The sequence below is a fragment of the Cydia pomonella genome, chromosome 25 (assembly GCF_033807575.1).
Source record: "Cydia pomonella isolate Wapato2018A chromosome 25, ilCydPomo1, whole genome shotgun sequence".
NCBI lineage: Eukaryota > Metazoa > Arthropoda > Insecta > Lepidoptera > Tortricidae > Cydia > Cydia pomonella.
The window spans coordinates 4,129,994-4,418,351 of NC_084727.1; the positions used below are offsets into that span (position 1 = coordinate 4,129,994).

The 288,358-nt window shown below is 39.0% G+C and overlaps 12 protein-coding genes across 22 annotated transcripts; 7 read left to right on the forward strand and 5 right to left on the reverse strand.

Annotated features, from left to right (window-relative positions):
* Nucleotides 1–3,269: 3,269 nt before the first annotated feature.
* LOC133531551 (zinc finger protein 605-like) lies at nucleotides 3,270–8,943 on the forward strand. The gene is made up of 5 exons (XM_061869843.1): nucleotides 3,270–3,506; nucleotides 4,567–4,699; nucleotides 5,201–5,281; nucleotides 5,574–5,717; nucleotides 6,759–8,943. The coding sequence occupies exons 1-5, from the start codon at nucleotides 3,378–3,380 to the stop codon at nucleotides 7,961–7,963; spliced, it is 1,692 nt and encodes a 563-aa protein (XP_061725827.1). The 5' UTR covers nucleotides 3,270–3,377; the 3' UTR covers nucleotides 7,964–8,943.
* A 3,201-nt stretch (nucleotides 8,944–12,144) lies between these two features.
* LOC133531567 (zinc finger protein 423-like) lies at nucleotides 12,145–36,587 on the forward strand. 2 transcript variants are annotated; one of them, XM_061869870.1, is made up of 5 exons: nucleotides 12,145–14,015; nucleotides 15,107–15,263; nucleotides 18,378–18,470; nucleotides 34,178–34,267; nucleotides 35,407–36,587. In XM_061869870.1, the coding sequence occupies exons 1-5, from the start codon at nucleotides 13,863–13,865 to the stop codon at nucleotides 36,291–36,293; spliced, it is 1,380 nt and encodes a 459-aa protein (XP_061725854.1). In that variant the 5' UTR covers nucleotides 12,145–13,862; the 3' UTR covers nucleotides 36,294–36,587. The 2 variants fall into 2 exon arrangements, with proteins under 2 accessions (XP_061725854.1, XP_061725855.1); XM_061869871.1 differs by lacking the exons at nucleotides 34,178–34,267; nucleotides 35,407–36,587 and adding an exon at nucleotides 26,066–27,275.
* Nucleotides 36,588–37,224: 637 nt separating this feature from the next.
* On the forward strand, nucleotides 37,225–89,514 carry LOC133531563 (zinc finger protein OZF-like). Of its 10 annotated transcripts, none has more exons than XM_061869861.1 (5): nucleotides 37,225–37,513; nucleotides 38,013–38,169; nucleotides 39,298–39,414; nucleotides 40,581–40,754; nucleotides 67,650–68,757. In XM_061869861.1, the coding sequence occupies exons 1-5, from the start codon at nucleotides 37,361–37,363 to the stop codon at nucleotides 68,735–68,737; spliced, it is 1,689 nt and encodes a 562-aa protein (XP_061725845.1). In that variant the 5' UTR covers nucleotides 37,225–37,360; the 3' UTR covers nucleotides 68,738–68,757. The 10 variants fall into 10 exon arrangements, with proteins under 10 accessions (XP_061725845.1, XP_061725841.1, XP_061725843.1 ...); XM_061869857.1 differs by lacking the exon at nucleotides 67,650–68,757 and adding an exon at nucleotides 54,679–58,103; XM_061869859.1 differs by lacking the exon at nucleotides 67,650–68,757 and adding an exon at nucleotides 45,199–46,432.
* On the forward strand, nucleotides 46,534–48,862 carry LOC133531564 (zinc finger protein 62-like). Its single transcript, XM_061869867.1, has one exon. It carries the CDS (start codon nucleotides 46,558–46,560, stop codon nucleotides 48,448–48,450), a length of 1,893 nt encoding a protein of 630 aa, XP_061725851.1. The 5' UTR covers nucleotides 46,534–46,557; the 3' UTR covers nucleotides 48,451–48,862.
* LOC133531568 (zinc finger protein 26-like) lies at nucleotides 50,512–52,624 on the forward strand. Its single transcript, XM_061869872.1, has one exon. The coding sequence runs from the start codon at nucleotides 51,380–51,382 to the stop codon at nucleotides 52,622–52,624; it is 1,245 nt and encodes a 414-aa protein (XP_061725856.1). The 5' UTR covers nucleotides 50,512–51,379.
* On the forward strand, nucleotides 52,854–54,668 carry LOC133531565 (zinc finger protein 160-like). The gene has a single exon (XM_061869868.1). It carries the CDS (start codon nucleotides 52,863–52,865, stop codon nucleotides 54,612–54,614), a length of 1,752 nt encoding a protein of 583 aa, XP_061725852.1. The 5' UTR covers nucleotides 52,854–52,862; the 3' UTR covers nucleotides 54,615–54,668.
* On the forward strand, nucleotides 83,379–85,999 carry LOC133531569 (zinc finger protein OZF-like). Its single transcript, XM_061869873.1, has 2 exons — nucleotides 83,379–83,511; nucleotides 84,874–85,999. The coding sequence occupies exon 2, from the start codon at nucleotides 84,933–84,935 to the stop codon at nucleotides 85,962–85,964; it is 1,032 nt and encodes a 343-aa protein (XP_061725857.1). The 5' UTR covers nucleotides 83,379–83,511; nucleotides 84,874–84,932; the 3' UTR covers nucleotides 85,965–85,999.
* Nucleotides 89,515–91,508: 1,994 nt separating the features above from the next.
* On the reverse strand, nucleotides 91,509–148,973 carry LOC133531562 (exportin-7-B). The gene is made up of 25 exons (XM_061869856.1): nucleotides 148,949–148,973; nucleotides 146,633–146,728; nucleotides 145,833–145,936; nucleotides 144,275–144,374; nucleotides 142,161–142,268; nucleotides 140,629–140,756; nucleotides 139,683–139,878; nucleotides 137,746–137,964; nucleotides 137,267–137,413; nucleotides 135,865–136,037; nucleotides 131,875–132,053; nucleotides 129,620–129,768; nucleotides 128,290–128,382; nucleotides 127,064–127,137; nucleotides 124,578–124,722; nucleotides 113,229–113,379; nucleotides 111,418–111,577; nucleotides 108,137–108,327; nucleotides 107,472–107,601; nucleotides 106,261–106,342; nucleotides 105,066–105,204; nucleotides 103,243–103,320; nucleotides 101,210–101,310; nucleotides 99,696–99,910; nucleotides 91,509–97,935 (listed from the first exon to the last, which is right to left on the reverse strand). The coding sequence occupies exons 1-25, from the start codon at nucleotides 148,961–148,963 to the stop codon at nucleotides 97,839–97,841; spliced, it is 3,270 nt and encodes a 1,089-aa protein (XP_061725840.1). The 5' UTR covers nucleotides 148,964–148,973; the 3' UTR covers nucleotides 91,509–97,838.
* A 4,304-nt stretch (nucleotides 148,974–153,277) lies between these two features.
* LOC133531525 (protein TEX261) lies at nucleotides 153,278–159,580 on the reverse strand. The gene is given in 6 exon segments (XM_061869794.1): nucleotides 153,278–153,493; nucleotides 155,171–155,282; nucleotides 156,867–157,010; nucleotides 157,012–157,089; nucleotides 158,520–158,599; nucleotides 159,402–159,580. Coding segments are annotated over 6 exon segments (603 nt in total). The 5' UTR covers nucleotides 159,472–159,580; the 3' UTR covers nucleotides 153,278–153,374.
* Nucleotides 159,581–162,833: 3,253 nt separating this feature from the next.
* On the reverse strand, nucleotides 162,834–178,043 carry LOC133531793 (hemolin-like). Its single transcript, XM_061870193.1, has 8 exons — nucleotides 177,949–178,043; nucleotides 177,722–177,780; nucleotides 177,132–177,267; nucleotides 174,475–174,958; nucleotides 173,292–173,410; nucleotides 171,270–171,487; nucleotides 163,764–163,892; nucleotides 162,834–163,394 (listed from the first exon to the last, which is right to left on the reverse strand). The coding sequence occupies exons 2-8, from the start codon at nucleotides 177,765–177,767 to the stop codon at nucleotides 163,270–163,272; spliced, it is 1,257 nt and encodes a 418-aa protein (XP_061726177.1). The 5' UTR covers nucleotides 177,768–177,780; nucleotides 177,949–178,043; the 3' UTR covers nucleotides 162,834–163,269.
* A 10,007-nt stretch (nucleotides 178,044–188,050) lies between these two features.
* LOC133531314 (uncharacterized) lies at nucleotides 188,051–204,807 on the reverse strand. The gene is made up of 4 exons (XM_061869449.1): nucleotides 204,581–204,807; nucleotides 199,535–203,143; nucleotides 198,774–198,905; nucleotides 188,051–189,276 (listed from the first exon to the last, which is right to left on the reverse strand). Exons 1-2 carry the CDS (start codon nucleotides 204,636–204,638, stop codon nucleotides 200,421–200,423), a joined length of 2,781 nt encoding a protein of 926 aa, XP_061725433.1. The 5' UTR covers nucleotides 204,639–204,807; the 3' UTR covers nucleotides 188,051–189,276; nucleotides 198,774–198,905; nucleotides 199,535–200,420.
* A 64,246-nt stretch (nucleotides 204,808–269,053) lies between these two features.
* LOC133531269 (uncharacterized) lies at nucleotides 269,054–271,935 on the reverse strand. Its single transcript, XM_061869400.1, has 2 exons — nucleotides 271,052–271,935; nucleotides 269,054–270,715 (listed from the first exon to the last, which is right to left on the reverse strand). The coding sequence occupies exons 1-2, from the start codon at nucleotides 271,933–271,935 to the stop codon at nucleotides 269,077–269,079; spliced, it is 2,523 nt and encodes an 840-aa protein (XP_061725384.1). The 3' UTR covers nucleotides 269,054–269,076.
* Between the last annotated feature and the right edge of the window lie 16,423 nt (nucleotides 271,936–288,358).

Consider the following 288,358-nt stretch of genomic DNA (forward strand, 5'->3'; position numbering starts at 1 on the left):
CGACCTGGAGGCCTATTTTTGAATTTCGAATTTTGGATCGCTCGATTTAATAAAATTTTCAATAGTAGGCATTTATTGTACGAATAGAATTGAAAATGAGCGGCCATTACAATACCACTAATATTCCCAATTTCTATCGCTTGTATTTCAAAAATAGCATTTCACCGTTTTCCACAGATTTTTGAGCGATGAAATCGAGCGCTCGAAAAGGTTAACTTCATACCCTGAAACACCCTTAGATCTTACCTAGTAGGTATACCCGTGGGCTGACGGTAGCGCGCATGTTGGCAGAGCAACGCCTTGTTAGGCAAAGAAGGTGCGGAGTGTTAGGGTCGGAAACGTACATGCGCGTTTGCGCCTGTCGAGGTTTTCCCGAGGTATAGTATAGTCGGCATCTCCAACAAAATGATTCCACACCTCATTAAAGTGCCAGCACTTCATTGCGTTTAGTACGTCTCCGACTACTGGCGAGATGCCTCACATGTAACTAAAATAAAAAAATAAAAAATTGAAAATTCCTTTATGCGTTATGAAAATATATTTTATTAATATCTAGAAACATAATAAAAGCAATATAATAACAATCCACTGCGTAAAATGTTTTGTTTTTAGCTTATATAGATTATTTTGAATCGTCATTTTAAACACTCGCGGTGGTACACCATTTCCTTTGGCACATAGATTACATTTCGCAGATGTAACATAGTAGAATATATACGGTAGATATAGAATAATCAGTGCGGTCCTAGCCAGTGTTGCCAGATCTCCTTATTTTTCCAAAAAATCTCCTGGATTTTAGAAGATCTCAACCATAATATTATTAAATCCACTTTGTCAGTAGAAATAGGCGTGCCATTCTAATTTTATATGGAAGACGGGCCCTTCGCGCCTATTTTTTAAAATTTCGTGCCTCATTATAGTTTATACTGCCGAAAATGGCTTGCCAAACTAACTGTTCTTCAAGCGTGTGTAGTATAATATATACAGCATCTATGCCACAGCTTCTGAAAGAAACCGACGACGCGATGTAGAATCAAAAAGATGTAATTCTATCTATTGTAATGTAATATGGAAGGAAACCGCCTGTTGTTTACCTCTTCTTTATGTGTTGTATTATTTGTACTGTTTCTGTATTGAGGTGTGCAATAAAGATTATTTGTATTGTATTGTAAGTACCTACATAATAAGATATGGAATGGTGCAACGGGTTTCATAATTTAAAAAGTTATGCGTCGTCATACATAAAAAAATATATACACCGTGTTTTTTTTTTATTTGCGTTAATTTCGAGGGTGCATTCCTGAGCTTAAATTAAGTATTAACTTTCTCAAAGACACCGATATTCTAATTAACTCCATTTCGGAGATAATCAATCAATTATTTTTATCTTATAAGGCCCTTACTAGCGTGTACACTTGCCTTAGGGCCTGTTTACTTATTGATTAGTGTTTAGTGCGAGTTCATACATTTGCTACTAAACGTAAGTACTATCTCGGACGATCGACGTTCGAAATGACATTGATATGTCACAGTTTTCAATTGTTTGGTTGAGTTAAATGTAATTCCCGTGTTACAACAACGCTATATGCAACATTTAGTTACTTATTATAAAAAAAAATAGTAAAAGAAAACAAAAAAAAAATTTTTTTGAAAATTAACTATGCCATTTAGTTTTCTTAAACGTACTTACCGATACCCCGAAGTTAACGAAATTTAATAAAAACACGGTGTATATATATACGCGTCGACTTGAGAACCTCCTCCGTTTTTTTCGTCGGTTAAAAAATCAGTTTGATTTTCGGTTGTTTCTTTGTGTCTATATCTCTGAGTGCGGAAACTAGTAATTATACTATAGTGGTTATTGGATACACACTTGTAAACGGGCCCGACGTCGTGCCCGATGCAAGGGTCGATTCCGTTTCACGAAATATCAGCCCTTATTAGTTATTTTATATTCTGCTCCTGATGGCCTACCGCCACAGATTTAGGATTACCGCGAACTCCGAAGATCGCGAATTGCGGGCATCGTTCTCTGTCACTCTAACTACGTCTTAATTGGAGTAATAAAGAAAGATGCCCGCAATTTGCGATATTTGGTGTAGGTACGTGGTGGGCTCTCTGTCATATTCTTAATAAACCAATTTTTGTTCAATTCACGACGAAGTAAGTTATAGCAAAGGGAGCGTGCATAAACTGTAAGGGGCAGCACAGGAGACGTCAGATTTTTAGTGCGAGGTGTAAATGTGAAGTTCCTGGTTCCGATGTAGTCCACAAGATGGCAGACCGTCCAACGCGCACGCCAAAGAGCATATAATCACTACATTTGCTCACGCATTTGTGCTTCAATTCTTCTTCAATAGTTACTCTACTAGACGACAGAGGTCAATAAAACACACACAACACACACACACACACACACACACACACACACACACACACACTAGTGTCTTATTATAAATACTCCTTACACACTAGTAAACTAAAGTGTAAGTTGTAAGTATAATATACAAGTACCTACCTGGGCGACCGAGCGTTGCTCGGTTATAACTATTTATTGTAATATGGTGGTGTATAGGTGATAATCTTAACAACATTTTTTTACTAAATTAAAATTGTCTAAAACAATAAAAATTAAAAATATATAAACTTGAACATATATAAAAAAAAAACATAAGTTAGTCACCGGGCGACATTCGAACTTTCGAACCCGTAACACTCGTTTCTAGCAGTCCGCATCTTAACCCGCTGGGCCAGACGGACACTGGCCAGCAACACGAAATTAGCGACCATATTCTGCGTCGATAGAAAAACGCATGAAAACTCGAAAACATGCGTTTTCCCAAACATAAGACTAATCTAGATCGATTGTATACCCCCAAAAACCCCCATATGCCAAATTTCAGCGAAATCGTTAGAGCCGTTTTCGAGATCACAGAAATATATTTATATATATACAAGAATTGCTCGTTTAAAGGTATTAGATATACGTGATTCACATAGAAAAATGTACATATTTATAATTCGTATTCCATCTAATAATAATTTTCTTTGTATAATTTTATTGTAGGTATTAATGCATGTGTACTCGTATTTGTAGTATAGTGTTTAAGTCTAGTGTTCCAAATTAATATGTATGAGTCATTATGTTACTCGAAATAAACGAATTTTAATTTTAAAAGGGGCTCTTTTCGTATTCGTGGTAAACGGAACGTTACAAATAAGTTGTCAAATCTAATGAAATCAAAATCATACTATCATATTGAAATGTCATATGTCATCTCAGTATGAGCTCAATCGTAAAATCGGAAAATTAGAGAAATGTTTAGATTTTAAACAAGTATTGTTATGTACGTCGAACTGATGACATAACAAACACGATGGATTTATCAAGTGTGTGCCGATGTTGTTTGTCCCAAGGCTTGGTGAAAAATTTGTACTCGACCTATGTGTCGCTGGACACCACCGAAATATATTCGGATATGCTGCAGGGATGTTTCAATATCGTCGTAAGTGTTCAGTATATTTTCGTTTAAAATTGTACTAAGTATTTCACTGAACTACATTACAGAAGAACTACACAAGATATTTTGGTTTTATCATCTCTCACGAAAGACTTCGTTTTTTATCCTTTGAAGTCCCCGCGTACTTGTACTAAATATATACATATATGGGATGTTTATTAGTAAAATTTTGTTTTTTTTTAGGTGTCTGTATTTTTCCATATGGAGTTTTTTTTTTCTTTGTATGGTCTTGAGGGCAGTGTTGCCCATAGCCAATTGAGAATTTAAACAGGAAGGTTAAGGTTGCATGTCTAATGTGTATAGTTTCTGGCATTTTATATATTTTACACTGTCATCACTCAACAGTGGCATTGTGAATGACATATTTAATTTTTCTGAATAAAACTGGAAAAAAACTAAATTTGGTAAAATTCCCGAAAAAAACATTTGATTTTCTTTGGAATTTTCATCCCTATCCCATAGTTAAAGTTGCTCAATACATCCTAAATATTTGTCTCGCAAAATATGGCTAATGGTTGTTGAATTAACTTATCCTCCTGGGGGTTTATTGGGCTAGATTAACTTCAAATTACTAAATTTAATTTCAATGAGGTCAATAAAATTTTAAATTTTATGAACCTGCTATGCTATATGCAAAAAAATACATTTTATGCTAAAAAAGTCTTACATCATTTTGGAAAAGAGGTACCTAGCTAAGAACCACCGCAAGGAAGGTCACTTTCACATAAAAAAATACATCAAAATAGGTCCATCCATTGGAGAGCTATAATGCCGCAAAGAGACATACAGATATTGGCATCAAACTTATACTCTTGTTGAAAACTTACAGATTATACTGTTTCCCACTGAACCAAAAGTGACAAAGTTTAGTGTTTAATCTCAACAGCTATACATTGCTGTAAAATTGAAAATGCCTGTGTAATTGTGTATTGTGCTATGTCAATTTCAGTTAAAAACTTTTTCTTCTACCACATTGCCGATGTTATGGTGTTATGGTTATGCTAGATATAAAATTAAACAATGTGTAACAAGTATTATTGCTCAGCTGGCCAAGTTGGAAAATGGGAACATCTGCGAGGACTGCATCAAGCAACTACGGAATGCAATGCGCTTCAAGGAGCAGGTGCTGGTCTCCGAGAGGGAGTTCCTCAAGCAGGTGCAATCATGTGTTGAAAATGGTGAGTCTCTATATAAACATAATTTAAACCAACATGAGGAAGGAACTCAAAATTCGCATCAACCTGTAGCGCTATGATAAATTTCTTTATTTATTTAAAATTTTCCAAAATCACAAATCTTGTAGACTAACCAGGTGTCACCAATTAGTTTCTTCAGGGGTCCTTCTTAAAATAAAACAACCAGTGCGGTCCGTTCTGCTTGTGTTTATCAAATAAGCAAAAATATAAATGGGTCGGCAGTCCGGATCCGACCGTGGTCCGCCATAAACTTAAAACCAAACACTATTAATGCGACAAAACGGCGTGGCTCCGTTGAATCGGCTGCTCTTGTGTTGGATTTGGCAGTTTGCCCCGGAACCTCGGAAACACGTCACCCTTCGGCGAGATAGCAGCACACTCGATTTTCCGCTGCAGACCTCTATGTTAAAGACTGCCTTTACATGTTGGTGTGGTAAAAGAATATTTTATTTGATTCCTAATTGCAAATATTCTGATTTACAGAGGAGAAGCCCTTTGAAGTGAAGGTGGAGCCCAAAAATGAGAGTGATGACGACTCCGACGACTACTTCCTGGCTGATACAGGTACAGTCCGCTTAAAAGTAAGATCTGAGGCCCTACGGCTAATAACGTATTTCGAAATTTCTTTTATAGAGCACATAAAAATATTTCGATTTCTGCCGTATATCACACCGTGTTTATGGGTACCAGCACTAGAGTTGAGGTTACGCAAAAAAAAATGACATGCAAACCCATATAAATTAGATTTTTTTTTCTTTACACAAAAGGAGCTTAAACTAAGCAACCTTGCATTCATATGCTAAATGACATGTACTTGAGATAGTAGAAAATAATAGTACATATGTTTATCTTTCAGCCAGAGAAGCCCCAATGCCAGTGATCAAGCCCGAAACAAGGGAGGGCAAGAAGAAGGCCGAGACGCAAAAGAAGCCCCTTAGGAAAGAGGGAGAGCGCGCCAGGAAGATCAGGACTCTTGTGAACAGGCTCGCCTCCTCCATGAGTAAGTTTTTTAAAAGTAAAAAAATCTTAAATCATTTTTTGTAAAGCAACAAAAGTCCTATAGGTACATAGTACATACCGTATATAAAATACCTTACAGACTAACATATAATTATAAAATAAATAAATAAATAAATATTATTATTACACAAATTGACTAAGTCCCACAGTAAGCTCAATAAGGCTTGTGTTGAGGGTACTTAGACAACGATATATATAATATATAAATATTTATAAATACTTAAATACATAGAAAACACCCATGACTCAGGAACAAATATCCATGCTCATCACATGAATAAATGCCCTTACCAGGATTTGAACCCGGGACCATCGGCTTCGTAGGCAGGGTCACTACCCACTAGGCCAGACCGGTCGTCAAATTATAATCTTAAAAATTAAAAATTATTTTAGCAACGCAATATAAAAAGTAAGTTAAAGTAGTGCCTGTGCCAATTCTTGGGATTAGGTTGCTGAGCGGGGCCCAGGCATTCTTAGCGAGCCGTGACTGTAACATAACAAGGTTGCCTTTCCACTGAGGTGGATATGAAAGGAATCAATTGCATTGATCCATATTCCTCTGATCTCCGCTTGTCTCCACATCAGATAAAGAGAGACTCCACCTCAGAAGAAAAGCGGCCTATATACTCTATTGCACACCTCAAATATTAAACCTTTGAACGCTGTACGTAATAAACAAAAACGTCACCTACACGCCAAGGTCACGGGCACACGCAAGCTAATGTAAGCCTTATTTGAAAGTGTCTAGGTTACTTTAACTGTGACCGCCATACAAATAGTTGTCCATGGCGCTGGGGGCACGACTAGTTACAAAGGCTTTAGGTGTTCTTGACGTTCAAAATGTTAAAGAAATACAAGTTACGAATCTTAAGGGTTAAGGGTAATTATTATTAAAATAATTATGATGGTGTTCCTTTTTCATCATGGTTTGCAGTTATCTGTGGAATTTGTTGGGGGTACGCGGGTAAAAAAAATGAGGTTTTTCGCTCCAGAGGTTACACATTTAAATCTGCACTTACAGATTCCTGCGAGCTCCCAGACATCACAACTCTAAAAAAGAAGGAAATGAACCAGATCGCTAAGACAGGTCGCAAGCAACCCAGACCGGATCCCCTCGAAATGATAGACCTCGCCTGGACCTCACGCGCCAAAAACGACAAGAAAAAACACAAAGCTAACCTGCAAACTATACTTACTTACTCTAACGCTGTACCTTTTAAAAATAAGTCTCTTTTAGGATTCTTATGTGGGTACTGCGAAGAACGTTTTCCGGACCCAGCTGATTTAAGAATCCACACCGAAAAAGACCATAAAAAAGAACGCTTGGACTTCAAAACTACATTCGACATGACAGAGTACAACGTTAAATTAGACGTAGGAGAACTGAATTGTACTTTATGCGATGAAAAAATGGACAATCTTAGCGTTCTGAAAAACCATTTGATTAAAGTACATAATAAAACTATTTATAATGATATTAAAGATCATATACTTCCGTTTAAGCTTAAGAAAGGCGATGTGTATGACTGCGCGCTGTGCACATCAACATACGAGACTTTTAAGATGCTGAAACAGCATATGAATAAGCATTATGCGAATTACACTTGTAAAAAGTGTGACACTGCATTCGCTACTAAGAGGTCTTTGAATTCTCACCGATCAACTCATCTTGAAGGTAGCCATAAGTGCCCGCACTGTGATAAGGTGTTCGCTAGTAAATCTAAACAGCATTACCATGTGAAAACTAAGCATTTAGGTTCAAGAAACATTTCAAACTGCCCGTTCTGTAACGAACCGTTCCGGAGTTACTATCAGCGGAATCAACATTTGGTCAAAGTCCATAATTCAGAAGCACAATATAAATGTAACGTTTGCAATAAAGCTTATATTCTAAAAAGTTTACTTATGTATCATATTAAGAAGACTCATCTTATGGAAAGGAACTGCCAATGTACCGAATGTGGGTATAAGTTCTTTAGTAAGAAAGCGCTGAATGCCCATATGGTAAAACATACCGGGGAAAGGAAATATTCGTGTGAAGTTTGCCACAAGTCCTATGCGCGGAAGTATACGCTGCGGGAACACATGAGGATACATAATAATGATAGACGGTTTAAGTGCGATGTTTGTGCCATGACTTTTGTGCAGAAGTGTAGCTTGAAGAGCCATCTGCTGTCAAATCATGGCATTAGTATGGCCGCTTGCGATATTGCTTCTACCGAATAGTGTATTGGATAACCCTTTAACGCCAGACCTATCGACATCGTGAACCTTGTCGGAATGCACGAAGGTTGGTATTGGGCTGAAGCCGCGCGCGTCAGTTGACGTCTTTGGGGTCAAAGGGATCGTTAGTTTAGAGTTCGACCTTGAGAAGTCGACACAATAAAATACTTAGAAGTAATTCTTAATTTTGTCATAATAGGGTATTTGACTACTAGTCAAGTTTCTTTTTTCGAACCGTCAAAACAATTGTGCAATATGGAATTTATATGAAATACTAGCAAATGACGTCGCGCTCAAGTTACTGCGATTTATAAAACATAAATTGTGTTTAAAAATAACTGCTGTCTCCGTTTCTCTATCAATGTTCTGCGGCGGTATCATGGTTCCATTTTTATCACTTGTCACTATGCCCGTCACTTTCGCACTTACATACTTGTTAGAACGTGACAGGCATCGTCACAAATGACAAAGAGCCGACCATATTAGCCCTACTGGTGTAATTTACTTTTAACACAGTCAACATCCCTATAGGGAGTATTGCAAGTATAGCACAAACCGAAAATCATAGCTTAATAGCAAAAACCATAGCATAGCATAAACAATTTTTGACAAGTTTTCATAGATTATTTGTTAAGAATAATATGACGTTGAGGTATCAAGGCGGTGTGTTTACTGTTTGTGCTAATGGCGCCTCCTACGCAGTGTTTTGCGTAATATTCTCTTTAACTCTGTAACTTTTTACGATTTTTCATTAGTAATAGAACAAGTAACAGTTTTCAAGAATGATACACGAAAGTGGGCAATTGTGGCGCGCGGCAATAAGTATGTGATTCTTGTAATGTAAACATAACCGTTTACATTGTACACAGAGGTATGCAAATCTAAGCATATTTTGCTTTATTATATATTTTAAGATTAAGCCACAGAAATATTACACAGATATAAGTTGTTAATTTGAACAATAAAGCAAGATTTTTCACATAGTTGTATTTCTTATTTATTTAAAATTTTCAGGCAACAAGGCTCATATAGAAAGAAAGAATGAAAATACATTTATTTAACGCCACAACACATTACATTTGGAAAAAGAAGAACATACAGATAAAGAAAAACATTGGACGCTAAAATAGGATCCCCACTCAGAATAATGCCGCGGCAATCCGTGGCGCTGGTTTTCAGTGGGGACCTGACTTAAAACTATGATAGTGGCGGCACATACGTCTACGAAACAGGAAACAGAAAAAAACAGACATAAAAAAGAACACAAAAAAAATAGGTACATACTAAAAAACATACTACCAAAAACATTTTTACTACTGTACATTACTAAGATTGAAATTAAAAACACTTATATTATTATAAAAAATTGGATACGTAAGAAAAAACTGTAACTTAAAAAAAAAATTAAAACTACATACAAAACAATTTTTATATTTATATTAAATCCGTCCGTCTATAATAAATGAAGTTTAAAAAAGTATTCAAATGCCGCCGCACCAACCCAAGGAATTGTACATAAGATAAGATAAGATAAAAATATGTTTATTGCACAAAAAAGGACACAGAAAAAGTATACAGCAGTTGTTTTTAGGAGTTGGTGCATAACTAGATTGACAACATAAAATAAATAAATAAATTGATTTTATTTCAGGCAAGCACCCATATAAAATAACGTTATACATAGAATTCACAATTTAAAATGGCACAAAAGTGTAAAAAGTAAAGTAATTACAATTTCGAATAAAATAAATAAAATAAAATAACTACTTTCGGTTCGCATCCTGATGCAGAGACAGCCAAAACCTACAGATTGGACTTAGTTTTCAGGAGACCCCGCACTAGGCTAGACCTGTCTCGCGGGAGACCAGAAGTACATTTAAATGTCATGTAAGTCAACGAAAAACTAAAATATATTTTTTATATTAAATATGAGATTCAGGTTTATACCTATGTTGATACATGCAATTTTCAGTATTAAACTATTTATCTATTGTTTCATTATTACTATTACTTTATAATTTCGGTTATATACTAATATTTTAGTCTAGTTCATTTTATATCATTAATAAAGTTAAAGTTAAACATTCCAAAAGGCGTTATTTTGCCATCAAATTGGAAATGCGTGAGTGTGGTACTTATAGTTAGGGAGGCGAGGTAGCTAAATGGCGTAATTCAACGGCGCCGTCGAGACCTATCAAAATCGAAAGATAAAATAATTTCGAAAAGAAAAGTTCTTATGGTAAAAACCATTTTAGCGGTGGGTTTGGCGTGTACGGTTTTTCAAAAATGTTAAAAAAAACAGTTACTTGGGCATTCTCGAGCGCGTCAGATATTCATACTACGTATGCCCCAAGTGCCTCTGATAACAACGGTATACTAATCTGCCGGTTTGCGTGGTGGGGGTAGGAATATAAAGTAGTCAAAAATGCAAAAAAAAAAATTACTCGAGCGCGTCAGATTTTCGGAAGGGGTGTTAAGTAGGCCCCAAGGAAGCTCCCTTTAAAAAAACTGACGATTTCGGCGTGACGATAAGTTACGATGAATTTTTGAAAATGCAAAAAAAGAAAGTTTTTTTGAAATACTCGAGCGCGTCAGATTTTCATAGGGGAGGTTTATCTCGGTATCCTGAACGCATATTTTCTTAATCTGACAAAAATGTTGGTGGGTTCTCTTAATCTGACCGAAAAAGGTTTTTTGGTTTCTTTTTTTTCCTTTCATTCTCTTTGATAAAACGGGGATTTTAAGAATGACAATAAAGCGATAGATGCAACCAACGTAAATGTAGATGAAATGTAGATGTAATGTTGTTTGGATATCACAACGATCGACCCTACATCAGCGAGCGCTTTTTGAAAGATCTCAGATTTTTTCAAAATATCAAAAGGTCTCTTGTTGCCTCGTTTATACAATGCTGGATTAAAATCGCATCCTGTTAAAGCGTGGAAAGCAGGCAGTGCGCGTGAAAGCATTGAGCCTAACTGAACTGACAGTGCCGAAACATCTATATAGCGACGTGCATTACCGACTCCGAGATCCATCCACACTCTAACCGATTCGTTCAAATGCTCCACATTGGCCAACACAATGACCAGAATATCTGTGTCTGATGTTCGAATGATTGTTGTAGAACCTTGTGGCAATTGACCGGCAAGGAAAACTGTCTTCGTGTCGGCTTCTTCGTGACTTGAGCATAAGAGCTTATCATCGATTGTTCTCTGCACTATTCCATCGACGACTTTGAAGACGTAGCACAAGTCGTGGTTCAAATAGATTGTTTTGTTGCGAATAATAACGGCTATCTCTTGACTATTCCAATGATCAATGAAAAACTTGACTAGAGCTTCTTTGAACTTGATATTTTTCAAGTCCTTCGCAAAGTCTACTAATCGGATTTGCTGAGGACCGCTGATGTGGTAGTCCTTATCGTCATTCATTCGTATTCGTTTTTATTTATTCGTATTCGAAAATTGTCGAGAAGCTTTAGAAAAAAAAATTTTTGACATATAATAAGTCACATAATTTAATCATCGTTATTTCATATCAATTTTTTTTAACACCCTCAGTTTTCGAGATATACTCAAAAAACCGGGAGTTTGAGTTTTTATGATGCTTCAAGTCAAAAAGTTTTAACTTTGGACAAAAATGTAAAGAGACCTTTTTTGTGTAAAATAAAATTACCTTTTTTGTTTATTTAAACTTTTTTTTGTAAAATGTATCGTTCGCGACTTATATGCCGCAACGCGTTTTTCGGAAGATGAAATGGCTCCTCCACACTTCCGGTCATGCGGAAACCGGCAGATTTTGTATTTTTAGTAAGTTTTAGATTATATTCTTCAAAATAAAAAAAATAAAAATCGCGCTCGAGAATGCCGGATTAACGTTTTTTTTTTACAAGTTCGCGACCCTATAACTCGGCGGCGTCAAGGACTTATCGTCAGATTAGTTAAATTTAGTCTTAAAACACTAAAATCAACCCCCAATATCTTAATCTGACGCGCTCGAGTATTTCAGACTATCGATTTTTTTTTACTAATCTGATCGTCTATCCTAGGCGCGCGTCACTACATATAGAGCTAAATACTTTACAAGGTTGTTCTATTAGGTCTAAGGTATCTCTCATATCTTAAACTGCCACGCTCGAGTATTACCGAAAATTCCCCTATTCGCCGCCCTAACTATTATATTGCAGGGATGTTACAGTTTAAAATTGAAGTAAGTGTGCACGACATTTTGATTTGAAACCACTCAATGACTTCAGAAAAGGGATTGGTGGAGGCAGGTCATTCCTGCATTTTGTGGCAGCGTAACGAAAACTGCCACGAAAGGCCGCTGAATGGTGACCAGGACAGACAAGTTGCAGGTACCTGGATGACCTGACCTTGGAGGATCTGGAGTTATGAGCCCAGGTGAGCTTATTATAAAGGTACGAAGGCATCCGGTAGTACACAATGCCAAATATAAGCGACGCTAAGTAGAGCTTATGACGTGTGGACATTTTCATAATATGATAAATACCTTTTAAACTAACATACATATTCATTTTTTAAACTTAAAACTGAACACTATTTATGCGACAAAAAGTCATGGCTCAGTAGAATTGGCTGTTCCTGTGTCGATTGTCGGACACCTTTCGGCCAGAAGTCTGCGGACTCGATGGTCCCCTGCAGCGGTCGCGGCACGCGCATAACAGCGTGTAACCGGTCTTCTGGTGTACATACTCCACTACTTCAGCAGCCGTGACGATAATGCAGGCGCAAGGCGCAACGCAACACTTACAGCGTCTACTCCGTGTAGCAGCCCGCAAGCCAGAATGAGCCGTTTAGGGTTTAGTACCCAATTCGCCGGATTCTTGTTTCATCGGAAATATTAATATACAATATGTATTAAAATCAGTTAGGTAAAGAAAGCGTGTGGTTATATTTTATTATTGTATGAATTATTATTTTATTGTTGCACAATAGGACATTTACCTAGAAACCGGTTCGTTTCATATTTTCAAGGCAACGGCGTTATTTTATTTAATAAATACAGGTAAAGCCACGATTCCATAGTTTTGTTTGATTTTCTGTAACTGAAAAATTCCGGCGAAACAAGAATTCGACGAAACAAGAATCCAGCGAATTGGGAACTAATCAATTCGGTGGTGCCTACCACCATACCACGAGTCTTACGAGGCACCGTGCGCGCTTTCTTTTTTCTTGACACGAGTGTGAAGTCCTTGAGAGGAACTCTGCTTGGGAGCCGGTCGGCTGGATCTTTATTTATAACTTGTGACCATCAACCAATGGATATATAATATAATGCCCACTACATCAGCGCACTAACTTGTTAATTTATTATACGTGTGGCTGTCTTAGGACGAAGCAGGTATTTCTGGGTATATGCAGAATTAGATAATCGTTGATTATGTAGAGACAATGCTCCGTAGAGATGTCAAGAAAATATGTCGTGTTTCAGTGTATTTCAGTGACTTCCCGTTTGGGCTGTAGGGCGTGCGAAAGAAATTGACATACATACATACGCTCGAAAAACATTAAAAATGTTTGGCGCTAGAAGGTAAGCGCCATCTATGAAGCAATTAGGATACTAATTTTTGAACTGGACGTAACACCACAACGCTAAGCCTGTACTGTCAGATAGCTCAACTTCATATGTAGAAAGAAGTCAAGCTTATTGTAGTTTTGCTACTCGCCGCTAGATGGCCAATAAGAGTAAAAATCAGCGTTGGTAGACGGTACTCGCAAAGTCAAACAAAAAATAAGCTTGTACACAATAATAATCTGATTAATCTGTCAATGTCAATCTCTTACAGAACGGTACTTCGTACTATTTACTTATTTATTTCGTAAATTTATTAATTTTTGTGTTGTGTGGACTGTCTTATAGACTTTAAATAGATAAGATGGAATTAGAAGTGGCAGTTGTGAAACAGGACGCCGGCTTGTGTCGGTGCTGCCATTCCGAGGGATGCTTTAAAGACTTAAATGAGGAGTATGTTTGGATGGATGAAACTGTAAATTACGGCGAAATGTTACAGGAGTGTTTTAATATTAAGGTGAGTTCTTAATACTTTGGCTGCTCCCTGATCATGGATGGGCACGTTCATCATGTCTTTTAGAAAATTCAGTCATAGAAAATAAACTCAAAAAAAGTAGTTTCATTTGGTAGAAGGATTAAAATGTAGAGCAAAGCAGTGCTGTAAGATTGGTTTGGACTGAAATCTCTATAATCCGGCACTTCGATGGTCCGGTGCACCCAGTAATCCGGCACCAAAATAGAGGTGCAAGTGATCATTCTACGACCAAATTTACTATTTGCGCTTACATTATCACTATTGAATATCTTTATAAATGCCTAAAATCCAAATTACACTACATTTTTCTTTGAATTTAGTATATAAGTATAGTGTACTACTTCTATATACATACACATCAATATAATAAGCTGATTGTTTCAACTTCCAGTAATCCGAATTTTCCAGTATGCCGGCTAGCTTGTGCTAGATTAGTGAGATTGTACATCCTTAAATTTCAAGCTTTTCTAAATAGGCAGGTCCACACACGGCGAACATACACACGAGGCAATATCCTTGCAAACAAAACAGCCTGTGTAGACATGCCTTGGCCGAGCTGCTGCTGTGCGGCTGGGCGGCTGTGTGGACCTGCCTAATCAAACAAAAATGAGTTGTTTTTTGTTTGTAATTGAACTTAAATGTTTTGGCACATGTCTGGAAGAGAACGCTCTTTAGTGATAAGACCACCTGTTGTCTGCCTCTACATTTAATCTATTGTTTCTTTTCTTTTCTTTTGTATCTTTTTACTAAGGTGTGCCAATAAAGAGTATTCTATCTATTTTCTATCTATCCATAATCTCTACTTTACAATTAAAAACTACTTATATGAAATTATTTATGTACCAAATTATAATCTTAATATTAAGTCATAATTTATTGTATTTTTCTACTGTATTCATTGTTGACATTTGATTTATAATTATATTTGTAATTTTTTTTATTGATTTAAATTTACTATTTACATTTAGTTAAATGTAATACGATAGTGTGTAAGTATTTTGGACATGTAATTACTTTTATCAATAAATATATGAATATGAATTAATTTATACATATTTTTATTTGTGTTACAGATATTACAATACTCCAACGGCAATGGCATCAACGGAGCCTCCACGCTCATCTGTGAAGACTGTGCGGTGAGGCTACGGGAAGCCTGCATATTCCGGAAGCAAGTACTCAGCAATGAGAAGAAATTGGCAGAGTTACTTGGACACGTGGAGCCTGAAGGTAAAATTTTGGTTGCTTTATTTATTGAAAGCACGTTTACATTACAATGACTAATGCACCATTTTTATTTTATTTTTATTTTTTTATACTTTCAAAAATAAAATAATGGGCAGAAAATAAAATAAGGGAAATAATTTATTCAATTAAGTTAAATTATATTTTGTATCTTTTATAAATTTCAATAACAGAAATTATAGTATTGTAGTTAGAATAAAATTAGTATAATTTTAGATTAGTATAAGATTAGTTTTAGGCTAAGTTTAGGTAATCTCACTGTTATGTATAATATAAGTAGTCAATGTTAGGTACTCCATAATTGTTGTATATATCAGTATTTATTACCTTTTAAAATGTGTTTAGTGTAAGTTATAATATGTATGATGTGGATGTACTTTAATAATAAAATAAAAAAATAAATATACTATGTCAGTGACAAACAAGGATATGGACCGCCTGATGGTAAGCAGTCTCCGTAGCCTATGTACGCCTGCAACTCTAAAGGAGTTACATGCGCGTTGCCAACCCTAAACCCCCACCCCCCTCGTTGAGCTCTGGTAACCTTACTCACCGGCAGGAACACAACACTATGAGTAGGGTCTAGTGTTATTTGGCTGCGGTTTTCTGTAAGGTGGAGGTACTTCCCCAGTTGGGCTCTGCTCTAGATCTAGAATGACATCCACTGGCTGTACCCTACCACACAAAGTGAGATGACATTCACAATGCCCATACCTCTCTTGTGGACGTAGTTTAAGGACGTACCCAGGTCCTGAAAGTTAAGTACATTTACAGTATTATGATACATTTATAAGACTAAATTATTAGTTATCTATCATTGAAATCCTTATGGCCATGTGACGTCATTATAAAAACAAATAGGCTGACTTAATACCTCAAATTACGCAACCTCCTAGACTCACCTTGTGCTTATGAATGTTTTATTTAAAAAAAAAAAATGTATACTACGTCGGTGGCAAACAAGCATACAGCCCGCCTGATGGTAAGCAGTCTCCGTAGCCTATGTACGCCTGCAACTCCAGAGGAGTTACATTCGCGTTGCCGACCCTAAACCCCCCCCCCCCCCCCTCGATGAGCTCTGGCAACCTTACTCACCGGCAGGAACACAACACTATGAGTAGGGTCTAGTGATGTGAGGCAGGCATTGGCAAGCATTTTTAATTTTAATCATTAATTTTGAAATTTTTTACCTATGTAAATTGTGTACATCATCAAAACGAGGCTCTCCACTGTTTGCACCCAACATGTACCAGATAGTCTGGAAAAGCTCATAATCTGGCCGCATGCCAAGGAAGCGTAGGGATGGACGTATGGACATGCGTTGGGCGGACAGAATAACTTCAGAGACAAAAACCACATTTCAGGCTAGCATGCACCGGGCCCTAGATAGAGTGGCCTGGAGAGGAGAGTGTCATATATTAGCATGTGGAGGGTAAAATTAAAACCAGTCTTAAAGCAGCGCTCGTCTTTAACTTACGTTCCCTGTGCCCTTGCATACTGAACAGAGAGAGAGAGAGCTAGGACTGGTGAAGACTTGAAGAGTGTCCACAGTCGTCACGTTCCTCAGCCATGAGGATATGACAAGGAAGAAGAAGAATTGTGTAAATATTGTACAGAAATGAGCCAAGTAGCTTGAAATAAAAGTTTTTTTAAAATTATAATATTGTGTCAAATCTTAATATACCTAGAGGTCCCAACAAGTAAACATTGACATACCGCTGAGGTACCACTATACTAACTGACCCAAAAATGTACAAGGATTGGTCACAGTGTCAAGTAACATCGTCAGCATGGGGAAATGGGTCTGGGTGAATCTACTTTTTTAGGGTTCCGTAGCCAAATGGCAAAAAACGGAACCCTTATAGATTCGTCATGTCCGTCTGTCTGTCCGATTATGTCACAGCCACTTTTTTCCGAAACTATAAGAGCTATACTGTTCAAACTTTGTAAGTAGATGTATTCTATGAACCGCATTAAGATTTTCACACAATAATAGAAAAAAAAAAACAATAAATTTTGGAGGTTCCCCATACTTAGAACTGAAACTCAAAAAATCTTTTTTCATCAAACCCATACGTGTGGGGTATCCATGGATAGGTCTTCAAAAATGATATTGAGGTTTCTAATATCATTTTTTTCTAAACTGAATAGTTTGCGCGAGAGACACTTCCAAAGTGTGTCCCCCCCCCCCTGTAACTTCTAAAATAACAGAATGAAAAATCTAAAAAAAAACCGAAAATTGGTTTGAACGAGATCTAGTAAGTAGTTTTTTTTAATACGTCATAAATGGTACGGAACCCTTCATGGGCGAGTCCGACTCGCACTTGGCCGCTTTTTTTTATTAATTACCATGTTAAATCCATAATGGATCATCTACCAATTATGTTAGTAAAATAGTACATTGTGCGATGAGGGGGCTAAGTAAAATTTTGCGAACAAGGTCTTTAGATGCATGACAGCAGCAGGCTGGAGTGCATTAAAGACTCAAGTTTGCAATATTCTTACCCCCGGAGTTACACACAATGTTTTACATCACACTTGTGAAGAACAAAACTATTCTTAAATACGAGATTTCAAACATTCGTCCGTCATATTGTCATTCTTTGACAAGCTAGGCATCAAAGGCACAGACCTATCAGGCATTCACCCACGGTTGAAAATTTTGAAAAATATATTTAACGGCTATTAAACTAATCAAATAAAATATTTTTAATATAAACAGGCGAGTCCACACAGAGCGAGCATACGCGCGAGGCAATTTCCTCACGCACAAACCGGCCAGTGTAGACGTGCCTCGGCCGAGGCGGCACGCTCGGGCGAGGAAAACGCGCGCGCCGCCTCGGCTGAGGCGCTACACTGGCCGGTTTGTGCGTGAGGAAATTGCCTCGCGCCTATGCTCGCTCTGTGTGGACCGTTATACTTAATAACGTTAAAAATACGCGAGTAAGTATAACGGGATGGCACTGATTGCCTAGCACGGAGCTAGCACGTTATCTTTTCGCGGATTAGCAAATTAATATTATCGTTTTATTTCTATTGTGTTGTAATATAGGATTCTGTTCTGTTGGCAGCCTTTTGACACATGTGTATCTCCAACAGATTCTAAAGAGCAGGCGTTCACCATCAAGGTGAAAACGGAGCCCCAAGAAATTGATATTGAGGAGCATGGAGTCGCAACTCAGTCTTACACAAGTAAGTTTCTTATATACCATAAAACTACACAATTATAGTATATAACGCGTTGATGATCTCTATGACAGTTTTTATAAGGACTTGTGGAGTACCTAGCTGTCACAAAATGTTTGTCAAAATACTATTTTTAAATTACTTAAATTGCTAAAGGTTACACCCGACGCCAACGATCTCGCGCGTGTGGGCGGAGCTTATACCCCTCACCGCACCACCCGCTGCAGAAGATCGAGCTCGCAGCGCCCTGCGATAGCTCTGCGTTCTAAATAGAATTTAGCTTGCTCGCGCGCGCAACGCAGCACAGGTCCGTCTAGCAACACGACTTGCCCCCCACTAACTATACGGACGAAAGCGGGGTCATGGTAGAAATCTAGGCGGGATTTAGGCTTACTTATTTAGGAATTGAACACAGCCTTATGAATTTGCAAAAAGCAAGAAAACCAAATCATTTTATAGTGTTTTGTGAGAAAGATTGTAATGTTTCATATATTTTCGATAAAATTTGCAGTAGTAATAACGATACAACTAAAAGAAATACGGCGACTTGTAAGATTTTTTTTGTAGAGTGTAAATTTTTTTTAATACTCAGAAAGTCATATTTAATATAAAATATGGTCCAGAGTAACTCAGTTTCACGGTATTATGCGGGAGGAGGAACCTTAATTATAATTACACAGAGACAGAAGCTATTTTACGAAGTGTCACTGATTTGAATTTTTATCTAGTTTATCTTAATTTTAATTTTAAATGTTAAATTTTGTGAATAAAATGTGAATGATTTGAACACTTGACGAAATTCAGGTATAGGTACAAGTTTAACTGTTTCACTTTCAATATTTATTTGCAATCAAAGTACACAAATACACACACAGTACTTGTGTTGTGTTGTGTAGTTGTTGTGTGTGCAACTTAATGCTAGGTACATACATACTACTAGGACCCGGATAGGGCTTAGCAAAATACAAAATATTCCTAATCTAGATTTCATTAGCAATACATACATCATTCATTTATATTTTTAGGTAAAATAAAATTATTCGTTAACTTAAATAAATCAAAAGGTATGACGCACTACAATTATGATACTTAATAATAATGGTAAAACATTGTAAAAATAATTTAGTAAAACATCTGTATAAAGCATTGGTAAAATTGTCAAAGTAATAAGAAAATGAATGAATGAATGTTTCTTTATTCAGGCAATAGACCATAATTATTTTTTTTAAAACAATACGGGTACATATTCAAATTTGGATGGGAGGTGAACATAATATTGTCATTGTGAATATTAACCAACTAGACTCCTGTCGCCCCTATTTCATTAAGCACCAAATACTCACCCTGACCTCTATGTACATATTAGAGTCGAGCAAGTTTGTCAGGAAATACATCGATTTATATACGCCTTTAATTAATAATAGGAGAAACAATCGAAACTTAAAATAAACTAAGATTGCCACTTTCCACATTAAAGCTTGTTACGTGTTCAAGGGTCTGACGGGCTTATAGCAGAAAAACTCCAAATAAAATATATGAGACGTGTAATCTGTCTTGTGGTACAGGAATAAGTAAAGTGACATGCAAATTTTGACAATATCTTAAATTAATACGAGAGGAGATTGACCTCTGTGGCGCTTTGCTATAGTATTTGCGCAGGCGCTTCATGGATCTGATTTTGACCCGAACATGCCCCCGGGCGTTGAAAGCTTGTCTTTCAACCCAAACTGCTTGATCCAGGAAGCAAATAGGATGCAACGAAGAACCGCTACTCCAATTGTGGGTTAATTTTATGAATTACGGTGGTGTGACCTCTCTTGAATGTCATGAAGGTCCAAAATAATTTCATATTTTTCTCAACGAGCACCACGGCGTCAATTTGCAACGGTTGAGTGTGTGTCATCCAGCCTCTAGTAGAAGATTCCAGAACTTCTTGTTTAACCGGCTTGATGTCGCATCTGCTCGACCCTGACGGGGTGTGAGTGGCCGAAGACATCTGCGTTCCTTGAGGACATGAGTCGGTACTGACGTTAGAGGACGGACACCGAGGGAGTGGCAGCAGCATTTTGACGGTGCAGCAACGAAACGGTGGGAAGTGGCAACCAAAACAGTGTTGAGTTCATTGACGAGAAACATACTTTTACAATACCCAGCACTCATTTAAACAAAATGTGGTCGACTTTACCTCAGCTTCCCAAAACCTCCTTAATGTCAGACACGCGGAGCTGACATGAAAATTAATGTAATCATTAGCTGCAGCGTTAGCTTGCAAATTACAGCTTAGGTAGCCAAGACTCATTGTATGCACTCATAAATGATGCACAGAACAAATGAAGTAATGAGTAACCCTAACAAATAGGTATCACTTGTAATATGTGTACTTAGTATTGAAACATACGAAACATGGCTATCTGACACCTTCACAAGTCTCAATCTATCAGCCGATGCACACTAATTTAGTTCACATATATTCACATATTTAGGAACGTAACAAATAGTAGCTAAGCAAGCTTATACTGATAAATATAAATACCGAAACACTAAGATTTCCCTTTAACGTTAAGTTGACATATACCTAAGTATGAGAATATTTACCTTCTTGTCTAGTAAAAAACTTAGTGAAATGCTTTCTATTTGATTTCCTGTTCGAGGAATGATGAGATTGCTTAGTGCAGACCTTCGCAGGCTGCTGGAACCGCGTGAGTTGGGTTCGAGTCTCATCGTCAAGCAATTCATTACTAGCGCAAGAGGTGACATTTGTAAAATAACAATTAATACGCGAAGGAGCCGATACCTGACCGCTGTTTGTTGGGCCTGCGACTATATACCCTAATTTAGTCTCAAATAGTATCGTCTGCCTATCACTTAATTCAATTTTATGTGACCCTAACAAGTTCCAAAAGAGATCAGCCCCAATTAAAAAATCAACCTCGGATGGCTTATAAAAGTTAGGGTCAGCTAAACAGATGTTAGACGGAATATTCATTCGCGATATATCCATCTGTTGATATGGCATCTCGTCAGTTATAGATGGCAAAACAGAGCAATTTAAATAAGTCGAGTAGGTGTTATCTAATGATTTAATTGGCACCTGGCACATTTTACCTACGTGGGACTTTAATTTGTTTATGCCTGTAATCGATTTATTTACTCGATTAGTATGTAAATTTAACTGCCGACATATCTTCTCAGTCATAAAACAAGTCGCACTGCCATTATCCAAAACTGCCCTGGCTATGATCTCGCGATTGTCATGCCCGTATACTTTTATTAATGCAGTGGTTAACAGTCCGACGTTCGGTTCAGATGCATGCGAATATGACGTTAATGCAGGAACGGAGGCGGTGGCCGGCGCCGGCGCATCACTCGGCTCAGTAGCTGCCCGTGACGCGGGACGCTCACACGAATTTGATCCTGTTTTTTGCATGTGCTCTGTGATATGAATGAGTGAATTATGCTTGCGCTTACATATCCTACAACCTGCCTTCTTGCAATGGTTTGCGTAGTGATCTCGTTGGAAGCAATTAAAACATACTTTATAATTCGGCAGCAAATTAAGCCGCTCGATAGTGCTTAACGCGAGAAACTGGGAACAGGTATTTAAGCTATGCTCACCATTGCATTTCGGACATAATTGAGACGGGGAAGTGACACAGTGTTCAGTGGTTTGAGTCGAAAGCAATACCCTATGTTTAGACGCAATTTTAGCCGGCTGACTAGATTGACCGGCGCCTGAGGCGCTCGATAACTCTAAAGTTTCAATCAAATCTGCACGATTACGCATAAAAGTGATAAAATTATCAAATGAAATAGGAATATTCTTATCAAAGCTTCCTTTGTGCTCCTCCCACTCGCGGAATGTCTTTGTGTCTAGTTTGCTGCTAATTATGTGAATAAGGAGCGTGTCCCAATGATTGACAGGCTCACCTAGGGATTCTAAACATCTCAAGTTTTTGTTTACGTGGTCAATAATACGTTTTAAATGCACGGAGGACTCTTCTGTGATCGGCTCCACATTAAATAATGCAGATACATGGTTTTGTAATAATAACCTTTTGTTATCGTACCGTTCGCATAAAAGTTTCCATGCTACCTCATAATTGCTCCCAGAAAACTCTATGGAATGAATAACTAAGGCTGCTGATCCTTCTAACGATGCTCTTAAATAGTGAAATTTATTAATGTTGTCAATGTCATCGTTAGAATGGATTAGACTTGTGAAAGTATCTCGGAAACCTAGCCAATTCTCGTATGAACCCTGAAATTTTGGTAACTGAATAGTTGGCAGCTTAACCAGTTTATGATTATTTGAACCACTACGCGACCCACGATTGCTGCATGACTCGAATTCATCGCGTTTTTTATTAAAATTATTGAGCATATCCTGGGCCCGCGAGAGCACAGAGAAGTAGTTATTTTGAAACTCGTCTCGCTCTGCCATATGTGTGTCCAAATTTTCACTGCTGCACTCTAACTGTGTCTGTACATCATCGTAAAGCTCATACAATGCCTCAATCTTACCTATACGCAACTGCAATTGACTAGCCTCAGCTTGAGTTAATGACGATTCCTCCACTGTGCCTAGGTATGTAGTAAACAAGGTTAGTTGACCTTTGTAACTGCCTCTTTTGCGAATTAAATCCTTTTCATCAACCATTTTTGGGGAGCTGGTGTACGTAGACCTTGAATGTAAACAATTAATAGATGTAAGCACGATTATTGAAACAATTTAATAATTAAAATTACACTTTGTGTTCAGTTTAGTCAATAAGCTAAAATAGTCTAGTTCGTAAGATTTTACAATGAAATTATAATAAATAATTCGGAATCACGAATAAAATGTAAATAATTGATTGATTCGTGTAAAATAATGTAAAATATACTAAACTATTATCTTATTGTACCTATTAACAAAGACCATACATTCGCAGATTATCATTCATATAAGATTATTCAATTTAAAATACAATTTTTATTTAAAATCCCTAGTAATAATTCCTGTTTAAAATAATCCACAATACAAATAAATTAAAGATAATGACTAGTCTCGAGTGAATAGAATAAGCGTACCTACACGAATAGCGGTAAACTAACGGTCAGAAGTTGCGTTGACAAAAGTAAGTTATTTAAACGAAAATCAATTCAATTTATTGTGAGTTTCAAATAAATAAAATAATTAAGAATTGACTAGATGAATATCACATTTAAATAAATACAACGAACTAACTTACAAATTGATCTGACCTCAATAAATACCAATACACTTTAAATAATAAAATATTCACTAACCTGGTATTTCCACCATAAATCCTACCTAATTATACCTTAATAACGAGTGCTGGACCCTAACAACTCCTAACACACTCAACACTGCTGGATTCCGATGTCCTGGTGAATTTCTTCATCACAGCCTCGGCAGTCGTAATATCCTCAGTGATAAATTGGTAATATATAGGTATTTCCCTTCGGTCCTCCTATAAATGCTGGTTCCTTCAATTATACCCGGTTCGTGTGGACCATGTTCAAGGGTCTGACGGGCTTATAGCAGAAAAACTCCAAATAAAATATATGAGACGTGTAATCTGTCTTGTGGTACAGGAATAAGTAAAGTGACATGCAAATTTTGACAATATCTTAAATTAATACGAGAGGAGATTGACCTCTGTGGCGCTTTGCTATAGTATTTGCGCAGGCGCTTCATGGATCTGATTTTGACCCGAACATTACGTCCGGCCCTCATTACATGACCATAAAAATTTATAATCACCTTCCGAATTCCCTGAAAGACCTAAATAAACCTAAGTTGTTTAATGATAAATTAAAAATATTTCTGGCTAGTAAATGTTTCTACAACTTAGATGAATTTTTTAGTGAAGAATATGATTAGGACAATACAAATCATTCATATAGTAAATGATTAAAATGTACCTAGTTTAAGCTAAGTAGATTTAAGTTATCTAAATTTAAGGCTTAAATTGCTATGCCCTTGCAGGGCGTCACATGTATACCTTCTAAAATGTACCACCTTTAACAATTTATGTAATGTGACATGCAATAAATATTCATTCATTCATCGACGAAATCGAAAATCATTCAAAAAGGTTTTTTTTTGTAAATAGGTTCCTTGTACATATTAGGACTACCATAAGGGTAGTCCTTATATGTACAAGGAACCTACCCTTAGAAATAAACTTGAAGAACTTGGTACGTTCCGAAAATACTTTTTATGTATTTTTTTGGGAACACGTGGATAAAAGGCATCATTGTAGTATATTTTTAGAAACGTCTCGTGCTCTTTCATTTGATACCCCACACGATAGGTTTTGAAAAAACTTTTTCAAATCCCATACAAAAATTCGAATTTTTAGGAACTACTGGAAAAATTAAATGTTTTGTTCTAAAGTACCTGTGTACCAAAAATCGTCGATGTAGATATGTATGCGGTTTTTTCCGTTGTCGCACATCCACTATATGGATCATCAATCGACGCGGGAAGTGTAAACTACTGGAGTTAAACCAAGATAAGTGTTTTTAGCATTGGAACGAAGGTAAACGTATTTACCGTGTCTTTTTATTAAAAAAATCTTTTGAAAAATAAGTCACAGCAAATATGTAACTATTATAAATCATATTCGATTTTCTTTCATAAAAATAAATAAATATTGGACATTCTTACACAAATTGATTAAGTCCCACAGTAAGCTCAAGAAGGCTTGTGTTGTGGGTACTCAGCAACTATATAAATACTTAAATACATAGGAAACACCCATGACTCAGGAATAAATATCCATGTTCATCACACAAATAAATGCCCTTACCGGGATTCGAACCCAAAACTATCAGCTTCATAGGCAGGGTCACTACCCACTAGGCCAAATCGGTCGTCAAAAAATAATAAGTGATATAAACTAATTTTTTAAAAGCGTTATTCAATAATTTTCAATAAAAAGACACGTCAAGATTGTTTACCTTTTACCTATGTGTGTCCATCAATAGTTATTTGTATCCCAAGGGAGGAAAAGTAGGAAATTGCGTGCCGCGTGTAAAATTGTTACCCGAGCCAAAGGCGAGGGTGGCAAACACGCGGGATGGAATGTCCTACGTTTCCTCCCGTGGTGCGCATACTATTTTTCTGCTCAATGGAGGCGGAAAGCGGCAACTGCGTTTAGCGCAGCGGGAGCAAAGTTGACGCTTTCCGCCCGGAGGGCAGCAAAAGACATTAAATAGGCGGCGCCACAATACACCGAAATAAAATGTCATAGACCTAGTATTTATATAGATGTGCTATACGTGTGCGCCCGTGACGGACAGAACATACGCAATGCGACAAAAATAAAAACAATATTTAACATTCCTGACAACATACCACGAACAACCTACGTAATTTGGTCGGATTATTTGTTGCTCCTCCATTTCATCTCTATATTATTATACCTCTATGGTTCATGTAATACATGAACTTACCTAGCGCCACCGGAGAGATTAGGAACTATTATTTAAAGCTGAACATTCATTCAACTCAATATATTTTGATCAAATTTTGATCAAAAACATTCATATTCTTGTAATGTATTTATACTTATAAAGTATTTTATTTTTAGGACCAGCAGTGTGCTATGTGAGAGTTTCTAGACAAGCGTTGTTTGACAAAATGCAACAGCAAAAGGTGCCTACTTTGGACGAAAAATTGGAATATCTTCAAAAATACCTGTTGTCGTTTACTGATTATTCTGAGGAACACTCCAAGGCTGTTATAAAAAGGTTCGCGGCGCTTAAGTATCAGTTTAAGCAAAGGTGGTACAAGGCCCATAGAAAACAGAATGAATTTTATAAAAAAAATAGTGAATGGCTAAAAGGCATGTTTGCTATAGCAAAAACCATAAATTTTGGTCCGAAAGAACATTTTAGTAATCCACATGTGAAAAGTGAAGATATGAACGCAGGAGCCGCCGTTGATAGCTTACACATGTCCGGAATCTCAAAGATAAAGCGTATATCTTTCTTTCAAAGGTATTTAGAAATTCGAAGGACAATTTAGAACCGCATGAAATAGAATCCGCGAGCCAGGAACAGATTTCCATGACCAATAGCACCTCGGGTGATAACTCGGAAAGTGGTCAAGGGCGATATGTTATGATTATGATCCCTCGTGGACGTCAGCTGCTGCTCTGTTGGTGGGTTGGGGAACGGCAGCCACCCACGTAAAATGGAAAAGAACTTTGTCGTGGCATCCCAACTGAAACTTAGTCCAGTTTATTTATTTATTATTTATTTAAACTTTATTGCACACATAAAGAAAAATGTACAAATGGCAAACTTAATGCCAAAAGGCATTCTCTACCAGTCAACCATTGGGTCAAACAGAGACATTTGTGTATGTTGGTGCAGGAAAAAATAATAACAAATAATAAGGAAAAAATTAAACGTGAAGTCAAATAATATTAAAAATATATAAATAGTTAAATACTACTACTAGTTTAGATGCTATTGTTAATAAAAAATCGTCAACTGGTATCGCGGTGGAAAGACCGACAGCTGGTCACATGAACATTAGAAAAAAATGTGTGCATCGCATCCCAATTGTAACTTTCAGATGATAGGGTATCTATTGTGAATAAATAATATCCTCAGCCGGCTGAATCGCGGTGATGAAATAATCGATAGATGCTCTCTTCTGTCTTCTACCCTGCGTTACGGCCTTCAAGGCCTTTCCACGATGACGATATTATTAAAAAATATATATATTTTCACCATCAAGCTCTACATAAATGATGTCCCACTGTCTGCAGTGAAAGAATTTAAATACTTAGGGTCGATAATCAGCAACGATGGTAAAATTGATAGAGACGTAACCCATAAAACCACAGTAGGCTGGATGAAGTGGAGACAGTTGACCGGTGTTATGTGTGATAAAAGAATGCCTTTAAAAATAAAGGGTAAATTATATAAAACCGCAGTACGACCCGCCTTACTTTATGGAACCGAATGCTGGGCATCAACAAAACAACACGTTCAAAAACTACATACAAAAGAGATGCGCATACTTCGCTGGTCAGCTGGAGTCACCCGGAAAGATAGGATCCGTAACGAATACGTGAGAGGCAGTTTTAAAATCGCTCTTATTGAAGAAAAGCTGAAGGAAAAGCGATTACGCTGGGACGGCCACGTGCTCAGACGGTCTTCCGATCACATGGTACGAGTAGCACTGGATCTACCAACGACGAAACGAGGCCGTGGAAGACGTCCTGCTACTTGGCTGACAACGGTCCAGAATGACCTGAAAAATACAAATATTGACGCCGGAACTGCAACAAATCGTCCTGTGTGGAGAAAGAGGACAAGGAGAGCCGACCCCAGATAATCGGAAAAGGCTTAGGTTGAAGAAGAAGAAGATATATATTTTCACCACACCAATTGGTAAAAACCCTGTTGATTGTTCAAAAACTAAATAGAAAGTTCCATTCTACATGAGGGGCAAAGTAATCAAATGCATAGGTAGACTCAAATTTTGAGTTGTTTCCTTATGATAGCTGGTAGAATTAACTTTTGAATGATGATTTTAAATAATACATTTTTTATTACGTTCATTTGGATCTGATTTGGTTTGTTTTTTTTTGGTATTTCTTAGTTAAGTTTTGTATTTCATTCGGACGCAAAGTTTGTTTAACCCTCGTGCCTTGAAACCCTCACAATGCTCAAGATGCCACTTCTCGAACCACTCGCTACGCTACGTTCAATTTTGGAATCTTTCGCTTGCTCGGGTATCAATATTAGCACGAGCAGTTTAATAACAACTTTGCCCCCTTCTAAAACAAATAACTATTTTCAAATTGCATTTATTTAAACGAATAAATCAATTAAAATTACAGTCTCTTTTCCTTAACTTAATACCTTTAGCTTTACGTAAACTTTCCACAAGCAATTAATACTCGAGACAATTCTAACGACTCCATACACAGCTTGTGTTGTTTTATCACAGAGATCCCATGGCGACTTCCTGTCTCCATCATCAGACTAGTTCCACGTCATCATAATATTGCATTGTCATCTGATTTACATATGTATGCAAAATTTCAGCTCAAACGGGAAGTAGGTCAAATTTAGCTTCCAGCAAGATATGACCCACACTAACTAACAAACAGGGCAAGTTAAATAAAACCAGAAGTCATTCTACAGACATGTTTTGAAAAAAACCGGACAAGTATGAGTCGGACTCGCCCCACGAGGGTTCCGTACTTTTTTGTATTTGTTGTTATAGCGGCAACAGAAATACATCATCTGTGAAAATACATCAACTGTCTAGCTATCACACGGACAGACGGACGGACAGCGGAGTCTTAGTAATAGGGTCCCGTTTTACCGTTTGGGTACGGAACCCTAAAATTGAAATAAAACTTGCTTGGAAATAAATAAATAATAGTACGGTCAAATTAACTCAAATTTCACTAAAGTCAGGAACTAATTCTAAGGACTAATAAAATCACTACGGATTGTTTTGTATGGGCTAAAAATCGAACTTTATACAATCGTTACTAAATTCACCCCCCCGGAAAGGGGTGAAATCGGCTGAAAATAATGTAATGGAGAGGAGAAAAAAGGTGTACTCGGTGCAATTTGGCGTACGTTTTACAACACTTATATCTAAATTCGCACGTGTTATTTATGTTAATTTAAGCTACGGAACAGGTAAAAAAAAAACAACATACAAAAAAATCTGTTTTGGCCATTGCGGGTCTGGGGAAAGTAATGTACTCGGTGCAAATTGAGTAAATAATTAGAAAAAATATCTAAATCCAATGTCAAATTCGCACCAGGGTGCGACACCTGGAAAGTAGTTTTTCATGATTTACTGTCGTTGTACTTCGGGGGAAATTTTAATACTATTGGAAATTGATGCAATCATATTCATTTGATTTTGTTTACATTCGCACCCCATAAAAAATTGGCATTTTTATACGGAACATGCAGTTTTGTAATCAAGTACCAAAAACGTAGAGCAATAAATACACAGAAGCGACAAGCGCGTGATTAGTGGCAAGAGAAGGAACGCGCGTAGATGCACCGACGAAGCACGGCTCTTGAGGTACGAGTAGTGGCATGTACTGCAAAAATAGTAGGGTTTCTGAGTATGCAGACAGACAGTCAACAAATTAAATACAGGTACGCTCAATGTTTGTTAAATTCGAAAAATCGTGTTTTTCCATATACTTACGAAAACGTTAGACTACTTAGTTCACTCAATGATTGTTTAAAACAATAGTTCCGTTTTAATGCCAGAAGAAAGATTTGTGCTCGTTGCCCGTCAAAAGTGTCAAACAAACTGTCTCGGAACAATCGCTGCGCGTAGCGTTTGAGATCCGGATATCCGTCAACTATAAGATCCGGATCTAGCGGGTCATAAGATCCGGATATTACGGGTCCGTTAAATATGGTTATTGACCTATAACCGAAACAATTTTCTAATGAAATTTATGAATAATTTCATACCATTTTGTCATTTAAATATAGTATTTTCATATATTTAATCAATTCAAACACTAACAGCACATCAATTTTGATAGGTAACTTTATACAATGAATGCGAATGTTGCTTAATGCAAACATTAGATCATTGGATATCCTGATGACTTGGGGCTATAGGCTCAAAACAAAAGCGACCTGGAGGCCAAGGCTAGGATAGTAGAGTAGGAAGGAGAGAAAATTGGTCTGATAATCAACCACTAGAATATCTCCAAATGAATAGGGCTAAGATGGTCGGCTTTGTCATGAAGGGCATAGTGACAAGTGATAAAAATAGAACCATGCTGCCACCGCAGATCAAAAAGAAAAGACCTACCTAAAGTAATCGGGAAGAGGAGATAGATGTTCGAATCCAAAATGCCCTAAGATGCTCAGCAGCGCTTCGCCGAGTTCTAGTGTCCAAGCTGATCAGTAGACTGTCCATGATTCAAGTCTATAAGACAATAATTAGATTTTGATGAATGGCAGTAGTGACACAAATAGGTAATGTAAATACTGCGAGGAAGATCTTGTTTAGGAAAAACCAGAGCGATCGAGTATATTCCGTCAACAGGATGCTCTCCCACAGCATATAAAAAGGGCTTAACCACATTGGGACCAATTTACCTGAATAGCGACCCACAAATGCTAGATTCTTGCAACTAGGCTTGGCGAAAGAAAAATGATGGACCAGCGTACACCTCTGCAAGGAGCTATTGTCTTGCAAGTGCAAAGAACGCTGTACAGGGTGTGGGTGAGTAAAACACGGATTTAAATACACTATGCTTTGCGCATGCGAAGGTGCATGCTCTGGGACAAAATAATACGTAAAAAAATAAATATTTTTGTTTAATTAGTGTGTAACTTTAATTAGCTAGATCCGGAGTAAATTACAATAAAACGATCTCAGTATTCTTAATTTTGATAATAATACTTTAATCGAAAATATTACTTTACTATAAATATCGTTCAGCAAGTTACCTTTACTTAAACATCATTTGCCTTGCAAATTGTATTGAAACAGCCATCCGACTCTTGGTGGTGTCATCCGGTATGGAACAAAAATAGTGTAATTTGCTTGTTTATAAACCGATTTTCAAATTTTTTATGGAATTTTATAGCTTATTAATGTAGCATTCATATCTTGATACAATGTTTTCCTGTAAAGTTGCTAGTAAAGTTGATGAAAACAAAAAACGGATTTTTTTCGGGAAAATTTAAATAAAACTTAAAATTTCTCGCAAACTATGGTATTTACAAGGTCAAATGTATAAACGATATTGTAGCGCATTTAATTTTGCTTTTTATGACACAACCCCACACAAGCTTACATGTGATATACTTGCTGTGGTATACGCAATATTCTGAACATGGCACCGGCCATTTTGATGACGTCATAACTGGTGACTTAACCACGTTAGAAACTGTCTCCCGATGGTTTTTTAGTCAGAATAACATGCTTAACAACATACTAAAATAATTATGATGCTGGTTTCATCAAAGGCACCTTTTGGGCCCTATATGACCCTAAGGGAAGCGACTTCATACCTACTCGTATAACATTTTTTTATACAATCAAACACATTTGAATAAGTAGTCGATAAAGCGGTCAAACACCGATAGATTATTAATATGTTGTAACAAGACATCACTATTTTTGATCTCACATAGACAATTTACGCACAAACTTGCATTTCATTTTTGGTCGCACTTTTGAAGTTTGACAGTCGTTCTTGATATCCTATTTCTATGTATCCGGATCCGAAAAATTGTCGGATATTGCAAACCCTAGCTGCGCGCTGCGCTATCTCCCCGCCCCGCGCGCCCCGCGCCGCGTGCTGCCAACCACCTTCGCTTGCAGTTCGTTGCGATTAATTCTATTTACTTTTTGACAAACTTCCGGTAAAAAAAAATCTATTTTTTATTTAGTGCAAATGTAGTGTCTTTAGATAAGTACCGTTTTTAAAATTTTCACGTCTCTCTTAATTTCCCCCGAAGCACAATGTACAAAATAATTAAAAATACATGTTCCATAATTTGCCCAGGCTTGCAAAGTTAACTGAATGTTTATAATGCTTTAAAAAGCTTAACTTGAGATTGCACCAACCGACTGACTTATCCTCGAGCCGCAATCGAAAAAAAATTTTTTTTTTTAGGGTATCATACATTGCACATCTTTTTAATTAAGATATACTATGCACCAAGGTGTTCTCTATACACTACTTAGCTTGAACCTAATAGCTTTTAATTTACTCCAAAATTACGGCACTTTATAGTTTATACCTAAAATTTAACGGTCTTCCGTACATAATAGAAACGGTGCAACTCGGGGGAAACAATCTAGTTGCGCCATCTAACAAATCCAAAAAAAGCACGACTACACGACTTACTTCCATACTTTTCCTTAACTTGACTATACTATAAAGATTTTTTTTAATACTACGTCGCTGGCAAACAAGCATACGGCCCGCCTGATGGTAAGCAGTCTCCGTAGCCTATGTACACCTGCAACTCCAGAGGAGTTACATGCGCGTTGCCGACCCAAACCCCCCCTCCTCCTCGTTGAGCTCTGGCAACCTTACTCACCGACAGGAACACAACACTATGAAGTAGGGTCTAGTGTTATTTGGCTGCGGTTTTCTGTAAGGTGGAGGTACTTCCCCAGTTGGGCTTTGCTCTAGATCTGGAATGACATCCGCTGTGCTGTGCCCTACCACACAAGGCGAGATGACATTCACAATGCCCATACCTCTCTTTTGGACGTAGTTTAAGGACGTACCCGGGTCCATTATACTACATTCTTACACAAATTGACTAAGTCCCACGGTAAGCCAAGAAGGCTTGTGTTGTGGGTACCTACTACTTATGTATGACATCTGATATTACAATTTGATAACGCTCTTACGGTAACAGGAAATAAAAACAAAAGTTTAAGACCACCTATTAAAACTGCGTTTCCATACTAGAAATGAGCGAGGATGTGTAACGAGAAATGTGTTTGTTAAGAAACAATAAAATATTGCCAATTAGAACTGCGCTGAGCGAGGATAGGTAAATGAAGTGACTCTACAGAGTAAACGCCCCTATGCTGGGACTAGCACCAGTAATGGGATGGTATAGAGTAGACAAATCCTGTAAAACCAGTATTTACCATCAATTTTTAAACGCTGGCAACATTTTACCATAAACAAGAGCCAAAGAGCTGCTTAAGTTTAATTTTTCAATAGGCGGGTCCACACAGAGCGAGCGAGCGAGCATTACGTGCGAGATAATTTCCTCACGCACAAACCGGCCAGTGTAGACATGCCTCAGCCGAAGCGGCGCACTCGGGCGAGGAAAACGCATGCGCTGCCTCGGCCGAGGCACGTCTAGACTGGCCGGTTTGTCCGTGAGGAAATTGCCTCGCGCGTATGCTCGCTCTGAGTGGACCCGGCTAATGATATTTGTTATTGTTAGTTTCAAAATTAATGGCGCCGTACATCCCATGACTAGAGCAAAAACCATAGTTTTAACTGGTTAATAATATTGAAAGCAATTTGCAGCAGCTTTCATTAAATACATAGAAAACATAAAGGACGAATAGGACATTCAACTTTTAATGCATAAAGCGGTAGAAATTTTGCTTTTATGTACAAAATGTACAAAAATTTGGCTTTTATAGAATTTATCAATAACCACGGGAACATAGCGTAATAAAGTACACCCGCCATTCTGACTGTCAGGATGGCGGGTGACCTGTTTTTTGGTGATAACTTTAAGTACCGTGAGGTACAATTTTTTTAAAGGAGGTACTAAATAGTACAAATTAGGCACAAAAATATGGTATGGTTTTCATTTAATTTTATTTCGGTACACCCGCCATTCTGACTCTCACGTCGTTAACATAGGTACTTAACAAACACATCGCTACTCATCCCCGCCCATCTCTGGTGGTCCAAGGCTGCGGCCTTATGGACAGCAGATCGAGACCATTTATACATTTGGTCGAGCGCATGCATGAATGGCCATGATCTGCCGCTCGTCTCCCCGCCGGCCGCGTGCATCCGGGCCGCGGCCTAGGTATCCTTTTATCATAGAGAAATAAGAAGTAATAGAGTGCTCACTCCATAAATCAGTTTTGGTACCAAAATGATTATTATATGTATGGTGTGAGCACTCTATTACTTCTTATTTCTCTATCTATGCCTTTTATATACGTGAAGATATTACCACAGCTCCCGCGGATGGCGGCAACCAGGTCTACATACAGCTGGAGCCCTTGGACGACTGCGAGGACCATGGCGACAGATTAACACATAACACAGGTTTGACTTTATCCCCCTAAGCCTGGCCACACAAGAAACATTGCTAGTGAAATTTAAACTTAAAGTGTAGGACAGAAAGAAAGATAATTAAAAATTAAAGAAACCAAACAATTGCAACTCTTTTTTTTTTAGTTTTTTTATTTTATTTTACCGTTCTGTCGCCATGCATGAGTTATGTATCATGTAAATCGCAGCCTTCTAGCCCTAACGATAACGGAGCAAAGCCTCGCACGGACAGACGGACATGGCGAAACTATAAGGGTTCAACCAAGGGAGCAAAATCAGACCAGGGGCCTAGCCAACAACGCAAAGCGAAAAGAAAAAAAATGGTATTGAATTGACAGCTGCTACGAGAATGAATATTTTCATACATTATTTAAGGGCCTGTTTCACAATGTTCAAGTAAAAATAAAGTATTATATTGGATAGCTAATTAACAAATAAATTAACTTCCAGATAAAACTTCCTGCAACTCTTTGTACTTTATCTTCCTGTTAAGCTTATATGAAGATTGTGAAACGCAAACGAAGACTTTATTCGTTAGATAAGTGGCAAGTAGCTTATTCACAGGGCTTTACTTAGACATTGTGAAACAGGCCCTGTCTGGATTGGCGTTTTATTCAGTCCGCCACCGTCCAGAGATAATGTTTAAGACAGATAATTGTTGCCATGGCCGAAAATGTTAAAACATCTTGTCAGTTAAATGCACATGATTATTTTTGGATAGACTTATAATTTATTTATTTTATTCGGTATATGAAAAAAAAATGAAATGAAAGTTTTCTTAATTTCTATTTAAAGTTAATTGTCTTAATGTAAAGTACAGTCAGCATCAAAAGTAGCGGATCAAACAACGCTACAAAAGTAGGTATCTATTCTGTAACAGCTTCACAAAAAGGAATGGTTCTATATGTAGATCAATTAAGACTGTAAAAGATGTAGTTTTAACGTGAATTTTTGAGATTTATCTGTATTTGGAAAAGTTATCCCTAATATCAGATACTTTTGGCGCGTTGACTGTACCATCTCTTCAAATATCGGTAGCTAATTTGTTAGAACCTTATATGTTATATATAATATCGTGACGACTTTAACATCTTCATAAAAGAGATCTGAATATCCATCTTATAATTTTCCAGATTCCAACGAGCAAGCCGAGCCTGCTAAGAAACGGGCTCGGAAGAAACCGGCCAAACGAAAAGGCGAAGACGGAGACGCATCTCTGAAATGGGTGCGATCGAAAACTCCTAAACAAAAACAAATTGAAAACCTACAAACTATACTCGAATTTTCAAACGCCGTTCGCTTCAAAAATAAAACCTATTTAGGTTATATCTGCGGCGACTGTGACTTGACTTTTCTAGAACCTTCCGACTTAAGAACGCACACAGAAGAGGTACATAAGGAAGATCGTTTAATTTTAGACATGCAAGCGTTAAAAATAACTTACATTGGCGTTAAATTAGATATATCGGATTTAAAATGTACGATATGTTTCGAAAACATGGACAGTTTGTCAGATTTTAAGGAGCATATAGTAAAAGTTCATGATAAGGTATTTCATAATGATATAAAAGATCACATATTCCCGTTTAAGTTACATAAAAGCTTGAATAACTGTGTTCTCTGTGATTCCAATTTCGAAAGCTTTAGAGGATTATATCTGCACATGCATACTCATTTCAAAAATTATAATTGTAATAAATGTGGTGCTACTTTCGCTTTTAATAAAGCCTTGAGTTCGCATACTTATACACATAAGGAAGGCCAATTTGTATGTGAGCATTGTGAGAAAGTTTGTAGTAATAAAGCCAACCTACATCATCATATTAAAATGGTGCATTCAGCTGAGGGCAAAGTGTCTTACTGCCCGTACTGTAAGGAGAAATTTTCTTCTTACTATATGAGGAATCGTCATTTGATAGAGGCGCACGATTCTGATGTGTTTAAATGTACAGTTTGTAGTGAACGATTTGCTATAAAGGCGGTTTTGTTGCGTCATATGAAAGTTGCGCATAAGATGTAAACTTTTTGACCCTGCACGTTTTTATGTCACTACCGCGGGCTTCCCTCAGGTGGGATTAGAAAGATTCGCGTGCTGGCTACGGCCCTTGAGCCGTAGGCCTCAAGCCTTGACGATGATGGCTCGATGGTATAGTAAGGCAATACCAGTCTTCATTATTTACTCGTCTTTGTCTTTGTTTACATCTTGCGTAGTTTTAAGTCCATATTTAATGCAATTTTATTTGTAGACTATAGCATAGCAAGTAATTATTTATTCATATTTATAAAATAAATGGTATTAAATTGTTTTCAAGTATTTATTGTTTTATTGCCCATTGCACCAAGTTATACAAATATGTTAAATTTAAGACCTAAAAAAAAAGGAAAAAGGTGGAAAAAATATTTGTGCACAATAGTTAATATTATTCGCGTGCGTTGTTTGATGTGATATCAATGTTATCGTCAAAATAAAGATTTTTTTATCAATTTTCTTGTAACAGTACTGCCATCTAATAGCGCTACGAGGAACTATTCGTATGATGTGGTTTCTGGATGGAGTTAAAATAGTTATAATAATAAAGACGTTTATTCAAAAAGTTTAAACATAGGTACATAATAAAAGTACACAATAATGCTTACAAACTACTACTACTAGTTCGGTTTTAAAGAATCTTTATTGTCTAAGAAATTGCAGAAATTTCACTTAAAGACAACTTATAAATAGCTAACTTCTCTCTAGTTGTTCAATAGTTCCGCTATTCCATAGCAGATGGCGTTAGCACAGTTACTATACGTACTAAAAATTAATTTGGATAACTAATAGGACTTCATAATAATATATATTAATTATGTAAACATAAAATTACTTCATTATTAACAAAATTAAAATAAAGTAAAAAAGGCGTAGGTAGATGGTACTTTAACGATCGAAGCGTGTTCAAGCGACGCCGAAAAAAAAACCAAACCAAAGACGTTCTTAACAAAATGGCGAGTGGGCTGTGAAACGATCGACGCTTTGCGTTTTGTAATAATTATAAGGGTTTAAAACTGTTATTTGTATTCTGACTATGTTTTAATAGTGTTACGAAAATGGATTTCGATGAAATTGTAGTAAAAGAAAGCCCCGGCTTGTGCCGGTGCTGTCTTTCTGAGGGATGTTACAAAGACCTAGGATCGGAATATAGTTGGATGAGTGAAACCGAAATTTACGCCGATATGTTGCTGGAATGCTTTGATATTAGTGTAAGTTTCTAATATTCTTATTTACGGTTAGATGTTCTTAAAACAATATCCATTTAATCTTTTGTAATTCTTTTATCTTTAATTGAACTGGCATGGGGTGTGCCAGAGTAATGCTTTGTTGTTGCCTAATTTTTTTTTCTAACTCGATTTAATATAATTTATATTATTGCTCATGTTGAATAACTGTCCTATGCATGTGGTGTAATAAATTGAAACCATTCAATTTGTTTTATATGTATGTTTCATAGTATTCAAATTAGCATTATAAAAATGAATAACCAAAGATTTTTTTCAAGAACATTTCAAACCTAAAACATGTTAACAAGTATAAGTCAAATTAATCGAGGGTATTTTTCCTTGCTCTTATTAGTTGCTAAATTATCTGCCAAAACAAAAAATTGTCTGTAGTAAATTCATGGAGTAGGTGTAGATACCAGGATGGTAGATGGATGTCAGATCTGAAAGGGAATGTTTTGTCATTAAAAATGAATTGATGCAGATATCTCAACACCCGACTGGCCCCAACGGCTCCAACCGGCTGATCTGCGAGGTGTGCATCACGCGGCTGCGGGACGCCTGCAACTTTAAGAAGCAAGTGCTTGAGTCGGAGAAGAAGTTCGTGGATATGGTGGGCCGGGGGGAGTTCAGGCCAAAAGGTAAACTATTGAAAAAACTAATTTATCTATACCCCATTTACAATACGAGTATGAAATAAAAAACGAGTACAAAAGATATCAAACTTCTTGTATGTCTTGATGAGGTAGTGATATCGGTTAATTATTCTCAAGTACAAAACCTGCACCTAACAAATGTCTCTTTTTGACCCAGTGGTTGACTAGCAGCTCTTGGATAGTGTATGAAATAAAATAATAAATAATAATAAAACTTATTTGAAGGTGACATGTCTTACATGTAACTATCCAGTCTTGATCCTTTGGGTTATTATTTGACAGTCATGTTGTGTTGTCATGGTTTTTATTTAATGAAAGATGAGTAAAATAGCAAATATTGTAGCCATCAATTGTTTAAGATATACAGTGAAATCTGTTTATTATGACTTGCTAATTTAATAACAGGGCAAAGTTTGGTTTTATATGAATATAAAACTTTTTGTAATAAACTCTGATAAGAAGACTTACCTTACTGTGTCTTACTAGTCCTACTTTCGTGGAATTATGACTTATACTGACATCTTGGCTAGTTTCATGACCATACCTATCATATTGTCCTATGAAGAGTTAGATGCGTGTGTGGCACATTGGGAGTTTTAGTTTTGATTCTCAGTGACAGTTGATATTAAACAGCTAATTAAACTCCTTTCTCGTGATTAGCCGGGTTCACACTGAGCGAGCATACGCGCGAGGCAATTTCCTCACGCACAAATCGGCGAGTGTAGACGTGCCTCGGCCGAGGCGGCGCGTGCGTTTTCCTCGGCCGAGGCGGCGCGTGCGTTTTCCTCGGCCGAGGCGGCGCGTGCGTTTTCCTTGCCCGAGAACGCCGCCTCGGCCGAGGCACGTCTACACTGGCTGGTTTGTGCGTGAGGAAATTACCTCGCGCGTATGCTCGCTTTGTGTGGTCCCGGCTAATGAATTTGAGAAAACGTAACCAAAATAGAAAGTGCATAGGGCCTCCACAAAATCCTTCCACAACTTTCTATCTTGAGCATCCATGTTGGCTTCGTTGGCTCAGCCCTACAGCTCGTTGCTCGTCCTCTACGCTCCACCTCCAGGTGTGTACGGGGCGTTTGCGGGTTTGACTTTCACTCACAAAGATATTATTTCCAGTGCTGCTCTACCAGACCCAGATGAAGACTGAACATATTATGGAGCTTGAAGAGGAAACTGGCGCTGACGACAGCGGCGAGGTCGAATATCTCGAGGAGGACACAGACTTTGTTGATGGTAAGCTACAACTAAAGAGCAAGAAACGGAAACTGAAAGTAATATTTGAAAATGCATCAACTAACACGAAATTTCATATGTATTGCACCTTCAATTTTTATTAATTATAAAAAATAATTATGTGCATCTTATTTTGACCATTTAAAAATAAATGATTTAATGATCTCCATATAGGCATTGTCCAATTGTAGAATAACCAATTTTTACTTCATAATCTGGTCTACTCTTGTAATACAGACTTGTCAGTCCAGTCTCCTGTTGTGGGAAATCTGCAGACGTGACCAACGATAGGCTCCAATCCAGATTATTATATTTTCTTTTAGCTTGGAGCCAGTTTATAGACCATTCAGAGAGAATTGTAAAGGGTAAATCCGAAACATTTCTTGTGTCAAGGTTAATCACTCTATTGCAGTGGTGGGCAAAGTATGGCCCGCGGGCCAGCTCCGGCCCGCGCAAGGCTTTCATCCGGCCCGCCGCCGGTCCTTCGAAATAATTAGTATATAGCTCGAGAGATAACGGTTCGGTTCAAATCAAAATGTATTATACTGCAGTCCGGCCCTCCTCTGATTTTTTTTAAATTTTCTGGCCCCCCATGAAAAAAGTTTGCCCACCACTGCTCTATTGTATGGTACCCTATACAGAGCACACACCGCAGCTACCACAGCTTGAGCGCTTAACGGCGTTGGCTGGCCGTTGGAGTTGGTAACTGGAGGCTCATGAGAGTTATGAGTAGGGTTGCCATCTCTAAAATTTGGAAACCAGGACAAAACGCGTGAAAACCCCGGATTTTAGAGTCCAGAACCCGGACATGTCAACAGGTTTTTTTAAACAGGTTGTACGTGAGTCATGGGAGGCCTAAGACATTAAATTTTTAAACCCGGACTACAAAGGAACGGCCCCCGGACGCTTCCCGGATGCCCTCTACTAGGACAAATCCGAGGAAACCCGGACGGATGGCAACCCTAGTCATGAGTCCTTAGAAGGTCCTAACTCAGTTATGAGTCTTTTTCTAGAATCTAGAAAATAGGAGTTTCTACAGAAAATAGTTTTTTTTCTGTTACTTTATGGAATTCAAAGTTTTATTTTGTTCCTTAAATCCTGTAGATTATATTGGAAGGCCAAATTTGAATTTTTTAATCTTATTTCATCTCAAGTCTAATTTCCAGAGGATCTCCTCAAAAACGAAGACTATGGTGAAGCCTCCGTGTCTGAAGACATCACCGTGTCCACCCTGGCGGTGAAGGGCAAGCGCGGCCGGCCCAAGAAAACCGCAGCCAAGCCCGAGAAAAAGGCCAAGGTGGCCAAGACCGAGGAGAAACCCAAGAAAGCTGTTGCTAAAGGTAGGTTGCCGCTGTTGGTGTTCCTGCTCTCGAGGTTGTGTTGATAATTTTGCTTAATGGAAAGTTTGTTTAGGACATTGAACAGTACAAATAAATATTGAGAATAGAAATCGTTTATTCATGGCAATCATTAAAAATAGTCAAATTAGATACAGATAAAAAAGGAACAGAAAACAAACTTACATAATAAATAAATATTATAGGACATTATTACACAAATTGACTAAGTCCCACAGTAAGCTCAATATGGCTTGTGTTGAGGGTACTTAGACTACGATATATATAATAGATAAATATTTATAAACACTTAAATACATAGAAAACACCCATGACTCAGAAATCGGCTTCATAGGCAGGGTCACTACCGACTAGGCCAGACCGGTCGTCAAACATACTTACAACACATAAAGAAAGAATTTCAAGACAAATTTTTAGCCACAAAATGATCCTGACTTAGCATGGTGCTGGCCTGACTGGGCTAGCGCTGGTCTTGCGTTGAGACCATGGGCGAGTGAAGATATGCATTCCATTTTATGTGAAAGATGCCTTAAAATCGATACAGTCATTCAGTCAAAGGGAATTTGAAAAAGAAGTGGATTGTCAAAGAAAATTTTGTAGCCACAGTAAATTTACTGCCATCTTTCGACACATGATTAAAACTTTTAGAACGCCATTTGACTTTGATCCTTATTCTTTCACTGATATGATATGTGTTAAATATTAAAAAGTGGCGCCATCTCGTTTCGAGAGAGGCCTCACAAGTTTTGGCCTATGCCCGGTAAGATGTTTCCACTTTTTGATATTTAACAAATTTAACACGTATATTAATGAAAGAATAAGGATCAAAGTCAAATGGCATTCTAAAAGTTTCAATCATGTGTCGAAAGATGGCAGTAAATTTACTGCAGCTACTAAGTTTTCTCTGACAATCCACCTCTATTTCAAATTCTCTTTGATACAGTATAGATCGCGTATGCTCAGCAACAGAAGTAAGTACCTAATCGTTTGAGGTGTTTAATATGATCTACACAATTATTGTACTACATATTATTATCTATGTTTAGGGTGTAAAATCTGCCTTCTGAACAAAAATCATTCTGAATTGCGCCTGAAACGTACGAACAATATTTCGTCCAGATATTTTGCACAAAGAATAGCCTTTTCCACATTTTAATGAGGTATAGATGCATTTTTAATAATTCATTACTCATTAGTATTTCAAAGATACCTACGATAAAAATATTGATTGTTACAAAAATATGAGTTAAATTACAAAGTTAACAACACATCCTCGAGAAGCTTATGTTGGTATATCTTCTTGTTACCAGTTTAAAGTTACTCCAAAAATAATATAAAGAACACAGTGTTTTAAAAACTCAGTTTTTGGATCAAGTCGTTTTTTTTAAATACGATAGACATTTCTATTACAAATATCAAAGTAAAACTACTGCATCCACAGGCCATGTAGGTTTTTGTTTAAATCATCAAAGTTTGCATCCATGTCATGATATTTACATTTCATTTTATTGCGTAAGAACACGGCTACTTATAATTTTTTTTGATTAAGCCATGTGAACCTGCATATATTGTACTTTCGGAGACAATATTGTTTTTAATCTTTTCTGTTTTCATTTGTTAGGGTTCCGTACCCAAAGGGTAAAAACGGGGCCCTATTTCTAAAATTTCACTTTCCGTCCGTCTGTCTGTCACCAGGCTGTATCTCATGAACAATGATGGCTAGACAGGTGAAATTTTCACAGAAGATGTATTTCTGTTGCCGCTATAACAACAAATACTAAACACAGAATAAAATAAATATTTAAGTGAGGCTCTCATACAATAAACGTAATTTTTTTGCTGTTATTTTTGCGGTTTTTTGCGTAATGGTACGGAACCTTTCATGCGGGAGTCCGACTCGCACTTGACCGGTTTTTTTGAGTTATTCCACATATTCGCCGTTCTTGATGTGTGAATACATTAGTACATGTTAGCTCAAGTGTACCTTTAGAAATCAACAGTATTTAATCACCACGATCTAATTCATTTTTAGGGTTCCGTAGCCAAATGGCAAAAAACGGAACCCTTATGGATTCGTCATGTCTGTCTGTCTGTCCGTCCGTATGCCACAGCCGCTTTTTTCCGAAAGTATAAGAACTATACTGTTGAAACTTGGTAAGTAGATGTATTCTGTGAACCGCATTAAGATTTTCATGCACAAAAAATAATTTGGGGGTTCCCCATACTTCGAACTGAAAAAACACAAAAAAAATTTTTCATTAACCCATACGTTTGGGGTATCTATGGATAGGTCTTCAAAAATGATATTGAGGTTTCCCATATAATTTTTTTCTAAACTCAATAGTTTGCGCGAGAGACATTTCCAAAGTGGTAAAATGTGCCCCCCCCCCCATGTAACTTCTAAAATAGAGAATGTTAAAGCTAAAAAAAATATGATGTACATTGGTTTGAACGAGATCTAGTAAGTAGTTTTTTTTTAACACGTCCTAAATGGTACGGAACCCTTCATGGGAGTCCTACTCGCACTTGGCTGCTTTTAAATACTTGAGGTTTACAGTAAAACACATTTTGATAAATAATTCATCTTCAATGCTAAGCAGACGAATCTGTTAGTGTCCAGTACAGTACAGTATTAAGCTGGCCATACACACTAGGGTATGCCTGCGCAGTTTTACCAACTGTACAGGTAAAACGGAGCGTGTGTGGCTTCCGATACAGCTTCGCCTGTGCTGTTGAACTGTACAGGCAAAACTGCGCAGGCATACCCTAGTCTGTATGGCCAGCTTTAGGTAGGAATGTTGCAAATTGACTAACACTTAGTTTATAGGTTTCCTAGTTTAAGTAATAATAACAAATATGGATTTTTTAAAGTCTGAATTAAATTATTATTCTATTACAAAAAAAGATGAAATAACTTGGTGTTATTGATATTTTTCATTTATTCAATTTATGGAGTTGTTATAGCCTCACATGATATGTTCAAATTGAGATGTTTTATGATGGTAACAAGAAGGTGCCACACACATATTTTGACTGCTTAGTGATTTGACACGTGAAGCCAGTTGCACCAACTATCAGTTATCCTAATATCTTCACCGTTTAACAGATAACAGATGTTTTACGTTAACCAGTTGGTGCAACCGGCACTTAATCTTTTATAATGGCCTCTCGTTTACAAATATGATCCAGGTAGTTTTTAAGGCCTGTGCACACCGGATGCATGCGTGCACGTGCGCGTTGTAATGTACAGATCTTTATGTGAGATGGCAGACAGCTTGCGTAACGTGTGCGTGCACGGCTCGAATACTTGCACGTTTACACACGCAGCCGGTGTGCTCAAGCATTTACACGTTATATAGTTGAACGATGAACCAATTTAAAAAATATATTAAAGGAAGAAATTGAAATGAATGAATGAATGTTCGCTTTTGGCAGGACTCGAACCCGCAGCCTCTGCAATCCGTGCATTGTCTTAACCAATTGAGCTACGGAAGCCTACGAGAACGTCGCAAATCTTTCCATTCCTTCCCTTATGTACACTCGCCTTCTATGGTGGCGTAAAGCGACATCTACCGAAATACGATTACATCTTTTAACGGCACCGGAGTCTCAAGTTGTATCGCTCGCAGGCGTATTTGCTTGTTAAAAATTGGTTCATTATTTTAAAACCCTGATTTAATGGTGATTTCGCGATGTGAGGTCAAAATGGTCAAGTTACGATTGCGTACCAGCTAGCTGATCAAAAGCGATACTCTGTTGGTGTGTGTTGGGCGTCACGATATATTGACGTCGCGGTAGTCAGTAGATATCGCCTGTAGGGGTCGGTTGGGGATGATAACCAACCCAACCGTATTTACCACCATTTTAAACGCCCGGTGTACCCGTTTATAGATGACGGACACGCACTTATGCTCTCAAGGCCTGTTTGCCTGTAGGATGTTTGGAGTTTTGACGTAATTCGTTTATAATAGAGACCGTGTCGTGTGGTTTGAAGAGGCCTTTTATTAATTGATTAAAGTGTGTCAAATCACTCATTATTCACAGAATGATGTTATAAAAACTCGTTTTAAGTCCTTTCATAAGCTAAGCTACTAGTCACGTTGTTTTTATAATATCGTTCTGTATTGTTTTTATGTTTTGTCCGGTCCATTATCGCCACCGAATTACGAATGAAACTTATTTCTTTGACCTAAATGAGTATTGACCGTTTGGTCATCGATTTTCACATTGGAATATTAGAACACGTCTTAACTGAAGTACTTATTATACATACTATACTATCTTAGCAATTAAATCTGTATTTGACGTACAAATACGTACTTTATACGTTTGTACGTTACTTTAAAACACCAGACTTACCAATATATCTAAGATTCTAAGCTCTCAGGCCGCAGACGTCAATTTTGACAGTTATTTCACTTTTTAGGTAAAAAACGGCCCGTTGTAACCAGCGATAAACCTATCTCGGCCACCAAACGCAACCGCCTCATGAAGGCCAACGCTGCCATAGTCCTAGAGACCTCCACAGTTGTCCCCTTCAAGTGGCAGAGGCAACACTACCTCTGCTTCTATTGCCACAAGACTTTTAAAAGCACAGATTCTCTAAAAGACCACACGAGGGACGAACACAAGAAATCAAACATCAAAGCGGCCGTTTCTTACCTAAGGAGGGATGAAAAAGTCAAAATTGACGTCTCCGACATCGAATGTAGACTTTGTAATGTCAAGCTAGACGACCTTACCTCACTCTTAACTCATCTGACCTCAACCCATGATAAATCATTCACCGAACAGTGCGGATCCTTCGGCTTAATCCCTTACAAACTAGAAAGCGGTTCCACCTCTTTCCAATGCGCCATTTGCAGTGAAGAGTTCCAATACTTTATCAAACTCAACGAACATATGAATCTACATTTCGGGAACTACATTTGCGAATTATGCGGTAAAGGGTTTTTATCCCAAAACCGTCTGAGATGCCACGTTCTTAGTCACGGCTCTGGATTTAAATGCACCATGTGCTCAGAAACCTTCGACTCTCTAACCTTAAGAATTAATCACGAAACTAAAATCCACAACAAGGAAAAACTCTGCAAATGCTTCTACTGCGACGAAACCTTCCCTAACTACATGCAACGTAAAAGACATCACCACTCTGTTCATAATCTAGAGATCCCCGCATTCAATTGCCCGATATGCCATAAAGCGTTTGAAATCGAAAGCAAAATGCAAGTCCATATAAAAGAAGTGCACTTAAGGGAGAAGAATTACTCATGTACCATGTGTGAACAAAAGTTTTTCTCCAAAACTCACGTTCAAAAGCACATGGTGAAGCATTTTGGAGAAAGAGTGCATCAGTGCGAAATCTGCAAGAAGTCGTACGCAAGGAAGCAGACGTTGAGAGATCATATGCGAATACATAGCAATGACAAGAGATATGTGTGCGCGCTGTGCAGCCAAGCGTTTGTGCAAAACAACAGTTTGAGGTTGCACATGAGGGTACATCATCCCGAATCTGTCAATGCATAGAGAACTCTCAAAAGAAGTTGCTAATATATAAGTAGCAAAACTGGATCTGTTTTAAGTTATAATGTTATTAATATCAAGTATTTTTTATAAGAATCCATATACAAACTTTTACCATTAAATTATTTGATGCTCAACGCGTTTTTGAATTCACGCAATCACTTCCCATACGAAATCGAAGCACTTTAAATGTACCCTATTAGTAGTTTGAATTTGCACCATTTTTAATTTAAACAGTTGGAGTGTGTTTAGCATAACTTTCATGGGTACATTTACAGTGGCTAATTTCTTTTCAGATGTAAAACCGCGGAAATACAAGGGCTGCGAATCGTCCTCGATGCGACGACGCAACAACCTCGCTATGTTGTTCAACAACACCTCCATTATACCCTTCAAATGGAGGGGCAAATACCTCTGCTTTTACTGCAGCAAAGACATTGCCGAATACCCCGCGCTTCGGATACATACCAAGTCCCACGGACGTTGCTCCACTGATGATCATTCTTTGAAAGTCTTAAAAGGGGGGCAAAATATGGAAATTAAAATCGACATATCTGATATCATCTGCGAAATTTGCAACGAACCTTTTCCTACATTAGACGACATTATAACACATCTATTTATTAAACATAAGTTAGAATATGACCGTGATGTTGAAATGGCCATAGAAGAGTATAGACTAGTCGATCTTAGCTGTTTAGTTTGTGATGAAAAATTCGCATATTTCGGTTACTTGGTCTCTCATGTTAATAATAGTCATCCTAAAAACTGTCTAATCTGTGATAAGTGCGAGCAAAAGTTTAACAAGAAACGAGATCTCTTCTCTCATATGAAGAATTATCATAGGGAGGGAGGTTACCAATGCGAACTCTGTCCTTTAAGTTTTAGCTCTCTAAATATACTTCGGAAACATAGAAACAATCGTCATTTGACAAGGTGTAGTATCTGTCAGTTAAAGCTGCCTTCAGCGGCGTTAAAACAGAAGCATATGGAGGTGGAACACCCTGACGATGGCTCTTTGCAATGTGATAACTGTTTCAAAGAATTCCACACGAAGCAGGGTCTTAGAATGCACGTTAGAAAGTGCAAGGGAGAAGATGAGCTTTTCAGCATAGATGTTAGGAAAAAAGACTACGACCCAATGGATCTGGATCAGAATTATGAAGATCCAGTCAAAAGACCGAGCGTCAAGCAGATCAGGGAGAATATAGTTATAGTCATCAATATGTCAACAGCTATCCCATTTAATTTCTATAAAAATAAGTTTAACTGCTTCTATTGTTCCAAAGATTTTCCCGATTCTGATTTAATGAGGGAACATACTATAATAGAACACCCTACGTGCGATGTCAAACAAAAATGCATTAGGAAGTGTAGGGAATCTGTAGCGTGCGTCAAAATAGACATTTCTGCTCTAGCGTGTAAACTATGCTTCGAGTCCCTACCAGACCTCGATACCCTGATCGATCATTTAATTTTCAAACACGACGCCAACTACGACAAGTCAATAACGACCTGCTTACAGCCTTACAGACTCATTAAAGATCATATGGTCTGCCCCCATTGTCCAGGCGAAATATTTAGATTCTTCGGCACTCTGTTAAAACACATGAACAACAAACATACTAACAACAATATTATTTGCGTGTATTGCGGACAAACGTTTCGGCGGGACCAGAATCTTCGGGTTCATATTTGGCGTCACCACAGGGACGGTAGATTTAAGTGTAACATATGTGGCGCTGAATGTAATATACCTTCTAGGTTATACATGCATATGGCTAAAGCACACGGGGTGAAAGCGGCTAAATGCCCCAAATGTCCTGAGAGTTTCTCAACACAATACCTAAGACAGAAACATTTGATTGAAGCTCACGACTCGGGCCACAAGTGTTCTTATTGTGGCAAATTATTCACTAGGAACTCATTCATGAGGGACCATATTAGACGAACGCATTTAAAAGAGAAAAACGTGGAATGTTCCATATGCAACATGAAGTTTTTCAACAACATTCTTCTGAGACGTCACATGGTTAAACATAGCGGCGAGAAGAATTTTCATTGTGATATTTGTGGTGAAAGATTTTTCTGGCGAAAAAGCCTTCGGACGCATATGGCCAGGCATAACAGGCATATTAATCCTGTACATATTTAGGTCTTCATCTAGTAATTTATTTATTCCACTTAGTTTAAGTTATTTATATCGGTCGCCATGGATTTGGCCATGTTGTAAATAAAATATATTAGTATTTATTTTAATCGCCATTTATAAACATGATATAATTTTTTTTTACTGACTTTAATTGCAAAATGTATTGAAGAAATTTTTTAAATTGGAGATCATGTTTAAATAAAACGGAATAGTTAAATGTTTCGCCTATTTTTGACACTAGTCGAAAAAAATACAAATAAATAATTATAAAGCGTGTTAGCCCCCGATTGACACGTTGTATATATCGTTTCAGATATAAAACAGCGGTCAATCGGCGGGCCCAGCGCCACCGAGCGCAGGCGGAATAACCTCGTGATACTTTTCAACAACACCTCGGTCATACCGTTCAGAAGCGGCAGTCAGTACGGCTGCTTCTACTGCGGGGACAAATACCCGGATTACAAGGAATTCGTTAAACACACAAAATCCCACGGCCCTTGCAATGTTAAACACAAGTCTTTAATAAACCAAAAATTTGGTACGGTTGAAGTCAAGTTAGATATTTCCAACATCATCTGTGAAGTATGCGACGAACCGTTTAATAACTTAGAAGATATAATTTGCCATTTAAACACTAAACACGGTTTTCATTATGATAGGGAAGTCCCAATGTCTCTATCCGCCTATAGACTAGTAGATCTCAAATGCACTGAATGCGGAAAAATGTTTGAATATTTCCGTAATTTAGTTATGCATGTCAGAAAGAATCATATGGAGAAACTGCTGCCTTGCGAACAGTGCGATAGAAGCTTTAACAAGAAGTCCGAGTTAATGGCGCATTGTAGGATTTATCACCGGCGTGCCGGCTATCGGTGTGTTAAATGCGAACGATGCTTCCGAACCTCCAGCTTACTCAGACTCCATCTTATCAACACCCACGGCTCCTCTGAACGAAAATGCACTAGAATCCTTTCCAGTTTGCGAGCAAAAAACTCTTACATTATATCTGAAGACGCCTTAACACCATTCGAAGATTTAGAAGACTGCGAAATTGAAACTCAAAGGAAAAGACTGCGTGAAAGGAACGCTTTAGCTAAAAGGAATAGAGAGAATATCGCTTGCATTTTAAATATGACTACAGCGATACCTTTCAAGTACTATCAGAACAGATTCACTTGTTTTCATTGCTCGAAAGACTTCAACGAACACGAAGACATGCGAACACACACGCTTATGGAACACCCGTTTTACGATCTAGAGAGAAAATGTCCTAAATCGCTTAAAGGTGTCAACTTGTGTATAAAACTCGATATATCATCTCTATCTTGTAGGATTTGTTTTGAGCCGTTTACAGATTTCGATTTGTTAGTCGATCACTTAATAATGAATCACAAAGCGAATTATGACAAAAATGTAACAGGGATTATGCAGCTTTTTAGACTTGAAAAGTATAATATGGGGTGCCCTCTCTGTCCTCAATCATTCTCTTATTTCAACATTCTTCTGAAGCATATGAATCAAGAACATTCAGCCAAAACGCATCTTTGTTCGAACTGTGGAGCGGTATTCGCTAGCGAAGCGATTCTAACCATGCATATAGCTAGAATACACGGCCCCAAAATCTTCAAATGTTCTGACTGCAATATAGAATTAAACTCAGCTTTAAAACTAAAGAGCCACAGAGCAAAAACTCACGGAGTCCGAGAGGTTCCCTGTCAAAAATGCCCCGAAAAGTTCCCATCCGAATACGAGAGACAAAAACACCTAATTCAAGCTCACGATATTGGCCATAAATGCACGTTTTGCGGTAAAATGTTTGTTAAAAACTCCTTCATGAGAAACCACATACGCCGGACTCACATGGAGGAGAAAAATGTACAATGTACTGTCTGTAATCATAAGTTTTTCGACAATATATTGCTGAAGATTCATATGGTGAAACATATTGGAGAAAGAGATTTCCATTGCGATGTTTGTGGTAAGAGTTTTTATTGGAAGAAGAACTTGCGGGTGCATATGGCGTCACATAATAAACAAGCAAAAATTATAAACTTATAGTATTAAACGTTGATTGCGGAAATCATGAAATTTCGTAAAAATTACTTTGTTAAATTTATGAATTCAAAACATGACTGAATGAAATTTAAAAACGTTAACGTTTATTTTGAACAAGAGTATTTACTGTAATAGACTAGGACAACGCGCATGTTGAGAGCTCTACCTGTTGCAATGTGGTGATGCTTTCCATTCACTCAAGTCCTCACACACACTCACACATATTGCCCGCTGCATGCAGATAAAAGTTACACTTACACATGTAATTTGTGTAACAATGAATTCAGGGAAATTTGATAAAGTGAAGACTGAAGAAAACCGCGCGCTGATTCACAACCTGAAGACATGCGACGCCATCTTCGACACTGAGCCTGAAAAAATTCATCCAAATACGGGATTGATGCACACACGTAACAATTACATTCTCAAACACTCCTATAACCCGTAGAAATTAATGATAGCATAATACAGCCAAACGTAGGTTAGAAATTTGTGATACGTTAATCCGAACATACAGAGGAACAATTTGTTTTCAGATGAAACGCACAAAAAGGCCTGCGAAACGGCGAGGCGGCAAAATCTGGAAACACTTTTTAGCAACACGAGCGTCATACCGTTCCGATGGAAATGGAACACCATTACGTGTTGCTATTGTAGTTCTAAAGGGCTTCTGTGTGATGAACTTGTTAAACATACTAAATCGCACGATAAAGCCGACATTAAAGAATTTTTAGCCAAAGTTCGATCAAAAGTCGAGCTTAAAATCGACGTATCGGATACAAGTTGTGAACTTTGCGATGAAAACTTACAAAATTTAGACAACCTTGTAAATCATCTAGTAACAAAGCATGACTTGAAATACAATAGACAAGTTGAAATGCATATAGAACAATTCAAATTAATAGATCTTAGCTGTCCACTTTGTAAGGAACATTTTACTGAAATGGAAATCCTTAATGCTCATGTTACTTCGCATTCAAACAATTTGCAATGTGAATTGTGCTCTGAAATGTTTAGTAAGAAAAAAGGCTTGAAGTTACATAAGCAACTAGTTCATACATACGATTATAATAAATACGACGAGCAAATCGACATTAAAGAAGAACCAGATGTCATTGAAAGTAAAGTGAAAACATTTGATCCCGACGCAGTAGAAAAGAAAAGGATAGCCAAGCTTAGACGACAGAACATTGCCTGTGTCTTAAACATGTCCACAGCTACACCTTTCAAATACTACATGAATAGGTTTCGTTGTTTCTATTGCTCAAAAAACCATCCAGAATTTGAACCAGTCAAAACTCACACTCTTACTAAACATACTTACTGCGACCCAGAGGGTATAGCTATGAAATCCGTTAAAGGGAAAGATGCTATAGTCAAAGTAGATATAAGCTCCCTTGCTTGCAAGTTATGTTGCATGTCAATTAGCGACCTAGACGCTCTATCCGACCATTTAGTATCAAATCACCATACGAAACACGATAAATTAATGATGGACATAGTCCAACCGTTTAAAATAGCTAAGGATAACATGGCTTGTCCACTTTGCCCAAACGTTGCTTTTAGGTACTTTGTTAAACTCTTAGAACACATGAACGAAAGCCATTCTAATAATAACGTGATATGCGTTTACTGCGGCCAAGCGTTTAGGAGTACGCCATCCTATAGAGGTCATCTAGCGAGGTATCACAGACCGAACTCGTGTAAATGCCCCGACTGCGATTTAGTGTTTCCTAACCCGCCTAAACTTACGACTCATAGAGCAAACGCTCACGGGGCTAAAGCTTTCAAATGCTCCAAATGCAGTGAGAGATTCGCCACTCAGTATCTCAGGCAGAAACACCTTATAGACGCACATGGTTCGGGACACAAATGTTCTTTCTGTGACAGAATGTTCGCTAGGAACTCCTACATGAAAGACCATATCAGGAAACTCCATTTGAAGGAGAAGAATGTGGAATGCTCAGTATGTAAGGAGAAGTTCTTCGATAAGACGAGATTGAATATACATATGGTGAAACATATCGGGGAGAGGAACTATCATTGTGATATTTGTGGAAAAACTTTTCTTTGGAAGAAAAATTTAAGAGGCCATATGTCTTCGCATAAACGGAGCGCTTAGTTTTCCGTCAATTATATTTACTTTCATTGTTATATCTGTGTGCCAAATTATTATATATTTAAATGTTACGAAAGAAGGAAGGTTAGACAAAATATGCTCAAAATTGGCCTAATTGTGAATATGAACTGAAGATTACAGAAAAGTAAATTTCTTTTCAGATGAAATTGGGCTGAAAAACGTGAAAAGCACCAATTATCGGAAGAGGAGAAATCTACAAATAATATTCAACAACACTTCGATGATACCGTTCAAATGGCGGCAAAAATATCTCTGTTTTTACTGTGGCGAGGACGTTCCCGATTATGATGCGCTTAGGAAGCACACGACAGCACACGGACCGTGCACTTTACGCGACCGCGCGCTCACACGCGTCTCAGGCACAGATGTCGAGATCAAAGTTGATGTGTCCGACATCACATGTCAATTATGCAACGAATCTCCTCCAAATTTCGATGAAATAATCTCCCATTTGATACACAACCACAACTTGCCCTATGACAAACACGCTGATCTCCTCATTATCAAATACCGCCTGGACGATCTCAAATGTTTACTTTGCGAGGAAAGCTTCAATCATTTTAGTAAGCTCATCGTTCACGTTAACAATAGCCATCCTCTAAAAGTCCTCTCGTGTAATGTCTGCCATCAGAAATTTAATAAACAACGGGACTTGACTGCTCACTTCAGATCTTACCATAAAAAGGGAGGTTACACTTGCAACAAGTGCGCTATTTCTTTCCCCACCAACTGGGCGCTTAGTAATCACAAATTTAAGACACACTCGTCGGCTTGTAATATATGTTTTAAAAGCTTCTCTTCGTCCGATAAGCGCCTAAAACATATGAAAACAGAACATGTGGGTGATAGCTTATTGCAATGCGGATTTTGTTTGAAAACTATGAATACAAAACAGGGTTTCTTGCGACATGCGGCCGGCTGCACTTCCGCGAAAGACGATTCCAAATCGCAACATATCATCGACGAAATCGTGTCAATTGACGATACAGAAAGGAGGCCCAGTGTTAAACAGGTTAGGAATAATATCGCTTGTATTCTCAACATGTCCACGGCAATACCGTTCAAACATTTCATGAATAAATTCAGATGTTTCTATTGCTCCAGACATTTCATAGAATGCGACGAACTCAAAGAACATACTATGATCGAGCATCCCCATTGCGATTCTAAGTTTAAATCCATGAAATTACGAAATAGAGAGGACATTTCAATTAAAATAGACATATCGTCGTTATCTTGTAAAATGTGCTTTGAACCTATGAACGATTTGGACCGTTTAATAGATCACCTAACCTCGGAACATAAGGCGCGTTTTGACAAATCTATAGAAATGAATATTCAACCGTTCAGACTAATAAAGGACAACTTCGCGTGCCCTTTTTGCGGGGAAGTGTTTAGGTACTTTAGCACTCTGCTAAGGCACGTTAGTATGGCCCACACGGATAATAAAAATATATGCATGTACTGCGGAAAGTCCTTTAGGACTAAACCAAATTTACGAGCGCACGTAGCGCGACGTCACAAGGTAGGCAAGATTTACAATTGCGACGCTTGCAAACTAGAGTTTACAAGAACGGTAGATCTGCGTTCGCACATGGGCAGGGTCCATGGCGACAAGACAGTCGACTGTCCTGAGTGCCCGGAGAAATTCGTGTCGCAATACGCGATGCAAAGGCATCTAATTACGATACACGGCTCCGGCCACAAGTGCTCTTACTGCGGAAAATTATTCACCAGAAACTCCTTCATGGACAACCATATCAGACGTACGCATCTCAAAGAGAAAAACGTGCAGTGCTTGCTCTGCAACGACAGATTCTTCGATGCTGCGCTCCTTAAAAACCATATGGTGAAACATATAGGGGAGAGAAACTTTCACTGCGATGTATGCGGTAAGAAGTTTCTATGGAAGAAAAACCTCCGCGGTCACATGGCCTCCCATGTTAAAAACGCTACTCAAGCACTTACCTGATATTAAGCGACGTTAATTAAGGAGTTGTAAGAGTGAATTGACAGCAAGAATCGTTTCTTTTCAGATGAATATCCGCACCGCCCGTACGACAGCTGTACCTCTCAGCGGCGGAGGAAAAATTTACAAATATTATTTAATAACACCTCCGTGATGCCTTTCAAATGGCGAGGCACGTACCTATGTTTCTACTGCGGGAAAAACTATACAGAGTATCCGGAGTTCAGAAAGCACACAAAGTCACACGGGCTCTGCTCTACGAACGATTATTCCCTTAAAATTATTAAAGGGAACCATATAGAGATAAAAATCGACGTCTCTGATATCGTTTGCGAGATCTGCTGCGAACCCTTTAATAGTTTTGACGAAGTCGTCGAACATTTGAACTCGAAACATGATCTGAGATACGACACTAGCGTACAAATCCCGTTCCAGTTATACAGACTTTCAGATTTTCGGTGTTTACTGTGTGATGAGCAGTTCAATTACTTTGGATATTTGGTAAAACATGTGAACAGCGTCCATCCACAGAATTGCTTCATATGCGATGACTGTGGACTTACTTTCAATAAGAAAAGAGATCTCGCTCTGCATTCGAGAGATAACCATCGCCAGGGAGGGTACTCGTGTGACCAATGCACCAGCAATTTCAAAACGAAAGGCATGCTGCGGAAACACCAAAACACATTCCATTTCAGGAAATGCAAAGACTGTTCGTTAACGTTCGCATCGCATAGCTTACTACAAAAACACATACAACTAGATCATCCAGACGATGGCAGTTTAAAGTGTGTTTATTGTGCGAAGGAACTTCATTCTAAGCAGGGTCTTAAACAGCATCTAAATAAATGCGAAGTCAGATTACTTTCCCAAATCGATGCCCCTCTACCTAGTAACGCTTTTGAAGAGTCGTACGTCGAGCCCAGAAAGAAACAGAACATATTACAAATTAGGGAAAATATCCAATGCGTACTCAACATGTCTACCGCTATACCTTTTAAATTCTTTTCAAAGTATTCGTGTTTTTACTGTTCTAAAAAGTTTGTCGAATTTGAAGAACTTAAAGAACATACTCTAAGGGAGCACCCGATTTGCGACGTCAAATCAAAGTGCATGAAGAAATGCAAAGGTGAAAGGATAAATGTTAAAGTGGATGTCGCCAATTTAGCTTGCAAAATATGCTGTCAGCCCATCGATGACTTAGATATATTAATAGACCATCTCATAGATGACCATAAGGCTAATTACGACAAGTCTTTAAAACGTTGCTTTGAACCTTTCCGTATAATAAAAGACAATATGCCATGTCCCCTGTGTTCCGATAAAACTTTTAGATATTTCAGCACCCTTCTAAGACATATCAACTCCGAACACAGCAACAATAACAGAATCTGCGATTTCTGCGGGCGTAGTTTTAAAAATGTCACCAATCTCAAAGTTCACATCACTTACGCTCATACAGGTTCATGCGAATGCGACGTCTGCGGGCTAAAATTTAAAAACCAATGGTGTCTCGCGCGACATAAAGCTAAAACCCACAACGCGAAAGACTACAAGTGCCCTAAATGCCCCGAACAATTCCAATCTCAGTACCACAAGCAGAAGCACTTAATAACGACCCACGACATCGGTCACAAGTGCTCCTACTGCGGTAAAATGTTCACAAGGAACTCCTTTATGAAGGATCACATCCGTAGAACGCATTTGAAAGAGAAAAACGTGCCTTGTTCCGTTTGTAACGAAAAGTTCTTCGATAACTATCTCCTTCGCATGCACATGGTAAAGCATGAGGGAGAGAGAAAGTTCAGCTGCGAAGTTTGTGGTAAGGCGTTTCTCAGACGAAGCAATCTCAGCTCCCACATGGACATGCACAAAAAATACGGCCATGTTCAAGTTTAGTTCGATCTCATTAGGCGCGTAAGAACTGACTTATTCATTAAAAATAAATTAGGTTTTAGTTGATATTGCAAGTACAATTTTTTTTAATTTGTAAATGACTTACTTATAAGGTGATTATGTCTTCCGTTTGAGTATTACTACCGTAAAAGTAGTGATACAAAAGATATTCGTTTTAACATTTACTTATTTGCTCCACTGATATAAAACCAGTAGTCGAAATGGACAAACCCTTAGAACGGCGGTTCCTAACCTGGGGGTAATAACCCCTCATGGGGGTAAAACTGGTATTTTACGGGGGTAATAACCTAATCAAAGAAAAAATATAAAGAAAGAATATTAATTATGGACGAGGGGTAAAATCAAGTTCCTTAGTTAGTCAAAGGGGTGACAGTACTGAAAACGTTAGGAACCACTGCCTTAGAGCGTTCTCACTTTGTCCGATCCGATATCGGATGTCAGATGACACTTTGAAAAAGAGCTGCTAGAGACTGCCCTGTGGCATCGTATCCTTTAATTTTTGCACTAATGCATACTTTTGAACAGTTAACATTTATAAAATGAGTTAATAAATATAAAAAGGCACTTCTTACATTTTGCTTCTTTGTAGTCGTATCCGATATAGGATCGGATATTATATGAACACGCTCTTACTCTTTTGAACACCGGATTTAGTCCAGAAAAAAGGTACTTGTGTTGACTGCTCAAGTGTTACAAATGTATAAATCATGGAATGATAAATTAATAATGTAGGTATATAATAATGTTGCTCGGTCTCCCAGATATTTTATACTAAAGACAGTAATGACTGACCATGTTTTGCCAATTTTGTGTCAAGAACGCTTGATTCATTTTGAAATGGTACAACGTTATCGTTTAACTATTACTTCTAGATTCTTAACAATCAAAAAATTAAAACCAGCTGTCGTTAAAAATGAGTTCGGTTGATCCGAATAGCGCGAGTTATATTACGCGAAACTGCGTAGGGGGCGCCACTACCACAATCCATCACAATCGTGAGGGTCTATGAAACAATAATAAGAAAATCGAAATTTCTCAATCTTGTATATTCGAGCGATAAAGAGGCAGATAACTAAATTTCGATTTTCGCGTTTCCCGGTAGGCCCTTTGTAAACAAACCGCCTTGATGCATCAATGTTATATTTTATTATCAAGACACAGTATTTATAAGTTACTACTGGTTACTGGGTTTACGATAGGTTTACTAGTGCTGCACTCTGGTGGCAGAACATTGCAGTAATACTCACTATTCTTTATAAAAAAAAAAAAAGAATTTGATAGAATCAAAATTACTATATATAGTCTGGAGCCATTTATTTATTTTTATATCTTTAAAATATGATCTGATCTTAAAGTAACGTATTTTTTGTACGTTTATTTATTATAGTTTTTTTAAATACAGTTAACTGTGTAACTTGAGTTGTGCGAATGATATTTTAAATAGCTGTAGTTATGTAATTCCTTATGATTGTATTTAAGGAGCATTATACTATAATAGCCTTCTAAGTGATTATACTTAGGTTTAAGGATCTGTCACTGCTAGTACGGCTTATAAATATACGTACTAAAGTTTAACGGCCTTGTTTTATTGATTACCTACCACTTGAATTTCTCAGACTGATTTATGGCGTTATTCATGACGTCTGTCAAATGTAGCAAACCGTTGATCATCGTTTCTCCCATAGATGTAATATTCCTAAAGATGGAGTCTAAGCCAGCTGTCACCGTAGCCTCACACACACAGGCAATTTTTTCTGAACCTGACGTTTTGGCCATGTTGATAAAGTCATATCGATAAACTATCGGCATTTTTAATTTTTTTAATGTTATTTGAAAGGATCTCTCAGGACTCCCTAAAATGAACAGATAACCATAATAACACAACTTTATATATTCTTCTCAACCAGTAGGTTTTTGTGAGTTCGATATTACAATAATCAACGGCGGAAATCATAGTACACCGACCAAAATCAACTAAAATGTTTTACACAATAATTGAGTTGATATCATAAAGTATTAATTATCCATTAACATTTCTATGATGTTAATTTTTAGTGAAGGTATTCCGTTCCGCTGTGTAGAGATTATCGATATATAGCATAATTATACGCACACATACAGAACTTGGCCATAACCAAAATGGCTACGGCTTGAGTATTAAAGTTTGTGCTGAGAATAGACAACGGGTGGCCTCGGTTTCTCCTCATCTATCATTTTGATATTTCTGTTTGTTATAAAGAGAAAAAAATTACCGAGGTTTGTAAGAGGTTGCCAAGTTTTGAATAGGGGGCTTTAATTGGTCTCTCTTTGAACCTCCCTCCTGAATTTGAGGACGTTGAGAGCTGTCCAGATGTAATGGTAGGAGGACCTGGTTGGGCCGAGTTTTTCCGAGATGACGATTAGACATAAATAACGGCATGCATGCATAATGTTTTAATTGTTCTTCCCTTTCTATACATTATACCCTGGAATGCTGGCATTTTCGAGACGACTAAAGTAAATTAATTTCCATGCTCATGAGCGGCGGCTATGCTGTTAAGACATCGGTGTCGAATATCGTTTGATTACTGTAAAAGTGGTTAGATGAGGGTATCGACCTTACTCTTTATTTTGGACCTTGATCTTGGTCCTGGACCTAACCAACCATATACCGCACCGGTCAAAAACAGTCGAAATATTCAAGCTACATTACCTTTCTTCGGCAGTCGGGTAAAGAGTGTGGATTTGAAGCAAGCTGCTGGATCATCCAAGATGGAAACTACTAAGTAAAGCTCTCGTTTGTTTGCAGATACGAAATACCTGTCGCGAGCCCACGATACCAAACCAAAAGGTCGATGGACACTTGAAACAAAACAGAGGAATATTGAGTCGGTCCTCTTATACAGCAACCTTATCCCCTTTATTTGGTTTCGCGGAAAATACAAGTGCTTTTACTGCACGGACACGCAAAAAAACTCCAGCGAATTACGCTGCCACTACGAAACTCACGACCGCATCAACTTAACCGCAGCCGTTAAAAAGTACACTCAGCTGCAAGGCAACGCAGACGCGGCGATCAAAGTTGAAATCACGAATTTATATTGCAAGCTATGCTCATACAAAAAGGAAGACCTCGACGAGCTCATCCAACATCTCATTGACAATCACGACGTCGATTACGATCTCGAGATACCGAATTGTTTCCTCCCGTTCAGATTGGCAGGCACGCCTAGCTGCGGCACTTGCCATATGCAATTTGATCTAATCACGTATCTCGTAATACACGCGAACAATCATCTGAAAATCGGTTTCATTTGCGAGATTTGCGGGAAATGTTTCATTACCGAACGATTTTATTCTTGGCATTTGAGAGATTTCCACAAAGAAGGCGGTTATGAATGTAAATACTGTGATTTGATATTACCCTCTAATCCGAAGAAAACTCTCCACGAGCGGACTGCCCATCAAGCCAAAGTGTACAAGTGCTCGATTTGTGACGAAACTTTAAAGAGCTCGTATTTGAAAAACGTGCATTTGTCTGAAGTGCACAGGGTCGAAGAGAATAGAATTAAATGCCCACACTGTCCAAAAGTGTTTCCTCAGGCCAATCTAATGGTGCGACATGTAAAATGTATTCATCAGAAAGTAAGACAGCACGTGTACGCTGTCGGGCCGCCGACGGACAATGAAAAACACGTGAACTTTGGCCGTACAGTATATAATACAATCCATATAGACAATCGCCCTACAAAAACGGAGAATATTTACACATATACATAAAATTTACAACAGATGTGCAAAAATAAAGTCGCTTAGTGACAGAAAAAAACTATGACATAAACAAAAGACGCGCGCTGGCAGCGGCACCCGTACCGGCCAGGCAGCCAACACGCGCGCAGCATAAAGATTGGTAGTTCCGTCTCCTGCAGCACGTTTGCCCGATGTGTGGGGAGAGGGTCTTCAAAAGTTACCAGGTTAAATATCATGGCGCACAGGGGACGCAACTAACATAAGGACTTCAATTGTGATTTTTTATGGGAAACTTTCATGAGCAATTATTACCTCACGAAGTATATTACATTGTACCACTCCAAATCAGATAAAAAAGATGAAGTTGAAACGTAGTCAGTAACGTGGACTCAGTACACACACGGTACAGGACAATAGTGTGTTTGTAAAGTCTTTTACGCCTTTTCAATTATAATTTCTTTGTGTTGTTTCATTTCTATAATACTATTAGCCTTTTAAGTTGATTATCTTAGTCTTAAGGATCTGAAACTGCTAGTACGGTTTATAAATATACGTACTATTGTTTTACTTTATCGTTTTATTGACTAAGTTCCTACCACACTCACCTAACACTACAAATTTCTCAGATACAGACTAGGTTTTAAAACTTGGTCCCTTTTTTAGTGTTAATAGTTGGCTAAGAATCGAGTCCTTGAGTCCTCTGCTTAAGACTACGCAGTTCCTCTGCCTGATTAATAATGACTGATAATTAAGACGAAACTTTATTTCTTTTCAACTCGTTAGAGACCCGAGTCTTTTGTAGAACTTTAATTTTTCAAAGAAGTCCTATTTTTTTTACAAAAATTCATAACGCATGCGTTCACGTGAAACTCGTCAGTAGGGCGCACAAATCATACAATATTGTCTGTTTTGCAAATTTCAATTTAGATAAAAACTCCAACATTATTAGTCGGAGGCTCGAGTCCTTTTGCGTTGAGCTATAAAAGGCTCAAGAAACGACTACTCTGGACGAAGTTTTTCAAGCAGTCTCGTAAAAACGAGCTGAGTTTTTCAAATTTAGACTCAAAAGACTCGGAGATGACGATTGAACGTAAATGACGACATGTATGTATAATATTTTAATTGATATTGCCTTTTTCCTGTACATTATACAACATTGTATATAAACAAAACGAGAAATGATACATTATTTTCCATGATGATGAGTGGCATATCTGCCGTTAAGAAATCTGTATTTCGATTACTGTGAAGGTGATCCGATGGAGTTATCGTCACCTTGCACTTCGCATTGTGATCTTGGACCTAAGCTTACCATATACATAGTGCAGAAAATGCACGAGTTAAATAATATAACCCTCCTTCTTCAGTCCTCTCGCTTTTAAGCAAAAAGTGCCTCTCGGTTTGAAGCAATCCAAGATGACTTAATGTCCTATGTCCCCTAGATGGGGACACACACAGTGCGCCGCCATCTGGATTTGTCTTGAGCTTCGTGCTTAAGTTCGCTCCATGTCTTCCCAATAGCCTGCAAAGATAGTCCGTCGCCAGGCCTGCTGTCGACGGCAACGTTTTACCATCCTAGATGGAGAATTCTAAGCAAAGCTCTCGTTTGGTTGCAGGTTCGAAATACCTGTCGCGCGCCGATACTAAACCAGAAGCTCAATGGACGCTCGAAACAAAACGGAGGAATATCGAGTCCGTCCTCTTGTACAGCAACATTATACCTTTTATTTGGCATCGCGGAAAATACAAGTGCTTCTTCTGCATGGACACGCAAAAAAACCCGATCGAAATACTCTGCCACTACGAAACTCACGACTGCGTTAACTTACCCGTAGCCGTTAAAAAGTACACTCAGCTGCGGGGCAACGCAGAAGCGGCGATCAAAGTTGAAATCACAGATTTACATTGCAAGCTATGCTCATCCAACGTGCAAGATCTTGACGAGCTCATACAACATCTAATTGATAATCACGACGTTGAATACGATCTCGAAATACCGAATTGCTTCCTCCCTTTCCGACTGACAGGCACGCCCACCTGCGGCACTTGCAACTTGGAATTTGATCTATTCGAGTATCTCCTACGACACGCGAACAGAGAGCATCTAGAACACGGTTTCATTTGCGAGATTTGCGGGAAAAGTTTCTATTCCGAACGATATTATTCTGCGCATTTAAAAGATTTCCATAAGGAAGGTGGTTACGAATGCGAATACTGTGGTTTAGTATTCTCCTCTAATCCGAAGAAAGCTCTCCACGAGCAGACTGCCCATCAAGCCAAAGTGTACAAGTGCTCGATTTGTGACGAAACTTTAAAGAGTTTCTATTTAAAAAACGTGCATTTGTCTGAAGTGCATGGAGTTGAAGAGAGAAGAATTAAATGTCCACATTGTCCGAAAGTATTTCCTCAGGACAATATAATGGTGCGGCATCTAAAGCGTGTTCACCAGAAAGTGAAAGAGCACGTTTGCCCGGTGTGTGGGGACATGTTCTTCGAGAGCTACCAGATGAAAGTGCACCTCATGGCGCACACGGGACGCAAGGACTTCAATTGTGATATTTGTGGGAAAACTTTTATGAGGAATTCATATCTTGCGAAGCATATTAAATTGTACCACTCCAAATCAGATGAAAAAGATGAAGTTGAAACGGAGACAGTAACGTGGACACAGTACACACACACACACAGTACAGGACAGTAGTGTGTTTTTAAAGTCTTTTACGTATCTTACAATTATAAAATCTTAACATTTTCATATTGTTTAATTTCCACTATCGGCACAAACGATACTAATTTAGTTATACTTCATATTATATAACACTTATTATGCGAGTCTGACTACAGCGTCGTAGCCTTAAAATACTCCAATACGCTTGAAAAGCTAATCATTCACGTAGACTTATGTTACCCGTTGCTATAACGAAATTAGGTTTATAAATAAAAGGAAAACAACATTGCTTTACGGAGCAAAATGGAACATTTTTCGCAAAATAAAATTAACGAAGTAAAATTAGCCAGTTCATGAAAATAGTACCTATAATATTGTCATAAATCCGACTTCGACTCCATCTTTCGCGTAAAAAGTTTAATTGCATTGAGCTAAACTAAAAACAACTGAAGTTCCCCTGTCCTGGATTAAGAAGAGGAGGGCGACAATAAACGCTGCGCTTTCTTTACAGATGGCAAACCAAAGGACAAGAAGCACCAGAAAACCGCGCTGCGGCGCTACAAACTCTCTTTGATTCGGAGAAACGTCCACCTCATTCTAGAGTACGGGAACGTGATGCCCTTCATGTGGGCGCGCTCCACCTATCTCTGCTTCTATTGCAAGCAGCCTGCCAAAGATCCCGACGAACTAAGAGACCACATAGAAGCTATGCATCAATTCCTCGATCTCGACCAAATCCTAAGCATGAGGATATCAACTACGTGGGACAGCGAGGTCCCCGTCAAGCTGGATGTTAAAGACATCTCTTGCAAACTTTGCATACAACCTATCTCTGACTTACAAGGTCTTATTGACCACCTAATCCAAGTTCACGAAGCAGATTACGACACTTCGATAAATGACTGCCTTTTCTCATTTGAGCTCGGTAACGAAAAAGTTACTTGTCCTATCTGTAATATTCAGTTCAACTACTTCGAATACCTCCTCCGACACGCGAACAAGCATCACCTCAATCACGACTTCACATGCAACGTATGCGGAAAGTCTTTCCACCGCAAAAATGCCCTAGCGACACATTTCAATGACTACCACAAGGAAGGTGGTTATCCTTGTGATATCTGTGGTGTTGTCTGCACTACAGCCGCGAGACGGTACAACCACAAAAAGAACTATCATTTGATCGACCATTTGAAGTGTCCTTACTGTCCGGAGATTTCTAAGAGTAAATATTATAAGAACCTCCATTTGGCTACTGTTCATGGCGTAGAGAAATGCCGCAGCGAGTGCCCTCATTGCCAAAAACTGTTTCCGCAGAAAGGCATAATGCTCGCCCACGTTCGTCGGGTACATTACAAAGAAAGGAACGTAGAATGCGAGATCTGTAGTTACAAGTTCTTCAACAAGGCGCACTTGGACGCGCACATGGTGAAACACACCGGGGGACAGATGTACACGTGTGACGTGTGTGGTAAAGCGTATCTGAGGAAGAGTACGTTGAAGGCTCATTTGAAGAGACACGTCGGCGGTCGTGTGAAAGTTTAATCATTCGTTTAGAAATAAAACCAAAACTATACATGTTTTTGTGAAATGATTAAGAGTGGCTTACTAAAATCAATTATTATAAACGTACCTACTGTTAAGTTATGAAAGAAGTCAATTACTTCATGAAATTAAAACTAATGCCTTTGTAACATTATAGACAACCTGGTTCTTAGTATTGAAGATTTTTATAATTGCACACATTGATGTTGATGCTATATCACTTTATAACGAATTAAAAGTATATCTAAAAAACTCTCATGTGTTACATGTAGGTACCATCAGCCGTAATGTGCATGGCCACTTTATCAATGAACTCATTTATAATTGCTACATGCAATTTCGCAGCTCACTGTACATTTTCGAATCAGTAAATGTAGCAATTGCGCTAAGGCTAATTAACTTTAAAGCGTCTTCGTATGTTAATGTTTTGATCATACATTTTTTTTTAATATTCTTGAATATCATGTGATTATAGCCTTTAATTACCCACTTACTTTAAGAAGGCTGTCGCTAAATAAATATATTCAGTACCATTTAGTTTTCTTCCTTTTCATCACTAAATTCATTCCTATGAACGCAGCTAAACCTACCACGATAAGCTTGCGCGGCGAAAAGTTTCGAGTAAGAGATTTCTATCATAAAACAAATGAGGATCGGAGGGCAGTGGGACAAAATCATGAGACGCTAAATACGACCGTTTCTTTGCAGGTGCAAAAATCAGTTCAGTGGAGGATAAACATAAGAAAATGGAAATCAAACGTAAACAATTGATCAAACGGCGGAACGTAGAGTACGTCCTCCAGTACGGGAACGTGACGCCCTTCTTGTGGTACAAGGGCAAGTACCGGTGCTTCTACTGCACCGAGCCTATGAAGAACCCGGAGATTTTGCGGGAGCATACCGCTAAAGTCCACCAGTTCGCCAACCTGGAGCTAGCCGTCTTCGACAGAACTAAAGACAACAGGAACAAAGATGCGGCGATTAAAATAGACGTTACCGGCATCTCATGCAAACTCTGCCCCCAACCAGTCCCAGATCTAGAACAGCTCATCTCCCACCTCATAATCGGTCATGACGCCGAGTACGATGTCAGCGTCCCTAACTGCCTGCTGCCCTTCCAACTAGACAAAGACAACCCCACTTGTCCAACTTGCAATATGAAATTCGTCTTTTTCGAATACTTACTACGCCACGCCAACAAATACCACTTATCTCATGAGTACATTTGTGATGTGTGTGGCACCAGCTTCCAAGGGGAGAATCATTTAAAGATGCACCATAGATACTACCACAGGGACGGAGGGTATACCTGCGACTATTGTGACGTCAGCTTAACAACTCTGTCTAAAAAGATTATCCACGAGAAAAACGTCCATATGGTCAATTTGCTAAAATGCCCTCATTGCCCGGAAACGTTTAAAAGTCCTTATTTTAAAAAGCTGCATTTAGCCAACGTGCACGGAGTCGAAGAGTTGAAGATAAAGTGCCAATATTGTCCGAAAGTATTTCCACAGGAAAGCATCATGTCTCGGCATATGAGGAGAGTTCATTTAAGAGAAAGAAACGTGGAGTGTGAAGTTTGCGGCGAAAAGTTCTTCGGCCCTTACGACGTGAAGCTTCACATGCTGAAGCACAGCGGGGAGAAAGCTTTCATCTGTTCAGTCTGTGGAAAGAAGTTCTCTAAAAAAAGCAATTTAAATTCACACTCCGCTATGCATACTGGCAAAAAAGCATACACCTGCAATATATGCAACAAAGCCTTCGCATATCACACCAATCTCACCATGCACATGAAGAGCATGCATCAGAGCAACGAACTCAGGGAAGATCACATCGCAGAAGAGTTAATCACAGAAGATCACAACACGGAAGTTGTGGAAGTTTATACACATACACAGGAGTTTATACATGATGACTTGGAAGGCGCTGAGGTAGTCGGGACGTATGTTGTCCAATAATTATTTTAATCATGCTTTCGGATGTACATTTTTGTTGCTATGGTATTGTAACTATATATCTAATAAATGTAGCTTTTAAAAATATATATATTTTTCATTTTAAAAGTATAAAAATGCAAATTATACTCAAACTTTTAAGTTTGATTTATGCTGTACGGGTAACTTAAGGTCTGTTTTTTTATTCCGTAGACTAAAATGACGTTTCATATGTAAGACATGACATTTCTTAGTACCACATGGAATGTCTATTTAGTCTACGGAACAAAAAAACAGAATATAGTAGTCGGCACAAGTTTATATACTATATATTAGTGCCCTAAATGGTCGTCTGTCACTGTCAAATTTCGTGCCACAAGAACTAACAGATGGCGTTAGTAGAGCTACTTCCATACAAGAGTATCAGTTGTAATATATACAACTCCTAACAAATCAAAATCTCCTCTCATCGAACTTCGTTCCCAGGCATAAGACCCTTCCCTATTTCCCTCTACATTTCTATATTTTAATACCAATCTGAAGATTCGGATGATCATCATAGAGGTTCTGGTACTTAAATAATTCTTCCTAACGACATCTAGCTGATTTATTAGTAAATAACTTCTAATGAGACTCACCATCAATCTTGTGCATCAGCTTACTTTCTTCTATCACTTCTATGACTGCAGCGTAATAATAATTATATGATTTCTTTATTCAGTTTGCTAGGATCCATTAGTTACATAGTGACTTAAAACATATAGTTAATATTTGAAATAATAACCACCAGGTTGGTGATCCGTCGGCTCGTTTGCCTCCTATATCATAAAAAAATCTATTAAATTAATTAAAATACTTATACTTTTTTTGCGTACTTACCCATAATCATCAATTTGAATATGTTTGTGAATGGGAGAATCAAGGTTTCCTATAAAACATTTTTAGGATGCTATTAGAGCTGCTCCCCAATCAACTAACTAGTGAGGCAGTTCTTTTGCGCGCCAGAGCGTGAAACCGATCTGTGCTTGCCTCTGCAAACATTTTAGAAGCACTACAGAAGCGGAGCAACTTCAACAATGCGCAAAAGCCGTAGCCGTTATTATATTCATCCCTCAGGGTACTGAGCGTCATTTAAGTGCAGTTGAACCACAGGCTGCTCGTATAGAAGCTCTGATAGATCGCTTTAAATAGCGTGATTTTAACTTGGATCAGAGTTCAAATCCGTAAACTGGACTACTCTCTTTCCAGGGACCAAACGAAGGAGGGCTTACGAGACTTATTTGGAACGGCTCAGTACTGTCCGGAAGAACATTCTCTACATGCTGCGCTACGGAAACGTATTGCCCTTCCACTGGAACACTAAGGGATTTAGCTGCTTCTATTGTGCGAAATCTATGAAAGACTGCGACACCTTAAGGGAACACACATTGACTAAACACACTTCAGTTGATCTGGAAACTTTTATACCGCAAAGAATTGTAACCAAAAATGTACCAGTGAAAATAGATGTGTCGGAGTTAGCTTGCAAAGAATGCTCCGAACCTCTAAGCAGCGTAGAGGAGCTTATAGCACATATTATATCTATCCATGGAGAGTTGTACGACAATTCAGCTGGAGTCTGCGTTTTTCCATTCATTCTCAACAAAGACATAATGCAGTGCGTATTATGCGAAAACCGATACGACAACTTTCCATCCATGGTCACACATATGTACAAGGAGCATATAGCGCATCATTCCATCTGTCAAGTGTGTGGTCTTAGCTTCATTGACAAAGTACGCCTCTCTAGACATATAAACAATTGCCATCTAGGTCACAAATGTAAGATTTGCGAAAAAATCTTCGACGCCTCACACAAACTCGACAGACACAAGGAAAGAATTCACGGTCATACAAAAACGCACGAATGTAACTTATGCAGCGCGAAATTCGACAACGATTACCAAGTCAAAGTACATCTAGGAAAAGTGCATAATGTCGAGAAATATAGAATTAAATGTGAGCACTGTCCAAAGATCTGTACTACCAAAGGAGCAATGTTACTCCATGCCCAGTCTATGCATTCCGATGTTAGGTACGAATGTGATCTTTGTGAGTACAAGACAGCTATAAAATGGATGATAAAGCTTCATAAACGCAAGCATTTCGGGGAAAGAAACTACGCATGTAGCATTTGCGATAGGCTGTTTGGTAGGTCGAGTAACTTGCGGGCTCATATGAAAGTGCACACAGGCATTTTCGGCCGCGTGTGCCGCTGGTGCAAGAAAGGGTTTACGGACTTGGAGACGCTGGAGAAACATGAGAAGGAGTCTCATTACTACACCAACTACGTATAACTTTTACATTTTTTTTACGTATGTTGCTTTTAAATAACGCCTCGTCGTTCCTATGAACTATGATATCGTATAAATATCAAATATCAAACATTTATTCAGCAAATAGGCCACAGGGGCACTTTTACATGTCCATTTTTACAAACAATAAATTAAAAAAAAAACAATTACAAATATCGAATCTATGAAATAATAAATACTTTATTAGAGATGTATACTGTCTCTAAATGTCAAATTACACAAAAAAAATACTATGATAAAAAAATAAAACCATAAAATACTAAAATTCTTTAGAGATGTATAAGTCTCTACGTGTCAGAGATAAAATATAAAAATATATATTAAATTATCCTTAGAGATGTAGAGGGTCGCCAAGGCTTGAATTCTTATATAAATAATTAAAAGACTAAAAAATTAAAACAGACAAGAACCGAATGAAGTGTCTCACGTTAATGTCACTCAAAAGTAAAGTTACATACTTTAACATAACCTGTACCCCGTGTAAGCTTAAACAGACCGGTCTCCACAAACAGCACCCGTTCACGAGTATGACGTGTATCTCAGCCATCGCCTCCCTCAACCTTCATTCGGGAAAGTGGCGACCCGATCAACGACGCCACCGTAAGTAAAGACTTTTAAGCGAGCATGACATGTTCAAGCTGCCGGGTTGTATTAATATAAATATAATAAAAAAAAATGTGAGATACAACATTTGTGCTTGTAAGTTACATTAAAGACGGCATAGCGCCACATAAACGCGACTACATATTATTCATAAGGAGTGCCTACCTATAAAACTAAATTATAAATTTAAATTGACTTAGAGATGTACAGGTCTCTAAGTGTCCAAATCATTAAAATAGGTATTAAAATAAAATGAAATTTAAAATAAAATAAAATTTAAAATAAAATAAAATCTTAGAGGTGTATAAGGTCTCTAAGTGTCCAAAACGAAAATAATACAATCAAACGAGAACATGATGTTCTCTTGTGTCAGTTCTACTGGACGCTAGTATGGTTATTTCACAGGAAGAAAACGAAAACACTATTACTGACATTTTTATCATACTATCAAGATCAAGCTACTGGCTTAAAGGCATCCTTATCATCTATGAAATCATTCACAGCATAATACGCCTTACTTAACAAAGAGCTCTTAACGTGTGACTTAAATTTGTTAAGAGGCAAATTCACTATATCAGTGGGAACTTTGTTATAAAAACGTGTACAGTTCCCGACGAAAGACGTACTAACCTTACGGAGGCGGTGGGCGGGCACAGCAAGTTTATGCTTGTTTCTAGTGTTATAGTTATGGATATCACTGTTAAGCTTGAATTCGTTAATGTTTTTCCGAACATACATAATATTCTCAAGTATGTATTGAGATGCAACGGTAAGAATGCTTGCATCTTTAAATTTCTCTCTTAGGGATACTCGAGCGCCCAGTCCATAGATGGAACGTACAGCTCGCTTTTGCAGTACAAATATTGTCTGAATGTCTGCCGCTTTTCCCCACAACAGAATTCCATACGACATAACACTATGGAAGTAACTAAAGTATACCAGCCTGGCCGTCTCTACGTTTGTTAGCTGTCCGATTCTCCTCACTGCATAGGCTGCTGAACTAAGTTTGCCGGCTAAAGTGGCTATATGTGCATGCCATTGCAGTTTTGAGTCTAAAGTGACTCCCAGGAAAACAGTTCGATCTTCAAATTCCAGCGTATCACCTTTTATTTTAATCTTGCTGTTATTTACCTGCTTGACGTTAGGTAGCGTAAATTTGATGCATTTGGTTTTCTTTGCGTTCAAAAGCAAATTGTTTGCCGTAAACCAGTTTAATACGGTAGATAGCGCGTCATTAATGCTCTCGAATCTATTTTCCTTTCTGTTCACTTTAAATATAAGGGAAGTGTCATCTGCAAACAACACTATATCATGTCTTTCTTGCACAACTTTTGGTAGGTCATTGATGTATACCAAAAACAGGAAGGGACCAAGAATTGAACCTTGCGGCACTCCGAGGGCTACCGGGGACCCAGCCGATTGAATTCCATTAATAACTACTCGCTGAGTTCTATTCGAAAGGTACGATGAGACAAGGTCAAGGGCACTAGCTTTTATCCCATAGTGGCTTAATTTTCTCTTTAAATTTTCGTGATCAACGCAATCAAATGCCTTCGACAGATCACAGAAAATTCCAATAGCATCTTGAGCTTTTTCCCAAGCGTCAAAGATGTGTTTTAGAAGTACCACACCGGCGTCAGTAGTTGATCGACCTCTGGTAAAACCAAATTGATTGCTATCAAGCAGTTTATTTCTGTTGAAATGTGACGATAGTTGATTTAGAATAAGTTTCTCGAACACTTTGCTTAATGCCGGTAGTATTGAAATAGGTCTAAAGTTTGTGGAGTCGGTTCTTGTTCCTGATTTAAACAACGGGATAATTTTGCTATGTTTCATAATATCTGGAAAAATTCCAGCATCAATGCATCTGTTGAAAATCTCAGCTAAGTATGGTGCAATCGATTCAATAATGGAATGTAATACTTTGACTGACAGACCCCATAGGTCTTCTGTTTTCTTTATATTTAATGACCTAAAAGTCTTAAGAACTATGTTCGGAGTGACATACGAAAATTTGAAAATTTCTGTACATTCCGCCACATTTGTCTTCAAAATTTCTTCAGCGACGTCTGGCGATGAATTAAGAGACTTTGTTGTTTCTACCGGTATATTCGAGAAAAACCGCTCAAAATGATCTGCCACTTCACGGTCAGAACTTACTAAAGTGTCAGCAATTCGTACGGTGTAGTGCGGATCCTTCATCTTACGTTTTCCAGTTTCATTGCCGATTACTTGCCATACAGTTTTAACTTTATCACTAGAACTTAGGATCTTTTTGGACAAATAATCAGCTTTAGCGGTGACACACATCATCTTAAAAGATTTAGAAAAATTCTTAACGTACTCCATAAATTCCGGCCTTTTATCAGTTGCTTTTAAATCATACAAGTCGTATAGTCGGCGTCTTTTCTCGTGAATATCCGGCGTAGCCCAGTCGCAAAATTTAGTCTTGGCCTTGCCTTGCACCTTCTTCTGAATGAAACAGGCATCAAATTCCGTTTTAATACAGTTAAACAACTCGGAACTCAAACAGTCAGGGTTATCCTGATTACATGAAAGACAACATAATTGTTTAGTGATTTTACGATTGAATAAATCTAGGCGCTTTTCGGAAATCGGCCTGCACATGGTATCTTGAGGAATTTCTTCAGTTTTCCCGCTGAAAGACGCTTTTAATCCACAGTGATCAGAACTTAGGTTGTTAATAACAGATTTACTAATCGCATCCTTGTTACTAAAGATGTTATCTATACATGTAGCACTGGTTGCTGTGATTCGAGTAGGCTCACAAAATACATTGACTAAATTGAAGGATTTAAAAGTATTTAATAACCTTCCACAAAATGGCGAATTTTCAAGTAAGTTAATATTAAAATCGCCACACACAATTATATTTTTCGGAGTTCTAAAAATACTACTAAGTACTTCATCTATGACCGATTCAAATAAGTTATAGTCCGCCGATGGGGGCCTGTACACGCATACAATTATAAATTGTTCCAACTCAACACAGGAAAGTTCTATATGCCGTTCCACAGACATGTCAACAATGTCTCTACGTTCCTTACTTTTTAAATTATGTTTCACCATTATCAATGACCCGCCGCGATTGCAGGATTTCCTAAAAAAAGAACTTACTATATTATGATTATTGAAATTAAACATAAACTCATGACCTTTAAGCCAGTGTTCAGTAATACAGAGAACGTCAATATTATCGGACTGTAAAAACAAATCAATTTCAAGTTCCTTACAGGCAAATCCTTGGATATTTTGGTGAACTAAGTTCAATAAATCGGTTTTACTAAACATACTAGCATCGCAGTGATCAATAGGAACGGAGCCGGCTGGTGCACACGTTGTCGTAGCGGTTAGTTTAAATTCAAATCTCCAGACGGCTCCATCTCAAAACCTACGCTACCAAGGCGTAAAATACTACGTGACTTAAGGCTATTAGACGCCGCGCTAGCCACGACGGGGTCTTCAATATTATATGCTAACAGGTTAGCACACTCTACTAGACATCTTCTGGGTAGGTAGGTTCTTTTATGGGACATAACAAAATCTTGTATAAATTTATTCGTATCAAAATACGAAATCGTACTACTGTACAAGGAAAGGTTATACAATAAAGAATTGTAGTGAAATACCCTTTTATTGACCTTGCTCGACATTCTATATGGGAGCGCACAGATAATTATTTTTGCAACCTCTCTCTGGTCAATCGCCGACAGCGTAGCGGATAATTTTAAAATATCTCGCTTAGTACAGTCTATACTATTCCCTAAGAAAACGATAAGCGTGGAGGCGCGGTCAAACTCGCCTGTAGAAATACATTCTATCAGTCGATCGGCGGAGGTCCCCGGGTGACAGTTGTTGAACACGCCCTGCGACAAGCGCTCCGCCAGCAGCGCGCCAAGGCCGGAGCCCACCTCGTCAGAGTATAGGATGGTGCGGCGGGGGCCGCCGCGCGGGCTCGGGGCGCGGCGCGAGGGCGGCGCGGGCGCGCGGCCTGCCGGGGAGCACTCCACGAGGCTCGGCGGCGGGGCCGCCGGCACCACGAGGCTCGGCAGCGAGGCCGCCGGCTCCACGAGGCTCTGAAATTAACTCTATCGAAATCTGAATTAACGGGGTGAATATATATGTCATACTGAGCAACTTTGATTAGGGACCAACACCGAAAACGCGAAAAATGCTTTGACTCACCCATACATTTTGGCTGGCTGATGTTGATATGTTGTATGGGACTATTGGGAGACAACTTTTTTTCTTTTTCGTGACAGTTTCTCATTATGACCTATACATATATTCACCTTATAAATTAACACCCTGATGGGTGATTAAATGAACAGCCTGTATAAGGTTGTTTATGTGATCTTCTCGTGATTGCATTACTTCTTAAACTGCTGTTCATAATACTCCTAATAAAATTATAGCTACAATTTCTCTTTTGGCGGGATATACCAGTGATTTTTGGTAATTACGTATGTAACTGTGTAACTAATTTAATTAGTAAACGTCAGAAATTTAACTAGGGTCTTTACTAATTTATAATTTACGTATATGATTACATTCAGTTACCACGCCCTAATATACAACAGCAAACTAGTTTTGACTTCCCTAAAATTTTGTTACCTAAATGTCTGCTGCTGCTGTCCAAGTATTCGTTTGATGAACATTTTAAATTTGTTACTTTTATTATTTTGTAATAATTTATCTTATGCCTAAGCTACGTAAGTAAAAGAAATGTAATGTTTCTTGTGATATTAAATGGTTTTCAAATATGTCCACATTTTATTTATCTACTCGAGCTCACTAGCATAATTTTCCAAAAAAAAAAAATTAATCTGTTTATTTCATATCAAAAAAACATGCATTTTTCTAACTTAACTACTAATCTTAAATTAAAAAGATTTTTTGAGTTAAGGAGTCTAGGCGTGTAGAATTAATTATACAGTACACTTCATCTTTGTATAAATTTTCATTATTTTCGCATTTTAAGCATGTGTTTCTTTATCATAGATCTAACTTGCCCACATGTTCGACCTTCTAATGAGCTTACTAATTCATATGGAAATCTATTCAATATACGCGGTACAATGCATTTCCATACTCTTCGACCATATTCATTGTTTGTTTTTCGGACCTCAAACGTTGGCATGTTCCACTAGACATTTTGAACGCTGTTTGGAATTTTTAGTGCAGACAAGGATAACAGGGCTAGAACCCTTTAACCTATGAACATCCGTAGTTTGATATGTGATATAATACATACAATATCCAGCTCATTTCGCCGCAATCTGATAAATAAGAAAAAACTTCTTGTAACTATACTCTGTATCTTTAGGTATTTAAATAAAAGGAAACACAATCTACCCTCAAATAGCTCCTTAAGCCAGTTGAGGGTAGATGAAAACATAACATGATCAAATAATGTAGGTTAAAGTCAGTTCGTTCAGTGACAGATCCAGGCGGTTTTGTATTTGGTTGGTTAACCAATAAATGTTATAACTACCCGAAAATGTACAAATTGTTTACTTTTATTTAAATACTTAAAGATACAGAGTATAAGTACCGTCAGCCTTTGTCCAGCCGTGGACGTCTTTCGGCTGTGATGATGAACTAAGTACGCACGCTCGCTGAAAAATTATATTCGGTTAAAAGCAGTCTCATTCGTATATGTATAATTAAAACATAACAATAATTTAGGGCCCCTTTTATGAGGCGAAAATGTTCGTTCACAGTGTACAGACGTCTGGGCCATATTTAATGGAAGAAGTGGAAGACTCTGTTGTACGGAGCAGGGTTATGTTTTCAAAATGAGGGGCGTGTTTTCGAGCCTTTTATACACCGTGTTTTTTTTTAACTCTGTTAATTTCAAGGGCGCATTCCTGAGCTTAAATTAAGTAGCTTTCGAAAAGACACCGGCACCGGTATTCTAATTAACTACATTTCCAAGATAATCAATAATTTACTTTTATCTTATAAGGCCCTTACGAGCGTATGCACTTGCCTTAGGGCCTATTTACATATTGATTAGTGTTTAGCACGAGTGTGTACTTTTTCTACTAAACGTAAATACTATCTCTTAAGATTGTTGTTCGAAATGACATTGACATGTCACAATTCTCAATTGTTTGGTTTAATTAAATGTGATGCCGTGTTACAACAACGCTATATGCAACATTTAATTACTTTTTATAAATATGAAAAAACTAAAAATATTACAATTTTTTTTTTTCAAAAATAACTATGCCATTTACTTTCCTTAAACGTACTTACCCATACCCCGGAGTTAACGGAATTCAATAAAAACACGGTGTATAATATAGCCCACATACCAGTAAAAGTAGCAAAGCGGGCGAGGTGTCCAAATTGATATGAAATTATGAACACAACTTTATAAGAGCGTCGCCTAGAAAACCAAGGCTTCTCTCTGCTTAGCTTCTCCTTATGGCTGTGTCTATAAGCTTTTTAATATTTCAGTCATATAACTGCAGATATAGGTGATCTAGTCACCAAAACAGATGAAAGTATAATAGGGTGATATCGAATAAAAAAAAAATCACAATTACCAATCATTGAGTGATTATTACTCTAAAGAAGCCATACCAAACAATTTAATTTCCGCAATCGCAACCTGTGCCACGCGACCAAAACGTCGTAAGCACTGTGAAATTCATGGCGCTTACGCGTTTAGGTCGCGATATTCCCGCTCCGCTTCTTTGGTTTGGTGTCAAAACAACAAAAACTCTTGGCGCAAAATACTGGTTCTCTGTGCCGGTTCTATTTGGAAGGGCAGTTCATATGGCCGACACCAAAAACGTAGTCAAAAATTATGTTCCAAGCCTTTCCCTCTGTAACTTTTTTTGAGTATTCGTTGCCTGGCCTAAGAAGTAAACGTTTTCTGCCTTATCACAGTTATCACGACTTTGACTTGTCTCAATTTCTAATAGATCCGCACCGAAGCTCGAATGCTATCAGACTGCAGAGATGGCGGCAAAGAAAGGCCCTCGAAGACCCGGACTACAAGAAAAAGGAATGCGAGAGAATTAAGAAGTTACAGAAGAAGAAAAAAGAAAAGTTGACTCCAATCGAAGAGGAAGAACTTAGAGTGCGAAAGAGACAGCAGAAACGGTTAGAACGGGAGAGGAAACGGCTTCGAAAACTGGCGGAAGACAAACCAAATGTACCTCAGACGTCGGCATCTAGTTTTGAGATTAGGTTCTGACATTCATCCATTCAAGTGTATTCAAAGGGTACAAAAATCGTTCATCCGTCAGCTATTCAATAAACTTTATGGCTATTATCGTCGGTGTATTCCTATCTGTGCGCTGGTGCTGGAGAGGACGCTGGTTCGATTCCAGCCTGGGGCACTGGAGGCCTTGGTCACTTTTTCTTAGTATATGACATTTATTTCAGTTTATAATTTATATAGTAGTGTTTCTACTTGAAATGAAAACAAATTAAAATATTTTCTAAAAATAATTTCAATTGTTCTAATACTTCTAATAGTAATATCATGCATGTTACGAACTTGCGAACTAAATTGAGTTAACTTAGATACTTGAAGACTAAATATTTTGACTGCGTGAAATGAATTTAGGCATGATCTGCCGTAATACTAAATTACATCATCATTATTAAGTAAGGGCACTTACTGCATCATTATGTTAGTACTAATAATTAATAAATAAAAATTGTTTTATTTTTTAATTTATTTCACAAAGCACAATATACAATGAACCTATAATTGATGTTTCGCCAAACTGTAAAACAGTTTGTTGGCGATGCACAAACCTGGAAAACACCCTCGCGATATACCTATAAACGTTATAAAGTAATTACTATTTTTTTTAGTTAAGACAAATAATATTTACAAAAATATTGCCTTATTGGTACATGAAATTAAAACATAAAATCTTACAAACTACTTAACAATTAATGTACTAAGTAGGGTCAAGGAGGGAATAGTAGTACGGTAGAAAAAAAGGCCGCATACAGTGGCTCACTCAACCTAATTTCAACACGAGAGAGGCGATATTTGGGTGTCTGAGCCACTGTTCGAGCTAAGCCACTGTTTCCGCCTTGACCCTATCTAGAAATGTACAAATTCAAACAGTATGTTGTTAAAAAGGAGATTGAGTCAGCATAATGTTTCAGTGAATTTATTGCAACGGTGGTTTTCAGTGGAAAACTAGTAATAAAAACCATTAAGCCAACATATTTACTCGTACATAATAGCCAATAACACGATCATTCTTTACATTTACTGAGATTACTAGCGGGACGGTTTTAAGCAGAGTTCAAACATTTACTTCAGCCCATTATAATTACTTATTACGTTACAAGAAAAAAGTGAAAATGTAAGATTTTAAGGCAAACAGACATATCAGTTTCAGAGAACTTCAGTTACATATCTCAAATGTCATAACTAGACAGCAAAAGTTATCAAGATAAGACCAACGACATGCATGACGTATAGGAAATAAGTATAACACCGCAATGTAACGAAGCAAGACCAATTTTAATTTCAGACGTCAGACCACAGAAACAGTCCAAAGTGACCAAACCGGACTCGGACTCGCAAAGCGACGAGGAACAAGTGACGAGCGCGAACAAAACGCTCACACCCAAAGAGAAAAGGAAGATCTTTCGAAACAACGTCGTCCAAGTCCTAGTCAAGTCCACCGTCATGCCTTTCCGATGGCTCAAGAGCTCCTACAGATGCTTCTACTGTTACGACATCTTCCAAGAGGCGTCGGACTTGAAGAACCACCAACAAGTCCACACTGGCGACGAGATCAAGGAACAAGCCATGAGCAATTTCTGGGAACCTGTAGTTTACATCGACATATCCAATTTAAGTTGCAGACTTTGCACGGATAACGTAGCTGACTTGTACGATTTGATAGACCATCTAGTCTCCAAACACGGAGTCGTGTATAACAAAGATGTCGGCACCTGTATGGTGGCATTTAAGCTGGATAATTTCTCAGTCAACTGCCTCGCCTGCGGCCAAAGTTTCTACACATTCGGACCTTTACTACACCACACGAACAAAGACCACAAAGGAACCTCTGCTATTCTCTGCGACATATGCGGACAGCATTTCAAAGATGCCAACTTACTGAGACTACACATAAAAACTGTTCACGAAAACACGGGACTCCTTTGCACTGAATGCGGCGAAAAATTCGAAACTCGAGCCAAGCTAAAAACACACCAGAAAAACCATCACGACATGGAGAAAAAATACAAGTGTCTCGTCTGTTCCCTGACTTTCCAGAGCCATTACAAAAGGTCCCGGCACATGGCAGCTGAACACAAGAACCGACAAGAAGTCAAGTGTCTCCATTGTCCAAAAACTTTCGTCTTCCGAAGTATGATGATGACGCATTTAAGAGACACTCATCTAAAAGTCCGGAACCATGTTTGCGGAGTGTGTGGCTGGAAGGCTTTCAATAGCAACAGATTGAAGAACCACATGTATAAGCATAGCGGAGAAAAGAATTTTAAATGCACCGCTTGCGATAAGGCATTCACTACGAAGAAAATCATGAAAGCGCACTGCGCGAGAATGCATAAGAATGCGCCTGTTGTTATGAACGCTTGCGATAATTATGTAGGGTATTAACGCCTGCACAAAACACAACAGCATCATTTAATTAATTTAAACTTAGTTAAACACCACCGCTTATCAACCGCTTATCCTTTACAGAAGGATTAAATAAGCCGGTACTAACTTAGATAATCCGTTTACGTGAAAATGCTGAACCGAGTAAGTAAATCACAACTAGGTAGGTCAGTATACATTTTGCCGTACCCGTTTGGCCGTTAACATTCATATATATTTTTAGGGTTAGAGTTCGATTTTTAGGTTTATCGCGATAATGTACTAACTATGTATTTTACATAGGCGATGTTACCGCTGCAACTGAGCGATATAAATAACTGATAAAACACCGAAGAAAAGTCTATTATTCATATAATTTAAGACTAGCTTAAAAAATATGATGCCTGTTATATTTTAGAACTGCTAGAGTTAACGATATATGGATTTAATTATCATTGAATAAATTCACTTATAACTGATCGCAGTTTTATTTACATATGTCGAGTAGAAATGATCGACGAGCTATTGAAGAGTATGATGTGAAAATGTCCAGTTGCCAATTTAATGCGTTAGCAAAATAAGGCAAGAATCTTGAGCACATTAAAACAACTACCTTACAATTTCCCTTTCAGACACCACTGTGCAAAATGATCACCTCGAGCGCGCCCGAAAGAGACAACTACTGCATCAGATCATACACTACTCCACCGCCATGCCGTTCCGGAGGGCCGCCAACATTTACAAATGCTTTTACTGCTACAAGAACATTAACAAGGCCAGCGACCTCAAAGAACACCACGACAGCCACGTCGATGACGGCCTAAAGTTTAGAACCGTCAAGAGATGCGCAATCCAATTCCCTACCTGCTTAGACATCAGCGATCTGAAGTGCAAGCTTTGTGACATGGACTATGACGACTTAAAGACATTCTTGATCCATCTGCAAGAGGACCATAAAAAAATATTCACTATCGACGCTATGAAACACATTGAATGCTACAAAATATCCGACGGCAACATGAAATGCCTAATCTGCGAAGAAACCTTTGAGTACTTCTATCCTCTCCTGATCCACACTGTAAGATCTCATCGGGAAAGTGTGCTGAAATGCGAAACGTGCGGCCAGAGCTTTAGCTGCAAATACGGTCTGAAAAAACACCAAACCACCCACGAAAATCCAGAAATCTTCCCATGCGGACATTGCGAGAAGACATTCACATCGGCACATAACAAGCGGGAGCACGAAAAGAGGATTCACGACGAGAAGGCCAGGAAGTGTCATATCTGTGGGGAAATATTGGGCAGCACATTCAAGAAGGCAATGCACTTAGAGAACGTCCACAACGTGATGGGAGAGTTCAAATGCGAAACCTGCCCGAAAATCTTCCGGCTTCGCAACCATTTAGTCAGCCACGTTCAGCGCGTACATCTAAAAGAGAGAAACAAAGTCTGCATGGTGTGCGGAGACAAGTTTTACAATAATAATTTGCTTAAATTGCACATGGTGAGGCACAGCGACGAAAAGCCATTCGAGTGCGAAATATGCAATAAGAAATTCACGAGGAAAAAGGGTTTGGATATGCATGTGCGTACACACACGGGCGACAAGAGGTGCGTGTGTCAGATGTGCGGGGCCGCCTTCGTGCAGACGGCGAGCTTGAAGTTGCACTTGAGAGTGCATCACGGGATAGAGAAAAAACGGGAATCAAATTAAACTTTTGAGTGGCAAAATATACACATAAATAAAAATATAAGTAGATCTTGTGTGTGGAAACAATGTACGTAAAGATAAAGATATTCTTAAAGAAATAAACTGGACTTACAAGGAGAATCTGAAAAAAAAAGCCATCGTGATCGAGATGAAACGTTGCCCTCACATTTTTAATTTGACATATTCATGTTATACTAGGCAGATCAAAAAAGATATAGAAAAAAAAAGATAGATAAGAAGAATTTATTAGCACAAAAATAACATTCAGATTAGCGTTTTATCTGCGCATATAATAACATTTTAACTAATTGAACTATTATTAATTTACATAGTTTGTATAAGAATAAAATTCATCTAAGTTATATTTATAAATTAGCGTCACTTACAAACTTGTATTACTGATGGTGTTAGAAATAAATGAATATAAATATATATAACCTCGTTTTTATGTTGCAAAGACATGTGTAGTTCTGTAGGCAGGTAATTCCTCAGCAATCGAATTCCCCTGGCAATACCTATTCGCAAATTCCCAGGAGGATGCTAATAAAGCGGCATCTCGTGAGAATTTGCGAATAGGTAAGGCCAGGGAATGAGATTTTTGAGGAATGACCCAGACATAAACATAACTTTAAAAACCACGCGATTGAAAGAGACTGCTTTTGTAACAGCATATTCCAAGATATAATCACCCACCGTATCTCCTGAACACAGCTTTTCGTATTTTACAGGCCCCTAACCTTACGTTTTGGTACTTTTAAGCTGTCATTAAAAACTTTAACTTGATACTATTGTACTTAACGTATGTATTGTTTGTGATGAAATCGATTTTCAAACCCCAAAAACAGCATTATTATAACCAGGAAAGGCGGTTAGTAAAAGCTTGTTGTGCCGTGCGGAACTGTTTTGTTAAGGCTCAAGGATATTTCCTTAAATATTGTTGGTCTAAATATGGTTAGTGTGGTTGTTGGCTATCATTACACTTAATGAGCCATACAATATTTTGAGCAATACTTTGGCTTCGATCTCCAACGGTAGTGGACACACAGACGGTATTTTTGGCCTAAGAAATAGTTAACCTTTTAGAGCGACGTAGTTTGGTACGGTCACTACGACATTTTTATGGGCCCTTATTTATTGATACACAATTGAAATAAAAGTTGGCAATATGGTGTAAGAATTTTGTGTTTAATCAGTTCATGAATCGGATTAATAATGTACGAAAAATGCAAAAAACACTTACTTTTTTGTCGACATTTGTAGGGTAGCATTTTCATGGCTACTTTGACCATACATATGTCGAATTCAAATATCGACACAGTGCCATACAAATGTCGTCAGAGTTTTACAGTAGTTTGGCTGTAGGTACATGCGATAAAAATGTTGATACTGCCATACGAATGTCGATATTTAATTCTAATTTATAAAAAGTAGAGTGGTGCCTTGTACATTATATTTTATGCTGTTAAAACCCCTCCTTACACAATCATTATGAATCTAATTAAAAATAATAATAATAACAAAGCCACACAAATGTCAAAAAAAAACGAATGAATGACGTAAAAACACGCTCTTCAAAAATTTACCCAGTCCCGCAGTTCTCGCACGCTCTCTTTATGTATGATTGGGTCGCTAATATCTCATTTACAATCATTCTTTGTCATAAACTTCGAGTTGGATCACGTTTGACAAAGTACAAACGTTCATACCTCAATCGGCACTTTACTTGCAGGGCCGACTGTGGACCCCGCAGCCGAAATGCGTCGCATGAGGGAACTCCTGCTCAAGATCCTACAGAACTCCACAGCTATGCCCTTCACGAGGTGGGGCAACGCGTACAAATGTTTCTTCTGCCAGAAAATCTTCCATAAGGCGAGTGATTTAAAAAATCACACGAACACTCATGTGGATGTCGCGCAGAAATTTAGAACCGTGAATCGATGTGGAGATGGTTTGAGGAGCTTTATCAAACTCGATGTTACAGAGTTAAAATGTACAAAATGCGACAGCGAGTTTAACTTACTAAGAAACTTCTTAACTCATTTGACTGAAGTTCACAAAGAAAAACTGGATATAGAACCGTTAAAATATATAGACAGCTACAAATTATCAGACAGTGAAATGAAATGTCTAATTTGCGACGAGAATTTCCAATATTTCAATCAGCTACTCCTGCATACGTTGAGAATGCACAAAGTGAGGCAGTTTGTGTGCGAGATCTGCGGCGTCAGCTACGCTACCAAAAAAAGTTTAGCTAAACATGTCCAAAGCGCTCACGATACTAGTCAAAAAACATACACTTGCAACCATTGCGGCAAGAACTTCACGACTCAGCACAAACGTGATAATCATGAGAAGCGAATACACGATATAAAAGCTAGAACATGTCATATTTGTAATCAAATCTTAAGCAGCATGTTTAAAAAGGCAACCCACATGGCCAACGTTCACAATGTTAGGCCGTCTGAATTTAAATGCGATAGGTGTCCTAAAGTCTTCCTGCTTGCAAGTCAGCTAGCTATTCATAATAGGAGGATACACATGAAAGAGAGAACTAAAGTTTGCGACGTCTGCGGTGACAAATTCTTTGATGATCATCATCTGAAGTTGCACAAGGTTAAACACAGCGAAGCAAAGCCTTACGAGTGCGATATCTGTATGAAGAAGTTCCCTCGAAAAAAGGCTCTGGTGTTACATAGAAAGATACATACGGGAGACAAGGCGTGCGTGTGTCAAGTATGCGGTGAGGCCTTCGTGCAGACCACCAGCTTGAAGCTGCACGTGCGGGTGCATCACGGGATTGGGAAGAAACAGTCGAAGTGAAGAGATGTGCGTGTAGACATTAATTTATCAAATACGTTTAAAGTTTGATTTAAGATTTGTTCATAATAATAAGTGAGTCTTTTCTTTAAATATGTATTCATAAGGGTAAAGAAAATAAACATGAAAAATTCTGTACCTTTTTAGTCCTTATGAAGCAGCTACCTAAAAAAACCGTAAAATTAATAAAAACCATAAAAAATTAATAATTATACTATTATAATAGCCTAAGTTACTCTTACACCTTTTTATAGTTAACGTCATTAACCGAATTTAAGAAACCTTGACCCGTAGAAAGCTTAACTTTCAGGATGGTCATAGATTAAAGGCAAACGACACATTAAGGGTCGGTTGCAACAAACCGTCTGTCACTGTTAAAATGTTCGCAAAATTTTATTGTATGGGAATTTTCATAGGTCACTACTGACGTTGGCAAGCCCGTCAACTGTGGTTGGTGGACCTGGAACTAAGTCGGAAGGGAACAGATGCGAAAATGACAAAAATAACTGGGACTGCTTTGAAAGTCTACGTGATAGGTCTATTGAAATAAACACCGCTATTTATTTGAATGGTGGTGTATATTTCTGGCCACTTTGTGGCCTAATTCGGAACTAATAACTTAGAACTTCGAAAATATAGTACGAATATTTGGGGTAACGGTTTCAGGCTAGCGTTTTATACGAGCGTATGCATACGTACGTGTAAGCTCGAAAAAAAACAAATGTAGGGAAATGTAACGCGCGTGTAATCTCGTACGCCTAGTATACGCTAGTCTGGGCGGTTCCAAATTAGGTTTCGTAACCTCCGCAGACCCAGAAGCAGTTATCTTTTCGTTACACTGTAAAAGTTCAGAATAGGCTGGAATACGTAGGTACTACAAATTTTATGTAGGATCTCAGGATAGTAATGCGGAATACAGACCCCGGCTCTCTTGACGAGCCTCGGCAAGCGGGGACAACGCTAGATGACGATAACAACCTTTAATCTTTAAAAAGAACAGTCCAATATTTTCCATATAAACGGGGCCAGTTCATCTAGCTGCCTCCTACCATTTACGCACGCTCTTCATACTTAACATTATTTAATGGTATCAAAAACCAGCACTATCACACTATTAGTGTTAAACCCGTTAGGGGTTAAGCCCGTTAAACTATTTTGTGTTTCACGGGATTTACTTTTGCTCTAGTGTAATGTTTTGACTTTAATGAGTGCAACAGTGAACTTTCATCCTATTCCTATGTACGTAACACTTTTAAGTAAATACGAAGGTATCTTTGGAATTGTCATATAATAAATAATTTTCTGAGCTATCCAAATACAAAAGAGAGCAGCTCTCAACAGCCAAGTGACAAGAATTTTATCTAATTTCAGAAAGCAACATAGACCAGGAGGCCCGGATACGGAAGGAGTTGACCGAATTGCTCACCATTATGATTGAGAACTCCACCGTCATACCTTTCAAATGGCACGCGAACGGCTTCCTGTGTTTCTACTGCGGTTGCCCTTTCACCGACTCTTCTACTCTCAAGCATCACACCAAGACTGAACACGAGGACGCCAAACTCAGAACTGTCTTGAGAAGCACTGTTGCGAAGAGCAGAAGCATTAAACTCGACGTTTCAGAGCTATCGTGCAAGAAATGCAACGAACCTATGCGCAACTTGCAACAGTTCTTCATACATATAGAACAACACGGTTTTACAATAAATGAAGAGGCTTCACACTGCTGCTATCCATTCGTTCTTACTGATAACGATATGTCCTGTCTTGAATGTGGGATGTCTTTTAGGTTTTTCGGTCCTCTTTTAATTCACACACATAAATATCATACGAAAACTGAACCATTCATTTGTGAGATATGCGGGCAAGGATTTGTAGCTAAAGCGAACGTCGAAAGCCATCGGAAAGTACACCACAAAACGTCCAACTGCAACTATAACTGCAAAGAGTGTGGTGAATCATTCCCTACACAGTACAAACTTACTTATCATTTCGAAAAAGTCCACACGCCAGCCAAATTCAAGTGTCCTAAATGTCCGGAAGTTCTAGGCAGCAAATACTTGAAGAAACGCCATCTGGCTTTCGTACATGATGTGAAAAGCGCACAATTTAAATGCGATGAGTGTCAGAAAATATTTTCATTGAAAAACAAGTTGCTTCAGCATAAGTTACGGGTACATTTGAAAGAAAGAAACATCGCCTGCGAAATATGTGGACATAAAGTGTTCAATAAAGATCTTTTGAAACGTCATATGGTGAAACATGACGATTCTAGACCGTTTGAGTGTGAATTTTGCAAGAAAACGTTTCAGAGGAAGAAGACGTTGGAGTTCCACAGGAGGATACATACGAATGATAAGAGGTACCAGTGCAAGCAGTGCGGGAGGTCGTTCGTGCAGTGGACGAGCCTGAAGCTGCATATGAGAGTGCATCATTCCAGTAATAATGACACGTGGACGTAGTAGAAAATATTTGAAATAAACAGTTGTAGATTGAACTTTGTTTTATTTTATGCCTATAAATACCTCTGACTGAGTACTTTGCTTGCGCCTCTATAGACATGGAAAAATAAGAAACTGTAAGAGTTCATACATTGGCCACTAAACGTAAGTGCCAAGTAGGTAATGTATGAACTCGCAATACACACAAATAAATGTGTAAACAGGCCCCAATGTGGCCCCAAGCTACACTTATCCCGTGGCCACACTTGGCACACTTACCCTTAACCGTAAACTTGCCATCAGATATATCGGAGAAACAGGTACTTAACAAGAAACATGAGTAGGTAGGTAGGTAGGTAGGTTATGAGGTAGGTAGGTATATGTTCTGATACCTATTATTGACATAGGAGCTAATTGTCAACCCTTCGAATTTACATAAAATATGTTGTCAGAGGTAAATTCCTACACAATATGAAAGTCCCTAGGGACCTTATACTTCATCACTGTGATAAAGTACGAAATGGTACTGATATTAAATTCCTTGACTGTACCAAAAAAAAAATATTTTTCGTCTATCTAATTTCTATCCGAACAGAAGCATCTTAAACACTATTTCGGTCGAGTCCGTACTTCTGTACATCTTTTTTTTATAATATCACAAACTCATTCGCATCTATCTTAAATCTTTCACAGATCCAAAGAAGCACGACCTCCGAGTCCCAACGCAAATCGAATGGCAAAAGGCAGCCGCCCGTCGCTACGTCCACTCCGTCCTAACCCATTCCTCCCTCCTCCCCTTCCGTTGGCGCGGCAACCGCTACATCTGCTTCTACTGCCACTACACCTTCAGCGAAGCTTCCAGCTTAAGAACACACACCAGAACTCACCAAAACCTGACCATTATGAAGCATTTAACACAAACTAGAGACTTCGCTCCTATAAAAGTAGATATCGGAGAAACTTTAAAATGTCTCAAGTGTAAACACGAGGAAGATAGCTTGGAAGGGCTTATTTCACATTTAAAAAGCCATAAAGTAATAGGAGATATAGAGCAGGAGTGTTTCTTACCTTTCAAACTTGCTGATAATCAGATATGTTGCTTGAAATGTGTTAAATCTTATCAATCTTTCGGCATGCTTTACTCTCATATGAATAAAGTTCATTTGGAAGGCACTCAGCGCATTTGCGAGGCGTGCGGTGAAAGTTTTTTCTCAGATTTCAGTTTAAGGAAGCATGTGCAGTCGCATCATTCTAATTCCGACTTCAAATGCAGCCGTTGCAACGAAAAATTTAAGTTAGACGCAAATAGAATTAGCCACGAATATAAAGAACACAACATCAAATCTTTCAAATGTTACAAATGCGATGAAATGTTCGGTTCGCATTACTTAAGGCGTTTGCACATGCATAGTACTCATACGAAGATGGAATTCACATGCAAGGAGTGTTCTAAAACCTTCCTAAACAAGTCTTTACTAAATCGACACGTAAATAGGGTTCATTTGAAGGAGAAAAACTTCACGTGCCCGGTTTGTGGAGACAAGTTCTTTGATCTGGGAACTTTGAACGTGCATGCGAAGAAGCATTCGTATAGCCCGCAGAAAAGTTTTCAATGTAATGTTTGTTCGTTAGTTTTCGGTGGGAAGGTAGAACTGAATGATCATATGGTGACTCATGCGGGGCAGTCGTTGTCACTGAAGTAAGACAGGTATTCGAATTTTAAAATACTAGACGAAGACTAGACTTAGTATTGGTATTAGGAACTCAAGTATTTTGACTCTAAATTTAGATTTTTCAAATCTAACCTTTAATAACAACACAATACGAGTTAAGGCACGCATATTGGTAAAAAAACTTTGCGCTAAAAAAACTTCAGAGTATTTCGAGTAGAATTCTTTATTGTCTATTGGTGAGCGCAATTGAAATGGACTCGAACCTCCGAATAAAGACTTCGAAATCAGTTTTGTAGATTTTATCACAAACAGTAAAAAAATAAGCATTATTGTATGGTGTACCTAACCTATGAATTTTTGACGTGACAACGTCTTATAATTCGATGGAGCCGGCTGCACGCACGAAAAAACATGACTCATGCGGCGTTACCTCGCTCTGAGGCGTTCCATTTAAGGCTTGAAGTGCAAGCAAGAGCGCGCAACGAGCGACAAAGAGGCACAATCGGCCTCCGCGTTCGGCAGCGTTCGACATTTGTCTCTCTCCTACTTGAGTGAGCTGCTATACAATTGTCACGTTCAACTATCGTCAGTAAACCGACTTTACAGACAACCGTTTTTTCACAAAGACAATTATGATGTATTTTGATTTTTTTTTTGTAAACAATCAGTTCTCTGAAAAGGACTCTTGAGTCTACAATAGACTCGGATCTCTATTAATTATATGAGTCTAAAACACAGTCTAGTCTTAAAGCAGAGGACTCAAACGAACTCGGATCTTAACCAACACTAATAGTTCCTAAAAGGCGAGCATTATTTCCCAAACTGCTTACTCTAAGTAGAGTCATAATAAGTGACCCTGGCTGCAACTGCATAGTAGAACCACCAGGGTTTGAATCCCGATAAAACATTTTCGTGATAAGCACAGAACGGAGTTTTGTTCCTTATTTCAGAGGAAAGTGACATGAAATTAGTGAATAGAAAGCAATATTCTTGTACGCTACTTTGGAGATATCATTTTAGCTATCTTTAATATTTTCTTGTCTGTGGTTTGATCATCGAAAATAAGTAGGTTCAGCAGTCGTTAGATGTATCGAAGCAGCCAAGATGTTCACAAATATTTGAACAATGCATCTATTATCAAGAAGTTAAAGTAGGTACATGTTAAGATATCAGAAAGAAGGTAAAATAAGGGAACTTGACGTGTTTTTTTATTTTATTAAATAGTAGATTGTTGACCAAGGGTGGAAAGTGAACCATATCACCCGAGATATTTTGGCGCTCTCACTTCGTTCGAGCACTAATAGTTCGAGGGTGAGATGGATACTTTTACCCGAGTTAAACACTCTACTTTTCATTTCGACTATGACGAAACTCAAACACAAAAAATGTAGGTTTATTATAGATATAGTACAACAAATTATTAACAGATACTTACAGCGATAGGTAAACGACATAACAACAATGAAATTAAATTAGTTAAAGTTTACAGAGAAATTTGAACATTTCGAAAAGACAAATTAATAGGACAGTATGAGCGTCGTTTAAGAATCTCTCAACCTCCTCAGCAGTGAAAATCTTAAATTTCTTGCTTTTAAAGTTTTCCGATCGTCTTTTTAAAAATGCTAACAAGTTCGTGTTATTTTACACTTTAAATCAACTTGATGCTTGTTATGAATAGTTGATTTAAGCATTGTATACGTGCTCGAAAGTGTAGATGGTTTTAATGTCTTCGATATTTCTGCGAAATATGCCAAAAACACGGTATCCGACAGCGACTTTAGTTTCTTAGCGCATCTCCAGTTAATAAAGTGGTCGTATGCCTTCATGTATCTCTCCTTAGAACATTCCGGTAACAAACTATCGATCGCATAAATCCATTTTTATTCAGAACTGAACAATTTTCTTATTTTATTCGTTATTCCCGCCTTTTCTATGATTTTGTTTCAAATTAAAAAGTTTCAGTGTAATGGGCTCTACTCTATAGACAACAAACAAAACACATGCAACAAATCGCAAACGATTTTTGATACAATCCCGATAAATTGGGTACGAATTCAGTCTATAAAACCCATTATTCAATCATTTCATTCATTCAATTGCTAGATTGTTTATGGTTTCAGACATTTTAATACCTATTTTTGAGAGAAAAGAAAGCAATAGCTGGAGAAAGAGATAGCAATAGGTGTCTGTACCACCTTGAATGAGTGGAATAGTAGAATGATTTAAATAGCTTTTTTTAAGAGACAGAAAGAGATAGCAATAGGTGTCTGTACCGCCTTAAATTAATGGAGGTACAGACACTGGGTCTATTTTATATAGCATAAGCTTGTTCATCATAACTTTAAAAAAAATACTTTCCACCCGGCTATCCGTTCATTAAAAACATACTTTCCGAACAGGAGAGATGAAAAATACTTTACAGTACATATGGTGCTATTTTACCGCACTAGTGCGAAGATTAGCATATTACGTTACTGTTCGAACATTTAAAGGGCCATATGTACTGTAAAACGTTTTACGATACATGTGCGAATAGGTAATTCCCTTCGGTCGTGTTTTAATTTATCGCCACTCGTTACGAATTTCCTACTTTTCGCACTTGTATCGTAAATAACTATTTGAAAACTAAGTCACAGCAAATAATGTAACAATTATAAATCATGTACGAGTTATTAAATTCTTTTGATTTCATAAGAATTTTTTTTTAAAGTGTTTTTCAATGAAAAGACACATCTAGACGGTTTACTTTTTTCTAATGCCAATAAAACGAGGTATAGGGAACGCGCATGAACTATAGGAGGCAGCACAGGAGCCGTCAGATTTTTAGTGCGAGGCGTAAATGTGATGTTTATTGTTCCGATGTAGCCCGCAAGATGGCAGAACCTACTATGCACAAGAAAACACGTGACATGTAAATGTACATGTTTATACCCGGTTCAAGCCACAAGATAGCAGACCCTCCAACGCGCACGGTCCCTATAGAAATGTCGATTGTGGAAGTAGATTTATTTTTAAGTATATTTTGCGAACGGGAGCCGGTCAACGGGTGCTACCACCCTCGCACAGCAGTTTTCCGTTCCATGTTATTGCGTGGTAGCACCCGTTCGTAAGTGCCCGGCGACTACGAGTTCTAGGGGTTAGGTAGGTTTTTACAGCTTGAATCTTAAAATGTAAGTGTTGGTAGATATTAGGGATATTCCAATTACCTATGGCTGTTTTTTTTTTTCTTTAAGCATAGCATTTCTTTTTTCCTTTGGGAGGTAAAGTAGGAGGTATAATTTTTCGACACACTTTTCTTGACTACTATTAAGAGTAGTTATGGGAGGTGGAGGTAAGGAAAGGAATCTCCATATACTAAAAAGTGTCACCAAAAAACCTTAAATAGGTGGCGCTACAATACCTAACAAAAAAATCAAATCATAGACAGCGCACTTGGTTAATCTCACTCTGTCAATATCGCCTAGGTTCTTAACTACTCTAGCGCTACTCTGGAGAGATTTGGAACTATTATTTATACCTGACAGCTGGATACTTTTGCAACAGTTCTATCATAAGAGATTTCTCTCCTCTTAAATCCACACTCCATAAAGAGTAGTGAACTGTAACTGACAGTCAGCGTCAATAGTAACGGATCAGATTACGGCAAAAGCATCTATCATTCTCTAATAGTGCGTAATTAGAATAAAAAAATAAATACAAGTATGTAGAACAAATAAAACAAAAATATTTTATTACGCGAAAGGTAGAAATATATCCTCTGTTGAAATAATTCCAGGATAGCAGGTGCTTTTGGTGAATTTTTTGATCCGCTGCTATGCTGACTGGACATCATTTTCAGGAATAACATTTTCATGTGGCTGGTCAGAACAGGGACAGAAATAAAAGCAGGGTGGACTTTGTACAAATCACAATGTATTTCATAAACTATTTACATCGGCCGCTCTACGCTAACATCCAAGTATACAAGGCTAGGGTATACGGAACCAACACTTTACAGTTACACTAGGCGCCTCAAGGCATGTCACATGCAGAGCATATCGGGTTATTCCCACTAGTTACCACGTTGTTACCAGTGGTAACTAATGGAAAAAAAAACAGCAGTTACCACCAACCTAGTTTTTGTTCGGTTTGGTGGTAACTACTAGTATTTTAGTAACGGGTAGTAACTAGTGGGAATAACCATCAATTCTCGTGTTCGTATAGCAATTTTTAACTTTTCTATTATGTAGTACGGAATAGGAAAATTTGAAGAAAGTATTATTTGAATACAAGTTGCACTTTGGTAATAGTCACGTGATGGTGCTCCCACACTGGCAGTTATCAGTCAAAAATTATTGCCTTTTCTGTACACGACACATTATTTATTTTTACATCTTGGCAAAAAAAAAACATTACAACAAATAAATAGAAAATTATTTTATTGGGGCAAGACAAAATTAAATAGTTATTATTTTATTTACAGATAAAATTGCGAGTTTCCTTTAAAACCATGTCTGTCAGTAGGTATGTCTAAATTAAGTCACATAGTGGCAGTGACGCAACCAAAAAGGCGTATTTCATTGGTTTTTACAGAAACAAATTTCACAAGAATTGTCATTATCTCTGAAATAATAATATAGAAGACTTTGTATGACATTTTAGTCTTTAAATGCGGTATAGAATACACCTTTACAATCTGTCGGAGTTTACCAGCCCACGGTGTATAATCTTATATCGTGTGACAAGGACAATGTGATAGTATTAATAGTTACATTATGCTGTCGATGTCACACAATGTTATATAACTCACAGTATAGGAGCACTATTACCAAGACGACTCCGTTGTCAAAGTATATGTAGTGATTGATTTGCCAAAATTTAATGATTCTGTAATTTACCCTAATGCCCCTTAAAAAAATACATTCCAGTGGAGCTAGATGAAGTGACGTCAAGACCAATCATGTTTTGAAATGTATATTTCAAACATATAATGGTATCAGTGTTGGCCGAATGTTAATTAGAATTGACCATTAGTGGGGTCCACACACAGCGAGCGAGCGAGCACGTACGTGCGAGGCAATTTCCTCACGCACAAACCGGCCAGTATAGACGTGCCTCGGCCGAGGCGGCGTGTGCATTTTCCTCGTTTTTAATGGTGAACTCTAATGAACGTTCGTCCAACACTGAACGGTACAATATTACGTTAAACTGAAATGGAAAAAAAAAAGAACAGAAAAGTTAAAAGTTGCTTGTACACACAATGCTCAGTTTTAAAACAAAACGGTCTCTCCTGTTCACTCAAGACAAGAAAGATTATTTGTGGCCTTCCATAGAAAAGTACCCTTATGCTTCATGTGCAATAAATACCATTCTATTAGAATTTCAGATAAAAAGGTCATTATTGCACTTGAAGCATAAGGATTCTTCTGTGATGGAAAGCCACATTTACTCAAAGGTATCCTTATAGCTTTGAACAAAGTTTCAGGTTTTTCAAAATTGCGTCCGTAATCATTTGTAACACAAGACATATTAGACTTAAAATCATGCAGTACAGATTTCCTAACAGTGATTTTAACCCTGTGTCTGTCAAAGACGTGAAATGAAGCGCACGGCTACAACCCAATATCAACCTTCCTGCATTGCGATAAGGTTCACAATAACTTTCACTAACTCCGTTCGGCTCAGCATTGCAATTATTAGGGTTGGCACAACTTGACGTCCCTTTACGTTTAAATCCACAGATAAGATAATCACTTGAATTTTGACAACCCTAAATAAACGAAAGACAGCTTGATTCGTCCCTGAATCGCTGTCGAACTTCGGTTTTGTAGGAAGTTTCCTTTCTGTACGGTAGTACTATTATTTATTCAGTGGTTCGGTGTTAAGCAACAAAATAATTGAAATGCACAATTAACACTTTCCAAGATTACGATTTTACCTACATCTAATATTTAATTTTCATAAAGAGTGTAAAAATTACCCCTTTTTTGAGTTGTAAAAAATTCACTGTTAGAAAAACTTTACTTAAACTTCAGCTAATCTTGGTCAAATTTGGCTTAGAGGCCAAAACTCCCTGGCTGCGCGCGCGTAGACTTGCACGTGCTAGAATACTGGAACAGTGCACGCACGCGCCACGCAAGCGGTGTCGCATATCTCATAAACATCTGTATATTACTACGCGCACGTGCAAGCCTACCCACACACATCCGGTGTGTACAGTCATGTCTGAAAACATCGACACGATCGAAGTGCCAAAAATATGTATCCAAGACATTATGGCCCATATATTAGGGTAATGTATACATATTTTTGGCACTTTGTCCGTACAGATATTTTCAGACGTGACCGTACAGGCCTTAATCCAGTAACTTATTGACCATATTAATTTATGAATGCTCGCAACACAATCATGATCAACAATTCGCTCGTCACTAACACTCGAATAAAATACATACATCGATTTAAAATAAAATTCATTAATCATTACATTTCGACACGATGACGCAATCTAGTCATTTAACGAAGCTTTTTAAACGGGTCAATTTATAAGGAAATTCTATTAGAAAATGACCCGTTTTAAATGCTCTAGAGTGTAGTAAATGCACCACCCGCACATTGCACACAGTTAAGTGTACAACTGCCATCAGATATATCGGAACGGCCGAGGTGTTTACAAATATCTGAACGAATCCTCTACTTTAAAAACGTTAAAGTGCATGCTCAGATATTTTTGAGCACCTTGGCCGCTCCGATAAATCTGACAACGACTGTACTAAAACGTCTATTCTATTACATTGGTAGGCATGAATGTTACCACACTAATCATAATAACTACATTCTACGGCATTTTACAACAATATTCAAATCAGAAAAATATACATGAAAAAAATATGTATTACGATTTCAGAAAATAACTCACTCACGATACAGTGATACCGTGAAACATGAGCAAACGCGAGTGTTTTACAATAACATGGGAATTTTAAAGTAAGTTTTTCACAAAACAATATTTTAGATACTAATTTTCTGTCCGCTGCAATATGTGGACTACCTAAATAATTACGGGAAAAATTGGTACATATGAAAAAAAATCCAAAGAGCCTTTTGCATATTTTTCTAAGTTGCGTGTTACATGGCAATTCTGACTTTCTGTGGGGAAATGACTGTCAAAACCACTCTTTCCTTACTGATTAGCAGTTATCGGAATAGGCAGAGTAAAAATACCTACTCTTGGTAGAACAAAGTCATAAAGTGGAGAGAGGTTCAATAACATTTTTTTCTGAGACTAAACTCCCGGAAACATACTAGGTAATAGGGACTCCCTATTACAGCAATGTTCTGCCGCTAGAGTGCAGCACTAGCACCTTTCCTAAACCATAGAGTAACTTATACACACTGTGCCTTTAACTGTTTTTCGACAAGTTTTCACAGATAATAAAATATGGCATTGATGCATCAAGGCGGTTTGTTTACAAAGCAAAGGGCCTACCGGGAAACGCGAAAATCGAAATTTAGTTATCTGCCTCTCCATAGCTCGCATATGCAAGAGTGATAGAGAAGTTATATAAGGAAATTTAGTCTCTTGTTTTGCGGTAGACCCTCAGATTATGATGGATTGAGGTAGTGGCGCCCCCTACGCAGAGTTTCGCGTATTCACTATTAACCCTTTCTGTACGGGTGACAACCAGAGTTGCCAATTAAGCATCATCACTGTAGTACGGGTGTCAACTATAGTTGATCGAAACAAGGACGAAGTTTGAATTTTTTTTTCAACTAACTTAGACCTTATATGTTGGTAATAACGATGATATTTAGTAGTAGCATTAGTATAGATTCAAAGAAAAAAATGGCAAAACATTCTGGTAGATGGCGTTAAAACAAATATTTATTTAAAAATCCCGCATTTTTTTTGTCAACTGGGGTTGACACCCGTACTCCACGAGTGCAGAAAAAGTAACTCAATATGGCGGCAAATAGTGTTGTTTTATATTTCATCGAGTTTTAGTAGTTAGGCTAGTTGCAAGTGTTATAGTTGTAAATTTCGTGATTTATAGAATAATTATAAAAAAAAGTTATAAAATTGGATTATATTACAGTGTATGGTAATAAACAATAATAATATGTTCTTAAGATTAAAATAGTAATGATCTCTGCTTCACTTTTTTATTTTTACCCTTGAGCAGTACAGATAAATATCGACAACTGTATCGATAGGTGCACATCACTATTTTATTCAAATGGCAGTCGTGTTTTTATGTTGCATTAAAACGGTTGATATTTTTGCATTTTGTTAATAATTATTATCATTTCAAGGCCTTGTTCTATTCAAAATATCATAAACTATTATTTACAAAACTAACAATAGTTAAAATCGCTTGTAGTAACTTACATTTATACTTTTTTTAGTGAGAGATATTACGCGTGAAATATAAAGTACTAGTGATTATAAGTGCAATAAGTGAGTAGTTATCAAAAGTGCATAATGTTTTTAATGTGTGTACAAAATTTCAACAGCACAGCTGTTATATTTCAGAAAATACACGTAAGTGAAAATATGTCTAACCGCCGACTCTCGCAAAGACATGCCCGTATTGAGGCGGTGCTAGGCGTTCCAAGTCCCCGTACAGAAAGGGTTAAGGGCCAGGCCACGCATTTAACGCATTTAATGTGGTATGTCATAAAATATATATATATAACGACGCAACGCAACGCATCAGTGTGGCCTCACGCAAATATTGTTATAAATACAGTAAAAAACAATGCATTCCTCGTTTTTGCCCAATACAATCAATAGGCCTAAAATAAAACAATATTATTTGCTTAGTCCGTTCCGGGACTTTTGTTCCGGAAAAAAATGTTATCGCAAGGCAGTCTCCGGACTTTGTTCTATTAACTTTAGGTATTTATACTCTGCCTATTCCGATCACTGCTGATTAGGCATAAAATCAAACTATTTAATGTGCATATCATGCAACCCGGGTACACAGTCTAGCTTAACATCTACAGTTTATGTACAAGGATTTTCTAGATACAATAGTTATTGCAATATCTATGTAGCTCTGTTATAAATGTCATCGGGCATTACTTTTCCTTGATCGGATTATATTTCTTTGTTTTTCATTAACGATATTTCAATGGGCAGGCACACAGATAGATCTGCCTTGCGAGAACATAGCTGCACAAATCAGAGCCTATTACCGCGACTTAGTACGATTTGTTATAATTTAATAGAAGTTTGACTTTTTAAATAACACTTGCACTGCGTGTGCTAGCAAAATCGTCGCAGACTTGTCTTGGTTTGACTCTAGTGTCACGTTTATAAAAAGATAAAACATTTGTTGTGTTACCGCGCGTCGGTAACAGGCGGTTTAGTCATTACTTAGTATAAATATTAAAAATCAATACTAAATAACATATACCTGACTTTTTAATACAACCCGCTGAGAATTCTTAGAAATTCTGAAAATAATATGACGTGGAGTAACATTCACGACGAGTCTAGATCAGTGTAACGTGGACGTCGCTACTCGTGGGCACCGAGCGGCTGCCCGCTCACGACGGACGTCAACCCCCCCCCCCCCCCCCCCCCACATCCTCAATCAAAAGATAGTGGGGCGCGTCTTCGTGGATAATACGATCTATATTGTGGGTAATACAAGCCACCTCAACGCACGTGATGAAAATATGAACTTTTGTGGGACGACATTTTCAACTGCAGCTGCCAACGGTCAATTTAATATGTCCCACACCCGCCAGGGCGGCGCCAGTGCGCGCGGAGCGAGCAGCGCTACATCATGGCCGCGTTCGCGGTGGCTCTGTACGTACGTCTACACGGTGCGAGCTGCTTTGTGCGGCTGTTACATCGGGAGGTGGATCCCTCTGTGTGGACGCCGCTTTTACCAGTTTATTGGTCTCAATTGTAAAATTTAGATTGATGCCAAGCTTTTGTATGTGTCGTGGCCAGATTTTATCGGTTGGCTATGTCATGAAAAAGTCAAAACTAACCTAACCATATCATGATAAAATGGGATTTCATAAAATGATCAAATTCAATGATCTGGCCACGACATATGTAGGACAAAATTAAACTGGTATCTAACCTTGGATCCATTGCACATGGCGCCTTCCCGTTTTAGTTCGTAATTTCCATTATATTGTTAAACATAAGTTGCGTGTGTGTGTCCATGTGTACTGTATGTGTGCTCCATGCGGGTGTGTGTGTGTGTGTGTGTGTGTGTGTGACCTAGGACGTCATCATGTCGTTGCAGGCGGCGCCGCTGACGGCGCCCTTCAGCAGCTCGTTGATGTCGCGCCGGAACATCGACAGGTTCTGCGTGAATCTGGAATAGCAGAACAATCAGTAAATGACCTCCAACATTTGTGTAGTTTAAGATTAGGAAAATTCGTTCCTTTGTGATTTCTTCTTTTTAGGGTTCCGTGCCCGAAGGGTCAAATTGTGGGGCCCTATTACTGAGACTCCACTGTCCGACCGTTCGTCCGTCCGTCTGTATCTCATGAACCGTGATAGTTAGTCAGTTGAAATTTCTACAGATTATATATTTCTGCTGCCGCTACAACAACAAATACTAAAAACAGAATAAAACAAATATTAAAGGGGGCTCCCGTACATAAAAAGGGATTTTTATATAATGGTACGGAACCTTTCGTGCGCGAGTCCACTGTGCTAGTTGGGGCTGCTGCGATCATCATCATTACTCACTTGTCCCTATTCTTGGTGAGCAGGTTGGGCTCGATGCCCTGCATGAGTCCGCTGAACCACTGCGCTAGTTGGGGCTGCTTGTCCCGGGGCTGCTGCGATCATCATCATTACTCACTTGTCCCTGTTCTTGGTGAGCAGGTTGGGCTCGATGCCCTGCATGAGTCCGCTGAACCACTGCGCTAGTTGGGGCTGCTTGTCCCGGGGCTGCTGCGATCATCATCATTACTCACTTGTCCCTGTTCTTGGTGAGCAGGTTGGGCTCGATGCCCTGCATGAGTCCGCTGAACCACTGCGCTAGTTGGGGCTGCTTGTCCCGGGGCTGCTGCGATCATCATCATTACTCACTTGTCCCTGTTCTTGGTGAGCAGGTTGGGCTCGATGCCCTGCATGAGTCCGCTGAACCACTGCGCTAGTTGGGGCTGCTTGTCCCGGGGCTGCTGCGATCATCATCATTACTCACTTGTCCCTGTTCTTGGTGAGCAGGTTGGGCTCGATGCCCTGCATGAGTCCGCTGAACCACTGCGCTAGTTGGGGCTGCTTGTCCCGGGGCTGCTGCGATCATCATCATTACTCACTTGTCCCTGTTCTTGGTGAGCAGGTTGGGCTCGATGCCCTGCATGAGTCCGCTGAACCACTGCGCTAGTTGGGGCTGCTTGTCCCGGGGCTGCTGCGATCATCATCATTACTCACTTGTCCCTGTTCTTGGTGAGCAGGTTGGGCTCGATGCCCTGCATGAGTCCGCTGAACCACTGCGCTAGTTGGGGCTGCTTGTCCCGGGGCTGCTGCGATCATCATCATTACTCACTTGTCCCTGTTCTTGGTGAGCAGGTTGGGCTCGATGCCCTGCATGAGTCCGCTGAACCACTGCGCTAGTTGGGGCTGCTTGTCCCGGGGCTGCTGCGATCATCATCATTACTCACTTGTCCCTGTTCTTGGTGAGCAGGTTGGGCTCGATGCCCTGCATGAGTCCGCTGAACCACTGCGCTAGTTGGGGCTGCTTGTCCCGGGGCTGCTGCGATCATCATCATTACTCACTTGTCCCTGTTCTTGGTGAGCAGGTTGGGCTCGATGCCCTGCATGAGTCCGCTGAACCACTGCGCTAGTTGGGGCTGCTTGTCCCGGGGCTGCTGCGATCATCATCATTACTCACTTGTCCCTGTTCTTGGTGAGCAGGTTGGGCTCGATGCCCTGCATGAGTCCGCTGAACCACTGCGCTAGTTGGGGCTGCTTGTCCCGGAGCTGCTGCGATCATCATCATTACTCACTTGTCCCTGTTCTTGGTGAGCAGGTTGGGCTCGATGCCCTGCATGAGTCCGCTGAACCACTGCGCTAGTTGGGGCTGCTTGTCCCGGGGCTGCTGCGATCATCATCATTACTCACTTGTCCCTGTTCTTGGTGAGCAGGTTGGGCTCGATGCCCTGCATGAGTCCGCTGAACCACTGCGCTAGTTGGGGCTGCTTGTCCCGGGGCTGCTGCGCGATCATCTCGGCTCGGATGCGGCTGAACTGCTCCTCGTTGAGCAGGATGAGGCCGAGCAGCGGCCGCGACATGGACCACTGGTTGCAGCAGTCTTCGAACATTATCACATTGAGGACCTGTCGCGGAAATAAAATCGTATAAATAACGGATAGTGGGAAAACTGTGGATTCGTAGCCAGCTCTATTATTTTTTCGTTGTATTTCAACAAAATTCAACTGCAATGTTTGTGCGCGTTGTTGCGTCTTAGGATGGTATTCCACCTGTCCAATTTCTTGGTACAATGTGTATTTGCATCTCACATTTTGCTTAACATCACATCAATTTTTTTTGTTTTTTGGTTCGGTTGTACGAGTTTTTTTTGTAACTTTGATAGGACAACTTAGAAATTATATTTCTAGTTTAGTACTTATCAGTGGCGTACCTAGAATGGGTGGCACCCGGTGCGAAAATTCTGGGTGTCACCCCAATTCAATCAAAAAACTAAAGTAATTGTAAAATATATAAAAAATCTAACCTAGTTTTCGAAGATTCTAATATTTTTTATTACTCGAAAAAAAAAACATTCGCTATAGTTACAGTTTCCGCGTTTTGCCGGGTATTTACAGTGAATGAAGAAAGGTAGAGGTAATGGACGAGAGGAAAATTGTTAGAGTTAATTAAACTTAACATAATGACATCGATTTTCTGACAGACGAATAATCTTTTTCCCTTCAATGAAACTGGTATCAAAAAAAGCTGAAAATTTGCATACATATCTAAATTGGGTGACGATTTAATATTATGGTACCATCGAGCTAATCTGATGATGAAGACAGGAGCTGGTGGTGGTGAAGGATGGACATAGGAACTCTGTGATAAAATAACGCAAGATAAAATAGATGCAAGGCGCGCACGTGTTAAGATATATAGAGTGTAACAAAATATCGTGTTTTGATTAGGAATAAGGAGATGATTTTTTTTTGACGTATTTGTTTTTTCTATGGGTTAGGTTATATATCTGCCAAGTCTGCCAACCGCCCATAAATAGCCGAAAAATTTATCAGGTCAACATTTTCTTCTTCTACCTCTTCATAATGACAACACGATACTGGATAAGCCCTTTAACGGATCCCCACTATTTTAGTTACACCTTGTATAGTTTTCACATGTGAAAAGAGATGGCGCTAGTAGTATTTTATAATTTAAGTTTTTATTATGTTTTAATGTTAAGTTTTTAAATATTTGTTTACATTGGTCACTAAAGGCGTCAAATTTGAAGAATGTAAGCGCTTAAGACTAGTAGGGAATTTAAGAATTAATTCCCTTTTTAGTGATGGAAATGGTCTCCCGACCAAATCTTGTCATGATGTGTGTTATTCCCTGTTTTATGTTTCTTTTTGTACAATAAAGTGTTTTACTACTACTACAAATCTCACCGTGGCCAGCAGTTGCTGCATGATCTCGGGCCGCTGCTGCAGCACCTGTATGAACATGTTACTCGTCTCCGGCTGCCGCCCGTGAGGGATTTTGTTGCTTGCTGAAAATCACACCAAATACTATTACCCCCTTATTCATAAACGTCTACTAAAGTTGACAAGCCGCTAATAATCGTTTGTCCCTTTCCGACGTATTGGTATGATGGAAGCCTGAAAGTGGAAACCGTGTTGTCAAATGTAATGTACAAAGCTACCTATACCCTATATAGATAATAGAATAATCTACATTAATAATCTAATTTAATGTCCGTTTTTAGGGTTCCGTACCTCGAAAGGAAAAAACGGAACTCTTATAGGAACACTTTGTTGTCCGTCCGCACGTCTGTCTGTCTGTCAAGGCCCTTTTTCTCAGGAACGCGCGGAGGTATCAAGCTGGAATTTATATCAAATACTCAGGTCTACTGTTTTTTGAAGTTGTGAAAAAATCAAACTTCTAAGCCAACGCAATCCATAGATACAGCCGTTTATGCCGTAAATTTTCGACACTTGCAAGGGAATCAAAACCTCAAAGGGTACTTCCTGTGAACTCAGAATCTTGAAATTTAGTACGAAGCAACGCCTTATAGCACAGATAAAGGAAAAATTGCGAAAACCGTAAATTTTTAGTTATATCATGTAATAAAAATATTTTTAATAATTGATATGACTCGATTGTCGTGATGGGTGAACTTTTGCTTATATACCTATACAGGTTTGTACGGAACCCTCGGTGCGCGAGTCCGACTCGCACTTGGCCGGTTTTTAATCTGAAGATTTAGTCTCTATGGTACAATCAATTGTTCGTTTCAGGGTTGTATGATATTAAGAGGAAAGGGCCGCTGTTCCATACAAACGTAGTCTCCATTGGTGAGAGTCAGAATGGCGGGTGTACCTAAATAAAATCAAATGAAAAGCATACCATATTTTTGTACCTAATTTGTACTATTTAGTACCTCGTTTAAAAAAAATTGTACCTCACGGTACGTAAAGTTATGATCAAAAAACAGGTCACCCGCCATCCTGACAGTCAGAATGGCGGGTGTAATAAATTCTATAAAAGCCAAATTTTTGTACCTTTTTTGTACCTTCATATTCAATTATAATATGAGTCATTTTTTTGTGCATTTTATTAAGACATGATTTACTGAGTTATTTGAACTTAACAGATTAAACATTGAAGGTACTAAATCCTGGCGTAATAAAAATAATTGTACCTTAGCGTTATTTCTTAAAAATGAAATCGATAATTTGAAAAATTATAACGCCTGCAAAATTGTAATAGCAAGCAAAATATAAAATGAGTAAAACTTGGAAACTAAAAATAAAATGACTCGTATTATAATTGAATATGAAGGTACAAAAAAGGTACAAAAATTTGGCTTTTATAGAATTTATCAATAACCACGGGAACATAGCGTAATAAAGTACACCCGCCATTCTGACTGTCAGGATGGCGGGTGACCTGTTTTTTGGTGATAACTTTAAGTACCGTGAGGTACATTTTTTTTTAAAGGAGGTACTAAATAGTACAAATTAGGTACAAAAATATGGTATGGTTTTCATTTAATTTTATTTAGGTACACCCGCCATTCCGACTTTCACTCCATTGCTCTCTGAATATAAACATAATAGAAAATATTTTTTAATACAGTTGAATGTATAGTTAACACAGCCTTGCCCCATCGTTAGTTCTTTCAGGGTTCCGTGTACTAGGACTTCGCTGTCCGTCCGTCTGTCTGTCTGTTCGTCTGTCACCAGGCTGTATTTCATGAACCGTGATAGACAGTTGAAATTTTCACAGGTGATCGAATATTATAAAAAATATATTAAAGAAAAACCAAAAGAAGGGCATATTTATGATTTATACATACCAAATTGTGCAAAAATATTTTCTATAATGTCAGAATCCAGAGAGGAAAATGAGGACTACCTTTGTATGAAGAACCGATTGTCCACTATCTTAACTTACTTATAGATAAAGAACATATACTCACATTTGTGTACTAATTGCTTAAATAGATATGTGACTATGTGGTCCAGCGTCGCGCAGCATCCCGTGCACACGCTCGTGTCTGCAACGACAATATTAACATTTTACCTTCCAATCAAATTGTTATCAAGTTTCCTTATACGTCCGAGATCTGAGTAATGCCTTCCTGGTAGGCTATTTAGGCTACTTACAGGGGAAGGGGAAGCGCAACTACGTCACGGCGTGGGGCGGAGCGACTACATACACGCTAGCGCCATCTATCGGCCACGGGAGGCGTTACTCTCATAAAGCAGATTTCGGACGTAAGACGGAACACAATAGATATTAACTATACAAATCCAGAAAGTAGGCAATTCGCACCTAGTACAGTCAAGGTATTAAATATCGACACGGACAAAATGCCAAAAATATGTATACACTACTTTAATGTATAGTCAATAAGGTCGTGTGTACATATTTTTGGCACTTTGTCCGTGTCGATATTTAATACCTTGACTGTACTGATAAATTAAAACACGACTTTAAATCGACACGAGTTGTGAATTACGTATTCGCCCGTGGATCGTACAACATTTCATAGTACATATGGCTTGAAATTTTTGACCAAGGCGTGGAAAACGCTCAATCTTTTTATTATTATTATTAAATCCTTTATTTCAGGCAAAACCCATAAAAGTGTTAGTATTACACAACATAACTTACAAGACTATTGTTAGTACATACAGAGATCACAAACACAGACATAACCGGGTGAGCATAAAATAATAAAATGTCAATAACTTATCTCTACAGTAATTTAAATTGTCCATTAAACAATATAACATAACAATTACAATTAAGATATTACAATTAAACGCATTAAATTAAATTTTGAAAATTATAAAATGTATAGAATTAAAATTAAATTTCGTCAAATAATAATAATAATTAAAACATGTCACCAATCAAAATTTACAAAAGTAGTGTGAAGGCTGATCCATCTTTTTAACGTGGGTGAGTCCCACCTGTCGGCAAACACCTTCAGAAGACTACTAGGGCTCCCCCGCATCTTTTCCCACAGTGTGGCGCAGCGCTTCCTCATGATCGCATGAAAACCATCAACCCCCGCCTCCGTAAACATGCCCGAAGCGCTGCACCTCCGATGAAGCCCTAGCAATGTTCTAAACGCGTTATTATATTGCACACGAAGTGCGCTGTACGTCCTCTGCGCATATTTATACCTCGTCGGTGGCAAACAAGTATACGGCCCGCTTGATGGTAAGCAATCACCGTAGCCTATGGACGCCTGCAACACCAGAGGTATCACATGCGCGTTGCCGACCCTATCTCGTACTAGTGCAGGAAAGTCGCACCATATTCATATTCATTATTCACAATATTTATAATATTACATGTCACATGTACATCTTATGTATGTATGTGTGTCATATGTACTGTAATAATTATGAATCATTAACACCAGCAACACTGCATACTGACCCCAGGCCGGTATTCAACTGAAATTACGCCAACCAACTTTCATCTTCAATTTAGTGACTATGCCAAAAGGAGGCCCCAAGCAGCCACGTACGTTTCCTACCGGCCGGCCGGAGTCGGGCCGCGCCGGAGCGCATATTCAATGTGCCTATACATCATGTACGGCAGAAGCGATGGAGTCCGTCCGGAGCCGTCCGCGTCCGCCGTACAACTGTGAAATGCGCTCCGACTGCACCCGTTCAATGGGAGTCATACTTAATAGTATAGAGGGCGTTTTAGTAGCGCAAGACATATCTGTATACACATCTGTGTGTGTTAAGCATGAAATGTATGTATGTCTGTGTATCTCACCCAGCGCCGTGAGTCCCTCGGAGATGGAGGACAGCACGTACAGCGTGGCCTCGGGCTGGAGGGACGCTAGGAACGCCATGTGGTCCTGTGCTAGTCTCTCCAGGAGCACGTAGTACGTTTGTGACAGCTTTGGATAATCCTGGAACGGAACACTTCATTTGTGAAGAGGAATTTGTATTAAAATATTGTCTAAATGTGGACTGGGTAGTCATCTCGCTATTAAATATACAATTTTCAACACAGTATCTTAGCGTTATTTAAAAAGTAGTTTTATCATATTATTACAAAATTAAATTAGTCACAAAAAAAATAAAACTAATTTTAAAATAAATAATTTAAAACTATCCCCCTGCGGCATGGTGCCGTAGATGCTGGCAGCATTTCCTCGTTGTATCGCAATACTTATTCTTTGTGGGAGGAAGTTGCCAGCTCTACGATCACCGGTGGCGTCTGCTATTCTTTTAGCTATTTCCTTAAATAGTGTAAACGCGTTCGGGTCCCACGGGGCGAGGGTCTCGACGCCAAGAGGTACGAGATCGTATTCGCCCGCAGACCATATTTAGATTTGTCAGCGCGCGGCCGCCGGCAGCTGCGCGGACACGAGAGGGGCGACGTGTACACATGTGGCGTCCCACACCAGCAAAAACACTTTCGTAAAATATACAGCATATATGATAACTAGTGCCTACGCCAAATCTTGGGATTAGTTGTCAAGCGGACCCCAGGCTCCCATGAGCCGTGACAACTTGAGGAAGAAGATACATCATATATGATCATTTAAGTACATTATTTTGGTTTCATAAGTAATAGTTACCATTTTTAGAGCTCCGTACCCAAAGGGTTAAAACGGGACCCTATTACTAAGACTCCGCTGTCCGTCCGTCCGTCTGTCACCAGGCTGTATATCATGAACCGTGATAGTTAGACAGTTGAAATTTTCACAGATAATGTACTTATTTTGCCGCTAAAACAACAAATACTAAAAAATAATAAATTATTTTTTTATAAGGCTCCTATACAACAAACGTGATCGTTTCGCTAGTTTTTATAGATAATGGTACGGAACCCTTCGAGCGCGAGTCCGATTCGCACTTAGCCGGTTTTTTAAATATCTATTTGGTTGGCAATTACTATTTCGTCATTATGTATATTATTATGTCACATCTACGTCTAAGTATGTATCGAAAACACTTACTAAGAGATCGCTTTGAGGTATACTTAATAGTAACTTGACAAACATGTTGAGCGCGTTGTCCAAGGATTCATCACCGTATAACCTGTAAATACCAGGAAAAATATATTAAAACAATTTACCAGTCAACCCTTATTATTTATTACTTATTATTGTAGAGAAAAAATTAAAAGACGCAAAAATGTAAACTAGTTAATGTAGGCTTGGTTATAACAAGTCACTAGATGGCGCTGTACGCTTTCATAAATAATTCATATTTTTTATGCAAAGGGAATTTGAAATAGCGGTGGATTGTCAAAGAAAACTTTGTAGCCACAGTAAATTTACTGCCATCTTTCGACACATGATTAATAGTTATTTGTGTCCCAAGGGAGGAAAAGTAGGAAAACAAATGCGCACGCCGCGTGTAAAATTGTTACCCGAGCCGAAGGCGAGGGTGGCAAACACGCGGGATAGGATGTCCTACGTTTCCTCCCGTGGTGCGCATACTAATTTTCTGCTCGACGGAGGCGGAAAGCGGCAACTTCGTTTAGCGCAGCGGGAGCAAAGTTGACGCTTCCCGCCCGGAGGGCAGAAAAAATATTAGAACGCCATTTAACTTTGATCCTCTTTCACTGAAATGTGTTAAATTTGTTAAATCTCAAAAATCATCTACTAGATCATAGGCCACAACCTTTGGCCTATTCCCGGTAAGATGGCGCCACTTTTTGATATTTAACAAATTTAACACATATCAGTATATTAATGTGGGCTTGGTTTCGGCAAGTCACTAGATGGCGCTGTACGCCGTCATTCATATTATAAAATAAATGGGCCTTTTTATTTATGTTGTATAAATTTTTTTTCTTCTTATTTGTTTTTCTTATATTTATCGTCTGAGTACCTACAGCACAAGCCTTATTGAGCTTACTGTCGGACTTAGTCAATTTGTGTAGTAATGTCCTATAATATCTATTTATTCTATTCTGTTACGGTCATACAAAGTCTATGCCAAATGATAACATAATGGAATAAAGCGATTTGGGGCACATTTTTCCCCTATTAGTATCGAAGAGCGGATGATTCCGAGTAGAAATAACATAAGAATTTCTAAATAAAAAGTCTAGTGAACAACGTAACATAGAATTTCCCTTATGGTTCGTGTGCGTTGGAGGACATTTCTACTATGAATGTTTTCTTATTATTTGCCCATGGTATTAAATTAATTAGTATACCTGAACACGCCGAAGTTGGCATAGTTCCCGCACAGCGCGGCCTTCAGTATGCAGAAGCACAGCGAGATGCCCTTCAGCTTCATCGCGTACATTTGCTTCTTGCTCACGTCTATCGTTAGTATTCTGCTGCCTGCAATTAAAACGATCAAGTGAGAAAATATTATTTTTGGAAGAAATAATTGAAATAAAAAATTACATACCAAACTGACTAATTACTATCACTAGTTCAGAGCTACAGTCAACCATACTAGTCCCAAAATAAGATTAATTTAAACCGTGGGCCAGGAGCATACATCGTAAGTCATCGCCTCCCGGCTAATAATTTATCAGGTGATAGTTTAGATGCTATCATGAATTAAACAAAATAGTCAGCAGGTTGTACCGCGGTAGATATACCGTCAGCTGGTCGCCTGAACATGTAAAAAATACGCGCGTTGCCACTTATGTCCGCAAAGCATGCGTAATGCGTAATCCGTTTATTAAAAACGCCTGATGGAATGCTACATGCAAAGTTTCATGATTTTATCACTATCATAAAAAGGTAAAGCGCTTATTTTTTACATGTTCAGGCGACCAGCTGACGTTCTTTTCACCACGATACAACCGGCTGCCGATTTTTTAAAATTCACAATAGTGCGGGTTCAGAGAACCGCAGTTAGACTTACCATAGGCACATATGATGTTAGACAGCTCCCTGAAGAGCAGGATCCCGTTAGGAGACGATACATCGAAGTGTAGGCGTTGGTTGCGGTTCTGCGCCAGCTCGGCTGTTAGCTTGAGGACTGGCGTGGTCAGCGCCGGCTCCGAAAACCAGGTCTCGATGCCGCGGAGAAGCACCTTCATGTATACAGGGTAACTGGAACACAAAGGGGTTATGAAATAACTAAATAACAATGGTGCCAGTTGTTAAATATATATAACAGTTTGCGTAACTACGTACCCCAACGAATGTAAAGAACTATCGCCCAATTTCAATTTTATCGTGTTTTTCAAAGCTATTCGAGTCTCTTATACAACCAATACTTTCAGGGCTTGTGGACAATTTTATCTCAGACCATCAACACGGCTTCAGGCCTGGTCGCTCAGTAGTGTCAAATCTGGTGCCATTTGTTTCTGACTTGTGCCAGCAAGTTGACAAAGGCCTGCAAGTTGATACTGTTTACACTGACTTTAGCAATGCCTTTGATAAAGTCGATCATGCAATTCTCTTACAAAAACTGCACAGTTTCGGGGTAGGTGGCAAGTGGCTAAAATGGTTCAAGTCTTATCTCACTAATAGGCCTCAAAATGTGGTTGTACATGGCTATAAATCGATAACCTATAACGCCGGTTCAGGAGTACCACAGGGCTCTCACCTGGGCCCAGTTCTCTTTCTGATATTTATAAATGATATTACTGACCATATCAAACACTCCAATTATTCTTTGTACGCAGATGATCTCAAGCTATACAGATCGGTGGTATGTGAATCAGATGCAAAAAAGCTACAGAGTGACCTTAACAATATAATGTCTTGGTGCAATACAAATCGTATGACTCTCAACGCAAAAAAGTGTTTTTTTATTAAATATTGCAGGAAAAAAAAAACCACTTGAATACATGTACGAGATAGGCGGTGTTAATTTAATGGAAGCTACTGAAGTTCGAGATCTTGGCGTAATAATTGATAATGAACTTAAATTTAATGCCCATATCGACTTTGTAGTAAAAAAAGCCGCACAGATGCTAGGATTTATTAAAAGAAATTCCACTGGTTTTAAGGATCACAAAACTAAAATAATACTTTACAACACGCTAGCACGCAGCCATCTCGAATCTGCCTCAATTGTGTGGAGTCCTTTTTATCACGTACACTCACAACGCGTTGAGAGCATACAGAGGGCTTTCACAAGATATCTTGCTTTTAGTACTCCAGGTTTTTCGCACAGAAACACCTACGACTGTCGCCTCGCCAAATATAATATGAACAGCCTGCGCGATCGGCGACGAATGTTGGACCTGTGTTTTCTGCACAAAGTCGTAAATGGACAAATAAAATGCAGCAACTTGCTTGAGAAAATCTATATAACCACACCTCATAATTATCCTCGGCGTCCTATAACGAAAACTTTCTCGGTGCCAGTAACTAGGACCAACCTCGGACTGCAGTCTCCCATGGTACGAGTTTGCGCTGCCTACAATGCCTTTATAAAGGACGGGGATTACATCGACATTTTTCATGATCGTTTACCTGCTTTCAAAAATAAAATAATGGGCAGAAAATAAAATAAAATAAGGGAAATAATTTATTCAATTAAATTAAATTATATTTTGTATCTTTTATAAATTTCAATAACAGAAATTATAGTATTGTAGTTAGAATAAAATTAGTATAATTTTAGATTAGTATAAGATTAGTTTTAGGCTAAGTTTAGGTAATCTCACTGTTATGTATAATATAAGTAGTCAATGTTAGGTACTCCATAATTGTTGTATATATCAGTATTTATTACCTTTTAAAATGTGTTTAGTGTAAGTTATAATATGTATGATGTGGATGTACTTTAATAATAAAAAAAAAAAAAAAAAAATGTAAGTACACACCTTAAGTACACTTCGCCTAATTTAAGATTTAATCAAAATAATACTGCATATTGAATAACTTGTGTTTGTATGATTCAAATTCTATTTTAATTGGTATTTGAGGTTATTTTAATGAGTAAGAGTGTATACAGAAAATAGCGCTGGTAGTCTAGCGGTAAGAACGTGGGATTTCCAATCCGAAGGTTGCGAGTTCAAACTCCGCCTCTAACCAATGAGTATTTCGGAATTTATGCACGATATATCATTTGATATTTACCAGTCGCTTTTCGGTGAAGGGGAACATCGTGAGGAACCGGACTAATTCTAATAAGGCCTAACTTCCCCTCTTGGCTGGAAGATGGTATTAGTCGCTTTCGTAAAACTTACGCCAATTCTTGAGCTTATTATTCAAATTAACATGCCGCCGGCAAAACTATAAATTAATCCTTGTATTTGTCATAAGACCCATGAGGATGATACTTATATAAGTTTAGTGCATTAATCGCGAAAATATCAATTCATACACAGGCCCCGCCGCGATGGGTGTTTTCAACAAATCTTCTTGTGGATAGTGTTCGCGCGTTGCCGCCAACTTCAAAACCCACTCGATACACTCGCTCACACTGCGACACAATCTCACGTGACAAGCATGGTGACAAATGAATAGCTCTGCTGATGTATGTAAAGGAAACATTGACGTCATAAAATTAAAAAATTTTTTTTTTCATCAAACCCATACGTGTGGGGTATCTATGGACAGGTCTTCAAAAATGATATTTAGGTTTCTAATATCATTTTTTTCTAAACTGAATAGTTTGCGCGAGAGACACTTCCAAAGTGGTAAAATGTGTCCCCCCCCCCTGTAACTTCTAAAATAAGAGAATGATAAACCTAAAAAAAAAAGATGTACATTACCATGCAAACTTCCACCGAAAATTGGTTTGAACGAGATCTAGTAAGTAGTTTTTTTTTAATACGTCATAAATGGCACGGAACCCTTCATGGGCGAGTCCGACTCGCACTTGGCCGCTTTTTTAAATATCGTAGTACATTAAATTTCAGAGCTTAGATTAAGTAACTTTCTCAAAGAAACCGGTATTATAATTAACTCCATTTTGGATATTATCATTGATACATTTTTATCTGATAGGGCCCCTAAAAGCGTGTTCCATGTCTTAGGACCAGTTTACATATTGATTAGTGTTCAGTATGGGTACCATTTGCTACTAAACGCAAGCACTATCTCGGACGATGTCCATATTACAACAAAGCTAGTATTAATTACTTCTTATGAATAATAAAAAAATCAACACACAGTACACGCAGGAACTTTCTCACACGCACAAATGTAAGTGGTAAAATGGAAATGTTGCCGTGTACTTACATCCAGTCGAACAGCATCATGTAGGTGGTCTTGGTGTTGAAGGCGAAGGCCAGACCTCTGAGGTCCCGCGCTAGACCGATCAGCGTCTTTTTGGCGTCCTCTGACGAAAACAGGGGGCTCTCCGGCGGCCCTAGCAGGCTGACTAGGCTTTCGAAGGCGGCTGGGGATGAAAATTAATACAAGTCAAAAAATAGACCAGTACAGACGAGTTCACAAGCATCTTTACAGTACATATGGTGCTACTTTCCCGCACTAGTGCGAGTAAGTAGCACCATATGTACTGTAAATATATTGGCACGCCTTTATGACGCTGAGGTTGTGTACATATATTTTTACATGTACATATAAATATTGTCTTATGAAGATGTTTGTGAATACGACCGTACATATTTTTAAATGATGATTATAGACCCTACTAATAGTGTTGTGTTCCTGCCGGTGAGTAAGGTTGCCAGAGGTCAATGAGGATGCGGGGTGTTAGGGTCGGCAACGCGCATGTAACTCCTCTGGAGTTGCAGGCGTCCATAGGCTACGGAGACTGCTTACTATCAGGCGGGCCGTATGCTTGTTTGCCATCGACATTGTATAAAAAAAGAAACTTCTAGAACGCTATTTGACTTTGATGCTTATTCTTTAACTGATATGTGTTAAATATCAGAAAGTGGCGCCATCTTACCGGGCTTAGGCCAAGGGTTATGGCGCCATCGCTCGAAACTATGCCGCCATACCTTTGGCCTTTGATGTATTAGATGGCGCCACTTTTTGGTATTTAACACATATCAGTGAAAGAATAAGGATCAAACTTAAATGGCGTCGAAAGATGGCAGTAATTTACTGTGACAATTTTTTTTGACAAACCACCTCCATTCCAAGTTTTCTTTCATAAAATTACACCGAGGCTTCCTTAGCTGGGAGCTAGTAGCCGTCGTTCAAAAACTAGATAAATAAATACTTAAATACATAATGTACAGTCGGTACGCTTTAACTAAGTAAGAATTAGAGTCGCAAGTCGTCAACAAGTTATGTCGCGGGTACAGCGACATCTAGCGAGGAATCGGGTAACTGACTGGCGAATGGTTTGAAAGTTCGACTATAAATACTAGCGTCCGACTGAAAGATGTTTTTTTGTCGAAACCGAAGGTTCGGTTTTGGTTCTAGTTTCGGCCGAAACCAAATCTTTTGTTGCACTCGCATAGGTGGTACATTCTAAGATTAATTTTTTAAACGTCACAACCAACCAAGCTCCAATAAGGCCTGTTCAATTTACTGAGTGGACACTCATACACCTCTTTTAACCTGCTAATTTAAAAACAATTGACGTACATCTCACAACAAGCTCTTATTCATCAATTGCTACATATTTGTTCCCCAACAGTCAAATATTTTCCCCAATGCATCACTGCTAATCTCTAATAAAGTCAAACGCAAATCATATATTTAAAAATCTGGAGATCATCATAGAATTGAAGATCGTTGAGCCCTGGCAACCTTACTCACCGGCAGGAACACAACACTATGAGTAGGGTCTAGTATTATTAGGCTGCGGTTTTCTGTAAGGTGGAGGTACTTTCCCGCGTGTACATTCCAGATCTAGAGCAGAGTGGGGCTCTGCTCTAGATCTGGAATGACATCCGCCGTGCTGTGCCCTACCACACAAAGCGAGATGACATTCAGAATGCTCATACCTCTCTTTTGGACGTAGTTTAAGGACGTACCCGGGTCCAAAATCTATATATTGAACACACGGTCTTTTGACATTCTCAAAGACCCTTCGTTCTATCATTTGGAGCTGAAGTATATCAGTACAGTACCCGTGAGCGGCATCATGAAGGCGTGGAAGCGCTCCTCGTCCTCGCCCAGCTCCACCATGAGGAGCCGCCCCAACGCCGTGTACAGCATGGTGCGACATCGCATCTCCGTCGTGCCCACTCCGGTTATGCCCAGGAATGGGAAATGCTCTGCCTGTGAACAAAAAAATACATCATTTATATTGTATAGGTGTTGGGTAGGTACATTTATTGTTATACTTTGTGTGCATATATATATAAAAGGAAAAGGCTTTTTCATCATACTTGCTCAAAAAAGATCTTATTTCATGCAGGTGTGCTGAAGGACAAAGGCCTATTTTGTCCCCACGGGAGTTATGGATTGTAAAAAAAAGCTATAACTCCTTAGGGAGTTACAGATAATTGAGGCTTCTATATTCAGACCAAGACAAGTCTGCAACGATTCTGATAGCACACGCAGTGCAAGTGTTATTTTAAACGTCAAACCTTTATGAAATTATGACGTGTTAATAACACTCACACTGCGTGTGCGGTGCGATCAGAATCGTTGCAGAATGTAGACTTCTCTTGGTCTAATTCAAGTGCGACAAATTTATAAATAACGCTTTTAGATCGTGGTAGTCGTTGATTCAACGAACTAGTTGATAAAACGTTCTTCGTTCGTCAACGAACGAAACGTTTTGTGTAACAGACTCAACTAGTTGACGACTTTAACATACAAACGTAATCGGAATGGAACGCTAAGCTAATGGCATGGCAGTTTAGTTGAGATCAACATTTTTTTCATTAATTGATTCAACTCAACCAGATTCCTTTGACGCCAGTGCGAGCGAGAAGCAAAGACGCAACAGCAAGGGCTCGAAAACGAAATGCAATTAGTCGACATTTATTGAAAGATACTTCGTTGATCGACAATTCAACTGACTAGATTCCGTTGACGCGAATGCTTTTTTCTCTTCAGTTAAAGCAGGGGTTCCCAATCTTTTTCAACATGCGGCGCAGTTACAAGTTTAGTATTTTGCAACGGCGCCCTTGTAAATTTAAAATCACGGTCTAAAAAGAGTGACACGACGCTATATTATTTAACGCTGCGAGCGCTCAAATAGGTACCCGCGAATATTTGTGGTTTCGGATAATGACAGAACTCACGGCGCCCCTCTTTACTTTCTACGGCGCACCAGGGCGCCGCGGCGCACACTTTGGGAACCCCTGAGTTAAAGCAAAACCGTTGACGCAACCAACCAGTTTTTCAACTAGTTGACGTTTTCTAAGTTAACGTTTCGTTGAAGCGAAAACAGTCAACGCCCCACCACTAATTTTAGACGACATGAAATAGTTTGCTACTAACAAAGCGAAAAGTCACTATTTAGTGCTGAACGCCTCCAAAAAAACATCATCATCAAAATCAGCGCAAACCTAGTTGAAAATGACGACTAGCCAATACAGACAACGCATGCCATTACCCAGTTGGCTGGTGGGTACAGCGACATCTAACGGTCATTTCGGAAACTGTTTCACTCTGTGTGTGGTTGAATTGAACACTTGACCATCATCGATACGAATTAATATTTAACCAACAAAATATATACTGAAATATAAATGCCTGGCACCTGACTAGAGGTCAAAAAATACCCCACATCGTGAGCAACTCAACAGTCTCAACGGTACAGTGCGCATGACAACGTCAGATATTGTAAAGGTTTGGAAACATTTAGCACAGTATAAAAGTCATTTAGCCAATCACAACTTTTTTTAAATAGCGGGAAAAAGTGCAGAGAAGGGTTAACTTATATAATAGGGATGACAGTTATATGGACTGTTTTAGAAATCCAAAATGTTCTGAGAGCTTTATGGCTCAGCTTCATTGGTCGATATAAAGCGTGCGGGTACTCCCCACAGGCGGTATAACGACTAGTGAAACTCATAACTCTCATAAGTCGATAGTTCGGTCGATATACAGCACGCGGGTGACTCCCCGCAGGCGGTAAGGTGGTATAACCACTAGTGAACCTCATAATGACTTGCGTTTTGGAAATATCTCACATCCCGCACGTGGGCTCTATGGCATACTTTATGGAAATCTACCCCACCCCGCAAGCGGGACCCTATCGACCAATTTAACTGAGCCATTATCGATATATATTACGTTGCTGTATTTTAGTTTGGAAGATGTTAAAGGTCCCTTGCTGTCACTTCTATTGGAAATGACTTAAGTTTGAAGAGGGAATGTACCAGGACGGTGATCGTAGAGTCAGACCAAGATAAGTTGGCAGCGATTTTGATAGCCCTGACGGTGCTAGTGTCAAGTAAACGTCATAATTTCATAAAATATTAAATAACCCGTGCACCGTCTAGGCTATCAAAATCGCTGAAAATTTATCTTGGTTTCACTCTAATTAGTTTAATGTAGTTTCATTAGCCATTACCCAAGCGCTCTCGCGCATGAGAGGTTTTTGCTCAGCAGTGGCACGCAGTGTTGTCACATCTACCAACTTTTCGGTAGATCTACCTATTTTGCCTGCGTTCTACCTATCTACCTCCCTCGGCCTGAAATCTACCTATTTTTCAAAATGGTACAATTGTAAGCAATTCTCAATACATGTGACGGAACATTGCCTAATTTCTACCGAATTTAGATTCGATTTAATGAAAACTTGCCAAAGAAACAGATTATACAAGCAGGTTTTTTACCTACAAACAATGGAAATCCTAACTTTTGTTTGAATTTCTTTAATAAATACGTGTACTAACGTCACAATATTAAAAATTTCTACCTATTTTTGCACCCAGAGGGCCTACCGCGAACCACGTTCGACGTGTTGCCTCTCTATCGCACTTGTAAATTCGTACGTAAGCGTGACAGGGAGGCAACACGTCGAACGTGGTTCGCGGTAGGCCCTCTGTTCTACCATTTCGCCAAAATTGTATGTGACAACACTGGCGGCACGTATATAGTTTAGGCTTGAATAATAAATCTCATAAAGCGACATTCAAAGAGAATTCGCTTACAAAAATAATTTGTCTGTTAAAAAGTTACGCTACTGAATCCTCTCTCAATAAAATGTGGGCTAAGTGATACTTAGAACGCACATTGTTGGCAAGTTTGCTGAACGATATAGCGACATCTAGTGGGGTATTGTGAAATTATGTAAAACATTAAACCTTTTTAGGCAACTTTATTCTCTTTCCTCAAAATGTGGATTATTCACTAATTAGATTAGATCCACCTTATGAGTTTGGCCGGTTGAAGGATTATACAGATGGCGCCAGCATAAGTTTTCTTTCCTGTGTCAAATTTTTATTTTATGGCGAACGCCTTTTAAGCCAGATCACATAGACCAAAACTAGAGACAGGTAAAACCTATGCTGGCGCCATCTATATAAATCTTTGACAGTTGCAAAACCCATTATAATACCTATATATTCCAAAAATATAGAATAATATTATTTTTCATAGTATTAGAAGCACCATCAACATGTTGATTTGTAGGTTTGCAAGGTGTCTCAATTCCGTACAGCTTTACAAATTTCGATCCCCTCTTTACACCCCATTTTTTTTTTTGGCTTGTATGTTATTGTTTCATTGTGTGTTGTTCGCTTGTTTTCCACGAATAAACATAAACGGTTTCTATCAGAGACAGACAGAAAACAGAACCATCCTGCCCTTCACCGTGACCGTAGAGAAATAAGAAATACATAGAGTACTCACTTCATACATCACTTTTGGTACCAAAACGCTTATTATTTTCGTAGTCGACATCTAGTATCTAGTAGCGGAACTCTCAGTACTGCTACTCGACAATAGATATCGCGGCAAACAAAAAGTCCAATGGTCAACGATTTTCAGCTAATATTATAACCAGCTTACTCTGGTTTAGTAGGAGTTGAAAATAGAGTTCCGGTTCCGGAAAATAATAGTATTTTTGGTAACAAAACCGTTGTATGGAGTGAGCAATCTTGGTCTTCTTAATTTTTTTTTATTTATTGTCAGTTAGCAACTATCCTTAAAATTCTCTTTGCCGTGACTCAAAATATCTCCATACCACATTTCAACTAAATCAGTTCAACGGTTTTACTGTGAAGTGACAAAAGATAGAACTTTCACATATAAGAAAAGTTAGAATATATAATTAATCAACGCTCACTTAGCAATCAGCTACGGAACGCCGTACAAAAAATCAGTAAGTAAGTAAGTAAGTGCATATTCAGGAGAACTGAGCGGACTTAGGACATCGTTATTAGCATCTCGTAACCAAGTTTGTTCATAGGAACAGCGACATCTAGCGAGCGATTGGGTAACTAAACACGATAAGGTAAGGATGTTTGGCTATGGTATGTTGATAAAGTCCTGCATAAGCAATCTAGTGCACTTAATTTCTATGTCGAAGGCCAATCGTAAAATTCCTGCGTGAATGGTTTGACGGTCACATTTAACCCATAGGTAGGATAGTTTCGTTAGGTACGTTGCTTCAGATGCCCGAAGTGATCGCAGTGTCCAGAAATGCTGCTTTGTCTCAGGGACAGAGATAACGATTTTCACGTTTCATGATATGCCTAGGAATTTTATGATTTGGCGGATAATACAATCGGCCGCCGACGTCTATAAAGGAAAGTACCTAGTATATGTTATTTCACGAATTCTATAGTAGTTTAAAGCGTGAGAGAGTGACGAGAGTTAAGAGTGACGCTTTCTAAATATACCAAGTTTAAAAAAAATACGGATTAAGAATAGCTTATTGATGAAACGAAATAACAGTAATTTTTGTATGAAATTCCATTTCGGGAGAAAATGTTTCCACTAAATCTTAAATCATTTTGATGTCGATCGCTCCAGCATAATGTTTATAGGTTTCGCTTTATTTGTTTTTTTTTTGTTTTGCAAATTTTGAAAAAAAAAGGAAAATCTATAAACGTAGTTTTCAATGGGTCAATAACCTACTAGAAAATCGTGGAGAATGGAAAATATTTAGAAGTGGAAAAACGTTTTCTCTTAAGTGAGTATGTAGTTAATTTGAGTTGACACACATATGCAGTTAAGATTTAGTTAGAGTGGGAAACGTTTTCTCCCGAAATGGAATTTCATAGAAAAATCACCGTTATTTCGTTAGAATCGAAAAACTATTCTTCCCTCTTAAACGATAGGAACAGTGAAAACAAAGGACACCCGGCAAAATGTTTTTTCACACAGTTGCCGCTGTCATTTTCATACAATTTATAGTCTGGCTATCGAAATATTACACAGATTTTTGGCGGGAAATTAAAAAATCTTGGGCTGGTCACACTTTATGTAGTAGGAATTATAGTTTTGATACTAGAACATATTTTTGATTTTCTGTGCACACGTAAGATACCTAAGGAAATCAGTTAAATATACGTTGAAGTGCACTCAAAGTCAGCTCACATAATTTCTACCACTATGTAAAATACAAAGACATATATAGACATCTTTCGCGAAGATATTTTTATATATTCTACTGACCAGTCAATTCACAGTATTCTTCTAAATATTAGTTTTCAGTAACTCGTTATGTTTCAATGTTTGGATTTTATTGATATTTTAATTACAGGTATTAATAAATTCACGTACTTAATTAAAGTTATAGGCAAATGTTAGAACTAGTACTTAAAGTATCAAAATATTAATAGAGCACCAACCTACTAAATTGTTTACCACTTGTAAATATAGCAGTTTTTGGTTATACAACGCTTCACGTCAACTTCCCACATTGTCGTAATTATTTACGTGCTTAAATAATAGTTTGCGAACCCCACTCGGTATAGTCATTAATCATTATTAATATTATTTAAAATAAGCCCCCTAAAAACCGCGAACAATTTTGAATGAATGACATAAATTGACAAAAGCCTTTAGGTTTTTTAAATCATAGACAATTGGTGATACAACAAGGAAAAATCTGTCAACAATATTTGGCTAGCCAGACTCTAACCTTAAAACGCAAATATGTATTAAGATGATAACTCACCTTACCCAAGCTATGTGCAAAACACTATTGGTGAAAAAGTGGTAGTGGGGGAATACAAGCGACGCCAACGCACGACGTGGTTAAAATATGAATTTCCGTGGGACGTCATCTTCATACTATTTGACTACAGTCATCTGTCATATGAGCAGTGATCGGAACTATGGGAGTAAAACTTTAACAAAACTTAAAAGCCTAATTGAGCTTACTGTGGGACTTAGTCAATTTGTGTAATAATGTCCTATAACATATTTTTTTTTATCAAGCGGACGTAAAAAGAGTGCTTATAGCCTTAAAAATATTCGAATATCTATGAATGTAAATATTTTTATGGCTGTAAGTACTATACTATTCCTATCCCTATGGACATGAATATTTTTAGGGCTGTATGCACTATTTTATGTCCGCTTAACAAGTTTTACTCCCATAGTTCCGATCACTGCATATAAGCAATAATTATAATATCACCCACTCCCACTAGGGCGGCGCCGCAGTCGCGCACGAAGCGAATAAAACAAGACTGTAATAACAATATTACGCAGATGAACCCATTAACTGTCTAGTTCGAAATAAAAGCGGTACTATCTACCAGATTCTATGTACCATAAGCGACACAATAAAGTGACACTGCAAAAATTTTGATTGTCAATGACAAGCTATTAATAATGTCAAAAGACTTGACAAATGTAGATGAAGTGAGGTGATACCCGAGACGTATATTGTTACCCAGTTGACTCGTGGGTAAAGCGACATCTAGCGGCGAATTAGAAACTAAGTATAGTAAAGTTTATTGTAAGTCGTTTCGTCGTTTACACCGACGTTCGACCGTCGTTGGCAGATGCTCAGCCGTTGACGGGACGCAGACTTTGTCTGTATTTGTCAAATTTATTTAATTTTCTGGTCATTTATTAGCTTTTTTCTGTATTTCATGAAAAATACAATTTAGATCTATTAGATTTTATTAGATAATACTAGTTAAGTAGTGTTTGATTGACCAAGATAAGTCTGCAACGCAGTGCAAGTTTTATATTAAACGGCAAACTTGTATGAAATTAAATTATGATGTTCCTATAAATAACACTTGCATTGCGTATGCCACTCAAAACTAAATAGGAATTTGTGTCCCAACTCGTCAGCAGTTAACTCGCGGGTATAGCGACATCTAGCGAAGAATCTGTTAAAAGGTTGTCTCTTGAACGGCCGGATACTTACTTCGAGCATACAGTAACTGCAGTAGCCTTTCCATAACTTACCCCTCTGTCAAAAACACTACGTGCAAAAAATCGTGTAACTCCTTTGTGTTTCGACACAAATCTTTTATGCACGTGTGTCTTACTTTTTTCTTTTGTTATTTCTTCACCTCTCCACAACATTCGGTAAACATTTTTGTACGAAAATACGACATATAAGGCCACTCCAGTTACTGTATTCTCTAAGGATACTAAAGAATAGTTGTTTCTATGTGTAGTCTAAGAAAGACACGTATTGGTTTGCCAAGTCAACAGCTGCGGCTGTAGCTCGGTCGCATTTTTATTTTTTTTATCGCCCTTCACGTTCTTCACGTGCAAAAGTGACAAGCAATAAAAATGCAACCATGCCTGAAGAAGGTAGCGTTTGACAACGGCACTCGGAAAATTAAGAAATATCGACTGACGCAAGAATCATCAAAATCTGTCTACGCGTTTGGTCTCTATAGATTGCCACACAGAAACAAACATACATACATACGCTGACACACACATTCCCTTCTTTGCGTCGTACTGTCAAGTATTCGTTAATTGACCGAGCGGAAACCAAGGTCTCCGATTCAGCTTGGTCTAAAATTATTCTGTATGTCCGGATGTTCTCGTCTACTGTTTTTGAAATTTTTCTAAAAAAGGCGGAGCCAGGGGGTTCGAGTGTCGAGGCCCACAAATTATATATATTTTTTATATATTCAAAGAGAATTTGAAATAGTGGTGGATTGTCAAAGAAAATTTTGTATCTACAGAAAATTTACTGCCATCTTTCAACACATGATTAATACTTTTAGAACGCCATTTGTGGCCAAAGAATGGCGGCATAGTTACGAGTGATGGCGCCACAACCTGTAGCCGATGCCCGATAAGATGAAGCCACTTTTGGATATTTAACACATATCAGTGAAATAATAAGGTTCAAATGGCATTCTAAAACTTTATGATGTATTAAATTAGTTCGAATCACATGTAATATTTGTATAATTATTTAGCTGTAAGATTAGTTTTAGTATTAACGACCGGTTTGGCCTAGTGGGTAGTGACCCTGCCTACGAAGCTGATGGTCCCGGGTTCAAATCCTGGTAAGGGCATTTATTCGTGTGATGAGCATGGATATTTGTTCCTGAGTCATGGGTGTTTTCTATGTATTTAAGTATTTATAAATATTCATATATTATATATATCGTTGTCTAAGTACCCTCAACACAAGCCTTATTGAGCTTACTGTGGGACTTAGTCAATTTGTGTAATAATGTCCTATAATATTTATTTATTTATTAACATTGTACGCCGCATATGACAATAAAGATTTCAATTTCAATAAAAAAAAAAGTTTTTATCATATGTCGAAACATGGCAGTAAATTAATTATGACCTTAAGTATTTCTAACTCTCTTTCAATTTAATACAACGAGGCTTCCTTAGCAGTGAGCTAGTAGCCGTCGTTCAAAAACTATATATATAAATACTTAAATACATGACGTAAAACTGGTACGCTTCCAGTAAGTAAGAATTAGAGTCGCAAGTCGTCAGCAAGTTAAGTCGCGGGTACAGCGACATCTAGCGAGGAATCGGGTAACTCTGATTGGCGAATGGATGTGTTTTCAATGTTAGACTTATGGAGTGTGGAATGTCACTCCACATCTCTTATGGTGGAACTGTTGCAAGTGTCCAGCTGTCAGGCGTTATTGACGGAGTGAAGTGCGCTGTCTATGATTTGATTTTTTTGTTCAAGTATTCTAGGTATTGTACCTATTTAAGGTTTTTTGATGAAACTTTTTGGTACATGGAGATTTATTTCCTTACCTCCACCTTCCTTAGTTAGACTATTAATACTATTATAGATAATAGTCTAATGGACAAGTTCAAAATGGTGACAAATAGCAAAGAGAATTTGAAATGGAGGTGGATTGTCCATTGAGGTATAGTACTAGAGTCGGCATCTTCTAACAAAATGGTTCCGCACCTCAATGAAGTGCCGGCAATTCAATTCGGAACCGTGAACAAATTCACAGAATTCACAAAGAAGCGAGTGATGTGCGGAATTACACACACGTAAAATTATATGGAGTTAACGAAATTGGTTACAAAGTACTAACGGCTTCTATAGTTTCTCAACAAGTACAGACGCTAGTCGTCTCTTTTAACTGCGTGATGTTAAATAGTGACAGGTATGTCTTTGCAAAAAGTACGCGAAAGTTTGACTATTTTTACGTCGTTTTGTTATTTAACATATTTACTCTAATTATAAACGTGCATTTTCAAACACCCACTTGAATAGTTAATGCATAAAGGTACTATACCTGACTAAAAGCGTAGATCATATAGTTGGTCAAACCAATTTGTCAGTAAATAAGAACAATAAAAACTATACTCATCCTTTTCTTTTGGATGCTAGTACTAGTGTAAGACAAAGATAGTATGACTCCCTCTGTCTATGTTTCAAATGAGATAGCCCTTTGACAAACTATAGTTCATCAATTATATACGCGGGACCGTGAGGTCCGTGAGTGTAGCCGAGTGACGCAATAGAACATTATTGCAGAGGAAAGGGCAATGCGATCCACGAATTGATTTTCCTGCCGAGACATATATAGTGCTTTTCTCCAAACATGCTCATAATTTAAGCATCAACCATCACTCAAATAGAACCTTCACATCAAAAACGTCAAAAACAATTTCCCTCTATAAATATAAAAAAAAAGTTAAAGGCATAACTTATTCTGCCATTCAGTACCATTAAATATTCGTTCAACAATGTTATTGTGCAGTATAAGCTGTATGTGCACGCATGAGACCCTTAAAAATATATATAAAAGTTACATACATAGACATGTAAGGTTATATTATTATAAGTGTCAATGACATCCTCACTTTATCAGGCCTGATATTATGCCCGACGTCGGGCCCGAGCAAGAATATATTCCTGTTTCACCAAATATCAGCAGATCGTTAACAATATTTTAAATGTAAGAAAATGGTTCATATGCCAAAATACCAAACATTGAACGCAATTAGAGACGAAGTATTTATTACATTTCAAATATTGTTAACGATGTGCTGATATTCCATGAAACGCGGGGAAGAAGATTATCGGGCCCGGTATCGGGAAGTGTGGATGATGACCGGGACGTGTAGACGCAGCCCGTGGCCATATTAATTAGCTGTTTGCGTTTTTCTTAGTGGACACATGTTTTTAAAAAGTAAAAAACAATACAGTAATAACTTTCCGTCCGCTAAAACATGACAATACTGGTTTGATTTTTTTTTAATTTGAGTTTGGTCATAATGATGAACTTACCGTACTATTTTTGGAACAATAAGGTAAACATTTCCAAGCATATTGGAGAAATTTTTTTAGTAATGTTGCATGCCGTATCATACTAAAATAGTCAGAATAATAATCAAAATATTTCCTTTTAGAAGTCTTAAGAATTCAATTTTAAAATATTAAACAAAGTCAGCAAAGCTTGACAATGACACCCCTCCATACACATTCCAATTGTATGCACAAATCAGAGAGTAACTTAATTTACATTATATCGACAGTCGCATAGCAGTAAGCTACGGATGCCGTTCAAAAACTGAATAAATAAATAAATAAATGATTTCACAAGCCATACATCTACCCTGTATTTAAACGAGGATAATCTCGTTACCCAGTTTACTCACGGGTATAGCGACATCTAGCGTGAAATTGGGGAAACCAGAATGATTTAGGCCCGAATTGGTTAACATACGTAAATAATCAAAATCAAGATAAACCGTTAACCAATGCAGTATTTTTAATTTTCGGGATAAACTGGGAATACCACGAAACTAGTACAACCGTCACAAATATGCGACTACGATTTATTTTGGCAAGTACGTAGTTCTATTTAAATTGGCGTGTAGCGTAATACGTATTATACGTATAGTTGTTTCTCAATGTTACCAAAGAGAATTTGAAATAGAGGTGTATTGTCAAAGAAAACTTTGTAGCGAGTCTCCTGTACGATCTGGGTCCAGTTTCCGCGTGCAGTAAAGGCCATTCCACGAAAGCTGGCGCAGATTTTCTATGAAAATGTTTTTAGTTAATACAAATCTCGCGCCAGCTCTTAAGACCCGTGTTCGCTGGAGGATCTCCGCTGATCTGGGCCCAGTGTAATACTCACCGTATGATGCGTCAGCATGAACTGAACCTCCTCTAGTTTGACTAGTTTCCGCACGCAGGAGTACCCGCCGCTGAGATCGCTGAGCAGCCCGAGGGTCTTCGCTATGATCTGCTCCGAGCCTCCCCAGTACTTCAGATTGGTTATGCTGAAAACATGTTGCAAGTCGTATCAGAGAAGTATACGTGTTGGTAGAAAAGTTGAGGTAAATGATTGCTCAACAGAGGCAATCATTTACTAATGGAGTTGGTAACTGCCAAAGGTTTGGAAAGATGGCGCCAACATTATCTTGTTTTGTATTGAGATTTGGCGTGATGGGCTAGAATCCAGGCAATAAAAAAATCCAGAATATGACGCCATCTTTAATAATATTTCGACCGAACAGCCTTATTGGAAAAATAAGTGGCGAATGAAAGAATGACTGAATGTGATTGAAGTGCACGAATTGTACGATATTTATATAACTTTAAGACACGCGACTTTATAATGGGGAAAAATTTTGGAAAACTTTATAAAGTGCAGAAATGAATGGAGCAGTATGCGCCTTGACTCCGGCGATGCCGCTTTGCACGATTGTTCCTTGCATCATGCTTAGTTGATTTAATGCCCTAGCCACGTGATTAAACTGTTGGCTGCCCCCCAAAAAGGGAGGGAGGAAGGCGGTTCCGGCGGTCCAGTTTCCGCTCTGTTTCTACTCACCTGTGGCGCTCAGGTCAAGTTTGATATCATTTTCGTTTAAATCAAGGATGAGGAATCCATTCATGAAATAATCGTTGTACCTTTTCATACAATTAAATTGATTTTTTGGACCAATTAATATTTTTCTCGCTATTTTGCCATTCAAAGTCACAGTGTAGTGATTTACACGAAAAGGAATAGAACTATGTCATTTGTTTTTAGAAAAGTATCACTTAAAACTAGGCACTCATTTTTTTTTGCAAAAAAGTAAAATAATCAATTCAATCAGTCAATTCTTTTGTTGGCGAACTAACAACGACACATATTATGTGTTCCGTTTTACGTCCGAGATCTTAATTGCATAACGCCGCCGTCGTCCGATAGATGCCGCTAGCGTCTATGCCAAATATCAAGTTTCTAGGTCACCTGGAAGTGGGTTAGGTTTTTAGGGTTGCCAAATGGCAAAAAACGGAACCCTTATAGATTCGTCATGTCCGTCTGTCTGTCCGATTATGTCACCGCCACTTTTTTCCGAAACTATAAGGGCTATACTGTTCAAACTTGGTAAGTAGATGTATTCTATGAACAGCATTAGGATTTTTACACAAAAATAGAAAAAAAGCAATAAATTTTGGGGGTTCCCCATACTTAGAACTGAAACTCAAAAAATCTTTTTTCATCAAACCCATACGTGTGGGGTATCTATGGATAGGTCCTCAAAAATGATATTTAGGTTTCTAATATCATTTTTTTCTAAACTGAATAGTTTGCGCGAGAGACACTTCCAAAGTGAAAAAATGTGTCCCCCCCCCCCCCCTGTAACTTCTAAAATAACAGAATGAAAAATCTAAAAAAAATATATGATATACATTAACATGCAAACTTCCACCGAAAATTGGTTTGAACGAGATCTAGTAAGTAGTTTTTTTGATAAGTCATAAAATAAAAATAATATTTTTTTCATCAAACCCATACGTGTGGGGTATCTACGGATAGGTCTTCAAAAATGATATTGAGGTATCTAATATCATTTTTTTCTAAACTGAATATTTTGCGCGAGAGACACTTCCAAAGTGGTAAAATGTGTGTCCAAAGTGGTAAAATGTTGAAATTGATCTAGTAAGTAGATTTTTTTTAATACGTCTTAAATGGTACGGAACCCTTCATGCGCGAGTCCGACTCGCACTTGGCCGCTTTTTGATCTATCAGTCAGTTAGTTATCAAAATGCCGGTTTTTAAACATTAATGTGTCAATAACTGCTTGAGGCACAGTCAGCTGCAAAAATATGTATCGAGAGAATCGTCTCATAAATATGGTACTACGCTCTTATTACCCTGGAATAAGATGCTATGGGACATATTTTTGAGTAAGATGTGTACACCCATATTTTTACACTTGACAGGGGCTTGAATAACTGTGCCAAATTTCATGTGTGTAGGTTAAATAGGTTTCAAGTTGTGTATGGGTCAAAAGTAGGTCGACTTGGTTCGTGTAATATTTATAATATATATACACACGGTTGCGTTACCAGTTCCTTTTTCTTTGAACTTGGCTGGACATGCAATCGTCTGAATTGGGCTTTAGGCGTCTTATGTGGGTACTATACGACGATACATAATAGATAGCTATAGATAAATACTTGAATACATAGAAAACATCCATCATTCAAGGAACAAATATCCGTGATAACCACAAATAAATGCCCTTACCGGGATTCGAACCCTGGAGCTTCATAAGCAGGGGCACCCAATTAGGCAAGCTTATACGAGTTTGGTCAACGCCTCGCCAGTTACTGTTAACAGGTACTCACATTTTCCTCATTAGCACGCTCAGCAAGCGGCTCTCGTCGTTCAGCCCCAGCACTTCGGACAGCCGTCGGTACACCTGGAACGAAAAATATAGCATTAAAGAAGGGTACACGAAAAAAATGTAAGGCAAGGATGTATAGCTGAATAGGCGGGTCCACACAGAGCGAGCGTACGCGCGAGGCAATTTCCTCGCGCACAAAACGGCCAGTGTAGACGTGCCTCGGCCGAGCCGCTCGGTGTCGGTTTTTCGGTATGCTCAAAGGCGCCTCCGACGTTTGCCGACGTTTGAAGAAGTGTTTGTTTATGGTGCGAGTGCTTATTTTGTTCGCCTTACGTTAAAAGTTGTCAAAATATGACAACTTTAGAAAATAAATAAATAACGAATGTCGCAAATTGTCTCATTTTGTTTTGAATCGCCTTAACCCTTTGAACGCCACGCGTATCGTACGCGGCGCGTAATCGTGAACCTTGTCGGTACGCATGAAGGTTGATGATATTGGGCTGTAGCCGCGCGCGTCATATGACGTCCTTGGCGGTCAAAAGGTTAAATAGCAAAATAAAAGAAACGCAAGCCACTGCAGTCATTACGTGCGGCACCATTTTGAACAGCTAACTGAGTGATGCCATCTTGCCAAGCAAATTGGCTCGGGTGAGGCAAACGCGCGGGCGTTTGCTGCGCGAGGACATTTCCTCGCGAGGCTGCTCGCTCTCATTACACCGCGCAAAATGTGAGACCCAAACACACGATGGACCAAGAAATTGGGCAGGTGGAATACCACCATAAGCTATAAAACATCCGTAATTATACAAGCAATAAACAAGCATGCGCGCTTCGTTGTAAGATTACGGCCTGGTGAATGTAGAGATTTACCCCCTTATTCATAAACGTCTACTAATGTTACGATGCCGCTGATCATCGTTTGTCCCTTTCCATCATACCAATACGTCGGAAAGGGACAAACGATTATTAACGGCATCGTAACTTTAGTAGACGTTAATGAATAAGGGGGTAAATGTGGTTCTCTTTATGCGAATTCACATCAGGACATCACTAGACATCCACCTTAAGAAAAATCTAAAATCATGTACTAAAATCCATTCCCGACGTGGCTCACTGAAGCGACCAGAATATTTCGCAGCCTATTATCCTGATCATAACGATCTTCGCGCATGTTTGTAATAAAAATTGTATTAATATTTGTAAAATTTAAAGCTATCTCAATCTCACCTTGCTGTTCTTTTGAACCTGGTCGCCGACGTATATTTTTCTAAACTGCTCGAAGAACGACATCATGGCTAACTCTAGTTTCTCACAGCCACCCTGGAATGACATTAGTTATTTGATTTACACGGGGACACAGTTGTTGTTTCCTCGTGCTACATAGTATTGATACTCGAGCAAGCGAAAGATTCGAAAAGAGGAATCTTGAGCGTTTCGAGTATAACACAAAAAAATCACTTCACTAACGCGAGGAAAATAATAATTGTAAAATATTACAAATTAAATCCAAATGAACGCTATAGGGAGCGTGCATGAACTGTAGGAGGCAGCACAGGAGATGTCAGATTTTTGGCGCGAGGCCTAAATTTGAGGTTTATTGTTCCGATGTAGCCCACAAGATGGCAGAACCTACTATGCATAAGAAAACACTTGACGTGTAAATGTGCATGTTTATGGTTCCGATTCAGACCACAAGATGGCAGACCCTCCAGCGCGCACGGTCCCTATTAACAATTATCATTTAAAAACACCACATAAAAGTCAATTCTACCTGCCAACATGACGAGCTATAATATAATACATAAAATAATAAAAAATAAATCCATTTATTTCAAGCTACAAGGCTCATAATCAGTTTTAATAAGTTTTATTTCTAAATCATATAAATTCCTACGTCATAAAATATTGTACAAAAATACATAAAAATAATCATTTAAAATTGCTCTTAATTAAAATTATCATTATTCATAACACAATATATATATTTATATATTCAATTGTTATTTAACAATTGAAACTAAAATGGGTATAAATAAAACTATACATTGAAAAATAATAATACAAGTTGTATAATGCAATAAACACAGGACCCGACACTCGAGTTTCCGCCCTACAGATTTCTAAAGGGTGATCCGTAATGAAGCCTCGTAGGCGTCAACTGCCGCTCCGTTGGGTTAAGGAACTGCTATTATTTTAAACAAATCGTCAGTCGGTTGTATCGCGGTGGAGAGACAAACTTACAGTGGCAAGCCTGGAGTCGGTGAGGTCCATGAGCTGCAGCACCCGACAGACGAGTTCGCCGTCCATGGCGTCGTTCTCGTCGCAGATGTTGACGGACGCACGGCCGCCGATCATGTACCCCCGCCAGGTGAGTTTGACTGGACATATAGACAGCTTACTGTAGCGAGCCTGGAGTCGGTGAGGTCCATGAGCTGCAGCACCCGACAGACGAGTTCGCCGTCCATGGCGTCGTTCTCGTCGCAGATGTTGACGGACGCACGGCCGCCGATTATGTACACCCGCTAGGTGAGTTTGACTGGACATATAGACAGCTTACAGTGGCAAGCCTGGAGTCGGTGAGGTCCATGAGCTGCAGCACCCGACAGACGAGTTCGCCGTCCATGGCGTCGTTCTCGTCGCAGATGTTGACGGACGCTCGGCCCCCGATGCAGGCGCCGATCATGTACACCAGCCAGGTCAGTTGCCCTGAAAATTGGGAGGTTTTTAGTTAGATTACGATCGATTTTTGTAACCTTTCACCAAAGTATTACGAAGAAAACGAGCTATATATAAAGTACGGTCACGTCTGAAAATATCGATACGAAAAAGTGGCAAAAATATGTATACACGACTTTATTGCCCATATAATTATTAAGGTAGTTTATAGATATTTTTGGCACATTTTTCGTATCGATATTTTCAGACGTGACTGTACCCTTGAACTTTTGGTTGGAACGTTACCATTAGGTGGTGTGTTTTTGGGTTCCACTAAGCTCTTTACCCCCATGAAGAGCGTTAAATCATCAGACTATTTAATCATTAATCGGGGGCCTATTTCCGTATCATTCGATACAAACTAACATGCGAGATATGTCAAAAATGTATGCAATTAACATTTCATTTCGAACAAAAAGGCATCTCGACTGATATTAGAATAGGGGTCAAATCGAATTGCTTTTTTTTTCAGAGATGTTCCAAATTTGAATGCATAACCAAATCGATTTTGATGTAGTTATGAAGCTATAACTACATTATCACAGATAAAAAAATTGTTGTAACAAAACAGTTTATCGTAATTATTATTTACTATTATTTACGGATTTTGAAGGCATCATAGAGGGTTTATGATATGTGTGTAGATAAACTACTATATTCTAGCCCCAGTAATTGGCACGTCTTACCGTATTCGCATCGCCCGATGACCGATAGCTGTTCTAACTGTTGCCTCAGAATAAGTACAGAAAACACACAGTACTACCGTATAGAAAAGAAACTTCCCACACAACCGAAGTTTAACAGCGATTTAGGGACGAATCAATTCGACGAGTCTCTTTTTAGGGTTCCGTAGCCAAATGGCAAAAAACGGAACCCTTATAGATTCGTCATGTCATGTCCGTCTGTCTGTCCGATTATGTCACCGCCACTTTTTTCCGAAACTATAAGAGCTATACTGTTCAAACTTGGTAAGTAGCTGTATTCTATGAACCGCATTAGGATTTTTACACAAAAACAATAAATTTTGGGGGTTCCCCGTACTTAGAACTGAAACTCAAAAAATCTTTTTTCATCAAACCCATACGTGTGGGGTACCTATGGATAGGTCTTCAAAAATGATATTTAGGTTCCTAATATCATTTTTTTCTAAACTGAATAGTTTGCGCGAGAGACACTTCCAAAGTGAAAAAATAGTGTCCCCCCCCCCCCCCCTGTAACTTCTAAAATAACAGAATGAAAAATTAAAAAAAAAAAATGATATACATTACCATGCAAACTTCCACCGAAAATTGGTTTGAACGAGATCTAGTAAGTAGTTTTTTTTAATACGTCATAAATGGTACGGAACCCTTCATGGGCGAGTCCGACTCGCACTTGGCCGCTTTTTTAATGTCTGGCACTATCCCTTTCGAATATTTAAGGGTTGTCAAAATTCAAGTCATTGTCTTATCTGTGGTTGTGCATACAAAGGGACGTCAAGTTGTGCCAACCCTAATAATTGCTCGGAGCAATGCTGAGCCGAACGGAGCCGAGAAAGAATGCCCGAATGCTACACTTACACTTCATTAATCATTATAATGAAGTTTACAATCCACTTATTTCACGCCACGCCAAGAGCGACTCCAGGGGTATAATATATACTCGCGTTAAAAAATCTCGATAGCGCGATGTAGAACATTCCAAATTCAAAACGACCGCGCGCCGGTGAAGTCTCCGAAGCATCTAATAGCTTCATCTAATAGGTTCTCCACATACCTCCGAGTACTGTAAGCTGATGTGCGGTGCCCTCGACACTATACGCGGCGGCGGCGACAAGTGCGACACCAGCAGTGGGCACGTCTTGCCGTACTCGCATCGCCCTACGACTGGCAGCTCAGGCAACTGTTCTAACTAGCAGTTACAGTTAAATACAACAGCGATAATAATCCAACTTTAATGTCATTCTAATAAAGCTTACACTTTACGCCAAGAACGACTCTAGGGGTATATATACTCGCGTTAAAAAATCTCGATAGCGCGATGTAGAACATTCCAAATTCAAAACGAGTTGCAAACCGACCGCGCGCCGGCGAAGTGTCTAGAAGTTAGTTGACATACCTCTGAGCACTGTAAGCTGGTGCGCGTTGCCCTCGACGCTGTAGGCGGCGGCGGCGCGGTCGAAGTGCGACACGAGCAGCTGGCACGTCTTGCCGTACTCGCAGCGCCCCACCACCGACAGCTGCTCCAGCTGCTGCTGCACGCAGCCCACCTCGTCCAGGGGGTCTTCTAGGCCGTCCCTGGAATTATTTGCATTCACTATAATAATATAGTAGATTGTTAGCCGAGGGTGGAATCTGAACCATATCACCCTGTTCGTTCGAGCGCCAATAGTTCGAGGCTGAGATGGTTACTTCTACCCGAGTTAAACACTCTATTTTTCGTTTTCTCTACGAGGAAAGTCAAACACAAGAAATGTAGGTTAAGACTGGAATTGGCGCCAATTATATTTTGATCGGAATAAAATATCTAAAACCATAAATAAAAAGTAAAACTGAGTCAATGAATGTAATGTAATGGTAATATTTTAAACATTCGTCATCATTTATATTGATTTAATAAGAAATATTTTTTTTCATACATTTAAATATTAAATACAAGAAGTATATTTTCTTAATAATGCAATGCGATTGACATTTATTTTCGATAATACTTGGCCTGAAAATGCGGAAGCTAATATGAGAGCTTTTAACTGAATAATATGGCATACACCATACATGCCTGTTAGTCGTTGTCCGAAAATAATTAAAAAAAAAACTTTGCATCAGAGGGTGGGAAATGCAATTTTCCACCCGGCTATCAGTCTATGAAAGGTGAACTTTCCGAATAGGAGATGAAAGGCTCAGGACCGCTTCGGCCTCAGTTTCATTTCGTCAACTTCTTAAGTAGTTCTCATTCGCATTTGGTCTACTGTTCCGATTCGCCAGCATTCCTATATCGTCACTTTCTTATCTCGCCCGCTTTCTTACGTGGGCCACTGTAGTAACTTGGTTATATTCCTAATTAGACTACAGTGCCGATTCGTCAACACTCCTAATTCGTCCATAGTGCTTACTCGTCAACATTCCTATTTAGACCACAGTGCCAACTCGTCAACTACATAGCATAGTAATAGTTATACTACGATACCCTTCATGGCTGTGTCCGACTCGCACTTGCCTATAAGATTTCCAATGAAACACTGCCTTTAGACTTTACCTTACCGTTTATCCTAGGTCGATAAAAGAACGCGGACGAGTTAGCACTTTGGTCGAAATAGGAACGTAGACAAAAATGGGGTATTGACGATATAAGAAAGTGGACGAGTTAGGAAGGTTACGAATTAGGAATTGTAGGGTGACGACATAACACTGCGGACGATTTATGGAGATGACGAAATGAAACTGGGGCCGAAGCGTTCCTGAGCCAGATGAAATAATATTTTTAATTTCGATAGTTGATGAAACACATATGAAAAATGCTAGAAACGGACCAAGCTAACACTCCATTTCTACAACATATGACGATTCTCGTGACATTTTTGGGTGCCGTTCAATTTTAATACAAACTTTTAGCATAATTTCATTTAGCTACTATTGAAACTCATAATAAACATTATGTATAAAAACAAAACATATAAAGTTGTTAGTCATACTAATTTAATGACAGAATGCTCTATAATCATAAAAACATTCTTCATAACAATCCTTAGGAATAATTTTACTTGTTATAACATACATTTCGTATAATAATTAAAATATAGTACAAAATTTTAACGAATGGTGACATAGTGTTCTATGATATACTTGGTGTCAATCTAACTATTAAATTATACAACAATCTACGTATTCAACTTTAAAGCTGGTCGCCGTTAGGTACGACGACGAGCGAAGCGAGGAGGAGTGTTAGGTAGAACTGCGACCATATGGGCAGAACCATATGTCTCGGAAATTGTATTTTTGCTTGTTCATTTTCACTAGGCGTTTATATGAAGTTTATTTGAATCCCTTAGGAACCACAGAGGTTCCAACTCACACTGGCCGCTGCTTTGCGGTAAAATGATATATGTATGTCGACAGACGTAAAGTACGGATGTAGGTAAGTTTGACGCTTAGAAAAATCGATTATGTTCCATGCAAATATAATGTTTAAGTTTTATTATTAATTAGTAATTCAGTGTTTTTAAACTTTCAGCAAACTCAATCAAATAAAGTTTATGAACGATTTGCCGTGGTTTGATTGTGAAACCACACCTTCAACATTATGCTGTTGGTTTTCATGAATAAAAAACGTTCTGAGTATAAAATAGTATACAGAGTGAACATTATACTGGTTGCCTGTTATGCAAATACATTACTATGCTACTAAACTATAATTACTTTCGAAATTATGCAATTCGTTTTTATTGTATTTGTTTTTATACCAAATCATAATTTCTGCATATCAAAATTATGCAATTCAAATTATGAAAAATGAAATTTCGCAAATTGTTATTATTAAAAACATTACACACCCGACATTTTTACACTTTGTCTTAGTCGGCGTAGAGGTGTGTTGTAGGTTACGGACGGGACTATACCTACAGTGTGGTTGTTAGCCACCCACCTGACAACAACGGCCACTGAGTTGAGTCTGGACTCTATGTACGCGGAGGTGACGCCTGGGGCGTACGTCTCTAGTAGATGTGGCTCCATAGCCTTGACGTAGGGTACGGACCGGACTATACCTACAGTGTGATTGTTAGCCACCCACCTGACGACGACGGCCACAGAGTTGAGTCTGGACTCTATGTACGCGGAGGTGACGCCCGGGGCGTATCTAGTAGATGTGGCTCCGTAGCCTTGACGTAGCGTACGGAACGGACTATACTTACAGTGTGATTGTTAGCCACCCACCTGACGACGACGGCCACAGAGTTGAGTCTGGACTCTATGTACGCGGCGGTGATGCCCGGAACGTACGTCTCCAGTAGATGTGGCTCCGTAGCCTTGACGTAGCGTACGGACCGGACTATACTTACAGTGCCGTTCTTAGCCACCCACCTGACGACGACGGCCACAGAGTTGAGTCTGGACTCCATGTACGCGGCGGTGACGCCCGGCGCGTACGTCTCCAGTAGATGTGGATTCGTAGCCTTGACGTAGCGTACGGACCGGACTATACTTACAGTGTCATTCTTAGCCACCCACCTGACGACGACGGCCACAGAGTTGAGTCTGGACTCTATGTACGCGGCGGTGATGCTCGGAACGTACGTCTCCAGTAGATGTGGCTCCGTAGCCTTGACGTAGCGTACGGACCGGACTATACTTACAGTGCCGTTCTTAGCCACCCACCTGACGACGACGGTCACAGAGTTGAGTCTGGACTCTATGTACGCGGCGGTGATGCCCGGAACGTACGTCTCCAGTAGATGTGGCTCCGTAGCCTTGACGTAGCGTACGGACCGGACTATACTTACAGTGCCGTTCTTAGCCACCCACCTGACGACGACGGCCACAGAGTTGAGTCTGGACTCTATGTACGCGGCGGTGACGCCCGGCGCGTACGTCTCCAGTAGATGTGGCTCCGTAGCCTTGACGTAGCGTACGGACCGGACTATACTTACAGTGCCGTTCTTAGCCACCCACCTGACGACGACGGCCACAGAGTTTGAGTCTGGACTCTATGTACGCGGCGGTGACGCCCGGCGCGTACGTCTCCAGTAGATGTGGCTCCGTAGCCTTGACGTAGCGTACGGACCGGACTATACTTACAGTGTCGTTCTTAGCCACCCACCTGACGACGACGGCCACAGAGTTGAGTCTGGACTCTATGTACGCGGCGGTGACGCCCGGCGTGTGCGTCTCCAGTACATGTGGCTCCGTAGCCTTGACGTAGCGTACGGACCGGACTATACTTACAGTGTCGTTCTTAGCCACCCACCTGACGACGACGGCCACAGAGTTGAGTCTGGACTCTATGTACGCGGCGGTGACGCCCGGCGTGTGCGTCTCCAGTACATGTGGCTCCGTAGCCTTGACGTAGCGTACGGACCGGACTATACTTACAGTGCCGTTCTTAGCCACCCACCTGACGACGACGGCCACAGAGTTGAGTCTGGACTCTATGTACGCGGCGGTGACGCCCGGCGCGTACGTCTCCAGTAGATGTGGCTCCGTAGCCTTGACGTAGGGTACGGACGCCACCATACGCTGCCACAGTGAGAGGAGGTAGTGCACTGAGTTCGGGGCGAATTGCCACATCTGAAATATAGGAAGTAATTTGATTAAATATATTGCAATTAGGATTTGCCAACCCTGTAACGAGTTAAAATAAAATTGATCTACCCGTTTTTTAGCCCATGGAATTGGTACATTTTACCTAGCATCAAATGAGGTAGTTCTGTTTTTTTAATATATTGGTAGTGATGTAATGGTAATAACAAATACAAGTTTTTCACCTCAAAAGCCCTTGGGGTCATTGAAAAGTACATGAAAATCGATTAAAATTTAGGACTTTATTCAGTTGTTGTTATTTTTTTTTCCACCAAAATCTGGAGTTACGGCAAAAGTCACTATGCACACTTTTAAGAAGAAGAAATTTGCAATGAATTGACTATAAATTTTTCTAAGTAATCCAAATAGTTCATAAGATACGGCTTATCAAATGTTTGTAAAATTTGGAACTAACTGTAACTCAAAAAAGGTTGTACCAGCAGCTGTGGTTGCAGGAAAGCAGGACTCAAATGCTCAGCTGTTTGCAACTACAGCAATGGCCAATCCTGCGAGAATATACAAGACCGGAGATGTGTGCCGACATTGAAAAACCATTCATTGATAATCCACCATCAAAAGACAATTTCGACCGGCCTGATCAGGTTGACGAAGAAATCCTACCACACACGCTGGCCCCAAAAGGAGTGCTGTGGATTCAGAGGACCAGCCTGATTCATCAAAGATATACAAGAGATATGAGTTATAACAATTTCCCTCGCTGTATTGTATATTATACACACAATGATCCGAAGGGCTTTCGAGGTGGAAAATTTAGATTTGTCATTACTATTTCACCACTACCACTATGTATAAAAAACAGAACTACCTCATTTGATGTAAGGCAACACCTCTTTTTTGGGTATGATTTCCATGTATTATTTGTCTACCCTGAACATTTATATAAACTTATATCGGGTACTTAAATCTTGTTTACCACTATCCCTTTTTTATTGCTGGGACGTCAATCTTCTGTGTCCACAGCTAGCTAGCTAGCTATAACCTGGCTGAAACGTCCGATAAAAGGTAAAATAATGCAATTTAATCGCTTTACACCCGTTAGTGACATTAAATATGTGTACAAAACGCGAGAATGTAAAGTGTTATATTTGGCAAACATTCATTTCAACCCTGATTGATTTTTCATAGCGGGTTTTGATGTCAGTAAAGGTTCCATTAGATATAATCATTGTTATATGCATGGTATTTAAGGTACGTACTTGTAAGCTCTGAACTGTGAACTTCGCTATAAGTTCTATAAGACGAGGGTAGTTGTCCACCATGACCAACTCGCCGAGTTGATAGTTGGACTTGAGCCGCGCCAGCAACCGGCAGAACTCATGGTAGTTCGAAGGATCGGACAGGCCCTGGAACGAGAGAGAATTTTGTGTGAAAGCTAAGTAGTGCAAGTGCACTAGGTGCAGTGCAAAAGGAATACGTCAGATTTGCTTCCATTATTATTGACTTCTTGAGTGAATTATCTGTGGAATCTCGTGGATTATTTTTGGAATAACGTCGTTCTTTTTTCTTAGGCAGACGATATACTGCGTGTTTTCCAATATCTCCAACACGCCTTGCTGACGAGGCTTGCGTGACTTTAACTTTGCTATTATTACTGGAATCTCGTGGATTATTTCTGGAATCTCGTCTCGTTACGTGTTCTCTAGTGGAATAACATAGATTACTTTTGTGTTAGTACCTGTGTGTTCTCCAATATGGTGAGCACGCCGTGCGCCAGGCGGTTGAGGAACTTGGCGCGCTCGTTGTTGCCGAACAGCGAGCGGCGCACGGACGCCAGCTGCACCAGGCAGGCCAGCGCCAGCCCGGCCAGGCCGCCCCCGCTCAAAGACTGTTGGAGCTCGAAGAACAGCTCTAAGGTGCCGCCGCCGAGGAATGAGCCACGCCAGGATGTGGGAATCTGAAATTTAAATCTTCTAAAAGAGAGCTGTAAACCTCGCGAACCTTCATCGACAAAAAAACTCTATTATAGAACCCGCTCGCAAATTTGCACGAGAATCAGTTGAGAAATACCAGTCGAGTCGAGAATAGTCGGATACACGAAATTAACTTTGCTCGGTGAATTATTCTGTGACGTCACGATTACGTCACAAGGCATCGGTGACCGGAGAGCAGCGGCCACCCCGTACCCCGCGGACACCGACGCCGCGCACCTATATAAGCGGCGCGTACCGAGCAGCGACAGAGAAGAACACGGACATGACCATCGGAGCCTCACCCGAGGCCCCACCCCGATGACCCAGCCATATTCATGGTTGGCGGATTGACACCGCTGCAGGCCAGCATCCCCAATCCCCCTGAGGGGGAATTGAGAAGACGTCCACTGCTGCAGCGACAGCCAGTCGATGTTTCTAGCTCGTGCTGAAAACAACGGTTACTCAGCCCAGTGTGGCGGCGTGCATCCTCGCGTTCGCCCCGGGCTTCCCGTAGGGCCGAGTCCTGAACGGGCCGCGCGTGTTCTCGCGTAGATAGCCGCAGGACTCTTCCTTCCCGTCTCCCGTAGTATAGCTTTCCCTGGCTACGCGTGTCCTCGCGTAGTTAGCCGGGAAGGTTATCCCCAGTGCCCCGATCCCGCTAAACCTACCCGGGACGCGCTTGTTCTCGCGTAGACAGCCGGAGGTTTATTCCTGACCCCGTTCCCCCCGGAACGCTCCACTATTCCGCCGTATCCAGGGCCCGTTGGCCGGTCTCGTGACACTGGTTCTATTTAGTGATTGCTGTGTATATATAGCTTGCTAGTTAAGTGTGAGATTCTTGGTAATAATAAAGAGCGCGAAAGACGCCATTTAGCTAAGTTGAGTTGTGTTTTCTGTCAGCTCATACTCCGTACCCTGAGTTAGCCTGGAAACCTTCACTAAGCTCCTCAGGCTGAAGGATATATATGGTTCGCCCCCAGCGCAGCCATCACAATTCAAAAAACAAGTTCAGTACAAAAAGAAACAGTAAGCAAGACAAGACAGTTCCCCAAGTGTCCTAATAGGCTGGTTAAGATCTAAAATCATAATTTATATAATCCGACCCACAAGTTATATGCATACGTAGTAAAGGTCCGCGCCGCAGCCCAAAACACCGGCGTGAAGGTTTTAGAAAAATAAGAACGTATTGATTTTTCGCAAAATATGCGTAGAAATAAGCTGCGAGATACTGCGTTTCTCGCGCATGATAGGCGCGCCCGCAGTAGATTTTCGTACAACATCGTTGGCCTAGGCCGACAAAGTGACCTTGAACACGCTTCACGCACCGCACTTGACATTGAAATTTTCGAATTTAGTTTGAAATATTGAAAAATCATTGGCCCGGGCATCTCTACCCAAACTAAACCTCTAGTAGTACACGTAGCATCTTATCTTAACAACAGCAAATAACCAGGTTCTACAAATACTAACTTACTGCTGTGGCGCAGCGACCTGAAGTGGATCTTGGCCCGCCAGAAAAATTGTAAAATCAGGGTTTTTTTACCAGAATAAATAATTATTTATTTATTATTTATGCTTGGAGTATAATCCAAGTTATTTCTGAAATCTAATTCTTAGTCGGAGTTCTTGGAATCTTGACGGTTATTTGTGGAATCTAGATCCAATTTGTTATTATTATTGTAATTTGAAGTATGATCAGTACCTGCACGGTGCACAGGTCGTCGGAGCACTCGTCGACGGCCGTGCCGATGAAGTCGTACGTGAGGCAGTTGTGGGCGAGCCGGAGCAGGCTCGCGATCAAGGCGTGCTGGCTGGCGTCTAGGGGGTCTAGTGCCTTCCCTCTCGCGCCCGAGAGGAGCGAGCAGGATAGCCGGAACATCTCGAACAGTTGTGTGTCTCTGTGTAAAAGCAAGAATTATACATATTATACACGGGTTTATCTTTAAACTTCGTTAACTTCAGGGTTTACGCAAGTAAATAACTAACTGGCATAGTTAATTTTCCATTTATTTTTATTTGTTTTTTCTTAAAAGTAATTAAATGTAATTTCTAATATCGATCGTCCGTGATAGTACTTGCGATTAGTAGCAAATGTATAAACTCATACGAAACACTAATCAATATGTAAACAGGTCTAAGGCAAGTGTACACGCTCGTAGGGGCCTTATTAGAAAAAATAAGTGTTCCACTAAAAATTGTTGAATATCTCTGAAATGGAGTTAATTAGAATACCGGTGTCTTTGAGAAAGTAACTTTATTTAAGCTCAGGAATGCACCCTTGAAATTAAGGGAGTTAAAAAAAACAGGGTGTATTTAAGGTTGATTAAGAGTTAGGACATTGTCAGTGAAAATTAACTTTTTTCCACCTTCAACACACTGTAACTAATTAAAAAAGAAGATTTTATTATTTATGAAGGGTATTCCACGAATTAATAAAGGAATCGTCTAAAGATTTGTCCTTCATTTGTCTATTCAGCATATGATATCCAACTCTGAAAACCACCATATAATTAGAAACATTACATACCTCTGCTTAGCTTTAAGGTTGACTGGTAGAGAATGCCCAGTGGCATTAACTCCGCCTTTCGTACTACTAAGGTATTTTTCTTTTCATTGAAATAAAGATTAAATAAATAATAATTAAATACCTAAATGAAGAAGCAATCTTCCTGTGTTTAGCCAACGACCGATTGGCATCGGCCTCTGATACTTGATTCATCTCTAGAACCAGTTGCGACAGCAGCTGCACTCCTATTGTGCACATTTCTGCTGGACCCTGTAGTTAAACAAAAAGTCAATCCCTTCGGGCCTCCGCTAGCTGGCGCGGGTGCACGGAGCGGACGAGCGGGTTAACGAAAAATAGTATGAGCGACGCTAACTGAAGCGGACGCGTGCGGCGGATTTCACCTACAAATAGCACCCGCGTGCGTGCGCACGCGGCGGGCGTCCGCGTCAGCTAGCGTAGGCCCTTCAATTTTTACAATTCTGCAGTGATTATAATAATTAGCCCATTTGACCAATAAGGGCAAGCGGTATGTCACCAGATAGGTTATTTTAAGTTGTTAACTTTATGGCAGGTAGCCCAAAATCTTTGTGTGCAAAAAGTTATCGTCGCAAAAAGTAGTGCGAGTTGATACGTGACTATTAGTTTTGTTTCGATACTCAGTTCTTGTTTCGCAGATCATGAAGGTTTTATTATTGTAGATATTTTAGTTTTTTAATCGTTTTCTCATGTTTTTTTTTGTGTATATATTTTTTAACCAGAGATTTGACAAGTCTTGCCATACAAAAAAATGGAGTGTTAAAAAATATTTCCGATGGTATGTCGTTTATTGTTATTGGTTCATGGGCCAGTGTCCATAAAAATTTGCCCATCTTTTGACAAAGTTCCATAAACATTTACAAGAATAGGGAATATTACGCGAAATTCTGTGTAGGGGGCGCCACTACCACAATCCATCACAATCTGAGGGTCTACCGCGAAACAAGACAATAGTTATTTGTTTTACAAGAGGGCAAAGTTGTTGTTTAACCGCTCGTGCTAATATTGATACCCGAGCAAACGAAAGATTCCAATTGAACCACGAGCGTAGCGAGTGGTTCGAGAAATGGAATCTTGAGCGTTGCGAGGGTTTCAAGTCACGAGGGTTAAACAAACTTTGCCTCCGAGTGAAACACAAAAATTTTCACCCCACCAACGCGAGGAAACTATTAATCATTCAAAATCATCATTTAAAAGTCAATTCTACTAGCTGACATAAGAAAACAACTCAAAATTTGTATCTGATTAGTTTTTGAACAATCATGAGGGCCTTTACCAGTTGGTGTGGTGAAATCGAAATTTCTTTATCGCACCTCTCTATCACTCTTGCATAGTCGACGCGATTTTCGCGTTTCCCGTTAGGCCCTTTGTAAACAAACCGCCTTGATGCATCAGTGTCATATTTTATTATATTTGAAAACTTGTCCAAAACAATTTAAGGCACAGTATGTATAAGTTACTCTATGGTTTACGCAAAGTGCTAGTGCTGCACTCTGGCGGCAGAACATCGCAGTAATACTCCCTATCAATGGAAGTTTCTATATTGGAAATGGGATATATAGATCTTCAAAAATTTCGTCCAATAAATAAATAAGCTCTTCGTAAATGTTTCATCGAGGCGTCTGGTTAGTCTGTTACCTGTAAGAAGGTCCCGACGTCCCCCATGACATTGTGGAACACGAACTCTTCTTTGACCATGTCAAACCAACCCAGTTTTGTGATGCGTGCGAACAGTGCCACCAATGCCTGGAGAAAAATACACATTAATTTAGTTTTTTCAATAATTATGAGTGCGAGAATATTAAAAGTGAAACAATTGAATAATAATAGCCTGCTTTTTCTTGTAAAAATGTAGCCTATATCATCAGAGTCGACGATTATAATTAAATGCATTAAAAACGGGTCACTCAGGTATTTTGAGTCGAAAACGCTCGATATGTTTCACTCCTACCGAGGAGTGTCGTCAGGAGGTTGCGTTGGCGGACCGGCGCAGACAACGGACGGAGCGGGCAGAAGACAGAGTGAAACATTCGTCGAGCGTTTCTTACTTAAAATACGTGAGTGTCCCGTTTTTAATATATTTAATATGTCTGCGTTTAACGGAAGTTTTCTTATTAAGATTATAATTGAAAGCATCCAACAATCAAAAGAATTTCGGCCACACGGTATGTACAAACACTACAAACATATCTACATACGTATATGATAATATGATAGACCGCTAAAATGCTTTGCGAGTAAATACGGCAAAGCCAAAAGTGATGAATTAACTGATGGTTCTGGAGTCAGCCAGAGGTCATTTTGAATTGTCTTTACGACCTGGGCGACATAGGCCAAATGTTTTACTGACTTACAAAAAGGTGGTTCTGTACAATATTTATATTTATTTATTGCTATCATGTTCAAAAAATACAGGTGTTACACTAGGTTTAGCCAGCATTTAATCTCACATCCAATAAATACGCGGCAAGTAACAAATCAAATGCTTCAAAATCCCCAATTCAACAATTTTTATGGCAGAAGAACATCAGAATACATCATACCAGAGTTAATAAATAAGTTACCTAAAGAGTGGAAAGATAAGATAACACAAAAGAATATAGCATATATTCTTAAAAAGGAAATGCTTAAACATTTAAATTATTTTAACAAAAAAAAAATTTCAAATTTATGTTATTTAATTTAGTGCAAAATTGCAAATGGAGCAGCCTGTATCGAGTAAGCGGGGACCGGTTCTTGTTTTGCTCGGCCGACCGGTATGATAACAGACGCGCTCAGTTTGTGATATTTGCAATCATAATGTCATTTACGAATTAGATGTGTATGTATTGCATTGTATAGCTAATTATTAAATACTGCGGAATGGAGTATCGAGACAAACCATTGTGGTTTAACGATACTTTTTGATCAAATATACTGTAATTGTGATTTATCTGTAATTTAAAAAAAAAGGCACATGACACCCTGTTAGGGCACTGCAACATTCTTAAATGTACATTTTTACATTTCTAAAAATATAATAATAATTAAAAATGTATAATTACATAATTTGGATCTACAGTGATATAACATGTCAATAGAAATTAATATAACTGAATCATCAGTGAAAAGTATATTAAGTAACAGTAAAATTCATAAAATAGACTCATTTAAATAATCGTTAACTATATAATAGCATTTTGATATTAATAATTTTTTTAATTGGTTTACAATTTTTTTCTCTACATTTTCGTCTTTTATTTTGTTTGGCAACTTATTGTACATTTTTATAGCCATGACAAAGGTACTGTTAGAGTGCATTCTTAGTCTAGATGATAAAAACCGTAGTCGGATTAACAGGTCCGCGCCACGCCGGGTCGTTAAAAGTCACGCCGATCTCAAAATTTCAAACTAAATTTGAAAATGTCCGGTGCGGCGCGTGAATCGCGTTCAAGGTCATTTTGTTGGCCTAGGCAATCGATGTTGTACGAATATCTATTGCCGGCGCGCCTCTCTCAAGCGCGAGCAACGCAGTATCTATTTATACACATATTTTTAAAAAAAAAAAAAAAAAAATCTTTTTATTTCTCTAAAACAATGATCTTTACGGTTATAAATGCCGGCGGCGGCGGTGTTTTGGGCTGCGGCGCGGACCGCTAGTCGGGTTACAGTTTTTGAAATTATAATTATTTATCATAAAGTAGGTACACAACAATTGTGCTACAACTATATTCCTCGCCAAACTGCTTATATTTGATAAATTGACAATATACCTGAACAACAAAGTTAGCGAGCTTGGGGCGGGTGGCGAGGTAATTGAGTGCGTAGTTGCGGATGTCCAGGCGCTGCTGCACCGTCAAACTCGTTGTGGACCTGAAACAGACAATATTTTAACATGTTTTATATCATTACATAATACTTATACATACATACATATGTGTATGACGTTGTAACACAACTCCGTACTCCGTACAACATTTTCCTATTTTTAATTTGAACCTTTTTGTATAGTAAAATGGAATAAAGGACCATGGGCAACTTTGTATGGAGCTTAGTCTAAAAACCAACAGAGGTGCGAGTTAGGTCATTAGCATTAGATAGGTATTTCTATGTACTTCATTTCGTTCTATGGGCACCAAGCGGAATTGGTGGGCTGATGCAGACAAATATAAAAACAGGGTTCGTAAAAAGCTAAATTATTATTATTGCTATTTATTACTTTTTTTGGCCTGTACAATACTAACATACTCGTAGCTTAAGTGTTATGTAATTATTATTAATACTCTATGGATTCTGTCTGAAATAAACAATTTTTTTTTTTTATATGAAGACTCAGACTTATTCAAACTGTCTTGAGTCCTTCCTCTGGACTCAAAGAGTGGAACTAATTTAAAGCCCGGCCAAAAATATATAATCATTGTTAAGATGGCGATGTTATGCTCATGTACCTATAGAGTGACAGTTAAATATAGCATGAAAAATTTAATTCCAATGAAATTCCGCAATATGGCGCGTGATCATATATTACTGATCTAATTGCCAATAACATCCACACTTTATCAGGCCTGATATCAGGCCCGACGTCGGGCCCCATCAAGAGTATTTTTCCGTTTCACCAAATATCAGCACATAGTTAAAAATGTTAGAAATGTAAAAAAATCGTTCATATGCAAAAATATCAAACATTGAACACAGAGGCGGCGTTAGGGCGCGGGCGACGTGGGCCGCCGCCTACGGCCTCGCGGTCCGAGAGGCCTCGCACCTCAAATAAGTACCTATATCTCGGACACAACGTGTTCATTATTTCTTACGCCATCATTACGGCCTCGCTAAATGTATCTTGGCCACATAAATATAAACAAATATCGTTCGATTGAACTTAACATAAATTAGATTTTACAATTACGCTAAATAAGCGCAGCCTGTATCTCGGGAACCGGGAAAATAGGTTTTACTGACAGATTTTAACTAAACTGAATATTATGGCCGTTTTAAGAATGAGAAATCTCAAATATGAAATTAGTTCAAGTACCTACAACATTTTTCGTGACAGCAATTCCATATAAAAATTAACTGTCATTGGGACCATCATTAGACGCGCGAAGTATAGCCTCCTAAGGCCAAGTCGTACAAGGGATAAATAGAAAATTTGTCAGTGAAATTTGAATCTACAGTGTAAGCAACAGAGCTGGTTACGTTTTGTTTGAAAATTGAACGGGATACAACAAATGCAACTCTGTTCCTATTGAAAATGATTCAAATTTCATTGAGATTAAGTAGGTAGGACCTTGAGCCTGAGGAGGCTGGTAGGGATCCTGGTCACGCTCTCACCTGCTGATGAGCTTGGCGAGGGTGGTGGCGGCCAGCAGCTGCGAGTACGCGGAGTCCGCGCGCTCCAGCAGCGCCTGGCATTTGCTCAGGGTGTCCGGGGACTCCTGTCAAACATTAACATTAATTGGTCATTGGCTACATACAAAATAAACAAAACTAAATTTTATTAAGTAAGGGCCTGCTAGGCTTCTTGATATTGTTGGGTTGCCAAGAGTAGCACCGACAACCCATCACGCAAAATATGTGCATGTTACATGGTGTACGAGGGAAATTGTATTAAACGTTTAATAAATTACCGCCTGATCTGAGGGAGTCAGGCTCATTCAATGCATTCGGGTAAAAGAATTTTTATTTTTTCATAAGAAATTTACATTTCACTTAACGAGAACTTAGAGTAAATACATAGTTGTTTTCACCAGTAAGCATAATTACATATCTATTTAAATGCTAAATCTAATTACATAATAAATGCTAATAATTTATACAGCAGGTATTGATGACAAAAAAAAACGGGTAGAAGAATAATTTTACGCATTCCATGCTTGCAGCGTACGCTTGACAACACATGCTGTGTGCAGAAACAGGGCCGCATTTAGGCAACTAGAATATTTTGTAAAATATAGGCTGTGATTTTTTTATAAACTAGTTACTAGCATTAAAAACCTAAAAAAAATGAGTAGCATGAGCGTGTACCTGTCGAGCGACTTTGTATGCTACCGTAATTAAGATTACTTTTACTTTATAATTCTGTTCTCGTGTAAGTGACTCATATGTCTTTTATCTTAAACCTTAAAATTTACCTGAAAAGCGACGACGGCCTTCTCAGCCCGGTCCCGCACTTCGGGGTCCTGCGACTCGTAAAGTTGCTTGCACAGCAACTCTATTTGTATCACCTCCTGTAATAATAGATACAATTATGAACTTATTGTTAAAAACGCAGACAAGTGCAAAAACTTCAACAAATAGTATCATAGGAGACATCCAGTCAAGTTTAGGACCTCACTGAAATGAAATAACTTAAGTGGAAATGGATGGGCCACATGCTCCGAAGCAAAAAAGAGAAGTGGTGGTACCCGAGAGATGGTAAAAGGAAAAATGAGATCGGAAGTCGAGTTCAGACAGGTGGCCGGAGCCTTGTGGAGAAGACAGGCTCTGGACAGAGACGAGTGGAGGAATATGGGAGAGACTTATGCCAAGGGTAACCAGACTCTGAAAAGGGCTAGCAGTAAGTAAGGACGTCACTGGACCAGAGTTGCTTTAGACAGACAGCAATGGAAAGAGTTGGAAGAGGCCTACGCCAACAGACACACCACACTAAGGGACATTTTATAAACATACCAATATTTATATTTTACTTTGTACAAATGATTCTTATATGTATTTAATTAAATAAACAAGTTGTCACCTACTTTGCGGTTATATAAGGAAGTGTGATACAACATTTGATGTGATCTTCACACTCTGTTACTGAGTCTGTAAAATGTTATCTGGGTCTGACACTCCATCCAGATTGAAATATATTTAAACCCTCAATTATCCGCATTTTCGCGTGTTTTATATTTTAATATCAATTTGTACCTTAAATTTTAATATACTGTACAAGCTATTATTTAACTTGCAATGTACCTATGTATGTTTGTACGGGTTAAATCTTGCAAGTTAAATTTTACGTATTTCCCGTTTTCCAATGAAGCTGAAAATTTGCATGCATATGTAAGTTGGGTGACAATGCAATATTATAATACCATCTAACCGATCTGGTGATAGAGACAGGAAGTGACCATAGAAACTCTGTGGTAAAATAATGCAAAGTTTGGGGTTGTTAGAATTATCTCAATGAGTATTACTTACCTGTGGATGGAAAAGTAAAGTGAGTGATAAAAGCTTGTATCAAATATGCAATTTTTTCCGAAAACTTTTTTTTTTTTTGATCTTATCTCACTAAATCCAAATTTTGATTATCCAAACTAGTCATGCTCCTAATTAGTTTGGATAATTGAGGTTCAATACATTCAGTACAGCTCAGAAACTGCTTTGGGTGAGGTGTTCTGCTAAGAGAATAAGTGTTGCAGTTCATTTTGGACACCTGTGTACATCAAACTGTAGTTTTTTTGGTCACTTATACTGTACAGTGGCTTTGAATATGTTATATTTTTCAGTGACAGGATGAATAACAAATTATTGACTTAACTATGCATGTTAAGCGGAACAAAACACAAATATTTATAATTAGCTTTTTAATACTATTGCATGGAGCAAGAGTTGGGAGGAGGTTAACCAAGCTGCCCAGGACCCGAGTCAGTGAAAGAAAATGGTTCAGCAGGATGAAAAGAAGAGATTCAATATTAATTTCAGTATCAACTTTTGACCTGTATATAGTAGAAGTGGCTGGCGAGTTTAAAAGTTCTAAGAAACTAGTGTGAAGCCCACAATAAATTATTATGAAGCTGCACACATTATTGCTTTGTTTCTTCATAACACATATTTAAATTAAAATGTGGTAAGAAATTTACTATACTTAAGATTTATGAGAACCTATTGACTGAAAAATATAAGTACTTAATCGCATAAAATCCAATAAGAATTAAGCGTTGTTTTAAATGTTGGTCAAAATATTGATCATGAAGAAAATTAAGTACTCAATTAGGAATAAGAATAGTAGGTGGCTGCTAAGTAATCGAGTGTAAGATAGATTTGTTTAGTGTACGTGTTTCGGATGTCGAAATATTGCGATATGAATGGCATCTGAATGAAAACATTGACAAGCCAAATTCAAGGGTACGGGTTTACATGAAATACGTCAACAACTAGCATCAAAATATAACCAAAGCGCCGGTATATGTGTCAAGTGTTGCATATTGCTTCATCTGACGCATAACCGCACACCACATAATCATGTATAATAGGTAAATAACACGAAAATTTATAGAAAAAAACTGTGTCAAACCATGGTATGGAGTCCGGAAATGCACTTCACAAAACACATGCAAGTTATGCACGAACATTGAAAATAAGTTCCTAACCTGAATTTTAAAGTATTATAGGATCATCTGTCAGCCTCAAAGAGCCTGAATTAAGTTAATATTGTATAAAAATCGCAATATTTTGGTACTCACCTGTTCTTCGGCCATCTTTGTTATTTTCTCGCATTTGAAATGACGTTTTGATATTGCTTGAGGTTCAGTATGCCACATGTAGTGCGCATTTCTGGTATACACATTCACTTTCACAAATGCGTACAGTAATGATTGTAAAAACTGATTTTAAATTATAATTTTCATTCCTAACAGTTATATTAAACTTAAATTTAATGACTACAATTTATTCTTAACTCTCGTTTAGGCAATTAATTTTGCATATACTGTAAACAAAACGCGAATATGATTGCGTTCAAAATATTTCACTAAAGGTGGCCATGCATTATCCAACTATTTTTATTTTATATCAAACTGCCCAGTGATTTGCACTTGATGGAAAATGAAGACAAAGCCAAAGACCACACTTCCCGATATCGAGTCTGATGATAATCCTTTTCCGTTTCACGGAATATCAGCACATCGTTAACAATATTTGAAATGTAAAAAATACTTTGTCTCTAATTGCCAAAAAATGTTCAATGTTTGATATTTTTGCATATGAATTTGCATATTTGGTGAAACGGAAACATACTCGTTCTCGGGCCCGAAAAAGGTTATGTTTTTTCTTCATTTCCCTAATTTACTCTAATTCTGGATATCACTATAGACACTGATTTATATTGCCTTTTTAGGGTTCCGTAGCCAAATGGCAAAAAACGGAACCCTTATAGATTCGTCATGTCCGTCTGTCTGTCCGATTATGTCACCGCCACTTTTTTCCGAAACTAAAAGAGCTATACTGTTCAAACTTGTTTTAGACTCAAACGCTCCGATACCGGAGCGACCTGCGAATTCTCATCCAATCCAAAAGAGCAGTTGTGGCTTCAAAGTGTTAAAACCTGAGGGTCTACCGCGAACCACGTCGTGTTGCCTCTCTACCGCACTTGTAAATTCGTACGTAAGTGTGACAGGGAAGCAACACGTCGAACGTGGTTCGCGGTAGGCCCTTTGGGCTCCTACCAAGTTTTTTGGGACTTACGTATGAAATACCCTTTGATATTTAATTTATTTACAGTACATATGGTGCTACTTTACCGCACTAGTGCGAAAATTAGCATATTACGTTACTGTGTCGAACATTTAAAGGGCCATATGTACTGTAAAACGTTGTACGATACATGTTCGAATAGGTAATTCGCAACTCGTGTCGATTTAAAACACTCCCTTCGGTCGTGTTTTAATTTATCGCCACTCGTTTAGAATTTCCTATTTTTCGCACTTGTATCGTAATGTACTAATAACAGTATCCTTTTGGGTTAAGGAAAACTTAATGAGGAGTCTAGGAAATTTAAAAGAATAAACAAAATTTACTAATTAGTAAATACTTTTTTATCACGACAATATGTACAAATACAATAAATTAAATAAACAAAACCTATTTATTTACAGAGTTAAACTAGTAAAAAACATTTCTAAACCAAAACATACATACCGTCATGGTTTAAAAGTAACTATGTACTATTTAAAACTTTTGTCTGTCATTTGTTATATCCAAAAATCTCACGCACACGCCACCATTATTAGGCGGTCCACAAAGAGCGAGCATACGCGAGAGGCAATATCTTCGCGCACAAACCGACCAGTGTGGACGATCCTTGGCTGAGGCGGCGCGCGCGTTTTCCTCGCTCGAGTGGCCGTTTTGTTCGCGAGGAAATTGCCTCGCGCGTATGCTCTTTCTGTGTGGATCCGCCTATTGGAACAAGCGTGCTCATATATCAAGCTTACTTGAAAACCTTGGGGATTACTTTACAGCGCACGTCATAGGTTACAAGTGCTAAAAGGGTTCCAGGCGGTGATATATTCATATTTCTAGTGTCTGATATCTTTTTTACCTCACATCATTTGTCTTTGACTAGAACCTAAATAAGCGGTGGTGGCCGAGTGGATATGACGTCCGACTTTCAATCCGGAGGTCGTGGGTTCAAATCCTGGCTCGTACCAATGAGTTTTTCGGAACTTATGTACGAAATATCATTTGATATTTACCACTAGCTTTTCGGTGAAGGAAAACATCGTGAGGAAACCTGCATACATCTGCGAAGAAATTCAAAGGTGTATGTGAAGTCCCCAATCCGCATTGGGCTAGCGTGGGGACTATAGCCCGAGCCCTCTCGCGCATGAGAGGAGGCCTGTGCCCAGCAGTGGGACGTATATAGGCTGAATTATTATTAGAACCTAAATAACAAATGATTTCTACCTTGAACAAACTACCTAAGTTTAGGTCATAATTTTATTGCTTACAGTTACAACTCGTGTTGATTTAAAACACTCCCTTCGGTCGTGATTTAATTTATCGCCACTCATTGCGAATTACCTATTGTACGATACAACGTTTTACAGTACATATGGCCCTTCAAATTTTCGAAGTTACGTAATGTGCTAATTAACGCACTAGTGCGGTAAAGTACCGCCATATGTACTGTAAATTACATAAAAAAAAGTGCTGTATACTGTCAGAAATTAATGACGTTTTCACAGTTCACAATTTTACTATAGTAATTATCTGTTATTCTGCCCAATGCTACAATACAGACCAGGTGTGCCACAAGCTTACGCCACATAGAGGTGCCACATGTATTTATGTGATGTGGTCTTATAACTGATCATTTCATGACGAGGCAATCATTTCATGAAATGATCGGTTGGCCACATCGTGAAAAAGGCTACCCTATAAGTATTTTTCAAACAGCATAGTAGAAGTATAAGCAAGCGCTGGTGGCCTAGCGGTAAGAGCGGGCGACTTGCAATCCGGAGGTCGCGGGTTCAAACCCCGGCTCGTACCAATGAGTTTTTTCGGAACTTATGTACGAAATATCATTGATATTTACCAGTCGTTTTTCGGTGAAGGAAAACATCGTGAGGAAACCGGACTAATCCCAACAAGGCCTAGTTTATCCTCTGGGTTGGAAGGTCTGATGGCAGTCGCTTTCGTAAAACTAGTGCCTACGCCAAATCTTGGGATTAGTTGTCAAGCGGACCCCAGGCTCCCATGAGCCGTGGCAAATGCCGGGACAACGCGAGGAAGAAGATCGTAGAAGTATAAGTAAAGAAATAGTCATCAACATCAAAACGCGAGTTATTTCGTAGTCGACATCTAGTGTCATACCTCGTATAGTGGAATTTTTCAGCACTGCTTTGGCCTATATAGCTATTAGATGGCGCCACTTTTTGATATTTAACAATGAAAGAATTATGGGACATGCGTTAGCATCGGCGGCCGCCCGAAGGGGTAGAGTGAGGGGATGGCCTTATCATGTTTTGGACTTTTTTAGGCTTTATGTTTTCGCGGCGAGCTTCAACTCGCTGGCTATTATTTATTTAACGTCCGTATTAGGGGACGGGGACGCGTTGAGCCTTCGGGGCGTATTTTAATATCTTAATATCCATAGATGGGTGCGGTGGCCTATATATGGCTTTGTGGGTCCAGACTGTTGGCTGTTGGTGAGCGGGGGGCTAATTAGCGGGGCAGCGCCCGGGATCGTCTATCTGGGGGTATTGCGTGGTGCGGCGCGATCTGTTCAGCAACGAATGTTGCGAGTTGTCCGCGCGGTCGACATCCGTCGCGCTAGTCGTCCAGTCCCTCAAGCTCGAGATCCCGTCTGACTCCTCAGTAGCGCACGCAGCGGGGAGCGGCAACGTCGTGCGGAGAGCCTGGTGCTCGTGCACGCGGAGCTTCTTGCGGCGTAGGTGAGCCTGGACCTCACGTACGCTTTGTATTTCCCCAGCGTCGTGCGCAGGGGGAGGCTGCTTCTCGAGACGGGACGTAGAAGGGTTCTTGCCGGACTATTGTTGTGTGTGTCGTCTTTGAATGTGAGCGTAGGTGCCTTAGAGGAGCTCGTATTTTAAAACGGTTTATCTCTAAGCCTCGGAAGAATTTAAGACGCGTGCCGGATCTGAAGAGGGCAGCACTCCCGCGCCTTATTTATTAGCGCAAAATGTTAATTGTTAAATTACCATTTTGAGCCATGAGATGGCAGGCCTAAGAGAGGTATGGGCATTGTGAATGTCATCTGGCTTTGTGTGGTAGGGCACAGCCAGTGGATGTCATTCCAGATCTAGAGCAGAGCCCAACTGGGGAAGTACCTCCCACCTACAGAAAACAGCAGCCAAATAACACTAGACCCTACTCATAGTGTTGTGTTCCTGCGGTGAGTAAGGTTGCCAGAGCTCATCGAGGGGGGCGGGTTTAGGGTCGACAACGCGCATGTAACTCCTCTGGAGTTGTAGGCGTAAATAGGCTACGGAGACTGCTTACCATCAGGCGGGCCGTATGCTTGTTTGCCACCGACGTAGTATAAAAAAAGGCCTTCTGCTTCTTAAAGTTCCAAGTTAGAATCTCAAACGCGCACGGTCCTTTGGCGCTACGCAATTAAACATTACGAGTATTAATATCATGTCAGAGAGTCTAGAAAGCTTTCTTGCTCCGCTGCGGCAGTATGGAGTCCTTGGCGAAGCTGAAGAACGAGAGCAGCGAGTACCGCTTCGACTTGCGGGACAGGTAATCCGTAACTACGTTGTTGTCACCTAGAATAAAAAAAAAAAAACTTTATTGCTCAAATAAATTAAATAACATTTATTTACACAGAGTAGGCACCATGCCGTGCCATGCACTCCCATGACGTCTTACTAAATGAATATAAGTATCGAATACCCTTAATTTTGAGTGTTTTCACAACTACTAGCGCCATCTAGCATAAGTAAAAACAAATAATTTCATTCATCACCCCGACACCCGGTGATAGGATGGTATTTGTCTAACGTGTTTTGCATCTCACATTTTGCTTAATGAGAGAGTGAGACGCAATGCACATTGGACAGGACAATATATATAAATAACACCCTTTTTCTAATTGTTTACTGTGTTTCATAATACACTCACAATTAAACGTAGTATTAGTTATAAATTATCAAATTAGCTTTACGGTCAAGTTTTAAAGTAAGGGCCACTTTCGACAACTACTACCGACATCTATTAGAAGTAGGTAAACAACATCATTCATCAAATTGCTATAATAGTACATACATTAATTGAGTGCTTAATTTAACAAATATGTCGGTGTGTTTCAAATATTAAAATAAACTCCATTTATATTAAATTTTCAGACATATTTAATACATAGACTATATTTCGGCAACTTCTAGTTTCACTTGTCGATTACTACTAACGACATCTACTTTAAGTTAGTACACAATTAAACTAATAACTTATTTCATAATTAAGTTAACTTGCACCGTAATACAGCCGTGGCGGTTCCTTACGGACTACGATGTCATTTAAATTTTTTTTTATATTTAGACACTAGGGCTTTCAATGATTTTTAACTTTTTATAGAGCCATTTCGAGTACTACTAGCGACATCTATTAGATTTAGGAAGGCGAACATATATATGTCCTATGTAAAAGACTATGCACACGGCCAGTATTTGAAAGCACAAGGATATTTTGTGCATAAATAGTTTGTCAACATTTACTTGCTTCCGTCGATCTTCGATCTATCAGAACATGGTATGGTACCCAACTACGTTCAACGCTGTTGTTTGAGACACCTGTATATTAATGAAATAACACAGTTGCATTTAAAAGTGTATGGCTAAAACAAATCGTACAATTTACTTGTTTTTTTCCGGTTTAAAATGTTGTCAAAGTTACATGTGAGATAAAGGGCAGCTTTAGAGTACTACTAGCGCCATCTAGTAGTAATAAGATTAGTTCTACGAGCAGCATAGGGGGTATTACTGCAATGTTCTGCCGCCAGAGTGCAACACTAACACATATTGTGAACCATCGACTATCTTATACAATACATAATATTTCTTAAACAGTTTTTTGGCAAGTTTTCACTATGACTTGGATGCATCAAAACGGTTATTTACAGAGTTTTAGAGCGAAATTTAATCGAAATCGAGAGGCAGATAACGACATTTCGATTTACGTGTCTTGCTGTAGGCCCTCGGTATGTGCCAGTGACTCTCCCTACGCAGTTTTGCGTAATTGCACCAAAGACCCCATATTCATTATTCATACTTCGGTACGGCCTCTAAAAGTCTAATAGATAAGATAGATCTTATCGCGTGATAATCAACCTGTCATTTACTAACTTCATTAATTTGAAAAAGATCTCAAAAGCTATTTCGACTTCGATATGATGTTGCGGCGCACTTGCGCTACGGCTGAAGGTGGGATTAACTCTATCGACTTACTAAGTAGCGGTTGTTTCTCCCCCGTAGTTGGCAGGACGTAGTCGTTGGCTGATAGAGACACGAATAGCGCGAACGGCACCATCCACAGGCATAGCGTGAAGTATGCCAACACCTGGAAATACGTTAATAATTTCCCATTACATCAATTTTGCTTGAGGGTGAATATTTTACGATGGGCAATTTTCGACGACTACTAGCGACATCTATTAGAAGTAAGTAGACAATCATTCATTCAATTACTTTATATACATTAATTGCGTGCGTAATATTACAAATATCTGTGTATGTTTGAAATATTTCAATTATATCACATTATGTTTTATCGACTTTTAGTTTCATTTGACGATTACTACTAGCGACATCTATTGTATGTTGGTACGCAACTAAACTCGTAACTTATCTACAACTAAATAAACTTGCACCGAATTACAGCCGTGACACTTCTTTACGGTCTACAGTGTGTGGGAACACTGGGAGCACACTTGGAATGCTAATCCCACAACGTAGCGAAATTGAATCGACGCGCGGGGGCTTAGCGTCCATCTATGTTCTCTCGGGCCCCGCCACTTTCTGGACCATTATTGTGTGAATACGTAAAATAAATATACAATTAGTAATCCTGATTTTTCATGGGTCACTACAAGTGTCATTAAAAGTCTGTAAATACGTAAATAATTTCCCATCACGTAGCTATTTACCAAATAAAAGTAGCCAGTTAGGAAATGGCTATTGAAATTACCCTTTAGTAACTGGTTAAAAAGCGGTGGTGGCCGAGTGGATATGACGTCCGACTTTCAATCCGGAGGTCGCGAGTTCATATCCTGGCTCGTCCTAATGAGTTTTTCGGAACTTATGTACGAAATGTCATTTGATATTTACCACTAGCTTTTTCGGTGAAGGAAACCTGCATACATCTGCGAAGGAATTCAAAGGTGTATGCGAAGGAATTCAAAGGTGTATGCGAAGTCTCCAATCCGCATTGGGCTAGCGTGGGGACTATAGCCCGAACCCTCTCGCGCATGAGAGGAGGCCTGTGCCCAGCAGTGGGAGGTATATAGGCTGAATTATTATTATTAACTGGTTACCAAATAAGTATTTTTTTAGAGTTCTTAGCATACTGAATTTTTAGCAAAAGTGTAGATACCAGTAACTCTCTGATTTTTTTTAATGCTTTTGGATTATTTCAGTCAGTATTAATTGCCTAATATATAATATAAACCGACCAAGTGTGAGTCGGACTCGCGCACGAAGGTTTCCATGCCATTACGCAAGGACAGCAAAAAATTCACGTTTGTTGTATGTGAAATATTTATTTTATTCTGTTTTTAGTATTTGCTGTTATAGCGGTAACAGAAATACTATCACGGTTCACGAGATACAGCCTGGTGACAGACAGACAAACAGTGGAGTCTTAGTGGAGTGGAGTCTTTGACGACCGGTTTGGCCTAGTGGGTAGTGACCCTGCCTACGAAGCTGATGATCCCGGGTTCAAGTCCTGGTAAGGGCATTTATTCGTGTGATGAGCATGGATATTTGTTCCTGAGTCATGGGTGTTTTCTATGTATTTAAGTATTTATAAATAATTATATATTATATTTATCGTTTTCTAAGTATCCTCAACACAAGCCTTATTGAGCTTACTGTGGGACTTAGTCAATTTGTGTAATAATGTCCTATAATTATTATTATCACTAACCTCAGAAAACGTGTAATGCACAGCGCCAAAGAACTTCAACGCATAATAATGATGTGCTATAAGCGTGCCAACCGCCGCAACAAAGGGCGCGCTGGCCACTCGCACGGCCGGGAACTCTCTGAGGAGCAGCGCGTGCAGCGCCTGTCTGAACGATGCCCAGGATGTCCATGTGGAGGGGCAGCTCTTCGAAGACTAGCAGGCCGATGTGGATGAGGGTGACTACCTGGGAAAAGTAGAAATAAAAATGAGATAAAACACGACAAGGGGATTCCAGAAAAGTGTTGGGTTAGGGACACTATTTTTTAACATTTGTGATAAAGCTAGAGCGTAGAATATAGGGACAGCTTATGCATTGTCAGCATTCTGCGCGCCTACGGAGGGTCCAACGCATAGGTCTTTAGTTGTCTCCTGGTCACGATTGTGTGAATACATTAAGTATTTCTTATCGTAAACATAGGTTTCAGGTCACTCATTCAGTCTGTATATGCCTGCTGTTGTAAAATAACTTGTTAGTTATTCTATACATTACTTCAACTTCAATATTTATTCAGTAAATAGGCCACAAGGGCACATTTACACGTCAACATAGAATATACATAAAAGCAAAAAAAAACACATCAACAATTATAAAATACAGTTAACTGAAATTATCAATTCAAACTAAAGTATTATTATCACTTAGATATGTATAAAGTCTCTTTATGTCGAATTACAATAATAATAATTAAAAAAAAAAAACAAAAAAAAATTTGAAAAATATTAAGAGGTGTAAATGTCTCTAAGTGTCAGTCAAGACGAATTTTAAACGCATTTAAAAAAGGAGTGATTCGTCTTGTTATGTTCACAATTACACGTAAAACTTAAATGGCGAGACACAAATTGAAGAAAGGTATCACTTTCTGGGAGATGGTGCTTCCCATGCAGCGATATTTAGCGATGGAAGACTCGTACAGTCAGCGTCAAATACTTTGTAGCAGTCATGGTGTCCAAATAGTTTGGTACACCATACTAATTATATGGTGTACCGAACTATTTGGCTACTTTGGTTGCTACAAAATATTTGACGCTGACTGTACACCAGTCTCCATCTATTTATTTAATTTACAATCAAATTAACCATCAATCCTCTCTAATTCCCCTCTTCGTATAGTTAAGATCTCTAGAATCATTGCAACATTGGTCTTTATTAATTTTTTCCAATTTGACATACGGAACAAAATAACTACGCACACGTCCCGACCAGCGCGCGGCAAATGACTGACGCGCCTTTGAGCATGCCGAAAAACCGACACCGAGCGGCTCGGCCAAGGTCGCGCTCGCCCGAGGAACCGCCTAATTTGTAATTTTTCTTGAAAGATTGATCAATCCAGGTTGCTAGTAAGTGGACTACGTAGTATAGATTTAAATAGACTATAAGTAAAATAGGGATTGTAAATGAATATAGGTGTAATAACTCGATTTCCCTAGTGTGGACCCGCCTACTCGCGCGACATGTTTAGGAGAGCCTAGGTCTCCTTTCTCAAGCAGTAACAGTGCTTGCACTGTGTAAAATTGGTTTAAAAAAAAAGTGACAAAATATGTTAGCTTAAACAGACCATTCTCCCATACTACCATAAGATTCCACTGTGCTACAGATGGGTCAAATGTACTTACTGCAACTGTCCATGAGATCACATATTTGGCCATCACTGTATACTCTTCCACCAGCTCAGCTAAGTAGTAAAGCCCCGCCGCTGAAATATATTAAATACATGATTACTCACCTCACAATATCAGTAGTAGGAGCATTTCATGAAATTGTCGACCATACAAATGCAAATTTTGTGAAAATTTACAGGTATATGAGTTACTTTTTCTGAAAAAAAAATTAACCCCTAAAAAAATTCCAATACATAAAATAAAATGTGTTTGTATGGGACAACCCTATGGAATGCTTCAGTAATCAGTCAATTTCAGTAGTAAAGCTTTGCCACTGTAATATTATAAAATAAATGATTACGAAATATACTAATCTAATTACAGATCTTTTTCTCAATTTGGTCAAGTTTGCTAACATACTTGTGTACATCATCCCAGTGTCACATAATTCATTAAAGGCAGAAAACATCCTACAGACCTCACGGATACAGCCGCCCGTAAACTTTGCGGAGACTGGACCCAAAAATTTTAACGCCTAATAAAATAAAACATACTTGTTAGTAAATATACATTGATAGCTCAATTTGAGTTGTAGTGACGTATTAAGTTTCCGCGCTTCTCAATAGCAATGAATAACGACATTAAAACTTTATAGTAAGTAATTAATTACCATATACATCAAATACAGCAGCGTCCAACTGCGTACATATAACGTCACAGATTTGTCTATTATTCACTATTATAACACAGATTTTTACTACCAATCAAACGGTAGGCACATTTTCTATAAGAATAACTCGATAAAAGCTATTTTCACACCTTTTTAATACATAAAACTATATTTTTGTAACATATTTAGTACGAAATAAATTTTGCTATGAATGTATAAATACTCACCCAAAGCTAGTGTTGCAAATACCGCCTGGACTACTAGTGATATAATAGTTAATAAGTAAAAGAACCACATGTTTCCTTTTTGTATTTTTACGTTTGTTTTGTTATTTTTTGAGTATTTTTGAGGCTATACGCGTTGTCAAGTGCTAGGTCAATGACAAATGTTACGTCAACGTCAGTTCAATGTCAGATTCAGATGCGTTCATAAATTTAAGGGTAAGGCTTGCTATTCATTATAGAACTTATAAAAACGAATGTTTCCACTTACCAGTTGCCGCCACTGTAGGCCGATTCATAAATACCCGCAATAAGTGTGAGTCTAGAACATGTCTAGCAACAAATTAACGTAACTGCTAAAAAATATGATTCACATTACGATGCAAACTTCCACCGAAAATTGGTTTGAACGAGATCTAGTAAGTAGTTTTTTTAATAAGTCATAAAATAAAAATATTTTTTTTTTTCATCAAACCCATACGTTTGGGCGCGAAAGCATCTGTCAAAATATATTTTGTTAATTTAACATATTTAAAGCAGTTTTAAGTATAAAAGTTGAATTTTAGGGCAACTTTTAGTTAATATAGAACGTAACTGCTTGATAAAAAAAGCGGCCAAGTGCGAGTCGGACTCGCCCATGAAGGGTTCCGTACCATTTATGACGTATTGAAAAAACTACTTACTAGATCTCGTTCAACATTTTACCACTTTGGTAGTGTCTCTCGCGCAAACTATTCAGTTTAGAAAAAAATGATATTAGAAACCTAAATATCATTTTTGTAGACCTATCCATAGATAGTACGGGTTTGATGAAAAAAAAAAAATTGGTATGGGTATGTACCACACGTATGAGTTTGATGAAAAAAAAAAATTTTTTATTTTATGACTTATTAAAAAAACTACTTACTAGATCTCGTTCAAACCAATTTTCGGTGGAAGTTTGCATCGTAATGTGAATCATATATTTTTTTAGATTTTTCATTCTGTTATTTTAGAAGTTACGGGGGGGGGGGGGGGGGACACACATTTTACCACTTTGGAAGTGTCTCTCACGCAAACTATTCATTTTAGAAAAAAATGATATTAGAAACCTCAATATCATTTTTGAAGACCTATCCATAGATACCCCACACGTATGGGTTTGATGAAAAAAGATTTTTTGAGTTTCAGTTCTAAGTATGGGGGACCCCCAAAATTTATTGTTTTTTTTCTATTTTTGTGTGAAAATCTTAATGCGGTTTATAGAATACATCCACTTACTAAGTTTGAACAGTACAGCTCTTATAGTTTCGGAAAAAAGTGGCTGTGACAGAATCGGACAGACAGACGGACATGACGAATCTATAAGGGTTCCGTTTTCTGCCATTTGGCTACGGAACCCTAAAAAGCGGCCAACTGCGAGTCGGACTCGCCCATGAAGGGTTCCGTACCATTTATGACGTATTAAAAAAAACTACTTACTAGATCTCGTTCAAACCAATTTCCGGTGGAAGTTTGCATGGTAATGTATATCATATATTTTTTTTAGTTTTATCATTCTGTTATTTTAGAAGTTACAGGGAGGGGACACACACACACACATTTTACCACTTTGGAAGTGTCTCTCGCGCAAACTACTCAGTTTAGAAAAAAATGATATTAGAGAAACCTCAATATCATTTTTAAAGACCGATCCATAGATATCCCACACGTATGGGATTGATGAAAAAAAAAACTACTTACTAGATCTCGTTCAAACCAATTTTCGGTGGAAGTTTGCATGGTAATGTACATCATATATTATTTTTAGGTTTATCATTTTCTTATTTTAGAAATTACAGAGGGGGGGGGGGGGGACACACAATTTACCACTTTGGAACTGTCTCTCGCGCAAACTATTCAGTTTAGAAAAAAATATATTAGAGAAATCTCAATATCATTTTTGAAGACCTATCCATAGATAACCCACACCTATGGGTTTGATGAAAAAAATTTTTTTGGGTTTCAGTTCTAAGTATGGGGAACCCCCATAATTTATTGTTTTTTTTCTATTTTTGTGTAAAAATCTTAATGCGGTTCATAGAATACATCTACTTACCAAGTTTGAACAGTATAGTTCTTATAGTTTCGGAGAAAAGTGGCTGTGACATAAACGGACAGACAGACGGACATGACGAATCTATAAGGGTTCCGTTTTTTGCCATTTGGCTACGGAACCCTAAAAAGTGTTAAATTAAACAAATGGAAAGGGACTTAACTCTTTTCCAGGCCGCACTAATCTACAAGGTCTTGACTCTTGCCCATTGATAGTAGGATCAACTAGATGTGCTATACGCGTGCGCCCGTGAGGGACAGAACATACGGAATGCGCCAAATTAAAAACACGTTTTAACATTCCTGAAAACATACCAAAAACAACCTACGGCTAAAATTTCCGGGGGGGAATAAAAAAAATAGTCTGTAACAAGGACAAACAATCATAGCACTAGCTTTCTCTGCTACTTCTACTGAAAGTTCCATAAGAGCATCTCGTTCGGTCGTCTTCTGCCGGCTCTACCATTTCATCTCTATACTTATTGTACCTATATGGTCTTGCCAAAAATCCAAACATATAGTTCTACTAATTCGTAGGTTCGCAAGGTGTACTAGCAACGTTAAAATCACCCTTTTTAAGCCGTACTGTCAGTCATTTTACACCTGCAGCCTATGGATCAACTTTACTCAAAAAACTTAGAGCGCCCTACGCATGTAATATAATAATGCTTTTAGGATGCTATTGGGGCTACCGCGCTATTGCAGTGCTAGCGGTATGTTCGCGGAGGCGCGCACCGACGGCTTCCACGCCATCATGCGCAAGCGGGTGACGTCGCTGGTGCGGCGCGTGCGTGGCAGCGCCAACAAACAGTCTCCTTGCCACAGTCGCGGACAGGGTAGATGGCGCTTTCTGGCAGTACTGGAGTAGCCTACATGCCCATAATAGTCAATGTACTGCATTATAAAATAGTTATTAACATAGGTTTAGTAATATATTTTAGGTAATACGTTGCTAATATAATATGGAAATTTAATTTTGAAATGTTATTTTAATTTAATTTAATTTAATTAATCCAGTTGCGATGAATCATTTCAAGACAAATCCAATTTGATTTGACCTTATTTTGGATTGCTAACGTTGAAATTCTATTGGCGAATATGTGGTCGATATAAAATATGTGGTCACTTTGCTAGCAGAAAAAGGCGGCAAATTTAAATAATGTAGGTGCGAATAGTTGACTTCCCGTAGCAAAGACAAAGTAGTACCAAAGTAGGTGTTCCCACTGGCATTAATAGTCAGACTAATTATGGAGTGTGGAATTAAATCCACACTACATAATTAATATGTAATAATAATACTAATGTTAACGACTCATTTTATTTTAAAAGTTGTAAACATAAAGGTATAAAATAAAACCTAAGCAATTAATATTGGTAAGCTTTATTTATTAAATTCCTTATAAAATAATGACACAAATAAGATCTTCGTTAGGTCAATAAATTTTGTGTAATAAACCCTGTTCTTAATGTAAGTAATCTGACAATTTTTAATCCTAGATTAAGTTACACTGAACTTGAAACTTCTTAAAACTGTCTTCCTCACGAATTAACAAAGTATTATGCTAGACTTATATTGAACGCGATATTGGCCGTGAAGTACCTTTTGTTGCCCCTGGACAACATACATATAAATGCGTCGAAATATCGGGAGCTCTAAAACAATATACTTAAGTGAAACTAACCGTTAATCATTCAAAACTATTAATGTAATATGCTTTTCGCGTCATGGAGTTATGAGGGATCACGGCTTTAACTTATCAAGTTATCGACCTAACAACAGAATAAATTAAAAGTTGAACATCTATGCGACGTGCACGAGGGTCTCCGCGTACACGTCTCCGACGGCGCTGGAGGCCGTGCAGCCGTAGTACCCGTTGTCCTTCTTCTGCACCTTGCTCAGGGTCAGGGTGTCCTTGGGTTCCTTAACTGAAAGTAAAACAGTCTTGTTAATAAAATAGTAAGAATCTTATGTTTGAACTGAGTGATTGACAGCATATTTTGTAAAGTCTAAAGTGCCAATTACATCAACACTTTATCAGGCCCGATAAAAAATATTCTTCCGTTTCACCAAATATCAGCACATCGTTTACAATATTTGAAATGTAAAAAACTGGTTCATATGCAAAAATATCGAACTATGAACATTTTTGGCAATTAAGGACAAAGTACATTTCAAATATTGTTAACGATGTGCTGATATTCCGTGAAACGGAAAACGATTATCAGGCTCGAAATCGGGTTATCAAATTCAAGCACGCATTTGCCTCAGACGAAGTACTTAAAATACATAAATACCTTCAAGGGGCTGTCCGTTGAACGACCAGGAAATTTTTTGGGCTCCGCGTACTTTGCAGGGGATGGTGACGTCGTCTCCAACCTTGGCGAGCATCACGGGCTCTGGCTGCTTCGTGAACTCAGGGGCTTCTGTAAAGGGAGTTAATGTTGGTGAATTTTAATTGTATAAACTACAAACTACCAGGTGGTTAGAGCCCATGACTGGTTTAAAGGGACACTGCATGCCGCTGGATCGCCGGCGCTGCCTCTTTCGAGTAGGTAAACGTACCAGAAAGGAAGTACCAGTAGGTACATCTGTACATAGAGAAATGTACATGGTAGAAAGTTCAACTAAGGTGTCACATCCGGTTGCGGCGCTAGTGTGATAATGAATATTATATAGTTTGTTCCAGGACTGTCTCATTTCAAACAAAGAGATAATATTACTGTCTTTGTCCTGCGCTAGTACTAGCACCTAATAGAAATGGATGAGTATACTTTTCCTGGTTCTTACTGACAAGTTTTGTTTGCACGACCATAACTCCCAAATTGTCTCTAATGTAATGCGCCCCTTAGAGAGATGATATCTCCATTTCCATGTCGCGCGAGGGACTAAAAATACCTCACGGTAGTTTAATTTCGAGTAAGCTTTATCTTACCTATGGCTTACTGTGGGCGACAGCCGACACGCAATCGAATGTATGTTATTATTCCGTAGATAACCCTAAGTTATAAATTCCTTACTTAAGTTGTAATAGCAACAATAAAGATCTTTATCAACGTAGGTAGCCTAAGACCTAGGTAGACTATGTATTATGTCTAAGTTGTAATGTAAATTAAGACCTAAACTGAACCGTTAATTCAGAATAAGCCCTAGAACCTTTCTTTATCCCAGTCATGAAATAATGAGCCCGATTATGCCTATACTTTATATTACGTGGTTAGAGCGAGAGAATGTGAGCTAGACAGGTAATACATAGGAATGGTAAATTTCCCCAAAATAATTGGGGAAAATCTTTGGTACTCATACCTACTTCAAGCCTGAACCTGCGGGTAAAAGTACGTATGGGTATCATTGTGGAAAAAGGTAACGGTTATGATCTAGGTAAAATCGAGACTTTCACCTCTCTCCTTGAACCGTAGGATGAGATAATATGCATAACACGTGCCGAACTGACAGATTTGGCTCATTAAATCTGTACTTTGTAGCTAAACCGTAATCATGCGCTCGTTTAAACTATTGCAAGCTTATAGAACTTAATTAGACTCTTCTAAAAACATATAGTTATATAACCCCACGATTTAGCTCGAAGTAGGAAGCCTAGATAACTACCAAATGGAAAGACAAAATGTAGGAAAATACGTCTAAACTTGTGCATTTTTACGCAGCAACGTGGACCAATCACAGACGCTAAACCGCTCGCGTTAGTTAATGTGACAAAGTTATAACAATTCCGTTCGAGCGGCATTACCATCATGAGAGCCGCTAATCCTTGCCTGTGATTGGCCCAAATTTATGCCGCTAAAACATACAAATATGGGTGGACTGGAAAAAGCCAGTCAGGATAGCCACTCGGAGCCACTTGTACGGACGCACCTACTACTGCACCAGTCTATCCTGCGCACTTTTTCATTGGAAAAAATCGTCGGATCGCACCCGGCCCTGCCGGAGGGGAACACCCTGCGCCTCTTCGAAGCCTACTACCGGTCGCCCCATCTGCGGAACCAGACCCCGGCCCCGCTACAACGGAATCCCCGGGAGAGGAACCGCAGCCTGGACCAGCAACCGGCAGTAATGCGTCGCGAGCGACCCAGAGCCGACTGAACCCGAACATGCACAAGCAGCCGAAGAACCCCCCCGACCCCCCGGTCCGGGTGGGTACTCGCCGAAATGAGATTTCGCAACCACCCGCAGCCGCATCGCCGAAGCCCGCGACCCCCCCCGTCCCCTCGGATAGGGTGGGTACTTCGCAACGCGAGTTTCTAGGTGTACCCACGCAAAACATGCCTACGGAATCCGACCCCCCCGTCCTCTCGGGGCAGGTCGGTAGTACGGAAAGCATGTTTTCACAGACACCCGCACCCACCGTGACACCAGAAGACACCGAAAACGCCGAAATCGAACTGGAAGATTTCGCCGACGCACCTGAACCCGCCGACGGCCCCCCGCAGCCGTGGCACTCGGCCGACGCAGCACCCGGCCGCACCTTCTCGCCGATCCCGCGGGAAGCCCTGGACCGACTTTCCCCTCACGAGCAACTGGATCGTGACCGTATCCTGGTTGCTCGTCTGGGACAAGTCGGTTACATGTCTCCAGGCCTGGAGGCATGGATGGCGGCCTATGTCAGGCTGCAGGGGCACGCGCTGGGAGAAACGGTGGAGTTGCTACCGGAAGACGCCCACTTCCTGCGCTTCCTGGACGAACACCCGGCCATTCTCCAAACCTCGGCAACGAAGAGGAAGCCGGATTGCAGCCCACCCGCTAAGCAGGACCTGAAACGGATCTGCAACAACATTTCGCCGCCCACGGACCCACGTCTCCGCAACCGCCCCGGAACCGACGCGCAACGCCGCGCGGAACCCCCTAAGGCCCCAGCTACCGACAACACCGCAAGCACCGAGGCCCCTACACCAGGAGCCGCAGCCCCACCGCCACCGACACCCGCACCTACCTCTGCGGGTCCCAGCACCAGCTACGCGAACGCCGCAGCCCTCCCCTCGGGCGCGACCGACTCGAGCTCCGCCACCTCCGCAGCCAGCAAGGCTGCAAAAAAAAATAATAGCAATCAAAAAAAAAATAACAGCACCCAAAAAAATATAAACACAGCTATTGAAAAGAGCAACAATAGCAAGCAGCCTTGCGTCGACGACGATGATGCGGGTACTCAAAAAAAGAAAAAATCAAAGTACCCCGCCATCGTTGCCGACATTTTACCGAATTGGCCGAAGGTCCTGGAGGACCTTTCGCAAGAGCTCGGGGAGTCGCCCTTCACCACGCCGAAGGGAGAGGGCATCCTGTTCGAGCCCCGCTCCGAGACGGAATATCGCCTCGTAATTCGCCACCTCTCCAAACTAGAAGACGAAGCAGCGGCCGTCATCGAAGAAGCCAAACAAAAAGGGGAGCCCACTGACGTCATCAAGCCCATATTCAACATCTATGGGCTGGAAGATGAGAAGCGGCTCAAGGTGGCCGTCAGAGGACTCCCCTCGAAGACGCCGATAACAACCATCATGGAAGCCCTAGAGAAGCTAGGACACCCCGTGGAGTACGCGAAACAAATTGACGCGAGAGGGGGTCGACCGGGCTGCATCTACTTTGTGCAGCTCGCGGGACCCGCACGGGACAACGCGGCTATCTACGGGGTGACCGAGCTACTCCACGTCAGAGGCATCAAAGTGGAGGCATGGCGCGGAAAGAAGGGGCCTGCGCAATGCCACCGCTGCCAAGGCTTCCGTCATTCATCGCATGGATGCCACAGGGAGCTCGCCTGCGTCCGCTGCGCCGAAACACACTGGGCCAGCCAATGCTCGAGACCCCGCGAAGAAAAGGCCACCTGCAAGAACTGCAGAGGGCCCCACCCTGCAAACAGCCGCAACTGCCCGGTGTTCAAGCAGGAAATGAGGAACAAGAGAGCCGGGAGAACTGCCATCTCGGTCTCTGTCCCGACCCGCCCGGGCCCCACAACCAACGCTACGGTCCCAAAGCCCACGGTGGAAGAGTCGGCGCCAGCAACTCTGATGGCGCCGGCCAACCCCCCCGCCCAAAGGGGGGCAGTCAGACCGCGGCAGGTGAAGGAGTCCGGCTCGAACACCAGCAATGCCGCCAAAAACAAAAAGAAGAAAAAAAAAGAAGAAGAAGACGGCCACCATCTCTACAACCGCAGCTCCAGCCCCCCGGCCCGCTGCACAAAATCCAGCCACAGCCCCAGCCACCAACATAGCGCCTCCCGCCACGCAAGACCTCGCAGCTCTAGTAGCGCAGCTCGCCGCAGTGGCCCAGGCGCTCACCGCCGCCCTACACACGCAGCCTAGAGTTCAATAGGTTGCGTGTTGTATACTGGAACGCGCAGGGGCTGCGCTCGAAGATAGGGCAGCTCCGGCAGTTTCTCACGGCGCAGGATGTCGACGTGATGCTAATATCCGAGACACTCCTGCGCGCTGAATCCAGACTGAAGATCCCCGGTTACATCACCTACCGCAAGGAGGAGCTGCAACAGAACGGCACGGCATACCGGGGCCTCGCTGTCATAGTTCGGAGGTCCATCGTCCACCAACCGGTGGAATACCAGCCCCTCGACTCCCTTTATGCCCTGGGAGTCGACATCCGAGTCTCGGGCCACGACCTCCGACTATACGCAATTTACCGTCCCACAAGAGCTACCGGAGACATCGCTAGAGACCTGCGCAAGCTGCTCAGTGCCCCCATGCCGACCATCCTGGCGGGGGACTGGAACGCGAAGCACCATGCATGGCACGCAACAAGGCAGGATGTGGCGGGCCGTGCCATCTACCAGGCAGCCGTGGACCACAACTTCGACGTGTCCGGCCCCGAGGAGCCGACACGCTACGACGATCGGTACGGGACCGCCGACACCATCGACTTTGTGGTGCACAAGGGCATCACTGCAGCCATGACTCAGGAGGTACTGCCCGACCTGCCGTCGGATCACCGCCCGATACTCCTGAGCCTGGAGGACTTGCCCATCAAGGCACTCTTCACCAAGCCTCGACGCCGCGTCTGCTGGGAGACATACGTCGAAGCCATGGAGGGGAAACCCCAGACCATGGCGGTCTCCACAGCAGAAGAAGTGGAGACAGCAGCCAACACCATCTCCTCCAACATCCAGGACGCGCTCAACACAGCCACGCACACCATCCAGAGTGACGGGAGGCGCCCCCTCTTACCACAAAGGATCTTGGACATGATAAAGCGGAAGCGCGTCCTGAGGAGAAGATGGCAGACCACTAGATGCCCCACACTGCGAGCAGAACTCAACACGCTCGTCAGGACAGTGCAGAAGGAGCTTCGAGACCATGCAGCGGAGAGCTGGGAGAGTCACATCGCGTCCATAGACGGTGATGTCCCCTCCATTCACCGTCTATGCCGACAACTCGGCACGACGCGAGAGTCGACTCGCCCGCTCAAAGACGCGACCGGACAACCCAAGTACAAGGCAGAGGATAGGGCGGAGATCTTTGCCGAGTGCTTGGGCACCCAGTTCCGGCCCAACCCCATTCAAGACCACGAACATCAACAAGAAGTCGAACAACACCTGGAGAGGTACCTAGAGCAACCGCTGGAGTCAGATGAAGATCCGGTCTTCTTCTCACCCGGCCAAGTGCAGCGAGTCCTCAGGCGCTGCAAACCAAGGAAAGCCCCGGGCCCTGACTCGATCCCGAACGCGGCGCTAAGTCACCTGCCACTACGCTCCATAGTGGCGGTGACTCGCCTGTTCAACGGGGTCATGCGCTCGGGACACTACCCGACAGCCTGGAAACTTGGTCGGGTGATCATGCTGCCCAAACCAGGCAAGGACAGAGGAAGACCGGAGAGCTACAGGCCGATCACCTTGCTCAGCACCCTCTCCAAGGTGTTCGAGCGGCTTCTGTTGGGACGGCTCCAGCCCTACATCGAGCCTAGGCCGGAACAGTTCGGTTTCCGCGACGGGCACTCCACGTCTCTGCAGCTCACCAGAGTGCTCCACTTTATGGCGGCGGTACTAAACAAGAAGGAGCACACCGCAGCCGTCTGTTTAGACATGGAGAAGGCCTTTGACAGGGTGTGGCACGAGGGGCTGGTGTACAAACTGTCGAAGACCCAAGCACCCCGACGCATCGTTCAGGTCGTGGCTTCATTCCTGACCGAGCGCCGCTTTGCAGTCGCAGTCGAGGACGCAGTCTCCAGGGAGCGCCCGATCCACGCGGGCGTACCTCAGGGCAGCGTCCTATCTCCTGCCTGCTACGCGCTGTACACCGACGACTTCCCGGTCGTGGGAGACGTCAAGCTGGGCCTCTACGCGGACGACGCGGCCCTCTTCGCCGCGTCCATGAACCCTACGCACGCCGCGAAGAAACTCCAGAGGTCCCTTGACGCCCTCCCCGACTGGCTCTCCAGGTGGAGGATGTCGGTGAACGTCGGCAAGACGCAGGCGCTGCTAACCGGCTTTACCAATAAGCCCCCCCCGCCTCTTCGCCTACTCGGAGAAGCCGTGCCATGGATGCCGCAGGTCAAGTACCTTGGAGTGACACTTGACCGGCGGCTAACAATGAAGCCGCACGTCGACGAAGTGGTCCGGCGCGTGAAAACAGCACGCACCCTGCTCCGTCCAGTGCTCTGCAGCAACCTCCCCCGCCGCACGAAGCTGGGGATATACAAGACCTACATTCGGTCCCGCCTGACGTACGCAGCTCCTGCCTGGTACGCCATGACGGCTGAGACACACAAAAAGAGACTGCGTGCGCAGGAGAATGCGGCCCTTCGCACCATAGTCAACGCCCCCCGCTTCGTGCGCAACATTGACATCCAGCGCGGGCTGAAATGGCAGAGCCTGGACACCTTCATCAGCCAACTATCGAGCAAAATGTTCGAGCGCGCCGACCACTCGCGACACCTCCACCTGCAGGGCATCGCGCCACTCCACGCACGCCCCCCGGACAACCGCCGACAGCGCCAGCTCCCCAGGACACTGGTGCCAGTAGCCGCAGGAGACGAGGAAGACCGCAGCAGCCAGACGGAGCCCGCAAACCCGTAAAGCCGCTGATAGGCTACCTCAAAACAAAGCCATGATCGGCACTCATGAGTGGCCATCACGGCCAATCATGGCCAATCACGGCCAATTGAAGCCACAGCTCTAGATGAGCACAGAAGGACCCTCCCGTTGTAACGGGAGGCGAAAACCAACCGCCAAAAATCCCCCACAGGGATGGAAAGGCCACTCACCCTCACAACAAATGGGGTGTGAAAGAAATACTCGAAAGCCAGTCAGTCGCCATTCAGGACCCGAAATAAGTGAACGTAAACCTAAGTGCTTAAGTTGATCGTAAAACTATAACTTGTGAGAACCTATTAATAAGATCCATTTGTAAAATCAGACCCTTTTTTATTTTTGAGCTATCGTAGATGTTCCTGTAGGCGACCGTCACCTACACTTACTTTTAAAGATTTCCTATTCTCGTTGACTCGCTTGGAGAGAAAGAGAGTCTTAGGGAGATTTTTATTATATTACGTCGGTGACATACAAGTTCTGCTGGACCAGCAACTCCAGAGGTGTTATATGCGCGTTACCGCCCCTAACACTCCGCACCCTCGTTGAGCTCTCTGGCAACCTTACTCGCCGGCAGGACAACACTATGAGTAGGGTCTAATGTTATTTGGCTGCGGTTTTCTGTAAGGTGCTTCCCCAGTTGAGCTTTGCTCTAGATCTGGAATGACATCCGCTGTGCTGTGCCCTACCACATAAATGCCCATACATTTCTTTCTTGTGGTAACTTAAAACACGTACGTTCAATACATTTTTAGGTACTCACGTTGAACAGTCAGCTTGATTTTGTGGCTCTGCGGCTTGCCAACGCCATTGTTCGCGACGCACTCGTAGGTAGCGTCGTCTTCGGCCAGCACCTTGGTGATCCAGAGGCGGCGGCCCGCGCTGCGGTTGCGGTGCGTGACGCGGCCGCCCGGCTCCCCGTTCACGTTGGTGCGCGTGCCGTCGCGGGAGATCTTGAACCAGTCGGGGTGGGCCATGGGGCTGGAGGATATAAGATATATAAGTTTTTGGGCAAAAAATAATTTGAGGCACAAGTTTTTATCGATTACTGTACTTACTTTTCTTTCCACAGGCAACTAATACTCATGCAAACACAATTAGTTATCGTTGTTTTATCAGAGAGTTCTCGTATATAGCCACTTCCTGCATTGCATTGTTATCCGATTTATGCAAATTATCAGTTTAATCGGAAATCGGGAATGAGTCAAATTTAGCTCCCAAGATTTGACCCCAAACTAACATACAAGACTTGAGCCACACTAACAGGGCAAGGTATTTCTTATGCTCTCTCTTAAAAATTGAAGAAGATGAAGATGTAAGTAGATGTAAGCATTACTGGTTAATGCGCTCATACGCACACGCGTGTTCTCTTCGGCAGCGTTCCTGAATCCTGATTAAATAACCGGCCAAGAGCATGTCGGGCCACGCTCAGTGTAGGGTTCCGTAGTTACTCTTCGGTCACAATAAGCTAAACTGGAGCTTAAAGTATAGTAAATTGTTAACCAAGGGATGAAACGGTACCTTTCACCCGAGTTAAACAAATAGGCAAATTTGCATAATCAGTACCTAATTAAAGTAAGTCTTTTTATTATGAAGGGAAAACTTTTTGCGATAACTCAAAAACAGCTAAACTGATCATGTCCGCTATAGTTTTCATTTAATGTCTTTCTTAAGCTCTACTTCCACGATTTTTTTCATATTTTTTGGACCTATGGTTCAAAAGTTAGAGGGGGGGGACACATTTTTTTTTCTTTCGGAGCGATTATCTCCGAATATTTTCACTTTATCAAAAAATGTTTCTTGAAAACCCCTATTAGTTTTGAAAGACCTTTCCAACGATACCCCACACTCTAGGGTTCAAGCGAAAAAAAAATTTCACCCCCACTTTACGTGTAGGGGAGGTACCCTAAAAAAAATTTTTTTTTTGATTTTATTGTACGACTTTGTCGGCTTTATTGATTTATATATCCATGCCAAATATCAGCTTTCTAGCACTAACGACCACGGAGCAAAGCCTCGGACAGACAGACAGACAGACAGACAGACAGACAGACGGACATGGCGAAACTATAAGGGTTCCTAGTTGACTACGGAACCCTAAAAAGATGTGGTAAAGCAGAATTTAGGTTTGTATGGAATCACTGTCTCATTGTTAGACAACACTTGAGACCACCTAGAAATAGAATTCTAACTTGTAAGTACTGTAAACTGTCACTATTTTTGCCCCTGCTAATCGTACATCATGAATCAATAAAGTATGATTCTCACTGAACGGGCGGAGTCGGACCTCATTTCACATTTGTACGGCTCAAGCCAGTCGGCTCCTGGCGGTCGCGGACGGCTCCGGACGGACTTCATCGCTTCTGCCGTACATAATGTAAAGGCACATTGAAAACGCGCTCCGGCGCAGCCCGACTCCAGCCGGAGAGTCGGAATCGTACATAAACAGACAAAACCACATAATTTCTCCTTGACAACCATAGTGGCACACTATACAAAATAAGAAACATTCAATACTTAGTACATTACGATACAAGTGCGAAAAATAGGAAATTCGAAACGAGTGGCGATAAATTAAAACACGACCGACAGTACATATTTATGACCTTTTAAATTTTCGACATAGCTACATAATGTGCTAATTTACGCACTAGTGCGGAAAAGTAGCACCATATGTACTGTAAATACTTAAGTAATGTTCTTCAATTTTTGTAAAAATTTAATTATGATTTTTTTTCTACGACACTATACTTAGTTTTCAAGGAGTGGTATTTCTAAAACTTACGTGCCACCGTAGATGCAGTACATCATGACGGCGATGTCTCCGGTCTTGACGGTCATGTCCTTGCTCAGGTACTGCGGCGTCAGCTCTCCGCTCTTAGGGCCCTTGGCTGGAGTCAGGTCCTAAAAACAAATGTTGGTGTAACTAGGTGGAATTTAATCATCGGATATAAAGCACTACAATATAATAAGCTTGATAATCTCTATCATATCAGAAACAGAAAGAAATGTCAATAGGCTAGTCGGTATTGACCCTGCCTACAAAGCAGAAGGCCCCGGGTTCCAATACTGGTAATCAGGACATTTATTTGTGTGTTTATTACAAATACTTGTATGTAGAGCCAGATCTAGCTAAGTTAACAACCATTTTGATAGCCCAGCTTGTGTCAAGTAAACGTCATAATTTAATACAAGTTTGACGTTTAAAATAACACTTGCACTGTCTGGGCTGTCAAAATCGCTGCCAACTTATCTTGGTCTGACTCTATTTAAGTATTTATACCAGTATATAACTATATATTACATATATCGTCAATCGTTGTCGTCGTACAGTCGCCATGAAATATATTGGAGCAGCCAAGGTGTTCACAAATATCTGAACAAAGCCTCTTTGAGAACCTTTACCGCTCCAATATATCTGATGGCAAGTGTGCCTACAACACAAGCCATATTGAGCTTCCTGTGGGACTAGTCGATCTGTGTAAATTTTCCCTATAATATTTAATTATTTATGATGTTTGACGACCGGGCTGGCCTAGTGGGTACTTGCATTGAGAAATATAAGCAAAGAAAGAGTGATTAATAGAATCAGGCGTTACTTTGCGGAAATCCATGCTAATTAAAACAAGAAATATTACTTTGCTAATCCGCGAGAAAATAACGTGTTAGTCAATCAGTGCTAACCCGTTATACTTACTTGCGTATTTAAATACGCAAAGTAATATTTCTTGTTTTAAAGAAAGAGTGGTAATAAGTACATCAGATCTCTTACTTGTTTTGGCAATCCATTATTCGTTAGTCACGACACTTGTGACATCTAGTGTCAAGTAGCGGTACTGATAAATTCACTACTTGAAGTTAGATGTCGACTACGAAATAACTCGCGTTCTGGTAAGAGAACTGATGTATGGAGTGAGCACTCTTTCTTTACTTATATTTCTCTATGGTTGTGATAGAGCTATACCAACCTCAATGATATGTTCAGCAGCAACCACCTTATCATCTTCAGCCTGCGTTGCAACCAAACACACATACTTCACATCCTTAGAAACATCTTCCTTAGTCACATTAGTAAAATACAGATCACCCTCAGGCGATTCCAGCAGCCTCTTCTCCATAATATCTACGTATTTGCCATCCTTGCCTTGCCTGTACCATTCAATGACCGGTTTAGGGTAAGCTTTGGTTACTGAGCATTCCATTTTGAAAGGCTTGCCTTCTTCAGGGGTATGCTTCTGAAGGGTATGCTTCGGGATTTCTACGAAGGTTTTCTTGACGCTGATCGCTCTTGAACTAGCAACGCCTTCGGTGGATGTGGCTAGGCATTGATACACGCCCTCGTCAGAGTCTTTGGGGTTGTTAAAGATGAGAGTCCCTTCGCCGGCGCGCATTTTGATGTCTTGGGATTTTTCGTTGACGGGGAAGGGTTTGCCGTTTTTCGTCCAGGTGTAGCTGTTGGAAATTGTTGAATTTAGAAATCTAGCTTGTACTATGACATAACATAATAGATATTTGTATACTCAGTCAAACTCAGTCATTCATTAAGCCAAGGGAAGTTTTGCCTGGGGTAATAAATAAATAAATAAAATAAAATTATTTTATTTCAGTAAGGGTTCATATACATCTTACAGTTAAAACTACAAATAAAAAAAAAAAAAAAAAAATTAAAAAAAAAAACACAATTACAAATTATACCACACATAAATACTATTCTTATACACACATTATTTATATTACACCATTTACACATAACTGACACAAAAATACCCATTAATAATCAATATCATACATAACATTTTTATTAAGTTGGATCATGCAACAATGATTCATATATGCGCAGTCGAACCTGCTCGCAATCATTGTCAGAATACTGTTGGAGCTGCCCCTCACCCTGCGCACCAGGGATGCGCAGCGCTTCCGCATGGTGGCATGGAAGCAGTCTACCCTGGCTGTAGCAAACATCCCTGACGCGCTGCAGTATCGGGGCAACCTCATCAGCACTCTGAACGCATCGTTATATTGGATTCGCAGAGCATTGTACTGTTTCTGGGTATAATCACTCCACAGGCTGCTGGTATAAAAGGCTGTACAGTAGGCCCTAAACAGGGTGACCTTGACTTCAGCGGAACAATGTAAAAACCTGCGGGCGATCATATTAGCCCGTACAGACAATGCTCTGCGCTCCCGCTCGATGTCTGCTCGATGTAATAGTCGTGTAAAAAATCTAAGCTATATATATCAGCTCAGTTTTTTTTTATACTACGTCGGTGGCAAACAAGCACACGGCCCGCCTGATGGTAAGCAGTCTCCGTAGCCTATGTACGCCTGCAACTCCAGAGGAGTTACATGCGCGTTGCCGACCCTCAGTTGGTGGAGCGTTAGTTAGATACGATGAATATTTAACTTTTCCCAAAAAAAAAAGGTATTTTACAGTACATATGGGGCTACTTTATAGCACTAGTGCGAGAAGTAGCATATTACGTTAGTATGTCGAACATTTAAAGGGCCATATGTACTGTAAAACGTTGTACGATACATGTGCCAATAGGTAATTCGCAACTCGTGTCGATTTAAAACACTCCCTTCGGTCGTGTTTTAATTTATCGCCACTCGTTTCGAATTTCCTATTTTTCGCACTTGTATCGTAATGTACTATTATGTAAGTAGGTCTAGTTGGTTTTTCACTTGTTATGAATAAATTTACACTAAGTAGGTACAAGATTCTTACGAAAAACATTTTTGATTAAAGCTTTAATAATCAATAACCCATATTATTATATAATGTTTCGTTTCACAAATACAAAACTAACAAATAAAAAAACCGGCCAAGTGCATGTCAGGCCATGCACACCGTAGTTACTCTTCCCTCACAATAAGCTAAACTTGACCTTAAAGTATAGTAGATTGTTAACCAAGGGATGAAACGGTACCTTTCACCCGAGTTAAACAAATAGGCATATTTGCATAATAACTTTAACAACCCATTTAATAACGTGCAGGGGAGGTACCCTAAAAAAAAAGAAAGCGAAACATAGATATTTATAAATTAGAGATAGTTAAGTTAGGAAGTAGAAAGTATGTGAGGTGGAATGTTTGGGCAATGGCGTGATCTTTATTGTTTAGTTTCTATTGTAAATCGAGCTGCGATCAATGCTATGGAGGCCACATAAGGATTCGTTCCAGTTCGTTTCATTTCAATGATCGATTCATTTGAAATTGGACTATGAAATCGAAAATATATACTTAATAGAAGATAATAGTCAATTGGTTAGTCAAGTCGCGTTTATTTCAATGGTTCAGCCGCGGTACATTTTTACTTGAAAATGCTGCTACCTAAGATATGTCACCCTAATAAGGCGTTGAAGCGTTAAGGGAAGGAATGGAAAAGATCGCACGCATCTGGTAAGCCTCCGTAACTCAGTTAAAACTATCCATTTTAAGCCAAAAGTGCCTTACATCATTTTGGAAAACAGATGATGACTTTTAAAACTGATGTATCGATTTAACGAAAAAAAAAACGCATCGAAATTGGTCCATCCGTTAGAGAGCTACGATGCCACAGACAAACATTGGCGTCAAACATAAAACTCCCCTCTTTTTGCGATGGTGGTTAAAAAAGACTTACACAACTTTGTCGTTGGGCGTGGTGGTAGCGCAGGGGATGGTGAAGGGGTGAGCTTTGGCGGACGACACCCGGAAGGTGACTTCACGAGGAGGCTCCTTGAGAACCGGCAGGTTGATGTCCACGGGCTGAGCGGCGCCTGGATTCAAAATAAATAAATACATATTATGAGACAAATTTATAAAAATCTATCCTACTCCTACAGTAAGTGAGGTGGGTACTGGATGACGGTACATGTCAAACGATATATATGACGATATACCTACATCAGGAATTTTTCTGATAATGTGTTCATCCTCATAACAGATGAGCCTAAACGGTCGCGCACTGTGCGGTTTAAGAGAAGTATCGCCCCGCGGACGCTCCGGCTGCAGAATGAGCTCCTGCAGAGGTTACAGTATGGGATTTAAAAAAAGGAGTGTACATGATTTTAAAGGGTCGGCAACGCGTATGTAACACCTCTGGAGTTGCGGGCGTCCATAGGCTACAGTGACTGCCTACCATCAGGCGTATATGCATATGCTTGTTTGCCACCGACGTGGTATAAAAAAAAACTTATTTTTTAAGTAAAAAAATAAATAAATGAAACTTACACAAAGCGGCGCTCGCAGCGAAAAGGATAAATACTTTTACAGCCATGATTATCGTAAACCTAGAAATATATAAAATATTAGCAAAATATAATTTATTCATAGCCTGCCAATGTCCTCTTGAAAATAAGACCAAATTAAATTAAATAAAAAATAGAACATCTTGCAATAGAAACCTTTCACATATAGACTTATAATTAAAAAAAAATATGATTAAAAACTGAACGCACCCGTGTACACTTTGGCGGGAACACGACAACTGCAGCAATGGCCGACACAGCGTCTATTTATACTGCACAATATTTACAGGCGCTTTCCTCGTTCATCACTGCACTGTCGTCAGCCGCACTCTGAATAATATTGTGATACATACAATACACATAGGTAGATACCCCAGGTAAAGAACCGGGAGACAACAACAGAGTTTATCGCGTGATAAACAATGCCTATAAAAATATCGGTACAGTCGCCAACAGATAGCTAAAGTTTGAGCAAACTAAGTTTGCAGTGATTTTGATAGCCCAGACGGTGAAAGTGTTATTTAAACATCATAATTTCATAGAAGTTTGACGTTTAAAATAACACTTGCATCGTCTGGGATATCAAAATCGTTGCCGACTTAGCTTGATCTAACGCTATATCGGAACGGTCAAGGTGCTCAAATATATCTCAATATACGCTCAAACGGTATACACTTTATAAAAGAAAGTCCCCCGCCGCGTCTGTCTGTGTTGTCTGTTCGCGATAAACTCAAAAACTACTGAACGGATTTTCATACGGTTTTGACCTGTCAATAGAGGGATTATTATGAAAGGTTTAGTTTAGGTATATAATTTGTTAAGGTTTTGTGTAACCCGTGCGAAGCTGGGGCGGGTCGCTAGTTCATTGCGATATTTGTGAACTCCTTGGCCGCTATATACTTATTACATATGTATCGAATAGCGGCTGTACAGCTTAAAACTACACTTAGGAGCAAAACTGTCCCAATAGTAGCATATTAGTAGAATGTGGAGAAGTTGATGTCGATCAAGGGGAGGGGCACATGATTAACACATAACAGTACTCTTTGAAATTTTCTACAAACCCGCCTAACATATGATTTACTTGGCATTTACGGTTATTTTGTAATTTCGAATCCAAAAGTAGAAATAAACACATTTTTATTTTTTCCAATATTTCTAGTTCCTCCTATGAAAACTCCAAATAGAGAACCATATATAATTAAGAAATTCTGCCACTATAAAATCATCATGAAATTGTTTTAATGGGGCATATTTTTGAAGTTACTTTTAGATATGTTGAGATGGTTTGGACACGTGGAAAGAATGAGTGAAAGGTTAACAAAGAGAGTGTATAAGGGAGAAGTAGAAGAGGGAGCTGGAAGGGGTAGACCTCGGCGGACTTTCTCTGATCAAATCGGGGAAATCCTGAAGAAAGGCCAGGTCAAGAGCACCCTAAACCGACGAGCGTGTATGAGGAATGTCATGAAAGTGAAGGAAGCGAAAGAGGTATGTCAGGATCGTAGCAAGTGGAAATCCGTGGTCTCTGCCTACCCCTCCGGGAAATAGGCGTGATTATATGTATGTATGTATGTACTTTTAGGTGCCTTATAGTTCGGTGCAAAAGTGTACCATTAAAAACAGCCATAGAAAGTGTCTGTGAATTCAATGTTAAAGACGACTGTTATTCTGCCATAACTAGAAAACTATGTTCACGATTTAAACAGTTGATACCTCATTTTAGAGAGGCTAAATTTCTTAATTAGGTATGTATGGTTTCCTATTTGGAGTTTTCATAGGAGGAACTAGAAATATTGGAAAAAATAAAAATGTGTTTTTGCTACTGTTCGATTCGAAATTACAAAATAACCGTAAATGCCAAGTACATCATATGTTAGGCCTATTTGTAAGAAATTTCAAGGAGTACTGTTATGTATTAACCGTGTACCCCTCCTCTTGATCGACATCAACCTTTCCACATTCTCCTAATATGCTATTATTGGGACAGGTTTGCTCCTAAGTGTATATCGAGATAATTATAATATGAGTAGTATGTTATAGTTTTGTATCGGAAAATATAACTTTTCCTTATTATGACTGTTAGTGATTGAGAACTGAGCGTGGAAATGTTCTAGTAGGTAAACAAAGTACCTATTTTCCTTATACATTCATAAGTTAGATGGCGCATGAATGGGATGACTATTGGACTACTAAGCAGATGCACGTGCTGATATTCATTTTTTTTTGTCAGTATACGTACTGACATTGACTACTAAGTTTTGCCATAGTGAAATATAAGTAAAGAAAGAGTGGTACTTCCATACATCGGGTTTTCTTATCGCTACTTGACACCTGTACTGTACCCCTAGTGTAAATAAATTCGATTTCGAAACGTGACGTACGCGTTTGCGTTTAGTCTCATTTTGTATTGGATTTAGAAAGAGCGCGCCAAGCGGGACGTTTTGGAAACTCAAAATCCTATACAAAATGAGACTTAACGCAAACGCGTTCGTCACGTTATAATGTCGATCAAATTTACACTAGGGGTACAGTACCCCTAGTGTAAGTTTTATCGACATCACATTTTACCACTTTGGAAGTATCTCTCGCGCAAACTATTCTGTTTAGAAAAAATTATATTGGAAACCTCAATATCATTTTTGAAGACCTATCCTAGCCTACACGTATGGGTTTGATGAAAACATTTTTTTTTTTAATTTTATGACCTATTTAAAAAAAACTACTTACTAGATCTCGTTCAAACCAATTTTCGGTGGAAGTTTACATGTTAATGTACACCATATATATTTTTTTAGGTTTATCATTCTCTTATCTTAGAAGTTATTATTATAATAGCTATTATTATAAATTATGAAGTTACAGGGGGGGGGGGGGACACATTTTACCACTTTGGAAGTGTCTCTCGCGCAAACTATTCAGTTTAGAAAAAAATGATATTAGAAACCTCAAAATCATTTTTGAAGACCTATCCATAGATACCCCACACGTATGGGTTTGATGAAAAAAGATTTTTTGAGTTTCAGTTCTAAGTATGGGGAACCCCCAAAATTTATTGTTTTTTTTCTATTTTTGTGTAAAAATCTTAATGCGGTTCATAGAATACATCTACTTACCAAGTTTGAACAGTTTCTTATAGTTTCGGAAAAAAGTGGCTGTGACATAAACGGACAGACAGACGGACATGACTAATCTATAAGGGTTCCGTTTTTTGCCATTTGGCTACGGAACCCGAAAAATCGGGCAATTGATCAGGACACTAGCGACTCAAGAATCACTCTCTATAGATAGGTGAAAACCGCATGAAAATCCGTTCAGTAGTTTTTGACTTTATCGCGAACATACAGACAGACAGACGCGGTAGGGGACTTTGTTTTATAAAATGTATACTAAACACTGTAAAGATTGTTGACACGGTTAAATCTCGTTATCGATACCGTTGAAGCCTAATTACCATAAAGCCTCATTAGTAGGCGGTTCATTGCGCCAGGGGATTACCTGGGAAGATGGCTCGTAAGCCCAGTCACACACAGAATGTATGAAAAATAATAATGCGTTTACCGCGTAAAACAATATCATCGACATTAGCAATAGGATACGCGGCCGGCAACCCCGTTTCTCGCCGAGATTTGTATAGTGCTTTTCTCAAACTTGCAATGAAATAATAATAAAAAAATAGGATTATGATGATGATGATTTTTTCATGTCCTGTTGCAAAGGGGAACGAAAATTTGATTATTTTTGTGCTACGACGCAGGGTTTAGGAGATACAGCCCTATAAAGATTTCTGCATGACTGAAAAAAAAACTTGTTAGGGCTGTATCTCCTAAACCGTGCGTCGTAACGCAAAAATAATCAAATTTTCGTTCCCCTTTGAAACCCGGAAATAATATTTAACAAACACAAAAAAGAAAAAAAAAGAAAAACGACAAAAAATAACAAAAGAGCATTATGGCAGAATTATGCTTATAGATTTTTTGAGGTTGAATGCCAAGACGTGCCATAATTTGACGTTTAAAAACAAAAGAAGGTTGCCTTACAGGCCTAGGTGTGTAAGGCTGTATAACATTCCTTTACATCCTTTACTTCATCTTCACTCATCGCACCTGATATGTAGTATTTCCGGACCTAATTTTAAGTAAGTCAACAATTCATTACAAGTTTGAAAAAAGGTCATTAACTCATTAGATAGTCATTAGATTATCTAATGTAAAATGACATTTTTCCTACATTCCGTTGATCGTATTGCGCAGACAAACTGTCTGGCTTAGTGGGTAGTGACCCTGCCTATGAATCCGATGGTACTGGGTTCGAATCCCAGGCCGCGTAGCCAGCGTGCCAATCGTTAACGACCCGTAGCGTATCGTAGTCATCTCTCTTTATCACTCTTCCATATTAGTGCGACAGTGACAGTTGCGCTTCGTTCGCTACGGGGTTTACGATTAGCACATTGGCTACGCGTGCAGTAAGGGCATTTGTTTGTGTAATGAGCACAGATATTTATTCCTGAGTCTTGGGTGTTTTCTATGTACCTATTTATCTTATACATTTAAACGAGCACACATATATTTCGGGGATCTCGAAAACGGCTCTAACGATTTCGATGAAATTTGCTATATCAGGGGCATGATGAAATTTGCAAAAATTGATTTAGCTCTAGGAAAACGCGCATTTTGGAGTATAATATGTTTTCCGAGCATCAGGATATTGTATTTGGATATATTATATATATGGTTGTCTGGGTGCCCACAACACAAGCCTTCTTGAGCTTACTGTGGAACTTAGTCAATCTGTGTAAGAATGCACTTTAATATTTATTTATTCTCTTTACTTATTTATTACCGGTTGAAATATACCTAACCTTCATACCTTTATTTTTCGGTTATGTAGTCCCTGATTTTCACACTTCCAAGCCTCACTAACAATCTCAAGACCACTTAGCGATACTAAATGGTGAACACATACCTAGTGCGACTGCGTTCTAACTTTTTACCCCTTTCCCGGGCATAGTACGATTTATCGACCACATACGCTCAAATAGATTTCAACGTTAGCATTCCAATTTAAGGTTCAAATTAGATTGCACATTCGGGAAGTGTGACTTACCTTCGTGGAATATTTTGGATTTTTTGGAACAACAATTGCAAACATGGCCAGACTATTTAATTGGTAGCTTGTTTTTATTACCTACAGTCTACAGTAAACTAAAAGTACTGAGGGCCTACCGCGAACTACGTCCGACGTGTTGCCTCTCTGTCACACTTGTAAATTCGTACGTAAGCGTGACATAGGCAACACGTCGAACGTGGTTCGCGGTAGGCCCTCTGATATGTACTAGCAAATAATTTTCCTTGTACATTTGCATCAGCGATCGCTGATTTGCATATGTTCGTGCAGATGAGGGTGCTGGGTGAAGTCCCGCTGACATGGCAAAGAGCATACAAGATGGGCCCGAAAATTTTTACTACGTATTTTTAACTTTTTTGACGACCGACGGGTAGAGGTACCTTACGGCGGTCGGCGCTTACGCTCCAATACCAATGCGGTGCTCCGCGTCGTAAGCCGTACGGTACCTTTTGCAAGTCATATTTTTGATTTTTGGTGCGGTGGTGGCCGAGTGGATATGACGTCCGACTTTCAATCCGGAGGTCGTGGATTCAAATCCTGGCTCGTACCAATATCATCTGATATTTACCACTAGCTTTTCGGTGAAGGAAAACATCGTGAGGAAACCTGCATACATCTGCGAAGAAGTTCAAAGGTGTATGTGAAGTTCCCAATCCGCATTGGGCTAGCGTGGGGACTATAGCCCGAGCCCTCTCGCGCATGAGAGGAGGCCTGTGCCCAGCAGTGGGACGTATATAGGCTAAATTATTATATTATTATTATAATAGGTATTACATTAGTATTACTTATTAATCACAAATACGTATTCATGCAGTGGAATAAATCCTATCCGTCCGTATACCATGTAAACGTGAGTTTACAAAAACATCCCTTTTAATATTAAGAGGTAACATAACTTATATCCCTCTGAGCTTTGATCTATCTATCTATTATTGCAGCTACGTGTCTCAGTCGGAAAACCTTGAAGTAATTGTTTTTTTATTAGGTAAGTATATTACTTTCTTGAGTCATGCTCATGCATATATAAGAATATTGTCTTCTTGTGAGTTGCCGGGTTTCCCTGTAGGTAAATGAAGACGCTGGTTACATAAATAAATAAATATTATAGGACATTATTACACAAATTGACTAAGTCCCACAGTAAGTTGTGGGACATAAGGCTTGTGTTGAGGGTACTTAGACAACGATATATATATAATATATAAATATTTATAAATACTTAAATACATAGAAAACATCCATGACTCAGGAACAAATATCCATGTTCATCACACGAATAAATGCCCTTACCAGGATTTGAACCCGGCACCATCAGCTTCGTAGGCAGGGTCACAACCCACTAGACCAAACCGGTCGTCGAAACATTACTTTAGATTATAGTTTTTTCATTTCTCAAGCTCTGAAAGTTGGTTGTTGTTGTTAAAAAGTGTGCAGAAAACGGCACGTTTCTGCACTAGAGCATTTCACTTTTCCAGTACGATTTTTTTAAATATTACGATATATAATTAAAATTTGATATTAAATGGCCCTTTCTAGTAAAATTTTCATTCTGATAACTAACTCCCTTTTATCTAAATAGTTAATTAAAAGTAGGTAAAGATTAAAGAAATACTATAAAAGTTTATACTTAGACATGATTGTTTAATTTTTATACCACGACGGTGGCAAACAAGCATACGGCCCGCCTGATGGTAAGCAGTCACCGTAGCCTATGGATGCCTGCAACACCAGATGTATTACATGCGCGTTGCCGACCCTTTAAAAACATTTTACTTTTCTTGTATTCGAACTGAAAAATAGTGTTTAACTCGGGTGAAAGGCACTATTTCAGTCTCGGACTATTGGCGCGCTCGAACACAGTGAGAACTACAATACAATATAAATACTCTTTATTACACACCTCAATAAAAAACAATACAGAAAGATAACACATCAGAAGTAGAGATACTAGAGATAGACAACAGGCACTATACCTAACTTCCTCGACTGTAATGAGTGCCTTTCGTCCCTGTTTAACAATCTACTATTCAAATTGCGGGGATCTTTCTCTTTTACTCTCACTAAGACGTAATTAGTGTGACGGAGAAAAATGCCCCCAATTGACGAACTGACTGGAAACGGATTTTAAGAAGTCGTAGCGATATTTACGGCTGCCATAATTTTGATTAGTAATCTTGGGGCCTTTCTCTGGGGCACTTCAGTGATTCGAATCGCTCGAAATACAAAAGCTAAACAAATATGTTTTTTTTTTTTCTAAATATGAGCAATATTATGCTTGAGGAAACTCACAATTCAGCGATTACTTTTTTATTTTTGAAACAAAAAATAATAAAATTAATAAACGTGATAGAGTGTCTCTGACTGTACTTTTCTTACCACAGGCAACTAATTAATAGGTACTCATCGAGACAATTCTAAAAACCAATTGAAAATTTTATAGCAACTTTTCGTGCTGTTCGGTTGTGGAATGCTTTGCCAGACATTAGACGTGCTAAATCCCTTCCCGTTTTCAAAAATCTTTTGAAAACTCATTACCTTTCGCTGATTTAACTTGCTTTTATTTATGGTTGTATAATACTTTATATATATATAAAGTATTATACATATATACAGGGTGATTCATGAGACGTGAGCAGGACTAAGCCTACACAATCAGTAAATGTTAATGAATCGTTCACCATCATATTTAAGTAAAACAATCACGCTTTTTATCTGTTATTTAACTTTTTGTTACGGACAAATTTGATTATCTACAATCATGGACACCCTACAACACTTAATTGACAAAAATAAAACCTCTTTAACCGTTATGACAGCACTTTGATTATGAAGAAAATAAAATGTCACACTTGAGTGAGATACGATTTTACAAAAGTAACCACACTCCGATGACATTCAATTTGCCACTTATTATGGATAAAACAAAGAGGGTGACCATAAATATCGTAAATAAAATAAAACTCTTTTTTTTTAACAGTTAAAATTAAATTAACGTTAATATCACAAATACTGGTACGAAACAGTTGCTGATAATTTACTGAATATGCAGGCTTGATCCTGCTCACGTCTCCTGAATCATCCTGTATATAAAGGATATATATATATATATATATATATATATATATGGATTGCTGACACTTTGAAGATCGCCGAGCACAGTTTGATATAATGTTTCTTTACAAAATCATTAACAACTTTATTGACTCCCCCTCACTTCTTGGTAGGTTATTATTTAAGATACCTCAACGCACTGCACGCCGCAAGAAATTATTTGCTATCCCTTTCGCTCGTACAAAATATAGCTCAAATTCTTACTTCAACCGTTGTCTCAATTATTACAATATAAATGTATCCCACATTGATCTTTTTTCGTATAAAACCTGTGAAAGTTTTAAGAAACAAATTATTACTTAAGATCGAAATTATAAACATTAAAAAACTGTTTATTTAAGTAGGTAACATTAATAAAAGTAGTTATACTTACACCTTTGTAATAACCTCTGCATATTAGTACTTATAACATTGTAGGTATTAACTTATGTATATAATATTCTTGTGTACCCCGTGTGGATGTAGGTATGTACGAGTATCAACGAGCCTGCCCGTGCATACATATACATGGATGAATGAATACAAATTCACTCAAGTTACTGATAACTTTATTGTTACTTACTGATAACTTTGTTTTCCGCTTACTGCTCCTAGACTAGCTACTTTAGATTAAAACATATTATTATTAAGGTAGGGCACTCAAGGTCTATTAACACATTGCTTATTTTTACATTATTTTTTGTATAAGACTGTTTGTTGCCTGAATAAAAAAAAAAAAAGTATACACCGTGTTTTTTTTTATTTCCGTTAATTTCAAGGGTGCATCCCTGAGCTTAAATTAAGTAAGTTTCTCAAAGATACCGGTATTCTAATTAACTCCATTTCGGAGATAATCAATAATTAATTTTTATCTTATAAAGCCCTTACGAGCGTGTACACTTGCCTTAGAGCCTGTTTACATTTTGATTAGTGTTTCGTACCAGTTCATACATTTGCTACTAAACGTAAGTACTATCTCGGACGATCGATGTTCGAAATGACATTGATATGCCACAGTTTTCAATTGTTTAGTTGAGTTAAATTTAATATCCGTGTTATAACCACGCTATATGCAACATTTAATTACTTTTTATAAATATAAAAATAATTAACAAATAACAAAAAGATTTTTTTTTCACAAAATTAACTATGCCATTTAGTTTCCTTAAGCGTAGGTACTTACCGATACCCCGAAGTAAACGGAATTAAATAAAAACACGGTGTATATGTATTTATTTTATTAGTATGTATTATATTGTTTGCGTCTTTATTTTGTTGAATTATATGTATATCGGCACTACCCGTTCAATGTTGTAAGTTCATAGTTTCCTGCTACCCAAAGGTTGTCTGGAAGAGATCGCTTCTTAAGCGATAAAACCGCCTGTTGTTACCTAACTTTTAACCCTTTTCCGGGCCGCACCAATCTGCAAGGTTTTTCCAAAAAATCCAAATATATTCCAATTAATCCAGCTTTGATGATTCATTTGAAGACAAGTAACATTTCCTGAAAGTGTAATCTAATTTAAACCTTAAATCGGAATTCTAAAGTTGAAATTCTAATGGCGCGTATGTGGTCGATAAATCGTACTATGCCTGGAAAAGGGTTAAGTGTTTTTTCATTTCCTGTCTATTTTTAACTGTATGGTGCACAATAAAGAATATTTACTTACTTACTTAAAATCCCAAACGCAACTGGGTTACGTTGTTTCATCACAGAGTTCCTATTGCCAGTATTGCCACCTCCTGTCTCCATCATCAGATCAGCTTGATGACACACGATCGAAGTGCCAATATAGTGTGTGCATATTAGGGTAGTGTATACATATTTTTGGAACTTTGTCCGTATCGATATTTTCAGACGTGACCGTAATCTTGCATTGTCACTCAACTTACATTATGTATGCAAATTATTAGCTCATTCGGAAATCGGGAAGTGGGTCAAATTTTGCCTCCAAAATTTGACCTACACAAACGAACAAACTTACATACTTATACTAATGAGGCAAGTTAAATAAACGCTTTTAAAAATAGCATCAGTGAAAAGAAAGATGAAACAATGCATCGACCTTGACGATCTAGATTGTAGATTGAGGAGAGGTTTACATTATTACTATTTTTTATTGAATAAATAATTTACACAATAATTTATTATTGTCTAGTCGTGCGCTTGAGTAACTAGCCAATTACCGTCCTCCGATTCTTTCTCATAGCTAGAACGCAGCACGCAAACGTTATCAACGCCCGTTTCTTTTTTAACAGTCGCTAAATTTTTAGGGATGAGACCCGCCGTCAGGAGAGGAAGTAAAATACTGGCGTTTCTTAAAGCAGTAACCAAAGGACCAAGATATAGGGCCAGGGTCACAGGATTCACTTTAGTCGCTCTATTATAGCCCGGACGGTTATCAGGGGTTATAGGTTCGGCCTTGCGAGGATTCGGGTTCGCAACATGAGGGGACATTGGAAACTGATGATGCCTGTATGGATTATTGTAGTGCGTTGGCCAGGCCCATCCAGGTGGCAATGGAGTGTTTTGATGCTGTGGGAAATTGCTCCTCCCAGCCATAACATTATCATCCGTTGTAGAGGCATTCAGTTGATACTCAATATCTCGACAGCGGAGAAGCCGATTTCTCTCACGAACGCGTTGCATTAAATCCATAAGAGACAGTTCCTCTTCGTCATTGATATCTGGCACGGCGTTCAGCGTAATTAGATCATTCAAGTTAGGCTTTTTGCAGTCCTCTCTTTCGAAGTAATTCTTAATGTAGTTTGGAGTCGCTTGCTTGTCTTGGAAATGCATAAAAGGCTCGCTCTCAGGGTCATCTCCAATCTGAAAGTCTGAATGCTTGGCAAATTCTTCACAATCGGAACTAGAAATGTTCATTACAGCCGGACCTGAGGTTTGTGGCGATTTAATGATATCGGGATCAGCCTCAACTAGCGGTACTTCTTCAATGGTTTCTAATTTCTGTGCAAGCTTTTCTTCTTCTACATTCCTTGTTGTTGCATTTAGCGTAGTTGATGCTAATTGTTCTTCCGGACTTTTTTCTTCTATCATAACAAAGCCAGATTTTTTGACCGTCGGTGAAGTGAACGCTTGCAATTCGGAATATGTACGTAGTATCGCATCTACGTGTCGTCTATTTGTGCCTTCATCGTTCGAAACATCACATTTCTTCTCTTTATTTTTATCGGTTTTTGTGCCGTCGTTTTTGTTATGGTCACACAAGCAACACGTTGTAAAGAAGTTGCCATTTTTCGCGAAGGCATTGAAGAGTTCATATTCTATGGTAAACCATGCTTTCCACAGCTCGCCGTACCGAACTATAATAACATAAATATGTCATCAATATCAAATATTGGAATTGAAATAAAATCGTTTAGGTATGGTTTTTAAATATATTTTTAAATTTCAAGCCATTCTAACAAAAAAATGCGACTTCAGTTTTAGTTACAAGAAAATCCTGTGCAATGTGAATAATGGATGAACTCACATCTAACAAACGCATGGCATGGCAAAAATATAAACTGCTGCAGATCCAAATATTCATATTATTAAGACACCTATCAACTGTCAACTATTGCTGTAGGTATTTGTACCTATCATAGGATCATAGCCTTAGGTTGCGATTCCACCAGAGATGTGCGAGGACGCGTAGCGAGGGATGTATTTGTTAAGGACCAATAAAATCACTCTCATCACTCAGCGCAGCTCTAGTGGACAATATTCTATTGGTTCTTAACACAGTCTTCGCTACGACGCATCCTCGCATATCTCTGGTGGAAACGCAGCTTCGTGCAAGGCGGTGCTTTAACCGCGCAATACTTCGATACCTGTTAGCGACGCGACCAGAAACTTAGATGACGCTAAGATTAGTTAAGTTTAAATACGATTAAGGCTGTATTCGAAATAAAGATTTTATCCGTTAGGTAGGGCAAGCAGAAAATTAGATTGTTATTAGACATAAGAGTTATGTAATCGTTCGTTATATCAGGTGTTATTCGATATTTAGGTCACGCAAACCCTAAATCCCAATTCCTTATTCGAAGAGCGAGATGAACGAAGGAATAAGAAAATAAAGAAAACTTATTCATTGGTTCATAATTATAGCCAATCACACGCAAATAAAGACAAGGAAAGGTAAAAAACAGCGAGACAGAAAATCTCGATCGTGATTGGTCAGTCAATTTCCCGTACAGAATTCGATTACGCTCAGTTGTACTATGAAACGCACATATTTAGGTTATTATCGCAGTAATTACTTCAATTAGACTACTGAATGTTACGTATAATCGTAGAGCGTGAATTGCTTAACACCCTAATATAGGTCATATTATCGTAATCCTAGCTATTAGATAATAGCATGCTGTAAACCGTCGAGAAACGGGCTATTGTTCCGAGCGCGGGCGAACAATAGGCTTTGTATTCATGAAGTAAGCGAGTCGGACAGGTGTTATTGTTTTGTTTCACTGACCTAGTAACCGAGTTAGCGTGTTATGCAATATTTAAGTCAATAATTAGATATTTGTGAGAATTATAGTTATGTAAACGATAACGAGATAACACGATTTAACCCGAACAAAGCCGAATCAAGTAACCGACCAATCAGAGGGCTTGATTCAGAACGAATCGAAACGCGTCTTATCTCCTTATCGTAAGGGTGTTCCTTTTCTACGAAATTCGTATATAAGCGAGGAAGGAACGGAGTGAAATCGTAGTCAGTCGTCGAGTGATCCAGCAACAAGAAGCCTCAAGAAAACCAAGAAGAAGAAACCAACCGGAAGAGAACCAGAAGCGGTTCAATCGCGTAGTAGGGATTGTAGGAGTATTTTTATACCTTTGTATCGCGTGTAATAAAAGTCAGTTTGTGCGAAACAGTAGTTTATTTAGCTATCTCCTCGCGCATCGTATTCGCTCCTCTTCACGCGGCGACGTAGAGGGCCGTGGTCACGGTCTTGGCAGTAGGAGTGGTGGCGACAGCCCGGTGCCTTCTCCATTGAGCTATCGTCGGCAGATATAGCGCCGCGGGCTGCTATATTTTCCTGGTCCTTCGAACCGGATTAACTGTCAGCCCATCAAGACCGTCGAGATCAGCTTCTACTCTGCGTGAAGAACCCTATCGTGCGACATCGTCAAGATGCCGATAATTCGGACCAAGAAGGCTACGTCGGTACAGAGCGACGAAGACAGGCAGCGTTTCCTAGAAGAAGGCGCGGCGGCGGCCCAACATCGTGAGGTTGCCCGCGAACACGCTGAGAGGACTGAGGACGCCGACGCGGAGCGCCCTCCCCTCCCCCCTGGCGAGTCGGCCGACGCGGCAGCGGTCACCCATCGAGCTGCTAGTGCGGAACCGTTAGGCGCAGCGGCTACATTATCGATCGACGACGTCTACCAGAGACCACCGAGGTCTCCCTCGCAAGATACGATGTTGCTATGGCGGAGGGACCTGAACAAACGCCTGCGACGTCTTGCGAGACCTACACCGATCCCGTTACGTCATTCGAAGACAGTGGTTAAAGACGTTACCACATCGCAACGACCGAAGGATACTCCAAAGGAGGCGAGCACTCCGGGTAGGCACACCCGTGCGCAGTCCGTGTGCTCACAAGCGAGTACCGTCATCGAGGCCAGACTCTCGCAAGCCGAGCTGGAGGCGAGCGAGCGGCTAGCGGAGATACAGAAGAAGGAGCTGCAGTTAGAAGCCGAGTTAGTGAAGAAGAGGTTGGAAGCCCAGAAGCTGCAAATTCGTGCAGAAGCCAGTGAATCCGACGCGGCATCCGATAGGAGCGAAATCGGACCGCAACACCAGCGCATCCTGACATGGATGGACGAATCGCAGGACAAGACGCTAACCGAGCCCGTCAAGTCCAAGAAGAGGTTAGCCAACGAGCCCCCACCGGATTACGAGACTCCAAGGCGCTCCACGCGGGAAGAGAGGCATATTCGACGTCGCTCACCGAGCCGCGAGGACCGTCGGCGATCGTTATCGCCACCGATCGAGCCCCGTACGCCGCACACGGAGCGTACACAGCTCACTCAGGAAGGAACCGTAGCGGAGTCTATGTTGCAGTTATTCGAGAAGATGCAAATGGCGGCTCGACCGGCACCGAAGGATATCTTCGAACTACCTCACTTCTACGGAGATGTGAGTGAGTGGCGAAGTTTCTACAACACGTACACCGAGACATCGAGAAGATATAAGTTTACCGACTACGAGAACGTCGCTAGACTGCGTATGGCGCTACGCGGGGACGCGAAGACATGTGTGTCACACGTCCTATCGACCGCAACTCGTCCAGATATGATTATACGAATACTGAAAAAGCAATTTGGTCGGAGCGAAGTATTGCTAGACAGAGCAATCGAAGATTTGCGCAAGCTGCCAGCGTTGGGACCTACAGCGAACGATCTCAACAGCTTCGCAATCAAAATTATGAACATAGTGTCCACTATTATGGATATAGATCGGAGACACTACGCCGACAACCCGTTGCTGATTCGCGAAGTAACGGACCGGTTATCGCCCCATATTCGAAGCAGGTGGTGCGACTACGCACGCAATCATCGTGATACCGACGAACCTGAGATCCTGCAACTTGCTGACTTTCTGATGGAGGAAAGTGAACAAGAAATGGCGTTTTGTCATGCCCGCGCAGCCCCGAGGCGTGCGCAGGTACCGTCAGCAGCACCGAACGCGCGCGCGACCGGCACTCGTACGAATACATCCGCGCCGCGTTATCCGATTCCCGCTACCACAACCGGAGGTCGATACGCCACAGCACAGAAGGTGACGTATGCGACGCGTCAAGCCAGTACATCGAAGTCGACGTGCCTGTATTGCGGCGGCAATCATTCAACGCCGGAATGTCGCAAGCTAGCCGCACAGAGCATAGGCGCAAGATGGGAGTGGGCAAAACTCAACCGAATATGCTATAGGTGCATGGACGCGAAGCACCTCAAAATACAGTGCAAGGCGAAAGGGTGCGGTGTGGCAGGCTGTCCGCACGTGCATCATCGTCTGCTCCACGCGGAGACGACGCAGGAGCTCCGTGATAATACCGCGATGGCGATGACTCATGCTACGCAACGAGCGGCCGTAGCGCGAGTTACTACAGCATCGATCGAGCCGACGGCGGCACAAGAGCCGCAATCTACGCAAGTTACGCCACGAGAGGACAACGAACCACGAGTCTACGTGTCATCGACCCCGAACTACAACGTGTTGTTGAAAGTGTTGCCTGTAACGGTAACAGGCCCGCAAGGAACAGCGCATATTTTCGCTTTTATCGACGACGGATCGACATTGTCGATGATCGATCAAGACGTTGCTGATGAGATAGGTGCAGTGGGTCAAGACGAGCCGTTATGTATTCGAGGAATAAGGAATCTCAAGCACACGTCGATAACACAGACTGTTAAGGCCACCGTGAGACCGGCGAAAGGAGGTACCGAACACGAGATTACCGTCAAGACCGTAGATGGCCTAGGAATTAGGTCACAGTCGCTCAATAAGGAGCAACTACTCAAATATAAACATCTGGCGGACTTAGGCGACGAATGCTACGTCGGAACAGGCGTACCACAGATGTTAATCGGAGGTGATTATAGTCACTTGATTACACCGACGGAAATCAGGCAGGGCGGCGAGAACGAGCCGTGCGCTATGAAAACACCACTAGGTTGGGCGTTTTTCGGTAGAATGCCACGCATTATTCGTACGAACGAGCAAACCGTGCTACACTGCCGTATGGGGGATGAAGATCTCAACGAGCAAGTGAAGAAACATTGGTCGATCGAGGCGTTAGGCGTAACGCAAAAGGAGAACGTGAGTCCGAGCGATCAACGAGCCATCGATATATTCAATAAAACCGTGAGAAAAGTTGGAAATCGCTACGAGGTTGGCCAGCTATGGGCGTCAGACGACGTGAAGTTACCACCGAGCTACGCTATGGCGCGTTCAAGATTACATAGCTTGGAAGCGAGAATGCGTCGCGACAAGGACTTCGCGGAGGACTACGAAGCCCAGATTCAGAAGTTGCTGAGAAAAGGATATGCCGAGCGTATTATGGAACCACCGCAAACCGACAAGACTTGGTTTTTGCCGCACTTTAGTGTTTTCAATTTAAATAAAGGCAAAGGAAGAGCCGTATTCGATTGTGCCGCGAAAAGTCAAGGAAATAGTCTGAACGACTATATTTTAGCGGGACCAGACCTGCTAAAAAGCCTGCTGGGTATACTACTGAGGTTTCGCGAATGGAGCTTCGCAGTAGTAGCAGATATACAGGAGATGTTTCTGCAAATCCAGATTCGAGCCGAAGACCAGCAGAGCCAGCTATTCTTGTGGCGAGGTACGAGAAGAGACATGGAGCCGCAAGTCTACAAACTAAACAGAGTTTGTTTCGGAAACGTATCGTCACCGTTTCTCGCGCATTCAGTGCGCAATCGTAACGCAACCGACAACGAGGACAAGTATCCAGAGGCGGTCTACGATATACACAATAATCATTATATGGATGATTATGTGGCGTCCTACAAGACTGAAGACGAGCTACTGAGAGTGTCATCGCAGGTACGAGACTCTCACGCCGATGGAAACTTTCACCTACGAGGCTACGCGAGCAACAGCGAGCGACTGTTAGCGAGCATCGAGCCAGAGCTTCACGCACAAGAACCGACGCATCTAGGCGAGAAGCAACAGACCGTTCTAGGAATGACTTGGGATCCTAGCACCGATACTCTAGGATACAATACGAAGATGCTGCGCGTACCGGACGCAGTAAAGAATCACGAGCGACCACCGACGAAACGAGAGTTACTCAGCGCGATTATGTCAATCTACGACCCGATGGGACTTATCGCTCAATTCGTGATAAGCGCGAAGATAATATTTCAGCGAGTTTGGTCCAAAGGAACGGATTGGGACGCACCGCTACCGCACCAAGAAGCTGAAGACTTTTTTCAGTGGCTGAATGCACTGAAACATGTAGCTACGCTACGCATACCGCGACAGTACGAGACACCGAGAGCTGCTACGAAATATACTCTGCATATTTTCACCGACGCGTCAACGGAAGCATATTGCGCTGCAGCATATTGGCGCATAGAAAACTCAGAGCAAGAGGTTCGAGTAAGTTTAGCAGCGGGCAAAAGCAGAGTTTGTCCACTGAAGGTGCTATCCGTACCGAAATTGGAGCTAACAGCGGCAGTCATCGGAGTACGGTTAGCAGAAACAATTTGCAACGAGCAACGATACGACATCGACGAAGTGATTTATTGGACGGATTCAAGAGTCCTACTAGGATGGATCAAAGACGACGCACGAAATTATAAGCCATTCGTATCACATCGATTAGCCGAGATCACCGAGAAATCGAATCGTCAAGCATGGAGATATGTACCGACCGATCTTAATCCGGCAGACCATGCTACACGAGGCAAGCCTACAAGGAGGATCGACATACAGGATGATTGGTACAGAGGACCGCAGTTTCTCTACCTAGCCGAGGTGGAGTGGCCGAGCCGAGATATCACAGTAAACCGCACCAAAGATCTTCCTGAAAGGAAGCTGAAAGTCAAGTCAGGAATCGTTTTATCGACTACGACATCGAAAATGGAGCCATCAAGCGTATTACCCGATATACGTCGCTTCAGTAACTACGATCGATTGATTAATTCTACAGCCTACGTGCTACTTTTCATCGATAAGCTGAAATCCAAGAATAGGGGACTACAGCTACAAGTGCAACACATTAAGCGAGCAGAGCATATGTGGATACAGAATAGTCAACGGAGAAGCTTTCCAGACGAAATACGTACTCTGCACATCGGACGCGAAATCGACAGGAAATCGAAGCTATATACGCTAGCACCAGAGTTATGCGACGACGGCGTGCTACGTATGAAAACGAGATTGGGCAACGCTCCAGTACTCTACACGTCACTACATCCGATAATACTGGACGGCAGAGACTCATTCACTCGATTGCTGATTCAGAGAGCCCACAGACGATCAGCGCACATACACAACGAAGCCGTGATAAATCAGTTACGTCAAGATTATTGGATTTTGCATCTACGACCGATAGTGAAAGCCGTAGCGAGAGACTGCGCACTTTGCAAGCTACGTCGAGCTTCACCGCGAGCGCAGCCCTTCGGAGACCTACCCCCCGAGCGACTACAGGCTTATCAACGACCGTTTACCTACACCGCGCAAGACTATCTAGGCCCCATGTACGTGACAATAGGCCGGCGAAGAGAAAAACGCTGGGTCTGTTTATACACATGCCTAGTCACCAGAGCCATCCATCTGGAAAGCGTGCATAGTTTGTCGACGGACAGCGCGCTACTCGCCCTACGACGATTCGCTGCGCGACGAGGATGGCCACACACGATGTACAGCGACAACGCGACATGCTTCAAGGCAGCATCAACGGAGCTACGAGAAGCATATAAGCAGTGGCTACCACAGCTACGTGCTTACGGTCTACATCATCGGATGGAATGGAAGTTCATCCCGCCTGGTAATCCCTCTGCAGGCGGAGCTTGGGAACGCATGGTGCGTACCGTGAAGACGGCAATGGCGTACACATTCCATACAAGAGCACCGCGAACAGAAGTCTTCGAAACACTATTAGCAGAAATCGAGAATATCGTTAATAGAAGACCTCTCACACACGTTAACGTCGACCCGCAATCCGAGGAAAGTCTTACACCGGCACACTTTCTACTACTGCACAACGCAAACCTACCTATGATCGGAGTCTACGAAGAAAACGACAAGAAGCAGTGGAAGGCTGCACAGGCGCTCGCAGACCACTTCTGGCGGCGCTGGACGAAAGAGTACTTCCCACTGTTAGCACCACGTAAATCGTCCGACGAGGGAGGACGACAGATCCAGCCGGGAGACGTGGTCATCATCGCTGAACCCAATGGACCTCGCAGCGTATGGCCCAAAGGAGTCGTCGAGGTCGTCTATCCAGGCCCCGATGGACGGGTCCGCTCCGCAGACGTCAGGACGAGGCACGGGACGCTACGCAGGCCGAGCTGCAGACTGGCGGTCATCGCGTCGCAACCCATGCAACAGGAGTCTTCGACTGCGGGGACAAAATGTTAGCGACGCGACCAGAAACTTAGATGACGCTAAGATTAGTTAAGTTTAAATACGATTAAGGCTGTATTCGAAATAAAGATTTTATCCGTTAGGTAGGGCAAGCAGAAAATTAGATTGTTATTAGACATAAGAGTTATGTAATCGTTCGTTATATCAGGTGTTATTCGATATTTAGGTCACGCAAACCCTAAATCCCAATTCCTTATTCGAAGAGCGAGATGAACGAAGGAATAAGAAAATAAAGAAAACTTATTCATTGGTTCATAATTATAGCCAATCACACGCAAATAAAGACAAGGAAAGGTAAAAAACAGCGAGACAGAAAATCTCGATCGTGATTGGTCAGTCAATTTCCCGTACAGAATTCGATTACGCTCAGTTGTACTATGAAACGCACATATTTAGGTTATTATCGCAGTAATTACTTCAATTAGACTACTGAATGTTACGTATAATCGTAGAGCGTGAATTGCTTAACACCCTAATATAGGTCATATTATCGTAATCCTAGCTATTAGATAATAGCATGCTGTAAACCGTCGAGAAACGGGCTATTGTTCCGAGCGCGGGCGAACAATAGGCTTTGTATTCATGAAGTAAGCGAGTCGGACAGGTGTTATTGTTTTGTTTCACTGACCTAGTAACCGAGTTAGCGTGTTATGCAATATTTAAGTCAATAATTAGATATTTGTGAGAATTATAGTTATGTAAACGATAACGAGATAACACGATTTAACCCGAACAAAGCCGAATCAAGTAACCGACCAATCAGAGGGCTTGATTCAGAACGAATCGAAACGCGTCTTATCTCCTTATCGTAAGGGTGTTCCTTTTCTACGAAATTCGTATATAAGCGAGGAAGGAACGGAGTGAAATCGTAGTCAGTCGTCGAGTGATCCAGCAACAAGAAGCCTCAAGAAAACCAAGAAGAAGAAACCAACCGGAAGAGAACCAGAAGCGGTTCAATCGCGTAGTAGGGATTGTAGGAGTATTTTTATACCTTTGTATCGCGTGTAATAAAAGTCAGTTTGTGCGAAACAGTAGTTTATTTAGCTATCTCCTCGCGCATCGTATTCGCTCCTCTTCACGCGGCGACGTAGAGGGCCGTGGTCACGGTCTTGGCAGTAGGAGTGGTGGCGACAGCCCGGTGCCTTCTCCATTGAGCTATCGTCGGCAGATATAGCGCCGCGGGCTGCTATAATACCCATCAATCAATTAAGTCATCGTCGATGATTTGGCCCGTGCAAGTTCAAGTTTTTACCACGTCCAGCGCAATCGTCGCTTTTAGTTTCCCCAACACGTAAAGCCGACAGCATAACTATAGTTACCTGTGTCATACCCTGTAGACCCTGGAGAGTTTTGCCAAGCAATACCATCATCTTTGTTTCGGACATCTGATAGTCTGGAAAGCTCATGATTACTGGCCGAATGGCAAAGAAGATGAGGAAGGCGTTGGCCGGACATAATAACATCAGAGACTAAAGCCACATTCAAGCTAGCATACACCGCACCCAAGAAATAGCGGCTTGGAGAGCACTGGTGAAGAGTATACACAGTCGTCACATCCCTCAGTCATGAGGTTACGACAAAGAAGACCATCTTTGAAGCATTCTCCTGACTCTTTCGTCTCTTTGCCAAAGTTTATTAGGAGACCCTCGGGACTGATTTGTAATCTAACAACATTACGTCTATAAAAAGTTAATTAAGTACCTGATTTATGTCCCGGGGTATTTTGGACGACCAACGGCAGATCGCTGCGGTGCTCCGTGTACGGCTTGTTGATGTGCTTCGGTTTCGTCCATTCCGTCTTGCAAAAACCACGCGTCAGCAGTCTATTGTGCACTGAAAGAGGAAAAAAGATAATTCGGGTGTTCTACTTTGGTGGTTGACTTGAGCACGAAAGCCGACATATACACATTTCTCTTTTCACTCATTTATACCATCGCATCGCTTTTTAGTTTTTCAGCAGTCGCATCACTTTCCTTTATACTACATTAAAATAATTGGTGCATGTGCATTTGTGCAATGTTATTATGTGTATGCCATTTGGGACTCAGGTTATAGTGACCGAGTTTAAGCGCTTCAAAGATGGTTGAACTTAATTAATTCAGTAACTGACGTCAGGGACTTAGACGCAGCAATACTTCTACGCATTGCTGCGTCTGTAATGCATCCTAAGAAGTATAAAAACATCTAGAAAATCATGAAATAGTTTGTAGATATTTTTATCTTTTTCAGTAGTCAGATTAGCTTAAAATTCGAAATGAGGATGGATAAAGGATACCTACAACAATCATAAATACATAGAAAACATAAAGAACGAATAGGACATTCAACCTTTAACGCATAAAGCGGTAAAAAATTTGTAGGAGTCGGTGAAATATCAAAAATACACCAAATTTTCTCTTAAATGACCCATGATTGGTGCCCTCAACAAATGAATGATTTGCCAGTTAATAAATAAATATTACCTGCTAATTACAACCGCCAATTTAGTATATATTTGATATATGATAGGTTCTTTAGTCTGTCTTGAGAAGGTAGTGAATATCTGTTTCCGAGAAACTGAGGCGTTTAGGGAAACCAGGGCAAGGTAGCTCTGGGCAGTTAGGTCGAACTGGACCCGGCTTGGGATACGGACAGCCGTGGTACGGACACTGAAGCTTCCTCTTCTTGTGCTGCACGGGGAAGGGCCATGATGGAACCGGGGTCCAGGGCTCGAAATCTCTTATTCTATTAAGTTTTAACGATGTAATTTCAAACGGGTTATCTTTTGTGACAGGGAAGAGCATATTTCTCGATTCTAGAAAGCCTTTTTTTATTAATTCGATTACAATTCTCAAAAAGCCAGTGCCAGTGTCCAAGAGAGTTAGGTAAGGAGGTATTGTTACAGGATCATCGGCATTAGTAGCCTGACATGGGCATTTAGGCGGTTCAGGGGGACATTTCGGTGGTGGTGGACAAGGACAAGGACATTTTGGCTCTGGAGGGCATTTGGGTGGCTCCGGCGGACATTTAGGTGGGTCAGGTGGACATTTGGGAGGATCCTTAGGAGGTGGACATTTAGGCGGCTCTGGTGGACATTTAGGTGGGTCAGGTGGACATTTAGGTGGCGCCGGTGGGCATTTCGGTTTTGGTGGCGGCGGGCAGGGCTTGATGCATTCAGGTGGAGGTGGGCATTGCGGTCTGTCGCTCGGGGGACACCTTTTCTCCGAATTCAATATTGTCATATTTTCGACTTGTGCTTTTATGTCGTTGAGGTATTGTAAACGATTACGCGCCCGTACGCGCTTAAGGAGCTCAGAAAGTGATAGATTCAAATCCAGACTGAGCTTATTTGCAGCATCATCAATATCGCTAGTTGCGGTCTGCACGCAACTTTGTACTATAGTGCCAGTTTCTCCAGACGTTTTTTTTCGTTTCTTCCGCTTTTACAGCTGTATTTGTGTTTGGCTGTTCAGAGTTTTGCTCCTCCGTGGGTTTTGTTGTTATCTGAGCTTTTTCTAACGTTGGAGTTGTTTGGCAAGTAGCATTGTCATTCATTAGTTTTGTTTCTGTCAAAGGCTCTTTATGTGCCACTTTTTCAGGTTTGATTTCAAACGCCGCTTGAGGTTGCATTTGAATAATTGAATCGATACCTTTGACCGAATTTGTTGTCAGTTTCAACGAAGGTGGTGGTGCTCTGACTTGTTCCAGTATCCTGGCATGTATTATGTTTGTGACGTCATTATGTTGGGGCGATGGAGGATTCATTTGTACAAGTCTATCAAATCTTTCACGGGGTTTTGTTCTGGTATCCGAAGCTGTATGTGCACCAACTTGTTCCATAACTTTGGCATTTATAAAATTTCTTAATTCAGCTTCAGTTTTGGGGCTTGGTACAGGATGTGGTTGTACAACTGTATCAGATTTGTTGTTATTCGTCGCTTTTTTCACGTTCTGAAGTACATCCATCAGCTGCTCCGCAACATTTGGTTTCGCAAAGTTTACGTGAGGCTTTAATTCGTGATTAGGGAGCGATTCAGGATTCACTTGTACAAGATTATCAAGTCTTTCATGGGGCCGTGTTGTATTTTCCGATGGAGTATATGCACGAACCTGTTCCATAACTTTAGCATTTATAAAGTCCCTTAGTTCAACTTCAGTTTTGGGGTTCAGTTCAGGATTTGCTTGTACAATTGTACCAGATTGTTTGTCATTTGTTGCTTTTTCTACTTTCTGAGATAAATTTATCTGCTGCTCCGCAACCTTCGGCTTCGCCAAATTCGGTTCAGGATTTGCTATTACAATTGTATCAGATGTTTTGTTATTTGTTGCTTTTTGCACTTTCTGAAATAAATTTATCTGCTGCTCCGCAACCTTTGGCTTTGCTAAATTCGGTTCAGGATTTGCTAGTACAATCGTATCAGATTTTTTGTCATTTGTTGCATTTTGCACTTTTTGAGATAAATTTATCTGCTGCTCCGCAACCTTTGGTTTCACCAGATTCAAATTTGCTTGTACAATCGTATCAGATTTATTGTCATTTGTTGCTTTATGTACTTTCTGCGATAAATTTATCTGCTGCTGCGCAACCTTTGGCTTTGCCAGATTCACGTGAGACAAAAGCTTTAATTTATCTTCTTTCTCCTTCTTCAATTCTTTTTTCGGCATAGTTTGGTCTTCAATTTGTATAATTGTTCCAGATTCCTGTGGTGTATCTTTCACCGTTTGGAATTTATGGTTTTCATGTTGATTATTCAATGAGAATTCAACATTTATATTATCGCGCGGAAAAGTATAATCAAATTTTGTTACGTCCATGTCATACATCAAGCTGTGAAAAACGTCAGCTACTGGTTCAGTATGACCAACGTATAATTCTTCTAAGGATCTATTAAAATCATATTGTTCCAGTGCTTCAATAGCGTTCGAAGTAGAAGCAACCTCATTCATCAAATTACCCTGAAGGGCAAAGTGATTAGGCTGAATATCATCAACATTTATACTCTCAAGGGGAGAATTGACCTTATTATTATCATTACTGACTTTCAGATCCAGCTGGATAAAATCTTGGCACTGTAATAGATGAAATGGTAATATATCATCATGTTCTTCAAATCCTAATTTCTCGATGGATTTATTAATTTCGTTACTTTCATCAAATGGATCGAAATCTAAGTAACAATGTAATGGTAACATATCGTAATGGAACGCATTAGGCCCAAAACCTTTGTCATTTTCAGGAACACCTTCCTCTGAGCTAGGAATTTCAGATAAATGTTCATTTTGAAAGTATAGATTACACCAGCTTATTTGATCATAGTATTGTGGATTATTGTTAATAGTCGCCTCTCTCTGTTGAGACTCAGCATGCTTCGGCGCAACTACTTCATGAACACCTTCTTTTTCACAAGAAACGTTGATGTTGATAGGGGGACTCGTAGCTTCGCTTGTGTCAATAGGTAGCCCCAGACGCTCCATATCTTGTAAGAGTCGTTTGTCGACTTGATCTCTTTCCATTGTCAAATATTTTTTTGCCAGTTCGTCATAAGCCTGTGCTTCAGAATCCATCTCGTATCGGTAACGATTATGCGCGGGACGCAGACTAGGTGGATCAACGAAAACTCTATTCTCGTCAATCTCATGAAAAGGTTCGGGTTTCTGAACAAGTTTGTCATCTTTTGTTACATCACTATCATACATGGTTGCATATCGCCAAACATTATCTGTTTGCAGCGAGCCATCTGTTGCAAAATGATCCCCTTTCTTATCTGCTTCTGCTGCGACCTCATCAGCTGATGCCTCATTTTTTTGTGCTTCATCAACAGATAAATTTTGTCTTATTCTTTGCTGCCATGCAAGTTTTCTTTGTAGACTTTCTAATAACGTTTCAGTATTTTTCTCACCATCTTTGTTGGTATCAAATACTGTGGTGTGTGCTATGTACACTGTAGGCCTTAATTTATTGGGGTCATCGTAGTGGTGCGAGCCAAGAGTATAGTCAATTGTTCTTTGGTACTTCTTGCACATATCTACTCCATCTGGTGGCTGGTTAGAGCTCGTGCTCCTCTCAATACTGTATATCACGTTGAATTTTGCTGAAAATAGCGAAAAATAGCCATGTTAAAAACAAAATAGTTCTACTAAATTTGCTATTTATATTTTTTTTGTGTGCTGAGGCAACATTTTGAGTGGCAAGATCACAAAGTTACACATGGACATTTTTCGCAATTTTCAGTCAAATATGGACATTGTTGTTTTTTTAAATAAGAAGTAAATAAAGTTTATTTTACCTTTTTGTAAGTATGAATTACTACGAAAGAGAATAAGGCAAACGGTTGTTTACGCACCCGATAGATTTCATACATTTTTGACTGATTTTAATAAAGCGTTAGAAAGAATATCAACATAGGCTATAAAAAACGATCGTATTGAAATAAATAATTTCTATAAAATGCAACTCAAATTACAGAATAAAGGGCTTATTAAATTTATCTGGTCGTCGGACACTTTCTGCTGAGAAGAACCTAAAAATAGATATAATAATCACTTTCCCGTACATATTGGCGCAAGTGTTTAAAGGTTACGTGCTTTTTATTTTTATGGTGAAATATTATTTCATCGAATGACATTTTCAAACAAATAGGTAGCTAGGTCATTTAATTGTATGAACACTAATGTGAAAGCAATAAACGTTATTATTATTATTATTTATTTTCAAGATTTCTCTTTCTCAGCCTAAGCTGGTAATTATAGTATCATCTACGGGCCAGAGCCAAGTAGATGAAACGTCGGATCAGGTTCAATTAATTCTTTCATCTTCTTGCAGAAACCTTCGTACGATTCTGCAAGTATTTATTATAGCTGCTTTCTGTAACTGTATATAAGTATTTGGTTTCAGGTCAATAAGTTTCTGTGGTGGAGGTATTTAGGGATGATACTAGTGGTTGACAGAACTATAGGGACAATATATACTTTTTCCTGATGCCAGATCCTGATAATTTCATCTTTAAGGTCAGTATATTTTTGTACTTTTTCACTAATAGTTTTATGTAGGTTGTGGGTATTGGGGACAGCGATATCTATAAGGTAAGTGATTTTATGTATTTTGTCAGTCAAGGTTATGTCCGGTCGGTTATAGTGAGTCGTTCTATCGGTGAGTATGGCGCGGTCAAAGTACATTTTGTGGGTTTCGTTTATTATTATTCTTAATTTTAAACCATTCCGGTTCACTGCGGGACATTAATACAAGAATTGTGTATATAGGATAGAAAGTCTATGTGACGAATTTCTGTCTTTTAGACAACGCTTTTTCTGTCTCTTTAAAGGAATGAATAATACAGTATGCATGCGTATATGGCAAAATAGTCAGTATGGGAGTTCCGAAAAATTTAAACAAAAGGGCGGACCACACACCGACCTTTTTATCAACCCAATAGAGGTGATTCAGCTCAAATTATAATGGAGATGAAAAAGAAACGAAGCTGTCTACGACGCTAATCAGGTACATCATTAATTCTTATGATGATACTTACGCCTGCGGAACTTGCTAGGACTGCAGCATATACCTTCACGAAAGATTCTCGGAACCATATTAATTTAACGAACTCTGTTTAATATTGGCGCGTGGTTTGATGCATTGATAATTTGGAGAAATAAAATAATTTATTTTATTAAAAATCACACACCTAATAAGCTCTACATTTTTTTATTTGTCATTTATTTTAGTTTGAAGTTTACTTTAAAAGTTCTGTATATATGTGCTAAAATGCTTTTTGGCCAGTACTATAAGGAACTATAACAATTAGATTTGTCGATTACAAACTCCTTGTGAACCCTGTTGGATAATGAATGGGTACATTTAGGTAAATTAGTATTTTGAACGCATCCACATTTGCGTTTTGTTTACACTTTGTGCAAATTTAATTTAATTGCTTAGATGTAAGCATAATTAAGGTTCCGTACGAAAAAAGTACAAAAGGAACCCTTATGGTGCGAATTCGTCCGTCCGTCTGTTTGTCTGTCACATCGCTAAATATCTGGAGAACCACTTAAGCTATCGATTTGAAATTTGGAATAGTTATGAACAAAGCTTACCGAAACATATTGAAACAATTTTTTTTATTAACTATGGAAAATACCCAATATGAAGAGAGGCAAAATTTCAAAGTCCAGTGACCAGGTCAAGAGGGGTATCGTTAGAAACTGCTACGTGTACCGTACGTAACACACAACTTTACGTGTGTTTATTACACTTGAAATTTTTATGAGATTACTACGTTTTTCAAATAAAAGAACAATTTTTTAATCGGTTTACATGGTAGACAATTATCCTCGAAAAACCAACATACGTGCATTACATCATGCAAATTAGTTAGACAATTTGCCGATAGACAGAGCTGTACACAATTATACTTAGTATAGGTACTTTTGATATTTAACAAATTTAGCACATATCAGAAAAATAATAAGGATCAAAGTCAAATGGCTTTCTAAAAATTTAATCATGCGTCGAAAGATGGCAGTACTGTGCCTACAAAGTTTTCTTTGACGATCCACCTCTATGTCAAATTCTCTTTGATAATATCAAAGATTTATATAACTTATATGTAGCGGTAATTAATACACCCGTATCGTCAAATATATATATATTTAATTTAATTTATATTTTTAATTTTATAGTAGAGGCAAAAGATAGCCGACCATCTTATGCATATAACAAGGATTATATTTGCAACCTCTATCAACGCAGCAGGGTTTCGAACCGGTTTTTTCTTAAGCCCCAGAATAGCCCAATGTTTTTAATTATTTTATGCTATTTACGTAGGACTGAATCAAGCATTTAGGTAACAATTTCGTATTATTAGTATGTCCCATTAAAAATTAAATAAACCAAGGAACAAAAAATAACGTAATAATACCGGTATTTTCTATTTGAAGAAAAAAACCAGTTTCGAGCTTTGTTTTGGACTCCTTATAAAACAGAGCCCCAGCCGCGTCTGTCTGTATTATGTTCCCGATAAACTCAAAAACAACTGAACGGATTTCCACGCGGGTTTCACCTGTCAATAGTTTAGGTGTATAATTTATTGAGGTTTTGTGTGACCCGTGCGAAGCCGGGGCGAGTCGCTAGTCATCCAATAAAAATGCATTGTTTACTTAAAAAAAACTTTAATCTTAACATATTGAGTTTATCCAACTATGAGTAAAAAAAAATACTAACAATTCAAAACTCTAGTACTAATAAATAAACAAGTACGCTATGAGTGACAACAACAAAACATATCAAATAATGATTAAAATATAATGACGTTTTGGTACGAGACATCCAATTAAAGTTGGACAGTATATAGAAAAGACTTAGGAAGTAATTAATTATGTATAAATATAATTAGTTGTCAGCGCCAAAATCTCTCATATGGAAGATTAAAATATGAGTACAATCAATTTAATTGTATGAGAAGTTGGTATTTGTTAAAGAGAATTAGAAATAGAGGTGGATTGTCAAAGAAAATTGTAGCCACAGTAAATTTACTCCCATCTTTCGACACGTACCAGTGAATTAATAAGGATGAAAGTCAAATGGCGTTCTAAAAGTATTAATCGTGTGTCGAAAGATGGCAGTAAATATACTGTGGCTACAACGTTTTCTTTGACAATCCATTTGTATTTCAAATTCTCTTTGGTGTTTGTACAGGTGAAATGAATATTGCTAAAGCTTTGAAAAATAACATGGGTTTGATATTTAAACTAGATGGCGCTGTACGGCGCTACACGTCTTGCGGTAATGAGGGTGAACGCGTTTAATTTCGCTGCTAGGGGCGCTAGTGTACACGGAGGTCTCAAAATGTCCAATGCATAGTATTTTTTGGCGGGGTTACAAGTTTTTTATCGCATATATTCACTCCTTATTAATTGTGGTAAATCTTTTTTTCTGTTTTTGATTATTCATGATAAATATTAAGATATGGTTCAATAACAGTTAGTGGTTTAAAAAAAAGTGCCAACTAAGATATATGTAATATTAAACGGGTTGGTTTATAAAACGGCAAATTTAGACTTACTTTTGTGTATATTAGAACGTTTTTTATTCAATAAGCCTAGAAGAATTTTCAGAGCTGTTTTTCTGGACCTCCGTCTACAGTGGCGCCAGCTGGCGAGCACAAAAATGGTAGCCCTCATTGTCAAGTCAAAAGATATTGCTTGACTAGTTACAACATAATGTATGGGAGCAGTATAGCGCCATTTAGTCCAGCTGTTATTTTTTTATGATTATGGTATCAATCAAAATATCTTTACCAAATAAGTTTGTCAATATAATTTTTGAATATGGTTAGTGCGATTTCTATTTCTGAATTTAACTTAAAAAATCTTGACGCTCACAAACAAGTTTTATTATACAACAATCATCTAAACATAACTTAAAAGACCTGGGTGCGTAGCCAAGATGCCAATCGATCGCTCCGTAGCGAACAATACCGTAATCTCTCTCTATCCCTCTTCCATAATAGTGCGATAGAGACAGTTCCGTTTCGCTCGCTACGGAGCGTAAACGATTGGCATCTTGGCTATACACCCTGAGAACTAAAACGCTCCAACTACCGTTGCAAAACGAGTCTTATCTATTCTCACATAGAGCTCATTGTTCTGAAAATCATTGTAGTTGGAACTTTCTAATTTTAACGCGTCATTGCCAATTCGTAGGCCTTTGAACACAAACATGGCGACGTTACGTTTACATACTTATGTCTTTGTAGCCATAATGTAGCAGGGTAAAACTACCAATCTTAGGCAATCAATATTTATCTAAGAAGCCCGAGTAGATGGCGCTATGCTGTAACTTGTGGTAACTAGATCGTCAAATTACAACTTTTGATAAAAATTACAGCATAATGTACGGAACCTCATAGTTTAAGGAGCTGTACAGCGCCATCTACCTTACACAGCTGTCAAATTAGAAGCACGAATTAAATTGATACTATACAATAACTCTTCAATAAGTTCGTGTCATACACGATGACGCGCAGATTTGTCAAATCTAACCTTTAATAACATGACATTAAGAGTCAAAGAGTCTTCGTGAATGACACGATCTATTTTGGTTGTTTTACCCTTTCGTAGAAGCCCAGTCGCGTTGCAATGGGGTCGTCAACTGTCTAAGGTTTGCATAGATGGCGCCAGCAAAGCTTGCCCGTCCCTAGTTTTGTTCTATGAGATTTGGCGTAAACGCCTGGATTCCAGGTCATAAAATTCCAAATAAAAAAAACAAGAATAGGTAGTATTACTGCAATGCTCTGCCAGAGTGCAGCACTAGCAACTATTGTAAGCTATAGAGTAACTTATACATAATGTGCCTTAAACTGTTTTTTGTCAAGTTTTCACAGATAACAAAATATGACACGCGATTTACAAAGGGCCTACCGGGAAATGCGAACATCGAAATTTAGTTATCTGTCTAATATGCAAGAGTGGTAGGATAGGTTAGATAAAGAAATTTCTATTTTCTTGTTTAGCGGTAGACCCTCAGATTGTGATAGTGGCGCCCCCTACATAGAGTTTCGCGTAATATTCCCTATTTGACACAATTCTAGGGATTGGCAGGGCAAGCTATGCTGGCGCCATCTGTTACATGTTTCGACCGGCCAACCCCATTCTGCGACTTCAAACTTAAAGTATAACATTTTAATTCCTCAATCACTCAGAAGCATTGGAAACATGAAATCAATAACTTAAATCTTAATTAATATAAAATATTGCTTACAAAATAACACGACATGAGCACTGCACTAATAAAAAGTGAATTCAAACTGTTCCCGTCTAAAATAGTGCATTATTAAAAAATGCGTTATTTGTAAAAAAAAACTGACACTTTACAAAAAAATACAATAAACTACTTTTTTTATTCTATAAAACATGACTTTAGGTTTCCTCTTTATAAAGTGAAGCTGAGTATACTTCTTGACGAAAGGATATGACCATTTGTGTAATTTTCAAGCAAAAGGTCCCACTTTGTCGCTTGCCATAAGGACGCTTTAATAGGTTATTCGTATAAAGATACAAGCAAATCTCGTCCTTATGGTAAGCGACAAAGTGGAACCTTTCACTAAACTTTGACACATTTATGTGTTTTTCTTTAAATACCGTGCGTCGGTGGCAAACAAGCATAAAGACAGTTTGACGGTAAGTATGGACATTTGCACCTGCATCAGTTCCAAAATCTCTAAATTTCCATTTGGAATAATTTTAAAAACTTGTCATATGTATAGAAATTACGTTCTATAGTTCGTGTCATCCACGATGACGCGCAGATTTGTCGAATCTAACCTTTAATAACATGACAATACAAGTCAAGGCACGCGTCTTCGTGAATGCCACGATCTATATTTCCGAAATAAAAGTTTCCTTTGGTGCCTGTGAAATTTCCGGGAACTTTTCGGAAAATTTCCGCAACTTGCACATTTGTATTCGCAAATGCACGACCAATAAAATGTTTAGTAGGGAATACTTTTACAAACTCTATTTTTTATAAACTTGATGTATTTTTTTTTACAAATAACACACCTTAGATAAACAATCAGCACGAACACTTAAACACTTTAAACAATAAGGGTGGGGAGTTAGGTGGTACAGAAATGAAGTTACGAGACATTGACAGCAAACTATCGATAGATGGCGCTAGTTGAACCATATCAGCAACAAGAACACAGCTGTAAATATATGGAGATGGTTTGGATTTCTGTAGTAGATGGCGCTGCACTGATATGTCAAATGATTTTGGCAGTTGACAAACTTGTGGCTATGGAAAGCGGAGGTAAGGAATAAAATCTCCGTAGGCAGAACTGTTGTAAAAGTGTCCAGCTGTCAGCTATAAATAATAGTTCCGCTCCAGAGTAGCGCTAGAGTAGCTAAGAACCTAGGCGTTATTGACGGAGTGAAGTGCGTTGTCTAGGATTGAATGTTTTTTCAAATATTTAAAAGCGCCACCTATTGAAGGATTTTTGACGGACACTTTTCGGTACATGGAGATTGTATTCCTTACCTCCATCTTCCATACTTGTGGCGTATTTACCCTAAGGCTAAGGTCCGGGGTGGCAGGCTTCAAAGGGCGGAAAAACAGGGTTTTTTTTCTTTAATGAAATTATCATCACTTAATAGGGTGGCGAATGTAATTGGCCAGGGGCGCCAAATGTTTAATTACGTCTCTGTGGCAATCGCGACTTCTTTGCGTATCAGAATGAGGACTACTGCGTTCAATTTCGCCGCTAGGGGCGCTAGTGCAGACGGTCTATCAAAATGTCAAATGTATTGAAGTTTTGGGTGTTGCAAGCTTTTTTCTAGCAAATTTTCACTCCTTGTGATGGGAAAAGATTCATCACATATTTGTGGTGAATCTTTTTCCATCTTTGTTTAATCATGGTAAACAATAAATATAAGTGTTTAACCTTTTGACCGCCAAGGACGTCATATGACGCGCGCGGCTACAGTCCAATTTCAACCTTCATGCGTACCGACAAGGTTCACGATTACGCGCCGCATACGATAGACGAGGCGTTCAAAACGTTAAAAAAAGTGCCAACTAAAAAATATGCAAAATTGCGTTGGAGGGTCTGCCATCTTGTGGCCTGAATCGGAAACATAAACATGTACATTGACATATCACGCCAAAGCAAGTGCTGCCATCTACCGTTCTAGTACGTTTTCTTATGCATATTAGGTTCTGCCATCTTGGCTACATTGGAAGCATAAACTTCACATTTACACCTCGCGCCAAAAATCTGACGTCTCCTGTGCTGCCCCCTACAGTTTATGAACGCGCCCTAATCAAATGGTCTTGTTTGGTCCTAGACACTAAACAATCCGGCTACCGCAAACTTAACACCATACAGCGCCATCTAGTTATATATCAAATGCATATATTGTATTAAAAAAACATCGTTTGTATTGTTTTAAAAATAGGACAATTCTTATGGATTTTCCATTATTACTCTTATCAAAAAGAATATGAAATAGACGTGGATTGTCAAAGAAAATTTTGTAGCCGCAGCAAATTTACTGCCATCTTTTTGTGCCCGGTAAGATAGCGCCACCTTTTGATATTTAACTTTAACACATATCAGGGAAAGAATAAGGATCAAAGTCAAACGGCGTTCTAAAAGTTTTAATCATGTGTCGAAAGGTGGCAGTAAATTTACTGTGGCTACAAAGTTTTCTTTGACAATACACCTCTGTTTCAAAATTCTCTTTGCTTTTGTATATAATATTTTTTTCTCTTGTGTATAAATGTGTGTCTCGTTCAAGGCTGTTTAGAAAGGCCTAGATGCACATACAAACCTTAAACTTAACTATCTTAAAACATATGTATATGACTCAGAGTGATCGTAGTTTAAGTATATATTTTATCTCATAGCATTATATGACAAAACATATACTCGTAGTTAATTCATATATTCTGAAAACTGTATGAGAAATAACAGATATACTTAATTTACAATTCTCTCATACTTACGCCATAATAAACTACTTGCATTTCATGTTAGAACGAATAGCGGGACACAATGATATTTGCCTCTCACTCCAACTTGACACAAATTTAATCTAACAGAAATTCTTTCACTATGGAATGCTAAATAATAGTACGAATATAATAATTATTAATTAACATACAATGTATATTTAATAATTAACTAATCATCTTATCTTAATACACGTCAGAGGAACAAATTTAATTTACATATCGTGTGGTTAAAGTCATAAATATATATACGTTACCGAACGAAAAATATCTGAACTTCATAACACTCTCCTTTTATGACGTACCTACTTTTAATTCCCTTGCTTTCCTTTCACACATACTTGGCTTGACCATGATGTTGGCGTGTGATCGACATTTTGGACATGTCAAATAGCGTAAAGGATTTAAAGAAGGCTTGAAATATTTTTGAAATTTTGTACGTATGCATACTTTTGACTTCATTTGGTCGAAGTGCAAACGTAACGCTGGCGTAGACTTGATTCTTAAAGTTATTAAATGTAAGAATGTCGTAACCGCCAGTGGGTTTAATTTTACAGCTTTTAAACCATATACATTTAAATTACATCTCAACTTATACTAAAGGATTACTTATTTTAAATCATGTTTTATCATACAAATATATTATGTAAACTATGACCTAAATAATATATCTTTAACTATATTTTATAACATAATAACATGATATTGATTTTTAATGCATATTTGATTACAACTAAAAACGATTAAGAAACAATATTCGATATTTTTTTTAAAGTTTTGTTCAAATAACAACGACAAAAAGGTATTTTATAAAAAGGGGGTATATCTTTAACTTATTGGCTATGTCAAAGAGAATTGAAATAGAGTTGGATTGTCAAAGAAAACTTTGTAGCCACAGTAAATTTACTGCCACAATTTAGAAAGCCATTTGACTTTGATCCTTATCCTTTCACTGATATGTGTTTAATTTGTTAAATATCAAAAAGTGGCGCCATCTAATAGATCATTGGCGAAATGTATGGCGGCATTGTTTCGAGCGATGGCGCCACAACCTTTAGGTTATGCCCGGTAAGATGGCGCCACTTTTTGATATTTAACAAATTTAACACATATCAGTGAAAGAATGAGGATCAAAGTCAAATGGCGTTCTAAAAGTTTTAATCATATGTCTATAAATGGCAGTAAATTTACTGTGGCTACAAAGTTTTCTTTGACAATCCATCTCTATTTCAAATTCTGTTTGGCTATGTGCGAAGTGCGTGGTGGGAGCAGTAATAGTGAAAAGCGCACATTTTATACCACGACGGTTGCAAATAAGTCTACGGCCCGCCTCATGGTAAACAGTCACCATTGCCTATGGACGCCTGAAACTCTAGAGGTGTTACATCCGCGTTGCCAACCTTTTAAAAAAATTGGCGTAAATATAAACATGTTTGACTCAATTTGTCTGACTGACAAATGTCAGTTGGCAAATGACTAATCTATCTCATAGCCACCAGGTAGGCGCCACTACGCACATATAGCCAGTATAAACGGACATTCGGCATGAATAATATCTGTACTGATCAAAATTATTTGAACACAGCACGTGTTGATAGTGTTCAGATATTTACGAGCTCCTTGTCCGTTTCGATATATCTGATGACTCTGTGAGACCCCCCATAAGTTTTTAAATTCATAGCAATAATGTATCTAATATGAAATAATAACGGAACGATATATATTAGCTATCCGTATATAAAATATATAACTATGCTTATATGTTCACAGGACAACATGTAAGACTTCATACTTTAATCGAATATTATAGTAAAGCCACAAATGTATTTTAATCCGAAATACAAGTATCTGTCCCTTTCTAACATATACTGTCTGAAAGAGACTCCATTATCTGGTCTGGTCATAGTTCATTTAATTAAATATGTCTCATTAGAATATTGTACAGTCGCAGATATACCTGAGGGACCGAGGTGCTCATAAATATCTGAACACGCGCTCTAACGCTTTGACAATAGAAGCGTGTTCAGATATTTGTGAGTACCATGGCCGCTCCGATATATCTGATGGCGACTGTATACATAGTAGTGTTTTTTATCAAGTCTACGTTTTACTTATGTATGTTCTGTTATGTGTAGGTATTTCTTTTTCTACGCAGCATTTGGAGAATGGTACATTCACGTCTGAAAACATCGACACTATCGAAGTGTCAAAAATATGTATACACAACTATATGGCCCATATATTAGCGTACTGTATACATATTTTTGGCACTTTGTCCGTATCGATATTTTCAGACGTGACCTTACTATTGCCACAATTTAAATCGATGGAAACCATTAAAGTAAGAAAAATAGTCGGTTACGATTGTACATTAAATGGGTCAAAATTCTTTTGGTTGTCATGTTTCTGACCACACTGGCACGCATAGCGTAAAAAAACCCGAAAAAATATGGAAAAAATTCACTTGCTCGTTTTTTTAAAGTTCCAATCTTCTGAATAAGATTTTATACACCGTGTTTTTATTGAATTGCGTTAACTCCGGGGTTTCGGTAAGTACGTTTAAGGAAACCAAATGGCATAGTTAAATTAAAAAAAAAAATTGTTTTTTTTTTACTATTTTTATTTTTATAAAAAGTAACTAAATGTAGCATATAGCGTTGTTGTAACACGGGCATTACATTTAACTCAACCAAACAATTGAAAACTGTGATATGTCAATGTCATTTCTAACATCGATCGTCCGAGATAGTACGTACGTTTAGTAGCAAATGTATGAACTCGCACTAAACACTAATCAATAAGTAAACAGGCCCTAAGGGCCTTATAATATAAAAATTTATGATTGATTATCTCCGAAACGGAGTTAGTTAAAATATCGGTATCTTTGAGAAAGTTACTTAATTTAAGCTCAGGAATGCACCCTCGAAATTAACGCAAATCAAAAAAAACACGGTGTATATTAACACAAACGTGACTTATTCGCGTATTAAGTTTTAAATTTACCTCCGACGTTTCGAGGACGGCGTTGTCCCCGTTTGTGTTAGTTAATAATGTGTAAATACGTGAAAGTTTAAATCAGTGTTTTGAAATCGAATAAAACCGAAAAAAGGAAATAAAACGTAATTTGGTATCCCTAGTCACGCTTGCATTTTTGTCTTCAATCAAGTAGTAACTTAATGCCAAATTTCCATTCCATTTCCATTTGGCATTAAGCCTGCCATTTGTACATTGTTGTATATATTATTTGCAATAAAGTTTAAATAAAATAAAAAAGTCTAGTGCTATTGCATGTATATTTCGCTGTAGATTAAAATTAACATGAGAAAAATAAAATAAAAAATCACCCCATACAAAAGCTCCACTCCGTCAGAATTTTGACCCAAATAATAAGCAGAAAGTATGTCAAAACTTACTTGCAGAATTTTACAATAAAGTATTGATATAAACTAATATTATATTCACTCGTAATTGATATTAAAACGATACTTTACGCGTGCATATACGATTTCGCAGGCAGGTTATAATTTAAACCCCGACGAGATCATTGTCAAGAGGGCGCTGTTATTCTTATGTATAGGGTGACTGGTCAGTTTAGTATGAAAAATTTAGTTCCAATGAAATTCCGCAATATGGCGCGTGATCATATATTACTGGTCAGGCTTTATATATAGTACCTTAAAAAAACAAATCAAAAAATATTACATAAAATAATTTGATTTGTTCTCTAGTTGAACAGAATTCTTGTATTAGTTTAAATAAATAATTATTGTTACGAGTGAGAAATTAAGAAATACAAATACATATTTAAGTTGGTCTCCAAAGGGCATTATTTAGGTATATATATATGGGCACCAGAGTTGAGGTCACGCATACAACGAAATGTCTGGTAACGATAATGACATCGGGTTTTTTATATTATTTTACAGTACATATGGTGCTACTTTACAGCACTAATGCGATAATTAGCACATTACGTAACTATGTCGAAAATTAAAAGGGCCATATGTACTGTAAAAAGTTGTACGATACATGTGCGAACAGGTAAGTAGCAACTCGTGTCTATTTAAAACACTCCCTTTGGTCGTGTTCGTTTCGAATTTCCTATTTTTCGCACTTGTATCGTAATGTACTATTTCCGTAAGGCAACGAAAACTAATTCCAGATATAAGAGCGTCGTCTAAATCACATTTACACATTCGTTAATTCAGTGCCGTTTATGCAATCAGTAGAAATATGTGTAAGTCGTTTACCTCAACTCTCTGTGCTATGGTGATGTGAAGATTAAATTATATCTAAGGGTAGACTACGAACTGTAATAGCCAGAGTTTTTGGTCGCTAGGCGAGGGGTGGCTCGTGGCAACCTGCGAAATAAATATAACATGTTAAACATACATAAAAAAAAAAGCGGCCAAGTGCGAGTCGGACTCGCCCATGAAGGGTTCCGTACCATTTATGACGTATTAAAAAAACTACTTACTAGATCTGGTTCAAACCAATTTTCGTTGGAAGTTTGCATGGTAATGTATATCATATTTTTTTTAGATTTTTCTTTCCGTTATTTTAGAAGTTACAGGGGGGGGGACACACTTTTTTTCACTTTGGAAGTGTCTCTCGCGCAAACTATTCAGTTTAGAAAAAAATGATATTAGAAACATAAATATCATTTTTGAAGACCTATCCATAAAAATGATATTAGAAACCTAAATATCATTTTTGAAGACCTATCCATAGATACCCCAAACGTATGGGTTTGATGAAAAAAGATTTTTTGAGTTTCAGTTCTAAGTATGGGGAACCCCCAAAATTTATTGTTTTTTTTCTATTTTTGTGTAAACATCATAATGCGGTTCATAGAATACATCTACTTACCAAGTTTGAACAGTATAGCTTTTATAGTTTCGGAAAAAAGTGGCTGTGACAGAATCGGACAGACAGACGGACATGACGAATCTATAAGGGTTCCGTTTTTTGCCATTTGGCTACGGAACCCTAAAAACCTGCAATGTAACGAAAAAATCTCCAATCTTTCCCTAATTATAAATAAAGAGGAAAATCCAGAAATGGTAGTTATGATATACTAATACTCATTTTCAGTTAGTGAAGTGACAGCGAGTTATGTATGAAAAGAATGGCCTCTAAACATCATTAAACTATATAGACCGCGAGCCAGAAACAATTTCCATGACCAATCGCCTCCCGGCTGAAAATCGTGTAGTGGTTAACGGCTAGGTATGATGAACCCTCGTGGACGTCAGCTGCCGCTCCGTTGGTGGGTTGAGGAATGGCAGCCACCGAAATACGTAAAAAAAAAAATGTCAACGCCTCCCGTTTGATACTTTGTTAAATGATAGTTCAGATGTTGTTGTTCATTAAAAATATCGTCAGCTAGTTATATCTCCGTGGTAAAACTTCAGCTGGTCGCATGAACATGTAAAAAATAAGCGCTATACCTTTTATGATAGCAAAAACAAATCATGAAACTTTGCATGTAGCATTTCATCGGGCGTAATCGCCTGAAAGCCATCAACGGATTACGCAATTTACACATAAAGCATACTTTGCCGCACGTAAAGTGGTAGGCGCATATTTTTTACATGTTCATTTTACAGCTGACGGTCATTCCACCGCGATAGAACCGGCTGACGGTTTTTTAAGTTAAAAACAACATCTAAACTATCATCTGACAAAGTATCAGCCTGGAGGCGATGACTGACGAAATATGTTTCTGGCCCCCCGGTCTCATAGGTTTCGATTATCGTTGGCAACGCTCTCACAACATTGATAAATCCAATTGTGAGATTTTATGATTTTGGTATAAAAAGATAAGATAAGGTATAACTTTAAGAGAGTAGAGTGGATTTATCCGAATTTGAAGTGAGTCATTTAAGAATATATATTACGAGTAGAATTTTTTATTTGCGAGAAACATTACCAATTTACCAGGTACAAAAGAGTTCGTGCGATAGGAAGGTTTCATCTTTAACCATAAATGGTACGCAAAATATGTACAAAACTTATAAACTGTCACGCATAACATATAAAATACTGTTTCTATTTATTATAATAATATATTAATGTCATACAAGTCAAGTCTAATTAATTAAATTTCATGTTCAAGAATTCATTTGTGCTATCGAAATTGTAGTTATTTAGCCATTGATGCAATTGTCGCTTGAATGCTATAATATTTCATGTCTTCATATCATTAGGTAATGTATTATACATGTTAATAAAATAAATAAATAATAAATAAATAAATATTATAGGACATTATTACACAAATTGACTAAGTCCCACAGTAAGCTCAATAAGGCTTGTGTTGAGGGTATTTAGACAACGATACATATAATATATAAATATTTATAAATACTTAAATACATAGAAAACACCCATGACTCAGGAACAAATATCCATGCTCATCACACGAATAAATGCCCTTACCAGGATTTGAACCCGGGACCATCAGCTTCGTAGGCAGGGCCACTAGGCCAAACCGGTCGTCAATGTTAAGACACATAATCGTGCAGCTTTTGTTGTGTTTCGCTAATTTCGGATGTTCATCAGGAAGTAGTCTGTCCGCATTGCGGCAAGGCAAGAGCGTGGATGGCTATCACAGGCTTCTTTAAATAAATTCTTGTGCTTATGAACAAACTAGCACATCTCATAAATATAAAGAGAAGGAAGTGGTAACGAACCAAGCCTTTTAAAAAGTGATCTGCATGATTCACCTGGTCGCATCTCGTGTATCGCACGAATGCATTTTTTTGTGCAACAAAGGCTATTATTTAAATCGGTACTATTGCTCCATATTATTAAACCATAGCGCAAGACTGACTCTACGTATGCATGATACGATACGATCATGGTTTGTTTGAGTGCAAACTCATATTTATTTATCCGATTAGCCACATTCTCTAATTAATGCTAGGAATTTTGTCTGCGTAACATTTTCTATGCTTGAAACATTTAGATTAATATTCAAATTCGGATTCGTCTAAGTTAATTTTTAAGTTATTCGAATAAAGCTAACCTTTTACTTTACTGATCGTGTTATTAATATCTTGTTCGTGGTCATCATTATCTTTATTGGATGTCACAATCATTATTTACTGTCCGCGGGCGGCGCTAGATGGATAGCTCCGTACTCAGTACTGACCGTGCATTAGGTGGGCGATCACGTCTCGTCCCTCTTGTCGGGCTTCTTGGCGGCGACGATGGTGAGGTCGGGCCGCGTCCTCATGAGGAGGCTGGGCGAGGGCGAGGGGGTGGGGGCGGGGCAGGGCGAGGCGGAGGGCGCGCCGTCGCCGCGCAGCGCCTCGAGCGACGCCACGCGGATGGAGGGCCACTTGCTGCCCGCCGGCGGCGCTACAACAACAACACCATTTTAAACAAATATAACGACTACACAAATCAGGATACAGGAGTAATGTTATCCCATGAAATGACGTTTACAGTACATATGGGGCTACTTTATAGCACTAGTGCGAGAAGTAGCATATTACGTTACTGTGTCGAACATTTAAAGGGCCATATGTACTGTAAAACGTTGTACGATACATGTGCGAATAGGTAATTCGCAACTCGTGTCGATTTAAAACACTCCTTTCGGTCGTGTTTTAATTTATCGCCACTCGTTTCGAATTTCCTATTTTTCGCACTTGTATCGTAATGTACTATTTCACCACACTTGCTCGAAAAAGTTCGTATTTCATGCAAGTGTACCGAAGGACAAAGGCCTATTTTGTTCCCGAGGGAGTTATGGATTGTGAGAAAAAAGCTATAACTCCCTAGGAAGTTATAACTCTTTTTTTTATTATGTCACTTATTCATACAAACCAAGTAGCATAAATGAGTTTTACTTTTAAAATACTGACGTTTATAATTTAATATTTTTGTTTGTGTTTAAAATAAAATAAATTGATTAATTTAACAGCCATTTAACACGTTTTTACATAATTTTCAATCTTGGCTGAATGCTGAAAAGGTCTGTGCCCTCGATGCTAACCTGTCAAGAAATTACAAAATGGCGGACGAATATTTGATATGTCACCGTATTTAAGAATTATTTCGTTTAAAATTTAGTTTTTTCTTCGCAAGTGTGATGAAAAACATTGTGTGTAACTCCGGGGACAAGAATATTGCAAACTCGGGTCTTTAATTCCCTCCAGCCTGCGGCTGTCGGGAATTACCACCCTCGTATCCAAAATTTCACTTAGCCCCCTCGTTGCACAATGTACTATTATGTTCAAACACTAATGGCACTTACTGGTGGCAGTGGCGGTGGCGGTGGCAGGCTTTTTGCCGTCGCTGGTGGTAATGACTGTCGCCGGGATCGGGTCTTCGTCCGTTATGCTGTTTATCAGAATTTTCTTCGGCTGAAACAAATGCACACTTGTATGATGAATTGAGCACAATTTTTTACATGGTGTGGAATATCGACTGATCCTGATTTTGATGAGAAATAAAAGTACACACGGGTGTTCATTTAGTCACCTGTAATAATTTACGATGTGAATATATAGATCATACTGAGTAACTGTTACTATGGGACCAACCCCGAAATCGCGAAAAAATTGGCTGTTTCATACATTTTGGCTGCCTGACCTTGACATTTTCGATCAGGATTGGCTGAAATTCTGTACACAATACAATATAGATGTTACCTTTTCGGGCGGCGTGGTGGGGTTGACGCTCTTCCTCATGGTCTTTACTAGGTTGGTGTACGACTTCAGCGTGAGTGACGGGTCTATCTCGATCGGGATTGGCTCGAATTCTGTACACAATAGAATAAACGATAGTTTTAACGTTAGATAATTGTAATATCACAACAGAGTCGGACTAAGCTACATGCCCTTTTCAATGACAAAGTGTAAATATTATCATAACATTCAATTTCGTATGAATATATGACTTTACCACACTTCGTTTTATTAAAATCGGCACAGAGCGTAGACGGATTCTATTCCATAACAACTATAAATTGGAAAATAATGTATAAGAATAAAATAACAGACAATAATAAACAAGGTAAAAAAAAATGTCGCATACATTCTTAAAAAATAAGGCGTCCATTATTTTGAGCCTTTAACCACCTCACTATTATTGATTATTATTATTTTTGAAGAATCGTCTATGAATTTTCATCACAGTTCCGTTTATACTGAAGAGCTACAAGAGACGACCGGAAATTGTTTAAGATCTAGAAAATATGTCCAAATACACCTATAAATCAAGGTTTACTTGTGGCATTAAAAATACAGGTAGCAGTAATAGAAAAAAATGCGACTACCTTGAACCTTGTTCCATACTCAACCATAACCAGAACGTACTTGTTTACTATTATAGTTATCACTGCGACAACAGTCTTTGTACGTGATTCGCCCTATCGGTACCTATTCAAGTTATTCAACGAACCTAATGTATTTATTCCGCAAAATCCAATCTGTACTCTTGCAAATCTTGCAATATAAAAAATAAGATCATCTACAAATTCTACATTGAGTTTGCCTACGATTAGACTAAACTAATAAGCTTAAATTCAAGGCGGGTAACAAACGCATAGAAACATCAACCAAATAGAAAACATAGAAACATAAATAGAATATAAACCAACACGAAACTTGAAAAAATAACTACATAAAAGACTTAATCGCGTACACTTACATTTATTGTTTCCTGAGGTTTCGAACATGACGCCACGTTGTTGGTTTCAAATACATGCTACCAAGACAAGAACTTGAAGCTTCAGTTGGTGTATGGTCGGATAGAACTCGCTTGACGCGGTACAAGGTTTTGTGATACCAATTCGACAGTTAAGGAACAACTTTCCGCCACCCATTTTTGAAACCCCTCGTTGGCAACATTGGCAACACATACCTGAGTCTATGTTGTTGTGTGCGGACAGCGTACCTCGCTCGACAGGGTTGAGGTCGGCCATGTAGGCGGCCAGGTTGGAGGTGGACACGCCGAGCGCGTCCAGGGCAACACATACCTGAGTCTATGTTGTTGTGTGCGGACAGCGTACCTCGCTCGACAGGGTTGAGGTCGGCCATGTAGGCGGCCAGGTTGGAGGTGGACACGCCGAGCGCGTCCAGGGCAACACATACCTGAGTCTATGTTGTTGTGTGCGGACAGCGTACCTCGCTCGACAGGGTTGAGGTCGGCCATGTAGGCGGCCAGGTTGGAGGTGGACACGCCGAGCGCGTCCAGGGCAACACATACCTGAGTCTATGTTGTTGTGTGCGGACAGCGTACCTCGCTCGACAGGGTTGAGGTCGGCCATGTAGGCGGCCAGGTTGGAGGTGGACACGCCGAGCGCGTCCAGGGCAACACATACCTGAGTCTGTGTTGTTGTGTGCGGACAGCGTACCTCGCTCGACAGGGTTGAGGTCGGCCATGTAGGCGGCCAGGTTGGAGGTGGACACGCCGAGCGCGTCCAGGGCAACACATACCTGAGTCTATGTTGTTGTGTGCGGACAGCGTACCTCGCTCGACAGGGTTGAGGTCGGCCATGTAGGCGGCCAGGTTGGAGGTGGACACGCCGAGCGCGTCCAGGGCAACACATACCTGAGTCTGTGTTGTTGTGTGCGGACAGCGTACCTCGCTCGACAGGGTTGAGGTCGGCCATGTAAGCGGCCAGGTTGGAGGTGGTCACGCCGAGCGCGTCCAGGGCAACACATACCTGAGTCTGTGTTGTTGTGTGCGGACAGCGTACCTCGCTCGACAGGGTTGAGGTCGGCCATGTAGGCGGCCAGGTTGGAGGTGGACACGCCGAGCGCGTCCAGGGCAACACATACCTGAGTCTGTGTTGTTGTGTGCGGACAGCGTACCTCGCTCGACAGGGTTGAGGTCGGCCATGTAGGCGGCCAGGTTGGAGGTGGACACGCCGAGCGCGTCCAGGGCAACACATACCTGAGTCTGTGTTGTTGTGTGCGGACAGCGTACCTCGCTCGACAGGGTTGAGGTCGGCCATGTAGGCGGCCAGGTTGGAGGTGGACACGCCGAGCGCGTCCAGGGCAACACATACCTGAGTCTGTGTTGTTGTGTGCGGACAGCGTACCTCGCTCGACAGGGTTGAGGTCGGCCATGTAGGCGGCCAGGTTGGAGGTGGACACGCCGAGCGCGTCCAGGGCAACACATACCTGAGTCTGTGTTGTTGTGTGCGGACAGCGTACCTCGCTCGACAGGGTTGAGGTCGGCCATGTAGGCGGCCAGGTTGGAGGTGGACACGCCGAGCGCGTCCAGGGCAACACATACCTGAGTCTGTGTTGTTGTGTGCGGACAGCGTACCTCGCTCGACAGGGTTGAGGTCGGCCATGTAGGCGGCCAGGTTGGAGGTGGACACGCCGAGCGCGTCCAGGGCAACACATACCTGAGTCTGTGTTGTTGTGTGCGGACAGCGTACCTCGCTCGACAGGGTTGAGGTCGGCCATGTAGGCGGCCAGGTTGGAGGTGGACACGCCGAGCGCGTCCAGGGCAACACATACCTGAGTCTGTGTTGTTGTGTGCGGACAGCGTACCTCGCTCGACAGGGTTGAGGTCGGCCATGTAGGCGGCCAGGTTGGAGGTGGACACGCCGAGCGCGTCCAGGGCAACACATACCTGAGTCTGTGTTGTTGTGTGCGGACAGCGTACCTCGCTCGACAGGGTTGAGGTCGGCCATGTAGGCGGCCAGGTTGGAGGTGGACACGCCGAGCGCGTCCAGGGCAACACATACCTGAGTCTGTGTTGTTGTGTGCGGACAGCGTACCTCGCTCGACAGGGTTGAGGTCGGCCATGTAGGCGGCCAGGTTGGAGGTGGACACGCCGAGCGCGTCCAGGGCAACACATACCTGAGTCTGTGTTGTTGTGTGCGGACAGCGTACCTCGCTCGACAGGGTTGAGGTCGGCCATGTAGGCGGCCAGGTTGGAGGTGGACACGCCGAGCGCGTCCAGGGCAACACATACCTGAGTCTGTGTTGTTGTGTGCGGACAGCGTACCTCGCTCGACAGGGTTGAGGTCGGCCATGTAGGCGGCCAGGTTGGAGGTGGACACGCCGAGCGCGTCCAGGGCAACACATACCTGAGTCTGTGTTGTTGTGTGCGGACAGCGTACCTCGCTCGACAGGGTTGAGGTCGGCCATGTAGGCGGCCAGGTTGGAGGTGGACACGCCGAGCGCGTCCAGGGCAACACATACCTGAGTCTGTGTTGTTGTGTGCGGACAGCGTACCTCGCTCGACAGGGTTGAGGTCGGCCATGTAGGCGGCCAGGTTGGAGGTGGACACGCCGAGCGCGTCCAGGGCAACACATACCTGAGTCTGTGTTGTTGTGTGCGGACAGCGTACCTCGCTCGACAGGGTTGAGGTCGGCCATGTAGGCGGCCAGGTTGGAGGTGGACACGCCGAGCGCGTCCAGGGCAACACATACCTGAGTCTGTGTTGTTGTGTGCGGACAGCGTACCTCGCTCGACAGGGTTGAGGTCGGCCATGTAGGCGGCCAGGTTGGAGGTGGACACGCCGAGCGCGTCCAGGGCAACACATACCTGAGTCTGTGTTGTTGTGTGCGGACAGCGTACCTCGCTCGACAGGGTTGAGGTCGGCCATGTAGGCGGCCAGGTTGGAGGTGGACACGCCGAGCGCGTCCAGGGCAACACATACCTGAGTCTGTGTTGTTGTGTGCGGACAGCGTACCTCGCTCGACAGGGTTGAGGTCGGCCATGTAGGCGGCCAGGTTGGAGGTGGACACGCCGAGCGCGTCCAGGGCAACACATACCTGAGTCTGTGTTGTTGTGTGCGGACAGCGTACCTCGCTCGACAGGGTTGAGGTCGGCCATGTAGGCGGCCAGGTTGGAGGTGGACACGCCGAGCGCGGTGGCGCCCGCGTCCAGGGACAGCTCGCCGCGCTGCAGGCGCTCCAGCACCTCGGAGGGGCCTTTGGCTTGCCAGAAGTCACGAGCGGTTCTGGGAAACAAAGTTAAATAATTAGAAAATGGGGTTATGGGGTTATGGGTGCAGAAGGCCTACCGCGAAAACCGCAATTTGTATATTGCGGGGATCTTTCTGTTTTACTCCAATGAAAGCGTAATTAGAGTGACAGAGAAAGATGCCCTTGCCGCGCTATGCTCTGATATATTCTTACCGGTAAGGTTGGTTGATACAACTATAAACGTCCTAGTGTCCTAAATAAAATATTCTTCGAGGCTACCAGAGACAAATATGGCGATTTCTTACCGGTAAGGACGATTTATGCAACCGTAGACATCTCGATATCGACCGTAGAGGGTTCCGTAGCTGACGCCTAATATCTCCGCCGCTTGTTTCATCTCCAATTCTTTCACTCGGACAGCCTCCATCACCTGAAGAAGATTTGCAAAATTAACACTTGTCCCACTGTTGTATACCCAAACGCCGAAACTGAATTTGTGGACGATTTACGCATATTTTATACAACATTTTCATTTCATACAAAGTTTAGATTTTTTAATAAGTAAATTTAAAAAGAAAGTAAATGTTTTCCGGCCAATCATTGTCTATGGAAACATAGTTTTAAAAAGTATACCCGTATGTGATAGTGTTTAAATTGAATGTTATAAACGATTTAATGTTGTATTCCTTTGCCTTAAATCTTTGTTTTACGTGAATTCTTTACCTCTTAAGTCTTACCCGTTTGATAGTTTTCCACCTAGAACTGCGGGCGCCGTCCGTGGCGCAGGTAGACGTTCAGTTTGACGACACCCTTAAAGCTAACATCGGCAGGACCTGACGTCACTAAGAGTGTTTTACATACGCCTAGTATATTACTCGTATAAGCTTTGGGTACCTAGTTAACAATCCCAATAGTTAGTCTTACCCGTTTGACGTAGTTCTCCTCCCAGAACTGCGGGCGCCGTCCGTGGCGCAGGTAGTCGTTTAGTTTGACGACGTCCGTGAAGCGCGGGTCGGCGGGGCCCGACTTGGGGCCCGACGTCTCGGTGATGGCTTCTGCACACATTAACATTTTGTGAATAAACTGGGTCGTTCAGTCAGGTTGTCAGGTAGCCGACATTATTTTCATTAACCCAGTGTAATGGGCCCAAATCTTTATTGTGAAACATGGCAAATTGGGACTTGGATAAATCGAAACACTTGCATCCAGGTTTTTATAGGGCCGGGTTGTTTAGGGTAGGGGGTTTGTTTGCCACCGTCGTGGTATAAAAAAAATCCAAGTCACTTAATATTGCTAACAAGTCATTTACTATAGAATTTTGACACAATTGAGGTTGAGATCCCTTAAGATTTCATATACTGATATCCTAAATTAGGGTTCCGCCAGAAGCATATTCTAAGTTAGGTTAGGACTTAGTAGGGAAGCACGCGGCCTGATGTGTGTGTGCCTTTACAGTTTCTAAATATTTAGAAGTGTAAGGGTGTGTGTGTGTGTGTGTGTGTGTGTGTGCTTACGTTTTGGTACAACGCTGAAGGCTTTGGTCTGCATATTGGGCAGGTCGATGGCGGACGCGCCCGCTGATGAAGACGTGGATGCTGGCGCACCCTCATTTGACTCTTCATCTAAAAATATACAATATGAAAAAATTACGCATGTCGTAGTTTCGAATAAAATGACGTTTCAACTAAGTCTCACTAATGTTCTCACCGTCGCTTCAAGCTACTAGCTATTAACAATATTCAACTTAATGAAGTATTTTTTCTAGAATTGGTGGAGATACATGGATCCCAACATGTGAGTGACGTGTCTCACCCGCGCTGTTGTCCCCGTCGACCCGCAGCCGCGTGTGCAGGAAGGAGCCGATGTCGGCGGGCGCGTCGGCCCACTCGTCGTCGGACGCGTCGCGCTCCCACGACGCAGCCGCGTCGCCGTCGCCCCACCCGACTACGCGCTCCGCTGTTATGTCCTACAACAACAAACATTGTGACCAACACGCCCCAACAGACATTAGGCCGCGCCTGGTTGACAGCGAGCGAGCAGGACGGACAAGCCACCGCTGTTGTCCAAAACACGTTCGTACGAGTCAATATATTTGATCGCGACGCTCGCAACGCCCGCTCCGTCAAGGCGAGGGCGCAGCGCAGAGTCCGCGGGCTAACAACCATGTCACATGGGAAAACTAGTTTAACCTTGTATGTAATTGAATTGCGCGAGGAGATGTATTTTCTAATGGGACCTTAAGGGTACTAGTTGGAACCCAGCGACGTGTCGCGACTGCAGACAACACGTCGCGACGACACGACTGGCTTCTATGTAATATCTTTCGAAAGTGAGTGACACAAAGTCAGCGACGAGTCGACACGTCGACACGGCAGACGACACATCGTATGACCGCAGATCAGTACATGACCCGGCGACATGTCGCAATACATCGTCTGCAGTCGCGACACGGCGCCGGGTTTGAACTTGTACCTTTAGTTTTACGTCTGGTGAGACAGCGCAGCCCTGGCATGGCCGCCATGTACTGTTGGGAGTATACTATACATAATATATCTCGCGTTAAGGTACCATAGGTTCAGAAAATGCGAGTTTTTGAAATATCGTACCGCTTTTTTAGATCATAATACGGCTGCCAAAATGCCATTAAAATTAGAGTTTAGCCATTTAGTTACTTTTAATTTATTGTATTTTACTAACATTTAGTTTCATAAGTACCTACATTGTATTACTAACATAATATGGGCTTCAAGCCTGAAATAAAACATTGAATTGAATTAGGGAGTTCATCGAATCGAATCTTAATTTTTTGACTTTCGCTTGATAGAAAAAAAAACAAACATAGGCTAAAACACACTTCAAACATTTGTAACAATTTATGCACAAAAACTACAAATAAATGCTTCAAAAATACGCAATTATATTTTTGAGGGAATTCCTGACTGATGTACAATATTTATTGCCGGGTACTGTATTTCCGTCTCAAATGATCAATTGTTACAACACTAATTAGCTGGTAAAAGTCAAGAAACGTAACATTGTTTTTTTTTTATTGTGCACAGCTTTTAAATAGGGAATTTAAAACCATGACTCACCAAGTTTCCGTGTTGCCAGTGTTCTTGATCCCGGTCGCTGCGAAGACAAAAAGGAAAAATATGAGAAATTGAAAAAAATACAGTTTATAATAATCTCAAGTTAGGGCGTCCGCTAGATGGCGCGGGTGCACGGAGCTAGCGCACGCACGCGGGTGCCAATGTCGGTAAAATCCATCACACGCGTCCGCCCCAGCTAGTCTTGCTAGTACTATTTTGAGCTTGAGTGGCGGTATTCCTTTATAGACGGTCTTACCCACGTTCACCTTAGTACAAGTGTAAATACTTACTCATCTTCCGAGTTTTCGTTTATGCTTGTCATTCTTTGCCGCTTCGGACTGGGGCTTTCTCTGTAAACGACAAAACAGAACTGCTTATCAGAAGCTACTATTAGCTTATAGTATTTTATACAATTGTTATATAGAGAGCTTTTCAATCGAGTACCGTGTTTAGGCAACGAAGCTTACTGAGTTGCCTAAGTAAAGTACGAGATTGAAAAGCTTGATTATATCACTATTGGATACAATACTTTTTCTACGCATCATCTAAAATAATACTGTTTTTACTATAAAACCTAAATAATTAATAAACCTAAGTAAATATCTCAGTAGACAAAAATGTAGTACAAAAGACATAAACGCACGACTATTGTCGCCCGTTGTGTCTTTTCTATGGGAGCGCGGCGGCAAGTAATTTTCCAACTTTTTTATAGTTGACTACAGCGTATCGAAATGTATATTATAGTTGAGTTGGGAGCCCATACATGAAAAGTTTAATTATAGTTTAGTAACCGGAATTTTAATTCAACCATTACAGTCGACGAGTACAAAAAAGCACTATTAGTATCAAAATACCTACTGGGTGTCATTTTTTAGGTGATACAAGATATATCCTGGTTTTCAAACATCGTGTATCGTGTCGAATTGAACTTTAGTATAAGACTTTTTTTTTGCGATTTCAGCGCGGTAGACTTATAAGTATTGCTGTTAATACTTACGTGTCAGAGAGTTCCCGCTTCGGTGGACTTGTCTTTTCTTTGGTCGGCAGTTTGATCAGCGGCGGCGGACCACCTGTGGGACAAGGGCAGACGTTATTATATCAACTTTAGAGGGAGATGAAGATATTGTTCTACCAGAAACTTAGGCAAGCATAACTGACTATCACTTAGATGAGATATTTGTCATAAGTATCTATCATTAGAAAGAGAAGGATAGTTTTCGTGCGCGGGATTTGAATTGCGCTCTCAGAGTAGTGAGTCTCAGACACGGTGCAAATAGAACAAGCAAAACATTTGAAAACCTTTTAAATTAACCCGATAACGGTTTTGCGTAGAATTTTTTCAACTGACGCGCGGGTACAACCTAATATCAAGCTTCGTGCATTCGGACAAGGTTCACTATAACGCGCTCGATAGGCGTGGCTTTCAGTCAGGGATAATAATTCGGTACACGGCGGGAGGAAGTTGATGACTAGAAATATAGAATTGAAGAAATTTATACTTAAAACAGAATCACATACGGTTCAAATTTCGTAAATTATTTCTCTTGAGTTATCAACTTTTCCCCGCCTTGTACGGAATTGTAACCTATGTCACGCGCGTCATATAAACGATCCATTTACCGATTGAAGACACTTCTACTACTACTAGACTTCGACACAAATAATTTGTAAGAGCCAAAATTAATTAAGACTAAAATAGAGTTCTCTTCATTTAAGACCATGATTCGTCATATTATATCTTATCTTGTCACAAACATGATTAAATGTCTGAATTTTGAAAACAATGTTAATTATCAGACGCACTTTTAAAAGATATACACGATAACATATTTTACTACATCTGTAAATAAAAAAATGTTTTGACTATATTTTACGTGTCTAATATATCTCCAAGACAGTAAATCATAATAAGTTTACACTTTGTAATTGGAACAACTAAATAGTTTAAAAACTTAACTACGAGTTTTTTTAGATTAAACTCCTCGTTGTCGAGCACTGTCGCCTTTGCTACTTCATTCAGGCTTAATTCACAAGCGGCTCGGATGGGCCTTAATTCACAATGGGCCTCTTGGCCTCGGGTCCGAAACTTACGATTGACGCTATATTTCTCAGGCTTCACCTCCACATCGCTGGGCGTGGCGCTGCTATCGGGCCGCTCGGGTCTGAGCCTCATGGCCTTGGGTTAAAAACTTACCACTGACGCTAAACTTTTCAGGTTTTACCTCCACGTCGCTATCCTCCTTCTCCTCGGTGGTGACGCTGCTCTCGGGCCGCTATTAGAGTCGTTATTCACGCGGCTCGGGTGTAAGCCTCTTGGCCTCAGGTTAAAACTTACCGTTGACGCTATACTTCTCCGGCTTCACCTCCATGTTGCCGTTTCACCACTTCTCGAGCGTAGCACTGTTGTTCAGTCTCTTGGCCCTCTCGGGTCGCTTCTCAACACGCGGCTTTGATCTGGGCTTAGGTCAATGCTTAGGGTTTCAAACTTACCATTGACGGTAAACGACCTCGAGATTGGCGCTGCTATTGGGCCGCTAGGGACGCTTTTAGCGGCTTGGGTGTAAGCCTCTTGAACTCGGGTTTCAAACTTACCATTGACGCTAAACTTCTCAGGCTTAACCTCCACGTCGCTATCCCCCTTCTCCTCAGGCGTAGCACTGCTCTCGGGCCGCTCGGGTCGTTTCGCCTGTAGCTCGGGTCTGGGCCTCTTTGCCTCGGGCTTGGAGTCGGGTTTCGCGTTGTCCTGTGGCTTTTTTGGTTCGGCGGTGGCTGTCGTCGTTGTTGTTGTTAGGGAATCTAAATTAAAAAAGAATTTGGTAAATATTATTAACTTAATTTGAATTTATGCTATAAATAACTGACGTAGAGCGCCGTTTCACTATTTTTTGTAATGTAATGAAATTGGCATTTCATAAGATAACATAGAATTTGTAGTTTTGAGCAAATTATTTTAAGGACCCATTCATCTCTCTGGTACTGTATGTAATGATACAAATATTGGGAAGCGCTGAGCATGGCGGTTGTTAGGACAATTTGGTGGAACGACAAGCTCATATTAATACAAAAGGTCATCCGTCTTGTAGGTTTAGCACAGGAGCGCCGCCGCCGGCGAGATATACTACATATATCTTTCTAATTGTATTAATTGGAGAGGGACGGGTAGTCTGTCTCGCGGGCGCGATACTCTAGCGGTACTCCTTGGCTAAGCCGGCTGGGGAGTCATGGGAGTTCCGCAGGACGTTATTGGAAATCGTTAGGAATTAGGAAGGTCCATGTTAAGCAGAGCCATTGTGGTTGATAGATGTATGTACCTGTATCGGGCGGCTCGTCCTTGTTGTTCCACCGGATATCCGTGAGCCCCTTGATGCGGAGCTCCTCTGCCGTCTTTAGCAGGCTCGCTAGCTGCGACTGGAACAAATGTTCACAATTCTGTACTTCGTACTGCGTAAATATAAACGTCCGTGGTAATGACACAAAGCTAATTTTTTTAAAATTATATTTGTCATGAATATGACAACTGTCTGTATATTATATTAGTGTGGCTAGAAGCCGCTTGACAGATGACACCCATTCCATTAGGCGCGGTTCGGCCGAGGCACGTCTACACTGGCCGTTTTGTGCGCGAGGAAATTTCCTCGCGCGTATGCTCGCTCTGTGGGGACCCGTCTATTTAGCCATTGAGAAGGTTACATTTTGAAGTGTACATGGGACATACGATTATATCCGCTTCATGCGAAACAACTCGTTTCGGCATACGCGTTTATAAGTCTTATAACCGCGCGTTTTGTTAATCTGAAAAACGCGGTGACTTGACGGACTGCATGAGCGCTATTACATATACATTATATGCTGCTACCGGCACTTTGCCGGCTTGATGATAATCTGCCCATGTAGCTGCTGGTCCTTTAACTCTTTGATCACCAAAGGCGTCAACTGACGCGCGCGTACATATGTTCATCTCTTCCGTATAGGTAATAGGTACATATAGTCGAGCAGCGCCTTGAGATGTTTAGGTTGCGCGCCGTCTATGACGAGCACTGGTTTGCACTGTCGTGGGCCCCAGCAGCATGTAGGTAGTAGATATACTTACATGATGTACGTTCATCTCCCCGGTGTACATATAGTCGAGCAGCGCCTTGAGATGTTTAGGTTCCGCGCCGTCTATGACGAGCACTGGTTCGCCCTGCGCCTCGTGGGCGCCCAGTAACGCGCCGAGAAGCTCGGAGCATGCTGCTAGGACGACTCTGAAACGTAAGATAGAAGTAAGTTCGTGATTCCGACATGAATAACAAAAGCAAACACGTACTTGGGATTTCTTAACTTAAAAAAATTGCGTGAGACTTGGATATATTGAATTATTTGAAATACAAATACTGTGATCGAGATGTATAGCGTCACGTCGCAGAAGCGCTCTCGAATATCCGATGTCTGGTGATAAAGAAAAGTCCTTGCTGCTGTCGACCTGTGTGGCGAAGCTGGGCGATCAGTAAGGTACAAACCTGTGTGCTTGTAGCGAGACTCCGCGGATGTTGTCTGGGTCGACCAAGTCCTTGCTGCTGTCGACCTGTGTGGCGAAGCTGGGCGAACAGTATATATAGCTGAGACATAAGAGACAGTAAGATACAAACCTGTGTGCTCGTAGCGACACTCCGCGAATGCTGTCCGGGTCGACTAAGTCCTTGCTGCTGTCGACCTGTGTGGCGAAGCTCGGCGAGCAGTATAGCGTCACGTCGCAGAAACGCTCTGGAAAATACAACAGTAGTATTAAACAACGGATACAACACTAGTTTAGAGAGGGAAATATCTGAACTCTTGACGACTACAATACAGTACACAGACGGAATTTACAAAACTCGGTTTTAATAAATATTATAAGATCACACAAATTGATTAAGTCCCACAGTAAGGTAATTAAGCCTTGTGTTGTGGCTATACATAGACAACGATATATATAATATATAATATATAAATACTTAAATACATATAAAACATCCATGACTCAAAAACAAATATCCCTGCTCATCACACAAATAAATTGCTTTGCCAGGATTTGGACCCGGGACTATCGGCTTCATAGGCAGGGTCACTGCCCACTAGGCCAGATAGGTCATCGTTTCAAAAATAGTGAGTTTAACGATCTGTTGTGCACCGTCCTTTGAACTCGGCGAAGTTGCAAACGCAAACCTTTATTTTACATTTACACAAAACATGATTGAATGATCAATATTGACGGCTAATGGTTCCTCTACACGATAGCCCAGCGCTGGATCAGCGAGAAGGCCATGCGATGGTTGAGAGCACGCACTATGGAATGGGCCACGTGTAGATGCATACGCACCATTGCTGGCATGTGCGGATGAAAAACCGACACCGAGGTCATCCGACACCACTACCCTCTCTACACATTGGCCCATCTTAGTGGACCAGTATGATGGCCCATCTTGTAGAAGAGCTATAATCTATCACAATTTTCTGAGCGATTGCTAAAATATATTTTTTTCCGCGTAAAATGCTTATTATAAAGCCTTTGCTTATTTTGTGCCTAGACCAATCCATGTGTTTCTCGTTTCTCGCCATGACATTTATTTAGAAGTAGTTTTATTCCTTTAACATATGGAGTGCCAACAGCATAACGCATTCTAATATTTCTAATATTAAAATCTTACTTGTTTCACACTTCGCTGTCGATCTCGTGCAAATAAGTCTACGTCACTTTCATTTGCGATAGTTATTATTCATTTCGTGGTTTTTTATCAAGTTGTGCTATGAAGATGATACTCTTCTGAATCTTAATTCTCAATATGTCATGTCCTCATGACATTTACTTACTACTTACTTACTCCGTTGGCTCAGCGACCCAAAGTAAAAAATGAATTAAGAAAAAGAGGATGAAACTCTATAATTAAGGACTAAACTTGGTGGGGTAAACAGTGGCGTAACAACATCCTGACACCCCAGAACCTAAATGGTCGCGCTGTGCGGTGACGTTCCGGTTGTGGAATGAGCTCCCTGTCAAGGTTTTCTCGAGAGGATACAATACCTATGGGGTTCTTAAATAAGAGTGTACAGATTTTTAAAGGGTCGGCAACGCATTTAACAGCCCTGGGGTTGCAGGCATCCATAGGCTACGGTGACTGATTACTATCAGGTGAGCCGTATGCTTGTTTGCCACCGACATTATATTAAAAGAAATACAGAGTCATATACCAACTGAGGCCCTTGACAAAATCCTCGAATGAGGGCAATGGGGGCCTGTACCAACAGCCTCTCGGTTAAATTGGGGCCCATCTCGAGCTAAGAGCCCGTGGCATCTTTCCCGCTTTGCTACCCTAGGAGTGAAGTGACTATGATAGGTGATTGGACGGTCAGTGGACGTCAAAGATATTTTTACATTTTTCGCCTTATCACAAAGGAGTAAGGTGCAAAAGTGTAAACATATATTTGACTTCGACTGTACAGTATACAATATTTGCTAAACTGCATTCTAAACTTTTTCTTTCAATGAATTCAAACTTGACCCGCTAATTGCAGTACTTATACGGTATTATGTCTAAAAATAACAGCAGCTATTCAGAGTTTGTTGCACTCATTAGATCGTTATAAATAAGTATTTGCATATGGTCACGCCCAGATATTTGGCCAGTCACACGTGATTATAACGGATTCCAAAAAAACTATCCGCTTCGTACCGAAGTTTCTAAAACATATATCTAAGCTTTGCTATTTCAATTTCATAATCATATTTTAAAACGTTTCGTATGGCTAATTCACTACTTAATGATCTTTTATAGGTATTGTACTAATATTGATCTATGATGATTTGATGTACCAATTAGATCGGTCGACATGTTTTGTATCGGAGATATAAAAACAAGAATTAGAACCGACTTTGCTCTACTCTGAATGTTACTACACGTAAATACAAAGACTCTTTAGAGAGGTAAGTTCAACTTTTGCTACCTGTACCCCTAGTGTAAATAAATTCGATTTCGAAACGTGACGTACGCGTTTGCGTTTAGTCTCATTTTGTATTGGATTTAGAAAGAGCGCGCCAAGCGGGACGTTTTGGAAACTCAAAATCCTATACAAAATGAGACTTAACGCAAACGCGTTCGTCACGTTATGATGTCGATCAAATTTATACTAGGGGTACTGTTCTCTCTCTATTATTATGTTTGTGTTTTGTTTATTTCGAAAAATAAAGATTATAGAGGGCGGGTCACGTCACGTCTGCCGCATGCATCCGGATAGGTGGGCTAGTATAGCCACCAAGTGGATGCCGCAAATTAAGCGCGGACGTGGCAGGCCCAAACGGAGATGGCGGGCGGGCGCAACAGCGGAAGATGTGGAGATCTCGAGGATAGGCCTTCGTTCAGCAGTGGGACACTGTAACGGGCTAACTAAAAACAAGTGCGAATCGGACTCGCTCACGAAGGGTTCCGTACCATTATTTATAAAAACGGTAAAAAAAATATGTTTGTTGTATGGGAGCCCCCCTTAAATATTTATTTTATTCTGTTTTTAGTATTTAGAGTTATAGCGGCAACAGAAATACATCATTTGTGAAAATTTCAACTGTCTAGCTATCACGGTTCATGCTGAGATACAGCCTGGTGACAGACGGACGGACGGACGGACGGACAGCGAAGTCTCAGTAATAGTCCCGTTTGACCCTTTGGGTGAACCCTAAAAAAGACTAAGTTGTGTAAAGGCCCCTCGGGCCCGAGCAGTTTTGAAACTAGAGTAATACAACGATAACATACTCGTAAAAATATCAATATTTTAAAATATGCTTTGCTTATTCTAATTCCCAGTGTAACGAATTCGCCCTAATAACACTAACACGTTCGTCTATCGATCAAAGTACCGGAATTTAAAAAGTAATCAATCGACGATCGATTAATCGGTCTACTACATTTGCTACTAAACGCAAGTAGTATGAACTCGCACATCACACTAATCAATGTGTAATCGGGACTAATCTTATTTGTAGAGCTATAAGAACTTGTCACATATTTTCACGCGAAGCGTCTGGTTCACGTAACTGGTCACCGAAGAGCTGGCGACTTCCTCGCACAACGTATTAGTATTGATATTGCGATACAACGAGAAAATGCCGCATCCTTAGTACAGTGTCTCAAGGGCCTATTTTAGATTTCAACTGGCTATAGTAATCCTCTGTATATATCCATTATGTATATTATTATTGTAAATAAATACCTTTTCGCGCTTAGTTGTAAAATATAATATTGCAGATGAATGTTAAGTAAATGTGGCTTCTAATTGAAAAGAAACGCCGCTACTCAATACGTATTATTTTATGTTTTTAAATTATTGATTTGTAATAATTTCACAATAAATACAGAACCATAACGCTTGATAGTTAAGTTTGTTTTGGCGTGACCGTTATCAAATTTCACACATACCGCGAATCGTTATCGAATTTCACGGAGCGCAGGATGCTTCGAAAAACGACGCCGGCGCATTTTTGTCAGCGGCCATTTTGGATTTTTATATACCAACGTTCGTTAGGCTGACTTTCCAATAAAGTTACGCGAGCTAGGTTGCTAAGGATATAAAAACCCAAACGCACGGTTTTTATATCTCAGATCTCAAATACTAAAGAGGGAGCGTAAAACCAGGAAATTAAGCCCGTCACAGACGGGAGCGATAATATACCAAAAGATATATTATATAGCAAGGCATCTTAAGATACCTTGCTGTATATTAGTTCGGTATATTACGATATATTTTGGTATATTTCGTCTTTCTCACAATGTAAGTGCTAGACAGACAGTGATATATATTTTTCATTAGTTGTCGTGTATGGAGCTTAGCTATACTATAACATATATATTTCGGTATCTTTCGGTATATTAATATATATTATCGCTCAGTCTGTGACGGGCTTTATCGTAAGAAATGATACGGCCGTTTATGCCGCTAAAACGTATACTATTTTGACACTCAATTTAATAGGGTAACTTTCTATTGACCTAGAACGTGTATAGTATCTATTCTATATATTATACTACAAGTAAATAATAAATAATAATAATTCAGCCTATATACGTCCCACTCTCCTACTGCTGGGCACAGGCCTCCTCTCATGCGCGAGAGTGCTTGGGATATAGTTCCCACGCTAGCCCTTGCGGATTGGGCACTTCACCTACACCACATACCAACACACGTACCATATACTACAAGTACAGGTAAAAATCTGAAAACTATAAATTTGTAAATAAAAATAGTTATGGTACGAAACCCTCGCTGGGTCCGTCTTGCACTGTGTACATGGGCCAATAGTTGGCTGAAAATAAAGATTTTCATTCATTCATTCTTTCATGGTGTCTAGTAGGTTATATGGTCGTTACGGAGGGGAGGATGTATAGTACTGATGTCAACGTGATTTGTTGTCTTTGGCCAACTATTTTGACAAATATCAGTATTTTACGAAGATTGCTTCTTTATTAAGCTAATAAAGTATCCTTCGTGTGTTTTCAATTTCAGCAAAAATTTTTTTGGTACTATGTTTTTAGTATGTATAAAAAAAAAATCTGTTTCCTGTTTCGTTGGCGTATGTGCCGCCAATATCATACTCGTAGATTTAAGTCAGGTCCCCATTTAAAACCAGCGCCACGGATTGCCGCGGCATTATGCTGAGTGGGGATCCTATTTTAGCGTCCAATGTTTTTCTTTCTCTGTATGTTCTTCTTTTTCCAAGTGTAATGTGTTGTGGCGTTAAATAAATGTATTTTCTTTATTTCTTTTTTTCTTCGTCTAAAAACTTCTTAAGACTAAGTATACTACATAAATACCTTTTGCTAGCAGCTGAGCGAACATGTTCTGCACGTTGGAGTGGTGGTGCTTCCACCGCAAGCAGTACTGTTGTGGCACCATCTTCATGTCACTGGCTATATTTACTATTTGGTCGGTTATTGTCTTATATTTAATTTGTAGGTCTGGAATGTTCTCTAGGTACCTGGAACAAGAGAAAACATAAGTTAGCCTTCAAATTACACTTACAAATAACTATATAAAGAGAAATAACAGGTGCTCAAACTATGTACAAACAAATTCTCTCTTTGTCAAAAAACTTGGTGCATTGCGGTAACTTCAAATAATAATTTTGAAAATGACAAATATGTACTTAACTAGATGAATTTTTTACTGTACTGCCAACAGATCCTGCAGCAAGGACTAGGGAGGGGAGACTACAAGGGGGAAGGGATGTTGATACAAAATAGCACTGTAAGCTCGCATGACTGATGATCCAACCTAAGCGGTAGCGAGTCGATGGATTACATCAGCGTCACATCACACCGGCTAAGCCTCAAAGGCAAAATCAAACAAAGTAGGCTCGCACACCGGCTCATTACGCAACAACCCGTTTCACCCCGCCGTAGGGACTCGCAGCCTGCCCGAGACACCGGAATACCCAGAAGATAGGACTGGAGTGTAAGGTTTGCAGTCAGGATAGTAGGAGAGACGGGCAAGTTTTAGCCGATCCGAATACAATGGACTAGAAGCACTTTTTAGGGTTCCGTAGCCAAATGGCAAAAAACGGAACCCTTATAGATTCGTCATGTCCGTCTGTCTGTCCGATTATGTCACCGCTACTTTTTACTGTAGCAACATTAATCAAGATGCATTGGTAAGCGTAAAGTATTATGTGCCATTTCTTTCAGTGTCATTTTCATAATTTACGCCATTTTCGAAGTTACCCCAATGCACCTTTTCGCCGGACAATTTCTGCTGCCTTGCTCCTAAGAGGGACAGAGAAAGAACGTAAGTACACCTTTCCTTATCCCTCTCAGCAACAAAAGCCCGACGAAAAGATAGATGTAAAAGGAGTACCTAAAAGTACCTTGTCTCAATAATTTTTAATTTAGACGCATATAAAAATGTTTATCAATTCAAAGTTATCTAGCAAAACGTCATTAAACATTATCTATTTCTCATAGACATACCTACCCAAACGTTATTTTGGAACGATAAGGGCTAAACCTCTGACACTCTTATCAGTTTCCAAAAACACTGTCCAACAACCAAATAGACTTATCTCCATACAATATACAGCGCACATATGACCAATTGGTTTTGAGCCGTCGAAACGCGGGGCTTAAAAGTATTGGGCGTAACTTTATACAAATTATTAGATAGTTAAGACGTTTTGAAGTTGAAATAGCTGTGTATATTCGATAGCGCTATCTGTTTTTCGAGTCGAAAACAGTTTAAAAATGTGTGCTGTGATTATACGTGTACTTTGTATGTTTATCATGTTTTTGTGGTCAAAAGAGTGAATGTCGTTCTTTTATAATTTTGATGTTGACGAAATACGATGCGTCGATTAGTCATACTTACAAATAGTTCAAGAGTTCGATCGGTGCAAATTATTATTCCTAAACTTTACCTATTAGGTTATGGTGTTTCGTATTTGTGTGCATTTAAGTATGTTCTAGCAAATAGAGTGATTGATTGAATGATTATCAAATTCAGGACTCGTCCTATAAATTCCGTCTAAAATTGTAAATAACCTTTATTCTTTATTTATATTCAGGGGTTGACGGATTTAATAATAAACTTTCAAATAGCTGGGCTCGGTTATCTCTGAAAACGGGACAATTGAAGCGGACATCATACACAGGACGACATCTGGATGGAGCAAGTGGCGTACGCTAACCGGAGTCTTATGTGATACCAAAATGCCTAATCAAGACCAAAGGAAAAATTTATAAAACTGCTGAGGCCAGCTTTACTCTATGGATGTGAAATCTGGCCGACAACCAAGGCTCACGAGCAGAAGCTACATACAACGGAGATGCGTACGCTGCGCTGGTCGGGCGGGGTAACCCTTAAAAAAAAAGTGCGCAACGAGCATGTAAGAGGGAGTTTCAAAGTGGCTCCCATAACCCATAAAATTTCTGAGGCTAGACTAAGATGGTACGGCCACGTAATGAGAAGACGATCACGTGGTTATAAAGTGCCTTTCCATCGCTACAAAAAAGAGGGGAAGTGGAAGGCCCCAAACGACTTGGATGACGAATGTCCGAAAGGATATGAAGGTGCCCAAGAAATAATACAAAGGGTTTTCGTATTTAACAACTTTGAAAGAATACATTTGAAATTATTTATTATTATTGTGTAACTTTTATTTTTAGGCAGGCGTAAGAGATATTCGGTATTCGGCTGAATAGTAGGCAATATTCGGTCGAATACAGAAAATTCGGCAAAGTGATCGAATAGCCCGAATACCGAATAGTTGCCGAATATTCGTGGCATTAAGTTTACAATATGTGCTAGTGCTGCTCTCTGGCAGCAGAACATTGCAGTAATACCCCCTATTACTCTGAAAATATCTATAGTTATGCTAAAAATCACTATTTCCATACATTATTTAAGATTTGATGTGTGTTATTAGGATTCCGTACCCAAAGGATAAAACGTGACCCTATTACTAAGACTCCGCTGTCCGTCCGTCCGTCCGTCTGTCACCAGGCTGTATCTCATGAACCGTGATAGCTAGACAGTTGAAATTTTCACATATGATGTATTTCTGTTGCCACTATAACAACAAATACTAAAAAGTGCGGAACCCTCGGTGGGCGAGTCCGACTCGAACTTGTCCGGATTTTTATTAACGATTTTCATCTAGGTTAAGTCGGTAGGTCCCGTTACGCTGGTTTTCCTAATAATTTATCTCGCTTTCGCGTGGCAAGCAAAGGAATACACGACCAGTACCCATAGTGTAAATTTAGTCGATAGCGAAACGTGACGTACGCGTTTGCGTTAAGTCTCATTTTGTATGGGTTTTTGAACAGCGCGCCAAGCGGGACGTTTTGGAAAGTCAAAAATCTCATACAAAATGACACTTAACGCAAACGCGTACGTCACGTTTCGCTGTCGAAAATATTTACACTAGGGGTACAGTTTAGAAAATACATCTTTACAGTACCTAAATGCCCTAACATTTACGATTAACAATCAAATTTAGACTTTATTACAATAAGACAAGGTTTTAAATTAACTAATAGTAGAAATAGTCTTTCCAGTAATGAATACACATACGATCGAATTTAGACTTTATCTTAATAACTTTAAGGTGTATATTGATTAGGTAAGTGTTAGCCGCTTATGCCTTTGCAATATAATGGCAGTGCTAATTTTATTTTTCTCAGAATGGTACAAAAAGCGCAGTTGCAAGAGCGCTGCATTTATAACGGTTGAGCAATTGTTCCGATAGGGTTGCCGACATTGATTAGCGGATTTTAGTAAAGTTTTTTTCAAATTGGCGATATTGGGAAAAAATTGTCTTTAATAAACATTATTTGACATAATTTGATGGTTGACTCGTAGAGAATGCCATAAGTCATTAAGTCCGCCATTTGAACATATTATTTTGTATTTTGTGCAATAAAGTTTTATTTCATAAAACTTTACGGGCCTGATTTAATTAAAATATTATGTTTGATCCCTTACTTACAAATAAATAAGTCAAAATGACAGATAAAGACAAACCATTCAGAGCTAATTCAGGCCAGCAACGCGTTTATGAATAACGCCATAAATAAATAAATAATTTACAATATATGATACATCAAAACTTAACTAGAAAATAAAACTAAAAACTAATACTAAATAAAAAAAATGCTTTACATTTACATCAAAAATTTTATATAATTAATCGGGATTAATAAATGAATAACAACACTTCCGTGATATACAGCGAGTGAGAATGCGATGGTGAGGAGTGTTAGGGTCGGCAACGTGCATGTAACTCTTCTGGATTTGCAGACGTCCATAGGCTACGGAGACTGCTTACCATTAGGCAGGCCGTATGCTTGCTTGCCACAGACGAAGTGTAATATTTTTTTTTATGAAAACGGGTAATTCACTTATTTTTGAATCGAAGATTGCTCGACATAATATTTCGCTCCATAACGAAGCTCTTCGACGGGAGGGACGCAGACCCGGGATTAATATATTTTTTTTTATGAAAACGGGTAATTCACTTATTTTTGAATCGAAGATTGCTCGACATAATATTTCGCTCCATAACGAAGCTCTTCGACGGGAGGGACGCAGACCCGGGATTAATATAATTTATAATCGGCAAATTATCAATTTATGAGGCTAATCTATGTATAGAATCTGTCTTCAAAAATTCGTACCCATACACAAAAAAGATTCCGGGATCGATATCATGAACGACATACTAGTACTACACATTTATGAGGAAGAATTTGTATTGACCCGGGTATGCCTTAACCTACGTCCAAAAGATGTATGGGCACTGTGAATGTATGTATGGGCGCTTCGTGTGGTAGGGCACAGCACAGCGGATGTCAATCCAGATCTAGAGCAGAGCCCAACTGGGGAAGTACCTCCACCTTACAGAAAACCACAGCCAAATAACAAGAGACCCTACTCATAGTGTTGTGTTCCTACCGGTGAATAAGGTTACCAGAGCTCAACGAGGATGCGGGATGTTAGGGTCGGCAACGGGCATGTAACACCTCTGGAGTTGCAGGCGTACATAGGCTACGGTAACCGTTTAACCGAAGAACATTTCTTCCGTCGCAAATTTAACGTAGCGCGACATATCTTTCGTCCCCTTCTAATTTCCTGGCTCACCCCCTTGCCTGTCTATTCGAGCAATACAAAAATATACAACAATACAATTTAACTCAGTGCCAGTTATCTGCAGCTGACAGCCCTGTGTTGTAATATTTTTACGTCAAAACGCTTCAATCGGTCAATACTTCATACGAAGCCATATCTATCCATTTAATTATGTATTGTGTTGTCTATGTAGTTGCTTTCCAAGTACTGTTAACTGATAATAAGACTTATCGTAATGATATAAGGTCCAATGATGGTCAATTAGTGTTGCTGTTGTGCTGGTGCGCGTAATGGCGCGTGTGATGATTTATTTAACAATAACTAGTAAATTTTAAAAATTATGGGTATTTAGAACATGTATATTCTCGAAGTACCTAGCTAGTGTCCTTTCAATCTCGTAGTAGAATGATTACTTTCAATATTTTCGTGGAAAATCTGTTTTATTACAAGCTTTTATTTAACTTGCAATGTACATCTATGTATGTAACTATGTTTGTACGGGTCAAATCTTGCAAGTTAAATTTGACCCACTTCCCGGTTTCCGATGGAACTGAAAATTAACATACATATGGTACCATCGAGCTGATCTGATGATGGAGACAGGAAGTGGCCATAGGAACTCTGTGACAAAACCACACAACTTACGCAACCTAATTGTGATTGGGGTTTTTAGAATTCTCTCGATGAGTATTAGTTGCCTGTGGAAAGAAGAGTACAGTCAGCAATAGAGAGCTTCTAATAAAAAAAGATTTTTTTGCCAAAAACTTATTTTAAGTTTCGGTACTCTACTGAAAAGTTCACTATTATATCGCGATTGTATAATAATTATTTACGGTACAAGTGCAGAAAATAGTAAATACGCAACGAGGCGTGATAAATTAAAACACGACTGAAGGGAGTAAAGTGATCTGTTAAGATTTAGTTAGTGATAAACATTTTCTACCGAAATGGAATTTCATAAAAAAAGAGGGAAGAATAGCTTTGCGGTCCTAGCGAAATAACTACCGTTATTTCGCTAGGACCGCAAAGCTATTCTTCCCTCTTAGTCTTAACTTTCCAAGAATACATTTTAAATATACCTCTAGCTTTTGGGTATTTTTATTGTGTAATTTTCTTTTTAGGTAGGTGCAATAGATATTCGGTATTCGGCCGAATAGTAGGCAACGTTCAGCCGAATACCGAATATACGGCAATATGGCCGAATAGGTCCAATACCGAATAGTTGCCGAATATTCGTGGCATCTCTACAAATTTTTAAAGTGTATTTTGCACCTATGTTCGCGATTTTTAGGGTTCCGTAGCCAAATGGCAAAAAACGGAACCAATTCAATTCAATTCAAATATACTTTATTCATGTAGGCCTAGCAACAAGCACTTATGAATAGTAAGACAGTATTACATATAATTATCTTAATCTAATTATCAGAGCAATTTATTGATGTTGTAAATATTATTCCATATATAATACTAATGAATATAATTCATAGATCAAATTTAATACTAAAACTTTCACAAAATACAGTCATACAAAAAAAAAACAAAATGTATAAAAAATACTAGTCTAGATTGTTTCTAGAATAAATTCTAAATGTCAAACAAATATAATAAAAACAACAAAGGAAATACATGCATTGGAATATCCATTTCATCATCATTATTCAAATATAATAAATAATTAATCATTTCGAATCACAATTAATCCCACGTTGTTTTATCATTCATGTAGTCTTGTGTGGTATAATAAGCTTTAGAAATAAGTTTACGCTTTACATGATTCTTAAATTTATTAATTGGTAACTCAGTAATATGGTTTGGAAGTTTATTATAAAATCTCACACAATTACCCATGAATGATTTTTTAATTTTATGGAGCCGAGTGAAGGGCACGGCGAGCTTATGTTTATTTCTAGTATTAATATTATGAATGTCACAATTTTTCTTAAAATCGGCAATATTTTTATGCACATACAGAATATTCTCATAAATGTATTGACAGTGCACTGTCATGATGTCAATTTCCTTAAATTTATCTCTCAGTGAGTCTCTATGGTTCATTTTATATATTGCTCGAATAGCCCTCTTCTGCAGAACAAAAATGGTATTTATCTCTGAAGCACCACCCCACAGTAAAATACCATATGACATAATGCTATGGAAGTAACTAAAATATACTAATCGAGCTGTTTTGACATCAGTTAACTGACGGATTTTGCTTACTGCAAAAGCTGCAGAACTCAGTCTATTCGAAAGAGTAGCAATATGGGGACCCCACTGGAGTTTAGAATCTAAAGTTATACCAAGAAAAACTGTACTATCAACTAATTCCAATTCCTCATCCTTCACAATGACACTTGTTTGTACATGCCTTACATTACTAGTGACAAACTTAATACATTTAGTCTTATTCTCATTTAACAATAAATTATTAACATTGAACCAATTTACTACTTTAGAAATAGCATCGTTTACATCATTGTAAGCTTGTTGCTGTCGTTTGACTCTGAAAATAAGTGAAGTGTCGTCTGCAAACAATACTATATCATGGTGGGTCTTTACAAGGAATGGCAAGTCATTTATGTAGATAAGGAACAGGAAAGGTCCCAATATTGACCCCTGTGGTACACCCATAGAGACCAATGACCCCGGTGATCGCTGTCCATTCACATCGACCCTTTGTATTCTACCATTTAAGTAGGACTTAAGTAAATCCAGTGCCGCTCCTCTAACTCCATAATAGTGTAGTTTCCTGATTAATGTTTCATGACAAACGCAGTCGAAGGCCTTAGACAAATCACAGAAGATACCTATAGCATCTCGTGACTCCTCCCAGGCATCGAAGATATGCTTAATTAGCTCAACACCAGCATCGGTTGTCGAGCGACCCCGTGTAAAACCAAACTGCTTATTATGCATTAAATTATTGACGTTAAAATGTCGTACTAATTGAGAAAGAATTAATTTTTCAAAAATCTTACTGAACGTTGGTAGCACAGATATCGGTCTAAAGTTAGTGGGGTCAGAGTTGCTACCCGATTTAAATAAAGGAGTTATTTTACTATGTTTCATTAAATCAGGAAACTCGCCGCAATCAACACTGTTGTTAAATATAATTACTAAGTCAGGCGCTATAATTTCTACTAAGGATTTGACAGCATGGACAGAGACTCCCCAGAGGTCATTCGTTTTTTTGACATTAACCGAATTAAACGCCTTTATTACATCGGAGGTACAAACACGTTCAAAATGAAAATCTCCACAACACTCTGGAGCGTTATCTTTTAATAGAGTAACAGCAGATGAGGGTGATGAATTTAAATCCTTAGTTGTGAAAACTGGTACGTCAGTGAAAAAAATTTCAAATTCTGTAGCTACTTCTAAATTGGAATCTATAATTTTGTTATCAATATTTAGTTTAAAATCATTCACTCTGTGTTTCGAGCGACCAGTCTCCACATTGATTACTGATAACTTTTTTAGTAATAGGAACAATATCAGTGAAAATATTATCTATACAGGTTGCACTAGTAGCAGTCACTCTAGTAGGCTCCATAAACATGTGGTTGAGATTACCAGATTTGAATAGATTCAACAATCTACAAGACATTGTTGAATTTTCCAAAATATTTACATTAAAGTCGCCGCATATAAATAATTTCTTACTAGAAGATGATATTTTAAGTAGCACAGAATCCATTACACTTTCAAATATTTCAAAATTACTTAATGGCGGCCTATACACACAGACAACAATAAATTGCTCCAATTCTACTGCACTTAGTTCTATAGTCCGTTCAACAGACATGGATACAATATCCTTACGTTCCTTAAATTTTAACTGATTATTTAATATAATTAACGACCCACCACGTATGGAACTAATTCTGGTGAACGAACTTCCCACCTGATGATTATTAAATTGAGGCATTAATTCATTATTTGTTAACCAATGTTCAGTAATACATAAAATATCAACATAAAAATCGTTCATAAAAAGTTCAATCTGTAAATCTTTTCCTCTAATACATTGAATGTTTTGATGCACCAGGTGGATATACTTTCCATGTTTACAGTATTTTTCATTATATTTATTTAAAACTAAATTGCCAGAGACAGAATCTTTTGTCTTAACAGCTAGTTTAAATCATTGGTTATGACTGGAACCAATTCCAAGCTCAGACTGGGCTGCTCAATAGGAGCAGAGTTGTCTGCCAAATTCTTGGCAGAAATGTCAAGTAAATAGGATAGCGATAAAGCTATTTGGATAAGTAAATAGGATAGCGATAAACCCTTATGGATTCGTCATGTCTGTCTGTCTGTCCGTCCGTATGTCACAGCCACTTTTTTCCGAAACTATAAGAACTATACTGTTAAAACTTGGTAAGTAGATGAAGTCTGTGAACCGCATTAAGATTTTCACACAGAAATAGAAAAAAAAAACAATAAATTTTGGGGGTTCCCCATACTTAAGGGATAAGTTCGCCTTTGTACTTCTTACTTATTGTATGTTACTTTTAATATGTATTTTTGTACAATAGTTTACTACTACTACTTAGAACTGAAACTCAAAAAATTTTTTTTTCATCAAACCCATACGTGTATCTATGGCTATCCATCTTCAAAAATGATATTGAGGTCTCTTACATCATTTTTTTCTCAACTGAATAGTTTGCACGAGAGACTCATTCAAAGTGGTAAAATGTGTCCCCCCCCCTGTAACTTCTAAAATAACAGAATGATAAAACTAAAAAAATATATGATGTACATTACCATGCAAACTTCCACCGAAAATTGGTTTGAACGAGATCTAGTAAGTAGTTTTTTTATTACGTCATAAATGGTACGGAACCCTTCATGGGCGAGTCCGACTCGAACTTGGCCGCTTTTTTTATATCGAGCGAAAGTCTAAAAAAATCAGGATTCGAATCGATGATTGCTAATTAATTTTTTGACAACCGTACTGTGATAGATCACAGTACGGTTGTCAAATAATTAATTACGATTTAAAAAAGCGATACGATTTTTCAAAAACTCCACTCTATAGCAGTCCAATAATATGATGTTTTAATATATACTTTATGATTACAATGATAAGGTAGAAAATGAAATGTATAAAAACTCAAATTAGACTAGACATAACCAATAAAAGTAGAAACCGTTCAGAAACCTCGGTTTTGCATGAGCGGCCAAGTATTTTGTTTGATTGATGTTTTTTGTGCGCGTTTTGATACCTTTTCCAAATCGTGTTTTTATGATGTGATGCAACACTGAAAACAGGCCGGTCTTTATTTGGCCGTTTAGGCCGTTGATATAATAAATGAAAATGAAAAACAATATAAATCAAATGAAAGAATGTAAATTTTATTATAATATTCAATGTAAATATGTACATAATTATAATGTTTGACGATAATTTTTTTAAAATACGTATAAGTTTGAGGTGCAAATTTATATTGTGTTTTTATAATGAATAAACTATTCTATTCTATTCTATTCTATTCTATTCTATTCTATTCTATTCTATTGGAGATAATAGTGCTGAATTGTTTGAACTTCAGTTATTATTATTAACAAAAACCAGTGTTGTAAACCTACGGATTACGAAATCATTTTGAGATGTATCATCTCTATTAGTATGATATTCTAGATAAATCCGAATTGACCAGTAGGGGTAATATGGTCGGCTCTTTATCATTTATCACCATGATGCCTGTCACGTTCTAACTAGTATGTAAGCGCGAAAGTGACGGGAATAGTGACAATTGATAAAAATGGAACCATGCTGCCACCGCAGATATTCATTAATTTGCGGATTATTTGTATTATGTTAACAAATTCTAATGAGAACAAACCTTCTGAGCTCACAGGCTCACACTGTTTGACCACGCCTTTATGCACATGCAGTTGTATCATCTTTGAAATAATTAACTGTTCCTGAACCTTATTACAATACGATAAAGTCTACTAATGGTCAGTGAACATTGTTGTTGTACGTAAACCGTTACGGAATGTTACGTTACGTATCGATCGTGAAATAACGCTGGCATCGTAGTATTCTATCCGTAGACATACTACCTATAAATTTAATATACAGATGGCAATGATTGACGATGCGATTGACATCTGTACTATTCTGTACATACAATTTGTAGATTGTAATGTGGTACATTCCGCAATAAAAAAGGAAAAAAATATTTACACATATGTCTTACTATTTTTCGTTGTCGAAGGGGTTGCCAAAAATGGTCACCCCTTTAGGGGTTGAACTACCAAAAATCCTCTGTGAGCGAAATTTAAAATATTTAAGTAATAGTATTTTAAGGTATTACCTACCTTGAATTGTGTAGGTTTAGGCTGTAAGTTTTCTGTCAGTATCTTACTTACCAACCTATTGCGACTATTTTGTATATTCTGGTTGGTTCTACAAATATCAATAAAAAAATCCTGTCAAAACTATACAGCTTGTGTTACCTACAGTTAAATAAAATCGACCCTTGTTTATTGCTCTTAATTTTTGGTAAAAAACAATTTGTTACGAATACTCGAAGTATTTAAAATACTAAAACAATTTTATTCATTTATTTTTATTTATTTATTGTGAAATAGTTTTACATAATGTTAGGTTTTGGAGAGGAATACAGTGCGGTAGTTTAATTTATAATATAGTAATAAGACGTCTTAGTCCATCGTTTCCACCCAATAACTTAGTTAATTTTAGATTCCACTAACTTTCAATAGTCCTTACCCTTACACCCTGGCGGGTGCTGCCTTTGCGTGCGCGTCCCATGACACGGGCAAGGGCAACATCCGTTCGGTGTACCCCTAACATTTCATTAAAGTGTCAAAAGGGTCTCTACGTGTTGGTTTCGGCTCCGCGCACGCCTCCCAAAGGTCCAGAACACCATTGTTCCGTGATGGAAAAGACATACAAATAGTAATAAATAAGAAATTAACGGTGTATATTTAGTTACCGTGTTGTGCCGTGTCTACTGGCTGAGTGGATGGAAATAGGACGATAATTTTAGCCTTGCAAAACCCCCGCAGCCCCAAAATAGGACTAAAATAACGCAGCTCAATAAAGTATTCTATTATGTTATGAAATCTATTCTAAATTTCATTTCAATAAAAGTATTTTAGGAAATTAGGATGTATTGATTAAATGAATTGTATCTTAGTTTAATATATGTATAACATGAATTAGAATAATTTGAAACCACGATAATCATGACAATGGAAAACATCTATGAGAGTCAGATCAAGCTAAGTTGGCAGCGATTTTGAAAGCCCAGACGGTGCAAGTGTTAAGTAAACGTCATAATTTCATAGAAGTTTGACGTTTAAAATAATACTTGCACCGTTCCGGCTCGCCGATTTCACTTTAAGATTATGACCGATATTACCGATAAAATGGAGGTTCGGACGCAAGAAAACCAATTTGTGACGCTAGTATTCGCGTTTGGGGGCATTTTTTTTTTATTTAGATCACTTAAATATCACAATAAATCTAAAATTGATGATTAATTTAAATACTGACGCCAATTTATTTTCTGATTAAATCGGTCGATTGAACATCCCGTCTGGACTGACCTTTAAGTTTTTTTTTTTTTTATAAATACGAAGTAAGAAATAAGAAGTAAATTAATACTTGTGACGAGAAACCCCGCTCTTCCATTAGGAAATAGGGTAAAAACCAACAAACTGCACATATCTTAATAAGTTTTTGGCAATAATTTCATTTTTGGTACAAGCTTCTATCGGTGACTGTACTTTTCTTTCGACACACAACTAATACTCATCGAGACAATTCTAAAAACCCCAAACACAATAAGGTTGCGTTGTTTTATTATAGTTCCTACGACCACCTCCTGTCTGCAGCACCAGATCAGGTCGATGGAACTATAATATTACATTGTCACCAGACTTACATATGTATAAAAAATTTTAGCTTCATTGGAAACCAGGAAGGACCCACTTCTTTCCAGATTTACCTTATGAGATTTGACTCGTACATACACAGAAAAAAAAATAGTTCTCCAGCCAAGTAAATACTCTTGTGTCAAGATATTTTGTGTTTCCTATATAAGGAAAAAATAAAATTCTTGCGTCAAGATATAAAATATTTCAAAGTTTATTATTTAAGCTAAAAAATGAAATTCTCTATCCGAGCTATAAAAAGTTTTTTTTTAAAAAGCTCATTATTCTCACCAAGAGCGTGTACGTTTTGTTTTCAGTATTGTATTTTTTAAATTAAACCTAACTGTCTTAGTGCAATACTTAAGGAACTTGAGCCAAGAAACTTTGTTTCTTGGGGTTAGATACTCATAATTGAATTGAGAATTATATTTCTCCATAAAAACAAGAAAAAGTATTGGTTCAAGAGTGCGTTAATCAATGTGAAATATGATATTATTTATATCTAGAGCTGAAATCTCTTAGCGCCAAGTTTAGTATGTCTTGAATAAAGAATGAATTTTCTTAAACCAGCATGGTTTTCGTCATTCGTCGAAATCTTTGTAGTTTTCAATAATCCTCTTCATCTTCTTCTTCCTCGCGTTGTCCCGGCATTTTGCCACGGGTCATGGGAGCCTGGGGTCCGCTTGGAAACTAATCCCGATATAGGTAAATTGCAAGTTAAATAAAAGCTTGTAATATACAACTTTTTCATTCTGTATACCTTCGTGTTCTTACACTCTATACTAGCCTTTGTACTATTTTCTGTCATCTCATTTTTAAATTTTAATTACTTCCCGTGTTTTGGTGTGCGAGTTTCAGCCGCAAATCGCAATGCGCCGTGGCAGAGACATGAAACTAAAATGCGGCATGCTGAGGTGCTGAGTGATGCCGCCGACATATACATATACTTAGTTGCTATAGAATTATTCTTTTTAATTAAATAAAATGTAAGGAATTGAATGATATTTTTTTTTATAAATTAAGAAAACCCAAAAATAATATGAATCTTTGAGATCTTGTATAATTTGTACGAGTAACTATCACCAGAAATTAATGTCTTATTTTTTTACTTAAATAGGTTTATCCTCATAATATTTAGGGGAAAGCGACCAAGGTGCTCGCAAATATCTGATCACGCCCCTATTGCCAAGACGTTAGGTGCGCGTTCAGATATTTTTGACCATCTCGGCCGCTCCGATATATCTGATGGCGACTGTACATCTTCATGTTAATGATATAAATATTTAAATTAAGCTTTTAAAGGATACGTTACTGCAAGTCACATGGCCGCAATTGCATCTACACAATGTTGACCAGGCCGCCATTATAAAAACCCGCGCTCAAAACAGAGACCCGTGTGAAACCTCAGTCTGTTTAGAAACCTGGCGTTCTCCATTTTGCTGCTTTTTCTGTTCCATTTACAATTCAATGGGGTAACAAAAACTAGCCGCAAGGTGCGCGTACGCAGTGTGATGTGGGCAGTATGTTGACTTTGGAAAAACGCTCGCGGTAAGTCCGGTTCAAGCACTTTGAGCTCTCGATTTCGACTGTACACATGGATGACATAGATGTAATAGATTTTCTTCTTAGGAGTTTTCTTAAGATGTTTTAATTCGAAAAACGATTTTTTTGCCTGAAATGCCGGTCATATCCTATCTTATTTCGATTTATATCATCAAATTCTCTACCATCCATCACAACTAGAATAAGGACAGGGAAAGTCGCCTTTGAATCCACTGATCAGCAAATGCAAACGTAAAGAAGCACCGAGTTTTTGAACAACACTAGATAGCTTGAAACTCGGTGCTTCCTCAAGGATGTCGTGAGGATATTGAGTTGAGCGATTGACAACAACAACCATAACACTTACTCAATAATCAAGATCAAGTTGTTCAAGTGGATTTAAAACCTAATTTCTGACTACCGTGACATTTATAACAAAAGCATTTGAGACAGTTTAGTTATATAAAGGTCCGTCTATAGTCCGTCTAAGCTAACTTTTCGCCGATTTGATCACAGCAAAGTGAGGTGGTGTCGTTATACACGTCATATTTTAATAGACATTTGCCAAAACAAAAACATAAGATTATCAAAACGTCAGAACAAATAAATAATAAATGTCATTCAGTAAGTAACAATATAACGCGTTTATTTTATGTGTTTAGATGTCTAAGCAAGTATTTGCAATGTTAGTTTTCCATGGAACTACTTACCCCAACTTCCGTTTACAAACTAAGTCAACGTACTGCCATTGCACCTGTATCGCGTACATTTCCAGCTTACTACGTCTATGTGTGCACCCCCACAGACGAGCGCTAGTAATAGTTTTCACCGTTCATTCACTCGTGTCTAACGTAATAGGTAGTAGACAATTTCCTTTGTATTGTTTGTAAGTTTCATATCAATCGGCTACAACGATCGATTCGGCTTTTTGATATCAGCCACTTTGTGGACCGATTTTAATGTTGGTCAGAGACCTAGACTTTTGAAAATTGCATATGCTCTAGAAACTGGGACGGGTACCACCGCCGTGGCCTGGCATAGTGATAAACTATAACATACAAAAGTATAACATAACCAGCGGTGGCAGCATGGTTCCATTTTTATCACTTGTCACTATTCCCGTCACTTTCGCGCTGACATACTTGATAGAACGTGACAGGCTTGGTGACAAATGATAAAAAGCCGACCATATTAGCCCTACAGGAAATTTATACATAAACCCCCTTATTCATAAACGTGTACTATAAAGATACAATGATTAGCGGCATCGTAACTTTAGTACACGTTTATGGTAGGGGGTAAATAAATAAATCCTTTACCACGAAATGGTCCCGCCTCAGCATAAATGCTAACCCAAAAGTCAGCGCTGATCTTCCAGCGAGACCATTTGTGGGTCACGAACGCAGCTGTACGACGCGTAAACTGAGGAGATAGATATAAAACAATACTTATAATCTATATAAGTTGTCGTTATTTCGGAAGTAGGTTAAGAATAGCATGTAAACTTCAGGTATCTGTCAGTTTCCGCTATAGTTACACAACGGCTACAGTGTTACAGAAACATTGCGATTTAAGAAGCAATCACACCAAGCTAGCTCTAATTATCTAAAAGGTATGAAGTGTGACGGTCGAAAAAGATCGATTGTGTAATTTTACATTTGGAATCGGTCATTTGCAGCGCCGTCATATTTTAAGAAGTATTTTTCCGTCAGTAGAAAGGCGGCAAATTTGAAAAATGTAGGCTCGAGGGGTCAGTCTTCCATACGGAATTTGAATTTCGTGCTTTTTTTCTACTGACAAAGTGGATATGCCAGAGTATATATAATATAGAAGGCAAACGAGCAGAGGAACAGACGAATTGCACGATGATAAGCTTATATCGTCACCCATGGACACCTGTAAGTGCTGAGATGCATTATGCAACCTCGCAGTGTCAGCAGAGAGCCAGCCGCGGAACCGAACCGCCGGAGCTTATTCGCTAAGTACGAGTATATGACTGGTGCTCCTTTTGTGGGGTTTCCTATGTTAAATCTTATGGAGTAAAATTTGTTCAAACGGCTGCTGCAACTTTTTATTTAAATCAATATATTTCTAATGCAGTAGCTAAACGCAGCCGTCAGGCTCGACTATAGTTAGTTTTTTAGCATTAGAAAAAAGGTAAACAATCTTGAAGTCTTTTTATTGAAAAACTCTTTTTATAAATTTGTAACTATTACTTCATAAGTACTATTGCTTTCGTAAAGCAAAAGAATGTAAATGATCGTAAATAATTTAATAATTGTTACCTATTTGCCGTGACTTATTTTTCAGAAGTGTTTTTCAATAAAAAGACAAAATCGCTTACCTTCTTTCTGATGCAAAAAATGGACTATAGTATTCGGAGACTTTTTTTAAAGCATCAATACCTAGGAGCCCTCCACATACTTTGTATCGAGGCCAATTAGAGGCACCTAAATTTAAACCACCTTTTGTACTGATCACATATTGCAAATCACTCTTTCATCATCCTCCATACTATCAACCACCACTTTCTACATTCAACCGTTTGTCAAGACCCCCTGGTAAACCATTATCTTTGGATTATATCAGATTATACTCCAAAATCTACAAATCAAAGATTTTTATTTGAGTCGTCGAGATTCTGACCTGCACGGTGGCTACACATTCATATTAAGATTACTTGTTTGTGACAATCAGCGCCACTTTTCCCTCCACCGACATCGCACCTTGCCAATTAACACCCTTCAGCCAAAAGTCCTAGGTGAAGGTCCAACGATAAATATTAGTTACAAATATCCAACTGTCAGGAACCCAAATCTCTGTGGTTTACGTACCTTTGGATTTAGAAGCGATTTCAGCGCCATCTGCGTTATTCAGTAATCAGTCAGTTTGAGAAGGAAGTGTTTTGTACAAAACACGTTTTGTCTGAGAACTTAATTATTTTAGTGTAAGTAATCAGAATCGTTACAGCATTGTGTTTCGAATGTAGATCCAGGCAATGAAAAAAAGTGGAATAATGTTGTATGGTTGATCGAGTTTTCAGAGCGTCACGCACATACACATATTATAAAATGTGATGATGCGGAATACAAATTGGGGTGATTTGGGATATTATTTTTTTTTTTTTTTTTAGATCGATATTTGCTGTCCGTTGTGAAATACCCAAATATAGGCAAGTTATGATATAAAATTTTGTATAAGTCAAACATCCATGGAACTTTGGTTTTTGACATTTCAAAGTGCTGGGACCCAGTACATTGCAAGATGCGGAACGTTTCTAAAATGTTCTTGGGAAAAAAAACAGGAAACTTTCACTTTGGAACTGGAAAATTTCGATTCCCATTCAAAAATATGAGACGTTTCCGAATATTTCCCATGTGGAAATGTTCGCATTTTGAGACAACTTTTCGACGGCACATTAGTAGACTCGAGAGGTTCACACTAGTGTGGACCTTCTTGTTAAATTCCAAGTTTTTGAAAAAAAAAAAAATTGCCCTAGAACTTACCTAATTCTCGTCTGAATTAGAATCATTACTGCGTAGAGCTTATCGTATGCGTTTAAGCTTCAAACCGTATTAGTACATTACGATACCAGTGCGAAAAGTTAGTGTTCACGAGTGTCGATAAATTAAAACACGACCGAAGGGAGTGTTTTAAATCGACACGAGTTGCGAATTACCTATTCACACATGTATCTTACGACGTTTTACAGTACATATGGCCTTTTAAATTTTCGACATAGTAATGTGCTAATTATCGCACTAGTGCGGTAAAGTTGCAAAAATATTATTGTGCCCGTATAGTCCAACTTAAACCTCCAAACTATGACTATTTAACAAAAGGAAATGTAATGGAAGTATTTTAGTACTAGCCTAGTATTTGATTCATGTCAGTACAACTGCGCAATACAGTTTGTTTGTACTTATGTCCATTCTGTGCAGCACAAATAGTACAATAGCTCATGCAATTTGAATCACAGTCCTTCCGGGTGCGTCTTTAACCTGTTACGATATAAACTAGGCCTAGCAGTATACTATCCGACCGAACCGTCGGTTTCTTTTCGGCAGGTTTCGGCGTAAAAATCATGTTTCGGCCGAAGGTTTGGTTCTGGCGTAAAACCGCCGAACCTTCGGGAGTGTCCGAAAGTTTCGGTTTCGGTATAAAAATCATATATCGGCCGAAGGTTCGGTTTACAACGAAACTAGGCGAAACCGAACCTATCAGTATCGGAGCATCAAAAGAATAAAAATCGTAAGCGGAACTATGTTGGCTTTCGTTTTGAGGTCATCATTTCTATTCCATTTTCGTCGTCCTTTGTGACCAGAACTTCTAGCATGCCTTGGAGACCTGGGAGTCACGCGCGAGAACGTAGGTCATGCTAATAGAGGGTCTGCCCGCGTTGCCAACGTGCCAATCGTTAGCTCCGTACTACTCCGTAGCAAACGAAAAGCAACCTCACTGTCGCACTAATATGGAAGAGCGATAGAGAGAGATGACTAGCATACGCTACGGAGCGTTAATGATTGGCACGTTGGCTACGCGGCCAATCGGGCTAAGATGGCCGGTTTTTTATGCTGTCGTCATATGTCTGCCACGTTCTTACAAGTATGTAAGTGCGAAAGTGACGCATGACATGACAAGTGATAAAAATCGGCCAAGTGCGAGTCGGACTCGCACAGGAAGGGTTCCGTACCATTATGTATAAAAACGGTCACCCATCCAAGTACTGACCCCGCCCGACGTTGCTTAACTTCGGTGATTGGATGAGAACCTCGAGATTGGAAAGAAATATTTATTTTATTCTCTTTTTAGTATTTGTTGTTATAGCGGCAACAGAAATACATAATCTGTAGAAATGTCAACTGGCTAACTATCACAGTTCATGAGATACAGCCTGGTGACAGACGGACGGACGGACAGCGGAGTCTCAGTAATAGGGTCCCGTTTGACCCCTTGGGTACGGAACCCTAAAAATGATACCGCCGCTGGTTAACTTATAACTTTTTGTCGTCGAAGAATCTTCTGGATTCGTTTAATATGCCATGGGGGTGTGCGATGTGCAAAGCTCACAGAGCCAGTAGTTTTATAGATTAGTAGTATTGCTATACTTGCAGCCGGCGCTCGTACTATGACGAACACGAAACGTAAAGTAAAGGTCATCGACCTCGCAGCTGTTTGAGACGCCCTTGTGTCTACTGGGTAACAGACAGACAGACAGTTACTTCCGCTTTTGTGATGTATTGTATTAATTAGTAAATTAATATACCTAGATTATTGGGTAGTAGTAGGTAGTACATTTGAGATTTAGGTATTATGACACCACTTCGATTTGAAGTTTTCGCATTTTGGGAATTTGGTACTTATTTTGAGACAAAAAATTAGGCATTCTGGGATTTAAACATTTTGAGACTCATCCGTAATGAGATCTAGGAATTTTGGTAAATTGATAAAACGAAATTATTAGACGGTGTTTTTTTTAAGTCCGTTAATTTCATTTTCAAGTGCATTTTCATTCATAATTTCAAGTGCATTCCTGGGCTTAAATTAAGTAACTCTAAAAAAAACGGTTTTCTAATTAACTCTATTTTGGAGATAATCAATGATTTATTTATATCAGATAAGGCCTCTACAAGCGTGTACACTTGCCTTAGGGTCTATTTACATATTGATTAGTGTTTAGTATCAATTTTACTACATGGCTACTAAATGCAAGTAGGTACTATTTTTTACGATCGATATTCGAAATGTCATTGATATGTCATAGTTTTAAAATGTTTGGTGTATTTAAATATGTGACATTATCTGTGAAAAGGGACCTTATTGTCGATGGCGCTTACGCCGCACTGCGTAGCGCGGCGTTGTTTATAATATGGGAGCATCGTTGATAATGGCGTAAGCGCCACCGACAATAAGGTCCCTTTTCATAGATAATGTCACATATAAGGTCCGTGTTACAACGTTATTAATTACTTTTACGAAAAAATAAATAGAGTCAGACCAAGATAAGTTGGCAGCGATTTTGACAGCCCAGACAGTGCAAGTGTTATTTTAAACGTCAAACTTGTATGATATTAAGATCTTTACTTAACACTTGCACAGACTGGGCTATCACAATCGTTGTCAACTTAGCTTGGCCTGACTAAAAAAAAAAAAAAAAACTTATTCCATTCAGTTTCCCTAAAATCCCTAAATGTACTGACCGATACTTTGAAGTTAGTGTACTTTAACATTTATAACTTTGTCATTTAAACTTTATGTCCAACTTTTAGTAACATCTATTGCCTGAAAAATTCGTTAATAGGCTACCTACTGTTTTAGTTGCCAACTGACATAGATATGAGTAGGTTCAGTGCTTGAATCAGAATTCAAGTCTTAAGTGTTCTGAGAAGTGACCCATTAAGCACCAATGAAATCAAACACAAGTTACTATAATAAACCTTACCTCATTACATTAAGGTTGATAATTGTTAATGTCACTTCTTTGGTACACTGATGCTGCTCATGCTCATAGTAAAAATAAACAAAATTTTGAAATGAAGTTCTAGACTGTTCCTGTTATATAAATTAATAGCGAATCGCCCTGGCTTCGCACGGGTTACACAAAACCTTACCAAAAAACCAGTCAAGTGCGAGTTCGTTTTACTCGCGCACCGAGGGTTCCGTACAAACTTTGAATAAAGGCGAAAAATTTTTGAACAGAAGTGCCTACTAAGTATAATTGCCATCTATCGGCAAATTGTCTAACTAATTAGCGAGATGTAATGCACGTTGTTGGTTTTTCGAGGATAATTCTCTATCATGTGAAACGATTTTAAAAATTCATCTTTAAAAAAAAAGGTGTATTTAATGTAATCTCATAGAAATTTCAAGTGTAATAACACGCGTTAAGTTGGTTAAATTGCAAACTGAATTCGGAAAGGTTTTTTGTTAATTAATAAAAGTTAGCAAGATAGAGGTCTGATTATATTTTCCTCTAAAATTTATAGTAATGTTGATGTCGGTACACTCGGTCGGTACACACAGATAAGGGAGGGGGAACGTTTTTTTTTCATATTTTCCTTCATATATAAATAAATTTTATTCCGCTATGAATGTTTTGGAATGTACAATATGAGCTCTTTCAAATTATACCCCACTTGACCTACTCACTAAACTTTGAAATTTTGCCCCTCTTCATAATTTCATATTGGGCATTATCCATAGTTAATAAAAATAATTTAAAATTAAAAAATTATAATTTCAATGTGTCTGGGTTTGTTCATAACCATAATTATTCCAAATTTCAAATCAATAGCTTAAGTGGTTCTCGAGATATTTAGTGTTGTGACAGACAGGCAGTCGTATCGATGGACAGAGTTGCACCATAATTCCTTTTGTACCTTCAATCACTCTATTGATAGGTAAAAACTGCATGAAAATCTGTCGTTTTTGAGTTTATTGCGAACATACAGACCTACAGACAGACACACGCAGCGGGGCTTTGTTTTATAGGGTGTCAGGATAGTGATAAACTGAAACTGAGATAGATGTCATATATATGAAACCACCAAACCTCTAGAAAGAGAGGACATCCACTAACCAAATGGCAGAACGGAATTGTTGCTACTGCCGGCAAAGAATGACAAAGAGTAGCAAAAGACATGGAAATAGCTGGAGGAGGCTTTTACACAGAAGGGGTCCACAGCAGAAAAACAAAATAAAACTTAAAATATATACATAAAATCTATAAAATTCTGTGCAGAAAAGAAGCTCTAAGCGTGTAAGAATCAACAAGAGTCAACCTATATAACAATTTTCAAAGAAATTAATTCGGCTGATTAGGTTTGACAAGGTTACAGACACATAGACAGATTTATTTTTGATAGACCATGGAATTTATTGGCTATGACATATGGTACTGCTCAGAGGTCATACTCATCTCTCGGATAGTGATGTCCACATAGAAGTTGCAATTTTTTTTTATGGTAAATTTTCAGTAACTTCTCAATGTTTTCTATGTACACCAGAGGAAAAATTTCGGAGAACATAAAATATCAGTCAAAGTCATGACAACAGTTATCAGTGCTAGTCATTTTTATTATTTTTTATATTAATAAACTTCATTTTGTCTAGTTTTCTTGTAAATAATTATTTATGTTAGTAAGTACTAGAAGAGAGGCCTACACTCTACAATGGGAGCTAAAGGGCTGATAGGATGAGGAATGTAGGTATGGCAATCCAGAAACAATACCATATTGGAATATAGGAAAAGGGCAGAATGGATTATGGGCAGAATCGTGATTAAAATTGACTGTCATACACTTTGCAATAAAACCTTGAAATGAGACTTTAAAACAGGCACTTAGGCATGATTAGCAGCAAACATAACTAAGCAGGTAAGTTTTGAATCATGCATATGCTTCATTAATTTTCACAATGTAGTTGCATTCAAGACGTTTTGTACAGGTCGCCCTCCTGGCCACTGCTGCTGGCTGTATTTACTGTCCATGTCTATCTATAGGTTCAAATGCAAAGCTCTGTTATGAAGAAATGGGTTGTAAAACCAGCTTTTGTAACAAAATATTAATGAAAATTTCTCATATTTCATACTCTAAACCCGATACCCTTTTTTAACCAAAAATGATTTGATCTATGATAATATTATTTTAACCTAACTTTTTTTTAACTCATTTTTTCCTTAAAAATCTAAAAACATACTTTTAGGCATTAATTTTAATTACAGATTTTAGGTATTAATTTTAATTTAAGTTAACTGTGTCCTTACAGGGTGTCACATAAAACTAACCAAATAATATGTAACACCTTTATAACTTTTCTATGACATGCAATAAATAATTCTATGATTTTATGGGATGTGTTTTATAATGCATAATGATCCTGAATTTGTGTCTATTTCAGGAAAACAATACTGAACTTTTGAACTATTTGATTTGGACAAATGACTAAGAATCTATTTACATGATTAATATAGTTAGCAAGTTTATATTGTAGCAAACATGCTTAGGTGTGGTTTTGGTCTTCAATCAACTATTTTGCCTAGATTATTTATAATTAAAAATTTGAAGGTAGATAGACAATCTTGTTATGCACTTACAACAAATTCAATGTAATTTCCTAAATGGCCAAGAATTTAAAAAGTTGTCTCAGCTGATTGCTTAGGTCTAACCAAGGTTATAATACATATGAGTCACAAGACACAAGAATGCCTAAAATGTACTGTGCCTTAACCTGGACACTGTTTTTTCAATGAGTTTGCCATATTTGGACACAAGGCAAGTAAGTATCTCATTCAAATATAGAAGTAGTTATACACTGTTTAAATATTACACTTATTATGCGACAGATAGTGATATCTCAGTAATAAACAACTTTCATAATTAGATAAGTTATTTCAAGAATCTATGTAATGTATTGTACAACTAGTTGTGAGCACTAGAAGTTTGTTTATAGTACAGATGGTGACTGGCTGAATGTCATCCTGCCTTGGCCACCTGTGGTGTACTAAAAGTGAACGAGTTTGAGTTTAGAACGGGACGATACTTACTGGCTCGCGCCGACGAGGTCCTTGCATCCAATCCACCAGCTCACAGTAACGCCGCCAAAAGCGGTAATACACCACAATAACACAATTCAACCGCGCACTTTCACGACAAGAATGCACTACACACAACTATCAAACAAACAAAATAGAGAAACTGTGCACCACACTATCATCACCGAACATTTCAAAACAATTTATCTATCAAAAGTCCAATGTCGCGCGGACTCTGAATTCCTCGCGGAGCACTAACCCATATTCGGGCGTCGTATTACTGTGTAATCAACGGAATTATTACCAATTTACGGCACCGCGCTCGACGTCCGTTCGCCGCTGAGAAAATACTTATAAAACGTTTTTCGAAAGCGCCTAGACGCACGGCCGTGGACCTTTCGAAAAAGTACAAAATATAGTCGCGCGCCAAATAAGAAAATCGATGGTGCCGTTGGGTCGTCGCCGGTTCTAAACTGGAATAATATTTTATCAAAAAATGTAATAAAAACGACATTATTTCTTGTGACGGTTCCTAGCTGTCAGAATTTTCTATGTATAACCCCACCGATTTGATTGACACTTCGTCAGCGCCATGACAGCACCGCGGTAACTACCTTTGTAATCGGCCGAATAACCATGCTTGCCGCGCGATATTCGACCGTAACGCTTGTACCACTTACGACTTTCCTACTTGGCGCTAATCGCGAAAAATACGAAACGGATATGAATTTGTTTTGTAAAACTTACAACAGGCAGTAATCATTGGATTGGAAAATTCCAAATAAATGAAGCGAGCGAGCGCGCGGTGTCCGTATCCGTGGACAGAAACGCGAGACACTGTTTTCGAAACATTGGCTCGGCACGACGTCATTTTTGGCGTATTTTGAGTTGGATCGTGAACGGGAAAACTCGAAACCGTTCGGTTGCGAGAAAGAGACAGAGCACCCGTAAGTTCGAACGAAATTCGACGTTAACGCCCAGGTAATCGTATACATTTCCGTGCTATTGTCCCATAATGTTGATGGAAAGTGAGAGAAGCCATACTATTTTGAAGTTTTTTCTATATTACTTGCTTATAGATAGAATGTTAGTTACACAGCTAGGAGAATAGCTGTTTTTCTATGTATATTTGCGCGTGTGTGCGTTACTTCCCGTACGTGTAGTTATCGTATGATAAAATTTGCTTTAGTGTGCGTTTTGTATTACATAAAAATTTGAATGTATAGGGACGGCCTTAAGCGGTCTTATAGAATCAATAAACTAAAAATTCATTTTTATTTTCGATCGTAGCGCGCTCAGCCAAGTTCTTAAATTAAGGAAGTAAGTAGATACCTATATGGTTGCATATTATAGCTAAGTAACTATATGTATTATGTATGTTGATAGAAGTAGGAAGTAAGCAGTTTTGCTTGTCAGAAAGTTATTTAAAGAGTGTTGGTTAAGTTAATTATAATTACTGTAGGTAGTATTTAGTGCGGTGTACATGGTTACGATAACTTTGTTGCTGAGTATTGTACTACATATCGATTACGTTGTTGATAATCTATTACCTATGCTTATTTGCTATCTTTGCAGATCGTAGGTGTACGGTAAAGGACTTTAATTGATAAGCCATTTAGTGTTCAAGCAAAGTGGTGGCTCAATACTTACGCTATACACTGTCCAATGTAAAATGAACCCTGAATGCTTATCAATTAAAACCCGTGATTGAACCTACCCTATTTGTAAACTTATAGAAGTTATAGAACTACATAGATTTAAATTACCTGCCTAAAGGATAGGTAAGTAGTAGGTATATCTATTGTTTATACGACAATAGTGGAAAATAAGCGTATAGCCTACCAACAAATTGCCCATACTTAGGTATAATTACTACTTAGCATCTTACATTTTTTAATCATAATTATTGCGGTGGGCTATAAGGCTTGAAACTTACGTTTTTAATGCTTTTATTTAAATTGTAACGTTAATTTTATTTATGTGATTTGATTTATGGCTCTGATTTCTATAAGATTCAAATATTGCATTACAAATCGATTACTATCTTGTACTATCTGATCAATCCAATGACGATACAACAAAAACCTATTACGGGTGGATAATATGTTTTCACCACATCACCTAGTAATAAAGGCTCTCTTTATTCATCAAAAACTGAAGAGAAATTTGCATTTTATGTACAAGAGTAGAAACTAATTAAATGCAAATTTTGATCGGTTTTCTTATCTTTATATACATATTTCACAGCGTATAAGTATATGGATTTGTTTTGTAATGTTTTACAGTTTATAAATTCCTCTTTTTTTCACTTGTTAGCAAAGTTTGTTTAATCCTCGTGCCTTGAAACCCTCGCATGGCTCAAGATTGGCATCTTATCTCACTTATTAAAACATTCGCTACGCTCGTGGTTGAATTATGGAATCTTTTGCTTGCTCAGGTATCAATATTAGCACGAGAAGTTAAACAACAACTTTGCTCCCTTGTAAAACAAAAGTTTAGGCATAAATAATAAGTTGGCTTCCATTTTACCAAATTTGTTCAAATAACTTCTTACAAACAAGTACAAAGCACGCTTGCTAGTTTTATAGTAAGTGACTACAATACAGGCATAACTCCAAAGGTTTCACATACGAGTTGCCTTTATGTATGTGTACGTGTATAAACTCTAAAACTGTGAGAATGTGTCTAAATTATTTAAAGATTAATGTCGGTTTAACTTCAAAAATTGTACCTATTCCCATTTGAGTGCACTAATCTAATTTGTACTGTAGTGTATGTATGTTGAGGAAAACGGATACAAAAAACATATTTTTACAAATATGTACCGTAGATAAGAGTGTTATATTTGCTTAAAATAAGTCTAAAATTATACAAGCACGCAGCAATTTGGCCACTACAATTAAATTCATCTCGTATTCTGTGATTACAATACATAGATTTACTACACTGGTGGGGCGCTGGGGCGTCATAAAAAATAAGGAGACGCAATTTTCCTACCTATTTTTGTAAAGTATAAACTAGAAATATTATTGCATATAAAGCTAATTGGCTCAAACAAGATATAGGTAAAAAACTTAAGTAAGTCACCTGTTGTATGTAGTTGTGGCGTGTTCGAATAGACAATATATGTTTAAAAGACACACACAAACAAAACAAATGTCTATTCGAACACGTCACAACTACATACAACAGGTGACTTACTTAAGTTTTTTACCTATAAATCAGTATGAACAAATTTTATAGACGCCTCAACTATAGCACACAAATTATTGTGAACATGTGGTGTGGCTAATTTATCAAAAAGGTGTCAATGGGGCCGCTAAAACTAGGCAATTTTTTTTTTAGTTTATTTATCATAAAGGTACATAACATTGTGACACCACTGGCACCGGGTTGATTTGTCACGTTTTTGGAAAATGCTATCTCACCAGCTAACTTCACTAGAGGTAAGTGCCGCTCAGACTTACATACCTACATGAAACACCCCAAAACTGGATTTTGTAGCCAAGAATCCCTTTTTAAAATTTTACTATATTAAAAAGACGTTGGCTTCGTCTATTTGTTTCCTTTTTGTAAATATAAGTTTTAATAAATTAACTGCGTCTGAAGTTGACATTTTAATTGGAAACTTTCGCACGCTTCTATTGCAAATGGTAGGAAATTAAGTATTGGAAAAAATAAACGCAGGGGACACCTCCAAGTAGGTACTAACCAATAACCCAGTTTGACCTCCTGCATTAAATATATATTTTTATAACGGAAGTTATTCTGTAACTGTGTTTTTCGTGTTTTATTTCTATGTACAATAAAGTATACATATACATACATACATATTATCATGTCGAGGAGTTGAGTTACTCAAGACATGCAAGTAGCCATATGGAGTTTTGTACCCCAAAAAGGGGTAAATGATGCTACTAATTGTTTATTCGTGTATTCATTTTATTAGTTACCCTGGATAAACTAAGCTCAATATGTGACTCTTTGGTTTTTGGAACACCGTTAAAAATATAGTTAATATTGTTTTATTTAATTAGTCAATCACCTATAACATTACTCGCGTATGCAGCCTCCTCACGTACTTGAAGAGAAAGGTGGGAAAATAACTGGATAAATGGATTCACACAATGTCCGCCATTTATGTCATACAATATTATATACTAACTTGTTTTAGGGTTCCGTAGCCAAATGGCATAAAACGGAACCCTTATAGTTTCGCCATGTCCGTCTGTCTGTCTGTCTGTCTGTCTGTCTGTCTGTCTGTCTGTCCGAGGCTTTGCTCCGTGGTCGTTAGTGCTAGAAAGCTGAAATTTGGCATGGATATATAAATCAATAAAGCCGACAAAGTCATACAATAAAATCTAAAAAAATATTTTTTTTTAGGGTACCTCCCCTACACGTAAAGTGGGGGTGAAATTTTTTTTTCACTTCAACCCTAGAGTGTTGGGTATCGTTGGAAAGGTCTTTCAAAACGAATAGGGGTTTTCAAGAAACATTTTTTGATAAAGTGAATATATTCGGAGATAATCGCTCCGAAAGAAAAAAAAATGTGTCCCCCCCCTCTAACTTTTGAACCATAGGTCCAAAAAATATGAAAAAAATCGTGGAAGTAGAGCTTAAGAAAGATATTAAATGAAAACTATAGCGGACATGATCAGTTTAGCTGTTTTTGAGTTATCGCAAAAAGTTTTCCCTTCATAGTAATAAGACTTATTTTAATTAGGTACTGATTATGCAAATTTGCCTATTTGTTTAACTCAGGTGAAAGGTACAGTTTCATCCCTTGGTTAACAATTTACTATACTTTAAGCTCCAGTTTAGCTTATTGTGACTTAAGAGTAACTACGGAACCCTACACTGAGCGTGGCCCGACATGCTCTTGGCCGGTTATTTCTATTTACTACTAGTTTTTGTAGAATAGTATTTTTTTTAACAAAATATCCAGTGCATTTAATAGCTTTCAAACGCTTTTTGAATACAAAGACATTAGGAATAATACTTATTTGCTGTAGTAGGTATCTTCCAACGTTACAAAAAAGTATATCTTTTTTTTAGGTCTGGCATTGATATCATTATTATCATTATTTCGTATCAGCATTGCGATACAACGAGGAAATGCCGCCAGCATCCTTGGTATTGGTACAATGCCTCAAGGGCCTATTTTTAATATATAAGCTAGTTATAGTAATCATCTGTATATGTCCATTATGTATATTGTTATTGTCAATAAAGATTTTAAAAATTATTTTATAGTCTTCATAAAGTTGAATTTTTAGTTAGCTTAAGTAAATAAATGTTTATGGGAGTATAATTTAAAGTGATTGCTGCATTAAAAGTTAAGTATAACAATATTCTCTAAGTAATTAAAGTTGCCCTCATTGCACCAGTTTTACGTGTCCCGATCTAATTATGTTACACTAAATAATGCAACGTCTAAAATCTCTATTAAATTCTAACTCAGATTATATTTATGTGGTTTCCCGTAGATAAATGTAACGGCAAGATCTTATAAAAACTATATTAAAAAGAAATCTGATCGACGGCCGACACTAGTAAACTTACCTTCAGCACGTATATGAATTTTCACAGGCAAATGCCTTTCTTAAACCAGTCGGTCATATCTTTAAACGCGTTTCATAGTAGTTCAGATCCTCTTGGTATAAGATTTGAGCTTTATTACTATTCAGAAAAATATATCAACACGTCAATGCAGAGAATTACTAGATTATACTGACCTTTATATACGTACAAATAATGCGTTATCAGGGATCAGACTTATGTTGGTCTTGTCCTACCCTGGCGTAAATCTCTGAGAATGGTCCTCCGGCGCAGTACCGTGACAAATTACAGGCTGGCCTGATTTTTTCCGCTATTTCACACTTGCGTAATAAATGTTCGCCGAGACCTTCACTGGTCAAAGCCAATAAACATGCCCCCTCAACCGATTTCAAAAAAGTTTCTATTCAACCGTTTTTTGTCACTTGAATTAAAATGCTCTACTGTTGTTGAATTAAAGTGGAAAGGGGACGGCCGCTTCTCAATACAAACGTAATCCTCATTTTCTTCACTGGATATTGACATCACAATACAATACAAATCCTCTTTATTGCACAACCTCAGAATAAATTTACATGGAAACACATATAATACAAGAAAATAGAGGTAAACAACAGGCAAACACACACACATTACATTATGAGATTATGTTTTTTTTTACATAATTTGATGTACATTAACCATAGCTATATCTTTACGTTTTTTCGAATTTTTGATACATACATACCAATTTTTAAACGATCCCACCTTTTATAATAATCAAAAATTGATAAAATTTGGCTGTGGTTGATAATGTTGATATATAACAAATTGTGCCAAAGTATGTTCAATAATGCTAATATCCAGGGAGGAAAATGAGGACGATTTCGCGCGGGTCCTCCCTTTCGCCTTAACTACTTTTGGCATCTGTAAAAGGCCTAAAAGTATTTTTTTTATTGTAGGTAAAATTTAATGACCTTAAGAGATATTATTTCATAGATCATTCTGTTTTTTTATTTATTAAATGTAATCCCAAATTTATTATTGTATAACTTTATAAATAAAAAGATAATACTATTACTTATTCTGTGATAAAACATACGTATTAAATAGTTTTTTTTTTGTAAATAAAATATGACTATAAGATACCCGCGATTTTATATTATTCAATCAATAAATTATAATATTGTCGCATTAAAATTTAGACCCAGACTACAAGGAATGTCGTTTTCTTAGAGAAGGAATACAACAAATGCACACAATATTATATAAACTTGGTACCTTTTTCTTTTAAGATTCTGTCGTAAACCGTTGCTCCGAAAACTCCATACTTGCCGTTATCTGACGCTTTGCCATGGGTCTCCGAGAACTTAAAATTATATTTGTAAAAAACAGACCAAGTAAAATCTTTTTTTAATTACATCGAATGGTGACACAATTATTATTATTACCTACTAATAATATATTGCTTCCTAAAACGGCTGTTTCTATTCCATATTTCGATTATTGGGTCAAAATTAAAAATAACTTCTTTTAATTTTTTTCTAAATAGTTTAGTTCAAGAGTTGTCCCATATAGTTTTGTGTACAGTTAACCCATTTGATACCTAGTCCACTAAAGAACCTTGTCACTTTAACCACTAGATATTATTAAGTGATGTATGATCACTAAATAAGCACTGTCGAAGACGATAAAGAAATTGATCCATTATGACATGGTTTTATAGTGGCAATTCAAATTGGTTGAATGTACAATGTTAGGTGTGGAATTGTGTTTTTACAGGTCGGAAGTTAATTATGATATATTTTACAGTACATATGGTGCTACTTTACCGCACTAGTGCTAAAATTAGCATATTACGTTACTGTGTCGAACATTTAAAGGGCCATAATGTACTGTAAAATGTTGTACGAAACATGTGCAAATAGGTAATTCGCAACTCGTGTCGATTTAAAACACTCCCTTCGGTCGTGTTTTAATTTATCGCCACTCGTTTCGAATTTCCCATTTTTCGCACTTATATCGTAATGTACTATTATTATAATAAAATAAATAGAGTCGAAACATCATTATTCATTACCATAACCTCCTTAGGTATCATATCTCTAGTTGTTTTTACAACTAAAACTATTCAAAGTCTAATAATTAATATTTGACAATTTCTCTTAATAAAAAGCGCAAATCAAATAAATTTGGAAGGGTCAAACAGAACGGCTCGGCTAGAGCAATTGCGTTCATTGCCATGATATGACTGACAACATGGCCGGTATCAGTGTTGCAAAACTGACATTTATGAAATCGGTGTTTCTACCAACTAAAAATCGGGAAAAATCGGGAGATTTCTGTTTAATTAAAACAAAGTAAAATAAGTGAAAAAACAGTTTTTATTCATTCGTTTGTATAGTATACCAACCCTTCTGGGACATTTTTAAATGTAATTCTTTTCCAATTGGAAAATTATAACAATTATTTTTGTCAATATATTGTTTTGTGTGCAACAATCCAATTATGGATCGGGTACACAGTCTATTGCGTTGACAGGTTTTCATTAAATTTATTGATGAAAAGACTCTTTCCACATTAGCAGATGAGTGTGGCAACACTAAAATGTTAAATACAAATGCAGATAATTTTGGAAACATTGCCGAGTTATCACCGCATTTAAGTGTTGACACACTCATCCAGAATTCTTCAATGTTGTCAGAAAACTTACTTATATCTTTTGTATTACGGAGCAAACGCCATTCTGTGTCTATTTCTTGATAATTTGGACTATCGTGTAATTTTGGAAACATTGCCACTACGTCCACAATTGACGGTCGTTCACCCTTTTTTACATTTTCTGGACAAAATGCACTGAAGTGTTGAATTGGGTTATTTTTGATTGGAAATCTTGCAATAATCTGGTCACATGCTTCTATAAAAAATTGTAAGCATCTTGTCTTGAATAAATGCGTTTGGTCAGAAGTCAGATTTTTATCTTTTAAAAGAGTGCCCATGGCGTTTGCTCCGAAGTACATATCGTCTAGATTTAAAAACATGTGTGGATTTTTATATTCAATCTTTTCTAAGACAGTGTTTTTGACATAATCTCTTTTTAAAAAGCACTCAAACAGCGTTTTTAGACATGTACAGACTTGATCATACAAAACATGTATTTTTGCGTGTTCTGATTGCATCTCTTTGTTTAATTTGTTAAAAATAGGTAATACGAAGTCTAAGAATTGCAGAAATAGTAATGTGACTGGGTCATTTATTTTTTGTAATATATTGGTAGCTGCCAGTACTTCGTCGTTTAATGAAGCGTCAATAAAAAACAACTTTAAAGCTTGATACTGCTCCAAGACCCTTGATACAGCTGCATGCACTGACAGCCACCTGGTCTGACAAGGATGTAGTATTTTATGAATTTTTAATTCACAAAATATTTGAAATTCTCTGTACATTCCAACCCTCTTAGGACTTGAAGAAAAATAATTATAAATATCTCTTATGGTGTCTTCAACAAATCGTGGTATTTTGCTACAAGCATAAGAGGCACATAAATGGAAGGAATGGCAGATGCATTTCATAACAAACAATTCCTTTAATTCGTTAGTCAATAATGTCATAACAGAGTTATTTGAACCCATCATTACATTGGCACCATCGGAAGCAAAACCGATCAAATTTTGTTCATATGGAATATTATGCACTTTAAAAAAGTCTATGATGTTATTGTATAATGTAGCTGCATCTGCTGTTACAAGTGGGATAAGTCCTAAGAAACTATCTCTTACTTGGTAATTTTTAACATACCTGACGACTAAGCACAAATGTTTAGTAGTACTCCTGTCGGTAGATTCATCGATTATTAAAGAAAACTTATTGTTTCGTAAGTCTTCGCAGAGAGCCTTGAAACTTTCTTCACCGATAACGTTGTCAACGATAGCTTGTACCCTGGGACGCGAGCATTTTAAACTTTCAGCTATTTTTGAATCGGGGCAGGTTTTCACTATCAATTTTGTTAGGTGGTCAGTTCTTCTTTGTCCATCCCATTTCCCAGTTCAGCTGGGGTCGGGCCTCCTCGTACGTCGGCGCCAGGACAGTCTATCCTGGGTTGTCCGCGTGGTCAAGTTTTGTGTCCTCATCTCTCTTTCGACATAGGACCACCAGGTTGCTGGTCTTCTGCCTCTTCCTTTGGGGTTGCTTGGGATGTTCATAGCCTTCCTCACTGTGTAGTTTTCGTCCCTTCGCAAAACGTGACCATACCACCTCATTCTACTCTCTTTGAGTTTTTCGGTAATAGCCGCTACCTTGAACGAGCCGCGTACATATTCATTGCGAACCTTATCGAGTCGCGTGACACCGCCAGCCCACCTAAGCATTTTCATTTCCGCCACGTGGAGTTTTTGTTCATGCACTTTCTTAGCGGTCCAGCATTCTGCTCCATACATCATTGCAGGTCTAACGGCGGTCTTATATATTTTTCCTTTTGTCTTTATTGGCATTTTGGGGTCGCACAGAACGCCGGACAAAGATCTCCACTTTAGCCATGCTGAATTCACTCGATGGGTGACATCATTGTCTACGTTTGCGTTTGCCGTCACAACTGAGCCGAGGTATTTGAAGTGCGATGCTTTCGGCAATACCTTATCTTCTATGAGTATGTCACAGTTGGTATCTTCCGTTCCTTCATAGTCACACTCCATATACTCAGTCTTCGTTCTACTGATGCGCAAACCGTGACGCTCGATCTCTTTAAGCCACTTGTTTAGAGATTCCTGCAGTTCAGAGGCGCGTTTGGTGATCAGCACAATATCATCTGCATATAGTATGCACCACGGAGTTGGCGCCTGGATACTGCGTGTTATGTAGTCCATTGACAGATTGAAGAGCAGCGGGCTAAGTGCTGACCCTTGATGTACGCCTACTCCAACCTGAAATGGGCCACTCAATCCAGCTGGGCTTTTGATTTGTGTGAAGATCCTATTATACATATCCTGAACTAAAGTGATATACGCTTCAGGGGTACCTTGAGCGCGTAGGGACTGCCAGACCAACTTTCTGGGAACTCGGTCAAACGCTTTCTCGAGATCGATAAAAAGGAGGTACAAGTTTTCTTGATTACAGCGATGTTTCTCCATAAGTATCCGAATAGTTTGGATGGCTTCTGTAGTAGACTTTCCCGCTGTAAATCCTAACTGGTTTTCGGTTATCTTGGACATCGCCGCAATACGTGAACCTATTATCCGCTCCCACATTTTGAGCGTATGTGATGTGAGTTTTATCGCTCTGTAGTTGTTACACTGTGAGACGTCCCCTTTGTTCTTGTAGATTGGTGGTTGAGGTGGTCAGTTATTGCGTACGGCAGGTTGTGTTCCGCTACAAATGCTGCTATTCTGATTTCAGCTGTAACCAAAAATAAAAAATGTAAATTTAACAACGTAGGTACATAGCATGCGTAAACTTCATAAAAAATATATTTAGAAAATTTACAAAAAATACAAAAATCTCACCTTCTCGGACTTGATTGTTGAAAGTATGTATTTCTTTATTCACGAAACCAGTCATTTTGGGTTGCGCTGCTAAGTTTTGTATGCTTCTTTTGTGGATTTTATATGAAGCGTGAGTTTTTAAAGCATCTACTCCAGATGAAATGTTTATTTCCTTTTTGCAGCTTAGACAATGAGCATAATTTATACTGTTTGTACTGGCTTTTAACCACCCAGAAAATTCAGGTTGACTTTCCCACTGTTTTCTGTATTTCTGAGCATGTTTTTTTTCTTTTTATTCCTCTCGTAGTCGTACCACTTGTACTTGGTATATCACTAATCGAAACTGAAGAATCTGAACTAGACATTTTGACACTAATGTGGTGCTGATAATATTTTTTATTGATTGCGATAAGTAAGACTTGCTTTTCCGACGAATGATTAGAAAATAAACAGTAAAGTAAACAGCAGTCGGTTTATATCAATGCATAAGCATTAAGCATCGAAAAAATATGCCCCGTAGGGACTTCCGATTTTTTTAAGGTCCTATGAAACTGAACCCTATTCCTTAGTATCTTCAATCCATTGCAGTTTTGAATGACATTTTGTATTATACTCAAAATAGGTGAATGTGGGAAGTCCCTACATTCCAATGACAAAAATATTAAATCCTTAATTACTACGAATTAAAGCTTAGATTTGTTTGTTTAATAAAAGGGACCATACAGCATGCCTTGGGGAATTACCGTTTATGTAGTCGTACTTCACACGATCGATGTTACAAACCTCAAAATATGTAAATTTAAGTTAAGTTTGCTAAAAATGGTGTACCTAAATTTTATCGGGAGATTAAACCCTAAAATCGTTTTATCGGGAAATGTTTGCTAAAATCGGGAGTTCTCCCGATAAATCGGGAACTTTTGCAACGCTGGCCGGTATTTTATCAGTGTCGTTCAATGACTTCTGTATTAAAAAGCATTTTATTACATGTTTTTTAGATACACGTTATCCTTACCTTGTTTATTCCTGTCTAATATGTACATTTACATCAATAAAAATCAGCTGAGTGTGAATACTTGAAACGTCTAGTTAATAGGTATAATTATTAAGCCTTTTGCTAGTTTTTCCTAAGGAAGCTACAATGCTAACACTATTTTATAGAGAAATAGTCGCCATCATATATATGTATTATATTTACTTACTTACTTCCTTCTTCGTTCCGTTTCGATATACAGGCTGAATATATAGGTCATACTAAGCAACTTTTACTATGAGCCCAATCCCGCATCCGTGAAAAAAATTACCGTCCCATATAAAATATCAAGGTCAGACATCCAAAATATATGACACAGGCAATTTTTTTTCGCGATTTGGGGGTTGGTCTTATAGCAAAAGTTGCTCACAGTATGACCTATATATTCACTCCGTAAGCGGCGGATATTTTTTCTCAAAGTTTTATAAGTCAAAGTTGGTGTTGATTTATTAAAAGTATAGTCATTTGGACGTTGAACCGCCTTGGCTGAGACAAATTCTCTATGTTAGACTAAGTTGCTTTCTTATCATTGTCGTCGATGTGCTCATTTAACCAGGTCTCAATGCCATAAATCTCATTTGGCCCTTTTAAACTTCACGTAACGTAACACCATACTTAATAATTAAAACAGAACATTCCTATAAGAATACAAGCGCTGATAAGCGGAGGTAAAAGCACAATAAAAAATAATATACAAAATTATGATGAGAAAAAAGATGAACGAATGCTCCATGACAATCTGCATACCTATCATTATTCAAACATTTTATATAAAAAAAGTCTCACGTGTCCAAATCACAACCAGTTTCGGAGTCCAACGGGCTAATATGACAAATAGACGTATTTAGTATTAATAAATACTTTAAATACTCCAAAATCTCCGCATAACATCTATGTGGTTTATTTATAGTAATCTTCGTATTCTTTCATCATATTTTTATTTTGGCATGTAAATTCAAAAAGCCATATGTTACCAAGCAACTACGAGTAGTATGAAAATTTACGACTTTTGGAGTATCAAGGCTGCTATTTCCAAATTTAATTACCATATCATTAATATAACTCGAATTTTTGTTGCTATAAATAAATAACAGGTTTGGAGCACAGTCATTCATAGTGGAATATTAGAGAAGTTCATCGTGTTTTTTTGGAACGTCAGTTTAGAAAGGCGTTATTTATAAAGTAGGAGAAGAGTGTCAATTTGACTTTAACTTTTATAATTTCATTACCTATACCTATTTACCCCGGATGGTACACGCACATATTCGTAATTTATTAGACAATTTCATTTCTTTTATGTGTACCCCTAATGGCTCGATACTGACGTTTGTCAGACGATTTTGACTTTGTAGTTTTCTTTTCATTTCATTTATTTATTGCAGTCATGAACATAGTTACATAATAAGGTGTTACAATTAATTTAGTCAACTCATGACACCCTTTTAGGGCACACAATATTAAGTTTAACTAAATATCTAATACCTATTAAAACATTTCATCATAATATAATAAATAATAATAATAATAAATTCATTTAATAATAAATTCATTTATTTCGACCAACTTAGGATCATATTACATTTAAATGATTATATTAAAACGTAAGATTATATGTCTCGTGTATATAAAAATCGAATAATAATAACATTATAAAAGTAAATAAAACATAAAAAATTAAATAACATTCCATATACAAATTTTGAGCAATTGTATACGTAGATAAGAATAATAAAAAAAAAAACATTTCATACAATAATTCAAGATTCAATGTCACAATAGTACATTACGATACAAGTGCGAAAAATAGGAAATTCGAAACGAGTGGCGATAAATTAAAACACGACCGAAGGGAGTGTTTTAAATCGACAAGAGTTGCGAATTACCTGTTCGCACATGTATCGTACAACGTTTTACAGTACATATGGCCCTTTAAATGTTCGACATAGTAACGTAATGTGCTAATTTTCGCACTAGTGCGGTAAAGTAGCACCATATGTACTGTAATAAATATTTTATTTCGCCAGCTTTTCGTTATTTAAAAACTCCTCAATTGAGTAGTAGCATTTGTGGATTAACATGTCTTTTAATTTATTTTTATATAATTTGTCACTTGTTTCAAGTTTGATACTGTCCGGAATTTTATTAAAAATTGAAATACAATTATATTGTGGCCCATATTTGAAGATGGCTAAGTTAGCTTTTGGTAGGAGTAATTTGTTTTTATATTGGCTTCTAGTTTTTGACGTTTCCGGTTTTATCGGGAATAGGTCTGGGTGTTTTCGAACAAAGAGGGCCGTTTCCAATATAAATATTGAGGGCAGCGTTAACAGATTAAGTTTAGTAAAATGAGGGTGGCAGCTGTTAGGAATATGGATATTGGCTAATATTCGGATACACTTCTTTTGCATGATGAAAAGTTGATGAGAGTCTACGCTGGCTCCCCACAGGACCACACCATAACGGAGACTCGAATATATATACGCGAAATACACAGACAACGCAGACTCAAAAGTCGTTTTTTTAAATATGACCTAATTTTTCCGTAAACATATGTACAGTCAGCTGCAGCGAGAGGCGAACCCCAATGCAATCAAATTTTAATGGAGGGGGGTCACCTCTCTCTGCAGTTAACTGCACATATTGATAGGTACGTATCACCTATTTACGTTTGTACAGTATTCGTTCGTAAACCTTATTAACAATTAGTATTTCTTAATATATGAAGCAACTGGATTTAATGTAATATAGAAATTTTGTCGCACGTAACAAAAGCAAAAAAGACGGATTTAATGCCTCTAGGCATTTTCTACCAGTCAACCATAGAGCCAAACAGAAATGCGTCAATGTGGGTGCAGTGAAAAAAAATAGTATCTAAAAGAAATAGGAGTAAAGTATCTATAAATAATTAAATAAATTATACTTTATCACTATAGACAATATCAAAACTATAAATATACTCGTACTACTTAATACTCATTTATTAATAATATAATTACATATTACACGTCAAAAATTGAAATTACATCCATTCTATTATTCCAATATACGAGTATATAAGATTATAGGGATTAATACAATTGCCCTTGCGTTATGGGCAAGTATATATAGTGACATGCTTATCAAATATGAACATAAAGTCTCAAAGCTACATTATCCTGTGATGGTAAGTTAACATTTTGATTATTCTATCCCATTTTAGTATTATAAAGGAGAATGACGTCATCACGCCAATATAGAAATACCAAATTTAAATCTAAGTAAGCCTATCAAGCCATTATGTACTTTATTCCAGTGCCATAAGAATGATCTCAATGGCATTACATTAATGGTTCAGCTAGAGTCCAAAAAAGTCAAGTTCTTTGCCCTTCGTTCTGTTTATTTCGGAGGCGATGAATAATTAACACGTATGGGAAATAACTGAGGTACTTTGTCGTTTTAACACCAATTGTGGGCCGACAAACGATCTTCTAGAGCAAAGTTTGCGATGATATGGTGGTAATAGGCATTGAATTATTGTACGATTATGTCTTATGTCGTCTTAAAAGAAAGGGTTTTAGTTTAGAGAATACTCGTTACCATAAGTAAAAAAAAAATCTCGTATCTAGTAAATTATTTGTATTACAGGTCAATGATATTTACGGCGATTAAATATGTAATACGTTTGGTAATGATTACTTATAATATTTTAACCTATCATCCAAAATTAGTACATACACTTCTTATATTAGTATAACAGATGTAAAATACATATCCCACAAAGACCACAAATAGAAAGGTATTGTCTTGTGTGGTACACGACATCAAACCTATATTTATTGTACAGTACCTCAGTACCTATATGAGTTTATAAGCTCATATCCCAAGGTCTAGAAAGTCTCTGATACATAATTCCGAGTTTCTATTGACTATAGAATACTTTAGAAATATGCAATAGGGAGTATTACTACAATGTTCTTCCGCCAGAGTGCAGCAGTAGCACAAACTGTACATCATAGAGTAACTTATTATATACTATGTCGTAAACAGTTTTTTCGGCAATTTTTCAGAGATTATCTGTTTGTGCTAATGGCGCCTCCTACCTATTACCTATTGACGAAATTAATATTTTACTTTTTTATTATATCATGGAGGCGCCGACATTCGTTTTTTTATTGCTATTTGTACATCTGCTAAACTGATTTAAGTACATGAAAGCTGTGGATTTATTTAATTGTTTTCATATCGACAAAATTGCGAGGAAAAGCAGTTAATAATAAAATATTAAGCACATATGTAATAGTTGAACATATTAAATTTAAATCGAAAACAAATATATGATTATTAAGGTATTTCATTAAATTTAAAAAGGTTTTTAGCTTGTCAAGGACATACGGTCACCGGCTAATTCAAAACCGCCTACTAGTTGTATATTATCATATTAAATATATAAAAAATACACCATATATCAACTGTCTACATAAAACCATATTATTCGCAACATAAAAGCAGTTTCCACAAAATTATGTCTATATTTATAAAACCACAAACCACATCGTGTCTAAAAATATCCAATGACAGTTACTGTTACACGTGCCGCATTAGTACTCTACAAAAACGACAAACACTTTTTTCGAAGACTTGGCCTTAACGCGTCCGTGCACATTCTGAAAAAACTATCGCATCACTACTTACGTATACGTAGTATGAGAAAATTAAGATATAAAGTAGACTGACCTACAATTTAAACATAGTTGCCTAAAAAGGTCCAACTTTATTATCCATATCCACCCGTATAACTTCGTATCGAAATACAAAATATCTATTTTGGCGGCCCCGGCATTAATATTTTGGTCGACAGCGAAGTATGTGTGGGGTCACGCACACATAGACAGAATCGAAAACCGAGCGCAACTCAGTCTTATCTCTTTGACAGTAGAGTCTCATTCACCTTGTAAAAAAAAGTTTTATACAATTTTGTATAGCTCAGTTCGAAATCCAAAAGAGTCACACACGCGCCGTCTGATCGATTTTCGAAATGGCGGTTGAAGCACCCCGCGCCCCGCGTTGGTCTTCCAAATCCGAAACGTAACAACACTGTGTACTTTATATAAAGATACTGCATTTTTCTTCAAGACGTCAGTTTGGACCGGGCCGACGTTTATTTTTTATATTTTTACTTTTTACGTCTTCCAGCCAGGCATAGATTTCTTCGAAATTTACTTGGGTTTTTTACGTTCTTTTTGCTATTGGTTAGTTCTAGAAGCTTTTAACTTTTATGTTGATGTCGATGTTCATTAGGGTGTCCCTTATTTAACGATTTTCAGAAATTAATAACGCATACCCCCTAAATCGGTTTATTTTATCCCAAAACGCTGTGAAAATAAATTTCAGGTCATTCCTGTAACTGCAACCCGTGCCGACTTTCATGCGATTTTCCCATACAATGTATGAAAATTACCATTTTTTTTTTCTTTTCATAAGATTTTATAAAATAAATGGCCTATTTGGCCCCCTCCCTCCCTAATCAGAGAGGCGAGCAGGGAGGGAGGGGACCAAAGAGGCCATTTATTTTATAAGTATAGGCTTAGGTCATAGTTTTAGTTTTTTTTTTGTAACATATGGACCCTGTGTAACAGTGTTGTAAGTAAGTAAGTAAATATTCTTTATTGCACCAACAATTATACATTTTACATACATGTAAAACTACAAATGAATTTTAAAGGAAAATAGAACCAGGTAACAACAGGCGGTCTTATCGCTAAAGAGCGATCTCTTCCAGACAACCTTTAGGTAGCAGGAAATTTCGAACTTTTTTTTTGTTGTCTGAAATAAATGATTTTTATGTTTTTATTTTATTTATAACTATTTTCTTATCAATTGCGTATACTACTGCCGTATAATAATAATTTGACAAAAAATCTCGATGCGAACAGAAAACCAATAAAAAAATTATCAAATTACTGTCTGACCAAATTTCTCCATAGTAATTAGTATGGGAATTTTAGTTGCAAGTCGGCACAGGTTCCTGTTACAGGAATGCCCTGAAATTTATTTTCAGAGTGTCTTGGGATAAAATAAACTGAATTAGGAGGTATGCGTTATTAATTTCTGAAAATCGTTAAATAAGGGACACCCTAATGTTCATTCTAGGTAGAACATGAATGTCTTGTTTTTGTTGTAGGTAGTTAGGTAGGTACTTACTTTACTACAGTGGTAGGGCCTGGGTAGTGGCCTTCGAATCCCGGCTTGGATCAATGAGTTTTTGAAACTTAGGTACAGTCAAGTGCAAAAATATGTATCGAAAGGATCGTCTCATAAATATGGTACTACGCTCTTATTACACTGGAACAAGATGCTATGGGACATATTTTTGAGTAAGATGTGTACACCCATATTTTTACACTTGACTGTACCTATATCGTTCGATGTTTTACCACTTATATCAATCACTTTTCGGTGAAGGAAAACATCGCGACGAAACCGGATCAGTCCCAACAAGGTCTAGTTTTCCCTCTAGGTTGTAAGACCAGGTGCAAAAATAGTGCCTATGTCAATTCTTGTGATTAGATTACATTGCCAAGCGAAATCCCACAGGCTCCCCAAGTGAGCCGTGGCAAAAGCCGGGACAACGCAATTTACTTCCAGTACCATTTCGTAAGTTGTCATTGTCACGGTGACAATAATAGTACGACTTTCATATTGATTGTCACATTGACAACTGACAAAAATTAAATTCTTTGCACCTAAATTTACTAAATTTACTTTCAGTTCAGAATAAAACGACTTCACAATACCTAGTTATTTTTTTACAGTAGGACAACGTTGCGATTTAACTCCTCTGGCTAATTAATACCTGAGCAAGCGAAGGGTTCCAAAACTGAACCACGAGCGTAGCGAGAGAGTGGAATCTTGAGCGTTGCGAGAGCTTGAAGGCTTAAGAGGAAAGGGGACCGCCGCTTTTGCATACAAACGTAGTCCCCATTTTCCTCTCTCGATATAGACATTATGGAAACAATTTTTACATTATTTGATTTATAATAACCATAGCTACGTTAGACTTTTTCTGGTTTTTTTATTTCATACCAATTTTGAAATGTATCTAACTCTTATGATAATTAGAAATTAGAAAAATTTTTACGCATAGCTGTAGTTGATATACAACAAATTGTGTCAAAATATTTTCAGTAATGTTAATATCCAGAGTGGAAAATGAGGACTAAGTTTGTATGAAAAGCCGATTCCTTGCGGGTCCTCCACTTTTGTCTTAAACAAACTTTACTACCGAGTGAAAAGCAAAATAGTTCACCACACCTAACCAGTGTTGTGTTCCTGCCGGTGAGTAAGGTTGCAAGAGCTCAACGAGGGTGCGGAATGTTAGGATCGGCAACCGCTCCGGAATTGCAGGCGTACATAGGTTACGGATGCTGCTTACCATCAGGCGGGCCGTATGCTTGTTTGACACCGTCGTAGTATATAAAAAAAACACTAACGTGATCAATCATTTTAACAAATCAAAACTGTTATCAGTGCCCCTAGTGTAAATTTAGTCGATATCGAAACGTGACGTATGCGTTTGCGTTAAGTCTCATTTTGTATGGGTTTTTGAACAGCGCGCCAAGCGGGACGTTTTGGAAAGTCAAAAATCTCATACAAAATGACACTTAACGCAAACGCGTACGTCACGTTTCGCTGTCGAAAATATTTACACTAGGGGTACTGTTATGTCAAGTATTACTTTAGAACTTTTGTAATCAAAAAAATGTACTCATAGAGACTTGAACTTGATTATTTCCCGATCGATACGTGATACCTGGGCTATAACCGCGAAGTTCGTTAATTGCGGTCATTTTTCTCTGTCACTCTAATTACGTCTTAGTGAGAGTAAAAGAGAAAAATCCCCGCAATTTGCGAATTTCGGTTTTCGCGGTAGGCCTGTAACCTGAGGGCTTCCCGGGAACCACCGTCGATGTGTTGCCTCCCTGTCACACTTACGTACTAATTTACAAGTGCGACGGAGAGGCAACACGTCGAACGTGATTCGTAGGCCCTGCCTAGCTCACAATATTGGCGATTAGTTCGTAATTCGTAACTCTATGTCGAAAAAGTAGGAAGTCTGTGAGCCAAGTTCATAAATGTGCTAAAACTTTTTACTGTTTCAGATTTTCAGATACGAATATTTTGTTTATCATATATTCGTAACTTGGCCTATTCTAAAAACTTTTATTTAACTTGCAATGTAACTAATAGGTATGTTTTAAGCTCGCAGTGCCCTTCACTAGGCTCCATAAAATTAAAAAATCATTCATGTGTAATTGTGTAAGATTTTACAAGAAACTTCCTAATATTATAAGAATTATAACTGAATTGTCTGTTAGTCAATTTAGAAATTATGTAAAACGTAAGCTTATGTCTAAAGCCTATTATAGTACACAAGACTACATGAATGATGAAACACCGTGGGAATCGTGGGATTAAGTGTGTTAATAATGATGAAATTGATAATTACCGTATTTTTGACATTTAGATTTTGTTCTAGAAAGTTTCCAAACCTAGATTTTTATACAATTTTGGTGTTTGCCGATCCTTTTGTGAAATTCTTATTATTAAGTTTGCCATATCTACAAGAATTCAATGTTTTTTGAAAACAATAATAACTTCATTAGTAAATTGCTCTGATATTTAGATTAAGATGATATTTGTAAAATTTGACGATTTAAAAGTGCTTGTTGCTAGGCCTATTTAAATAAAGAATAATTGACTTGACTTAGCAGGTACTTGACTTGTATGTTTGTACGGGTCAAATATTGCAAGATAAATTTGACCCACTTCCCACCCACAGACCCACATTCCAATGAAACTGAAAATGTGCATACATATGTAAGTCGAGTGACAATGTAATATTATGGCACCATCGAGCTGATCTGATGATTGAGACAGGAGGTAGCCATAGGAACTCTGTGATGAAACAACGCAACCTAATTGTGTTTGGGGTTTTTAGAATTGTCTCTATGAGTATTAGTTGCCTGAGGAACGAAAAGTACAGTCAGCGATAAAAGCTTGTACCAAAATTTAAGCTTTTGGTAAAAACCTATTTTACATTTATATTTTGGGTGGGATTATGTTAATAAACGTATGTCTCGTAAACGGATCGAATACAAAAGCATTTAGTAGATATTTGTTTTTCATCATGATCCGAGCGCTCTGAGATTTGCAAAACGAGTCCATGCAAAGTGCGAGCTTCAGGCTGGGAGGCCGAAAACCGACCCCGCTGAGGGTCAGGATCTTAACTTCACTCCCAGAGTCCAGGGAATACAAAGATATAAGTTTCACCGGTGGTCACTTAAGTCATGACTGTTGCTTTGTATTGTCCCGGTTAATGCCAACATTAAGTACTTTTGTAGTGCATTTAACTTAAGTGCCTAGGATTAGAGTTACGTTTCCGAATATGCCGAAGAGTGACAATCGGAAGATCGGGACGGAACCCTATATCTTATACCTTTAAACGAGCAATTCTTGTATATATATAAATATATATATATTTCTGTGATCTCGGAAACGGCTCTAACGATTTCGCTGAAATTTGGTATATGGGGGTTTTTGGGGGTATACAATCTATCTAGATTAGTCTTATGTTTGGGAAAACGCGTGTTTTCGAGTTTTCATGCGTTTTTCTTACGACGCAGAATATGGTCGCTAATTTCGTATTGCCGGCCACTGTCCGTCTGGTCCAGCGGGTTAAGACGCGGACTGCTAAATGAGTGTTACGGGTTCGAATCTCGCCCGGTGACTAACTTTTGTTTTTTTTTTACATGTTCAAGTTTATATATACATTTTTAATTTTTATTGTTTTAGACAAGTTTAATTTAGTAAAAAAATGTAGTTAAGATTATCACCTATACACCACCATATTACAATAAATAGTTATAACCGAGCAAAGCTCGGTCGCCCAGGTACTTATATCTTTAAACGAACAATTCTTGTATGTATATATATTATATATTTCGGGGATCTCGAAAAAGACTAACGATTTCGATGAAACTTGCAATATAGGGGTTTTTATTAGGGGCGAAAAACCGATCTATACTGAAAATTGTCGGGTAATTCCGTAGTGAGTTATCGGAATTGTTCGACATTATGAGGTATTCGAAATTACCCGAATACACCTTATATATATTACATTTACTTACATAAGAAAAAAATCGAAACCAAAATCAGAAGCTTTTGGATTTGACGTTACAGAGTCGAATAAAAACGGTTGAATTGATAATCTCCTCCTTTTCTGAAGTCTTAATACTACCAGACAGGGTGGACCGGTCACTAAAGTCCGTTTTCGCTTAAACCCTCGAGCCAAAACCCCATTTTGCCTTTCGTGGCGAACGCTCCGCGTTTTTCATTTTGCCGTATCTTGGCGGGGCTCCCCCCGCTGGGTAGTAAAATTTTTTATAACTCGCGTCTGCGTGGACGGCAAAAAAGAATTTTGAATCGATACACGATGGGTGTCTAGAAGTCTGCTGTTTTGGCTTTTTTATGAAGGCAGGAGAGTATTTTTTTAATCTTTATTCTTAATACATACTTATGTAGGTTATGATTCGAGCACTGACCATATATGTATTATGAGCTTATGAGGTATTAGTTCATGTATTCCTAGCATAGCAAAAGTATCGTAACACACAATGCGTCAAAAGTTTTCATATCATTCTTGAATAGCTTAACAAAATGAGATAAATAAATAAATATTATATATTCTAAATTATAAATAAATATTATATTATATATTATAATTATAGGAACATTCTTACACAAATTGACTAAATCCCACAGTAAGCTAATGAAGGCTTGTGTTGAGGGTATTTAGACAACGATATATATAATATACAAATACTTAATTACATACATAGAAAACATCCGTGACTCAGGAACAAAATAACTGTGCTCAACATACAAATAAATGCCCTTACGGGGATTTGAATCCAGGACCATAGCTTCATAAATCCAGTAGGCAGGGTCATTCGAATTAATTTCGAGATATGTCTCGATATGTACATTAAGGCAGAGGGGTAGGAAAGTGCTAGATTTACCAAAATCAGCTCAGGATTTATGTCGCGTGGAAGTGGTGAAAGACAAGCGTAACTAATCAAATAGTTAAGTCCAAGTCTAATTTCAAATAAGTACATGGGTACATACGAAAATGCTAACTTAAAGTTTTGGGTGGAGGTGGCAATTGGGAGAGCTAAATAGAGCATGGCAACCTGCGCCCCTCCTCTCCACACATCTTAGTTTTTAGTCATAAGTTCTTACTTTTAATTTTAGGTTTGTACTAATAGTCGTTATAAATCGGTGATCTGAAATAAAAGGTTTTTTTTTTAATTAATTTATTTTCCTTTGCTTACTTCTAATATTAGACAATTGTGTATTAGGTTTTTAAAATCATTGATCAAGTCAAGTTTAATGGTCAAATTCCAAACATTCATGCATAATTGTGTTTTTACAATACTTTTTTTTACAAAGCTCTGCATGAAAGCATGAATACTAAAAGCAGTTTTACTGTAATAGAGATTAAGTTTAAAATAAAAATAGACCGATTAAACATGAGCGCGCGAAGTAGAAAGTATGGAGATTTTCCAAAATGACGCGGCGAAAACCCGGCCGTTGACCCCGCGGGGACGGAACACAGTTTTGAGGCAAAATTTTAGTTCCTTCTACCAGCTGAGCCCCGGCTCAGATTTGAGAATTTTAGGTAAGTATATCCGTCGCGCTGACGGGAGTGGCTCCTGAAATTAGTGCGATAAAGAAAACTGTAGCTTAGGCGAAAAATCCTGTGTGAAAATCTCATAAATCACGTGTTCACTCATACAAAAAGAGAAAACGTTTTTACATTTCTAAATATTTCCTTATCTCTATGATTTCTTAGTATGTTATTGAGACACAATGAAAAATATTGTTTTTTTTTTATCAAAAAGCGAAACCTATAAACCTAGAATACATTATGCTGAAGCGATCAACATCAAAATCAAAGTGATTTGTTAAGATTAAGTTAGTGAAAAACGCTTCCTCCCGAAATGGAATTTGATAGAAAAATTACCGTTATTTCGTTCGATTCGAAAAGCTATTTTTCCCTCTCAACATTTTTCTCCTCCAAAACTAATCGTAACGAGATTTTGGAAACGGAATGAGAAATAAATTGTCTGTGTCTGACCATTTTGATTTTTGTGTTTATTGTTGCCGAATTTATATGCTAGGCGTCTGTTTACGACGCGTTTATTTGGCCATTTTTAGCGCTTTAAAGTAACCTAGTTCTTATAATAACAAGAATAAAAAAAATATGTACTCCTTTTCAAGTAAAACATTACCTATGTAAAGAGGTACCTAGGTACAAAAGGTTAGCTGGAAGAGATCCCTTAAAGGAGATGTTAGTCTTTATTTTTTGTGTTATATACTTGAGCAATTATATGTCACTACTACTATTACATATTTATATTTATACCTGGGTGACATCTTGTTGTAGAACTTACTAGTCAACTTACAAAAGTACGTAAAGATGTGAATTTCACTGACATTTATATGAAATCCTCACTAACTATTACATAGTTCTCAGTTCACAAATCCCTCCTGTCTCCATTCAATTCCAATATAACTTGAACCATAAATTCGTTATAACAATGCATGACCGGAGGCCAGTATCCGAGATGTGGTTAATCGTGATTAGCCCAGTTTAAAGACCAGCGGACGACGCACGTGTGACGGAGCGAATAACCTTACTAGTACAAAATAATAAGATAACGCGTGGATGCTATTTTTAAACATAAGCTAGCGACCAAATTAGAAAGACCTATAAAAATCCGCCATTTTATAGTAAAAAAATTACAATCTATAATGAAACGATGTAAAACTTTAACCAATTCAATGAATTTTCAACTTTATTATGACGAGTTAGAATTGAGATTACATTGCGATTTTGATGTGAGTTAATTCGCTTTGCACGAATAATGTCATATCGAAAACAACTTGAAAAAAACTTTAGCACGTAAAACTCAAAACTATTAAGACGTAACTCGACATATGTTTATTTGCATTCTGCACTTTGTTACTACTCGTCAAGGTACATATTTCACTGGAGGAAATTATGAATGGAACGTTTTTCATTTATTTAGCGAGTTTGCTAAAGTTATTCACGATTCACGATACAATTAGCATTTAATTGGTGGCCCCGTTGTAGACGTTAAAATTAGTCCAAACGTCATTTATTTTACATTACAATATGTAATGTTATATTAGTTTCAAAATTTCGACACCCGCATTTTATAAAAATAATAAGTATTCAAAACATTAGTAACAATACTTTCAGTTACAAAATAATACAAAAAGTAGCCTTATTGCCTTGAAGAACTATCTAATTCTAATACGCAATTCTTGATCGTAATTTGAATTTGTAAATTCAAATATACCCAATATAAAATGAGCCGTTTTGTTGAACTTGGCCTTAGTTAAATAGACTTGAGAGTCCTGAGCTTTGCACCGTGGCTTTGCACCTTTATCGGCCCGTAAGGTGTTTTTTACTTCGTACTTATATTTTTATTTGACTTGCTATGGTTGTTAAATCGATATTTGTTATTCGAATTTGCACAAATATCGTATGGTTTGCTCGTGTCAGTAAATTCTAAGGAAAATGGCAAAATGCCAAAGGTAAAAAACATAATAGGTAAGTGTATTGTGTAAAGAACTGTTATGGCCTTAAGGCTATGGATTTTGGTATTTACGACAAATTACTAATACGAGTCCTCAACAAGTATAGCAGATAGAGTTAGACCAAGCTAACTTGGCAACGATTTTGATAGCACAGCTCACAGACTGCAAGTGTTATTTTAAACGTAAAAACTTCTATTAAATTAACATTTACACAGTTTGTGCTATCAAAATCGCTGCAGAGTGAGCTTATTGCATTGGTCTGTCTCTAGGAGGCAGACAACGTTACTCTGTTCGGATCACTGACCTAATATGGTTCGGAAGTGGCGTCGGATAATTTCAGTTCGATTATAGTGGTATCGTATAAATTGTATTGAATGAAAAATAATAAAAATAATAAACACCCAAATAAACAAATGTAAATTATAAAAAAGCGGCCAAGTGCGAGTCGGACTCGCCCATGAAGGGTTCCTTTATGACGTATTAAAAAAACTACTTAAACTACTAGATCTCGTTCAACATTTTACCACTTTGGACACACATTTTACCACTATGAGAGTGTCTCTCGCGCAAACTATTCACTTTAGAAAAAAATTATATTAGGAACCTAAATATCATTTTTGAAGACCTATCCATAGATACCCCACACGTATGGGTTTGACGAAAAAAAAAATGATTTTATTTTATGCCGTATTAAAAAAAACTACTCACTAGATCTCGTTCAAAACAATTTTCGTTAGAAGTTTGCATCGTAATGTATATCATATATTTTTTTTAGATTTTTCATTCTGTTATTTTAGAAGTTACAGGGGGGGGGACACACTTTTTTTTACTTTGGGAGGTTCTCTCGCGCAAACTATTCAGTTTAGAAAAAAATGATATTAGAAACCTTAATATCATTTTTGAAGACCTATCCATAGATACCCCACATGTATGGGTATGTTGAAAAAAAAAAAATTTTTTTAATTTCATGACGTATTAAAAAAAAACTACTTACTAGATCTCGTTCAAACCAATTTTCGGTGGAAGTTTACATGGCAATGTATATCATATATTTTTTTTAGATTTTTCATTCTGTTATTTTAGAAGTTACAGGGGGGGGGACACACTTTTTTTTACTTTGGGAGGTTCTCTCGCGCAAACTATTCAGTTTAGAAAAAAATGATATTAGAAACCTTAATATCATTTTTGAAGACCTATCCATAGATACCCCACATGTATGGGTATGTTGAAAAAAAAAAATTTTTTTTAATTTCATGACGTATTAAAAAAAAACTACTTACTAGATCTCGTTCAAACCAATTTTCGGTGGAAGTTTACATGGCAATGTATATCATATATTTTTTTTAGATTTTTCATTCTGTTATTTTAGAAGTTACGGGGGGGGGGGACACACATTTTACCACTTTGGAAGTGTCTCTCGCGCAAACTATTCATTTTAGAAAAAAGCGGCCAAGTGCGAGTCGGACTCGCGCATGAAGGGTTCCGTACAATTTA

Coding starts and splice junctions, on each gene's coding strand:
- LOC133531563 (XM_061869857.1), top strand. CDS start 37,361: ATGGATTTCGATGAAATTGTAGTAAAAGAAAGCCCCGGCTTGTGCCGG. Junction 39,415..40,580: donor GGACACAGACTTTGTTGATG/GTAAGCTACAAC, acceptor TCTAATTTCCAG/AGGATCTCCTCAAAAACGAA. Junction 40,755..54,678: donor CAAGAAAGCTGTTGCTAAAG/GTAGGTTGCCGC, acceptor GTTTCTTTTCAG/ATGAATATCCGCACCGCCCG.
- LOC133531569 (XM_061869873.1), top strand. CDS start 84,933: ATGATTGAGAACTCCACCGTCATACCTTTCAAATGGCACGCGAACGGC.
- LOC133531551 (XM_061869843.1), top strand. CDS start 3,378: ATGGATTTATCAAGTGTGTGCCGATGTTGTTTGTCCCAAGGCTTGGTG. Junction 4,700..5,200: donor GCAATCATGTGTTGAAAATG/GTGAGTCTCTAT, acceptor TCTGATTTACAG/AGGAGAAGCCCTTTGAAGTG. Junction 5,282..5,573: donor CTACTTCCTGGCTGATACAG/GTACAGTCCGCT, acceptor TTTATCTTTCAG/CCAGAGAAGCCCCAATGCCA.
- LOC133531568 (XM_061869872.1), top strand. CDS start 51,380: ATGCATATAGAACAATTCAAATTAATAGATCTTAGCTGTCCACTTTGT.
- LOC133531562 (XM_061869856.1), bottom strand. Junction 144,375..145,832: donor CTCGCCAAGCTCATCAGCAG/GTGAGAGCGTGA, acceptor TGTCTGTTTCAG/GTCCACAACGAGTTTGACGG. Junction 111,578..113,228: donor CTTCATGATGCCGCTCACGG/GTACTGTACTGA, acceptor TTTCATCCCCAG/CCGCCTTCGAAAGCCTAGTC.
- LOC133531567 (XM_061869870.1), top strand. CDS start 13,863: ATGGAATTAGAAGTGGCAGTTGTGAAACAGGACGCCGGCTTGTGTCGG. Junction 18,471..34,177: donor CGCAACTCAGTCTTACACAA/GTAAGTTTCTTA, acceptor ATATTACCACAG/CTCCCGCGGATGGCGGCAAC. Junction 34,268..35,406: donor CAGATTAACACATAACACAG/GTTTGACTTTAT, acceptor ATAATTTTCCAG/ATTCCAACGAGCAAGCCGAG.
- LOC133531793 (XM_061870193.1), bottom strand. CDS start 177,767: ATGGCTGTAAAAGTATTTATCCTTTTCGCTGCGAGCGCCGCTTTGT. Junction 177,268..177,721: donor CGCTGCGAGCGCCGCTTTGT/GTAAGTTTCATT, acceptor TTTTGAATCCAG/GCGCCGCTCAGCCCGTGGAC. Junction 163,395..163,763: donor CAACGGACAGCCCCTTGAAG/GTATTTATGTAT, acceptor TTTTACTTTCAG/TTAAGGAACCCAAGGACACC.
- LOC133531314 (XM_061869449.1), bottom strand. CDS start 204,638: ATGGTTCCGAGAATCTTTCGTGAAGGTATATGCTGCAGTCCTAGCAAG. Junction 203,144..204,580: donor TCCTAGCAAGTTCCGCAGGC/GTAAGTATCATC, acceptor CGCTATTTTCAG/CAAAATTCAACGTGATATAC.
- LOC133531564 (XM_061869867.1), top strand. CDS start 46,558: ATGGGTACATTTACAGTGGCTAATTTCTTTTCAGATGTAAAACCGCGG.
- LOC133531269 (XM_061869400.1), bottom strand. CDS start 271,935: ATGTGGGAGCGGATAATAGGTTCACGTATTGCGGCGATGTCCAAGATA. Junction 270,716..271,051: donor GCGGAAATGAAAATGCTTAG/GTGGGCTGGCGG, acceptor GGATGGACAAAG/AAGAACTGACCACCTAACAA.
- LOC133531565 (XM_061869868.1), top strand. CDS start 52,863: ATGATACCGTTCAAATGGCGGCAAAAATATCTCTGTTTTTACTGTGGC.